The sequence below is a fragment of the Pinus tabuliformis genome, chromosome 1_2, assembly GCF_031772625.1.
Source record: "Pinus tabuliformis cultivar Carrire ecotype Pingquan chromosome 1_2, CPIR1, whole genome shotgun sequence".
Taxonomy (NCBI): domain Eukaryota; kingdom Viridiplantae; phylum Streptophyta; class Pinopsida; order Pinales; family Pinaceae; genus Pinus; species Pinus tabuliformis.
Genome location: NC_142298.1, coordinates 673,884,812 through 674,173,169, shown reverse-complemented (window position 1 = coordinate 674,173,169; position 288,358 = coordinate 673,884,812).

Genomic DNA, 288,358 nt, shown 5'->3' with positions numbered 1-288,358 from the left:
GGAATTTCAGGAAAAACAGGTGCTTGGGGAAGTTGGGGACTAAGAAAATAGCTTAATTGTACTAAATAATTTGGGTTTAGATCAATTTAGTGGAAATTCAGTACAAAAATAGGGTTTCTGATAGGGTAATGCGATAAATACCTATTTTTGGTCGACCGTTTGGACAAATGGATACATTGAAGGTTTTAAGGGCGTGCACAGTAGTCCGCAGTGGTCTGGAGTTCAGTCACTAATGGCGATTGATGGTTGGAAGTCAGTTGCTGGACTGGACATACTCTGTGCATGCCTGGTGTTAGTGCTTAGACTTACCTCAGGCTGAAAAGGTAAGATCCAGGGCCAACATCAAACCATGCTCAGCCTGGTAGCTAGCCCCGCCAGGTCAGGAGAGGGCTCTCTCCAGGTCAATCTCAGCAAATAATGATCGATGAGGGCTTGAGATGACTGATAGAAATACTGATCTTAGGCTAGGTATATGTGCAAGAGATTTTGATTGAATAAAATGATGTTTTGTTGGCTCAGATGGAAAGATAGATTTTGGGTGCGGGGATTAAGGCTCAGTCCTGCAGAGATCTCGATGGGGCAAGGTAGGCAATTGTTTTTGGCACTTAAAATTGAATGAGATGGAGGGAATAGACAGATGAGGTGTCGAAGAGGGTAAGAGAAATCATGGATCCTCCCCAAACAGCTGAAAACATTTAAATAACTAAAGCAAACTTCAAGTAGAGCACTGCAATTTCAATGGATTCTACTTACACTCTTGTTTGTTTAGTTCAGAAGAAAGAAGATAGAGAATAGCATACATAACACATAATAAAATTCACAATTACAAATAAAAGCACTATACCAAGACAAATTTCTGCATGGATCCTAAAGAGTGCTACAAACCCTGGTCTCAATTCCATAGCCCAAAAATGAAAATATGAGTGTACAATGAAGTTCTTTTCTTTCTCAAGAGTCCAACCATGCTAATGACTGAAAAACAACATAATATAGATAAACATAGCTCATCCTTGTCTCTAGGGGTTGAGCACACATGTTTAGGAGCTGTTTCAACTAATTCTAAACTGAGAACTAGAAACTAGGCAACATAACAGCATGCCTCTAGAAACAAGGGAACTGGTTAATTCAATTTCAAACAACCTTTAAACTGATGAATCTACCTCTACAAGTGAAAATTTAACATATTTACATCATGATCCATCAATTTTCATCAAATTACATCAGAAATTTTCCATTAGGAAAGTGAAAAAGTCAAACTAGACAAAGTTGGGCAAAAAACAGAGCAAAACTTGGTCAAACTGGCAATTTTTCCTCTATGCTATGTGCCTGATTCTCTATGCATCATGCCTATTTGGACCCACATTTGGAGGCCTTCCCGGTGTCCAAATGAACTCCAGGTGTGCTTGTTGGAAAGGTCTACCTATCGAATTTCCAACCCAAGTGGAATTTTTCAATTTTGCCTCCATTTGCCCCTCCAAAAGTCCATTCTCCCAACACAGCTTCCTGTGTGTCAAAATAGGGGCAGTGAGGTCATTTTTTGAGTGTTTTTGACCTTTTTGAGGGCTCAAAACCTGTCCAAACGTCTTGGCCATTGGTAGGAAAGGATATTTTTTCATGCCAAATCAGAAAATGCTGAGTTTTTGTTCTTTGGAGGCTCCTAGCAAAAGCGAGCGCCACGTGGTGTGACACATAGAGCAGAAATTCCTGTTTTTTGAGCAAAAAATTCCAAAAATGAAAAAAATGCCCCAAATATTTTTGAAATTTGGGTTGAGTCTTCTCCATCAAGCATTGTGTTGGGCCAAGGAAGCCTCACCCAAGATCTGAAGTTTATCTTGCGCTTTTTGCATTCTCGATCTCTTCTTCAATTTCACCTTCAAGCTCCTGATTCTAGCTTGGCACACAATATTCCTTGACAAATAATGATATGCCATGTTTCTCAACATATTATTTTCATTGATGGCCTTTTCTAACCTCCTCTCCAAGTGGATATTAGCTCTTTCAAGCCATGACTCCCGATTGGCATTAACTTCTTGCTCAAGTGAAGTGAGCTCCACCCCCCTCCTTTGGGTAGCTTGGCGATTCTCCTGAATGTTTTGCAACTCCATAATCACCTGCTGGTCCTTAAGTTGCTTATTCCTTTGCTACAAGTACTGTATTTTCCATTGGGCTCTATCCAAATTGATAGACAAGGCATCAATGTCCACCTGTTGCTCCTGAATGATTTCTCTAAGATTTGTGCTTTGTGGGCCCATATCAAGATCATCGCCCTCGATGAGAATGAAATCAGTCTCCTGCTCACCTAATGGTCCTTCCTCCTATAGTGGCCTCTTGCCTCGGTCCCGAACTTGTTGTGCTGATGATGGAAGCGAGTCCCCTTTCACCCGGGTGGAGATAACACTCACTTTGCTGCTACGAACAACTGTCTAGCGCCCTTCTGATACGTAATAAACACCGGCATGCTAACGATCTATGTCTCATGGCCCTCATGTTGATAAGAAGGTCCACCTGTCTCATGCAAAGCCTTTGAAGGTCCCTATGGAGCTCTAAAAAACTCACGAGAAATGAAGTCCTCCCTAGTGATACCCTGTAAATCACGCTGATGAATGACCACAATTTTGATGAGAGAAAAATGGTAAATAATGTTTAACCACCGCTGAGGAGTCTTGTGCTACACTAGGGTGGTCATCTTCTCTATGTTTCAGCACATGAAGTAAGGGATGTTCATCGTCTGTACCCGGTTAAAATGTATCAGCAGCCTGATATCATAAGCATATAAATGGGAGAACCATCCCTCACAGCTAAAATACTTCATGATCAGTTTCATTAAAGGAGCATATTCATCTTTAAGGTACCGAAAAGGAAACACTCTCTTGATTTGTCTCAAAAAGCAGGGCTTGATGTACAGTTCATAATGCTGCCGGTAAATTTTCTACCTCTTGTTCCATTGCTCTCCAATGTTGGGAATACCAGTTGCTAGTGAAATGGATTTTGGTGTTAATGTGAAAGTGACACCAGCTAGAGTGGTTGATCACCATGTAAATGCAGTATAAACAAACGAGCCAACTCATGATGGAACTAAATGCTAGCAACCTTCTCACAAAATTCATAACATGACTGATGTTGGAAACAAGAGTTGGCAAGAGTGCAGGCCTGTAATTCAGCAAGAGTGTTTGGTTCTTATCTAATATGTTTGCCACCTCTATGAGGCCTCCTGGGTGCATGTCCCTCTATAGGTGAGTCACTATGGGTCTCCTCTTCATAATCATATGAAGGATCAAATGCCATGTCTGTTGGACTGTCTTGGAGAAGTAGGTGCTGATGTGTTAAACTGCCTTGAACTGTCTTTGATGATGTGTGTGACCTCTGCCACCAAGGAAAAACAGTGAAATGAGGGACTTTGGAGGGGTAATTTAGGGAAATAGGGAATTAAGGAATGATTTAGGAGGGTCTAGGGTTTTGGAGTTTGTTTCTGGTATTTTGAGAAATGGGAATTGGGGTATGGGATTAGTGGATTTAGGGGTATGTGAATTTGTGGAATAAGGAAAACAAGGGAAATATGAAATAAGGGAGTGATGAGGTGAGGGGATACTTGGTAGCAAAATAGTTAATACAAAACCCTAGCAACAATCTCCTTTGAAAATTTTGAAGAGATAGGGTTTGTTTTCCTTTAAACATTCACCATTCATAAACCATCATGAAACAAGCACCAAACATGGATAAAAAATAGAGATGGAGGCTCAACCTACTTGTGCCAAGACAAATCCACGCATTTTGGGCGATTTGGAGCAAGCTTTGACAGTTTTCGGGCTTGTTGGTTGTGTGTGCCGTGCATCAAACCCAGTGCGTCGCGCCCAGTGTATGCGCCGCGCCTGTGCAAAATTGAACTGGAGTCTAAGGCCCAATGCGCCGTGCCGGTTGAATGCACCGCGCCGGTGACTTGGAGTGATTTTTACCAATTTTTCTCACTTGCTCATCAAAATCACTTTGCCTTGCTTCTACTTTGCAAATGAACTTTTCAAATAAAGAAATGGCTTATAAACAAGGAGATTTTTAATTTTTGGCTCATAAAACCATTTTACAATGGTTTTTGAAATGATTTTATTTTCAAACTCCATTTTTTTGACTTTTTCACTTCATTTGAACTTTGTGATGAACTAAATGACCTGAGATTTGCTTGTTTTGCAGGTGTTGGAGCTACTGGGGCTAAGGAAAGAAACCAGGGTTGCAGATGGAGTGATATACAATGAAGAAAACAAAATTTCATGATTTTTGTACAATAAAAGCAAAAATACTCTATTTTTTCCTCAAAACAGAGTTTTGAGGAAAAACACATGTCTGAGCACTTAATGATGAAATTTATTGATGCTGGAACCTCCTCATGGCCTGCTGGTTGTTATTAGACACTTTGAAACATTTTTTGACAAAACCCTAATGAAACCCTAGACCTAAATGACAATGAAACCCTAAAGCAAAACCTTTGCAATCTTTAAGACAAAAGATGACTGTATATGCTTTTTAATGAACAAACATGAGCCAGCAGGTAAATGACATGAGGGAAACTGTAGGAAAGCCACTACCGTCAGATGATCCATGCGCCTAATGGAATGCAAATGATTGGGCGGGACACCTAATATGAAATGCAACAAGAGGATCTGATCTCTGATGAAGGGATGAAGATACCGACACTAAAATTAGCTCCAATGGGGATGGTAGCTCCTTGGAGGTGCCAAGAACTACAGATCTCTGGGAAAGTAGGCAATGCCTTCGTCCATTGGGCTATGGAGTCAATAACTTCGACAAAATAAAACTGAACTCTTGACAACAAAACACCAAACCTCAAGACTCAAGACTCATAACTGAAATGAGTAAGACTAACTCAAACTGAAACAAGATACTCAAAAGCTGAAACTAGACATTCAGCAGCTGAAACTAGAGATTCAATAGCTAAAACTAGACACTCAAAACTGACGAAAACAAAATATGACTCATGACTTACTTAACTGAAAAAAGTACTTACAAAGATTTTTAATGGCAGTAGACCATCAAGATTTGAGAGCTTCAGATCATGATGACAACCACCTACCTACTGATGAAATATGTATGATCATGTGTAGTGAGCCTTCTGATGTAACCAATCAAGCAGATGGCTACATACTAAAATTCTGCTCTCACTTTCCCTGAGCAGGCAGAACGATGTACATGTAGGCAACCCACAATAAGAACTGAAACAAGGGCTTATGCTAATGAACTAGGCAACATTCATCTTCTCTAGTGCTTGCAAAAGGATGCCGAAGCGATCTTGATAATCCTGAAGCACTATATTGTCTTGAGATCCAACAACAAAAATACAAGTAGTCCCTTTATTCTGATCTGAAAGAACAATTGATTGCCGAGTGATAGGAAGGCATAGAGAGGTATAAGCTTCTACCATCTGAGTGTCAGTTGTAAATTCCTCGAGCATGAGAAATTCTGGCATATTGTCTCTCTCAGGCTCATATTTCTCAATTTCATGGTCTAGGTCATTCTTAAATAGAAAACAATCTTCAAGATTATCAAACATGACAGCCTTATCATTTTCATGAAAGAGAATATTATCTACTCGCTGATATATAAGGTTAATGTCAAGACTATCATCATTTTCAAAAGAAGAAGAAGTTTCACCAACACCGTCTTGACCATGTGCACACTGCAGACCTGCATTAGCTTTGGCTGTAACCTGACCTTTCAAGAGTCGATCTATCTCATCTTCAGATAGAGGATATAATACTTTTTGTTTCCTTTTGCTCAAGAAAGTATTGTCTTCTTGAAATAACATTTCTAAACACGAAAAACCTAAATGATAGTCCTCAATTCCGTGATCTTATGAAATTTGAAAACATTGTTGATCATCTCCATATGACATGGCAATCAAATTATCATTTACCACTGAGTTATTGAGAGAAGATTTTTCACTTACTTGAACAAAGGTTTCATCATAAAATGACTGGATTACCTCCTCATGAAGGCTTTGTTCTAATGAAATGAGAACACTTGGGTCAATAACTTTGTCTTCTTCATTCCAGATGATCTCAACAGTAGAGCTCTCCTTCATGGGATTCAGAACAAGGTTGTCTTGATCATCACGATCTGAATCTAGATCTGAAATAACCGACTTGACTTTATCACATTCTAAGATTGAAACTTGACTTTCCTGCATGTTGTCTTCTTCTATGGACAGATCTAAAATAAAACCTTCTCTTTCATCATCTTCCACCATACTAAGATCTTGATCCTGCTGCAAATTTTCCTGATCATCTTGATAAGTATCACTCTCTTTATGCTGCTGAAATGGATTTTCATACAGGGCTTCCATGATCTCATCATCCATGAAGTCATCATCTTCATAAACTTTCTCAAGATTTTCAATAAAACTATAAGCATGTTTGCAATAGTTCTGAACTAGATTTAATGATGGATAATATTATTTATACCTTTCAAAGAACATGGTATGAAAATCCTTTAAACAGTAAATACAAGCAGGCGACAAACTTTCATACCAAGATCAAGCTTCACCTTCCAGAGTGGCCATGAATATCTTCATCAAGCAATCTTCAGGAAAATCAACCTTCAACTTGCGAATATGTATGTGAAATCTAACCAGATGTAAAGCAGCATCATTCCTATTATCATCTTTAAACGTAGGTAAATTCCTTTGCCAATCTACCTTTGGAATTTTATTTGGAAAACCTGGAATGTGATCTCGGCTCATGGGAGCATATCTTCAATCCAACAAAACCATTTTGATAACAACGAATTGACCAAGAAATCCTTGAGGCTACTGGTCCTTGAAGAGTAGAGTTGCCATAAAAAGTCTGAACCGTGGGATTTTCAACACTGAGTCGTCAGGTGAATGATTTCAGCCTTCCAATGTCTGATCGTTTTCCACCATCAATAAGCAGATCTAACTTGATACATGTACTGGGGCAACTTGCAAGTTAGATATTTCGTTTATAAGACTAGACCAGAGATTGATTGAAGTAGCTTTTATCTACTTACGCTAATGCAAAGCAAAAGCATTTCGAAGGCTACTTGCCTAATCTTCAGACTTCGTCTACAGTTTATAAAACGAAGAATACTAACAAACAAACAATTTCTTCCCCAGTATGGTCGCCACTATGTTAGTGCCTAGATTTACCTCAGGTTGAAAAGGTAAGATCCAGGGCCAACATCAAACCACGCTCAGCCTGGTAGCTAGCCCTACCAGGTCAGGAGAGGGCTCTCTCCGCATCAATCTCAACAAATAATGATCGATGAGGCTTGATATGACTAATATAAATACTGATATTAGGCTAGGTATATGTGCAAGAGAGTTTGATTGAATAAAATGATGTTTTGCTGGCTCAGATGGAAAGATAGATTTTGGGTGCGGGGATTGAGGCTCAGTCCTGCAGAGATCTCGATGGGGCAAGGTAGGCAATTGTTTCTGGCACTTAAAATTGAATGAGATGGAGGGAATAGACATGTGAGGTGTTGAAGAGGGAAAGAGAAATCATGGATCCTCCCCAAACAACTGAAAACATCAAATAACTAAAGCAAACTTCAAGTAGAGCAATGCAATTCCAATGGATTCTACTTACACTCTTGTTTTTTTAGTTCAGAAGAAACAAGATAGAGTATAGCATACATAACACATAAGCAAATTCACAATTACAAAGAAAAGCACTGTACCAAGACAAATTACCACATGGATTCCAAAGAGTGCTGCAAATCCTGGTCTCAATTCCTTAGCCCAAAAATGAAAATATGAGTGTACAATGAAGTTGTTTTCTTTCTCAAGAGTCCAACCATGCTAATGACTGAAGAACAACATAATATATACAAAAATAGCTCATCCTTGCCTCTAGGGGTCGAGCACACATGCTTAGGATCTGTTTCAACTAATTCTAAACTGAGAACTAGAAACTAGGCAACATAACAGCATGCCTCTAGAAATAAGGGAACTGATTCATTCAGTTTCAAACAACCTTTAAACTGATGAATCTACCTCTACAAGTGAAAATTTAACATATTTACATCATGATCCATAAATTTTCATCAAATTACATCACAAATTTTCCATTAGGAAAGTGAAAAAGTCAAACTAGACAAAGCTGGGCGAAAAACAGAGCAAAACTTGGTCAAACTGGCAATTTTTCCTCTATGCGCCGCGCCTGATTCTCTATGCATCACGCCTGTTTGGACCCACTTTTGGAGGCCTTCCCAATGTCCAAATGAACTCTAGGTGTTCTTGTTGGAAAGGTCTACCTGTCTACTTTCCAACCCAAGTGGAATTTTTCAACGTGGCCTCCATTTTCCCCTCCAAACGTCCATTCTCCCAACACTGCTTCTTGTGTGTCAAAATAGGGGTAGTGAGGTCATTGTTTGAGTGTTTTTTACCTTTTTGGGGGCTCAAAACCTGTCCAAACTTCTTGGCCATTGGTAGGAAAGCATATTTTTTCATGCCAAATCCAAAAATGCTGAGTTTTTGTGCTTTGGAGGCTCCTAGCAAAAGCGAGCACCACATGGTGTGGCGCATAGAGAAAAAATTCCTGTTTTTTGAGCAAAAAATTCCAAAAATGAAAAAAATGCCCCAAATTTTTTGAAATTTGAGTTGAGTCTTCTCCATCAAGAATTGTGTTGGGCCAAGGAAGCATCAGCCAAGATCTGAAGTTTATCTTGCGCTTTTTTCCTTCTCGATCTCTTCTTCAATTTCGCCTTCAAGCTCCTGATTCTAGCTTGGCACACCATATTCCTTGACAAATTGTAGTGTTTAAGGAATAGTTCCTATGAGTTCAGCCAACCAAGAGACATCACCACATTAATTGATTACAGATAATATCCTTGTTACCCCAACTAGTAAGTGACGATGCTAGTGTCTCAACTAGTTAGAGATGATGTGACACATGACCTAACAATTGAAGGATCTAATCATGCAGTTGATAATATATCGAGCATTGAATTGAGAGATAAACAAGAATACTCTAAATAAGGAACTTATGCCAATCAAACGAAAAGCATACTTCCCAATCCAAGGAAGTTGTCTTCTATTTGCAAAGGTGGGAAAATTTTATTTTAGCTACATAAAAACTATCGAGATGAATCAAATTGATTATAACACCTACCACACCTCACCTATAAAGAAAGAGATAGTGACATCCCCTGCTATCACTAAGGTTCATCCCAAAAGAAAAATCACAGCCTCTCTCAAGTAAAACCCAAAGATACTATTAAGTGGTCATAACTTATGACCAGTGCCCACTCCACTTCACTCACTCATACATAAATAATTAAATAAATTGCTAAATTATCATGACAACACATTAAAATTATTATATCCAAACTGTAATATATATTTATATCAATAATTATATTTATGAAAACTATAATTTAATTCAAGTTATTATTAAATTTTTCAAAACAAATTAATTTAATAATATTTTAAAATATACTCATAATTTTTCATGTACGCATGTAAAAAAATCCTTTTGAAATGAACATTTAATTATTGACTTCTCTTTAATACATACCATTATATAAAAATTCTATGCAATTGATGTAAATATTAAATTTATTAACCAAGACATTACTACACAAGACATAATTTCCATATGTCAATCTATAATGTGGCACTTATAACTCGTCATTAATTTTTAAAAGAATGGCTTGATTAGTGTTAGAGCATTAAAAATGCTTCACATCCAACCACTCATCCGATTTCAAAGCCTAAACCAAGAAAATTAACATATGACGAGGTCAAGATTAAGTTTTTGGTATTATATGATGAAAAAAACAACTTATTAAAATGAGATGGAACTAGTTTCATTAGTCAAACTTATTTGTATGTTTTATTTTATTGTTATTATTTTCTGGTGATGGTTAATCATTAAATTATTATAAATATAATAAGCACTCACACATCCTTAGCTCTCATAAAACATGTGCATTAACTAGTTAATTTTAAGGATGAGTGCTTCTCAACTATATGTTTCATTACCACCCTAAGCAAAGTCTCTGATTCTTTAACTTTAGAAATTCAATATGTGTATTAGAAATTGTAAAATAAATTGCATAATCCATTAATTCATAAATAAAGCTTCTTTCTTAATTGGTTAAATTCATTGAAAGGATCCCATTGGTACTTGCCAGTGATATTTAGTGTCTTCATAGAATTGGTCCAAATTTTAGTGACTTTTAATAAATGATTTTGCAAAAATCAAATACTTTTATAGAATTAAATTTGTAATGTTTATCTAGAAAGATTCTCACTCTTGGAATAGTTTTCAAATTATAGTAGTGTTGATCATGAGCCATTTTGGCATATCTTAATTAATGTCAAGAAAGTTGATGTAATTATGGGCAACCAAGGTTTGTGGATGACTTTGTGCTCTTCACATAGCAACCATTGTTAAGAGGGGGTGTATGTAGTGCCCACTCTAGTTTCCTGACCTTAATATGACATTATCTTAGATACTTTAGTCTTTGAGGAACTTAGGTTGAGGATCCAGAAACATGTCTCTATTATTAGTGAATGTAATGGTTATGCATGTTCTCTATTGATATTATGATGATTGTGGCATAAATGGTTATGTTTGTTATCTATTTGATGTTATGATAATGATAGCCATGATGGATGTGTCCCCTATGTTACCTACTTGCATTAGTTCTGGTTCACAATGAACAATGATGTGAATGACCAGGTGATGGTAATAATGCTATTATGACAATGAATAACATTGAGAAACCTTGTTACTGATTATTATTGAGTATGGCAGGAAACCACCAGAGGCACTCACGCATGACGAGTTGATGACACCTGGTTTGATGAAAATTTATATTATTTTATCTTTGAAATTGTAAGTCAATTTTGAAACCTGCTATATATGTTTATCTATATTCTAATGATATGTTAATGGTTGCAGGCACAGATTAGATGCTTGGCCGAATGACTCACATATGGGTAATGGGGTTGTACAAGTGGATGTAACTACATGGGAGGGGTGGGACAGTGTCCCTGATCTCACCCACTAGCACTCCCACTGTGACTTGGGCTGGAAGGGTTGAAACACCTTCGCCTTGAAGATCACGATGCCATGAGGGCAGGTCCCAAAGTTGGGTCGCTCATGAGGATTTTACTGGGGGGCGCGCATCAAGGCAAATTCCTTGATCCCCGACACCATTAGTCTCACTATAGTAGGCAACATAAGAGATGATAGTGGTCTATGATGTTGCCCTATACTTTCCCCTCGTAGTCGCTAGATGCTTGAAGGGCAAGTGGTGTGGCACCCTTGGAACTTCAGGGGAATTTCTTGAAGGGCGCGACCAACTTGACACCCTTGGCATCACAAATAAACTATTAGGTGTGGCACCCTTGGAACTTCTAGGGAAGTTCTTGAAGGGCACAACCAAAATTGGCACCTTTGGAATCATTAAAAATAAATAATAATAAATAAATATAAGCAAGGAATGAAAACTAGGTAAATTTACATCAAGGGTAAATGATGATTAGAAACCAAGGTAATTAAATCAAAAATAAAACTTGGAATGAGGATCATAGGAAGAAATAAAATAGAGTACCTTAAAAACTCTACCCTTCCCATGTTGGAAAATACTAGGTAGATTATGTGGTTTAATTAGGTAAAAGGGGAAAGACGAACATAATTGTAAGGATAAAGATTAATCCTAAACTAATTAAACCTAATTGAGAAAAGAGGAAGGTGAATTAAAATAAGAATAATAAATTAAATTTAGAGAAATGTAGAGAAGCTCCATGTGGCAACAACCAACATAAGAATATCCATCTAAGAGATAAACTGAGTTAAATTAGGGAGTAGATTGGGTATAAAATATTGACTCATTAATTGACTTCAAGTAATAAACACAATTTAAGGAATAAAAGGGGGGGATAAATAGACAACTAGGAGAAGAAATAGGAATCTTGTGAGGTGAGGAAAATATTAGTTTTAAATAAAAGGTTAAGTAAATAATTTTGGGTGACCCTTGATGAGAGAGTGACACATGGGTAGGTGAATAATCAAGCTATTAAATTAAAAGAAAATATATAATTATGCATGACATGCCAAGTGTCATCTATGAGGACTCTTATAAAAGAAGGGGCAAGCCATGGGAGAGGGGACTTTTGGAGAACCCTATTGTTGGATGGATGAGATGATGTCAGAGCAGTGATTACGAAGCTATAGTGAGTTTGGTGAGGTAGAGGATTTTAGAGAGGGGACTCTTGAGCCAAGGTGTGCTCTCCTCTACCAGCTAGTGCTTTCCTCCATTGTCCAACCCCATCGCAGCTCGGGGATCCGAGGGGAAGAAGAGTACCCAAGGAGTAGGCTGGGAGGTTAACCGGTGGGTCTTCACATTCGGATCAAGTACGTTATCATTCACTCACGGAGGTGATCGGCAAAAAGGGAATACCAGTAACAGCAGAGCAAGCGGAGTCTCACCTTCTGGTGAACGGTACACATGTATTTCATTACTAATTGATCTTAGTTAAAAGTATGTAAATGTTATGATATGTTTCCTAAAATGAGTGTCAGGAATGTGTTAGAAAATGATGAATAAATTTGAAATTTCAGTGTGTTTCTCTTCTGGTTGTAATTGTTGTGATTTATTTTTATAAAAATAAAAAAAAAATTATATATCTCTATATATTATGGAATTGGACCTTACACAAATAATGATATGCCATGTTTCTCAGCATATTCTTTTCATTGATGGCCTTTTCTAACCTCCTCTCCAAGTGGATATTAGCTCTTTCAAGCCATGACTCCCGATCGGCATTAACTTCTTGCTCAAGTGAAGTGAGCTCCACCCCCCTCCTTTGGGCAGCTTGGCGATTCTCCCGAATGTTTTGCAACTCCATAATCACCTATTGGTCCTCAAGTTGTTTATTCCTTTGCTCCAGGTACCGTATTGTCCATTGGGCTCTATCCAAATTGATAGACAAGGCATCAATGTCTGCCTGTTGCTCCTGAATGATTTCTCTAAGATTTGTGCTTTGCGGGCCCATATCAGTATCATCACCCTCGATGAGAATGAAATCAGTCTCCCACTCACCTGATGGTCCTTCCTCCTATAGTGTCCTCTTGCCTCAGTCCTGAACCTATTGTGATGATGATGGAAGCGAGGACCCTTCCACCCCGGGTGGAGATAACACTCACTTTGCTACTGCGAACAACTGTCTAGCGCCCTTCTGATACGTAATAAACACCGGCATGCTAACAGTCTGTGTCTCATGGCCCTCATGCTAATAAGAAGGTCCACCTGTCTCATGCAAAGCATCTGAAGGTCCCTGTGGAGCTCTGAAAAACTCACGAGAGATGAAGTACTCCCAAGTGATACCCTGTAAGCCAAGTTGATGAATGACCACAATTTTGATGAGAGCAAAATGGTAAATACTGTTGAACAGCTGCTGAGGAGTCTTGTACTGCACTAGGGTGGTCATCTTCTCTATGTTTCAGCACATGAAGTAAGGGATGTTCATCATCCATACCCGGGTAAAATGCATCAGCAGCCTAATATGATAAGTATATAAACGGGAGAACCAGCCCTCGCAGCTGAAATACTTCATGATCAGTTTCATTAAAGGAGCATATTCATCTTTAAGGTACCGAAAAGGAAACACTCTCTTGAGTTGTCTCAAAAAGTTGGGCTTGATGTACGGTTCATCATGCCGCTGGTCAATTTTCTGCCTCTTGTTCTATTGCTCTCCAATGTTGGGAATACCGGTTGCTAGTGAAATGGATTCTGGTGTTAATGTGAAAGTGACACTAGCTAGAGTGGCTTGATCACCATGTAAATGCAGTACTAACAAATGATCCAGCTCATGATGAAACTGAATGCTAGCAACCTTCTCACAAAATTCATAAGATGACTAATGTTGGAAACAAGAGCTGGCAAGAGAGAAGGCCTGTAATTCAGCAAGAGTGGTTGGTTCTTCTCTAATATGTTTTCCACCTCTATGAGGCCTCCTGAGTGCATGTCGCTCTGTAGGTGAGTCAGTATGGGTCTCCTCTTCATAATCATATGAAGGATTAGATGCCATGTCTACTAGAATGTCTTGGAGAGGTAGGTGTTGATGTGTTAAACTGTCTTGAACTGTCTTTGATGATGTGTGTGACCTCTGCCACCAAGGGAAAACAGTGAAATGAGGGACTGTGGAGGGGTAATTTAGGGAAATAGGGAATTAGGGAATGATTTAGGAGGGGTTAGGGTTTGGGATTTGGGATTTTGGGAAATGGGAATTGGGGTATGGGATTAGTGGATTTAGCGGTATGTGAATTTGGGGAATAAGGAAAACAAGGGAAATATGAAATAAGGGAGTGATGAGGTGAGGGGATACTTGGTAGCAAAATAGTCAATACAAAACCCTAGCAGCAACCTCCTTTGAAAATTTTGAAGAGATAGGGTTTATTTTCCTTTAAACATTCACCATTCATAAACCATCATGAAACAAGCACCAAACTTGGATAAAAAATAGAGATGGAGGCTCAACCTACTTGTACCAAGACAAATCCACGCATTTTGGGCGATTTGGAGCAAGCTTTGGCAGTTTTCGGGCTTGCTGGCTGTGTGCACCGCGCATCAAACCCAATGCTTCATGCCCAGTGTTTGCACTGCACCTGTGCAAAATTGAACTGGAGTCTAAGGCCCAGTGCACCGCACCGGTTGTATGAACCACGCCTCCTGCCCAGTGCACCGCGCCGGTGACTTGGAGCGATTTTTACCAAATTTTCTCACTTGCTCATCAAAATAACTTTGTCTTGCTTCTACTTTGCAAATGAACTTTTCAAATAAAGAAATGGCATATAAACAAGGAGCTTTTTAATTTTTGGCTCATAAAACCCATTTTACAATGGTTTTTGAAATGACTTTATTTTCAAACTCTGTTTTTGGACTTTTTCACTTCATTTGAACTTTTTGATGAACTAAATGACCTGAGCTTTGCTTGTTTTGCAGGCGTTGGAGCTACTGGGGCTAAGGAAAGAAACCAGGATTGCAGATGGAGTGATATACAATGAAGAAAACAAAATTTCTTGATTTTTGTAAAATAAAAGGAAAAATACTCTGTTTTTTCCTCAAAACTGAGTTTTGAGGAAAAACACATGTCTGAGCACTTGATGATGAAATTTATTGATGCTGGAACCTCCTCATGGCCTGTTGGTTGTTATTGGACACTTTGAAACATTTTTTTACAAAACCCTAATGAAACCCTAGACCTAAATGACAATGAAACCCTAAAGCAAAACCTTTGCAATCTTTAAGACAAAAGATGACTGTATATGCTTTTTAATGAACAAACATGAGCTAGCAGGTAAATGACATGAGGGAAACTGTAGGAAAGCCACTACTGTCAGATGATCCATGCACCTAATGGAATGCAAATGACTGGGTGGGACACTTAATATGAAATGCAACAAGAGGATTTGATCTCTGACGAGGGGATGAAGATACCGACACTAACACCTGGAAGGAAGAAGTCACTTTCTCGGGGAAAAAGGGAAAACAATGAACCTTTTTGTTTTTATGCACAAAGTCAATGATTTTTGGTAGGTGAATGAAAATGAAAGTTGGCGGCAACTGATTGATGGGACACTTAGTTGTTTAGTGGAGGTGGTAAACAGGAGCAGTAACGGTTTTCATCGCACTGCCATTGGAAGGTTGGTGGTTTTGGCGGAAGGTCGCACGATGCCATAGATCGAACGACACATATCACCGGCGAACAAGTCAAAATCGCTCGTATCGCGCGGTTAACATTCAGCCCAAAGGTCTATGTGATATGGGCGAGAACTGTTGGATGTGGGGGGGTTGATCGGACGGTAGTCGACAGCGGGAAGTGGCGGGGATTTAATGGAGGGGCCCGATGATAATTAAAATGACTTTAATTACATCGGGGGTGATATGATTGGCGGAGAGGTTATTAATTAATCCAGGTGATTAATTAATCCCTTTTTAATGCGTCGGGGGTTTGGCTCTTAATTAATCACGATTTGATTAATTAATCCAACTGAGTTAACATTATTATGGTTTATTTTTCAAACCATCGGGAGGGGATATTTACTTTTTGTGGGATTTTAATTAATTAATACGGGAAAGGGTTATTGTTTTTGGGAGTTAAATAATAATAAAAATTAAAAATTAATATGAATATGGAAAGGAAAAAGTACCAAGTAAATGTTTCCGAAAATATATTTCATCATCCAACATTATGACTTAGGCTAAAATGTGTTTGGGAGGTATTTATGCAAAACCTTTATTTCCCTAAGTAAAATAGTGATTTTACTTAGGAAAATCATTTGAAGGGAATGAGTGAATTATGAAGGGGTTTTAGCACTTAGGCCTTGCAAGTTATTGGGCCGAGGGTTCGGTCCCTCCAGAAGTCAAAGAAATGCTCTAAGCCCCTTTAACTTTCAGGTTGTTGGTGCCTTTAGTACTTATGGGAAATTAGTAAAATTTAGGGAAAAATGAGTGAGGAGGTTAATTAGTTTGACTTTTGTCTCTGATGTAAATGTCTTCATTGTCATCCATACTTTGTCAAAGTGATGAAAGCAAAAGATTTAAGCTTTTAACTTAACCATTCATCATACATAATTCTACAACCAATCATCTACTTACCCACCTACACATCCTACCATTTTTACTTCTTTTATTAGGGTGCACTTAAACTGGCAAACCCTTATCAAACTTTTCTTTTTCTTTTACAATGGAAATCTATCTAAGTCTATCCTTATTACATCCAAGGGCTCAAATTAAACTATTGAGCTCCTTTTATTCACTCTACCTATCTACTTATCTGCCAAGATTAAACAGTTTGGTCAGATTTTATTCTCTATATCTATAAACATGGAATAACCAAGATTAAACTATTTGGTTACCATGGATTGTGGCATAAGTAACAAGTTGCACACAATATTTATTCAAAAAGTGAAATAGCAGTGGCATTTGGACTTGCACACTTTCATGGTCTTTTTCTTTTTCTTGGGGTTCTTTTTCTGTCATTTTTTTTTTGACCTTTTCATTCTTTTTGCCCTTTGATTTTATTGTAAGGCATACTCTCTTTACATTTTTTAATTTTTTGATTTTTTACAAATATGGAAAACATTTTCAACAAGCAAAGGTATGTACATATTTCAGATCTAAACCAAGTCAATCATGATATATGACACCTATTGGTATAGGAACATAACACCCCCAACAAAGTCCATGGAAACACTTTCCGAAGGATAGGAAGGGATTGGCAGTGGAGTGTATAAGCCTAGTTTTCTATTGCTGGGCTTGCTTTTAGCACACATGGTACACCCTCTTACATATCTAGAAACTGTTTCATGCATTTTTGGCCAATAGCAGTATCTTTGTAGTTGTGCAATTGTTTTTCTTACCCCAAAATGTCCTGATATCAGAGAAGTATGTGCTTCCCTAATTATATTTATTCTCTCTATTTGTGGAATGCATAGCTTTCCCAAATGATACAAGAGTTGGTATTTAATATAGTAATCCACTTCTTCTACCTTTTTTCCATTACTTAAAGCTGCATATACATCTTTCAAGTCTATATCTTGAGCATATTGTTCAATGTAACTTTCATGCATTACCGAGTTATGCTTCAGTATAGTAGATGCATTTATGATTGGTCTGGACAACATATCTGTAACTTTATTGTGTATGCCCTTTTTATATCTGATAAATAAATGAAACTGTTATAGGAAACCCATCCACCTATAGTGTCTTGATTGTTGCAACTTAGTTTGTGAGTGTAAGTACTGAAGTGGTTGATGATCAATATGTATTACTGTTTCTTTTCCCATTAAGTAATGCTTTGACTTTTTCACACTCTGGACTAATGCATACAATTCTTTATCATATGTAGGATAATTAACTACTATAGAATTCAAAGTCTCAGGAAAGTAGCATATGGGTTTACCATGTTGCATCAACATTTCTCCCATGGCATAATCACTGGCATCAGTTTCGATCTCAAATGGTTGTTGAAGATTTGGCAATGCTAGTACTAGTGCTGTACTAATTTTTTCTTTCAAGATGTCGAAGGCTTTCTGTTGTTTTCCTCCCCACTCAAACACCTTGTTCAATCTTGTCAATGCATGTAAAGGAGCTGCAATTAAGGAAAAGTTAGCAATAAACTTTCTCCAATATTGTGCTGCCCCTAGGAAGCTTCTAACTTCAATAGCAGACTTGGGTTTTGGCAAGTTTACAATGACTTCAACCTTAGAGGGATCTATCTTCAATTCACCACCCCCTACTATATGACCCAAATAATTCAAAGATATTTTTCTGAATTCACATTTTGATAATTTAACATAGATATTTTCCTTTTTCAAAACATATAGAGTCTGCTTTACATGCTGCAAATTTTCTTCCCATGTTTTATTGAATACAAGAATGTCATCCAAATATAAAATTACAAAATCATCAATAAAAGGCCTGAGTACATCATTCATTACTCTCATGAAAGTGGTAGGAACATTAGTTAAGCCAAAAGTCATAACTAGCCATTGATACAACCCTTGCTTTGTTTTGAAAGCAGTCTTCCAAGCATCTTGCTCTGCTACTCTAACCTGTGGTAACCACTACGTAGGTCCAAATTGGAAAAGTAAACAACCTCTTTCAGCTGATCCAATAGATCATCTATGCAAGGAAGGGGATAATGATTCTTGATTGTTATTTTATTTAGTGCTCAGTAATCAATGGACATCCTCCACGAACCATCCTTATTTCTCACCAACACGATTGGAGATTTGCATGGTGATGTGCTTGGTCTTATGAAACCTTTCTCGAGCAGCTCCAATACCTGCTTCTTGATTTCTGCATTCTCTAAAGTGGATAACCTGTACATTCCGATGTTAGGCAATGGAACATCTTGTTGCAAATTAATATCATGTACAATTTCCCTTTTTGGTGGCAGACCTTTAGGTTCTTGAAATAATATATCATATTTTGAAACAACCTTTTCTAAATCAGCTTGTTGTTTAGCATCACAACCTTCAAATACATTAGTTTTATCATGTTTCTTTTCCTTTACAACCATTAGTAAAAATTGTTTGCATGAATTTACAATTCTTTTCATATGCCCTGAGTTTATGAGAGTATAATTATTCTTGAGTTTGTGAGCTCTTACAATATATTCTATCCCATATTTAACAAGTTGATACTTATTTTCAGCTCTATAGAATATGGATTTTCTATCATACAAGTAAGGACTTCCTAAAACAATTCCACATATATCCAAGGGAATAATATCTAACTCAACCTCATCCACAAATGCTGACCCAAAAGAAAACCTAAGTTTACATTGTCTAGTCACTTGTAGTTTTTCTTTATCACATACCCAACCTAATGGATATGGATTTTTGTGAGGTGTGGTTAGTAGTCCCAATTTCTTTACAATTGCTTCAGAAATTAAGTTTACTTGTGAGCCACTATCAAAAAAAGTATCAATCTTTTGATGCTTGGAAATAACTCTAATATGAGAAAGCTCGTGTCTTCTTCTCTCATTTTCTTCACTATCAATAGTTTGTGCAGAATTACTAGTAGATGCTTCAGAATTTTTACCTTTTATACCCATGGCTGCAACTATTGTTTCATCACCTGAGTCTAACCCCAAATATTTTTGTATAGCAGCAGAAACCTTCTTCTTCTTTCCATCGAACTTCTTGGGTTTCAGCTTTGGATGCAAAGACCAACAATGTTCATCATCATGTCCCTCCTTCTTGTAGTGAGTGTATTAAGGTTTGGCCTTTTGTACAGTATTTGCCTTCCTCTCTTTCCATTTCTGCTTCCTCTTTTCCTTGTTCTTTCTTGCAGTGGGTTTTGATGATCCCCCAATCTCTGGGTTCACATTCTTGCCTCTAACCTATAGATGGGTAGCCTGAACAGATACCTTATCTATGTTGGTAGGGTTAAACATGAGGATGGTATGTCTCAAATAACTATGTAGACTACCTATATACTTCAGCAAGGTTTCAGGTGAGTCTAAAGAAATGCCTAGAATCAAAGTTATTTTTCTAAACTCTTGAGTGTAGCTTTGTACACTTTGCCCTTTTAATTGGCGAAGAGTTTGCAAATTCATCATAGCTTGCTGCATATAAGCTAGTGGATAAAATTGTTTTTTAATTACAGAAAGAAATTCACTCAGACAGAAAGAGTTTTACCATGCTTCTTCAATTCAGCTTGTGTCCTGCCTTCCCACCATACCAAGGCAGTTCCTTCAAGGCGTAGACTGGCCAGCTGAATCTTACTTCTGTCTGAATCAATATTTTTCACCCTGTAATACACATCAATCTACCTAATCCAGTTATCTAACTTCTTTGCATTTAACTCTCCATCATAAATAGGAAAATCAAATTTAACATCTAATTTAATCAAAGATGTTTTCTTCTTTTTATTTTCAGGGCTATCAGGAGGCGTGGACAGAGGAACCTCTTTTCCTTTCCCTTTGCCTTCAGAATGGCTATCTATATGAGATTCTTCTGCTCCTTTGTCTTGTTTGGAAGTAGAATAATATTCACTTCGACCTTTCTTAAATTCTCTATACATTTCTTCTACCATGGCTCTCATGGTCATGAAACTGTCCATGAACTAAGAGTTTGATTCCAAAGGGTTTTCTTCTGCCATTTTCCTCCTAGTATAAATTCTACCAATTTCTAGGTTAGATTCAACCAATTTTCCTTCTCCTAATTTAAGCTTTGATCTAGTGAGCATTCATAAGCAATCTAGCACAAGCTTGTCTAACCTTAGCAACCTAAAGCTCTGATACAATTGATCTGAAATGGGATCTAAAACAATTAATAAGGTATTACAGACTTATGTGCATGGATTAGTCTATGTCATTATATGCAATGGATCGATAAGATTGCAAAATGTACAAACAATGAAGCAGTAAACAAACATAATAGATAACACATGACAGAAAAAATTTAATAAGGATTTCACCCAATACTCCTGGGCTACATCTCCTGGTCCAGCCTTTAGTGGTTCCCTCTCTATTATGTCTTCAAGCATAGTTTTGTTTATAACAGTGAGCTCAATTTGAGCTTCACACACAACAGAAAATAGAAATAAGAGCTTACTTGAACTTCTCAAGTTCTCTATGAGTACAAAGACTCCCCTAATGCTCTTTGTCCCAACTCTGTCTCAACATTTGCCTAAATACTAATCTCTACCCCTTATGTTCTCTGTCTGAGGCTTTTAAATCCAATTGCATTGCCTGTTCATTTCACCTCCTTGGCTCTTAGTCTTCCCGACCTCTGAACGCTTAGAATCCCCCTACCAATGTTTTTTAATCATTGTTTAACATATGGAGGGGAGGTGGCCACCTATCCATAATGCTAGAGTACCCAGGTCTCTGAAATTCTTAAGACATCCGTGCTCTGTTAAAACATAGGAAAGTGCAATTGAAATGGAGAAATCCGCCAAAACTCATATATCAGACTTCAAAAGTCCTTAAATATGTTTCATTTCTCTATCAGGTCCGTTCATATATTAGCATCGCATATCTGAATGGCTCGATTCCTTTGTATTTTTGGAATACACAAAAATCGCGAAAATACATTGAAATGGCCCTATTACAGACTTGAGATCCTATAAAATATTGTCGATAATCCTATCAGGTCCGGACCATTGGGTCGCTCCAATTGCGATATCACAATCGCCCATCGCAATGCCCCCAGGCTATTGTAAGTGCTCTTGCAATCCCCCAATAGCGATCCTGCGAGTTAATATGGGTCATTGATCTGCGCGCTTGATCGACGGTCCATATTAACTCTGCCAATCGCCGCCATCATATATCTATACAAAGCACCGATATCACTGTTCGCTATCGCTACTCTTGAGTTTATCCTGCCAATCTCTGCCGAAGGTAACTGCCGATTACGATCGTCGATCTGATCTGGACCATTGATAAGCCAGATTGAATGGCTACTGTGCATCACTTATTCCACCTGTCTTTTTATTGATTTCACAGTTTTTGGGCAAGTTTCCCGATAGTGTTTCTCCATCCCGCTAAGGGTGTCCCTCTTTCACTATTTTCGATCCTTTAAGGGATTTTTGGCTTTGGCATGATTTTCTAATAGTTTTAAGAAGACTTAGAGGGCATTTATGGATCCATTTGGATCACTAGGGAAGGAAGAATGAAGTTATTTTTCCATGGGTTCTTCCTTAAAACCATTTCTTTGTCTAGCAAGTGAAGAAAGGGTATTGGTTGTTAAGCCAAGTGGGGAATTTAAAACAACAATCGTGGTTCCAAGAATACCATATACATGGTCAGACACTTCTCCAGCAAAAAAAATCCAACCCTGTCTGATCTTGAAAAGATTGTTTCAAGAAGGGGTTAGATAGATAAAAAGTCTCCTAAAACCCCAAGTGCTACTTTAGCTTCCCTTATTTCCAGTTATTTTTCCCATAGTATTAAAACTAATCTTCCAGAAGCAGTTTCAAGAAACTTAGACTTTACAGAAGGGAAATTTTCTCCCCCTCATTTTCTTTTTCCAGAACATACTCTTGAAGAAAGATATTTTGAATCTATGTCTTTTTGTTTCCATGTTCTTTTGGAAGTTGAAGAGATAAAAATTGTAGATACTTCAACCTCATATCAAACTATTCCTGCAATTTCTCATCCCGCTCCAATATCTATAGTCCCTCCACCCTCCACTACATCTCAAATAGGGAATTTTCCCCCTCTTCCAAACCAAAACATTGTGATTCCAAGCTTCCTCCTTAATATATATTCTCCTTTGAATTTACCTCAACCAATTAATGAAATGCCTTAAAATTATCTCAACTTGTTACCAAGATTCATAGGAGAGGATGAACTTATTACAAAAAATCATGTTGCTAATTTTTGTGCCTTTGCAGAGAACTTAAATGTTGAATATTTGGATGTGGTGATGAGGTTGTTTGTGCAATCTCTAGATGGAGAGGCCAAAAAATGGTTCAAAACTCTCCCAACAAATTCAATTAATACTTGGGAAGAATTAGAGAATTTTTTTATATAAAGGTGGGGAGAGAAAAAAGATCATGGCTATTTCCTAACAGAATTTAATGCCATTAAAAGGAAGTCAAGTGAAGAGGTTGCAAAATTTATTAAGAGGTTTAATAAAATTTACAATAGACTCCCAGTGGAAATTAAACCCTCTCCTACATCTACTAAGGTGGTTTTTGCAGGATCTTTTGAATCAGACTTCTGTTTTGCTTTGAGGGAAAGAAGATCCCCTACTCTAGACGAGATTCAAACAAAATATAGATTAAGGAAAATTCATCTGATACTAGAAAACTAAAATAAAAAACTGATCATGCTGACAAGAAAAAGGGAAAATAAGAAGTTGGATATTCAATTCAGCAGAATGATTCATAGGAGAAGTAGTTGGCTGAGATGACAAAGGTTATAAGAAATTTGTCAAATAAGTTGGTCAAAATGGAGATGGAGAATAAATGTTCACCTAGGAAGATTTAGCAGACGCTAGACATAAATTTTAATCCTCCGTTTAGAAGACCTCCTCTGTAAATTTTGCAGAGGGAGAGGAAGGATAAGAAAGATCAGGAGTAGCCTCCTTTATGCCTTGAGGGTGTACTCGAGGAAGCACTAGAAGAGACTCTGAAGTTTCAAGAAAATCAGTACTCCACCTTATCGGAGGAGGAAGACAGTGAAGAAATGTGTGAAGAGAATGTTGATCTGGATTATCAGGTTACTCTAGATGAGGAGGAAATTGAAAATTACTATAAAATTTTTGTTGATATGATGTAGACTGAATTGCATAAGAAATATGATATAATATCAAGGAAGAGATTCAAAACTCATGACCAAAATGAGGAGCAGTGCCAACAAAATGTTCAAAAAGCTAATGATAAGGGAAAAAAACTAAATCAGACTATTCCAGTCCATCATGGGGAGTCCTAAAAAATCCAGCATGTCAAAGTCAATCAGGAAAATCAAACAGATTGAACTACTCAAGATCAACAAAAAGTTCAAAAAGATAAAATTGGAGTAGAAGAGCAAGAAAAAGCAGAAAAAAGTGTGCACTCATTCAATTTTGCAAAAGAATTGGACAAAGAGAATATTCTCGTACCATTGGCCAAGTTAGAAAAACAACCTACTTATACAAAGAAAATTATAGATTCCATAAATTTATCTCATGTGTTTGTTACCCCAAATATAGTTAATCTGCAAGAAGAAAGCCCAGTGGTGATGTTTGGTTGTCATGTGGAGGAACAGGACTCGAGCACACCTCCTTTTTATATTAATATTTTAATTCATGATCTCATTTTACACAACAACATGCCTAACTAAGGGCCCTCCCATAATTTGATGCCTCTTTATGTTATGAAGCAGTTGAATTTACAAACCACTAAACCATATGAAGATCTATATTCCTTTGACTAAAAAAGAGAAAAGTTTGTTGGCCTAATAAAGGATATGGTGGTTTCCTTAGCAAAAATCCCACTCAGGAGAATTGTGATGGATGTGGTAGTTGCTAAAATCCTAGAAATGTTTGGAATGCCACTTTCCAGATCTTTGGGCATGAACATGGGAGGAGTTATGATGTTGGATTTCAGTTATGCTATAATCCCAATATTCGGTGGAGAGGAAATGACGCTATATCACAAATCTAGATTCATTAAGAAAATTAATAAAGAGGGAAGTTCAAGTAATTCCCCAGTATATATCCAAGACAAATACTTTTCATGTTTTACTTTCGAAGTAAATGATGAAATTATTGAGCACACTTAGGTGCAAGTTTCTCCAACAATTAAAAAACAAGAAGCAGTATAGAATTGTGTTTGGAAGTTATATTATGATGGTGCATATTCCAAGGAGTGAAATGGTGTAGGGGTTTTACTACTTTTCCCAAAGGGGGGAATGATCCCTCTTTCATACAAGTTGCATTTTTATTCCATCAATAATATTACAGAATATGAAGCTCTAATTCTTGGTTTGTAGGTTGCCAAGAATATGAAAATTTACTGTTTGTCTATGTTTGGATATTCAGAGCTAGTGGTGAAATGGATAAGAGGTTAATGCCAAACAAAACAACCATGGCTCAAATCTTATTAGAATGAAGTGTGGGACTTAGTGGAAAATAAATTCTCAACATTTAATATTCAGGATTTTCCAAGGGAAAATAACAAATTGGTTGACTCAGTTGCAATGGAAGCTAGTTCTTTTAAACCGCCACAAAATCCTAGATTGAGATACGAAGTGGAAATTATATGCATGCCTTCTATACCTATTAACGTAAAGTACTAGAAGGTATTTGAATATGAGCAGAAAATTAAAATATTTTTGGAGGTGGTTGGAAATTTTTCTTCTTCAAAAGTTGATCAAGAAGAAGAAGGTGAGAATGTTGAAGAAGAAGAAGAAGAAGAAGTTGAAGATGATAACTACCTTGGTAGGATTCTATTTCAAACCATAAGATTGAACATATTAAGGGAAATTTGATTCCAAAGGATTTAATTCCTTTGGAGAGACTGTTTGACACAAATGATGTACCTATGAATTTTGGCAAGTAGAATTGGGAAGATGAATGAGGATTGTAATAATGGCACTGAGCAGCAACCTAAGCTTATAAAACTAGCGAAAGGTATTTCAAAAGACTGCAAACATAGGGGTGTTGATCTGTTTAGGAAATATTTTGATATCTTTGATTGGTCTTATAAATATCTAAAAACATATAATAAAGATATTATACAACATAAAATTTCACTAATGTTAGGAGCCAAACCATATAAGCAACAACTTAGACAGATTAACCCTCTACCACTCCCTTCAATTGAAAACGAATTGAAGAAGCTTCTTTGGGCTAGAATTTAAGATATTCATATTGGGTAGAAAATGTAGTGCCTATGACGAATAGGAATATGGAGATTAGAGTATGTGTGGACTTCTAGAATTTGAACATGGAATCATTAAAGTACAACTACCCTCTTCCCAAAATGGATTATGTTTTGCATAAAATTTTGGGTTCTTCAAGGTTATTAATGATTGATGGGTTTTTTGGATAAAACCAAATAATTGTCCATCTAGATTATCAAAATAAGACAACCTTCACAACACCATGGGGCAATTTTATGTATGCCAATATGCCTTTTGGTTTGATGAATGCTGGAGCTACCTTCCAGAGGGCTATGAATATAGCCTTTGTTGGAGAAAAAGACAAGTTTGTAGTTATATATCTGGATGATATTACAATTTTTTCTAAATCTGATGATGAACATTTGGAACACTTGCAACAAACTTTTGAGAAGTGTAGGAAATATGGGCTATCTCTCAATCTTAAAATGTCTCATTTCTCTCCTAAAGAAGGAAAGTTATTAGGGCATATTGTATCAAAAGTAGGAGTTAAAATTGATCCAAAATTTGTGGATAGAAAAGATACAAGAGTATCAGATGGATACTAAGCCAACGAAATTGATAAGGGGATAGGGGTTAGGCAAGATCTTCACAGAAGTTTATTACCAAGCGATGGGGATAGATTTATTCGCTGAAATTTCTAAACACAATTTAGTTGTTGGAGAAGGTCAATCCAATGAACAAGATAATAGAATTTCTTATAAATATATATGTTCTAATTGGTATAAAAATATTGTCCATTATTTGTTATTTCTTAGCTGTCCATCAAATTTTGATAGAGAAAAATACAAGGCTCTAAGGATGAAAGCCCAAAAATATGTTATTGTAAATGGTCAGCTATATTGGAGGGATCCTGTTGGTGTTTTGTTGTTGTGTTTAATAGAGGAATAAATGACTAAAATCATAAATGAATATCATGGTTGTGTCTGTGGGGGTCATTACAATTGGAGAGTTACAAAACACAAAATACTGAAGGTTGGTTTTTACGGGCCCACCTTGTTTTTTGACATGTGTAAGTTGGGAAAATGTTGCAAATAATGTCAACATTTTGTTGAAAATAAGAAGCTAGTTCCATTACCATTAATTCTAGTATTTGTAGAAGAGCCTTTCAGGCACTGGGGTTTAGATTTCATAGGGGAAATCAACCCACCTTCTATTGGACAACACAAGTGGGCCCTAACAACCACTGATTGTTTTACGAAGTGGGTGGAATCCATTCCGACTTGGAATGCAACTGGTTCAGTGGTAATTATATTTCTGGAAGAAAACATATTTTTTAGATTTGGTTGTCCAAAAAAGTTGGTGACAAACAATTCTCAAGTATTTAAATCTACAAAATTAATCAATTTTTTCCATAAATATAATGTCATCCTCAGTCACTCTACCACCTATTATCCACAATTAAATGGGTTGACAGAGTGTTCTAATAAAACTTTGGTAATAATTTTGAAGAAGACTATTGAAAAAAAACAAAAATGAATGGGATTCCTAATGTTATCCATGATAATACCTCCTCATCAGCTTAGAGGAGGATACTATGCTCTTGCTTGAAATTCACCCCTTTTTATAACCTATATAAAACTATAACATGAGTTATGTACCATGAGGACCATGTTTTCCTAGTCTATAACAAGTTGTTCCCTTCATATAACTTGTGTTACCAAATTTTCATTCAGTCAAGAGGCAAAGAGCTCGAGTTAACTAAACTTTGACAATCTTGTTCACTTTCAGACACTCATATGGTGAAACCTGATCTCTTTATCCTCATCTTCAATTTTTTCCTAAAAAGAAAAAGCATACAAAAGAGGGAAAGAGACACAAATCATGGGCAAGCTAAGCATAAAAGAATCTAAAAAGCATATAAAAGCCATTTTTATATGAGGAAACATTATTCAATAAAGATATTTTGCTCAATTTGAACTAAAGAGCAATTTGGTAATATAGACAGCCTCCACTTGCCTATATATTGGAGGCTTGACCATTGAGAAAGGGATGACAATTCTTCTATTTTTATGTTGTTAAGATCTAACTTGAGAGAGAGAGAATTTGGAGTTAGGAATTGGAGGAGATGTTGTTGTAACTACATTTGATGGTTGTAATCTTCCCTCTTCCATTAATAATATACTTCACTTTTTGTTCTCTCCATATATTATTTTTCATTGTTTACTTCTTGTATCTAACTAATGAATCTTTGGAATTTGGCTTATATTTATTTATTCAGAAATGTTTAGATGCTTATTATGGTTTTGATTATCAAGATTATTATGCTGTGATAGTTGGTTTGTTCTCTCTTTATTTGCAGGATTAGGTTTTGGATCTAGCTTGGAACACTTCCTAGATACAATGAACACTCCAACAAACATGTGTACAAGGACACACATGCTTGGGACGTTTTCTAAATCCTGTTTTTTTTTTCTCTCCTAAATTCCCTCTCTCTAATATTGTATTTTCTTGAATTTCTATCCCTTGTTTGCATTCTTAATATTCCAACTGATCTAAGCACTTTTCTTGGACCCAAACCCTTTTATTTTTATTTAAACCTATGTATTGCTATTTGTAGTGGACCAAAAAGAATTATAAAAATATCTCTCTCTTATCCAAAGTGCATTACCCCTTCCTATAACACATTGTATTGGTATGTTAGCCTATGTTAGTGCTTAAAACCTATGATTTTTCATTTTTCTAGTGATTTCCATTGCTTGTGTTTTTCTTGTTTGTGTCTTAAGGTACTTGATTTCATAGACTATGATTATCATGGATGCATTCACGTTTTAGTTTGGAATTTATTTTATCTTGCATTTACTTGTATCATGAAGGAAAAAGGAAAAAAACATTATCTGCTTGATGTTTAGTACATTAGTATGCATGTATTTTGGAGTATCATCATTTGCATTTTTCTAGGTGAAATGGAACTTGTATTTTGTTTCATTGTGGAAAATGATGTATGTTACTCTCTCCATGTAGAATTACACTTCATGAAAAGAAAAACTAAAAGAATTATTTACATGGTTTGAGTGAAGAGTCTCATAAAATTTCATAGGTCAACACCCCTTCCGAAGACATTAATAAAGTACCTTTAAAATCAGTGTTGTAATAAAAGTAACCAACAACTCTTTTTGAGAATACACACATATTAGTTTAGGCTAGAGTCTTGGGATAGGTTGTTGTGAGTAAACTGCCCAAAATTGCAAAACTTGAACTAGTGTCATTAAAGAGAGAAAATCCCGCTGCAATCACATAATCTGCGACCACTCCTCTAACAAAGGAGTTAAGGGTTAGACAAAATTGAAGTGTGAGAGAAGGTAGCCACCTTCTATTGAATTTTGGTGGGTATTATGTGTATTGGGGATATTTTTGAGGAATATGGAGCTGAGTTGGGGACTTAGGTGTCTTGCCAACACAACATACTATTTACGAACATAACCCCCCCCCCAATGGCGTCTGTGATTTGAGGTGACATTAGTGGCCCTACTTTTAGGGACATACACAAGATGACTAGGGTGGGATGCCCTGGTAGCTGAATAGATGAACCTACTTTGTATTTGGTTTGTTGGGAGGTTACTCGTCTTCATGAGAATGATTGGCCCATTCTTACCCAGATTCGGGCGAATCTCAGGAGTAGTCGTAATTGTTGCATTAGACCGACTCTCTCTTATAGCCCTTCAATGCTGGGTTTCATCTCTAGCTAGTCGTGGCTATCAGATATATTTTTCCTCCCCCGCTACTTGCTAATCTGTTTTAAAGTCTTTCTGGTTTTTCAAGAGGGTGTTGTTTTGTTACTGAGACTTATATGTACATCACTTAAGACAATTCTGTAAAATATATTCATTGTGACTACCATAGGTTCTCATTTTATTTCTTGATACCTACAAGGCATTTCTCCACTTTATGTGAAGGAATTTTTGAGTGAATTAGATTCCCTCACTACTTAAGGGATCTAGTCTCCAGTTTCAAACCCTGAATCACACCAATACTGACCCAGAGTATATTCTACATGAGGACCCTTCTACTAAAGGTCTAGTACCTCCTTGTAATCCTCCACTTACACATTCTCTTGGGCCTATCTTAATTAAGGTATCACCCTTACCTAAGTGTCTCTTTTATTTTCCTATTTTAACATCCCAATGATTGTAGGTGAGTCATGGTCTTTTGTGGACACCTTCGCTCCATCGCCTTTCAATTCGCCTATCTAAGTTTCCACACTTGTTGTGTGTTACCCTACTATACAACCTATGGTTCATCCAGGTGTTAGCCTCCTGTTGCAACAGGTGTTCATGTTTCATGATTGACATTTTTACATGCCAAATATGTCATCTTTCATGCTGCAAGGTTCCATATTTCCAAAAGAGGTCAAAGAAGATACTATGAAAGTGTGCCAGTCCAAATGCCACTGTTGAATTCCAATTTTGATAACTTAACCATTTTTAAAAGAATGTTCTATAAAAGGGAGGGCCAAACAGCTTAACCTTGGTCTCCCTAGGTTTCAATTTCCTGTTTTAAAATATAGAGAATGATATCTGTCCAAACAGCTTAATCTTGGCAGATTTGTAGATAGGTAGAGAATCAAAGGAGCCCAACTGCTTAATCTGGGTCCTTGGCAGAAATAAGTGTAGGCTTAGATAGGAGAACACAAAAAAAGAAAAAATTGTAAAGCTGGGTCTGCAAGTCTAAGTGCACCCAATCCAAAAAGAAGAAAAAATGCTAGGAAAGTAGGCTGGGTAGGTAGTTTTTGAGGTTGCAGAATGTTCATGCATGATCAATTTTGTATTTCTAAAGTGTTATATCTTTTCAGATCATAGTCATGATGCAGTTTTTCATCTGGAGGAACTCAAACTGGACATAACTAACTCCCCCTTCCTCTTTTTCCCCAAATCACTCACTAACTTCCTTGAAGAGATCAAGATATGCTTGAGCCTCTTAGTTTCATCATCTTATATAACATTGGCCTTGGTGAAGATCTGTCTCACTCAAGGATTTCCATTCTTCTGTTACAAAGTTCTATTCCCCGAAAATAGCCCAAGGTTCCTTACCTTAGCGCTTTCTCATCATCTCCATATTGACTACTAATTCTATTATCTAACTCCCTAGATTCTTCCCCTTCCCCTACTAAAACTATGTATAAAAATCCCCAGAAAATATACTAAATATCCTCTCCCTGGCACTATAGCCCTATTCTCCTAAGTCTGGGAGAAAACAGTCCATCTGGGGCCGTTTTTAAATCATCCGTGTCCTAGCAGGAGTTACTCTGACACCTGGTCAGAATAACAACCTTCACCGCCCCTTTACCCCTTAAAACCCCACATTTTACCCCTTCGCAGTCTTTTTCTAAAGATTAAAGTTCAAAAGCTTGATCAGATGTTAAATTATGCCCCCACCCGCCTAAACTGACCCATGAAAACCCGCATTTCCTAAGTTTTTACCCTCCCCGCCGCGCTATATCAAAATCCGAATATTCACGCACCCGTCCATTATTCCCCCGCCGATTCACCTGTTCCGTCCACCGTCGGATTGGGCCCTCCCCATCCGACAGCTCTCGGCGATTTCGGAGGCGCCCCGCTGCTCGGACGTTAGCTTCCGATGGCGAGGCGGCTTCTCCGCCGTACCAAAGACACCTGTCCGCCTTCTATTGCGTCAGAAGGGCTCTGACGGATACCGCTCCCGTATAGAAAGCGGTCCGATGAAACTGCTTTTCGCCTTCTGTGCGCACGCCCCATGTCACTTGTCCTGTTCTATGTGTATGCCTCGTCACCGCGCCACATCGTCTGCATAGCATCGGCCTCCTGCCGAGTCACCCTACCACTGTGTCACTGCCACGTCACCCATCATACATGCTGATGTAATCCACCATACTGGGTCCCACCCGCTGACGTCATGTTGTCATCATCATCAATTTTTGGAGCGAAAGGCGAAATAAGTGCTTAGGAAGCCCGGATTCAAATTCCGAGGCAGTTTTTCATGCACGATTAGCGCCTAGCGCTAATCGCGCATGGCTACAGGAAAAGGGCCAAAATGGAAAACCCCTCATTATGCAGCCCCCAGCAAACCCGAAAGGCGCCAAATCACCCGTTTTTTTTCGCGAGGCATGCAGAAGGGATCAAAAGACAGTTCTAAAGGAAACATAGGGCCGAACAATGGCTATTAAGTTTTGATTTGACCCACAGCGAAGAAGAGAACTGGCCCAATTCATTTGTCAAAGAGTATCAGAGGAAAGATGAAGCGGCAAAGAGTATCAGTTGAATTTTTAATAGAAATCCTCATTTCCCAAAGCAAGTCAGCATTGAATGGCCTCCAGCAAAGTCAAATCAGATGGTGCAAGCCCATCCCAGCTCTCAAATCACAGTTAAAGCACTTAAAGCCACCAAACTACAATAGAATAGAAGCCCATGCACAATTATTGCAGAGGCACTGCACCAAGCCAGCGAGGACAACGCATTTAATTCAGTTTTGATACGGCTGCCCTCAGTGCAGCCCATAGATATTTTCTTACATTTATTCCTGATAGGTTTAGGTTAAAGTAATCTTTTACTTTCAGACCTATTTAGGTCACAACTGTAATAAACAATTTTGGAGAATTTTTCCTATATATACCACCCTCTGCATTGTTTCAAGGGTTGGTCGATTGATAACTTTTCATTAGACACTCGCACTGTATGTCTGATACTTTTTCTTTAATCAAAGATTGCTAAAGAGATTGGAGGAATGACTGTCCGATGTGTTGTTAATGGTCTCTGGATACTGAATGATGGAATTCTTGCACTGCAACATGAATCAATAAGTGCCTCTTACCTCTGTTTTCATTCTTCACCCTCTAAATAACAGAAAGAATGATTAGCTTAGAATTTGTTTAACTGCACTCTAGGCTCAATTTCTACTGTTTCTTTATATTTTCATCTGAAATGAATTGGACATGAATATGAATTCCCCTTGGCTCATATTTACCCTAATTCACATGTGTTTGACAGATTATCTAGGGATTCTTTACTGCCCTTAGATAGAGCTCATCCACCCTTCTCTGTTAAGCTAACTGAGAGATTCTTAATTGCCTCTCCTCCCTTAGCATTCCTTCCATCCTTTAAGCTTGAAAAGTTGTTCCATGTGCAGCTACCTTGCTCCTTATTCCTCCTGTGACCAAGAAAACACACCAGCAGTCTTACTCCTTGACTCCATGCCCAATGGTTTGAAACTTACCAGAATATGCATTGCCTCTTTACCTGAAAACATTAATCTTCTCACCAAAACACAAACAAAACCCCCGAGCTCAATAGCTAGCCTAAAATCATCATCAACAAAGCTAAATCAGAAAGAGAGAGCCCTCTCTGACTGCAGGTGGGCTAGAACCTGCAGTCCAAAGTTGGTTTGTGGTTACCTTGGTTGTATCCCTTTACTCCAACCTGAGGGACAACCTGAGTGATAACATAATGGTGACTCCACTGGGGACCATCCTCAGTTAAATTCACGAAACAGGTTGGAAGAATCCACTGAGAAATCAATTTTATAATTGCTGTATATTCCTTGAAACTATAGATGAAGCCTGAATGTCAACCAGGTAGCCTTTGAAACTGTCTTTGCTTTGCTATGGTAGAAGTAAATAAAAGCTACTTCAGTCAATCTTCATGCTAGTTTTAAACTATACATAGCAGTTCCAAAATCTGATCAGTTCCTTGCTAATTCTAAAAACATTCCCAGAAAAATACCAAAACAGTTCAGAAGCTGGCTCCCAAGAAGAATCCACGATATACAAGGTCAAATCCCGACCCAAATCCCCCAGCTGCTTTTGAAAATCCGAACTTAATCCCAAAGATCCTTAGGAAGCAAGAGCAAAGAGAAGATTTTGCTGATTTGAGTCCAGAAGCAGCTCTCCCAAGCTGTGTTCCAACTCCTGTTAAGGTTTTATTTCATTCAACCCCTACTTCCCCTTGTTCATCATCCACATCTCAAAGCACCCCATCCACACCTCCATTCGCTGCACATACTACAACTACCACTACTGCTGTTCCAGTTACTCCTGTTATCCCTGTTATCCCTGTTGTTCCATTTATCCCCGTTGTTCCACTTATCCCTGCCAATATGGCTAATAGATATGCACCCCTGCAACTGCCTGCTAATCCTGGGGCTTTACCTCAGGAGTACCAATCTAAAATTACCTATTTTGACAGTACCGGTCCTTTCACAGCCCTTCAGCATACCAAAAGGATGCAAGACTATTTTGAAAACTACGAGATAGACGATGATAGCGTGAGAATGAGAATTTTTGTTCAAAGTTTAACCGGTGATGTAAGAACTTGGTTTAGATCACTTGCTGCAAATTCTATAACTACTTCGGATGAGCTTTACCAATCCTTTACCAACAGATGGGAGAAAAAGAAAGACCCCTTGCACATACTAGCAGAATATGATACAATTAAAAGAGGTCCCCAGGAGACTGTTTTGGAGTACTGTGCAAGATTCAATAATGTCTATAATGCAATACCACAGAACTTAAGACCACCACCTGACCTTGCCTTGTATAAATTCCCTGATGGATTCGACCCGGATATGGCATACCAGTTAAAAGAAAGAGCTCCTCAGACCCTTCCAGACATGCAAAATGTTGTTGTTAGTGTAGAGGCCAACCTAATTGCCAAAAGAAACAGAGCTAGAATGGAAAGAAGAACCACCTTTAAGGAAGAACCCTCAACCTTAGAACAAAAGCTTGATGCTCTTATCAGTGGCATGCAAAGGCTGGGAGACCGAGTAGAAAGTGTTGAGAGGAGATCATCATGGGAAGGACAACAGTCCAATACCATAAGAAACCCAAATTTTAGGAAAACGCAGAACACAAATGTTGGTAGGTCAAGCCCAGATCATGACATAAGACCCCCTTTTCAAGATAATTATGTTGAAGGATCTACATCCAATGAGCAAACAGAAGACACTCACATGAATCTGATGGATCTAAAGGGTGAGCATCATACTTTTCTGAGCCAAGAAGACCAAGATGAGCATAACTTTAGTCAATTTTAGACTAAGTCTGGTGAGTCTTTTGATTTTAAACAAGGTTATGATACTGCTGTGTATGAAGTACACAAATAATATAAGCTGAGAACTAGGACCATTGACATTTCTGAACCTAGCAAAACAAAGGATGGCAAACACCCTAACAAGATTAAGAACAAGGCTGTCATAACAGAACTAGCTGATACAATCGTCCCAAACCCGCATCAAGTGACTGTAGAAGACATTACAGAAATGCAACCTCCTGTAGATCAGCCTTTACCACCTTCTTCCTCTGAGCAAAACTCGAACAACGTTCCAAAAAACTCTCCTGAAATCGAAAAACCGCAAGCAATCAATTCCCATAACGCTGACAAACAAGAGCAAGTAGCAGACAATTCAAATGAAACAGAAAAACTGCCATTATCAACACCAAAACTCCATTAGAAAAGCCATTTAATTTAGAGACAGAAATAGCCAAGTTGAAGATATCCATCCCCCTCTCAGAACTTGCCAAGCACGATGTATATAGGCAACAAATTCAAAGATCACTTCAAATACCAGAGAATAAGGACGATGTAAATGTTTTGGATGATACTCCTGAACTGTTGTTTGGCCCAGAAGTTAATGGAAAATCAACATATGGACCTATTCCACCCTTTTATGTCAGTTTGCATATACATGACAAAGTTTTGCACAACGCTATGTTTGATTCAGGAGCTTCACACAATCTGATGCCCAAAGCAGTTATGGAAAAGCTGAACCTTGATATTACAAGACCCTACAAAGATTTATACTCATTTGACTCAAGTCAAGTCAAGTGTTTAGGCCTCATTAAAGACTTGTGTGTCTCCCTAGTCCAATATCCCAACAAGACCATCCTCATGGATGTGGTGGTGGCTGACATCCCACCAAAATATGGTATTCTCCTGTCAAGATCATGGGGATCAAAGCTCCAAGGATCCCTTCAACTAGACCTCTCCTATGCTACTATTTCATTCTTTGGGCAAACAAAGAGATTGTACAGAGAAACACTCATGAAATATGTGGTAAGTAGTGAGAGCAAGCCTGAAAATTTTCCCATTTACTCAATCCATTCTGATATGGATTCCTTTATTTTATTTAATGATGATACAATTCTCTAACTGAGGATGAGCCTTTTGCTCTAGAACAAAAATAACACATTAACGAAGAGTCGGTTGCCCATACCCAGGAGACTGTCACAACAATCAATACAACCAGCATTCTAGAAGAACCTCCCCAAACAGAAATTTCAGATCTGCCCACTAGAAGAATGATTGAAACTCTCGGTACTAAACACAAGCAAGAAATGACATGGTATGTAGAGTTTGATGGCTCGGTCAACAAATTAGGAGCAGGGGCAGGTGTATGGATTCACAACACATTTAACAACGATGCAGAAGGACATGCCTATAGACTGAATTTCAATTGCACAAATAACATGGCAGAGTATGAGGCTCTGCTTTTAGGCCTTAAACTACTCAAAACTTTAGGAGCTGCAAGAGTGTCTATTTTAGGGGACTCTGACTTAATCATACAGCAGATGAAAGGTAATTTTGTAACCAATGACAATAGAATTGGGGCCTATAGGACTGTTGCCACTAATATACTTAATGAATTTACTGAATCCAACCTAGCCAAGATTCCAAGAGAGCATAACATCCATGCACACAGCCTAGCCACCTTTGCTAGTACATGCAAGCTTCCTTTTGAGCCAAGCCATCACTTTACTGCTGAAATAAAACATAGACCTGCTGTCCCAAATAACATTAAAGATTGGCAAGTTTTTGAAAATGACGCCCAGATCAACAATTTCCTCACCCTTGAGCAGGAGTTTTCGATTATCAACATTGACATGGATGCTATGAATGACTCCCAACAACAAAAAAATGAAAACCAATAGGCTGTGACAGTTGCAACAACCAAACAAATCCTAAACCCGACTGTTTTTGACAAAACAAACATAGAATAGTTGAAACAAATGCATTTGGAAGAAATTGCCAAAACAGAGGCAGAGATCATTGACCTAAAGGATAATTTTCTACCTGTTGGCCTAACCCCATTAGAAGACATGTTTGACACCAATGATGTTCCTAGAAAGCCAAAATTACAACCATTGAACACTTCTATAGAAGAACACAACATTGGGACAGCAGAGAATCCCAAAATGATCAAATTGTCCAAAAATTTACCACCTAATCAGAAGCCCAAGTACATTGATTTATTTAAAGAGTTCCAAGATGTATTTTCTTGGAGTTATGAGAACTTGAAGTCCTATGATACTTCAATAATTCAACACACCATTCCCTTAAAACCAAACTAGAAACCTTTCAAACAGAAACTTAGGAGAATTAACCCTATGCTTCTTCCCATGATTGAGAATTAAGTAAAGAGGATGTTTGAAGAAGGCATAATAGCACCCATCAGATTTTCTGAATGGATATCCAACCTCGTTCCTACAAGAAAAAAGATAGGTGAAATTAGACTTTGTTCTGAGAAATTTAAAGAAAGTCTCCCTAAAAGACCATTATCCTTTTCCCAAGATGGATCACATCCTACAAAGAGAAGTAGGGTCATCTAGAATCTCTTTGCTAGATGGCTTTTCAGGTTTCAATCAAATACTTGTTCACCCAGATGACCAAGACAAGATAGCCTTTACCACACCGTGGGGAACATTTAAGTATGTTAAGATGCCATTCGGACTTAAAAACGCTGGTGCTACCTTTCAAAGAGCAATGGATATTTCTTTTGCCAAAGAAATACATGACTTCCTAGTTGTCTATCTTGATGACCTTACCCCATTTTCCAAATCTGATCAGGAACACCTCAAGCATCTTAGGCAAATATTCATGACATGTAGGAAATATGGCATTTCCTTGAATCCCAAGAAGTCCCTGTTTGGCCTTGAAGAAGGAAAACTACTCGGCCACATCATATCAAAAGATGGGATTAGAATAGATCCTGAAAGAATGCAAGCCATCTTCCAAATCCCATATCCCAGAAACATAAAAGAGCTGCAAGAATTCCTTGGAAAAATCAATTTCCTAAGGAGATTCATTCCAAATCTAGCTGAGCTGATAAGATTGTTGAGCAACATGCTAAAGAAAGATGCCAAGGTAAACTGGTCTCTTGAAACCAAACAAGAATTTGAGAGTATCAAAACGGCCTTAACCCAAACCCCTGTCCTCAGCAGCCCACAATTTGACAAAGATTTTATCATTTTTTCCTTTGCATCTAATCATACAATAGCTGCGGTCCTTTTACAAAAAAAAGAACAGGGAGCTGAAAAGCCAATTGCATTTTTCAACCAAGCCTTAAGAGATGCCCCTTTGAAGTACCCAATCATGGAAAAGCAGGCTTATGCACTCGTTAAGGCCATCAAGGATTTCAGAGTGTACATTTTATATTCACATGTGATTCCCTATGTCCCACACGTTGTTGTAAAAGACATATTGACCCAAGAGGGATTAGAAGGCAAAAGAGGCAAGTGGATAGCAAACATCCTTGAGTATGACATAGAAATAAAACCAACCAAGCTGATAAAGGGACAAGGTTTAGCCAAACTGATGTCCAAAACAAACTTTCAAGCCTTAGGCATTAACCAACTGGACAATGAACAAGAGTTGGCGACTCCACAGATCAGTGAGACCTTTTTGCAATCTCCGTGGTATGCTGATATATGTTTTGTACTGTTAAACCTGTTTGCTCCCCCAGGATTGTCCAGAACCAAGAAAAGATTTTTGAAAATGAAGGCTTTAAAATTTTGTGTCATAGATGGTGCATTATTTTGGAGAAATCATGAAGGTATATTGCTTAATTGTTTAACCATGAATGAAACTAACAATGTCATGAAAGAATTCCATGCAGGTGACTGTGGAGGACATCTATATTGGAAGTCCACTGCTGATAAAATTTTAAGAGCTGGTTTTTACTGGCCCTCTCTTTTTGCAGATGTAAAGAAGTTTGCCATGTCATGTCACAAATGCCAAATCTTTGAGGGCAAGAGAAAGTTGTTACCTTTGCCCCTGAAGCCCATCTCAACCGAAAAACCTTTTCAACAATGGGGTCTTGACTTCATTGGAGAAATCCATCCCTCTTCCTCAGGCCAGCACAAATGGATCCTAACAGCCACCGACTATTTCACTAAGTGGGTTGAAGCCATCCCCTACAGGCAAGCCAATGACACCATCATTATCCAATTCCTTGAGTGCAATATCCTTTCTAGATTTGGCTGCCCTGAGAAAATCATCACTGACAATGCCGCTGCCTTCAAATCCAAAAAGATGATCAATTTTTGCCACCAATTTCATATTACCTTGGGCCACTCTACAACCTATTACCCTCAAGGTAATGGCTTGGCCGAATCCTCCAACAAGAGCCTCATCAACATCATAAAGAAAGTGCTGGAAGAAAACAAGAAGAACTGGCACAAAAAGCTAGTAAATGCCCTATGGGCAGACAGACTTTCAACAAAGAAATCCATTGGGATGAGCCCTTATGAGCTAGTATATGGTATGGAGGCTAGATTTCCTTCATCCTTGGGCATCCCTACTATCAGACTGTTACAGGAAATTCAGGCTGAACCAAATGACATTCAAAGGAGAATTAATCAAACCATTCATCTTCAGCAAACCAGAGAGCAAGTTTATCACAAAGCTCAAACTTTGCAAGAAAAACTCAAGAAGATGTTTGATAAGAGAGTTAAGGCTGAGGATTTCTATATTGGTGACAAAGTTCTAAGGTGGGACTCGAGAAGAGAAGACAAGGGCAAACATGCAAAGTTTGATTTTTTATGGAGAGGGCCATTCGTTATTTCTGCTGTTCAGGGAAATAACACTTATTTTCTCAAATCCGTAGAGGACAACATTGCTAAGGAAGGCCCTGTGAATGGCCGTATGCTGAAACATTACCATGATCCCTTTTAGGGGATACAGTGTAGCTTTGTATATATCTTTTGTACAGTGATGTTTGTATATATCAGCACTTTGTTTTCATTTTTATATAAGCAAACCAAGTGTCAAGGGAACAACAGTAAATTTTGTGAAGACACAGCCAATACAAGTGTTCCAGTTTTAAAAGCTCTATCTCTGCACTAACCTCAACAAAATAGCAAAGAGTAGCACAGTCACATTACATCAATTCATGGTAAATGGAAGCCGTTTGCAGTATTTAGTCTAAAATATCAAAACAGAGCAGTATTTTCAGTTCATATCAGCACCCTTGCTCAAAGCAAAAACAAGGCAAACATATCAGTTTTGATCCATGTTTTGAGAATGTTTCAAAGGTACAAAGCTCAAGCAACATTCTACATAATAGCAAGCACGCAGAAGAAAGCAGGCAGTGCTATGCATTTCACAATATTTCAGTTGAGGAGAAGGTTGTTCATATTACAAAGTTTCAATTATCTAACAGCCAGCACAAAGAAGTTTTTTCAATCTACAGCAACAACAGAAGATCAGGCATTCTGACCTGCTGTTCTTGGCTTTTCACAAGGAAAAGCCATCCCCAAGTGGAGCCACTGTTAGCCTCCTATTGCAACAGGTGTTCATGTTTCATGATTGACATTTTTACATGCCAAATATGTCATCTTTCATGCTGCAAGGTTCCATATTTCCAAAAGAGGTCAAAGAAGATACTATGAAAGTGTGCCAGTCCAAATGCCACTGTTGAATTCCAATTTTGATAACTTAACCATTTTTAAAAGAATGTTCTATAAAAGGGAGGGCCAAACAACTTAACCTTGGTCTCCCTCGGTTTCAATTTCCTGTTTTAAAATATAGAAAATGATATCTGTCTAAACAGCTTAATCTTGGAAGATTTGTAGATAGGTAGAGAATCAAAGGAGCCCAACTGCTTAATCTAGGTCCTTGCCAGAAATAAGTGTAGGCTTAGATAGGAGAACACAAAAAAGAAAAAATTGTAAAGCTAGGTCTGCAAGTCTAAGTGCACCCAATCCAAAAAGAAGAAAAAATGTTAGGAAAGTAGGCTGGGTAGGTAGTTTTTGAGGTTGCAGAATGTTCATGCATGATCAATTTTGTATTTCTAAAAGTGTTATATCTTTTCAGATCATAGTCATGATGCAGTTTTTCATCTAGAGGAACTCAAACTAGACATAACTAACTCCCCCTTCCTCTTTTTCCCCAAATCACTCACTAACTTCCTTGAAGAGATCAAGATATGCTTGAGCCTCTTAGTTTAATCATCTTCTATAACATTGGCCTTGGTGAAGATCTGCCTCACTCAAGGATTTCTATTCTTCTGTTACAAAGTTATATTCCCCCAAAATAGCCCAAGGTTCCTTACCTTAGCGCTTTCTCATCATCTCCATATTGACTACTAATTCTATTATCTAACTCCCTAGATTCTTCCCCTTCCCCTACTAAAACTATGTATAAAAATCCCCAAAAAATATATTAAATATCCCCTCCTTGGCACTATAGCCCTATTCTCCTAAGTCTGGGAGAAAATAGTCCATCTGGGGCCATTTTTAACCCATCCGTGTCCTAGTAGGAGTTACTCTGACACCTAGTCAGAATAACAACCTTCACCACCCCTTTACCCCCTAAAACCCCACATTTTACCCCTCTGCAGCCTTTTTCTAAAGATTAAAGTTCAAAATCTTGATCAGATGTTAAGTTATGCCCCCACCCGCCTAAACTAACCCACAAAAACCCCCATTTCCTAAGTTTTTACCCTCCCAGACGCGCTATATCAAAATCCGAATATTCGCGCGCCCGTCCATTATTCCCCCGCCGATTCACCTGTTCCGTCCACTGTCGGATCGGGCCCTCCCCGTCCGACGGCTCTCGGCGATTTCGGAGGCACCCCGCTGCTCGACCGTTAGCTTCTGATGGCGAGGCGGTTTCTCCGTCGTACCAAAGACACCTGTCCGCCTTCTATTGCGTTGGAAGGGCTCTGACGGATACCACTCCCATACAGAAAGCGACCCGATGAAATCGCTTTCTGCCTTCTGTGCGCGCGCTCCATGTCACTTGTCCTGTTCTACGTGTATTCCTCGTCACTGCGCCACATCGTCTACATAGCATCGGCCTCCTGCCAAGTCACCCTGCCACCGTGTCATTGCCACATCACCCACCGTACATGCTGACATCATCATGCTAACGTAATCCACTGTACTAGGTCCCACCCGCTGACGTCATGCTGACGTCATCATCAATTTTTGGAGCGAAAGGCGAAAATCGTGCTTAGGAAGCCCGGATTCACATTCCGAGGCAATTTTTCATGCGCGATTAGCGCCTAGCGCTAATCGCGCATGGCTATGGGAAATGGGCCGAAATGGAAAACCCCTCATTACGCAGCCCCCAGCAAGCCCGAAAGGCGCCGAATGACCCTTTTTTTCGCGAGGCATGTAGAAGGGATCAAAAGACAGTTCTAAAGGAAACAGAGGGCCTAACAGTGGCCATTAAGTTTTTATTTGACCCACAGCGAAGAAGAGAACTGGCCCGATTCATTTGTCAAAGAGTATCAGAGGAAAGATGAAGCGGCAAAGAGTATCAGTTGAATTTTTAATAGAAATCCTCAGTTCCCAAAGAAATTCCGCATTGAATGGCCTCCAGCAAAGTCAAATCAGATGGTGCAAGCCCATCCCAGCTCTCAAATCACAGTTTAAGCACTTAAAGCCACTGAACTACAATGGAACAGAAGCCCATGCATAGTTATTGCAGAGGCACTGCACCAAGCCAGCGAGGACAACGCATTTAATTCAGTTTTGATACGGCTGCCCTTAGTGTAGCCCATAGATATTTTCTTACATTTATTCTTGATAGGTTTAGGTTAAAGTAATCTTTTACTTTCAGACCTGTTTAGGTCACAGCTGTAATAAACAATTTTGGAGAATTTTTCCTATATATACCACCCTCTGCATTGTTTCAAGGGTTGGTCGATTGATAACTTTTCATTAGAGACTCGCACTGTATGTCTGATACTTTTTCTTTAATCAAAGATTGCTGAAGAGATTGGAGGAATGACTGTCTGATGTGTTGTTAATGGTCTCTGGATACTGAATGATGGAATTCTTGCGCTGCAACATAAATCAATAAGTGCCTCTTACCTCTGTTTTCACTCTTCACCCTCTAAATAACAGAAAGAATGATTAGCTTAGAATTTGTTTAACTTCACTCTAGGCTCAATTTCTGCTGTTTCTTTATATTTTCATCTGAAATGAATTGGACATGAATATGAATTCCCCTTGGCTCATATTTACCCCAATTCACATGTGTTTGACAGATTATCTAGGGATTCTTTACTGCCCTTAAATAGAGCTCATCCACCCTTCTCTGTTAAGCTGACTGAGAGATTCTTAATTACCTCTCCTCCCTTAGCATTCTTTCCATCCTTTAAACTTGAAAATTTGTTCCATGTGCAACTACATTGCTCCTTATTCCTCCTGTGACCAAGAAAACGTACCAGCAGTCTTACTCCTTGACTCCATGCCCAATGGTTTGAAACTTACCAGAATATGCATTGCCTCTTTACCTGAAAACATTAATCTTCTCACCAAAACACAAACAAAACCCCCGAGCTCAATAGCTAGCCTAAAATCATCATCAACAAAGCTAAATTAGAAAGAGAGAGCCCTCTCTGACTGCAGGTGGGCTAGAACCTGCAGTCCAAAGTTGGTTTGTGGTTACCTCGGCCGTATCCCTTTACTCCAACCTGAGGGACAACCTGAGTGATAACACCAGGAACCACAACTACACCTACTTGGGGTTGTGCTCAACATTATATTTCCTTTACTGGCCCTACTCCTTTGGTGTCATCTCCTGGTGTCCTTACTCTAGCGAACTTCAACAGCCTATTTGGTTGGAATATATTGCTTCGTTCAGCTTCCCCACCACTATAGAGTGGGGCCAAGGTTTCTAGTACTTAGCCACCTGCTGGGGGAATTCCTGCACCCATGAAATCTGTGCTATAATAGGGTCCATCTTTGATTGATTATTTTTGTGTCAGTGGTTACCCTCTTTGTGGTAGTCCCACACCTAACTCTTCTTACATGTCTAGTGGTGTTCCATTCCCTGGATGCACTACATCTCCTTGGGGCCTACCAACTCAATCACCTACATTTGTTGGGGGCAGCCTCAATGTTAGGGGAAACTAGTTCGCTGGTAGCCTTCCCCAGGCTGGGGGCATGCCTTATGGCCCATCACTCTACATGACGCCATCACCATGTTGGTTTTAATACAAAAATTACCTAAAAAAAATATTAAAATAGAAAATATACAATGGCAATAACATAAAACAAATACACAGATATTTTCCTCTAGATCCCAAAACTAGGACTGCCATATTGATTTTTCATTATATTCCTTTCAATGTTACAATACATATATACATGCTGAGTCATTCATCAACCCCAATCCATTAACCCTAGATTACAACAAAATCGTAGTTCCCTTGACTGGATTTACAATATACCATGGGCAGAAAGCCATCATGCCCAAACCATGTGTAAAGCACATGTAGAAAACCATGGGTAGGTTCGCCCACTGATCCAAAAATGGATCCTGGATAAACCTCTAAGTCTAAAAGACTTCATATAAGAGGTATAAGGTGCTAAATGGCACAAATCCTTTGTAAATTAGAGGAAAATGAAAAATCGTAGGATACTCTCGGAAATAGTCTCATTGCAGAGATCTCCTCATTCTGAATCCAATGCAACTTGAATGGGCAAAAACAAACTTCAGATGAAGAAGTTATCATAAAAAGAAGTTCCCCTTTGTTCTTTGGAAAAGAGGCAAAACCATAGAGAAAACATTGAAAAACAGGCCTATCGGCGGTCAACAGAGCAATGAACAGGAGCCGTCGGATCTGGCCGATCAACGGTCCAGATTCAATCGGCAAATCACAATTAGCGGTCATAGGCGGAGGATATCGAAATAGGTTATATGATTATTGCGATCGCGATATCACAATCGACGATTACAACGGAGCGATATCGCAATCGACGGTTACAACAGAGCACTTACCCACGACCCGGGGCTCGTGCGACATGCAATTATGATGGGTCACATTGCAAGGTTGCATCGAAGCCACACAGAGGAGTGGGACATATATATATATATATATATATATATATATATATATATATATATATATATATATATATATATATATATATATATATATATATATATATATATATATATATATATATATATATATATATATATATATATATATATATATATATATATATATATATATATATATATATATATATATATATATATATATATATATATATATACACACGCCGCGGACCCGATAACATTACACACAATATTCTATAAGGTTTTCAAATTCGTCAAATGACAATTTCATTGTGTTTCTGCGTATTTTGTTTGATAAACGAAATACGATGGGAAAGCGCCGATGTGATGTAGACCATAATGTTTTAAATCCGCCATAAGGCCATTTTGCAGGATTTTCAGCATTTTAATGTATTTTTGAAATACAAAGGGGAAGCCATGGAATGGGCATTGCGACTTGCGATAAGCGATTTCAGGTAGATCCGATAGGTATATAATGAGCATTTATGAATATTTGAAGTCCGGTGAACAGTGTTCTCTACGAATTTTTCCCATGTTTAGTGTATTTTCCTGTGTAGGCCGAGAATGCCAAAATTTGGGGATTTCAAGGCCCAATGGCCCCTTCCATTACACCACAGGTGGCCACCATCCCTGAGGGCATTTAGCAATGATTTCTAACGCTCAGAGAGGGGATTTGAGTGGACCAAGGCCGAAAGACAGAAAGCCCGAGCAAAGGGAAAACGAATAGACAACGCCGGTTGGCTTAAAAAGCCATGAATGTCAAAGACAGGGGGTTGTTGAGTTGTTGTTGGTTGTTGGAGTTGTTTCTAAAACCAAGCATAAGCAAAACGCGAAGCCAAAGCAAGAAGCTAAGGTGAAAAAAGAGCAGAAAGAGGCAGCACAGAAGGAAAAAGAACAGCCAAGGGAGTCACTTGGAAGTCAAGTGAAAAGCCAAGAAAGTTGTAAATTGATAGAGGGCCACAGAAGCCAAAGCCGAAGAGCCAGAGCTAGAGCCAAAGAGCCAGAGTCAGAGCCAAGAGCCAAAGCCAAGAGCTTGTAAAAGGACCTGCCATAATCCCAGAGAGCCTAGTTGAGTTGACTAGAGCTCAAGGAGATGTAGCCCAAGAGTTTTGGGTGAACTCCAAGTTAAATTATTGTTCATGTGTCTGTTTTATTGACGCATTATTTATTGTTATGTGTGTGTGTGTGTATATATATATATATATATATATATATAGATAGATAGATAGATATATATATATATATATATATATATATATATATCTATATATATATATATATATATATATATATATATATATATATCAGTTTAAGCACATCAACTTATAGCACAACAACATAAATTAAAGCACATAATTAGTTAAAAACAAATACTAGCATACACCTATATCTTCAAGCATTTCTTAATTCCACATTGGTTAATCAATAAGACTTGGGAATATTTAATATTTGAAAGTGGGAGAGGTTCTTGTAAGTTGGACAAGAAGCCTAAGTGCCCCATTTTCAGATCAAGTGGTATCAGAGCCTAAAGGGAAAGCTACTGATAGCTCAGTCCAGGAAGGACAAATAGGAAGAAGGGCTAAAGGCATTCTTCTATCCCAAAGGACCTCGAGGCAGTCCTTAAAGCAGAAGAGGTTTGTTGCAAAATGTTGCTGAAATAAGCTCTTTGTTAATCTTGTTTGAAGTTCTTTGTTCATTGGCATAATGACAACTTCCTCAAATGTATTCTCGAATCTTCCCTCTTCATCACAAGACTCTTTAATGGGGACTTGAAGCAAGACTTTTTTATCATGATGGACAAGGTGAGAGAAATGTATGAGGATGGAAGAAAGAGCAACATACTTAGAGAGCAGTTGAATTCCATGAAGGAAGAGAAGTAGTTGCTTTCTGATAGACTACAGGAAATGGAGAGGCAACTTCATATTGCAAATATGAACCTGAAGAGGATGCATGAGTTGGAGTCACAGCTTTTTGTTGCCAAAGAAGCCTTAGTCAAGTATTAGCTTGAAGAAGAGGTAAACCATTCTAGTTTGTCTTGAAATTCTTCTAAGAATGCTTATATTGGTTCTTTTGAAAAACATACTAGAGGCATAGGTTCCAAGCTAATGTCCAAGATGGGCTATGAAGGAAAGGGCTTGGGAAAGCATGCACAAGGTATTGTTGAGCCTGTTATGTTCCTATACCAATATGTGTCATAATTTTTGAATGGTTGAGGTCAAATATGTAATATGTACATACCTTTGCTTTCTGCAAATGTTTTCCATATTCAAAAAAAAAAAAATATATGTAAAGAGGGTATGTCCTAAAAGAAAAATCAAAGGACAAAAACAGTAAAAAGGTCAAAAAATATGAAAAATGAACCCCAAGGAAAAACAAAAATACCATGAAAGTGTGCAAGTCCAAATGCCATTGCTATTTACGTTTCTGCATAATAATGATTGTATGCAACTTGTTATTCATGCCACAATCCATGGTAACCAAACAGTTTAATCTTGGTTATTCCATGTTTTGAATTTCATGTTATAGATAGAGAAATAAAATCTGACCAAACTGTTTAATCTTGGCAGATTAGTAGATAGGTAGAGTAAATAAAAGGAGCTCAACAGTTTAATCTGAGCCCTTGGATGTAATAAGGATAGACTTAGATAGTTTTCTATTGTAAAAGAAAGAAAAATGTTTTGATAAGGGTTTGCCAGCTTAAGTGCACCCTAATAAAGAGTAGAAAAAATGGTAGGATGAGTAGATGGGTAAGTAGTTGCATGGTTGTAGAATTTTGATGAATGATTAGCTAAGATCATATCATTTACTTTCATCATCAAGTTTCTAAAACATGGATGATAATTGAACAGTTACATAAAGTCAAGTCATTAATTTCCCCATTCATTTTTACCCTTAAGTTTACTAATTTCCCATAAGTAAAGTTAAAAGTACCTAAAACCTTAAGTTAAAGGGGCTCAGAGCATTTCTCTGACTTCTGGAGGGACTGGACCCTCGACCCAATAACTTATAGGGTCTAAGTACTAAAGCCCCCTCACCAACATTCACCCCCTCCATAATTCACTCATTTCATCTAAAAAATCCCTTTTCCTAAGGTAAAATCACCATTTGCCTAGGGAAAGTAATTAACCCCATACAAAACCCCTTTTTTCCACAAAAACCCACAAATATGCATTTAGCCTAAGTTATAATGTTTAAATGTGAAAAGAAAATAAAGTTAATATACATTATACTTAGCGCATTTCATTTTCCTCTTTCTTTTCATATTGACTTCTAACATTATTTATTAAATCTCGAAGAATACCCCTTTCCTGTATATTAAAAATCCCATATGTTAATATCCCGCCAAAAGGTTTGAAACATAAGCCTTATTAATAAACTAATTAAAGAGATTAATTAAGTCAATCACTGACTAATTAATAACCATAACTCACTGCCGTATTAAGAAATTGATTAATCAATCAGTGATTAATTAATAATCTTTCCCCTCCAATCAAATCACTCCCGACGTCATTAAGCCTCCCTAATCCGCAATTAATTAATCCTTCTTCTCATTAAAACCCCGTCGGGACCATCCATTAAACCTCACATTAAATCATCACCCCGATCACCATGTGATCTGACCCCTTCAGATCCAACGGCCGACACTCATTTCGAGCGGCCTCTGAAGGCCGACCTTTACCCGCCCAATGTGGGTGGTTTCACTATTCACCCCACCACTACGTGGCACCCAATGAATGGCATCGGGCGGCCTTCCCCCAAAACCAATTTATCCCAAAAAGCGGTACGATGGATTCCACTTACCACCTCCGCTACACGCCAAAATGTCACATCCTCCGTTGGCGCCAACTGTCCTTTTCCCAATTTACCTGCCAAAGTCATTGACCTTATGGATAAAACCAAGAAACTTATAGTTTTTTCATTTTACCATGGAAAAAGAATATTCTGGCCTCCATGCAAGCATAGAGTACGTGCAATCGTCAACCTGCTACCAACCGCCAACTCACTGAACCTGCTGAAACTCTCGACCACTTTTCAATCGGTGCGCTTCCTGCAAATAGTGCAAAGTCGCCATTTCTCAGTCCAAAAGCCGAAACTAGGTATTTTTCCCCATCGACTGAAAAACCCTGTTTTGTTCCACGACCTGGGCTAAATTGCTTCTAATTCCTAAGTAATTTAGTAAGAAAATTGCCTGGTGACTCCAAAATACCTGAATTAGACCAATTTTTCCCAAAATTCACTGAAAACCCTTCGTCCCCATCCTTGAATCCATAAGAACCAAGGATGGATGCCCCAATTGCATTGAATATCATGCCCATTTCTACTCCTCATAGGGATTTAGATCATCTCCCACTAGCTGATAAAGATTTCCAGATTAAAGATACCTCTGTCTCAGAATCCCCTTTGAAACTATTCTGCAGGTACAGAGACCAATACCTGAACCATGCAGACTACATTGGACTTTGGGAATCAGGTTTACCCAAGTACCAGTTCCCCAGAGTTCATATCTTCCCAAAGATTGTACATTACTGCCACATGAACTATGATCCCAGCCAAAGGGCAGTGAGAACCCCTGACCAGTCTGTACTATTTACCATCACTGCTGAGTCCATTAACAAAATGCTACAATTACAGCCAAGCCAAAGCCTGACTCCTCTTTCTATTGGAGATATGCTGAACAGATACCCTACACTCACCTCAATCAGACTTGCTCGGTTATACCAAGCCTTCATTAGAGAAGAACAATACACCCCAAAGGACTCTCCCCCTTACCTGTGGACTATATTCTTTGACCTTGGCCGAGACATCATAGACATGATATCCAGTGTGCTAGGTTATACTACAAGTGAATTTGTTGATGAAATCATAATATCCTCTATGTCCATCTACTCTCCTAGGTAACCACCAACCACCATGTTTGACTATGCTAAGCTCATTGCTGATAAAATGCATGGCCAATTCATGAGGTTGGATAATGAAAGAGTTTTTAAATATTCTTCAGTTCTATATCATTTGTTGTTGTATTATCAAGTAGATAGATTTATGATCACCCTCTATCGGCTGGATAAATCATTCTTGCGGACAAGAATGATCTCCCTAGTATCAACAGTTATCTAGCGACAAGCAGAACAAGCAAATCTACCTTTCTCTAAATATATTGCGATTTATAAATAAAAACCAAGAGGTGTTTTAGACCCTACCTTAAGTCCAATGCTAGTTTGTGGTAGCCACGCTTCGACCGTCCGAATGAGTTTCCTTTTAAGAACCTGCAAACAAAAATAGGCACACATCAAATAACACCTGCATAGCCAATATAATAAATCATTTTCATCATGGTGATCAAGGAATCCATGAAATAAACCATAGAAGACAGCTTATTGAGAAAAATAAACTTGATTGTATTAACTTTGAAAATAAGAAGAACTTTACAACCTTGGTGCCTTGATGTTGTACAAGCTCCTCCCAGGATCCAGACAAGAATCTCCTCTACTTTGACAAGCTTCACACTCTTCCCTATAAGATCAAAAGGTATGTAATCTCTCCTCTCAAGCTCAATTAGGAAGTCTAAATTCCAACAGCATTTACCCTAAAAAATATTCATCTTTCAACCTCCTCAGTAACCAGCCCAATGCCTCATTTTATAGTGCAAAGGAAGGAGGTTACAGGTCCACCTATGAAGGAATAGAGTACTCCTTCAAAGGGATAAGCTCCTCATATCAAGGGGTTAGCTCCTTTAGTTATGGGATGCATGAACCACCAAGGAGCGAACTTGCCACCTCAAGATTCCCTCTAGAAGCTTCTAGAAATTACTCAAAGTGAGTTTTTAAGAATAAACTTCTGCCTTTTCAACTTTTACAAGGGTCTTCACCCATTCCTTTAGAGACAGAGCCGTCAAGTACGCAGGGGACATGACCATTAGGTATGGGACCACAGGCAATGCTAAGAGAAAGTGCGGGCCTAGATTTTTAGAGATTTTTAAGGGCTTTCTCTTATTTTCAAGGCTTGACATGAAGAACTGAGGCTTGAGACTTGCAAAGGAGGTAAGTATGAGTGGTGATAGACTCACACAGATTGCAGAAAGTCATGGTGACAATTTTTTGTGCAACAAATTTCCCCCTAAAGTGCGGAGTTTGTAATAGATGAGGATAGTAATTTTCATCTAAGAAGAGTGAAGTACTTTATCATTTCGAGGATCATCCTGTGGAGAGCCTGGTTGGAACCTATAAAAACATTCAATACAATATAGATATATATAGATATATATGATCATATCATCGCTGAGGTAGGCATTCCAATACTCAGATTAAAAACTGACTAGAAAACTAACTCTCTGATATAGGAATGACTTTGTAATAAATTAAAAGTATGGACATATGTAGAAACAGTATGGGCGTAGCCATATGTTTATGAATAGTTCACTGTATAATGAATAAAAAAATTCCTCGCAGCCTGGATAGTGGAAACTAGATCCAGGGTCTTGATTTCTGCTTCTCGAACTAGTACGATTCTATCCATGTGAATGAATGTGACGAAGTCGAACATGGTAGAAACCACTTGCTTACCAGTCAATGATGTAAACTATTAACAAGTGTGAGAGAAACCACCAGTAATGTCACTGGCTCTCAAAGTACTCAGTACAATCCATGAAATGTGAATAGATGAGTTGATGTCGAACATGTCACGGAATCCTTTGATCGAAGGTCAATGATGCAACCTGTATTCGAAGGCGAGAAACTTGCCATTGATGCATGCAGATTCCAAGATACTGACGATTTCTAAATCATCTTTCTAGATTATGAGCTGAAGTCGATAGAAAGCAATCCGTTGTAGGCAAGCCCACAACACGAAATCATAGATCAAGTTTGAAGAAATATATTTGCAAGGACTAACTCAGGGATGGTCAAGATGGATGACAGATATTTTGCAGATGAATGGTTTATTTGCATTGACCTCTTGAACACATAACGACACTGCAGATGGTTTGGTGACAATTGACACAAAGCTAATACCCAGAAACCTATCTCCCTAGTATCTCCCTAGTATCTAAAGATTTATAGCAACAAGCAGAGCAAGCAAATCTACTTTTCTCTAAACATATTGCAATTCATAATAAAAAATAAGAGTTGTTTTAGACCCTACCTTAAGTCCAACGCTATTTTGTGGCAGCCATGCTTCGACCTTCCAAGAGAGTTTCCTTTTGAGAATCTGCAAACACAAACAAGCACACATCAAATAACACCTGCATAGCTAATATAACAAATCATGTTCATTATGATGATCAAGGAGTTCTGAAATAAACCATAAAACACAACTTATTGAGAAAAATAAACTTGATTGTATTAATCTTGAAATAGAAGAAACTTTACAACCTTTGGTGCCTTGATGTTGTACAAGCTCTTCCCAGGGTCCAAACAGGAATCTCCTCTACTTTGACAAGCCTCACACTCTTCCCAATGAGATCAAAAAGGTATATAATCTCTCCTCTCAAGCTCAATTAGGAAGACTAAATTCCAACAGCATTTCACCTCAAAAATATTCAGCTTTCAACCTCCCTAGTAACCAGCCCAATGCCTCATTTTATAGTGTAGAGGAAGGAAGTTACGAGGCCACCAATGAAGGGATAAATTCCTTCTTCAAAGGGATAAGCTCCTCACATCAAGGGGTTAGATCCTTTAGTTATGGGATGCATGAACCACCAAGGAGCGAACTTGCCACCTCAAGATTCCCTCTAGAAGCTTCCAGAAATTACTCAAAGTGAGTTTTTAAGAATAAACTTCCACCTTTTTTACTTTTACAGGGGTCCACACCCATTCCTTTAGAGACAGAGTGGTCAGGCACGCAGGGGACATGACCAGTAGGTAAGGACCGCAGGAAATGCTAAGAGAAAGTGCAGGCCTAGAGTTTTAGAGATTTTTAAGGGATTTCTCTCATTTTCAAGGCTTGACATGAAGAACTGAGGCTTAAGACTTGCAAAGGAGGTAAGTATGAGTGGTGATAGACTCACACAGATTGCAGAAAGTCATGGTGACAATTTTTTGTGCAACACCCTCCAAAAGCTTGATACCAGAGGCAACCCCAGATCAATGATCTTTTGGACTTCATTAATCCATCCATTTGAATCTCAATATTCTTATACTGATTTCATAGATCTCTTTATGTACCCAATGACAAATATGCTACTAGGAAGCCCTCCCCCCAGAATCGGTGCAGACATCAGGAGGGTCCTATAGTTGTCCAAGCAATATAAAGTGGGGGATTGGTACTTGTACCAAAACCAAACTGAAATCAGAATCTATGGATGTGAGCTGACTCCCTACAAACTACCCAGATACCTCCCCCTGAGATTGTTTGCCCTGGAGTAGTACAAGAAAATGATCAATTCAGGTGAGGAGCATTTTGTGAAATCCAAGAAGAAAGCTCAACTTAGGATAAAGGATCAGCTTGGCCCATTTATATGTAATAGTAGATAAGTAGGAAAGGAAGCAGAGGAAATCCTCCAAAGGTTGAGACTGAAGCAAAGATTTATCTGGAATTACGACCCTTTATACTTCATTTGCAATAGGAGACAGAAGAATAAATTTACTCCTTATAGCCACCATAGAATCCCTGAAATTGAACAGTATGCTAATCAACTTGAATGGGTGGAAAACACTCTGGTAGACAAGGCTAGCACCGAAACTGCTGTCAATAATGTTTTGATTGATTTAGATAGAAGACTTGATGAGGATTCATTTGTACAGGTGCCAGGAGAAACTCAATCTCAAAGGCAATCACAAGGACACAGTGGGAAAACAACAAAAGAAGGGCCATCAGAGCAAGAAGGGCCATCAAAGCAACCAGGACCTTCAGTGTAGCCATAGGAATCAGAACAACCTAAGATTTCAGAGGAACTTTCTCAACCAGAACAAATCACAAGCAATGCTCCTATTTACAGACTCCTCTAAATGAGGAGAGTAACATCAAAAGAGATAGAGAGGAGGTCACTCCTTCCAGCAGACCTATTTCCAAAACCTATGCTAAGAGGAAAAGGTTGAATCCATTTTCAGAACAGGAATATACTGAGGAGACAGAAGGAACTACAGGTACAAAAAGAACATAAAGTAGGTAGACCACACCTTCAGGAGGTACACAAAAACCTTCCACCTCATAGGCTCAAATGATAGAAAGGCAACAGAGAGTGGAAGTACCCTCCTTCAGGGCTCCTACTGGTCAGAGCCAAGATATCAAAGATAAATACAAAGAAATCAAGGCAAGAAATGAAACGGTAAAGGCCCAAAGTTATGCACACTACCTAAAAATGGCGCCAACAAATCAAACAAGGCTAATGTCAGCCTTTGACATAAAGGAAGGTAAGATGTAGATGAGTTTTTTGAAACCAACTACACAGCAACCTAAATCAATGGCAAATTATCTGATAACTTTGAAGTATTGGCTAAGGATATTCATCCTATTGACTAAATAGAACTACACAAGCAGACTGGTGAAATGGTTTACTCCACCTTGACCAGCAAGGCAATTGCAGCCCACCAACTCCAGAATTTGCTGAATAATATATCAGCACAATTCCAGTTGGAGAAGGCCTCGTCATAGGCCAAGGACACTAGAATAAATTCCTTAGAGGACTTGGTCATAGAACTGGGACATGATACCAAGGATGTGAAAGCAATAGAAAAGCTTATCAAGAATAAAAACGATGACATAGCTGCACGGAAGAAGCAGCTTAAAATTCCTCCTCTACATCATCCTCAGAAAGTTGAAGTGCTGGAATCACAGAAGGAGGAAGAGCTTATGGAATTAGTCCTCAATCTGAATGTACAACTAAAAGAGATAGAAAAGGAGCTGGATAACTTGATACAGTATAAGAAGAGTGAGTTGGCCACCACTCCTCAGAATGTAATTCCTACAGTCTCTACAGCAGTACCCTCCACCTTGGCTGCTGCCTTAGCACCCACACTTCCACCAGCTACAGCTTTGCCAGTAACAGGTACATTAGTAGGCACAGGGGTGTCTACAAGTGCAAGCACTTCCATAGAACAAACATCTGAATTGGTAAAGGCCATGGAGGAAATGAGTATCCAGGCCACTAAACTTAAGAAATTCAAAGAAAAAGTGTCAAATCTGGAGACTGACTATAAACTTGCCTAGATACAACAAACGGAAGAAGTTCAGAAGAACCAAAGAATGGTAGAAAGAATAAAAGTCTTTGAAAAGGACTTGACATTGCAAGAGCCACTGGGAGACATGAAAGAAATTCTTTGGGCAAACATCATTGATTCCATCAATGATGTTTGGCCTTCTATTCAAGTTATTTTTGAACAGACTGAACTAGTAAAAGTGGCTACAGAATCAGTCCACAAGACAAGAGAAGAATTCGAGGATATTCCTGAAGAAACCAACCAATTGATCACGTTTTTGAACAGCAGAAATAGGTACCAACTTGATGAACTAGAAATTGATGATAGAACAACAACCATCATTGAAATAAAGAAGATTATCACTAAAAGGATCCTGATGCTAAATTTGGAGAAAAGGTGTCAAAGCATCCAAGCAGACATTGATAATTTTATGATAAGATATGGCATCTTAAGAGAAAAAGGACTTCCCAGTCCTATGGTAATACATGACAAGTTGATGAGTCAAGAGGATTATATTGAAAGATTAAACAAGCTGGCCAGAAACCAAGCTAGTACTTCATGGCTGAAATCTTTGCCCACCGGGAAGGTACTATATGATGGTCTTGAAAATCTGTTTTACATAGAGCATGAGGTAAAGCATTTGTTTACCAGCAAGCCAAATTTTTCTAAGTATATAGAAGCTGATGAAATATTCAGAAAGATGATAAGAATGAAGTTACCTGATAGTGAATGGTGGACAAAACTTACAAATTTACTATAAAGTTACTGTAGTAAATCTACATGGTAAAACATGGCTGCCAGGTAAAACAGGTAATACAGAGTCAAAGCAGAACAGGTAAAGATTATCAGTAGGTAGAAGATAGAGAGTGATTCAAGCACATAACTACAAAGAAACTGAAAGATCCAAATCCAGAATACAACAACCAGCACAGTCACAATAAAAGGGACAGCAAGAAGACAATTCTCCATCTGTCTCTATCTTCGTGTTGAAGATATTTTTGGTTTCCTAGAATAATTCTCATATTGTTATGAGATATTTTATATCATTTTTTGTATAAATAATTTACAAATTGAAGTAATTAGGGTGTATTACAATACATTTTTGTAGACATTTTATTTTGAGCTAAGGAGCTATTGTACTCAAGACTGGACTGGTTTTGTTGGATATGAAATAAAGCTGAGGAAATTTCACTGGATTCTTGTGCATAGTTGGAACAAATAAGTATTATCTCTTCATGTTTAAATATTGTTTTCTCTTCATGTTATAAATATTCATATTTGTCTCTTACGAAATCTTAAAAGCAAACAAGGAATGATATCATCAAAATTATCTTAAATGCTCTATGTTTTAACTGTTTGCTTTCTTTATGTTTTCTACTAGACTATCTTGGTCTGGGAATTATTAATTTCTCCCTTACACCCATATTTTACCCCCCCTTTGTTCCATAGTAAAGGATTCTTCATTTCCCTTTGACCTCGTTAGGACTACCTCATCCATTTGAACCTGCAGATTTGCTTTTTGCTATGCTAGCCCGCCCTGTGAACTCTTACCTTAGTGATTGATCAGATCCAGTTAAGCCACTCTTGATTGACTCCATAGCCCAATGGCCAAAATATTTACTCTTCCCATTTGTTTTCTTAATTCCACCGCCCAATAAAAACAAAACATCATGAGAACTAATAACTAGCCTGAAATCTACCCAGAACAAAGTTAAATTATAAAGAGAGAGCCCTCTCTGGACTTAGGTTGGCTAGAACCTAGGTCTAAAAGATTAGGTTTGTGGTTACCTCGGACTATTCCTTCTTTGATAACTTCTAGGGAAAAAATCTGAGTGATAACATAGTGGCGACCATACTGGGGAACTCAAAACCCTCAGTCTTAATAAACCTTTGAGAATTTCAAATTTTTATTTTTAAGTCTCTTAAAGTGTTATTAGAAGTTATTTCAAAAATTAATAAAAAAGCAAAATAGTTAGAAAAAGCTCGAAATCTGGCTTCAGGGAGAACTCACTATACCAGAGCCAACCCTAATCCAAATCTTCCCCCTGTATTTGACAATCCCAACCTTATTTTGAGAATAATCAGAAGACAAGAAAGTTCAGTAAGCCCTAGACCTCTTTTTAGATCCAATTCCTGCCCTGCTGAGTGGTTATTCATCGAAGACATTCCTTTTGACGAGTATTTTGATCAACTCTCTTTTAGAACCAAGTCTGAGAGTGAACTTGAGGACATAGTCCTAGATCCAGTGTAATCGGCCAGAGATTGCACTGGTTCAACCACATTATTAACCAATGGTTGATGGGACTGATGAGAAACCATATCAGATCCAGGAGTAGAAGAACTTTCAGACTCAGACGATATCCTTTGTACCTCTGGAATACCAGGGCAAAAATGAGTAAGATGGTCTCCCTTGTATATCTTACAAGGGAACTTAGGTTTAAAATTTCTACGTCCAGGTTTCTTATCAACCTCCAATCCACCAACATGACTAGCAGTGGTTCACGGAGAGTCCTGAACATGACTTGCAGAGGTCAGTGACTCGTTTCTAGTATGACTCGCAGAGACTAGACTTATGCCCCTAGCATGACTCGTAGTGGTTGAAGGCTCATATCCAACATGACTGGAAGAGGTTGAAGATGAATTGCTAGTATGACTTGCAGGGACTAGGCTTATGCCCCCAGCATGACTCGCAGTGGTTGAAGGCTCATCTCCAACATGACTGGCAGAGGTTGAAGATGAATTGCTAGTATGACTCGCAGTGACTAGACTTGTGCCCCCAGCATGACTTGCAGCGGCTGAAGGCTCATCTCCAACATGACTGGCAGAGGTTGAAGATGAATTGCTAGTATGACTCGCAGTGACTAGACTTGTGCCCCCAACATGACTTGCAGTGGTTGAAGGCTCATATCCAACATGATTGGCAGAGGTTAAAGATGAATGGATAGAATTATTCTTCTTCTTTGACTTCCTCTTTCTCATCTTTTTATATTTCTTATTACAAGAAGGAGGAGAAAGAGGAATCCCATATTTCTCTTTAAAAGAAGATGAACAATTAGCACCCATGTGATGCCCCTGAAATAAAGCATTTATTTGAGAAGCTTCAAGAGAATTTGGAATATTCAGAGTGGACCACAGCCAAATGGGTAGTCCAACATTCAATCCAAGAATATTCAAAGTGGCTATCAAGGGAGTACCAACGTTTCCAAAGAAAGGAAAAGCACAAGGAACCCCTTTTGGGAGGGTACCTTGGTTTCTTTCCTCAGGAATATTGGCCATATTTGACTGATTCATAGACCCTTCCCTTACGGGAATGTAGAAATTACTTTTCAAGGAAGATAGACACACAATCAAGACCTTTGCCCTTGAGGAGGCAACTCCACACCTTCCAAAAGGATGACCAAAAGCCTTTCAAGATTGGCGAAGTGGTAAGTTAGTCACTCAGAATATCGAGTCCAAAAAGTGACTAGACAAAAATACCTAAAGCCAACTATATACAAAGAGCAAAGAGCACTCACTAAAAAGTCCCTAAAAGAAGTCATCCAGTCAAACAAATTTCAAGTATTTCTGCTCCGGGTGATTAGGAACGGACACCAAAATACAAGAAAGTGAAGTAGGGACCTTCCGAAGATAGTCTGGGATAATGATGGGCTAGTCCTACCAGTGAAGGTAATAGAGGAAGTTACGCTGACCTCCTAACAATAGCCTGCACTGGTGCAAGCCCCCAAGCTTCGCAAGGGTGCCCTCCAGTAGTACCGTTGAGAGTGATACAACGTTGACCTCAGTTGCCAGGGGATTCCCCTCCGCAACCACCTATGTAGATCCCTAGGAGAAGAAACTAAGGTTACCAACTCATGTCAGAAGCCAGGCAGAACAGTCTTGAGGTAAGATCCGACAAGTAGGAGAGGGGGTATCTCTCTTCCTTATCTTCAAAAACCCTCATGCTTAACTCCCAGATCTGGAGCTTTCCTAGTCTTCCTAACACTATTGGATTTGCACTCACTATTCAGACTCCTATGTTTGACAGTTTAAATGGCCTTGGAGAGTTTTCTCTCCACACGCCTAATCCATGGCACTAAAATATCCTAAAACTTATTGGTGTGTCTAAATTGACAATTATAAAAAGTTCTAGTGTATTTTAACTAGCGCTTGTTTTTAAATGGGTTGTTCTTAAGTCAAGGGATAAGTGGAAATGAAACTTGTGGTGTTTTGACGCAAAAGAAATTAATAAAAACCAAACTATATGCAAATGCACTTGTTTTTGTTCTTCGATGAAAGAAATTTCTACTAGGTTCATAGGAACTTCTAAAAAAACAACAAAATTTTCTTTTCTTTTCGTTTACTCAAGCCTCACACTCACAAAAATTAAGAAAACTATTGATGCCCTAAAAATATGCACAATTTTATCCTAATGCAATGAGTACATGCTGATGCAAGACTTAAGACTACTCTAAATCAAGAAATGAAAGTAAGTTGTTTATCAATACTAATTTGCCACTTAAAATGTTTAGATGGAATATGAGTTGCTAATGCTCATTTTCATCTCTACACTAAAAGTAAGTTTGAAGACAAACAAAAATGCACTTTCACTCGCAAAAAGGAACTAAATCAAAACAAATTTCAAGAAATCAAAACCAAGTTTTCAAGAAGTTTTCTTCAAAAGCAAAAACAAAAATGTCTTTTCAAAAGTGCTCTGAACAAGACTGAAACTTTATGATTGAAGAATAGGAAACAAAACACTTTGCAAGTTGACAACACAAAATGGGTGAAAATTCAACAAAAAAAAATGTGTTTCAAGATGCTCTTAACAGTCAAAAGCAGCAACGAGAGCTTGGAAATAAAGACCAAAAGATCAAAAAGACAACTTCCAAGAAAGTGTCACTCAACAATTTTCGGAAAGCAAGAAAAGTAGATGGTCACAAAGATGTAGTTTTGACACGCAAACAAAAAGGTCACCAAAACAAGATTTGACACAAAGATTGTGATCAATCTTTCTGCCCTGGAAGACTAGAGCAGCCAAGATTCCCAGCAAGAAATCTTGTGTGCTTAAACAAAAACGATGACGCTTGCAACAAAACAAAACAAGACCAACACTTTCCACAACTGGAGAGAATTTGAAATCATGTACTTGCTATAAAAATAAATACTGACACAGAAAAGTAACTGTTCATGACAGATTTAGACTAGCAGACAGATCTTCATAAACAAAAATATTTGAAAAATCTTGAGAATTTTAGGGTATATGTGACTGTGTTAGTGCACAGTTGCGTGTATACACTATTCAGCTCAAGGAAACCTGCATATACACGGGTTGGCTTGAGGAAACATGCATACATATGCTTCTGTAAACTAGAAAAACAATGTATATAATAGATTTCAAGAAAAAACAAAAAAAAGTCTAAAGAAATTGATCAAACTTACAATTCAAGTTCCTACAGGAACAGACTACTCAGCCATAGCAAGCAAACAAACAGTTGAGCCCTGATTGGCTTGAACAAACCCAAACTAGGAACAACAATATTGTTGTCCCCAGTGGAGTCGCCAATTCTGTTAAGGGAGAATGTCCCCTAGGGTCTTGGGTTAATACCCTAGCAGAGCGGGGGTTATCTATAAAGAAAAACAAGCATTCCACACAGCCATAATGCTAATATAAACAAACTACACAAAGAGGGGTGCACCTGGGGGTCCTTCATTTGGGAAGATCTAGCTAGGGTCCAAACCCTCTTGGAGTTCCTTTTGCTCCTTCAACCTGCAAAACAATCAATTCAAGAAAGTACAACAGTATATGGACTAAACATCATAAAGAAATCAACTTCATAACATATTGAAAGGTAGTTAGTTATGCAATTAGAACAACCATTCATATGTAAATCATAACATTGATATCATAAGCATGAAGAAGATTCATATTAGGAACAAGACAAGTGTTTCTTTTATTATAGATAACTAAAGTACAGAAAGGAATGATTTCACCTGAGTCTTCCTTTCGCAGGCTCCAAGCGGAACCATCCTCCGGATTCGTCCAATCTCAAGCCTTCAACAAGGTCCTTCCATAACTCACTCAAGGATATCTCAACAAAAAGACATCATAACTCAAGGAAACAAGGGTTTCCTGTAATGGGGGCAAGTGTTGGAAGCACAAGGATCTTCAGACCTGATCTGGGATAATCTCAACAAAGTGATTTTTCTCTCTATTCTCTCCTCCCTTTGGCCTTCCCATTGAAGCCTTTTTATACTTCTCCCAAAGTAGTTTTTTAGTTGGGAATTCATTGGGAACAGTTGGGCCACGGGCACTAATAGGTAATCAACAGGTAAAACCCATGATCTCTGCCCAAAATTAAGGAGATTTATTTTTTTTAAGTGTTTTAAGACATATACGCGGGTTGGGTATACACAGACCCATGTACACACGCGTTTAGCTCAGGGAAATGTCGCGTATAGGGAGTAAAACACTGTTTTTTAAGTATTTAGACCAAGTCTGGAAGGAGGGTTTTCCCTAGGCCATGAATGCAGCAGCACAATCATCAAGAGTGAGATTTGGAGCTATAACAACAGGAGAACTTGAAGTCCAATGAGCCAACTTGTCAATTGATCAGTACCTTATGAGTTGCCCTCAGTCATCCCTTACCACTCATAGAATCCCTAAACTTTCTGAAGCAACTTCAACATCTTTCAGCTCACCATCATTTCCCTACCTTTCTGACGACCATCCCTCATCTCCATTCACACCTTCACTCCTGCATCAGCCTATCACTACCCTTCAAATACCCATTACCTCTACCACCCCAACTCCCCTCACTATCCCAAATCCTCCTATTACCCCAACTCCTATTCTCAATCATGTCCAACTTAGAGCTATAGCACTCAAATATGCCCCCCTTGTGATGGCTGCACCTCAGGGTGCCTTACCATTAGATTATCAGAGTAAAATTACCTTATTCAATGGCACTGGAACTTACATAGCACAGCAGCACACAAAAAATATGACAGATTATTTTGAACTGCATGAAATTGTCATTGGAGATGTCCAAATGAGAATCTTTGTCCAAACTCTAGCTGGAGAAGTGAGAACATGGTTTAGATCTTTGCCTCCTTAGAGTATAGATAGTTTAGAAGTTCTTTACCAACAATTTTTAAATAGGTGGGAGAAGAAAAAAAACCCCCTTCAAATTCTTTCTGAATATGAAAACCTTAAAAGGGGACTAAACGAAATTGTTCAGGACTACTGTACTAGGTTTAACAATGTATATAATGCAATCGCACTTGACCTTAGGCCTCCACCTGGCTTAGCTTTGATTAAGTTTCCAGATGGATTTGACACAAATATGGCTTTCCAACTTAGAGAAAGGAATCCCCCAACCCTAGAAGATATGCAAAGTGTAGCACTAAGAGTAGAAGCTAATCTGCTATCCAAAAGGGCTAGGGTTAGAAACAAAAGAATAACACCCGTCAAAGATGAAACTTCACCCTTTGATGAAAAAATGGATGCTTTAGCTAAGGGAATGGAAAGGTTGATGGATAGGATAGAAGTCATTGAAAGGAAAACTCACTGGGATAACCAACAGGCACCTCCAGTTAGGAATCCAAATTTTAGAAAAAACCAGAACCAAAACACTGGTAAAAATGGGTCTGATCAGAACATTAGACCACCTTTCCAAGAAAATTATGCTGAAACTTCCCATCAAGAAGACCCTGAGATAGACACCCAAATAAACCTAATGGGATTAGATGATGAAGAGATTGTCTTTCTTACTCAGGATGATCAAGAATTATACATGCTTCAACAGTTACAGACTCAAACTGGAGAATCTTTCGACTATAAGCAAGGGTATGACTCTACTATTTTCGAAGTGCATAAACAGTATAATTTGAGAAGCAAAAAGAACACTGATGTTCCATATCAAAACAAGAAAGAAATTCCTAATCAACCTAAGAAAGTAAAAGCTGCAAATCAGAATCCTCAAGTTACAAAAACTCTACAAATCCTTTCTAGACCACATCAAAACCCTCCCAGTCCCACCATTGAAGATGTAACCAATGACCAACCTTCTAATGAACAACCTTCCACTTCAGTCCCCCTTAAGGGAACAATGGAACAACCTCTAGAAATCATATTAGAAAATCCAATTAAGAACACTCCAAACACTGAAAAAGAAGAACAAACTACTCAGAACCTTGGTGCTAAAATTTCAAATGTTCAAATAGACAAATCCCCTCTGCCTTTCAATTTGGGAGCAGAGGTGGCCAAACTCAAAATCTCAGTGCCTTTGACAGAATTGGTTAAACATGAAACTTACAGATCTCAAATAAGTAAATCTTTAAACTTCGTTGAGAATGAAGACTCTGTGAACCTATTTGATGATCAACCTAAGTTAATTTTCGGACCTGATGTTAATGGAAAACCAGTGGAAGGAGGGATACCACCCTTCTACATTAGCCTTAACATCCACGATAAAATCCTACATAATGCCATGCTAGACTCTGGAGCTTCACACAATCTTATGCCTAAATCTGTTATGGAGAAGCTAAACTTGGATATCACTAGACCTTACAAGGACCTGTTTTCCTTTGATTCAAGCCAAGTTAAGTGCCTAGGACTTATAAAAGATCTGTGTGTTTCCCTAGTACAGTACCCTGCTAAAACCATACTTATGGACATAGTTGTTGTTGATATACCACCTAAGTATGATATGCTATTGTCTAGATCTTGGGGTGCAAAACTCCAGGGATCTCTGCAACTTGACATGTCATATGCTACCATATCAGGCTTTGGACATCCCAAGAAACTGTATAGAGAGACTCTGATGAAGTATGTAGTGAGTACCTAGGAGAGGCCTCAAAACTTTCCTATATATTCAGTACATTCTGATATTGATTCTTTCATACTTTACAATGCTGAATCTAATCAAGAAGACACTTCAAACAACATAATAGCATAACCAAAAGAAATTGTAGTATTAAAAGAAAATCAAAATGTCCAAATTCATGAGATTTCAGATAACAAAGATGACCTAGATACCTTAGTCAAAGAAGATTTTGTACCCCCAGATAGTAAGAATTATGAACATGAAATTCTTTGGCATCTTGAATTTGATGGGTCAGTCAACAAACTAGGTGCAGGAGCAGGTGTATGGATTTACAACTTAGAAAATGATCATTCAGAGGGTCATGCCTACATATTGAACTTTAAATGTACAAACAACATGGCTGAATATGAAGCACTTCTGTTAGGTCTGAAATTGGTCAAAAGGTTAGGAGCCATAAGAGTCTCTATTATGGGAGATTCTGAGTTGGTAATCAAACAAATTAATGTTGTTTATATGACTAGGGATCCTAGGTTAGGATTTTATAGAGGTACAATTGTAGAAATACTTAATACTTTTTTAGAAACCAAGCTTGCTGTTATTCCAAGAAAACACAATATGCAAGCTCACAGTTTAGCCATGTTTGCTAGTACTTGCAAGTTGCCATTTCAGCCCAACCATCAGTACACTGCTGAGGTTAGGCATAGACCTGCCATTCCTGACAACTTAAAGAACTGGAAATGATTCGAGAATGATAAAAAAATTAAGAATTTTTTGACTTTAGATGAGGAATTTGTAAATAGCAACATAGACACAGACATAGTGTTAGATTTTGATTGCACTGATGAAATAAAAATCAACAAAGTAGAAGATGATCAGATAGATAGATTTCATCCCACAAAATTTACAAAATCAGATATCTGAAACCTAAAACAAATGGAAATTGATGAAGCAATCGATGAAGAAACTGAAGTCATCAACCTTAAAGACAATTTTTTGCCCCAAAGATTAACTCCTTTTGAGGACTTATTTGATTCAAACGATATTTCTAAAAATCCTAAAATGGAGCCCTTGAAATCAGACATTGAGGAATGTAACATAGGTTTTGAAGAAGATCCCAAACTGATAAAACTTTCGAAATCATTACCTCCCAATGAAAAAGTGAAATACATAGAACTGCTAAAAGAATTCCAAGATGTTTTTGCTTGGAATTATGAGGACCTTAAGTCCTATGATACCAACATAATACAACACACCATTCCATTAAAAGAAAACTAAAAGCCTTTTAGACAGAAGCTTAGAAGGATTAACCCCATTCTACTGCCTTATATTGAAAAAGAGATCAAAATAATGTATGAAGCTAATATTATTGCACCAATTAGATTCTCATATTTGGTTTCTAATTTGGTACCTACAAGAAAGAAAACTGGCAAAATTAGACTGTGTTGACCTTAGGAATTTGAATAAAGTTTCACTTAAGGATAACTATTCTCTTCCTAAAATGGATCATATATTATAGAGGGTAGTAGGTTCAATCAGAATCTCACTGCTAGATGGGTTCTTTGGTTATAACCAGATCCTAGTACACCTAGATGATTAGGCAAAAACTGCATTTACCACACCATGGGGCACTTTCATGTATGTGAAAATGCCATTTGGGTTAAAAAACGCAGGGGCCACCTTTCAAAGAGTAATGGACATAGCCTTTGCTAAGGAAATCAATGACTTCTTGGTAATATACCTGGATGATATCATAGTATTCTCTAAATCAGATCAGCAACACCTGGATCATCTTAGGCAGGTCTTCACTAAGTGCAGGAAGTATGGAATTTCTATGAATCCTAAAAAATCTTTATTTGGGTTGGAAGAGGGGAAATTACTATGCCACATTATCTCCAAAGATGGTATCCAGATTGACCCAACAAGAATTGAAGCCATTTTGCAGATACCACACCCCAGGAACATCAAAGAACTTCAAGCATTTTTGGGCAAAATAAACTTTTTGAGAAGATTTATCTCTAACCTAGCTGAGTTAATTAGATTACTAAACAACATGTTAAAGAAAGATTCAACTATTAAATGGACTCTAGAGGCTAAAAGGTCATTTGAAGATATAAATTTAGCCTTAACACAAACACCAATTCTCATCAGTCCAATGTTTGATACGGATTTCATCATTTTTTATTACGCCTCAAAACACACAATTGCTGCAGTCCTATTGCAGAAGAATGATCAGGGTTTTGAACAACCAATAGCCTTCTTTAGTAAAGCCCTGAGAGATGCACCTTTAAAGTATAATATAATGAAAAAGCAAGCTTTTGCTCTGGTTAAAGCTATTAAAGATTTCAGAGTTTATATCTTGTACTCTCATATAGTAGCTTATGTTCCCAATGTTGTAGTCAAGGACATTCTAACACAGGATGGACCTGATGGAAAGAGAGGGAAGTGGATAGCTACCATATTAGAATATGATTTATAAATTAAACCTACAAAATTGATCAAAGGCCAAGGTTTAGCCAAGCTCATGGTTGAGTCGAACTGTTAGGCCCTAGACATAAATTTCATTGCAGAATTGGATAACGAAGAGGAGATGGCGACTCCATAGATCAGCCAAGCCTTTAGAGATTCACCATGGTATGCTGACATACGTTCTACATAATCTTCAAGCTCCTCCAGAGTTATCCAGGACTAAAAGTAGGTTCTTAAAAATGAAATCTTTGAAGTTTTGCATAATTGACAATGCTTTATTTTGGAAAAATCATGAAGGCATCCTCTTAAATTGTTTGTTAAAGGAAGCATCTGAAAAAATATTGCAAGAGTTTCATGTAGGTTACTGTGGGGGACATCTTTATTGGAAGAAAATAGCTGATAAGATCTTAAGGGCTGGTTTTTACTGGCTCACTCTGTTTGCTGATGTAAAGAAATTTGTAACCTCATGCCACAAATGTCAGATTTTTGAAAGAAAAAGAAAACTACTGACATTACCTTTGAAACCTATATCTACTGAAACACCATTTCAACAGTGGGGTTTCGACTTCATTGGTGAAATTCATCCCCCTCCCTCTACCCAACATAAATGGATCTTAACTGCCACAGACTATTTTACAAAGTGGATAGAAGCCATACCTTCAAGACAAGCCACTGATACCGTCATAATAGGCTTTCTTGAGGCCAACATTCTGTCCAGATTTGGTTGCCCCACCAAAATCATCATAGACAATGCAGAAACCTTTAAATCAAAGAGGATGATTGATTTCTACAACAAATATCACATAACCCTTGGTCACTCCATAACCTACTATCCCCAAGGAAATGGACTTGTAGAGTCTTCCAATAAGATCTTAATGAATATCATCAAAAAAAATTTGGAAGATAACAAGAAAACATGGAATAAGAAACTAGTAAATGCCTTGTGGGTAGGCAGGTTGACCACAAATAAATCCATTGGTACTAGTCCCTATCAGCTAGTCTATGGAATGGAGGTTGTTTTCCCATCTTCTTTGGGAACACTAGTGATGAAATTACTCCAAGAAGCACATGTTGAGCCAAACGATATTCAAAGGAGGATCAACCAGACAATTCATTTGCAGCAAACTAGGGAGGAGGTGTATATCAGATCCCAAATTGTGCAAGAGAGAATCAAGAAAGCTTTTGACAAAAGAACCAAGGCAAAAGATTTCTATCTAGGAGATAAAGTTTTGAAATGGGACTCAAGAAGGGAGGATAAAGGTAAACATGGGAAGTTTGACTTCCTATGGAAAGGGCCTTACATTATTTATGATTTCAGAGGTAATAACGCTTATTTCCTCAAAGAATTGGATGGTGCAGAAGTAGAAGGAGGACCAGTAAATGGTTGGATGCTTAAGCACTATATAGATCCCAGTCCCTGATTGCACTAATCACTTGTACATATTATATCCTTCACAAAGTTTAATATGGATTGGATGGTAAATTTTGGAGTTGAAGCCCGAAGAGAAGGCCCTAAGATTCAAAAGTTTCACTATCAATAAATATCAATAAAGCAGCAAAGTAAAAGGGAAAGTTGTAGAGTAAAACCACAGTAATTCAGAATGGCCATTGATCCACTGGTTCTTGAAATTTCACCAGGAAATGCCATCCCCAAGTAGAGCCACTGTTATGTTCCTATACCAATAGGTGTCATAATTTTTAAATGGTTGAGGTCAAGCCTGTAATGTGTACATACCTTTGCTTTCTACATATGTTTTCCATATTCAAAAAATTAAAAAAAAAATTAAAAAATGTAAAGAGGGTGTGTCCTAAAAGAAAAATCAAAGGAAAAAAAAGAGTAAAAAGGTCAAAAAAGATGAAAAATGAACCCCAAGGTGTTGAAGGCTCGAAAAATCGGGTCTCCAACAAGGGGGATAACCACGCAGTCTGGACCTTAATGCAGCTCCTTTTCCGTAAGGAGTAGTGGCTCTGAGTGGGGATGATGGGACCAGTTTCCCTATCTGTTTATTATGTGTGTGCTAACAGGATGATGTTTTTGTTTTTGGGGTTTTATGGGGTGAATACTTGTTCTAAATCTAATCTAACTTCTAACTGTCATATGCAATCTATCATAATCAAAGAAAACATCTAACTCTAAAACTATCCCGGGAGTAACGTTTACTTATGCGATCTAAAATAATTTCTAAAAGCGATTGGTAATAAATATCATTCAATCACCATAAGAAAAGAATCCATTTAAAAATGATTGTTTCGTATAAAAATTTAGCCAAAACAATATGAGAAATATATCGCATAAGAGTCATTTACATATTCAGCATAAAGAGTAAGTCATCACCATACAAAAGTGCAATAATAATAACTTAAACATTCAAACTTTCATATATAAATAACTGAAAATGATTTATTGCTTGACACATAAGTAAAAAGTATTAGGAGATAAAAATACCATTTGTAATATGTCCTACTCATGAGATGCAGCAATATAGATCTATCTTCAAATCACTTAACATCCACTAAGAGTACAAAAGTGCAATTCAGTAGCAGATATTAAACTCATATAGAAAATAAATCTCATTCCATTGATTTTATCAAACCTCCTCAATGGGGTCAAAATGCATGTTCTAAAGAATTGTTTTTGATAAAACTCTGGACTACTCTCTAAATGCATGAGAGGGGGTTAAATAATACTCTATGATATCTAAAAATAAATATTTACAAAAATAGATGAGGATGTTTAAATGACCTGCCTCATTTTAAGAAAAAATAAACTAAAAAAAAAATAAACTACATCTATGACTAGTCCTGCATCTGATCCTTTAGATCACAAATATCTAGCATCGGTTTCAAGAGTGTCGGTTGGCCGACTTCAGCTTTTAACTGTCCTGCAAATACGACGTTGGTAAGAGCTGGCACTATCTTCTCGGCAGAAGTCATGAGGCACTTCAGGGTCATCCATTGGCTATGTGGTTTTACCAGATACTGCCAGTATGTTTCCCAGCTCAATCTGTTTACCTGTTTAATCACCTCTGCCCTTTCCTCTGCCGCTTGTTTCCACACTGTTTGAAGTTGTTGTGCTTTTGGAAGGAAGCCAGGGGTAGTTTCTGCCACCAAATTTGCCTTGTGTAGATTTTCATTTATGCATTCAATGACACTGTTCGCTACTGCCGCTGCATCTTCCATTGCCTGTTCTGCTTCCTTTAGCTGAGAATCCCATTTCACGAATAAAATTTCCTTGTGCATTTCATCAATTCTGGGCATGTCTGCTCTTTTTCCTTCTTCGGATTTCTGCCAGTTCAAGAAGTCTGAGACCTTCTTAAAAATTGAATCATATTCAAGTCGTAATTCTATGACTTGATTTGTAATATTATCTCTCATTTCACAATGGGAATTCCATTGTGAAATCTTCTGGCATAGTAGTTCTTTCTGTTGCAAGAGCTGGGAATTGAGAGCAAGTGCCTGTGTGATAAACTCACGAATTTTGGGATCATATTAGTGCAGTTCTATTCTACCCTGTAACTGCTCTTCTTTACTAGCCAAACTGCTTTGATGTGCCAATTACATTTGCTGGAAGTCTTCTTGAAGCTTTTTCAACTGTGTTTCCACTTGTTGATTGATGCTGACTTGCTGTAACTATTGTTCCAAAAACAAAATCCTATCTTCCTTTTCTTTAAGTAATAATTGAACTTCTGCTGCCTTATCAATAGTTGCTGAAGCGTAAGCACCTACTACCTGTGAGAGCCTAGTAAGATTTGCCGATGGGTATTTCCAAACAATATCCAGACGTTCATCCTCGGGAGCGAGAACAAAATCCAATTTTCATTTCTTTCTTTGCCTTCTAACGACAGCTTTATGTTGAGGCTTATAAAACACATATAGAGGAGGAATTTACTCTATTCTTAGTATAATCTTAGATGAGGGATCAATAGGAATGTGCTCCGCTTTCGGAATGTTGATAGCCCTTTCTATTACTATCTCCATAGTCGTCTCTTTTGGATTTGTCAATGGCTCTGCGCTTTGTTCTTCTGTGTTAATTATCTTATTAAAATTTTCCCATTCCCCTTCTAGATCAATTACTAGCAGCTTTGTTTGCTTTGCAAGGGGGGTTGAAGCCTCAGTTTGTTTTATTGATGAAGTCTGCTGATCAGACTCTGTTGTAGACTGAGCTGTGTCTTTTATTGATTCCTCATCCTTACTGTGTTCATCCTGGGACTGATTATCAGACTTTTCTGCTGATTCTCTTTCTGAACTTGTTTTGGAATTTTCTTTTGAATCATCACTTATGCTAACGCTGGGAGTAGGTTCTCTTATTGGTTCGATGAGTAATTGGTCCAATGGGACCTTAGATAACCTCTGTTTTCTGTAATTGTCAAAATTTTGGAGATTTTCTTGGTCAAAATGAATTCGTGTTGTATGTTGAACCTCTTTGAAGGTGTTCTTCTGTAGGAAAACATCATCAAAGGGATCTTCTTCATGGGAAAATACTTTTATTTTAACCATTGTAGTAAAATTACTTACAACACCAAAGGGATCATATTGCCTCCCCGGGAACTTTGGTAGTTGTAAACATAATACATTATCAACTTCTTTGAAAGCATGACCTAAGTCATGCAATGAAAATGCTCCGCATATTACAGGAAATTGGGGCCAAATGGCCTTCTTGGAATCTTTCAGTACCTTTCTCATTCCCCCACGCCGCGAGTCTAATAGGCTATCTCCCTAGCCATAAGTTTGTTTGGGACGTAATAAGGTAGCACATGCGGTGCAGCAATGCTGCCAAACACTCTAATACAAGTGAACAGTTCTTCCCCAAACCATCTTGCCATGGAGAGAATATCCACCTCGACTTCTTGGGAAAACCTTGGGGCATCTCTGTTGTAAACAGGGAAAATTTTAAGAACCCCCTCTAAATTTATAAATATAATAAATGGGCGAATCTCCATGGTATATAGGAAAAATGGAAGGCGATTTTATCAATAATATAATATGTATATATAATTTTTTGGCGAATCTCTCACCAGGCATGGCGAATATTTTACTCAATTATAAAATCTTGTAAGATCTTGGCGAGTCTTTCACTAAATAATAAAACTTTGTAAAGTCCTAGTGAATCTTAGCATAGGCTACATGCTGGTTTAATTCCCCCATTTAAATAGGCTACATTCCAGGTGAATACCATGGGTCAATACCATGTGCCATTTTGGTGAATACCATGGGTCAATACCATGTGCCATTTTTATTTTTATTAATTCTAATATTAGGGTTAATAATGGTTTTTTGCATGGTATTAATAACAATCTAGTCCATGGTATTTGTCCCATAGTATTTTGGCCATAGGTTTCACCTAAATATAACCCATTTTTTGAGTGTTCGTAAATGTAAATATAAGGTGACTTATGAGTAAATATAAAAAAAAGTTTTATTTGTTTACCATACCTCTCGTTTATTTATATTTTTATTAATTTACCATACCTCTTTTACAAATATGGTATTTGGCCCATAGGATTCACTTAAATAAAACCTCTTTCTTGAGCCTTCATAAATAGAACGAGGGTTATAAAAAGAGGTTTTATTTATTTACGATACGTCTAGTTTATTTATATTTTTATTTATTTACCATACCTTTAGAACGAGGGTTATGGACTAAATATAAAAAGAGGTTTTATTTATTTACGATATGTCTAGTTTATTTATATTTTTATTTATTTACCATACCTTTTGAGTAAGTATAAAAAGACGTTTTATTTATTTACCATACCTCCACTTTACTTATATTTTTATTTGTTTACACCCTTACATGTATATAAGGTGACTTATGGAGTAAATATAAAATTTTATTTATTTATTTACCATACCTCTCATTTATTTATATTTTTATTAATTTACCATACTTCTTTTATAAATATGGTATTTGGCCCATAGGATTCACTTAAATAAAACCTATTCTTGAAAATGGGCGAATGGATTCACTTAAATAAAACCTATTCTTGAAAATGGGCGAATGGAAGGTTGTAAGTCCTAATTTCAAGGGCTAAATTTACCTTTTTTATCCTCTCACTTAAAATAAGGTGGGCTATTTGAGGTGATTTGTAAAAATGTACTATGATACAAAATATTCACCCACTAAAAATTTAAAACCCCTTAATTTCGCCAAAGGGCGAACATTCGCCCCTAAAATTATCCTTGGTTGTAAATATTTTTATGGATCGGGAGTATAACTCCATGACAAATTTTGAAGAAATGTGGCACAAAATTTGATTCCCACATGACTTTGTGATAAATCTAAATTGGAAGTGGATTTTGTGTCATCCACTTCCATCCCATAATAGGAAATTCGAAAACAAAACAAATAGCATCCATAACATAGGCACTCAAAAAGAATGGAGGGTAAACCCTCGAAGCAATGCTTCTCTTTCTTCTGTATTCTAGAATTGCAGCGGCTAAATTATCTGATAGGATTTGGGCCCAATTCATTATTATAGCATTGGTAGCCGCATCCACTAGAGGTAACCATTCTGATGAAAACTTGTTGATGTCTGGTTTCCCAAATAGTCTACATAACATTGCAGCAGAAAAACAGTAAGGAGAACAAAGAGAGCCAGTGGCGTACATACCGTTTTTATCCCTTTTTAGTATTTCCTCATTATTTGACAAGTGCTTTGTGCATTCTGCCAAGTCTTCATTCTCCTTGGCGAACTTCTCGATAAATTGCTTGTTGTAGCTGGCCCGGGGTTCTAGTAAGTGGTACATATACCTCCAATTTTCTAGAGTAAATTGCCCCGTGACTTCCTGGATGGTCGTCTTGAACTCTCTATCGGATATGTCTGCATCATCTATAATCCATTTCACCATGTCGGTGTAGGGGAGTATCTTTGGCCTCATTGCAATGTGGTGTAGAAACGAGCATGCAAGTTCAGTTAGGGATGCTTCAGAAGAGCCGCATCCATCCGTTGTAACTGTAACTTGTATAATTCTTGGCTATTCATCCTCTAACAACTGATACATAGCTTCCCACGTAGATATCCCTGCGTCCCAACTACAGGTAGTGTTTGTGAATAATGGGGTCATTTATGTCTTCTTATACGCGGGAGCCTTGCCTTTCTTCCCCATTTCTTCATGTATTATGCTCTGTGTGTTCTTCCTGAAAGTTGCAAGCAGAGAGAAAAAATATGATAAAGATGATAGTTAATACAGGAATAATCAATAGAAGGACGAAAATAAGGTGACGGGAGGTCTTTAATTCTAAATCACATCAAAAGATATCAACTTGCATCAAATAGTCCTTTACACTGATCCTAATCATTTTTAATAAATGACCACTAATGGACCATTATGCTAAACTTTAATGTTCATAACTTTGCATTGAACGTCAAAAAGTACTTCTCCTAGAACCCTGAGCCCTTCGAACTACGATAAAAGTGATTTTGCGATTTGCTTCGCAATATCGTAGATTGCTATATCACAAAACCTGTTTTCATTACAAACCATCGTTACCTGAGCTGCTGCGATATGCAATTTGCGAGATGCTATCGCATTTCGTGATATTTTGTTATGTTACATAAAGTAGTGCCGTGGTATTGGAATTTTCGATGCAATGAGGTTGTAAGCTTCATGATCTCGCATTCTCGTGGATCGCATTTTCAAGGAGTAACTTTTATAAGGGATGTCCATTGTAACCTTTTGTGATGCGAGAATAACCTTTTCTAAAGCGGGTTTTTCATGGTTTACTTAAATATTCAAGACTTTATGTTATAAAGTTATTCTTAGGCCTTACGGTCATGTAGCTCTTTTTTATAGGAAACTCATAGTTTGTGAAGTTTTATGTGCTTGGAGTATGAAAAGGTAAATTTCCATGTTTTAGCAAGTTCTACTTTGACATCTTATTTTATTCTAAAAACAAAAAGGTAACCTTAAATGCTAAGATTTGATTTTTTGGAAGGGTCCCCATTTATTAGTGTTATTACTAACACTAATAAAAAGGGGGGGTTGTTGATAGGCACAACAATTGGCGATTCACTTGGAAGAACCAATTATCTCTGAGATTTTTTGAATTTTCTAAAACTTTCAAAATAGAAATGGTTTTGAAAATGAAACTTCATTGTACGAAATATAAGGTAAATAGTGCTATTTATTAATAACAACATCTTGTTCTAACTCTCTTTATTCTAATTATCTTCTTCCAAAGTTAGTCATTTCACCCACATTAGTCATTACTTTGGTTGTAAAGGTAAAAGCAAAGAAATCTCTTTAGATCAGTTTAGGTGTACTCATTGGTCGTAGGTAGAGCCTCTATTGCCAACAGGCGTTCATAGCCTTGACAGGGTTACTTGTTACCCAGCAATGATCCAGTGTCCCACTTGAGAAGCATGCAATTTTCAAAGATAAATCCTCATATACACTGATTGCTTTTTCTTTTCTTATTTCTATTTTAATTCTTAAAGAACAATGTCTTGGTTTGGTGGCCAAAATTTGACAGTGCCATTCACTTGATTTGTAACTTAACTAAACAAGCTAGCTCATGATGGGACCCCTTGTCTTTTGATTGAAACAATATCGAGCCAATACCCTGTTTTGGTATGCAGTATGGCAATGTCAGTTAGTTCTAATCTTTATTATCATGATAAGCCGACTCTTGATGAGGCCTCTTATTCTTTAAGTTTAAAGTGCATAGTTGGATTACTATTTGAATCTCGCAATTTCCTCGAGTGGGGGGGGATTCATTGGTTCCTTAAGAATTCTCCTGGACGACAATTGTAGAGTTTAAAAATAGCTTTTCTGCAGAGAATCTTTGTTTTGTTATTGATACCTTTTGTGACTAATGTAAGGAAAACTTCTTCCTAAGGTTGTTTCTAATCAAAACTTGGATAGTTGAAACAAAAGAACAGGCAAAAATATTTTTGAAATAATAGCACTTACCCATATATCTCATAAATGGAGATTAATTTTCATAATCACTCCCACTTATACAAGTGAAAAACAAAATTGACACGAGATACTATTCTTTTCATGGAAACCAAAAGTAAACATTCTCAACGTGTTTTATTATAAAAATAAAATTAAACTAGACTATTATTTACAGAAAAGTAGAAGAGATCATCTTCTATGGGAAATATTTCTTTAGGATCTATCCATTAACAAGTAAAGACTCTCTTTTCCCTGCTAAATCTTGTAACATGAAAGTCTATGGACCGATGAGTTCGAAAATCTAGAATGGTCCAAGCCACATCCGTTGGAATTTAGTATGCTTTCCTTTCTCTTCATGGGCTTTATCCCATTTTAATACTAAGTCTCCAAGTTGAAAATATTTTCTAGACACCGAGTTTGAATCAAAAGAAGCTTTTACTAATTGTTGATGATGCGCGTGGGTAATTCTGGCCTTTTCTCGTTCCTCTTCAAGCTTAAGGATCTGCAATTGTCTTAATTGCAAGGATGAGGAGGGGGTTTCTTCAATGAATTGAACTAAGGCTAAAGAAGGAATAGCTAGATTTGTTGGTAAGACCACTTCTTTCCCATAAACTAAATTAAAAGGAGAAGTGCCGATGGAGGTTTTCTGAGTTATTCGATCTGCCCAAAGAGCATACATTAAAGATTTATACCAATTTCTATGATTTTGATCAATAGTCCATTTGATGATTCTAATAAGGTTTTTGTTTGTTGATTCGGCTAACCCATTCCCTTGCGGATAATAATTAGCAGAATATTTGAGCTTAAAACCTCTTTTGAGAGCAAAATTTGTCATAGCATTACCTGAGAAATATGATGCATTATCAAACATTAAAGCAAAAGGTAAGCCAAAACTGGTGATTATGAATCGATCTATAAATTCGATGATACTCTCAGAGTTGGCTGTCTTGAGTGGAACTACTTCTACCCATTTAGTAAAGTAGTCTGTAGCTGTAAGGATGTATTTATGATGTTTAGAAGAATGAGGAACGATCTCACTTATTATATCTAATCCCCATTGTTCAAATGGCTGATCAATGTTGACTAGCTGTAATGGCAATGATGGTTTCCTTTGTCTTCCAGCAGCAGTTTGACGAATCTGACATCTCCTTACATAGCTATGTGCATATTTAAATAAAGTTGGCCACTAGTAGCCTGTGCATAGGATTTTATGTGCTGTTGCATCTCTTGCATAGTTTCCACTTGCTGGTCTGTCGTGAAGTTCCTGCAATACTTTTTCCGCTTCAGATTTCTTAAGGCATCTAAGGAGAACAGAATCATAATTCAACCTAAAGAGTACATCATTGAAAATTTGATATTGTTTAGCTTTTAGCCTTAGGGCTCTTTTCTTTGTGTGATTCAAATGTGGAGGAGCATATCCATTTTTTAAGTAGAACATGAGATCGACATACCTTGATTCAGAGTCATTTAAGCTTACCTCATACACTTGTACTTCACTATCCAGAGACCGTGTTTCTGATATGTACAATGCTCCTGCCAGCATCCTGCAAAAACCTTGACCTTTTAAAATATTTTCTGGTTTAATTTCAACATCATATTCTTGCAGGGTTGTGACCCAATTTTCCCCTTTTTCATCCAGATCTTTCTGTACCAAAATATTTCTTATCGCTGGAAATGGTACTATTATTTTGGTATGAGTCTTGAGAAGGAAGGGTCTAAAGTGTTCGATTGCTTTGAAAACAGCATAAGCCTATTTCTCAACATCATAATAATTTAATTCAACTCCTTGCAAGTTTGAACTGAAGAAGGCAATTGGGGCTTCAGCTTTATCTTGATTCGCTTGTGTGAGTATGGAAGCATACAATTTCTCAGAGGCGAATGTATACAGAGTGAAAGGATCAGAAAAATTTGGAGTTGCTAGAGATGGGGCATTTATAATTGCTTGTTTTATCAAGCCAAAAGCTTCATGTTCTGCATGAACCCATTTAAAGAGAGAGTTTTTCTTTATCATGGCTTGGAGAGGTGACATGATTCTTGAATAGTTAGGGACAAATCTTTTAACAAAATTGATCTGACCAAGGAAATAATGCATTGCTTTTTTGTTATCGGGTAAATATATCTTAGAGATTTCGTTAATCCTATCTGGGTCAATACAGATTCCAGATTTGGACACTATGAATCCAAGAAGTTTCCCTTCACTTAACGTGAAAAAAGATTTTTTTGGATTAAGCGAGATTCCATATTTTTGACAGCGTTGGAAGATCTGTTTTAAGTCTCTGATATGATTACTGTGTTTTTTAGACTACACTGTTATGTCATCTAAGTAAATCACCATTGACTTGTTCACTAATCCTTTAAATGCAATGTCCATGGCCCTTTGAAAAGTGGCACCAACATTGATCAGCCCAAGTGGCAGCTTTTGATACACGTAAGTGCCCCATTTCGTTCTAAATGTAGTTTTCAATTGATCATCCGGATGGACTAAGATTTGATTATACCCTGAAAATCCATCTAAAAAGGACATTAATTCAGACCTTGTGACCGATTGTAATATCTGTTCCATAGGGGGCAGTGGAAAATTATCCTTTTGGCAAGCTTTATTGAGATTTCAAAAGTCAATACAAATCCAGATATCACCATTTTTCTTTCTGACTGGGACCAGGTTGGAGACCCATCTGGAATGCCTAATGGGAAAAATAATCTTGGCTTTTAGTAATTTGTTCAACTCAGATTTAATTTGGCTTTCCAAATTAGGATGTATTTTCCTCAATTTCTATTGAATAGGCTTTTCATCAGAGATCATCGGAATTGTATGTTGTATAATCAAAGTGTCGTAGGTTTTAAGATCATCGTAATTCCAGGCAAAGACACTCTTGTATTGTTTCAATAATCGAATGAAAGCTGATTTTTCCTCGGATGTTAGGCCAAGACCTAGGTTGATGTTCTGTGGTTTTATGTCTGTCCCCAAATTCACTAATTCATGTCTCAGAGTTGAAATCTGAAGTTTTGAATTGGTGGACCGTTTAAATCTGTACTTTAAGTCATATAGGTCCTCTAACTTGACTACTGATTTTGGTATAGTGTTATTGTTGTTTTCTTGTTCCAGTTGTTTGTCATGTTGGTCCTCATCAATTATCTAATTATTGTAAGAGCCTTCTGAAGTCAGAAAACTCACAATATCAGGGTCATTGTTGAAAACTCTCCAGTTGGTAATGTTATCAGGAATGGAGGGTCTAAAGATTAATTCAATCGAGAATCTGTCTAGGCTATAGTCCTCTGATGGAATAAGCTTGGAAGCTACATTAGCAAGGAGATCAGCACTAGCATTTTGGAGCCTTGGAATGGATGAAATATTGAATGCTGTAAAGTGTGAGGTCAGGTCTTGTACTAAAGATTGATAGTGCTTCAAGTGTCCCGACAGATAATGTATAGTATTTCTTACCTGTTTAATAACAATCTCAGAGTCTCCAAATACTTGCAGGTATTTGATATTAAGCTTGATTGCCTTGTATAACCCTTGAACTAATGCTTCATATTTAGCAGTGTTGTTTGTGCAATCGAACTCGAGTCTACATGTTAACATGGTTTTTTCTCCTTTTGGACTGACTAATATACAACCTGCTCCTGCTCCATCATTGGACTTAGAACCATCAAAAAATAATTTCCAAAACAAAGTTTTCTTTACAGGTTTATCTCCAAAATTAATGCATCTAGAAGTGTCCATTTGAGAGAACTTTTCTATCTGAGATAAAACAGAATTTTCTGAGAAAGGTGAAGTATGAGCATTGAAATTCCCTAAGAACGAATCAACAAAATAGTTTCCAATTATGTTGTTGTTCTATGCTATAGGCTTGTCTTCTCCTTCTAACTCCGTCACTATATACTTTTGGTGCCTTTCTCATTCAACCTTGATTTGATTAGGTTTGGCATTGTAACGGAGCCACATATGAGACCAGTCAGTTGTGAAGTAACCTCGAAGTTTTTCTGACCAATCCCTACTAAGGATTAGTCCATAGAATTCAGGGATATTTGCGACAAGTATATTAATAACTTGACATACCTTTGGGTTTGATGAGAGCCTTATGGTCACTTGATTAAGTTCACTGATGACCTCTACTTGAGACCGATCTAGTTGCACTATTCATACTGCAAATTTATGAGGTTGGACATTTAACTTTGTGCAAACTGTCTTAGGCAAAATGTTAGATGAGGCACCAGAATCTACTAGACAGTTATGCAAATTTTTATTGAAAACTTCAAAGGTAAGGAGAAATGGCGGAGTATAATATTTTGATCTTCCCCCAATCAAATAAATGTCAGTCAGATTGACTTTGTTTGAAATGCCAGTAGGAGGTCTTCCCATTTCATGAGTAGCTTGTGAAATTACAGCGGCAGGTAGAGGCATAATAGGTACTGCATTTAGCTCTTTCAAGAGAAGTTTCTGTTGATGTTTTAATTTGCTGAGCTCATGAAAAGTAATGTTTGCCCTGGTTTTCTTCATATCCTCAACAATGTTATACTCCATTTCATCAGAGATGATAAGCGTTTTAGATGGAGTTGTTGAATCAGATTGGACTGGGTTTGTCTGAGTAGACTTTGGTGAGGATTTCTTCCCTATGATTTTTTCCTTGGAAGTCGGACTTGGATTTTTCTGTTTAGCACTGGATTGTGGAGGATCAAGTTGATTTCTACTTCTGGTAGTAACAGGTAATGCATCTTGATCTTCTTCATCTGGAAGAATGAAATCCCACATTCCTTGTAGTTCTACGACTTCATCATCATCGATTTGTTCCTCATTTGAAACTTCTTCCTCTTCCCCTTCTGATTCTGCATTTGTTATAGCATTTGGTGGTTTGGGATCAATTGAAGGATTTCTTCTAAAGGGTTTAAAAGGTTTCTTGGAAGAGGTTTCTGCTACTTGTTTCTTTATATCAACCATTTTGTTAGACATGGTTTTCAAGACTTTCTATAACCCTTCTAGGTCGAATGGGTCCTTTGATTGTTTTTTCTTAGGATCATCTCTAAAAGACACTTTTTTAGACTTTCTTTCATCTACAGCATTTTTCTTTTCTACGGCTAGGATACGCTTTTCTACAACTATTGCCTCTTTCATGTTTTCTGCTAACGTTGGCTTAGCAGCTCTATCTACAAAGATAGCTGAATTTGATGGTAAAGTAGAAATATACCACTCATTTTGGACTTCATCGCTAGGCTTAGACACTGTTGGTATTTTGTTCAACAATTTATTGAAGCGAGAGTTGAAATCTTTAATCGGTTCCTTTGGTTCTACTTTTAAATTGGAGAGGTCATTTATTAAAGTTGTTGTTGACCTATCATCCCCAAATTTTGTTAAAAACTGATCTTGAAACGTATCCCAGTTATTAATGGAGCCTGCTGGTAAAGAAAAATACCAAGATCCTGCTGCTCCTTGTAACGTATAGGGGAATAATCGTACAACTATGTCCTCTTCTGTTACTCCATTCAAATTAATGGATAACATGAAATTATTTATGTGTTCCTTAGCCAGTTGGCCATTGTTAGGATTGAACTTGGGCAGCCATTTCTCAGGATGAGCTGGTAATTGTGATAAAGGTGCAGGCATTCTTACAGCTCCTGGATTGGCCCATGGCCTTGGTGGCGGATTTCCTGCCATTGTCAAGGTATGAGTAGGAGGAGGTGTGGCAATAGTTGAAGGTCATTGGGTGGAGGAAGATGTTTCTCCTGTACCTGTGTGAACTGTTATCACTCAGATTTTCCTTGAAGTTGTCGGAAGAGGAAAGGGGTCCGAGGTAACCACAAACCAACTTTTAGATACAGAATCTAGCCAATCTGTATCCAGAGAGGGCTCTCTCTTTAAGTTTTAGCTTTGTTTTAAAAGATATTAGGCTAGTTATGAAGTTTAAGGGTTTTGTTTTGAGTTTGGGTGGTGAGATTCAATATCAGAGGGGTAAAACTGAGTAGCTTAGGCCATTGGGCTAATGGAGTCAAAGAAGATGGCTTAACTGGATTCGGTTTCTTAACAAAAGATGGTTTCATAGGGCAAGATGGTTAAACAGGGAATGAATAACAACTTGGAATAGATGAAATAGGTTTAAAATGGGTGAAGGGCAGTTAAGAATCCTTCAGCCTATTTAAAGAGGGAACTTGAATGATTACTACTAAATAGCAGTTAAGTATTCTTTAATAAATAATCAAAATGGATGAAATAGAAAACAGGAGCAATTAAGATTTCACTGTTTATCCTAATTCAGAAGAAAACATAGAGAATAATAATGATTGAAAACAGAGTGCAATCAAGCATATTCCGAAATAATCTTTTTTGTTTATTATTCAGAAATGAAACATAGATGATATAATAAACAAGGAAAACTTTAAAAAATAAGGTATAGAGGACTTATTGATCCAGTGTTTGATTCAAGAAATATGTGAAAAGTCCTTTACATCAATCCTTTATCCAGCAAGCCACATAAAGTTGGTCCAACAACACTTTATTCCAAAATAGTCAATATTACAACAATGTCTAAGAATCCACACTCAATACTCCAATTGAGGGAGTATTTATACAAAAAAAATTACAAAAATTATCTCATAAGAGAGTGAGATATATTTTAGGATGAATAAGAATAAGTTACAATAAAATAGAGACAACTAGTCTCGAAGATAGGAGAAAGGTAAACTGATGTTGTGTTATTCCTATTCTCGCTGAGTGTGCTGGAGGCAAGCCCTATGATTGGGCTTGCTGCTATATTCTTTAGTAAATTTGTGTTGGCTGCTCTATTTTGAATGATACTCTTTACCTGTTCTGATACACTTCGACCTGTTTGATCCCTGTTCATCTTTGTTCATTACTTACTATAGTAAATAACCTAAAGTTTACATTTTACCAAGGATAAATTTAAAAATTTCCAATATGTATTCCCACCATTTTGGCTCTGGCAATCTGTGTTTTTGAAGTTTGCTCAAGGTCTCATCAGCTTTGGTATATCTGAAAAATGTGGGCTGAATTGGGAACAAGTGTTTCAGCTCATGCTCAATATGCAATAAGTTCTCTAATCTGTCATATAGAACTCAACCTATGGGGAGTGCTTTTATTCCTGATGCACTTATTGATGAACTAGCTTGATTGCTAGCATATTTATTCAATTTAGCTACATAATATTTATGCTTCATTAATCTATCATTAATCACTAAGGGACTTGGTAGCCCTTTATTCTGTAAAATAGCAAACTTCTCCATGAAAGCATTAATTTCTACCTGCATATCCTGACATCTTCTCTCTAAATTCTACAACAAAGTTTTCTTGGTTACCACCCTTTTGATTTCCAAAATGGTTTCTATCCTATCTGCAATGCCAAGTGCTTCCAGTTGTTCCCTATTCTTGGTATTCAAGAAATGTATGAGCCTGTTAGCTTTATCAAGCATTTGTCCCAATTGTGCTTTTGTCTTTTGAATTTCTTCCTGTGTTACTTTCACTAGATCAATCTGCTCATAAATTACTTGAATGGATGGCCACACATCATTTATGGATTGGGTGATGTTGGCCCAAAGAATTTTCTTGATTTCTGCCAAAGGCTTGTCAAAATTAAGATCCTTTTCCAATTATTTTAATTTATTTTCTAATCCTTTGCTCTCTCTTGTTTTTTCTGTAAGACATATCTTTGAGAGATCATAATTTCTTTCCATCTTAGCAAACTATTCCTTTATCTATTTAAGCTCTAAAACTTGTAGTTTCATGTCCTCCATTGACTTGATTAGCTCCTTTGTGCTTAAATTAGCAGAGTTTCCCTGTGCTACTCCTGTTGTTCCTGTTGCTGCTGTACCTGTAACTGCTTCTGTTGTGACTGCTGGAATATTTGGTGCCAATGCTGCTCCAAGAGTTGATTGGACTACTGTTGATACTATTGGTATTACATCAGGAGGCTAAGAGGTTTACTCTCCCTACTTTTCCTTCAATGATTTTTCAAGTGCTTGTTCAGTGTTGTTTAGTCTTTCATTGATTTTTAAAATTAGATCCATCATCTCTTCTTTGGATTTTTGTTTCATAACCTCAGCAGTCTGTGGATGCCTTGAAGGAGGCAGCTTTAGCTGCTTCCTCAAGGCAGCAATATCATCATCCTTCTTTTTTATTAATGCTTCTATTCCCTTCACATCTTTGGGATCATGTCCCAATCCAATGATGATTTCTTCTAATGACTTTATTCTGTTATCTTTAGCCTGAGAGGAGGCTTTTTCTAAGTTTAGCTGGGCAGTTGTATTATCCAAAGAATTTTGTAGCCTGTGGGCCATCATTGCTTTACCAATCAATGTTGAATAGACCATTTCTCCAGTTTTCTTGTGCAATTCAATTTGATCCAAAGGATTAATATCCTTTGCCAAGACTTCCAAATTTGTTCTGAGGTAATCTGCTGCTGATTGAGGTTGTTGTACCTTTGGCTTGAAGTAGCTCATTATCATCTTGCCCTCTTTAATGTCATAGGCTGACATTAGTCTTTGCTGATTTGTAGGGGCCATTTTCAAATATTGATTGTAAATTTGAAGTCTTAATGGATCATTCCTGGCCTTTATTTCTATGAATGTTTTCTTGATATCTGAGGCCTCTTTGCCTGGTGGCTTGAAAGAAGATATCTCTACACTTTTTTGCCTTTCTAGCTCCTGCCTCTGAGAGTTAGCGGATGACCCTCCTATTGGGAAAGTTTGTTGGCTTTGCACTCTTTCTTCCCTCTAACTATCTGTATTTTCTTCAACAAATTCCTCCTCTGAAAGGGGATTTAACCTCTGTCTCTTTGTTCCAGGCTATCCTAGTGTTTCACTTGCAGGGGTAGTAGTTTTCCTGTCTCTCTTTTTTTATTTCTTTCCTCATTTAGAGGAGTTTGCAAAAATGGAGTTTCTTCTACATTGGTTTGTGTTGGAGGAGTTGGCATTTGGATCTGTTCTTTAGAAGTTTCAAGCTGCTTTGAAATTGTAGGTTGTTCTATAGTCTCTACTTGCTTGCCTTTAGATGTTCCTGTGGCTGGTATGTTTATTTTCTGTGAAGGCTGTTGAGAGGTTCCAACAATGGATGTACCAATTCCTGACCTTTGAGATAGCTCGAATAATACTTGCCCAAAAGAATCCAGGTCAATGGTTTTCTCAAGATCTCTCATAGCATTTTCTATATTGACCTGTTCACTAACATCTTCTTCTAGGGTCCCCTCCCTCCATTCATCCATGTTTGCAAATTTTTCAATTTGTAGGATCCTATGATGCATATATGGTGACAACCTATTCTTCATTCTCCTATCACATATAAAGCTATTACGGTCATATGGCTTCCACCCAAAACTTTTTTGCAACTTAAGATGGTCTTCTAAAATTTTTTCTGCTTCTTTCCATGCTTCTCCATCATTGCAAATATAAGGACCTAATTGATTCTTGATTCTAAGCTAAGATTTCATTTTAGCATTACAAAAATGGACTAAGTCTGTATGCAACATCTATCTGAAGTATTCCAATGCAAACAGTCTCATTGGAACATATTGTGGTAGCTTAAAGGGGCAGAGTTCACACCCATAGATCCTGATTTCTGTGTGTTTCTTGTATAGGTACCAATCATCTATCCTGTATTGCTTGGAGAGCTAGAGGATTTTCTTTATATCACCACTGATCCTAGGAGGGGAGACTCCTGTTAACAAAGTGGTTGCAGGATGCACAAATAGGTCAATAAACTCATTGTAGGTGTATGGGGACTCATTGGTATTATGAAATATTGGACTCCAAAAGATAACAGACCTTGGGTTTCCTTTGGGGTCAAGTTTCTTTTCAAGGAAAGGAAAGTTCTCTGACTAATAATAAAACATCAGATGGTAGATGAAAGTGGTGTATTTAAAGACTCCTTCATTGTCCAGTCTTAAGAATTGGTCATGGCTCTTATTGGCAATATAGGAGGCATAATCATATTTAATAGCAGGGGACTGTTCAAGAGTAAAAATTGACAGCAATACTAAGGTTACCTCATCCACATACTCTCCGGAGTTGAATCCCATGATTGAGGCTATCATATCAATAATAAGTTTTCCATTTTCTATAAAGAAAGCTTGAAGATAAGGAGGTGGGACTTTAGGCTGATGTTTAGGGTCCATGAACATTTGACAAGTGCAAGTCAGTTCTGATTGAGACAATTGGGACATTTCTCAAGTAAACATTCCACAGAAAGTGGAGTGAGGGCTTAACAAGGGGAAAATTGCAACATTTCGTTGATGGATGCAGCTGATATGGGGAATAAGACTATTTGTCTTGGGGACATAACAACTCTCAAGTTAGGATCATAACTGGCACAACATTGGTGAATTATATCAGGAAAGACATGGACTGAGGGAAGAAAGTACCTGGGAAGGTTAGATTCCCACAGTCCCAGGATGTCTGAGCCATTCAAGTAGTTGTTTCTGACTTGGCAAAAGGCTTTCTGGTGATTGTAGTCAGTGGTTATGTCTTTTATTTGGAAATATTTATTTGCCAAAGGCAAATTGTCTTGGTCCTTATGAGGGGCGTTGATCGGTGTGATATTCAAAACAACGGGGGTTTCCATTTTTAGTTCTTGTGGATTCAAAAATGGAAATTGGGTTTTCTGTGAGAAAATAGGCTAAACAACAGGTTTTGGAAACTTTTATGGTAACCACAGATTGGACTAGAACTAAATTCGTCCCTTTCTTGTAGAATTTTCAGTAGAAAACCAAAATTACGGGGTTTCGGTGAAAATCGGATAAATACCTGTATCAAGGAAATGGACAGTGTAATGACGGGTTGAATGATAGGTTCTGGGCTGAGTTACTGCAAGATTTTTGGTCAGGTGGTGGTCTGTTAGCTCGAACAGTTGACGGGGACATCGCTTTGCATGGGAAAATAGTTGCCACATATAACAGTGAAAATGAATTTTACATTGGTTTTATTTTCAAAATCTACGTTGGCGGGGGTTTTTGGATTATCGGGCGGGTGACGTATGTAGTGAGATTACGTTTTGTCACTTTATGGAGAGTGGTAAGCGGTATGGGATCGCACTGCTTTTGGAGTTAAGCGGTTTTGGGCGGAGGGCGAGCGATCACATTGAATGCACGATGCGTGGCGGAGGTACGGGCGGAAAACCACCTGGTAATCATGCGTTAAAGCGTAGTCACCAAGGGGGAGTGATATCAGCAACGACCGTCGGATGATGGGGGAGCGATCGTGCGGTGGACGGGAAGTGAGGTACGACGGGATTTTATGTATGTGAGCCCAATACATTTAACACTTAATCAATTATATTGGGTCGACTGAGAATGAATGGGAAGGTTATTAACTAACCTAGAGGATTAGTTAATCCCGTGTAATAAAGTGAAAGCTGAGGTTCTTAATGAGTTACAGATTAATTCATTAATCCTTTTTTTAAACGTTGATTAGGTCATATTCAACCAGGGGTGAGATATTTAATCATTTGGGGTTTTCTATGTATATTTACATATTACGGGATAGGGTAAATCTCTTCGGGAGCTATATAATATAAGTAAGAAGTTAATATGACAAGTGAAATGAAAGCGCTAAGTTAAAACATTTTAGATATACATTTAAACTTAGGCTTTAAGTGAAAAAGGGGTTTTTTAGGTGATATTGTGTATTTTCCTAAGTAAAAATAGGGATTTTACTTAGGAAATGAGTTCATGAAGTCAAATGAATGGTTTATGGATAATTTTAAGTACTTATGTTTTTTTTTAAATCATCGGGCTGAGGTTCCGGTCCCTCCAAAAGTCAGAGAAATGCTTTGAGCCCCTTTAATTTTTAAAGACCTTAATAATTTAGGGGGAATTAGTGAAATCTTTAGGGAAAAATGTGAAGGGAAGTTAATTATTGTGACTTTGCTTTGCTTGAACTACATCATATGTAATGTCTGCCTTGCACTTGTGATAAAAGCAAAATTTAACACATTTAGAGACATTATCCATCACAAGTAATTCTGCAACACCATCTACCTACCCTACCTACTTTGGCCTAACATTTTTTCTTCTTTATTAGGGTGCACTTGAATTGGAAAACCCTTATCACACTTTTTATTTTACATATAGAAGTCTATCTAAATCTAACCTTATTACATCCAAGGGCTCAGATTAAACTGTTGAGCTCCTTTTATTCACTCTACCTATCTGCTTATCTGCCAAGATTAAACAGTTTGGTCAGATTTTATTCTCTACTTCTAAAACATGAAATTCAAATATGAACTAGCCAAGATTAAGCTGTTTGACTATTCATCAATTGTGGCATAATTTAACAAGATGCACACATTTTTTTATTACATAAGAGTAAAAAGTAGTGGCATTTAGACTTGCACACTTTCCTTGGTCTTTCTTTTGGTGGGGTTCATTTTTTTTCACTTTTTTGACCATTTTATTTCTTTTCACCCTTTGATTTTTCTTTTAGGGTACACCCTCTTTACATTTTTCCTAATTTTTTTTTTTTTAACAATATGGAAAACCTTTGCAACAAGGAAAGGTATGAACATATTACATGGCCCATCAAGTCAATCATGAAATATGACACCTATTGGTATAGGAGCATAACACTGGCTCCACTTGGGGATGGCTTTTCCTGGTGGAAAGTCAAGAACAGTAGGTCAGATGGCCTTTGAATGACTTTGACTGTGCTCTGAAATCTCCTTCTGCTTGTTGCTTTATTGTATATATGACAGTAACACTTATGAAGCTTAGGGCCTTCTCTTCGGGCTTCAACTCCAGCAAGTTACTCCAATCAAAATTGTGACATTACCAAGGATATAGTATGTACATGTTAAAATCAGAATACATTAAAAAGTAGGATCATAGTAATGTTTTAGCATTCGACCATTAATTGGTCCTACTTCTGTTTCTATGCCATCCAAGTTTTTTATATAGTAAGTATTGTTCCCTTGTAAGGCATGGGTAACAAAAGGTCCTTTACATAGGAAGTCAAACTTCCCATGTTTTCCTTTATCCTCTCTCCTGGAATCCCATTTTAAAACTTTGTCTCCAAGGTAGAAATCTTCTGCCTTGGTTCTTTTATCAAATATTTTCTTAAGTTTCTCTTGTAACACTTGGGATCTCTGATAAACTTCCTCTCTGGTCTGCTGCAGGTGGATGGTCTAGTTTATCCTCGTTTGAATATCATTGGGTTCCACTTGAGCCTCTTGAAGTAATTTCATTACAGGAACTCCTAAAGATGAAGGAAATAAATCCTCCATGTCATAGACTAATTCATAAGGACTAGTTCCAATAGATTTCTTGGTGGTGAGTATGTCTGCCTATAGTGCATTTGTAAGTTTCTTGTGCCAATTTTTCTTGTTTTCCTCCAATAATTTCTTAATAATATTAATTAGGCTTTTGTTGGAAGACTCAGCTAGACCATTACCTTGAGGGTAATAGGTTGTGGAATGGCCTAAAGTGATATGGTACTTATTACAGAAACTTATCATTTTCTTGGATTTAAAGGCAATAACATTATCAGTTATGATTTTATCAGGACAACGAAACCTAGACAATATGTTGGTTTCTAGAAATCCTATAATGAATGTGTCATTAGCTTGTCTGGAAGGAATGGATTCTATCCATTTGGTGAAATAATCTGTGGCAGTGAGAATCCATTTGTGTTGGCCAGAAGAGGGGGGATGGATTTCTCCAATGAATTCTAGGCCCCATTGTTGGAATGGTTTTTCAGTGGAAATTGGTCTTAGGGGTAGAGGTAATAGTTTTATCTTGCCTTCAAAAATTTGACATTATGGCAAGCAGTGACAAATTTCTTTACATCAGCGAACAAGGTTGGCCAATAAAATCCAGCCCTTAGGATCTTTTCTATAGTTGATTTCCAGTAAAGGTGTCCACCACAGTCTCCTGCATGAAATTCTTGGAGAACCTTGTCAGCTTCTTCTTTTAATAAATAATTCAATAGAATACCTTCATGATTTTTCCAAAATAGAACATTATCTAAAATACAAAACTTTGAAGCTTTCATCTTTAAAAACCTTTTCTTTGTTCTAGATAACCCTGGAGGAGCTTGTAGGTTTATTAATACATAAATTATATCAGCATACCAAGGTGAATCTAAGAAGGCCTGGCTGATTTGTGGAGTCGCCATCTCTTGTTCATTATCTAGTTCATTAATGTCCAGGGCTTGACAATTTGTTTCAGTCATGAGCTTGGCCAATCCTTGTCCTTTTATAAGCTTTGTAGGTTTTATTTCAATATCATACTCGAATATAGTAGCAATCCATTTACTTCATTTTCCCTCAATTCCATCCTGAGTTAAGATGTATTTGGCAACAACATTTGGTACGTAGGCTATTACATGGGAGTACAAAATGTAAACCCTGAAGTCTTTAATAGCTTTTACAAGTGCAAAAGCTTGTTTTTCCATGATTTTGTATTTTAGTGGTGCATCTCTAAGTGCTTTACTAAAAAAGGCTATGGGTTTCTCACATCCTTGATCATCCTTTTGTAGTAAAACAACTGCTATGGTGTGTTCTGATGCAAATGAAAATATTATGAAGTCTCTATCAAACTTTGGACTTGTAAGGACCAGTGTTCTGGTCAAAGGCATTTTAATTTCTTCAAAGGCTTGTTTGGATTCAACTTTCCATTTAATACTTGAATCCTTTTTCAACATATTATTGAGCAATCTAATTAATTAAGCTAAATTAGATATGAATCTTCTCAAAAATTTAATCTTTCCTAGGAAAGCTTGAAGTTCTTTGACATTTCTAGGGTGGGGTATTTGTAGAATAGCTTCTATTATAGTAGGGTCAATTCTGATGCCATCTTTGGAGATGATATGGCCTAAAACTTTGCCTTCCTCTAGACCAAACAATTATTTTCTAGGATTTAAAGAAATACCATATTTTCTACATTTCAGGAACACTTGTCTCAGTTTATGTAAATGTTGCTGATCTGATTTAGAAAAAATAGTCAGGTCATCTAGATATATAACCAAAAAATCATGAATTTCTTTTGCAAATGCTATGTCCATTGCTCTTTGGAAGGTTGCCCCTGCATTTTTAAGTCCAAATGGCATTTTAACATACTTGAATGTGCCCCATGGTGTTGTAAAAGCAGTCTTTTCCTGGTCATCAGGATGAACCAGAATTTGGTTATAGCCTGAGAATCCATCTAAAAGTGAAATCCTAGAAGCACCTACTACCCTTTGTAAAATGTGATCCATCTTGGGTAAAGGGTAATTGTCCTTCAGAGAAACCTTATTAACATTTCTTAAATCAACACATAATCTGATTTCTCCAGTTTTCTTCCTAGTAGGTACTAAATTAGACACCCACTCTGAAAACCTGATAGGAGCGATTATCCCTACTTCATACATTCGTTTGATTTCTTTTTCAATTAAGGGAAGCAGTATAGGGTTAATTCTTCTGAGCTTTTTCTTGAATGGTTTTTGATTTTCTTTCAGGGGTATGGTATGCTGAATTATGGAGGTGTCATAAGATTTCAGGTCTTCATAACTCCAGGCAAAGACATCCTGGAACTCTTTCATTAGTTCAACATATTTGAGTTTTTGGTCAGGGGGCAAAGATTTAGATAACTTTACTATTTTAGGATTTTCTTCAGTTCCCAAATTATAGTCTCTAATATCTTCTTTCAAGGGTTCCATCTTAGGTCTCTTTGGAATATCATTGAAATCAAAGAGATCTTCCAAAGGAGTTAATCCCTTAGGCAAATGATTGTCTTTTAAATTGATAACTTCATATTCACCCTCAATAATCTCATCAATATCCATTTCTTTAAGATCCTGCATTTCTTTGTTGGTAAACTTTGTTGGATGAAGCATTTGAATTGCACTTTCTGCTGAAATGTCTGTTTTTATCTTATTTGTTTGATCAATCTAACTAACTGTATTTACATCTATGTTAATGTTAGAAAATTCTTCATCTAAGGTCAAGAAACTGTTAATTTTCTTATCGCTATCAAACACTTGCCAGTTCTTCAAATTTTCAGGGATGGTTGGTCTGTGTCTAATCTCAGCTGTGAAGTGATGATTAGGTTCGAATGGTAATTTGCGTGTGAGCAAACATTGCTAGACTATGAGCTTGTAAGTTATGTTTTTTTGGGATTTTGGCAAGCTTAGTTTCTAAAAATGTATTGAGAATCTCTATCACTATATCTCTGTAATACTTCAATCTGGGATCATTTGTTGAATATTGTCCTTTAATATGTTGAACTATTAACTTAGACTCTCCTAAGATAGATACCTTGATTGCTCCTAATCTTTTAATCAGTTTAAGACCTAGCAACAGAGCTTCATATTCAACCATATTATTGGTGCACCTAAAGTTTAATTTGTAGGCATGGCCTTCAGCATGATCGTTTTCAAGATTGTGTACCCAAACTCCTGCTCCTGCTCCTAATTTGTTAATTGACCCATCAAATTCTAAGTGCCATAGAATTTCATGTTCATAATTGGTATCAGGAGTTTCAGGAATCGGTTGAATAGGGAGATCTGGTTTTTTACTTTCTTTTGGTTTCTCTTGGGTATCTGATGTTTCATTGTTCTCAGAAATTTCTTGGATTTGAACACTAGACTTTTCATTTGTAATTTCTTTTGGTTCTGCTGCTAAAACTTCTAATTCATTTGAGGCATCACTTTCAGCATTGTAAAGAATGACAAAATCCATATTGGAGTGTACTGAGTAGATAGGGAAATTTTGGGGTTTCTCCTGACTACTTACAACGTATTTCATCAAGGTTTCTCTGTATAGTTTCTTTGGTTGACCGAATACTGAAATAGTAGCATAAGACATGTCTAATTGTAGAGATCCTTGAAGCTTTGCACCCCAAGATCTGGATAATAACATGCCATACTTTGGTGGAATATCTACTACTACTATATCCATTAAGATTGTTTTGGCAGGATATTGAACTAGTGATACACAAAAGTCTTTGATTAATCCTAGACATATGACCTGACTGGAATCAAAAGAAAAGAGGTCTTTGTATGACCTAGTGATGTCTAGGTCTAACTTCTCCAATACAGATTTAGGCATTAAGTTATGAGATGCGCCAGAATCAAACATGGCATTATGAAGTATTTTATCATGTATGTTGAAACTTACATAAAAGGGAGGGATTCATAGAAAATTTTAGGGGCGAATGTTCGCCCTTTGGCGAAATTAAGGGGTTTTAAATTTTTAGTGGGCAAATATTTTGTATCATAGTACAATTTTACAAATCACCTCAATTAGCCCACCTTATTTTAAGGGAGAGGGTAAAAAAGGTAAATTTAGCCCTTGAAATTAGGAGTTACAAACCATTTTCAAGAATAGATTTTATTTAAGTGAATCCTATGGGCCAAATACCATATTTATAAAAGAGGTATGGTAAATTAATAAAAATATAAATAAATGAGAAGTATGGTAAATAAATAAAACATTTTTTATGTTTACTCCATAAGTCACCTTATATACATGCAAGGGTGTAAACAAATAAAAATATAAGTAAAGTGGAGGTATGGTAAATAAATAAAAATATAAATAAACTAGACGTATGGTAAATAAATAAAACCTCTTTTTATATTTAGTCCATAACCGTCGTTCTATTTATGAAGGCTCAAGAAAGAGGTTTTATTTAAGTGAATCCCATGGGCCAAATACCATATTTTTAAAAGAGGTATGATAAATTAATAAAAATATAAATAAACGAGAGGTATGGTAAACAAATAAAACATTTTTTTATATTTACTCCATAAGTCACCTTATATTTACGAACACTCAAAAAATGCGTTATATTTAGGTGAAACCTATGGGCAAAATACTATGGGACAAATACCATGGACTAGATTGTTATTAATACCATGAAAATAACATTATTAACCCTAATATTAGTATTAATAAAAATAAAAATGGCACATGGTATTGACCCATGGTATTCACCAAAATGGCACATGGTATTGACCATGGTATTCACCTGGAATGTAGCCTATTTAAATGGGGGAATTAAACTAGCATAGATCCATCTTTACTCTGGATTTACTAACCCCCGAGAGGTATCAAATATTGTGATATGCAAACTAGCATAGAGTGAAAAAATACTTGATCCCTCTCAGGGCTTGGTGGATCAAGAGTAAAATTGGATGTTGTAATTTAATGTATGTTAAACATTTTAGCTTGGTTAAAATAAAAAATAAAATAAAAATAAACTATTAATTTTATTAATTTTTATAAATTACTAATAGTAATTTTTAAGCTCCAGGTTTATGGTAACCCATGGTAATACCAAGATCTTATAATATTTTATAATTAAGTAAAATATTCAACATGTCTGGTGAGAGATTCGCCAAAAAATTATATATACATATTATATTATTGATAAAATCGCCTTCCATTTTTCCTATATACCTGATTGAGGGAAATGTTCCCCTAGGGCTTTTTGGGTTGAAACCCTAGCAGACTGAAAGTTGTCTATCCAAAAAAGCACACATTCACACAGCCATTATGCTATTATAAGCAAATTCTATTGTAAAGGGTACGTACCTTAGGTCCTACGTTCGAGAAGGCCCTTAGTGTTATAGCTCCAAATCTCACTCTTATGGTTTGTGATGTTGTACTCATGGCCTAGGGAAACCCCTCCTTCCAGACTTGGTCCTAAAATTTCAAAAACAGTGTTTTATCCCTTATACGTGACATTGCCCTGAGTTAAACGCATGTATACGTGGGTATGTGTATAGCCAACCCGCGTGTATGTATTAAAACACTTAAAAAAATATAAAACTCTTTATTTTCGGGCGGAGATCGCGGGTTTTACCTACTGATCACCTATTAGTGCCCGTGGCCCAACTGTTCCCAACCAAATCCTAACTAAAAGAATACATTGGGAGTGTGTTATGGCCACCAACAACCCCCCTCTTTGTTTGATATTAGCAATAACACCAAGCAAATGGGGACCCTTAATAAAAAATCCAAAAAAATTTTTATGAAAATTTTTGTATTTCAACTCCTTAAAGCTGTATCGCATCGCGAGAAGAGAATGAAACATTTTCTTATGAACATAATAAACTGCGAAGAAGCGACGCGAAATTCATTGCATCGCATTCATTATGAAGCGCTCTTAAATGAAAAAACTTAAGAAATCTCAGACGGCCGATATGCGATGTCGCATATCGCAACATCGCGTAAGCAACACACAATGATTGAATGACTAAGCGCGATCTGTGATATGCGATGCTGCGATCTGCGATGCGAGTCACAGAAATCACCCATCGTAAATTTTCCTCGGCGCCGTATTCAAGGAAAGCTGTCCGTAGACCAAAATTGGGCGCGCGCCTTAAAAGAAATTAATGATTGTATGCCAAAGTATTCAAGAAGGACAGTTTTGTGTTTTTCGAAGAGTCAGTTCGTTATGGGTGTCATGATTATGCATTCATAAGAGCTTAAAGCTTTCATGTCAATCTTTATTATCATTATTCTTTTCCTTTGCGTAAACTGTAAGACAGGAAATAACATGAAGCAATGTGCAGGAAACATCTAAGGAAAAGGGGAAAGCGTCAATGCTCGGAGAACAGAGAAGAGATGCCTTCAGAAACGGATGCCGCATGTAACAAGACCATAGATTCCAGAGTATCACTCAACAGATGCTGATGTCAATAGGCCATCCAAAGCTCAGAGTCAAAGGTGCACAAAAGCAGCATGTTTACAAAAGATCTTGAAGCTTATGCCCAGTAAAGCAAAAAGAAAAAAGGTGCTAAAGAAGGAAAACGCACCAGAAAAGCCTGGAACAAAGAATGGAGGCAGTTTTCAATGTAGAAAATTGTTCAGAGAGCAAAGTCCCTAACTTGTTCAGTCATTTGCAAGGCTGGAAACCGAAATAGCAAAAGCAGAAACAGTTTGAGAGAAATTTGGGTTATTACCAAGTATACACGCAGTGAATACACCCAGCCAGAGGAAGATTCTCGAAAATATCTTCTAGTTTACCAGAAAGTGGTGCCAGCGCTTGTTATTTCTATTTTCATAGCTCAAATGAAAGCAGAAGGTGACCAGCCGACTCTTCCCAGGCGAATGTTGCATGCTTGCAGCACTAAGGAGCAAATACAGAAATGGTTAGGAATTAGATTCAATTTTTAGAAATAGCTTTGCTTTAGCAAAAGGGCGGTCATTTAAAACCGTATCCTAAATTTATGTAATTAAGTTAATTAGTTAGCAGTATTTAAACCCTTCTCAAGCATTAGGAGAAGGGTCCAGAAATTTGTCAAAAACTTGTCCTCAGAGCATGCACTTTTGCACCCTCAGAGGGGGTTTTGATGAATGGATGGATCAAGGTTTATTAATGTTTGCATTTGATATCTGCTACTGATGTTGCACTTCTGTACTCTTAGTAGATGTTAGAGCAAGGAGAGATAAATCATTGTTGCTTGAAGCTTATGAGTGGAACCAGTCATAAATGGTACTTTTATCTCTTGACCGTTTCTGTTTATATTCTTAAAGTGATATACAATTTTTAGTTGTTTATATGTTACTGCATGAATGTATGAGTTACCATTTGGCACTTTTGTACGGTGGAGTCATTTATTTATGTTTGATATATGAATAACTTATTATGCGATATGCTATTCACAACTGTTTTGCCTAACATTTTATGCAAAGTGGTTTATCTTAATTGATTTCTATTCTTATGATAGCTGAATGATCTTTATTACCAGTTATTGTTTGAAATCTCTTTAGATCACATAATAGAAGAAATTCACCCCGGGTTAGCATAGATTAGATCTGTTGTTTCTCATTAGATTACAATAGCATAGAGTTAGTTTAAAAGTTTGAATTAAATTAGCTTTAAGTATTCTTAGATCAACATCATCCAACTCTGCACACACACACACCCTTAAATTGGGAAACTGGTCCCATTATCCCCAGTCGGACCCGCTATACCAAACGGATAAGGAGCTGCCAACCAAGGTCCGGACCGGGTGGGTATCCCCCTTGTTGTCGACCCGATTTTCGGGGCTTCAACATATTTGGCGCTAGAAGGAGGGCCCGAACTATGAATGGCACCTAAATCAAAATCTAAATACCATTCTGAGAGTAAATCGCCCTCATCAACTCCCCCGACTTCCCCAGTACGTTTAAATCCAGAGTCAGAAGTCACTCGAGTATTAACCGCTGCTACATACCCTAATATTTCAGACCAATCTACCATTGAACCCCCTGAAGTTCAAACTCTGATTCGCAAACTCCAGGGATTTTCTATTTTTACACAGAGGTCTGATAAATCTCAAAGCAGCGTGACTTCGCAGTACAATCCTGCTCATCCCCTGACCAGATTAAAGAGTGAAAAATTTGGCATCCCACCAACTGAATTCCCTCTCCCCACCAGGAAAAGAGCAAGGAAAACACCACAAGAGTCTGACAGTGAGACTCTTTCATCTACATCATCCATTTCAACTCCCTCATCGCGAAGTCAGCCACCCACATCTTCATTCCAAACCACTCATCCATCTTCCACAACCCCTCTTCTTCAATCGTCTAAGATCATAATATCCTCATCTTCCTAGCCCCAGGGATCATCCTCTGCACTTTCATTTACTAGCAGCTCAATGATGGCCCAATCTCCATGGAACAATCCTAGGGCAGTTTTAATGCCTCCACCCCTGAGCCAAATACCGGCCCATCCTGAGAAATGGCTACCCAAATTTAATCCAGAAGCAGGCATGCTAGCTGAAGAGCACATTAACAATTTCATGCTTTCTGTCAATCTCAATGGAGTTACCAACGAGGATGCTGTTGTCCAGCTTTTTCCCTATACAATGCAAGGAACAACCGGGTCATGGTACTTTTCATTACCTTCCGGGTCTATCACAAGTTGGGACATTTTTCAAAGTCAATTCCTTACCAAGTTTGGTGATGACAGATCAACAGCAACGTTAATCAATGACCTATCCAATCTTAAAGCCGAGGCTAGAGAACCCATCAAAGATTTCAATTTACGGTTCAATAAAATCCTCAACAAAATTCCCACTGCTTCCCAACCCAGCGAAGAAGTACGATGTGAATGGTATATTACGGCCTTACCATCAAACTTAGCAATCTTCGTGGATAGGGAAAATAAAACAACCTTAGTTGAAAACCTGACAGAGGCGATAGCAGTAGAGAAATGCGTAGTAGCCCTGGAAAAGAGATCTGCGATAGAGGAATGAAAATCTAAAAAAGTCACCTTCAAGGAAGACTCCAAGAAGAAACAAACGAAAGATCCTTTCGATTTATAAGGATTGCAAAAAGTATTAAAGACCATGTCCAATGAGATGATTGACATAAAAAAACAAGTGGCAGAAACTTCTTCAGAAAAGCCCTACAGAGCTTTTAAAAGAGGCCCTTCAATGGATATAAAACCACCCAACGCTAGCTCAAATGTCGAATCTGAAGAAGAGGAAGAAGAAGAGAGTACCACTGAAAGGCACACCGATGACAAAGAAGTTGTGGAACTACAAGGAATGTGGGATTTCATCCTCCCACAAGAAGAAGATCAAGAAGCATTTCTGGTTAGCACACGAAGCAAAAATCAACTTGATCCTCCCCAAACTACCCCTAAGCAGAAGGTCGCAAGCCCTGCAGCAAAAGATAAAGTCGCAACAAAGAGAACGACCGCTAAAGCGACTCAATCTAGCCCAGTCCAACTAGATCAAACACCTCCATCAAGAACACTGATAGTGTTGGATGAAATGGAATACAATATTATTGATGACATGAAAAAGACTAGGGCTAATATCACTCTTTATGAATTGAGCAAATTGAAATATCAACAGAAGATAATGATGAAAGAATTACATGCCGTGCCTACTACATCTTTGCCTACAGCTATAGCTTCCCACAACATGGGAAGACCTCCAACCAACACGATCAATAAGATTGATCCAAATGACATCACCTTGATTGGAGGAAGATCAAGGTCTCACATTCCCCCTTTTCTTCTCACTTATGAAATTTTCAATAAAAATGTGCACAATTGTTTGGTAGATTCTGGTGCTTCAACGAATATTTTACCCAGATCAATATGTGCCAATTTGAATGTTCAACCACGAAAATCCGCAATGCGCATAGTTCAACTTGATCGATCTCAAGTCGAAGTGATTGGTGAACTTAATCAAGTAACCATAAGATCGTCATCCAACCCGAAGGTATGTCAGGTTATTGACATTCTAGTAGCTGATATCCCAGAATTCTATGGCTTGATTCTTAGCAGGGATTGGTCCGAAAAACTCCATGGATACTTCTCAACCGACTGGTCGCACATGTGGTTACCCTACAATGGTAAACCGAATCAAATAAAGGTTGAACGAGAGTTACACCAGAAGTACATAGTAACGGAATTGGAGGGAGAAAATGAAGCAATAGCATATAACAACAGTATCATAGGAAATTACTCAGTAGATTCTTTCCTCGGCAATTTCAATGCTCATACATCACCTTACTTAGAAAATTCAGTTTTGTCCCAAGCCGAAATTTTTTCCCAAACTGATAATTCAAAGTGTGTTAATTTTGTAGACAAACCTGTAAATACATCTTTGTTTTGGAAATTATATTTTGATGGCACTAAATCTAACGAAGGATCAGGAGCAGGATGCATTCTGATTAGTCCAGAAGGAAATAATACCATGCTTACGTGCAAACTTGAATTCGATTGCACAAACAATACAGCGGAATATGAGGCCTTGGTGCAAGGCCTATACAAAGCAATCGGGTTGAACATCAAGTATCTTCAAGTCTTTGGAGACTCTGAGATTGTCGTGAAACAGGTACATAACACCATACATTTCCTATCAGGTCATTTGAAACACTATCAATCTTTAGTACAAGATCTGACTGAGCATTTCATAGCATTCAATATTTCGTCAATCCCAAGAATCCAAAATGCGAGCGCAGACCTTTTAGCTAACGTAGCCTCTAGACTTATTCCCTCCGAAGATTTTAGTCCAGATAGATTCTCAATAGAATTAATCTTTAGACCGTCCATCCCTGACAACATTACAAATTGGAGAGTATTCAATGACGATCCTGATATTGTCCTCACTTCTGAAGGATCCTACTCCAATCAAATAATTGACGAAGACCATCATGATCGACAAATACAACAAGATAGCACTGATAATGCTATACCTAAATCGGTGGTTAAGTTAGAAGACTTATACGATTTGAAAAGTCGGTTTAAAAGGTCTACCAATTCTAAGCTCTACAGTTCGACTCTGAACTACGAATTAGTAAACCTAGGAACCGACGATAAACCACAAAATGTTAATCTAGGCCACGGCCTAGCCCCTGAAGAAAAACTAGCGTGTATTCGTCTTTTGAGACAATACAAAAATGTTTTTGCCTGGAATTACGATGAGTTGAAGACATACGACACTTCTATCATTCAACATACTATCCCTATGATTGACAACGAAAAACCTGTCCAACAAAAAATCAGAAAAATCCACCCCAATTTAGAAAATCAGATAAAAACTGAGCTAAATAAGTTATTAAAAGCCAGAATAATTTTCCCCGTCAGACATTCCAAATGGGTCTCCAATATGGTACCCGTTAGAAAGAAAAACAGAGATATTAGAATCTACATCGATTTTCGGAATCTCAACAAAGCCTGTCAAAAAGAAAATTTTCCCCTCCCACCTATGGAGCAGATATTACAGGAAGTAGTAGGCTCAGAACTAATGTGTTTTTTGGATGGATTTTCAGGATACAATCAAGTGCTGGTACATCCCGATGATCAGTTAAAAACCACATTCCGAACTAAATGGGGCACATACGCATATCGGAAGATGCCATTTGGTTTGATCAATGCCGGTGCTACATTTCAGAGAGCCATGGACATCACATTCAAGGGTTTAGTCAATAAATCTGTAGTAATTTATTTGGATGATATAACAGTGTACTCCAAGAAGCGAAGCGACCATCTCAAAGACTTGAAACAAATCTTTCAACGATGTTTAAGGTATGGAATTTCACTTAACCCAAAGAAATCTTTTTTCGCATTAATTGAAGGAAAACTTCTAGGATTCATAGTGTCAAAATATGGTATTCACATTGAGCTTGACAGAATCAAAGAAATTTCTGAAATATCCCTACCTCATAACAAAAAAGCCATGCAATCTTTCCTTGGTCAAATCAATTTTGTGAAGAGATTTGTCCCAGATTTTTCACGAATTGTTTCTCCTTTGCAAACCATGATTAAATAGAATTCAAATTTTAAATGGGGTCAAGATGAGCATGAAGCATTCAACCTGATCAAACAAGCTATCATTAACACTCCATCTTTAGCAACCCCGAATTTTTCAGAATCTTTTATCTTATACACATTTGCCTCAGGAAATCATATGCCACGATTCTAACTCAAGCAAATCAAGAGAAAGCGGAAGCTCCAATCGCATTTTTTAGCTCGAATTTACAAGGTGCTGAACTCAACTATTCAGACGTGGAGAAACAGGCATATGCTGTTTTCAAAGCGGTCAAATATTTCGGACCTTTCTTACTTAAAACCCATACTAAGGTCATAGTACCATTTCCAGCGGTAAGAAATATTCTAATACAGAAGGATGTGGGTGAAAAAAGAGCAAATTGGATCATTGCTTTACAGGAATACGACCTTGAGATCAAACCAGTAAGCATTGTAAGAGGTCAAGGCTTTTGCAAAATGTTGGCTGGAGCATCGCAAATTCCTGAAAATTCATCTGAAGAGGTAAAAATGTATGAGGTAAGCCTAAACGATGCAGAATCATTATATGCTGACACCATTCATTATCTTAAGAACGGGTATGCTCCATCACACCTAGATCACACCAAGAAAACAACTCTGAGATTGAAAGCTAAACAATATCAGCTCATAAATGATGTTCTGTTTAAAAGGAATTACGATTCTGTGCTTCTTAGGTGTCTTGAGAAAATTGAAGCCGAAAAGGTTTTGCAGGAACTCCACGATGGACCAGAAGACGGACACTATGCTGGAGATGCTACTGCACATAAAATCTTACGTGCAGGATATTATTGGCCCACGCTATTCAAAGACTCACACAGTTACGTGAGGAAATGCCAAGTCTGCCAAACTACTACAGGGAGACAAAAGAAACCGTCCATGCCACTACATCCAGTAAACATCGAGCAACCATTCAGTCAGTGGGGCTTGGACATAATAGGTGAGATCGTTCCTCACTCTTCTAAGAAGCATAGATACATCCTCACGGCAACAGATTATTTTACAAAATGGGTAGAAGCAGTTCCTCTCAAGACAACTAATTCTAAAAACATCATTGAATTCATAGATCAATTTATAATCACTAGGTTTGGATTGCCAACGGCTTTAATGTTTGATAATGCCTCATACTTTTCTGGGAATGCAATGACTGAGTTTGCACTTAAAAGAGGGTTCAAACTGAAATATTCGGCCAACTACTATCCGCAAGGTAATGGATTGGCTGAGTCAACAAATAAAAACCTAATCAGGATTATTAAAAGAACAGTTGACCAGAACCAAAAGAATTGGCACAAAGATTTGGTAAATGCTTTATGGGCAGAGAGAATAACGAAGAAAGCTTCAATCGGCACTTCTCCCTTTAATTTAGTTTATGGGAAAGAAGTGGTTCTTCCAACTCACTTAGTCATCCCCTCTTTGTCTTTAGTACAATACATCGATGAAGTATCTACTTCCTCCATACAACTAAGACAAATGGAAATAATTAAATTAGAAGAACAACGAGAACAAGCTAAGAAAACCCATGCTCATCACCAAGCGCTAATAAAATCCTCTTTTGACTCGAGCATAATGACCAAAAAAAATTTTTAGATGGGAGATTTAGTTTTGAAATGGGATAAGGCTCATGAAGAAAATGGCAAACATACAAAATTTCAGAAGATGTGGCTTGGTCCTTTTCAGATTGTAGAAGTCATAGGCCCATCAATGTTTGTGTTGCAGGATTTAGCAGGTAGAAGGGATTCTTTGCCTGTTAATGGACAGATCCTTAAAATATATTTTCCATAGAAGATTATTATTCTATTTTGTAGGATAGTTTTATTTTTTCTTTTTTTTCTTTCTTATAAATAAAACCAGTTGTAGATGGTTACTACAGGGGTTCACGAAAAAGACACCAATTCTCTATCAGATTTTGATTTTTTTTCGCTTGTACAAATAGTAAAATTTTTCGAAAAATCTGATCTTTATTATTGACAGATAGAGTTAACTTTAGCCTAGATATGATGCTAGTTTCAACTTCAAAAAATTTGATGAAAGCAACCTTTGGCAAAAAATTGTTTTATATCAGCACAATGAAAGGTATCAATAATAAAATAAATATTCTCTGTAAAACTACTGTTTTCAAACTCTATTATTGTCGTCCAGAGCTTTCTTAAGGAAAAACAATGATTTCCTCCCTGCTAAAGAAAATTGCAGCATTCAGAGGAACAATCCGAGAAAACACTATATCTCAAAGAATAAGAGGTCTCATCACGAGCCGGCTTATCATGATCACAGATATTATAACTTGCTGACTTTGCCAATACTTTCCACCAAAACAGGGCAACGACTCAAGATTGTTGCAATCAAAAGACAAGGGGTCTCATCACGAGCCAACTTGTTCAGCAAAAGTGTAAATCAAGTGAATGACTGTGTTGGCCACCAAACCAAGACATTGTTCTTTAGAGAATAAAAAAGGAAAAAGTGTCAAAATGGGTTTCTCTGAAAAGTTGTAAATAGCCTTAAGCAGGATAAAGGATCATTGCTGGGTAACAGGTAACCCTGTCGAGGCTATGGATGCCTGCTGGCAGCAGAGGCTCTACCTACGACAAATGAGCATATTTTAAAAGCCAGCACACAGAGAAGACCTTATTTTATCTTTAAAAAGACCAAGTAATGGCTGATGTAAATACAAGGACTAAGCCTGAGGAAGCAAACAATTGGAATAGGAAAAGGTTGAAACAAAATATCATTGATAGGATAAGGCATAATGTACTCTATCTGTCCATAACAAAATTTAGACTTATGAAAATTTTTCTGCTTTGGAAGTTAAAATTCAATAGAAAAGTAGAGATAACTGGTTCTTCCCAGTGAATCGCCATTGTTGTGGCCACCAACAACCCCCCTCTTTGTTTGATATTAGCAATAACAAAAAGAAAATGGGTACCCTTAATAAAAAATCCAAAAAACATTTTATGAAAATTTTTGTATTTCAACTCCTTAAAGCTGTATCGTATCGCGAGAAGAGAATGAAACATTTTCTTATGAGCATAATAAACTGCGAAGAAGCGACGCGAAATTCATCACATTGCATTCATTATGAAGCGCTCTTAAATGAAAAAACTTAAGAAATCTCCGACAGCCGATATGCAACGTCGCATATCGCAACATCGCGTAAGCAGCACACAATGATTGAATGACTAAGCGCGATCTGCGATCTGTGATGCTGCGATCTGCGATGCGAGTCACAGAAATCACCCATCGCAAATTTTCCTCAGCGCAGTATTCAAGGAAAGCTGTCCGTAGACCAAAATTGGGCGCGCGCCCTAAAAGAAATTAATGATTATACGCCAAAGTATTCAAGAAGGACAGTTTTTTGTTTTTCGAAGAGTCAGTTCGTTATGGGTGTCATGATTATGCATTCATAAGAGCTTAAAGCTTTCATGTCAATCTTTATTATCATTATTCTTTTCCTTTTCGTAAACTGTAAGACAGGAAATAACATGAAGCAATGTGCAGGAAACATCTAAGGAAAAGGGGAAAGCGTCAATGCTCAGAGAACAGAGAAGAGATGCCTTCAGTAACGGATGCCGCATGTAACCGGACCACAGATTCTAGAGTATCACTCAATAGATGTTGATGTCAATAGGCCATCCAAAGCTCAGAGTCAAAGGCGCACAAAAGCAACAAGTTTACAAAAGATCCTGAAGCTTATGCCCGGTAAAGCAAAAAGAAAAAAGGCGCTAAAGAAGGAAAACGCACCAGAAAATCCCGGAACAAAGAACGGAGGCAGTTTTCGATGCGGAAAATTGTTCAGAGAGCAAAGTCCCTAACTTGTTCAGTCATTTGCAAGGCTGGAAACCAAAATAGCAAAAGCAGAAACATTTTGAGAGAAATTTGGGTTATTACCAAGTATACACGCAGTGAATACACCCAGCCAGAGGAAGATTCTCTAAAATATCTTCTAGTTTACCAGAAAGTGGTGCCAGCTCTTGTTATTTCTATTTTCATAGCTCAAACGAAAGCAGAAGGTGACTAGCCGACTCTTCCCAGGCGAATGTTGCATGCTTGCAGCACTAAGGAGCAAATACAGAAATGGTTAGGAGTTAGATTCAATTTTTAGAAATAGTTTTGCTTTAGCAGAAGGGCGGTCATTTAAAACCGTATCCTAAATTTATGTAATTAAGTTAATTAGTTAGCAGTATTTAAACCCTTCTCAGGCATTAGGAGAAGGGTCCAGAAATTTTTCAAAAACTTGTCCTCAAAACATGCACTTTTGCACCCTCGGAGGGGGTTTTGATGAATGGATGGATCAAGGTTTATTAATGTTTTCATTTGATATCTGCTACTAATGTTGCACTTCTGTACTCTTAGTAGATGTTAGAGCAAGGAGAGATAAATCATTGTTGCTTGAAGCTTATGAGTGGAACCAGTCATAAATGGTACTTTTATCTCTTGACCGTTTCTGTTTATATTCTTAAAGTGATATACAGTTTTTAGTTGTTTATATGTTACTGCATGAATGTATAAGTTACCATTTGGCACTTTTGTATGGTGGAGTCATTTATTTATGTTTGATATATGAATAACTTATTATGCGATATGCTGTTCACAACTGTTTTGCCTAACTTTTTATGCAAAGTGGTTTATCTTAATTGATTTCTATTCTTATGATAGCTGAATGATCTTTATTACCAGTTATTGTTTGAAATCTCTTTAGATCGCATAATAGAAGAAATTCACCCCGGGTTAGCATAGATTAGATCTGTTGTTTCTCATTAGATTACAATAGCATAGAGTTAGTTTAAAAGTTTGAATTAAATTAGCTTTAAGTATTCTTAGATCAGCATCATCCAACTCTGCACACACACACACCCTTAAATTGGGAAACTGGTCCCATTATCCCCAGTCGGACCCGCTATACCAAACGGATAAGAAGCTGCCAACCAAGGTCCGGACCAGGTGGGTATCCCCCTTGTTGTCGACCTGATTTTCGGGGCTTCAACAGAGTGGTATAAAAAGACCTCAAAGCGAAGGCCTAAGAGAGGAGAGAAGAGAGAGAAAGGTTATTATGCTGAGATTTTTCCCTTTGACCAGGTCTGAAGTCCCTTGTGCCTTCTGCACTTCCCCCATTTTATACAGGAAACATTTGTTTCCTTGTGTGTTGATGTTCATCCACCATTTATGACATCATGGAGAGAGTCATTGAAGGAGTTTGTTGGAGGCTTGAGGCTGGAACGGATCTGGAAGGAAGCTTTTCTTGGAGTCTACTGAAGGTGACATAGGTGAAAATATTCCTTTTTTATGTACTTTATTTGTCTATAATAAAAGAAACACATGTCTTGGTTCCCGAAATGAATCTTCTTTATATTAATGATACTCATGTTTAGAATTCATATGTAAATGGTTGTTTGGATTTCATAACTAACTACCTTTCTTTATAACATGAAGATGGTTTCTTTATAAGTTTTTTTCCATATACTGTTGTGTTCTTTGAATTGGTTGTTTTGCAGGACAAAAGAGAAGAAGGGAACTCCAAGAAGGGTTTGGACCCTAAGGGCCTTCTCAAAGGTAGGACCAAAGGTACATACCCTTATCATAGAATTTGCTTATAATAGCATAATGGTTGTGTGAATGCATGTTTCTTTGAATAGAAAACTTTCAGTATGCTAGGGTTTCAACCCAAAAAGCCCTGGGGGAACTTTTCCCTCTACCAGAATTGGCAACTCCACTGGGGACAACACTCTTGTTGTTCCTATTTTGGGTGTTTTTCAAGCCAATCAGGGCTCAGCTGCCTTGTCTGCTTGCTGTTACTGTATGGTCTGTTCTTGAACTTTAAGCTTTGCCAGTTTCTTCAGTTTGTTTTTTTTTTTTTCTTGAAGCTTTTCATATAAGCTATTTTTCTTAGTTACAGAAGCGTATATATGCTTGTTTCTTTGAGTAAACCCACGTATACGTAGGTTTCCTCAGATACAGTCGCGTATACACGCAATCTGTACATCAGTACAGTCACGTATATATTGCAATTTTCAAGATTTATAAATCTGTTTGTCTCTGGAGGTTTGTCTGGTGGTTTGATTCGGTCTGAAACAGTCACTGTCCAGTATCAGTTATTTGTTTTACAGCGAGCATCTTGTTCTGAATTCTCTCTGATTATAAGGAGTATTGGTCTTGTTTTTTGTTGATTGCAAGCGTCATCGTTTTTTGCTAAAGCACGCAAGATTTCTTGCTAGGAATCTTGGCTGCTCTGATTCATCAGAGTAGGGAGATTGATCACAATCTTTGTGTTAATCTTGCTTTTGGTGACTTTTTGTTTGCTTGACAAAATCGCTTTTTGTGACCATCCACTTCTTTGTTTCATGAAAGTTGTTGATTCACACTTTCTTGGAATTTGTCTTTTTGATCTTTTTGGTTTTCATTGCCAAAGCTTTCATTGCTGCTTTTGATTGTTAAGAGCGATTTCAAACACATTTATTTTTGTTGAGTTTTCATCCGTTGAGTGGTGTCGATTCGCAAAAGTGTTTAATTGCCTATTCTTCAATCACAAGTTTTCAGTGTTGTTGAGAGCGTTTATTTTGAAAAGACTCTTTTGTTTGTTGCTTTGAAGAAAATCTTTTGAAAATCTTAGTTTTCCTTTTTTGAACTTGCTTTTCATTTGGTTTCCTTTTATAGAGTGAAAGTGCTTTATGTTTGTCTTAGAACTTGTTTTTAGTGTTTAGACGAAATGAATGGTAGCATCTCATATTCCATCTAGGCATCTTAAGTGGCAGGATAAAGATTGATAAGCAATCAACTTTAATTTTTTGTTTTTAGAGTAGTTTTAAATCTTGCATCTGCATATAGTTGTTGCATTAGGATAGATTTGCATCCCCTTTTTAGGAATACATAGTTTTGTTAGCTTTTGTGAGTATGAAGCGTGAATTAACGAAAAGAAAAGAAAATTTTGTTTTATTAGAAGTACCGCTAAACCCTATAGAAATTGCTCTTCATCGAAAAATGAAAAAGTGCATGTGCATGTAGTTAAGTTTTTATTAATTTCTTTTGCGTCAAAAAACACCACTAGTTTCACTTCCGTTACCTTGTGACTTAAAGAACAACCTAATTTAAAATCAAGTGCTAACTAAAATTCACTAGAACTGTTTGTTTTAGTCAGTTACACCAACAAGATTAGGATTTTAGGGCCTTGGATTAGGCGAGTGGAGAGTTAACTCTCCAAGGCCATATAAACGTCAAACGTAGGAGTCTGAATAACGAGAGAAAATCCAATAGCATTAGGAAGACCAGGAAAGCTCTGGATCTGGGAGTTAAGCATGAGGATCTGTGAAGACAGGGAAGAGAGGTACCCCCTCTCCTACTTGTCCGAACTTACCTCACGACTGTTTTGCCTGGCTTCTGCGACGAGTTGGTATCCATAGTTGCTACTCCTAAGGATCTACACAGGTGGCTGCAGAGGGGGAATCCCGTGGCACATGAGGTCGACATTGCATCACTCCCGAAAGTACTACTGGAGGGCACCCTTGCGAAGGTTGGGGGCTTGCACCGGCGCAGGCTGTTGTTAGGAGGTCAGCGTAACTTCCTCTGTTACCTTCGCTGATAGGACTGGGCCGTCATTATCCCAGACCATCTTCGGAAGGCCCCTAACTCCACTTTCTTGTATTTTGGTGTCCTGTCCTCATCACCCAGAGTGGAAATACTTGGAAGTTGTTTGGATGGCTGATATCTTTAGGGACTTTATAGTGTGTGCTCTTTGTTCCTTGTATATAGTTGGCTTTAGGTATTTTTGTCTAGTCACGTTTGGACTTTGTGTTTTGAGTGACCGACTTACCACTCTACTGATATTGAAAGGCTTTTGGTCATTCTTTCAGAATTTGTGGAGTTGCCTCCTCAAGGGAAAAGGTTTTGATTGCTTATCTACATTCCTTGAAAAGTTATTGCTACATTCCTGTAAGGGAAGGGTCTGCGGATCAGTTTGATATGGCTAATATTCTTGTGGAAACCAACCAAGGTACCCTTCCAAAAGGGGATCCTTGTGCTTTTCCTTTCTTTGGAAATGTTGGTACTCCCTTGATGGCCACTTTGAATATTCCTGGGTTGAATGTTGGACTACCCGTTTGGCTATGGTCCACTTTGAATATTCCAAATGCTCTTGAAGCTTCTCAGTTGAATGCTTTATTTCAAGGGCATCACATGGGTGCTAATTGTTCATCTTCTTTCAAAGAGAAATCTGGGATTCCTTCTTCTCCTCCTTCTTGTAACAAGAAATCTAAAAAGAGGAGAAAGAGGAAGTCAAAGAAGAAGAACAATTCTATCATTTCATCTTCAACCTCTACGAGTCATGTTGGGGATGAGCCTTCAGCCACTGCTACTCATGCTCGGGGCACAAGTCTAGTCACTGCAAGTCACACTAGCACTTCATCTTCAACCTCTGCCAGTCATGTTGGAAATGAGCCTTCAGCCACTGCAAGTCAAGCTGGGGGCACAAGTCTAGTCACTGAAAGTCACACTAGCACTTCATCCTCAACCTCTGCCAGTCATGTTTGAGATGAGTCTTCAGCCGCTGCAAGTCATGCTAGGGGCATGAGTCTAGTCACTACGAGTCATACTAGCACAGAGTCAAGAACCTTTGCAATTCATGTTCAGGACTCTCCGCAAACCACTGCTAGTCATGTTGGCGGAATGGAGGTTGATGAGAAACCTGGACGTAGAAGTTTTAAACCTAAGTTCCCTTGTAAGATATGCAAGGGAGACCATCTTACTCATTTATGCCCTGGTATTCCAGAGGTTCAAAGGATATGGTCTGAGTCTGAAAGTACTTCTACTCCTAAACCTAATATGGTTTCTCATCAATCCCATCAACCATTGGTTGATAATGTGGTAGAGCCAGTGCAATCGTTGGCCGATTACACTCCTCTTTTGGGGTTGAAGTGCCCAACAAAAGAGTCTGTTTGATCTCTAGTACAGAATCTTCTAGTATAGGTGGCATTCTGGTTACTTCGAATGTTCCCCCTCCAAGTGCTAAGAGTGTTTCCTTTGATTGGGATAGTCTTGTTGAGCCTCGTCTTCCTTCCGCTGTACCTTTCCAAATAAAGGTCAGAGTTAATTCCACAAATGTCTATCGATGTATGGTGGATGAAGGATCCTCTGCAAGTATTATATCCTCTTTGACTTGGAAAGCTTTGGGTTCCCCAAAGTTGTTGACAGCTCAGAGTCAGTTGTTAGCCTATGATAGAAGACCTGGTGAATCTATGGGTGTTCTTCCTCAATTGCCTATCAATTTAGGTGGAAAGACTATCTTAATCGATATGATGGTGGTTGATAGCCCTTTAGACTTTAATATGCTACTTGGGCGTGATTATGTCTATGCTATGAATGTTGTGGTGTCTTCACTCTTTCGAGTAATGTGCTTTCCTCATAATGGGAATATTGTCACTATTGATCAGCTTGCATTTGATAATCACCACCCTAATTCGACTTTACTGCAGAATGCCCATTGGTTTGTTCCAAGTGTTCAAGTAGACTCTACCCTGCCATGGGTGAATTATGTGGCATTGAGTCCTCAATTTTCAATCACTTCTGAGAAGGATCCTTTGACCTATTATTCTCCTTCTTGGGACTTGGTCCCGACAGTTGACTGAGAGATTCTTCCTATAGGGACATGGGACCCCTTAATTCCCTCTTTTGATCCTTGTAGTTCTCATGATTTCTTAGAACTTGTTTTGCCTTCACAGGAGGAACTCTTTGAAGCCATGAGTTATGACTACCAAAGGAGCCCTTGGTCCGATCCCTGCAAGGGGTTTGTCCAAAAGAGCTATTATACGTAAGCCGAAAGGTTGCGTGGTTCTCTGTACCATATTGTATATATGAGGTACTGTTGTGCTCTACAACAACCCCCCATTTCATATCATTTTTATTTATAAAGGTTAACATATGGAATGGGTCCCTTTGAAAGTTTAATTGGTATCAATATTTTTGTTGTTCAAAAAAGGTCCGATGATCAAATGAGCTCATTTATTTAAACCTTGAGAACAACCATTTCTCAACAAATAAAACAATCTTTTATTATTGCGATAAAGCGATCACAAGATCGCATATCGCAATGACATGGAAAACACATTTAAGTGGCACAATGGTCTCCGCCGATGCGATTTCGCTATCGGCGATCGGCAATACTCCATACATATCTTAAAAAACGCACATAACATAAGCTCCGACGCGATGCGCAATCGGCGATCGGCTATCGGCGATACTTCGTATGCGGTCAAACCATCTTAAGACATTTACTCCGATCCGATGCAATTTCGCAATCGGCAGTCGGCAACATCCCATGCACATTAATAAGGCGCCCAGGTCTAACCACCGATGCGATGCGATATCGGCGATCGGAGAATCGGCACTTCACTCTAAATGCACCTTGTTATATTTCTCCACACTATCCGATGCGATGTCGCATATCGGCGTTCGGGAGGATCCTATGCTTATGGTTATATAATACCTATTCTCCTAAAGCGATGCGATATCGCTATCGGCGATCGGCGTTTCAAAAGCCATAACTTGAAGATCTAAAGTATTATTGATATCCGATTGATAGAGCGCGGATTTCGAAAAAGCCGTTAAATGGAGGGATAAGGTGATGCATTCGTATTTAAAGTTTTGCCCCTTCGATTAACGATTACCTGCGCTCAACCGCCAAAATATCCATTGCACGCTTAAGGGGGTCATTCAGTCGGATAACGGTGTAATAAGCATTTAAAGAATAGCAGGCCTTAAACTGCCATTTAATGTATCTGTAAGATCTTCCCAGTGATTGGATCCGCAGCCATTTTTGAGAGTTAATCTCTCAGCACGCTTCGATTGATATATCTCTCCCACTATAGATTTTCGTTGTTATGTTTCTATGTTACGGTTTTTCTTGCCTTTGTGTAGAATTCATCCTTCGAGAGAAGCCTGAGCAAGATGGGAAAGAAATCTAAGAAGACCGCGGGTTCCTCTGCTACATCAGTTGCAGGACAAGCTACCGCAGATAAAAAGAAGGGCTTAATATCGGATACCACATGCATGGGTCTAACCAGAGCTACATGGCAAGGCACTTATAATCTGCTAGAGGCCGAACAACCAGTGGTAACAGTAACGGAAGCTAGTGTGGACTTACTCAAGAAGTCTAATTGTACTCTCAAAGATTTGGCTGACTCTTTCTTTCACAGGATAGCGGCTAGAGAACAGATTCTTCCCTACACAGACGTCGTGAAATGGGCAATTGAGGAAATTCCAATCCTCGACAGGAATTTTAGCACCAGAGATGGGAGGATTTTCGGATCGTTCAAGCCAGAGCATCTAAGGCAAATGTATCATTTGCCCGAGCCGAAGAAGGTGTATAACAAGACGTTCCTGGAGAAATTTGCAGCTGATAATGAAGTGGAATCCGAACCCATCTGGGATTGGAGGCAGAATCCGGCCAAACACAAACACGAGTCTTCTGGTAAGTACTCAGTTGATTCTTTGGCTTCTCCCTATTGCTATGCGGGGATAATGATGTGTAGGCTATGGGGATTACATGACTCTGCTAACTTCACTATAGAGATGGTTCCTCTAATGGAGGCAGCAGTAAACAGCATAATCATGGATTGGGCCACTATTCTCTCTGATAAGCTAGCCGTAGCTGTTCGTGATTTTAGAGCTAATTCTGTTGTCACTGAAAGGAAAATTCCCCCGTTTTATTACAGTGCATATATTCTAGATACATTATGTTTCAATTCTGAGTTTCCCGTCCTCGGTTGGAGGTGGACCGCCCAAGACCCCTCACCCATTCATATATACCACCAGAAATTGTGGAAGTCTTCTTACAAGCACCATTTGTACCAAATCTGCAATGGATTTATGGTTCCCATTCATTATTCTATTTTTGATAAGCCCATTCCCAAAATCTCCTATCTAGCTTCCTTTGATTTACCAGCGGTAGCAAGTTGGTTTGGAGAAGAGATATTTACCTACGTTAGGGTTTTCGGGAGCCAAGCCAATCCGCATGTTCTCCCTTTGTATATTCCAGATAAACTGCTAGCTAGAGAAGTCGCTTATTAGATTATGGCCGAGAGTACTACACAGACTCTCAAGAAAGAAAAGAAGAGGGGCTGGCCCTCTTTTCCCTTGAGAATTCGTGTCTATACTCTGCATGATCTCAAGCATGCAGAAAAGGAAGCCACAAAGATTCAGTCTTTAACTCTGGCCACTATCCCAAATAGGCTATATGATCCAAAGAAAACTGCTTACACTGCATTAGAATAGGCCAAATTGACTAAAATTGATCATCAAGAAGATATGTTTGATGACCTGTTCGTTGCCTCTGAATCAATAGGCCATGCTAAAGAACTCGCTAGGATGAAATATAATGATGAAGGGTTAACTGAGTTCAATAAACTTAGAGAGCAGAGGTTGCAAACTCTGCCTCTAGATTTACTGGCAACAACCCCAGCGACATCTTCAAGCGAGCCTGGTCGGCAACAGTCAAGCCAGCCTCCTGTTACAACAAAAGATCAGAAGAAGAAACAGGAGGAAAAGCAAAAGAAGCAACAGGCGGAAAGGCAGAGAAAAGAACAAGCAGAAAGGCGAAAGAAAGAACAAGCAGAAAAACAGCAGAGAGCACAAATGGAACAAGAAGAGAGAAAGAAGAAAGAGGTAGAGGAACAGCAGAAGAGGGAACGAGAGGAGAAACAGAAAAAAGAATTGGCAGATAGGAAGAAAGAGGAACAAGAAGAAAAACAGAGGAAAGAACAAGAGGAGCAACAGAGGAAAGAGCAGGAAAAAGAGCTGAGCGAGTCCCAAGCCGAGAAGCAGAAACAAACCACCATTGATCCCAAATTGCTCCAGCAGTGGAAGCAATTTGACTCTATTATCAGTGGAAAGGAAGGTTCCAAAAATACGGACACCTCCAAAACAAATGACACACCGGACATCACTTCTCCTCAGGTTCTAAGTGGAACCAGCGGCCCACCCATTTCTAAGGATGTTGAGGTAATTCCTAAAGACCCTTCCGATCAAATCGTTCTCCAGGTGGAAGATATTCCTCCCCTGGATGTTTTCTACAGCGCAAGGCATAGAGCAGTTGTAAAGCGATCAAGGAAAAGACGAAAGACTGATCAAATTTCTATCTTTCCAGAGCAAACAGTCACGGGTAATGTAGTATGGAAGGAGGAATTGGACCCCTCCGATGACCTAACAAAGCTGTCACAGTATGAAGGAGCTTATTCTGCAGTGACTATTGATAAGGCATCGGAGGTAAGTCTTCTATTGAAGACTAAGGACCAAGAAATATTTGCACTACAGGCAAAAGTGACCGAGGCAAAGCAGAAGGCAGCGCAAGCAGAAGAGCAGTTGCTGGCACAACAGTAAATGAACAATTCATTAACCCAGCAATTACAGACAGAGAGGCAGAGGATCGACCAAAGCGCAATCCAGAAGCAAAAGGAATTATCGGAGGCATTAGCGTAGTTGAGGACAACAAATGAGCTGATGATGAAAATGAAAGACGAGCAAATAGCTCAATTGTCGGCACAGCTCGAAGTAATAAAAGGCGCTCCACAGGTGGAGGATTTCAGAGCCGAGGCATCTCAAATAAACAGTGCATTAATATCGCAGATTAGGCTCCCAATCAACTCACTGAGGCAGAACCATTGTGCGAGCTAACTACCTCCGTATGTCAGCAGGTTGAATAGGCTAGGAATGATTTAGACCAAGCTGAGGAAATCATAACCACATATCTTGATTGGCAAGATTCTGATGTGGGAAAAGCAGCGAATTTGCCCAGAATCCAAGAAACATACAAGGACATACTCTTCACAGAATGGCACACTCAAGTGATGAAAGCAGAAAGGGCAGCTTCAAGATGTAAATTAACTGCCAGCAATATGGTTGATCTGGTCAACAACACCCTCTACTTGGCGAACATGATCTCCCAGTGTACACCTGGAAGCATAACAACAGCAAATATGATTGAGCAATCAAGTTATCCTGACTTGGAGGAGAAGGGAAGGTTAATCGCTGGAGTTAAGACTTTGACTTCCGATGCATATTGGCTCTTTCTGATCAAGCCACACACACAAAGGTCGACCCTCAAGTGTTTAACTGATGCACTCGGTTGTATAATTCCCGATATTCAAGATGCCACATACGCTGCTCAGCTCAGTTCGCGCCTCAACAAACCGCCTGAAGTAGAGCCAATGCTAGCGATATGTCAGCTCAGGTTTAAAGGCAAAGAGCCTACCTAATGAATCATTGCCACCGATTGCCAAATCGCTAAGGAAGATAGGAGAAATATTTATTGATGCCAACTTAATAGCATTTCAGTTTCTTAGATATTTAGATTAGTTTAGTATTTATAGACCCTTTCATGTTTTTAGAAAGGGTCATAAAGTTTTGTAACAGACTTAAATGACTGAAGTTTGCACTACTGTGCTTCAGTCAATATTCTTTTATGAAACTGGACCAATCGTTCTAAATTCGATAAGGAAGCTTTTTATGCAATTGTGCACTATTGTCTTTGTATGGAAATGTCTCTGTGTTGAAGGAGGAACTACAAGTAGCGATTGATATCGGGAGTGTCTAAACAGCTCATATGGTATTTCTATCTATGTCTGAATCCATTCCTGTTATGTAAATTGTTATTTGGTTATCTTTGCTATTATTGATCGCATGCATATGTTTTAACAGCGGTTCCATATTCGTTCCACTATTGGATGCTTTATAGTCTGCTTTCCTTTCAATCATGCATGTATCAATGATATAATAATAACTGTAGTAATATCGCTCAATCGCTTTGCTTAACTATTTAGGCACAGCAATCATAAAATGTATTAATATCTGCGTCTGATAGATAGAGTCATCTATATGCCTATCTTTAGGCTTGGATCATCAAACGCTACACTTCAAAGCTAAATAGATTCCCGGGATAGATTATATTTCTTTTATTTTTTGCCAATAGATTTAGTCATTCGCCCATCGCTAGCTCAGTTTTATCATCCATCCATCCCGTTTATCTACCTTTTTGGGAAACTGGTCCCATTATCCCCAGTCGGAGCCACTATTCCAAACGGAAAAGGAGTTGTATGAAGCTCTGGACCGGGTGGTTATCCCCGATGTTGTTGTAGCGATTTTCGAGGCATCAACATTTTTGGCGCTAGAAGGAGGGCCATTAACTGTGAATGGCACATAAGTCAAAACCTATAAGCCATCCTAAGAGTAATTCTCCCTCCGAATCCCCTCGATCTTCCTATTTGCATACTGGTTCGCCGGTATCCAAACAAGAAGAGGAGGAATCAACTACCACTGCTCAAACTCATCATACTCCAGAACAATTAAGTCTTGAATCCCCTGAAGTCCAGTCTCTTATCCACAAAATTCAGAGCTTCTCGATTTCGCCACAGAAATATGAGGTATCACAAAGCAGTGCGACTTCGCAGTTCAATTTATCTCATCCTCTCACCAGACTTCAAAGCGAAAAGCTTGGTATTGAACCCACCGAGTTCCCTTTACCCAAAAGGAAAAAGGCTAAAAAATATACTGAAGGATCTGATAGTGGAGAGCTTTCATCCATATCCTCCATTCCATCTTCTCCTCTGCAAAGTCAATCATCCACTCCTCCATTACATATTGTTGTTCACCAGGGATTAGAAGCTTCAGCATCTCAACCTGCTCACTCCTCATCGTTATTTCCTTCCCATACATCTGGAATTCCAACAGTAGTATCAACCACTGTTGCTATTATAATGGCAGACCCATGGACCAGGCCAGGTGCAGTCAACATGCCTGCACCATTGCATCCTTTACCAGATGCTCCTGAAAAATGGCTACCTAAATTTAACCTAGATAATGGGACCCAGGCTGAGGAACATATCAATAATTTCATGTTGGCAGTCAACTTGAAAGGAGTAACAGAAGAAGATGTTGTCGTTAGGCTTTTCCCTTATACCTTGCAAGGATCAGCAGGATCCTGGTATTTTTCTTTACCCTCTGGTTCCATTACCAGTTGGAACACTTGCCAAAAGCAGTTTCTTACTAAATATGGAGATGATAGGTCTTTGGCTACTTTAATAAACGATCTCTCCAATCTGAGAATAGAGCATAGGGAACCAATAAAGGAATTTAATGCTAGATTCAATAAGCTCCTAAATAAAATCCCTACTGCCTCCAAACCAAGCGAACAAATTCGAAGCGAATGGTATATCACCGCCCTACCTACCAATATAGCCATTTTTGTAGACAGGGCCAGGAAACCTACCTTAGTCGAAAACATGAAATAAGCGCTTGCCGTGGAAAAGCGCATCAATGCTCTAGAGAAGAAAGCTGCTCTGGAGGACAGAAAAGCCAAAAAAGTCTCTTTCAAAGAGGATTCTAAGAAGAAAACCCCAAAGGACCCATACGACATGGAGGGTTTGCAAAAGGTCCTGAAAACCTTGTCTAACGAAATGGTTGACATAAAGAAACAGGTCGCCGAAACCTCAAACAAAAGACCATTTAGGACTTATAAGAGAACTGAATCAAAACCACCGAATGTTATATCTAACGCAGATTCAGAGCAAGAAGAAGAGGAAGAGGAAATAACCTCACAAACTGATGATGAAGAAGAAGTAGTTGAATGCCACGGAATGTGGGATTTTATACTCCCTAACTCTGATACCGATAATGAAGAAGAAGCCTTCCCGGTCACTACTAGAAGTAGAAGTACTTCTGAACCTGTCCAGGCAACTTCAAAGAAAAGGAGTGCAGGTGCCACTACAACAAAGGAAAAAATTCCTCCAAAGAAATCACCTGTAGTAGTTCCCCAAAACCAGCCTTCAACTTCTAATTCTCCTTCAACATCTAAAACATTAGTGGTATCCGATTCAATGGAATATAATATTGTTGATGATATGAAGAAAATTAAAGCAAACATCACCATGTTTGAACTTAGTAAATTAAAGCATCAGCAGAAATTACTTCTTAAAGAATTAAATGCAATTCCTTCTACACCTCTTCCCAGTGCTAAAGCTGCTAATGATTCAGGCCAGTCTCGTCCAAGTATGGTTGAAGCTATCGATTCAGTTTTGATTGGAGATAGATCAAATTCTCATACTCCACCCTTCCTGCTGACCTATGAGATTTATAACAGAAACCTGCAGAACTGTTTAATTGACTTAGGGGCATCATCTAACATAATGCCAGCTTTAGTTTGTTCTAAACTGAACATTGAACCCCAGAAGTCTGCTATTCATATTGTACAGTTGGACAGGACCAAAGTGCAGGTTGTGGGTGAAATTAATTCTGTAACTATCAGATTGTCTGCTGATCCCAGAGTAGTACAAAGGATTGACATCCTAATAGCCGATATACCTGAATTTTACAGTTTAATTCTGAGTAGGGATTGGTCCGAAAAATTGCATGGGTACATTTCCACTGATTGGTCACATATGTGGCTTCCCTACAAGGGTAAGCCAAATCAAATAAGGATTGATCGTGAGAAACATATGACCCACACAGTTACTGAATTTGAGCAAGAAAACCAACCTGTAGCGTTCAACAACAACATTTTGGGGAATTATTCGTCAGAATCGTTCTTTAGCAACTTTGTTGCCCAACCATCTCCTTTTTCAGTCAATCATTTTACATCTCAGATTGAGAATTTTTCACAAACAGATAGGTCTAGATGTTTCAATGATGATGAAAAAACTGTAAATATGTTTGTTAATACTCCTTTATTTTGGTCTTTATATTTTGATGGCTCCAAGTCCAGCGAGGGTTCAGGAGCAGGTTGCATTTTGGTTAGTCCACAAGGGGAAAAGACAATGTTGTCCTGTAGGCTAGAATTTGAATGCACTAATAACACAGCCGAATATGAAGCTTTAGTCCAGGGATTATATAAAGCAATCGGCCTTAAAGTGCAATATCTAAAAGTATTTGGCGATTCTTAAATAATTGTTAAACAGGTGAGAAATGCAATTCATTGTCTCTCAAATCACCTCAAGCATTATCAATCGCTAGTGCAAGATCTTACCTCACATTTTTTGGCATTCAACATTTCCTCCATTCCTAGGTCGCAAAACTCGGCAGCCGACCTACTAGCCAATGTAGCTTCCAACCTTCTACCTTCGGAAGACTACAACCCTGATAGATTTTCTGTAGAATTGATTTTTAGGCCTTCAATTCCTGATAATATCACCAATTGGAGAGTATTCAACCATGATGAAGATATTTTGCAATTCTTAACTTCTGAAAAGTCCTATGATAATCAAATCATTGAAGAAGATGAGAATGACTCTCAAATGAAAGAAACACCTCAAGAAAATGCAATTCCCAAGCCTGTAGTAAAGCTGGAAGATCTTTATGATATTAAAGACAGATTCAAACCTGTAATTAATGCAAAACTCCAAAGCTCTACCCTAAGGTTTGAATTGATAAATTTAGGTACCGAGCAAGCCCCTCAGAATATCAATTTAGGATTAGGACTTTCTTCTGAAGAGAAAGAGGCATTCATTAGACTGTTAAGGAAGAACAAGCAGGTTTTTGCTTGGAAGTACGATGATTTGAAGACTTATGATACATCCATTATCCAGCATACCATTCCTATGCTTCCCGATCAGAAACCGATTCAGCAGAAGTTAAGAAAAATACATCCAAATTTAGAGAGCCAGATAAAGTCGGAACTTAACAAACTCTTGAAAGCCAAGATTATTTTTCCTGTCCGACACTCAAACTGGGTCTCTAACATGGTGCCAGTCAGAAAGAAAAATGGCGACATTCGAATTTGTATTGATTTCAGAAACTTGAACAAAGCAAGCTTGAAAGACAATTTCTCATTGCCTACTATGGAGCAAATACTTCAATCAGTGGCAGCCTATGAATTGATGTCCTTTCTTGATGGTTTCTCAGGATATAACCAAGTTCTAGTTCATCCTGATGACCAGCTTAAAACTACATTCAGGACGAAATGGGGAACATATGCATATCAGAAAATGCCTTTTGGGCTTATAAATGCAGGAGCAACATTCCAAAGAGCCATGGACATAGCTTTTAGAGGGTTAATTAATAGAACAGTAGTCGTTTATCTAGATGATATTACTGTATTCTCTAAAGAGAGATCTAATCACTTGCACGACTTAAATCAAATTTTTCAGCGTTGCAAAAGATATGGTATTTCTCTTAACCCTAAAAAGTCATTCTTTGCTCTTGCTCAAGGGAAGCTCTTGGGTTTTATCGTATCCAAAGAGGGCATTTATATTGATCCTGATCGGATCAAAGAAATCTCTGAAATCCCATTCCCTCACAATAAAAAATCAATGCAGTCATTTTTAGGCCAGATCAATTTTGTTAAAAGATTTGTTCCAGATTTTTCCCAGATTGTTTTGCCACTTCAGACAATGATTAAGAAGAATTCAGTCTTTAAGTGGGGATCAGTAGAAAAGGAAGCTTTTGATCTAATCAAGCAATCAATAATCAATGCCCCAGCCTTAAATACTCCAAAATTTTCCAATCATTTTACATTGTATACCATTGCATCCGACTTATCTTATGCTGCAGTACTCACGCAATTAAATGATGACAATTTGGAAGCACCCATCTCATTCTTTAGCTCAAATCTTCAGGGTGCTGAATTGAATTACTCCGACGTTGAAAAGCAAGCCTTTGCTGTATTTAAAGCAGTCAAACATTACATACCCTTCCTTCTGAAAACCCATACAAAAGTAATAGTTCCTTTCCCGGCAGTTAGGCAACTATTAATCCAAAAAGAGTTGGGTGAAAAAAGGGCAAATTGGGTCACAGCGCTTCAAGAGTATGACTTAGAAATTAGGCCAGCAAAGATTGTTAGGGGCCAAGGTTTTTGCAGGATATTGGCAGGAGCATCCAACATTCTAGGATCAAGCGATACAGATCAAACTCAAGAAATCAATCAGATAAGTGTTACTGATTCTGAATCTCAATATGAAGATTTAATCTTTTACTTAAAGAATGGTTATGCACCTCCAAATCTGTCTTACAAAAACAAAAGGGCCATCAGGTTAAAAGCGAAGATTTTTACAATTATTGATGATGTGCTTTTTAAGAAGAATTATGATTCTATTTTATTAAGATGCCTTGAGAAATCTGAAGCCCAAAAGGTTTTGCAGGAGTTACACGATGGACCAGCAGGAGGACATTTTGGAGCTGACACAACGGCTCACAAGATTATTCATGCTGGATATTATTGGCCCACTCTGTTTAGAGATGCCCACGAGTATGTAAGGAAATGCCTCAATTGCCAAACTTCTAGTGGAAGACAACGAAAACCAGCCTTCCCTTTGCAACCAGTCAACATTGAACAACCCTTTGAGCAATGGGGATTGGACATCATTGGGGAGATTAATCCACCTTCTTCCAAACAGCATAAGTATATCCTTGTTGCAACTGATTATTTCACTAAGTGGGTTGAGGCAATCCCTTTAAAGACAGCAAATTCTGAAGCAATCATTGAATTCATAGATCAATTCATCATTACCAGGTTTGGTGTCCCAAATGCTCTTGTTTTTGACAATGCTTCTTATTTCTTAGGCAATGCAATGTTTGATTTCACTATTAAAAGAGGGTTTAAATTAAAGTATTCTGCTAATTACTATCCTTAGGGTAATGGTCTAGCAGAGTCTACTAATAAGAATCTGATCAAAATTATTAAGCGAACGATCGAAGAGAATCATAGAAACTGGCATAAATCCTTAGTATTTGCATTATGGGCTGATAGGATAACACAAAAATCTTCTATTGGAACTTCTCCGTTTAATCTTGTATATGGAAAAGAAGCAGTACTACCCACCAATCTTGTTCTTCCTTCTTTAGCCCTAATTCAGTTCATTGAGGAAAATCCTTCATCTTCTATTCAGCTTAGATATGATCAAATTTTAAAATTAGAAGAGGAAAGGGAAAAAGCCAAGGTTATCCATGCCAAACATTAGCAAGTCATCAAAGCAGCTTTTGATTCAGTCTCATCCGGTTCAAAACAATTCCAAGTCGGTGATTTAGTTTTGAAATGGGACAAAGCCCATGAGGACAAGGGTAAACACTCCAAGTTCCAGAAGCTGTGGCTTGGACCATTTCAGATCTGTGAAAAGATAGGCCATTCAACCTTTATATTGCAAGATTTATCAGGGTTGAGAGATTCTCTCCCTGTTAATGGCCTTATCTTGAAGAAATTCTTTAATTGAGGAGGTAACCCCTTCTCCTTTTAGTTTGGTAAATTTTTGTAGTTTGTAGGTTTTGTAGAAAATAATGTTGTAAGATATCTTCCATTGACCTTTTGCTGTGTTTGAAAAGTTGTCTCACAGAAGTAGTATGAATATTTGCTTTTAAATAATAGAACTTTTAACCAAAAGGGATAATTTCTAGGAAATTAGATATCTTTGTAGTCTGAAACCACAGTCCAACTTTTGTAGACTCCTCTCAAAACATAGAAGTATTGTAAATCATTTTCTGTTTTCAAATTGGTCTCAAAAGGTTATCAATATTAAGATAGAAGCCAATCCAATCTCAGCATCTTCAACTCTTGACCTGTCATCCATTTTCTCTTAAGGAGAAGATTGTTCACCCCATTCACTAAAGTTTATGATTACTCAGAGTGTAATTCTAAAATATAAGAGATTAAAGATAAGAGGTCTTATTACAAGCCTGCTTACCATGTTCATAGGAAAATAGTTTGACTGACATTACCAATACTGCATATCAAAACAGGGTAATGGCTTGAAATTACAAGACAAGGGGTCTCATCACAAGCCAGCTTGTTCAGTTAGATTACTACCAGTGAATGGCATTGTCAACAGCTGGCCACCAAACCAGGACAATGGCTTTTTATCTTATTAATAACAAAGAATAAAAAGGAAATGAAATACAAAATATGAAAACATGTTTTGGATTCATTCTGATTAGTCACACTCTTAAGTGAATGGAACAATGGACAATAGCATGGTTAAAAGGTATCCCTGTCGAGACTATAAACGTTTGCTGGCAACAGAGGCTCTACCTATGACAGAGAGGTTAATTTTAAAAGCTGATTTGGAAAAGTTTTCTGTTTTATCATTATAAACCAACAAAGGCCTATTTTAAAACTTGGAATGCATTTATTTTCTTTAAAAAAGGGAGGAAGTTAACAAAATAGTTTCACTTTGTTCAGAATGCATAGATATCTAGTTATATTAGAAATTTTCCCCTTCTGATTGAGACTCTATTTGAAAAAGCTTAAGTGTTTTTATCAGCTCCAGAGATAACTGGTTCTTCCAGCGAATCGCCAATTGTTGTGCTCTACAACAACCCCCCATTTCATATCATTTTTATTTATAAAGGTTAACATATGGAATGGGTCCCTTTGAAAGTTTAATTGGTATCAATATTTTTGTTGTTCAAAAAAGGTCCGATGATCAAATGAGCTCATTTATTTAAACCTTGAGAACAACCATTTCTCAACAAATAAAACAATATTTTATTATTGCGATAAAGCGATCGCAAGATCGCATATCGCAATGACATGGAAAACACATTTAAGTGGCACAATGGTCTCCGCCGATGTGATTTCGCTATCGGCGATCGGTAATACTCCATACATATCTTAAAAAACGCACATAACATAAGCTCCGACGCGATGCGCAATCGGTGATCGGCTATCGGCGATACTTCGTATGCGGTCAAACCATCTTAAGACATTTACTCCGATCCGATGCAATTTCGCAATCGGCAGTCGGCAACATCCCATGCACATTAATAAGGCACCCAGGTCTAACCACCGATGCGATGCGATATCGGCGATCGGAGAATCGGCACTTCACTCTAAATGCACCTTGTTATATTTCTCCACACTATCCGATGCGATGTCGCATATCAGCGTTTGGGAGGATCCTATGCTTATGGTTATATAATACCTATTCTCCTAAAGCGATGCGATATCGCTATCGGCGATCGGCGTTTCAAAAGCCATAACTTGAAGATCTAAAGTATTATTGATATCCGATTGATCGAGCGCGGATTTCGAAAAAGTCGTTAAATGGAGGGATAAGGTGATGCATTCATATTTAAAGTTTTGCCCCTTCGATTAACGATTACCTGCGCTCAACCGCCAAAATATCCATTGCACGCTTAAGGGGGTCATTCAGTCGGATAACGGTGTAATAAGCATTTAAAGAATAGCAGGCCTTAAACTGCCATTTAATGTATCTGTAAGATCTTCCCAGTGATTGGATCCGCAGCCATTTTTGAGAGTTAATCTCTCAGCACGCTTCGATTGATATATCTCTCCCACTATAGATTTTCGTTGTTATGTTTCTATGTTACGGTTTTTCTTGCCTTTGTGTAGAATTCATCCTTCGAGAGAAGCCTGAGCAAGATGGGAAAGAAATCTAAGAAGACCGCGGGTTCCTCTGCTACATCAGTTGCAGGACAAGCTGCCGCAGATAAAAAGAAGGGCTTAATATCGGATACCACATGCACGGGTCTAACCAGAGCTACATGGCAAGGCACTTATAATCTGCTAGAGGCCGAACAACCAGTGGTAACAGTGACGGAAGCTAGTGTGGACTTACTCAAGAAGTCTGATTCTACTCTCAAAGATTTGGCCGACTCTTTCCTTCACAGGATAGCGGCCAGAGAACAGATTCTTCCCTACACAGACATCGTGAAATGGGCAATTGAGGAAATTCCAATCCTCGACAGGACTTTTAGCACCAGAGATGGGAGGATTTTCGGATCGTTCAAGCCAGAGCATCTAAGGCAAATGTATCATTTTCCCGAGCCGGAGAAGGTGTATAACAAGACGTTCCTGGAGAAATTTGCAGCTGATAATGAAGTGGAATCCGAACCCATCCAGGATTGGAGGCAGAATCCGGCCAAACACAAGCACGAGTCTTCCGGTAAGTACTCAGTCGATTCTTTGGCTTCTCCCTATTGCTATGTGGGGATAATGATGTGTAGGCTATGGGGATTACATGACTCTGCTAACTTCACTATAGAGATGGTTCCTCTAATGGAGGCAGCAGTAAACAGCATAATCATGGATTGGGCCATTATTCTCTCTGATAAGCTAGCCGTAGCTGTTCATGATTTTAGAGCTAATTCTGTTGTCACTGAAAGGAAAATTCCCCCGTTTTATTACAGTGCATATATTCTAGATACATTATGTTTCAATTCTGAGTTTCCCGTCCTCGGTTGGAGGTGGACCGCCCAAGACCCCTCACCCATTCATATATACCACCAGAAATTGTGGAAGTCTTCTTACAAGCACCATTTGTACCAAATCTGCAATGGCTTTATGGTTCCCATTCATTATTCTATTTTTGATAAGCCCATTCCCAAAATCTACTATCTAGCTTCCTTTGATTTACCAGCGGTAGCAAGTTGGTTTGGAGAAGAGATATTTACCTATGTTAGGGTTTTCGGGAGCCAAGCCGATTCGCATGTTCTCCCTTTGTATATTCCAGATAAACTGCTAGCTAGAGAAGTCGCTTATCAGATTATGGCCGAGAGTACTACATAGACTCTCAAGAAGGAAAAGAAGAGGGGCTGGCCCTCTTTTCCCTTGAGAATTGGTGTCTATACTCTGCATGATCTCAAGCATGCAGAAAAGGAAGCCACATAGATTCAGTCTTTAACTCTGGCCACTATCCCAAATAGGCTATATGATCCAAAGAAAACTGCTTACACTGCATTAGAACAGGCCAAATTGACTAAAATTGATCATCAAGAAGATATGTTTGATGACCTGTTCGTTGCCTCCGAATCAATAGGCCATGCTAAAGAACTCGCTAGGATGAAATATAATGATGAAGGGTTAACTGAGTTCAATAAACTTAGAGAGCAGAGGTTGCAAACTCTGCCTCTAGATTTACTGGCAACAACCCCAGCGACATCTTCAAGTGAGCCTGGTCGGCAACAGTCAAGCCAGCCTCCTGTTACAACAAAAGATCAGAAGAAGCAACAGGAGGAAAAGCAAAAGAAGCAACAGGCAGAAAGGTAGAGAAAAGAACAAGCGGAAAGGCAAAAGAAAGAACAAGCAGAAAAATAGCAGAGAGCATAAATGGAACAAGAAGAGAGAAAGAAGAAAGAGGTAGAGGAACAACAGAAGAGGGAACGAGAGGAGAAACAGAAAAAAGAACTGGCAGATAGGCAGAAAAAGGAACAAGAAGAAAAACAGAGGAAAGAACAAGAGGAGCAACAGAGGAAAGAGCAGGAAAAAGAGCGGAGCGAGTCCCAAGCCGAGAAGCAGAAACAAACCACCATTGATCCCGAATTGCTCCAGCAGTGGAAGCAATTTGACTCTATTATCAGTGGAAAGGAAGGTTCCAAAGATACGGACACCTCCAAAACAAATGACACATCGGACATCACTTCTCCTTAGGTTCTAAGTGGAACCAGCGGCCCACCCATTTCTAAGGATGTTGAGGTAATTCCTAAAGACCCTTCCGATCAAATCGTTCTCCAGGTGGAAGATATTCCTCCCCTGGATGTTTTCTACAGCCCAAGGCATAGAGCAGTTGTAAAGCGATCAAGGAAAAGACGAAAGACTGATCAACTTTCTATCTTTCCAGAGCAAACAGTCATGGGTAATGTAGTATGGAAGGAGGAATTGGACCCCTTCGATGACCTAACAAAGCTGTCACAATATGCAGGAGCTTATTCTGCTGCGACTATTGATAAGGCATGGGAGGTAAGTCTTCTATTGAAGACTAAGGACCAAGAAATTTTCGCACTACAGGCAGAAGTGACCGAGGCAAAGTAGAAGGCAGTGCAAGCAGAAGAGCAGTTGTTGGCGCAACAGCAAATGAACAATTCATTAACCCATCAATTACAGACAGAGAGGCAGAGGATCGACCAAAGCGCGATCCAGAAACAAAAGGAATTATCGGAGGCATTAGCGCAGTTGAGGACAACAAATGAGCTGATGATGAAAATGAAAGACGAGCAAATAGCTCAATTGTCGGCACAACTCGAAGTAATAAAAGGCGCTCCACAGGTGGAGGATTTCAGAGCCGGGGCATCTCAAATAAACAGTGCATTAATATCGTAGATTAGGCTCCTATGTCATCAACTCACTGAGGCAGAACCGTTGTGCGAGCTAACTACCTCCGTATGTCAGCAGGTTGAAAAGGCCAGGAATGATTTAGACCAAGCTGAGGAAATCATAACCACATATCTTGATTGGCAAGATTCTGATGTGGGAAAAGCAGCGAATTTGCCTAGAATCCAAGAAACATACAAGGACATACTCTTCACAGAATGGCACACTCAAGTGATGAAAGCAGAAAGGGCGGCTTCAAGATGTAAATTAACTGCCAGCAATATGGTTGATTTGGTCAACAACACCCTCTACTTGGCGAACATGATCTCCCAGTGTACACCTGGAAGCATAACAACAGCAAATATGATTGAGCAATCAAGTTATCCTGACTTGGATGAGAAGGGAAGGTTAATCGCTGGAGTTAATACTTTGACTTCCGATGCATATTGGCTCTTTCTGATCAAGCCACACACACAAAGGTCGACCCTCAAGTGTTTAACTGATGCACTCGGTTGTATAATTCCCGATATTCAAGATGCCACATACGCTGCTCAGCTCAGTTCGCGCCTCAACAAACCGCCTGAAGTAGAGCCAATGCTAGCGATATGTCAGCTCAGGTTTAAAGGCAAAGAGCCTACCTAATGAATCATTGCCACCGATTGCCAGATCATTGAGGAAGATAGGAGAAATATTTATTGATGCCAACTTAATAGCATTTCAGTTTCTTAGATATTTAGATTAGTTTAGTATTTATAGACCCTTTCATGTTTTTAGAAAGGGTCGTAAAGTTTTGTAACAAACTTAAAAGACTGAAGTTTGCACTACTGTGCTTCAGTCAATATTCTTTTATGAAACTGGACCAATGGTTCTAAATTCGATAAGGAAGCTTTTTATGCAATTGTGCACTATTGTCTTTGTATGGAAATGTCTCTGTGTGGAAGGAGGAACTACAAGTAGCGATTGATATCGGGGGTGTCTAAACAGCTCATATGGTATTTCTATCTATGTCTGAATCCATTCCTGTTATGTAAATTGTTATTTGGTTATCTTTGCTATTATTGATCGCATGCATATGTTTTAACAGCGGTTCCATATTCGTTCCACTATTGGATGCTTTATAGTCTGCTTTCCTTTCAATCATGCATGTGTCAATGATATAATAATAAGTGTAGTAGTATCGCTCAATCGCTTTGCTTAACTATTTAGGCACAGCAATCATAAAATGTATTAATATCTGCGTCTGATAGATAGAGTCATCTATATGCCTGTCTTTAGGCTTGGATCATCAAACGCTACACTTCAAAGCTAAATAGATTCCCGGGATAGATTATATTTCTTTTATTTTTTGCCAATAGATTTAGTCATTCGCCCATCGCTAGCTCAGTTTTATCATCCATCCATCCCGTTTATCTACCTTTTTGGGAAACTGGTCCCATTATCCCCAGTCGGAGCCACTATTCCAAACGGAAAAGGAGCTGTATTAAGGTCTGGACCGGGTGGTTATCCCCGATGTTGTTGCAGCGATTTTCGAGGCATCAACAGGTACACATTTTCAAGTTTTGTATTCTATAACACAAAGATTTTATATGAAGTTTATATGTGGGATTCATTAACTTCTCGTCTAGTGTTCTTATTAATGTTTACAGAACTTGGAAGATTTCTCCTTTGGAAGTTTATGGTTGGTCCGTTCTGACAGGTATTGGTTCTCAAAACTAGCATATAGGTTAGGTTTTTCTGCAGGCATTGTGCACTTATCAGTTTCCCTTCCCATTTTGCCTTAGGATTGGCCCCACCAAGTTATGGTGCGGAACCTTCTCATTGCTTAGAAGTATCATGACTTGTGTGGTAGAGCCTACCTTATCATGGGTGCCCTAGTTAGTACCTTTTTGTCGCTTGGCACTCATGCTGATTTTTCATCCCTAGGCTCAGGAGTCCTCTTTAGTCCCGCCATGACTTATGCATTGAAGACTCATTCCTCTTAGCTTCTCCATTTTGTTCTGGCCTTATACCCTAGAGGCTTATTTGTGTTGAGTTGTACTACTGCATTGCATGTTGACCACTTGCACCTTTTGGCCTAGAGCCGGCTTCACTTGGACTCGTGTTTAAGCCAAATTTTGACCATGACAACTGCAAAATCAACCTTGCATACCTTTGACTTCTGCAGCTTGACACACCTTGACCCATGGAAGAAACACACCTTTGAGTGTCACTGACCAATTTTCACCTCCCTGCATTGAGCATAGGAATGTTCCATTCCCAGGAACTAGATCATCTGTTTCACTGACACTCGTTCTTTCCTCTGTACCATAACATTCTTTTATTCTTTTTCCAGTTTAACAGAAAAAGACAAAAAAATTTAATATTCCAAAAAGAGTGGGAACGGGACAATATTTCCATTTATTGTTGGCAGCTAGAGTCAGTCTTGTTGCCCTTGAACAAAGCACTCAAAACAAAGTCTCCTCTGCATGGATGGGATTTAGTTTGACTTAGGTATGCCATAACCTTGTTATTGAGTCAGTTCTCCCCTGATTGGTTATCTCTTCCAATCATATGGAGGGTTCGTTCGTGCCTCCTGCATGGCGAACTTATACAGAGTCATCATATGCTGCCACATAGTCACATTGAGTCGTGCTTTTGTTCAAGGGAAGTTAGCCTGAGTGGACCTCTCTGCGGTGTCTCTTGACTCATTTTTCAGGCGGCCATCCCTGGTTGTCAGTGTCATGTCTATCATCACATTAGTTATATTGGTCCTTTACTCATGTCAGTTTAAGAAGGTCCCCATTGACTTCTTGTTGGCAGGTCTTGTCCTTATCGACGACGACATCTTGCTATGAGGATAGGCCTAGAGCTACACCCTCACCCTATTTTCATTATTGATAGGTTACCTTATGCTCAGCATCAATCAGTATCATGGGTATTTGACTGAGTGGTTTCCCTTGTGTTCAACATCAGCTTACATTATCACACATTGGGATTCATGCAGTACCTTGGTTTCCATTTGACCCTATTGGTGGATACCTCGCCTCTGTGTTAGCTTTCATTATTGGTTGGTTCAGAGGGTTTCTGCCATGCGCTAGGCACATCTTGTGTACACCGGAAACGTACTTCAGTTGGGTTACTACATCTTTTTTGTCTGATTCCTTCCACATTATTGGCCTACGGGTTACACTTGCGCTAGATTGATGAAGGATGCCTTAATGCCTTCCTTCTAGCGGATCTTTCCCTATTGACTTCGACTCATTGCTCTGGGGCAAAGATCTAGATTCCATTTGACAGTACCTTGGGGTTTGCAGTCATTAGTGGCAGATCCTTCGCTATCGATAGTGGGAAACCACCATTGTCTCCTGATCAATAGATTCTTACAGGTGTTCGACTCTAGCTCATCTATTCACACTTGTTAGATTGTACTGGGTACCTTGACGCTCATTATCATTATCGGTGAGTAGTCTCATGTTTGTTAACGTTATACATCAATGACCAGTAATCAAACGATTTCTCACATGGTCGACTTCAGATCATTTATTCCCATGGTGTAGAAATGTACCACGGTAGTAGGTGAAGACCTCAGGTTGTATCAGCATTCATTAGTTCACTTGACAGTTGCTCCTGTTGCTGCTAGTAGATACCACTCCACTTTATATGTTGCAGTCGGTCATGGCGACATTCTATATGCTGGCACCTGAGTTTGTAGTGTAGTACCATCCTATTCCATCATCTTCAGTCGGTACCTTTTGGGATCAGTCTTTGATATCAGTGATCCGTTGCATCTTTCAGCATCATTGACAGTCTTATATGTGATATTCAGACATGTACTTGTTCATTATGATCAGATGATCCATTATGTATTTTTCAGTCATTTATACTTGTATACTTAGTGGATCCGCTTGTACTTGATATGCAGACACGCTTTACTTTTTCTGAGCATGGGTATGCCCGCCTTAGACAGTGTTTCTTTCTGATCTCCTTTGGTGGCTTGGAATGCTGAATTCTGGTGAAGTCCTCCTCGGTTTTTGATAGACTTCCTTTCCATGTACTCTCATAATATATTTCGGACATCATGTACCCCTTCTGACCTCATATATTAGGGGGCATCTGTTATAGCTCCAAATCTCACTCTTATGGTTTGTGATGTTGTACTCATGGCCTAGGGCAACCCCTCCTTCTAGACCTAGTCCTAAAATTTAAAAAATTGTGTTTTATCCCTTATACGCGACATTTCCCTGAGTTAAATGCGTGTATACGTGGGTATGTGTATAGCCAACCCGCGTGTATGTATTAAAACACTTAAAAAAATATAAAACTCCTTATTTTCGACCGGAGGTCGCGGGTTTTACCTGCTGATCGCCTATTAGTGCCCGTGGCCCAACTGTTCCCAACCAACTCCTAACTAAAAAACTACTTTGGGAGTGGTATAAAAAGACCTCAAAGGGAAGGCCTAAGAGAGGAGAAAAGAGAGAGAAAGGTTATTATGCTGAGATTTTTCCCTTGACTAGGTCTGAAGTCCCTTATGCCTTTTGCACTTCCCCCATTTTGTACAGGAAACCTTTTTTTCCTTGTGTGTTGATGTTCATCCACCATTTATGACATCATGGAGAAAGTCATGGAAGGAGTTTGTTAGAGGCTTGAGGCTGGAACGAATCTGGAATGAAGCTTTGCTTGGAGCCTGCTGAAGGTGACTCAGGTGAAAATATTCCTTTTTTATGTACTTTATTTGTCTATAATAAAAGAAACACATGTCTTGGTTCCCTAAATGAATCTTCTTTATGTTAATGATACTCATGTTTAGAATTCATATGTAAATGGTTGTTTGGATTTCATAACTAACTACCTTTCTTTATAACATGAAGATGGTTTCTTTATAAGTTTTTGTCCATATACTGCTGTGTTCTTTGAATTGGTTGTTTTGCAGGACAAAAGAGAAGAAGGGAACTCTAAGAAGGGTTTGGACCCTAAGAGCCTTCTCAAACGTAGGACCAAAGGTACGTACCCTTATCATAGAATTTGCTTATAATAGCATAATGGCTGTGTGAATGCATGTTTCTTTGAATAGACAACTTTCAGTCTGCTAGGGTTTCAACCCAAAAAGCCCTAGGGGAACTTTTCCCTCTACCACTTGGGGTCCAAACCCTTCTTGGAGTTCCCTTCTTTTCTTTTGTCCTGCAAAACAACCAATTCCAAAGAACACAACAGTATATGGACAAAACCTTATAAATAAACCATCTTCATGTTATAAATAAAGGTAGTTAGTTATGAAATCCAAAAAACCAATTACATATGAACTCTAAACATGAATATCATTAACATAAAGAGGATTCATTTCGGGGACCAAGACATGTGTTTCTTTTATTATAGACAAATAAAGTACATAAAAAGGAATATTTTCACCTGAGTCACCTTCAGCAAGCTCCAAGCAAAGCTTCCTTCCGGATCCGTTCCAGCCTCAAGCCTCTAACAAACTCCTTCCATGACTCTCTCCATGATGTCACAAGTAATGGATGAACATCAACACACAAGGAAACAAGAGTTTACTGTACAAATGGGGGAAGTGCAGAAGGCACAAGGGACTTCAGACCTGGTCAGGGGAAAAATATCAGCATAATAACCTTTCTCTCTCTTCTCTCCTCCTTTAGGCCTTCCCTTTGTGGTCTTTTTATACCTCTCCCAAAGTAGTGTTTTAGTTGGGAGTTGGTTGAGAACAGTTGGGCCACGGGCACTAACAGGTGATCAGCAGGTAAAACCCGCGATCTCCGCCCAAAAATAACAAATTTTATATTTTTTTAAGTGTTTTAATTCATATACGTGGGTTGGGTATACACAAACCCACGTATACATGCGTTTAACTCAGGGAAATGTCACGTATAAGGGATAAAACACTGTTTTTTAAATTTTAGGACCAGGTCTGGAAGGAGGGGTTGCCCTAGGCCATGAGTACAGCGTCAAAAACCATAAGAGTGAGATTTGGAGCTAAAACAGATGGCCCCTAATATATGAGGTCAGAAGGGGTACATGATGGCCGAAATATATTATGTGAGTACATGGAAAGGAAGTCAGTCAAAAACCGAGGAGGACTTCACCAGAATTCAGCCTGCTAAGCCACCAAAGGAGATTAGAAAGAAACACTGTCTGAGGCGAGCATACCGATGCTCATAAAAAGTAAAGCATGTCCGCATATCAAGTACAAGCGGATCCACTAATTATACAAGTATAAATGACTGAAAAATACATAATGGATCATCTGATCATAATGAACAAGTACATGTCTGAATGTCACATATAAGACTGTCAATGATACTGAAAGATGCAACGGATCACTGATATCAAAGACTGATCCCAAAAGGTACCAACTGAACATGATGGAATAGGATGGTACTACACTACAAACTCAGGTGCCCGCATATAGAATGTCGCCATGACTGACTGCAACATATAAAGTGGAGTGGTATCAACTAGCAGAAACAGGAGCAATTGTCAAGTGAACCAATGAATGCTAATACAACCTGAGGTCTTCACCGATCATCGTGGTAAATTTCTACACCATGGGAATAAATGATTTGAAGTCGACCATGTGAGAAATCATTTGATTACCGGTCATTGATGTATACCATTAACAAACGCGAGACTACTCACCAATAATGATAATGAGCATCAAGGTACCCAGTACAATCTAACAAGTGTGAATAGATGAGCTGGAGTCGAACACCTGTAAGAATCTATCGATTAGGAGACAATGATGGTTTTCCACTGTCGATAGTGAAGGATCTGCCACTAATGACTGCAAACCCCAAGGTACTGCCAAATGGACTCTAAATCTTTTCCCCAGAGTAATGAGTTGGAGTCGATAGGGAAAGATCCGCTAGAAGGAAGGCATTAAGGCATCCTTCATCAATCTAGCGCGAGTGTAACCCGTAGGCCAATAATGTGGAAGGAATCGGATGAAAAAGATGTAGTAACCCAACTGAAGTACGTTTCGGCATACACAAGATGTGGCTAGCGCACGACAGAAACCCTCTGAACCAACCAATAATGAAAGCTGACACAGAGGCAAGGTATCCACCAATAGGGTCAAATGGAAACCAAGGTACTACATGAATCCCAATGTGTGATAATGTAAGCTGATGTCGAACACAAGGGAAACCACTCAGTCAAAGACCCATGATACTGATCGATGTTGAGCACAAGGTGACCTATCAATAATGAAAATAGGGCCAGGGTGCAACTCTAGGCCTATCCTCAGAGAAAGATGTCGCCGTCGATAAGGACAAGACCCGCCAGCAAGAAGTCAATGGGGACCTTCTCAAACCAGCACGAGTAAAGGACCAATATAGCTGATGTGATGATAGACATGACACTGACGACCAGGGATGGCAGACTGAAAAATGAGTCAAGAGACACCGCAGAGAGGCCGACTCAGGCTAACTTCCCTTGAACAAAAGCACAACTCAATGTGACTATGTGGCAGCATATGATGACTCTATATAAGTTTGCCATGCAGGAGGCACGAACGAACCCTCCATATGATTGGAAGAGATAACCAATCGGGGGAGAACTGACTCAAATAACAAGGTTATGGCGTACCTAAGTCAAACTAAATCCCACCCATGTGGAGGAGACTTTGTTTTGAGTGCTTTGTTCAAGGGCGACACGACTGACTCTAGCTGCCAACAATAAATGGAAATAATGTCTTGTTCCCGCTCTTTTTTGTAATATTTAATTTTTTTGTCTTTTTTTGTTAAGCTAGAAAAAGAATAAAACAATGCTATGGTACAGCGGAAAGAACGAGTGTCGATGAAATAGATGATCTAGTTCCTGGGAATGGAACGTTCCTATGCTCAATGCAGGGAGGTGAAAACTGGTCAGTGACACTCAAAGGTGTGTTCCTTCCATAGGTCAAGGTGTGTCAAGCTACAGAAGTCAAAGATATGCCAGGTTGATTTTGCAGTCGTCATGGTCAAAAGTTGGCTTAAACACGAGTCCAAGTGAAGCCGGCTCTAGGCCAAAAGGTGCAAATGGTCAACATGTAATGCAGTAGTACAACTCAACACAAAGGAGCCTCTAGGGTATAAGGTCAGAACAAAGCGGAGAAGCTAGGAGGAATGAGTCTTCAATGCATAAGTCATGGCGGGAATACAGAGGACTCCCGAGCCTACTCAATGGAGTAGCATGGGAAACAAATTTCAGTGAGGTGCTAACTACGATGCACATGTAAAGGATGGTTCTACCATCGTGTCATGATTTTAAAGAATCGACGAGTGAAGATGGATTACGAACCATAACACGATGGGATCAACCCTATGGTAGATGTATCGACAAATGAAGGCTAGTATTCATAATGCAACGGAAAAATGGTATCCCTAACCTATATGCCAGTGAGAAAATGATACCTGCCATGACCAGTCAGTAGTCATGGAACCGTCTCGAAACTGAAAAATGTCCAAAATGTCCTGAAAAACAAACCATTCTCGACATTCCAAACTCCCAAGTTAAAAGTCACATGAGGCCAAACAAAATAAAATTTTGAAAAAATTTTGCATTTTCAAAACTTATAAAAATCATTTTGGACTCACCATTTTTACTATTTGAATTTGAGAGCAAAGGATTTGGAGCAAAAGGAGCAAACTTCACACAGCTAGATTCAACCGTTCAAATTCGTCACAGACTTCCAGGTAACTCTTATACTTAGCTTGCAATTGATTGTGACATGTTTTAAGATTTTTTTATTGATGTTTCACCATTGAACATTTGTCAAAAATTTCCCCGCGGCGTATACGCGGGTTGGTAATATTGAACCCGCGTACACGCGGGCCCTATATGCGACTGTGTGCACAGGGACTCGCGAATACACCGCAAACCATTTTTACACAAAAACTAACGGTTATAAATCGATTTTTTCTTAGGATGCCTGTCACATGGTGTGAAAGAGAGCACGCAATGATAGATAATGAAGTTATGAACAGTCCAGAAGCATTAGATGCCCTACGGGGATGCGGTTTGCTTAAATTTTTCAAACTAGAAATATGAAAGCGAACATGCGTCTTCTTGAGATGCTCATTGATTATTGGGACGTCAAGGAGGAAGCCTTTATGATCGATCAGATGCCGCTCAAGGTAGAAGTGGAGGATATCTATTTTATCACGGGCCTTTCCCGAAGGGGAGAGGTAGTACATTCCTGGGGCAGGACATTGAGTAACGTCATGATAAAGGACTATGTACAGATATACTGCCCGAGACATCCCAAGAAGGTTAGGAGCTAGATTTTCATCACACATGTGGTGAGTTTGTCACTTAGGATAATCCTGTTCACCATAGCTCAAGTGAACGGATCATCCTCTCTGCATCAGGCGTCACGGGTCATCATGAGCGTGGCAGTTGACTGTCTCACTACTGTGTTTGACTGGTGTACTCCTCTCCTGGCCAACACGAAGAGCCAGCTCACTTCTATCAGGAGGGGATAGACCAAGAACTTTGGATATGGGACTATCCTGTGTACTTTATTTTTTGAGAAGGTTCCCGCACTCTGCCCCAGGGTAGCAGTTTCCATCAGCACCCCACGGGATCCATGCATGGGCCGGTGGGCCGATCTGATGAAACATCTGGGGGGTGGGGAGGTCCCAAGGACTGCTTTCGATGATGATTTCCTTACCTGGTGGGATCAGCAGATCATCACCATGGATGACTACTGCTATGCTGGGCTGGATTTCCGAGGAGATCCTGATCTAGCGTTACCACCAAACGCAACATGGGGCGAGATTGGTAAGAAATTTTTTGATTTTATGATTTTTAAAAATTTTTCAAATATAATGATGAATTTTGAAAAATATTTTTGACGAGATTCAAATGACTGATATGATGATCATGTTCCAGACATTGGGCCGGTACGACCAGATGGGTTCCCGTAGCATGGACGGCGCGGCTGAGGAGCCGAAGAGGCAGCTGCTGATACAAAACGGACTCTAAACAATGTCCAGCGACACTTGGCGAGACTGAGCTGCCGAGTACCGATGGCCGTCATAGAGGACCTTCCTGACGATATGCAGTGTCATGTGGTTGGCATGCCACGTGACTAGGTTCGCACTTTTCGGCATGTGGCGAATGCGATAGTTACATACTTAGACGCTCATCCTGAGCCGAGGCATTAGATATGTTGGACATGATTATGGGCATTTGAGTCCCGAATTTTGTATATTTTTGGACACACATATGTACACTCGAGACACTTTATGATATATATACATATATACATACATATATATACATATATATATATATATATATATATATATATATATATATATATATATATATATATATATATATATATATATATATAGTTTGACTTTTTGATGCTTGATTTTATTATGATGAATGATTGATGTGCCAGTCTAATGCCTGATTAGCAATAGAATCAGCTAACCAATTATGAGATCTTGGAATGTGCAAATAATTAATATAAATAAATGATCTTTGCAACAACCTCACCCTTAAATACTGGCGATATAAAGATGGATCTCGTACCCGATGAATGTTATTTAATTGAGACACTATCAATTAAGAATCAAGATACACTACCAATGAGTCAATCCCATGAGAGATTGCTTCGGATAATAAATTAATAATGGCAGTATACTCGGCCATATTGTTTGAAGCAGGGTCGATACACACGCCTCTTGATGCCATCAATTGACCAATTGGATAATAGAGTACCCAAGCTGTGGAAGCGAGATTCTGAGTGTGCCGACTAGCACCATCGGCGAACCCAAAATAGACCAAATCATCAATCAACACCTGCCACAGCAGACCAAAAAGTGTTGATATCAGAAAAATCTCGACGATGTATGTACAAGTATACATAAAGTACAAAGAAGCCATTGCCTGGCCAAAGCTAAGCAAAGTACTTCCTTAGGTAGAGCCCGTCAGGGGGCTCCGCCAACTTACTCCTAGGGATGTTTAAAGGTACGATGATTGAACCAATCAATATACTTCCTTCGGAAAATAACTGTGTTGGAACCAAAGGGACCGTACAAACATCGCTAGTCAAACTGGAGGACCGAGATCTGACTTCATGCACAGGGGAATGAAAACATGACTGATGATGTAGATTGTCCAAAGGTTGATCTATGGCCATCATTGCTTCGAATATTGCTTCATCCGATGGAAAAACAATATCCGAGAAATCCAATGCAGAGGTGGAATCAAGGGTCCCAAAATGATCCACATCACCATCTATCTCTTTCCTAGAGGAAGTAGTAGAATGGTTATCTGCAGAGTTATCGATAGATTCACATCTAGATTCTACTACAGACATAAGAGATTCTATTCCACCCGCCTTATCATCATCTGATGTGGTCATAGATGAAGTTAAGGTTCCAGGATCCGAAGAATAAGGAGTTTGAAGAAACTCTCTCTGTAAAGGGTCCCTGGAGGATGAAATTGTATCTATTCTAGCTGTAGGAGGGGGAAGATCAAACGTACCCATTAATGAAGAGTACATCCCGACTCCTAAATTCTCAATAAGCGGATGGGAGTTATCTACTAAGGGAACAGTAGAGTCAGAAGTTGCTCAAGGATCAACTGGAGAATAGTCCAATTGGTCAACCTTAACGATTTTCCCTTCATGAGGAAAGCAAACGACACGAAACAGAGTCGAAACAATGGCTTCCATTTCGTATACCCAGTTCCTTCCTAAGAGGAGATTGTAGTCTAAGTTAGCATCTATGACCTCTACTTCGATATTAACGACCTTTCCTCCAACACATATAGGAAAGGCTGGGATAATCCCATATGGCCTATGAGAATGACCATCAAACGCTCTCAAGAGGGTAGGTGAAGGAACAACCGATGGTGATCCAATGGCCTTCCAGCATGACATAGACATGACACACGTGGAAGCTCCCTCATCTATAACCGTCCGAAAAATATTCGTTTTCTGGTAGGTAGACTTTATTTGGAAAGCCATGTGATGAGGAAGTCTCTTTTTGACATTATTCATATCAAAAGTGAAAGCTAAGGAATTACCTAGATCCATTGCCCCCATTGTCGATAGCAAGGCACTTCTTTGAGCAGGACATGACTGGAGAACCTCTAAAGCGGACATAGCACATGGACTCTGAGCTAGATCCTCAACAATGGAGTAATTCTGGGCTGCCCTAATATTAGGGTTGATAGTCGCGCGTTTAGTGGAACCTTTTGGTACCCGTGGTATAGTCTCGACAAAAGGTCGTTCAATATGAAGTGGGTTGTTATTTTCGGGAATGGACTTACCCTTGGAAGTTTCAGCTTCACCATAATCACGTGACCAAGTGGTCACATTAGTGTGAGAACCCATCATGAAAACATTTGATGACTTGTCCCCTTCCTGGTTGCCCCCTGCGGAGGTACCAGGATTTGAACTCGCGCCAGCAAGAAGTTGTTGCCCTTGGGGAAAAGGGTTAGTTAATACAACCTGAGAACTAGAAGTCCCTTGCTGTCCTAACAAGCGCTGAACATCTTCAATCTTAGGGTAGAGATGAGTTAAATGGTCTCCACTGCATAACTTGAATGGAAGCTTGACTTTCTTTCTAGACTCATTTCTACCACCACCAGCGTTGTTGCCGGATTTATTTGCATCAGGCTTCCCATCCTGGTTCTTTTTCTTACCTCGTCCTTTCTTTCTCCCATTGGAATTTTGATTTCCTTTGGGGTTATCAGATTGGACAACATTAATTGAAGAAGTTTGGGAAGCAAGGGGATTAGACGATTTGACTTGGTTGTTAGAAGCAATTTGTAAGGACAACTGCTACAATTGGTTCAACAAGTTCACGGTAGTTGTGTCTACTGACCCAACGATACCATCCGCGTGCGGACCTGGCTTCGACTTAGCTACATCAACCTTAGAACCAGGAGCATCTGGCAAGTATTTTTGTAGGATCCTAGACTGAGAGTAGATCAATTCTAATTGTTGGGCCCTAAAAATGGCTTGCTCCTTAGAATAGACTCCAGACATGGAGACATCCTTGGAGATCTCGGGTTGTAAATATTTCAAAAACCACTCGAGACGGTACTCCGGAGGGATTTCGGCTTTAATGAGCCTCTTTCTCCGTCTCCATTCCTGAATATGGTCAGAAATGTGAGTTGCCTTATCCTGATGAAAAGTGGCCAGAAGTTCAGTTCCGGCATCATAACGGACAGGCAACTAGAAATGATTTAAGAAAATATTGGCTAAGTCAGTGAAAGACATAAATCTGCCCCCTGGCAACTCTATATACCATTTGGTTGCATTACCAGTCAAGGTGTTCTGAAAGAGTCTCAACCTAATCGAGTCATCGATAAGGGAGTTAAATGAGCACCACAAATGGAATGTGGTTACATGGTTGCCTGGGTCTTCACTGCTCTTCCCTTCGAATTTTGGAATATCCAAAGGGAGTTTAGTTGTGACCGGATGTTATAGCTCCAAATCTCACTCTTATGGTTTGTGATGCTGCACTCATGGCCTAGGGCAACCCCTCCTTCCAGACCTAGTCCTAAAATTAAAAAAAACAGTGTTTTATCCCTTATACGCGACATTCCCCTGAGTTAAACGCGTGTACACGCGGGTCTGTGTATACCCAACCCGCGTGTATGTATTAAAACACTTAAAAAAATAAATAATTCCTTATTTTCGGGCGGAGATCACAGGTTTTACCTGTTGATCACCTGTTAGTGCCCGTGGCCCAACTGTTCCCAACCAACTCCTAACTAAAAAACTACTTTGGAGATGGTATAAAAAGATATCAAAGGGAAGGCCTAAGAGAGAGAAAAAAGAGAGCAAGATTATTATGCTGAGATTTTCCCCTTAGACCAGGTCTGAAGTCCTTGGTGCCTTCTGCACTTCCCCCATTTTGCATAGGAAACCCTTGTTTCCATGTGTATTGGTGATCATTCATCCTTTATATCACCATTGAGTAAGACTTGGAAGGAGCTCTTGTTGGAGGCTTGAGGCTGGAACGAATCCGGGAGGAAGCTTTGCTTGGAGCCTGCTGAAGGTGTTTCAGGTGAAATCTTTCCGTTATATGTACTTTACTTGCCTTTATATAAAGAAACACGTCTTGGTTCCCGAAACAATCTTTCTTTGTGCTTATGAGATTCTTGTTTTGAATTCTTATGCAAGTAGTTACTTAAAGATTTTTATAACTAACTTTATAGCATGAAGATGGTTTATGTATAAGTATTTGTCCATGTACTGCTGTGTTCTTTGATTTGTTTGTTTTACAGGTCAAAGGAGAAGAAGGGAACTCCAAGAAGGGTTTGGACCCTAAAGGCCTTCTCGAACGTAGGACCTTAGGTACGTACCCTCAACATTAGAATTTTCTTACAGTAAAGATAATAGTTGTGTGTGTGTTTCTTTGAATAAGAAATTTTCAGTCTGGTAGAGTCTTAACCCAAAGGACCCTAGGGGTACTTTCCCCTCAACCAGAATTGGCGACTCCACTGGGGAACAACACTCTTGTTGTTCCTAGTTTGGGTAGTCTTCAAGCCAATCAAGGCTCAGCCCCTCTGTTTGCTGGCTCTGACTGTCTGATTTGTTCTTGAACTCTAAGCTTTTCCAGTTTTTTCAGTCTGTATTTTTTTATTTTTCTTGAAAATCTTCAGATACGCTGTTTTGCTAGATTACAGAAGCGTATATACGCAAGTTTAACTAAGTGAACCTGCATATACGCAGGTTTCCTCAGTTACAGTCGCGTGTACACGCACTCTGCACATCACTGCAAGCGCGTATATTATATAATTTTCAAGATTTATAAATTTTCTTTTTGCTGAATGTTTGTCTGGTGGTTCGGGTCAGTTTGAAGCAGTCATTTTCCAGTAACAGTCCTCTGTTTAATAAGGGGCATCTTGTTCTGAACTCTCTCTAGTTATAAGGAGTATTAGTCTTGTTTTCGTTGATTGCAAGCGTCATTGTTTTTTGACACACAAGATTTCTGGTTAAGAATCTTGACTGCTCTGTTTTGGCAGAGTAGGAAGATTGGATTCAATCTTTGTGTTCATTTTGTTTTGGTGACCCTTTTGTTTGCTTAACGAAACCATTTTTGTGACCATTTGCTCCTTCATTTCGGGAAAGTTGTTTTTTACCATTTTCTTGAAACTTGTCTTTTGATCTTTTAGACTTTCATTGCTGCTTTTGATTGTCAAGAGCGATTTCAAACGCATTTATTTTTGTTTGGTTTTCATCATTTGAAAGGTGTCAATTCACAAAAGTGTTTGGTTGCCTATTCATCAATCATTGGTGTCAGTATTTTTGAGAGCATTCTTTGAAAAAGACTTCTTGGCTTGATTGAAAGAAAATCTTTTGAAAGTTTTGAGTTTCGCTTTCTTAAACTTGCTTTTCATTTGATTTCCTTTTTTGCGAAGTGAAAGTGCTTTGTGTTTATCTTATAACTTGTTTTTATTGTTTGGATGAAATGATTGGTAACACATCATCTTCTATCTAAGCATTTTAGTGGCAAGACAAATTTGATAACGCAGCAACTTTCCTTCTTTGTTTTTAGAGTAGTCTTTAAATCTTGCATCCACATATAGTTCTTGCATTAGGATAGATTTGCATCTCTTTTTAGGCATATATAGTTTTGTTAGCTTTTGTGAGTGTGGAGTCCGAAAAGAAAAGGAAAATTTGTTTATATTAGTAGTACCTCTGAACCTCATAGAAATTGCTCTTCATCGAAAACAAAAAGTGCATGTGCATGTAGCTAAGTTTTATTAATTTCTTTTGCGTCCATAAAAACACCACAAGTTTCATCTCCATTACCTTGTGACTTAAAGAACAGCCTAATAAAATCAAGCGCTAATTAAAATCCACTAGAACTTTTTGTTTTAGTCAGTTACACCAACAAGTTTAGGATTTTAGGGCCTTGGATTAGGCGAGTGGAGAGTTAACTCTCCAAGGCCACATAAAACGTCAAACATAAGAATCTGAATAACGAGAGAAAATCCAATAGCGTTAGGAAGACCAGGAAAGCTCCGGATCTGGGAGTTAAGCACGAGGGTCTGTGAAGACAAGGAAGAGAGATACCCCCTCTCCTACTTGTCTGAACTTACCTCACGACTGTTCTGCCTGGCTTCTGCGACGAGTTGGTACCCATAGTTGCCTCTCCTAGGGATCTACACAGGTGGCTGCGGAGGGGAATCCCGTGGCACCTGAGGTTGACGTTGTATCACTCTCGATAGTACTACTGGAGGGCACCCTTGCGAAGCTTGGGGGCTTGCACTGGCGCAGGCTATTGTTAGGAGGTCAGCGTAACTTCCTCTGATACCTTCGCTGATAGGACTGGGCCCTCATCATCCCAGACTATCTTCGGAAGGCCCCTTGATTCACTTTCTCATATTTTGGTGTCCGGTCCTAATCACCCGGAGCGGAAATATGTGGAAGTTGTTTGACTGGCTGTATCTTTAGGGACTTTATAGTGTGTGCTCTGTGCTCTTAGTTGGCCTAGCTTTCACTTTTTTGAGTCTTTAGTTAGATCATAACAAAAATTCAAAGTGGCTGACCGATCTCCTAGACGGTCTCGAAGACTTCATGGTCTTTCGCTACCAAGTTTAAAGCCTTCTCCGAGAAGTCGCAGAGGGAATACCACCGGTAGGCTTCGTCCTACGCCGGTTGACGCATCGGAGATTGATCCTCCTAGCGGGGGCATTAGTGCCCAAGCAAGGCCTGGTACTTCTGAACAAGAGAGGGATACTCCAGTCCTTTCTCGAGTTCTTTTTCAAGCGGAGAATAACGTAGAGGTAGAAGAATTCTCAAAGTCGTTAGGGGCTCTGAATTCTCCCCTACCATTTAGTCATCCAGACGTATTGCAATACGTTGGGACTCCATCACATAGACCATCAAGTCCAGGTTACGCTACGCGCTTACCATTCATGACCACTACTGGAAGCATGGCTTCTACAAGTGCTACAACTATGAAAACCCCAACATCAGTGCAAGGGGGAGGAACTATTTCCATCCCCTCGACTTCCTTGTTTGGATCTTTTGCGAGCACATCTTTAGTTGGGTCTACCTCCATTCCGTCTACGAGTGGAAATGCCCAAACCAATGCTTTTGGTACTGGATTCTTCCCATTTGGCACCCATTCATAGGGTATTCCATCAATTCCGTCTAGTGCCGCTACATCCATGGTGGGCGAATCGGCTTTGTTCCAGGGTTTTCCTTTCGGAAGTGGTCATATACGACATTCCAACCCGACGGTAGGATCCATGCCTTTTTCTTCAGTAGGACAAAGCAACAATCCTTTCCAAGGTTGGAATAACCCTGGGGTTAGTAGCACGAGAACTGGGAATCCGTTTATCGGCCAACAAGGGAATAGGGCATACACCACGGTTAGTTCGTTTCAAAGTATTCCCCCCCTTGCTTCGGCTTGGAACCCATATCAGGGGTTATCAATTCCTTACCATTCTTTAGGAGGAAACTTTGCGGGTTATGGAGGTTATACGACCGGAGTTGGTCAAACTCCGAATTTTGCTGGATCTCAAGGCTTGCCTTTTGGTTCAGCTGGTTCTACTGGTTACTTCGGGCAGCCGGGTGCCTCACAAATTCCAGGACAATATTTTCAGAACTTTGGGAGTTCCACCCAGTCTGGGTGGAATCCCCAAGGTCCTCCCAGACTTCCATTTCTGGCAACGTTAAACTTGCCAGATCTCACAAAGTTAACAAATGACCCAATCAAATACAATCTGGCCTGGCCTCCGGTCCCAACCAAACTCCCTTCGGACATTCCAAAATTCGAAGGGAAGAGTGGTGAGGACCCAGGCGACCACGTAACCACATTCCATCTGTGGTGCTCATCCAACTCCCTCATCGATGATTCGATTAGGTTGAGACTCTTTCAGCGCACCTTGACTGGTAATGTGGCCAAGTGGTATATAGAGTTGCCAGGGGGCAGCTTCACATCCTTCGCTGACTTAGCCAACATCTTCTTAAATCACTTTCAGTTGCCTGTCCGCTATGACGCCGGAACTGAACTTCTGGCCACCTTTAGTCAGGATAAGGCTACTCACATTTCCGATCATATTCAGGAACGAAGACGGAGAAAGAGGCTCATTAAAGCCGAAATTCCTCCGGAATACCATCTCGAGTGGTTTTTGAAATCTTTACAACCTGAGATCTCCAAAGATGTCTCCATGTCTGGGGTCTATTCTGAGGAGCAAGCTATTTTTAGGGCCCAGCAATTAGAATTGATTTACTCTCAGTCTGGGATCCTACAAAAGTACTTGCCAGATGCTCCTGGATCTAAGGTTGATTTAGCTAAGTCGAAGCCAGGTCCACATGCAGATGGTATCGTTGGGTCAGTAGACACAACTACAGTGAACTTGTTGAATCAATTGCAGTAGTTGTCTTTGCAAACTACTTCTAACAACCAAGTCACATTGTCTAATCCTCCCGCTTCCCAAAATTCTTCAATTAATGTCGTCCAATCCGATAACCCCAAAGGAAATCAAAGTTCCAATGGGAAAAAGAAAGGACGTGGTAAGAAGAAGAACTCGAATGGGAAGCCCGATGCAAATAAATCCGGTAACAACGCTGGTGGTGGTAAAGGTGAGTCGAGAAAGAAAGTTAAGTTTCCTTGCAAGTTATGCAGTGGAGACCATCTAACTCATCTCTGCCCTAGGATTGAAGACGCTCAGCGCTTGTTAGGATAGCAAGAGACTTCTAGTTCGCAAGCTGTGTTAACTAACCCGTTTCCCCAAGGGCAGAAACTTCTTGCTGGCGCGAGTTCGAACCCTGGGACCTCCTCAGGGGGCAACTAGGAAGGGGAAAAAGCATCAAATGTTTTTATGATGGGTTCAAATGTCCATGTGACTACTCGGTCACGTGATTATGGTGAAGTCGAAACATCTAAGGATAAAACTGTTCCCGGAGGTACTGACCTTCATATTGAGCGACCCCCTGTTGAGACTATACCTCGGATATCGAAAGGTTCCGCCAAACGCGCGACGATTAACCCTAATGCTAGGGTCGCCCAGAATTACTCCATTGTGGAGGATCTAGCTCAAAGCCCATGTGCTATGTCCGCTTTAGAGGTTCTCCAGTCGTGTCCGGCTTAGAGAAGTGCTTTACTCTCCGCAATTGGAGCAGTTGATCCGGCTAACTCTTTAGTGCTCACTTTCGACATGTTAAATGTCAAAAAGCGACTCCCTCATCATATGGCTTTTCAGATAAAGTCTACATACCAGAAAATCAATATTTTTCGCATCGTTATAGATGAAGGAGCTTCCACATGTGTCATGTCGATGTCATGTTGGAAGTCTATTGGTTTACCTTTGGCTGTTCCTTCACCAACCATCTTGACTGCATTTGATGGTCATTCTCACAAGCTGCATGGGATTATCCCGACCTTTCCTATATGTGTTGGAGGGAAGGTCGTTAATATCGAAGTTGAAGTCATAGATGCTAACCTAGACTATAATCTCCTATTAGGAAGGAACTGGGTATACGAAATGGAAGCCGTCGTATCGACTCTGTTTCGTGTCATTTGCTTTCCTCATGAGGGGAAAATCATTAAGGTTGATCAATTGGACTATTGCCCAATCGATCCTCAAGCAAGCTCCGACTCTACTGTTCCTTTGGTGGATAACCCTCGCCCACCGACTGAGAATTTAGGAGTAGGGATGTATTCCTCATTAATGGGTACGTTTGATCTTCCCTCTCCTTTTGCAAAAATCAATGCTATTTCATCATCCAAGGAGTCTCCTCGAGAAGAGTTCTTTCGAACTCATTATTTTTCCGACCCTTGGACCTTGCCTTCACCTACGACCACATTAGTTGAAGGACAAGCAAATGGAATGGCGTTTCCTATATCCGCAGCTGAGCTTAGATATCAGTCTATCATAGACGCTGCAGATAACCACTCCACTCCTTTTTCTGAAGAAGAGTTGGATGGTCATGTGGCCCCAGCCTGGAGCCTAGATTCTATCTCTACCTTGGATTGCTTGGATTCAATTTTACCTTCTGAAGAAGCAATCCTTGAAGTAATGATGGGTATAGATCAACCTTGGGAAGACTTACACCATCGTTCGTACCTTCTTCCTCCTTTGCAGGAAGTGGAATCTAGGTTTTTCGAGCTCTGTACTAGTGATGTTGATATGGTGTCGAACCCTTTGGCTCCAGCACACATTTGTGCCGAAGGTAATATGTCGGTAATTTCAAAAACGATACCCATCAACATCTCTAGGGACCCTAACATCATTGAGAATATCTTCATCGGAATCGAGTGTTCCCCTGAAGAAATTCAAATCTACACCGACCTCTTTAAGGAATATCGTGACGTATTTGCTTGGTCTTATGAAGAAATGCCTGGCATTGATCCTTCTATAGTTCAACATGAGATCAAGACATATGAAAACGTGAAACCTGTTCGTCAAAGACTTCGTCCGGTTAACCCTAGGAAAGCAACAACTATCAAAGCTGAAGTCCAGAAGCTGCTAAAGGCGGGTTTTATATACCCTGTTCCTCTTACCGATTGGGTTTCTAATCCAGTCCCGGTAGATAAAAAGCAAGGAACAATCCGAGTATGCATCGATTTTAGGGATCTAAATAAGGCTTGTCCAAAAGACAATTACCCCACGCCATTTATTGATCAAATTATCGACGAGTGTGCGGGTAACGAGATTTTTTCCTTCATGGATGGTTTTTCAGGTTATAATCAAATTTCTATCCGTCCTAAAGATCAGCATAAGACAGCCTTCATATGTCCCTGGGGTACCTTTGCATATCGAAAGATGCCTTTTGGTCTTAAAAATGCTGGAGCCACTTTTCAGCGGGCCATGTCATACGCTTTCCACGACATCAAACATGTCATTGAGGCATACTTAGATGATCTTGCTGCTCGTTCTCGAAAGAGAACAGATCACCCTAGTCATCTTCGATTAGTCTTTGAGCGATGTCGTTTTTATAAAATCCGGTTGAATCCCAACAAGTGCATTTTCGCGGTTACGTCTGGTCAGCTGTTAGGGTTTATTGTGTCCAATGAAGGGATTCGGGTTGATCCCTTCAAGGTTGAGGCAATAATTTAGTTGCCTCCCCCGTCTTCACTTCGGCAACTTCGAAGTCTTCAAGGGAAGGATAACTTCTTAAGACGGTTTATAGCAAATTATGCCGAGATCACTAAAGGGTTCATGCGTCTACTACGGAAAGGAGTTCCATTTATATGGGATGACTTTGTGCAGCGGTCATTTGATGCTTTGAAAAAAGCATTAGTCTCTGCCCCGCTTTTGAGTCCACCGGATTATGGTAGAGACTTCCTTTTATATCTCGCTGCAGCAGAATCAACCATTGGTATGGTTCTAGTTCAGGAGGATGATGCTCTCGCCGAGCACGTCATTTATTATTTGAGCTGAGGCTTAATAGGCCCTGAACTTCGCTATTCTCCGGTTGAGAAGTTGGCCTTGGCAGCTGTCCATGTTGTCCAACGGCTCCGTCATTATATTTTGCTACGTAAAACTTTTGTCTTAGCGGCAGTCAATCCATTTCAATTTGTCCTCAGTAGGCGAGTGATTGGGGGCAAATATAATAGATGGATAGTCATTTTGCAAGAATTCGATCTTGAGTTCTTGTCTGCCAAGTCTAAGAAATCCATGGTTTTTGTGGAACTTATCTCGGAGCTACCTTGTGGAGATGATATTGTTTATGAGGAAAGTTTACCCGATGAACATATATTCCTCATCTCTTCACAAGACCCTTGGTATGGAGATATCATTGTTTATCTCCAGACTTTGAAGTGCCCCTCTACTTTCTCCAAGGATGAACGTCGAAAATTACGTCACCTGGCAAAAAACTATGTTATTGTTGGTGACACATTATATCGTCGAGGGGTTGACTCAATCCTCCGGCGTTGTTTAACCTTAGAGGAAGTAGAGTCCGTGCTCAATGATTGCCACAGCGGAGCTTGTGGTGGTCATCTATCAGGGCTTGCTACAGCCCAACACATCTTACGTGCCGGCTATTTTTGGCCTTCACTTTTTAAGGATTGTGTGGAAGCAGTCAAACGCTACCACCCATGTCAAATTTTTACTCGGAAGATGCATGCGCATCCAGCTCCTCTTTTTCTCGTTGTCACTGTCGGTCCCTTTACTAAGTGGGGCATTGACTTTACGACTTGTAATCCACCTTCAGCGGCGAATCACAAGTACATTATCATGGCTGTAGACTACTTCACGAAGTGGGCTGAGGCCATGCCTACTTATAAGAACGATAGTGACACGGCAGCTTTGTTTCTTTTCAATCAGATCATCTCAAGATTCGGTATCCCAAAGGAGATTGTCACTGACCATGGCAGTCATTTCCAAAATCAACTGATGTCCGAATTGGCTCGTAAATTAGGCTTCCATCAGGAGCATTCGTCCCCTTATTATCCTCAGGCCAATGGGCAAGTCGAGGCAGTTAACAAAACTCTTAAGACGATACTCCAATGGACAATTGATAAAAATCGGTCCAATTGGCACATTATGTTGTATCCGGCTCTATGGGCATACCGAACCTCCATCAAAACGGCTACTGGTTTTACACCTTTTTAGTTGGTTTATGGGATGGAATCCATTTTCCTGGTCGAATGTGAAATTCCATCTCTTAAGTTGGCTGTTGAACTCCTTCTAGAGACTTCGAGTCTCGAAGAGCACCTAGTTTACTTGGAACATCTCGATGAGCAGCGTCGAGACGCTGCCACGATGAATGAGGCTCATAAGAAAAGGGTTAAAACGCAGTATGATAAGTCTGTCCGTCCTCGAGTCTTTTCTAAAGGTGACCTTGTCTTGGTCTACGACCAAGATAAAGACACGTTGGGGGTAGGCAAATTTAGGCCTATGTGGTACAGTCCTTTCATTGTTAAACGAGTTTTAGAAAAAGGGTCGTATGAGTTAATCGACTTTGAAGGGAACAAGCTGGCAGAGCCCCGAAATGGGCTCTACCTAAAGAAGTACTTTGCTTAGTTCAGGCTGGGCAATGACTTCTTTGTACTTTATGTATATTTATACATATATCGTCGAGCGTTTTCTGATATCAGTGCTTTTTGGTCTGCTGTGGCAGGTGCTGATGGATGATTTGGTCTATTTTGGGTTCGCCGATGGTGCTAGTCGACACACTCGGAATCTTGCTTCCGTAGCTTGGGTACTTTATTATCCAATTGGTCAATTGATGGTATTGAGAGGCGTGTGTATCGATCCTGCTTCAAACAATATGGCCGAGTATACAGCTGTTATCAATTTATTATCCGAGGCAATCTCTTATGGGATCGACTCGTTGGTAGTATATCTTGATTCTCAATTGATAGTGTTTCAATTAAATAACATTTATCGGGTTAGGGATCCATTATTATGTCGCCAATATTTAAGGGTGAGGTTGTTGCAAAGATCATTTATTTACATTAATTATTTGCACATTCCAAGATCTCAAAATTGGTTAGCTGATTCTATCGCTAATCAAGCATTAGACTGGCATATCAATCATTCATCATCATAAAATCATGCATCAAAAATTCAAACTGTATATATATCTATATATATATATATATATATATCTATATATATATATATATATATCATAAAGCGCCTCGAGTGTACATATGTGTGTCCAAAAATATACAAAATTGGGACTCAAATGCCCATAATCATGTCTGATATATCTAACGCCCCGGCTCAGGATGAGCGCCTAAATATGTAACTATGGCATTGGCCACACGCCGAAAGATGCGAACCCAGTCACGTGGCATGCCAACCACATGACGCTGCATGTCCTCAGGAAGGTCCTCTATAGCCGCCATCGGTACTCGGCTGCTCAGTCTCGCCAAGTGTCGCTGCACGTTATGTAGGGTCCGTTCTGTCGCTGCAGCCGCCTCTTCGGCTCCTCGGCCGCGCCGTCTATGTCGTGGGAATCCGTCTGGTCGTACTGGCCCAATATCTGAAACATGATCATCATATTAGTCATTTGAGTCTCACCAAAAAACATTTTTCAAATTTTACAATTATGTTTGAAAAATCCAAAAAATAACAAAATAATAAAAAATTCTTACCAATCTCGCCCCATGCTGCATCCGGTGGTAACACTAGATTAGGATCTCCTCGGAAATCCAGCCCAGCATAGGGGTAGTCATCCACGGCGATGATTTGCTGCTCCCACCAGGTAAAGAAGTCATCGTCAAATGCATTCCTTGGGACTTCCCCACCCCCCAGACGTTTCATCAGGTCAGCCCACCGGCCCATGCGTGGATCACGTGGGCTACTGATGGAAACTGCTACCCTAGGGCAGAGTGCGGGAACCTTCTCGAAGAAGAAAGTGCACAAGATGGTTCCGAACCCAAAGTTCTTGGTATGTCCCCTCCTAATAGAAGTGAGTTGTTCCTTCATGTTGGCCAGAAGAGGAGTACACCAGTCAAACACAGTAGTGAGACAGTCCACTGCCACGCTCATGGTTACCCGTGACGCCTGATGTAGTGAGGATGATCCGTTCACTCGAGCTATGGTGAACAAGATTATCCTGAGTGACAAACTCGCCACATGTGGGATAGAGATCTGGCTCCCGACCTTCTGATGACCCGGGCAGTAAATCTGTACATAGTCATCTACACTGAGGCTATTCCGTGTCCTGCCCTGGGAATGTACTACCTCTCCCCTTCGGGAAAGGCCCATGATAAAATATATGTCTTCCACTTCTATCCTAAGTGGCATCTGATCAATCATGAATGCTTCCTCATCGACATCCCAATAATCAATGAGCCTCTCGAGCAAACGTGTGTTCGCTTTCATATTTGGAAACTTGAAGAATTTAAGCAACCCGCATCCCCGTAGGGCATCTAATGCTTCATCATTGCCCATAACTTCATTATCCATGGCTGCGTGCTCTCTTTCACGCCATGTGATAGTCATCCTGGAAGAAAAAATCATTTTCATCCGTTAGTTTTGTTTATAAAAATAGTTCGCTACGCACACGCGGGTTCCTATATACACAGTCGCGTGTAGGGCCGTCGTATACGCGAGTTCAATATTGCCAACCCGCGTGTACGCCGCGAAGGAATTTTTTGCAAAAATCCAACGGTAAAACATCAACTAAAATTTCTAAAAACTATCACAATTAATTGCAAGACAAGTTTAAGGCTTACCTGGAAGTTTTCAGCAAGTTTGAACGGTTGAATTGGTCACAGGGAAGTTTGCTCCTTTTGCTCCACAATTTTTGCTCTCCAAGTCAAATGGTGAAAATGGTGAGTCCAAAATGCCTTTTATAAGTTTTGAAAATGCAAAATTTTTTCAAAATTTTATTTTGTTTGGCCTCATGTGACTTTTAACTTGGGAGCTTGGAATGCCGAGTTTGGTTTGTTTTTCAGGACATTTTGGACATTTTTTGACAGTTCGAGACGGTTCCATGACCGCTGACCCGTCATGGCAGGTATCGTGTTTTCACTGCCATATAGGTTAAGGACACCATTTTTCCGTTGCATTATGCATACTAGCCTCCATGTGACCGTTACATCTGCCGTAGGGTCCACCCCATTGTGTTATGGTTCGTAAGCCATTTTCACTCGCAGATTCTTTAAATCATGACACGATGGTAGAGCCATCCCTTTACATGGGCATTGTAGTTAGCACTTCACTGACATTTGTTGCCCATGCTGCTTCGTTTTGAGTAGGCTCGAGAGTCCTCTGTAGTCCCGCCATGACTTATGTGTTGAAGACTCATTCCTCTTTGCTTCTTCACTTCATTCTGGCCTTATACCCTAGAGGCTCCTATGTGTGTCGAGTTGTACTTCTGCATTGCATGTTGACCATTTGCACCTTTTGGCCTAGAGCCGGCTTCACTTGGACTCGTGTTTAAGCCAACTTTTGACCAGGACATCTGCAAAATCAACCTTGCATACCTTTGACTTCTGCAGCTTGACATACCCTGATCCATGGAAGGAACATACCTCTGAGTGTCACTGACCAGTTTTCACCTCCCTGCATTGAGCATAGGAACGTTCCTTTCCCAGGAACTAGATCATCTGCTTCACCGACACTCGTTCTTTCCACTATACCATAGCATTCTTTTATTCTTTTTCCAGCTTAGCAGAAAAAGACAAAAAAATTAAATATTCCAAAAAAGAGCGGGAACAGGGACATTATTTCCATTTATTGTTGGCAGCTAGAGTCAGTCATGTCGCCCTTGAACAAAGCACTCAAAACAAAGTCTCCTCCGCATGGGTGGGATTTAGTTTGACTTAGGTATGCCATAACCTTGTTATTGGGTCAGTTCTCCCCCGATTGGTTATCTCTTCCAATCATATGGAGGGTTCGTTCGTGCCTCCTGCATGGCGAACTTATACAGAGTCATCATATGCTGCCACATAGTCACATTGAGTCATGCTTTTATTCAAGGGAAGTTAAGCCTGAGTCGGCCTCTCTGCGGTGTCTCTTGACTCATTTTTCAGTCGGCCATCCCTGGTTGTCAGTGTCATGTCTATCATCACATCAGTTATATTAGTCCTTTACTCATGCCGGTTTGAGAAGGTCCCCATTGACTTCTTGCTGGCGGGTCTTGTCCTTATCGACGACGACACCTTGCTCTAAAGACAGGCCTAGAGCCGCACTCTGGCCTTATTTTCATTATTGATAGGTCACCTTGTACTCAGCATCGATCAGTATCATGGGTCTTTGACTGAGTGGCTTCCCTTGTGTTCGGCATCAGCTTACATTATCACACATTGGGATTCGTGCAGTACCTTGGTTTCCATTTGACCCTATTGGTGGATACCTCGCCTCTATGTCAGCTTTCATTATTGGTTGGTTCAGAGGGTTTCTGTCGTGCGCTAGCCACATCTTGTGTACGCTGGAAACGTACTTCGGTTGGGTTCCTGCATTTTTTTTTGTCCGATTCCTTCCACATTATTGGCCTACGGGTTACACTTGCGCTAGATTGATGGAGGATGCCTTAATGCCTTCCTTCTAGTGGATCTTTCCCTATCGACTCCGACTCATTGCTCTGGGGCAAAGATCTAGAGTCCATTTGGCAGTACCTTGGGGTTTGCAGTCATTAGTGGCAGATCCTTCGCTATCGACAGTGGGAAACCATCATTGTCTCCTGATCGATAGATTCTTACAGGTGTTCGACTTCAGCTCATCTATTCACACTTGTTAGATTGTACTGGGTACCTTGACGCTCATTATCATTATCGGTGAGTAGTCTCGCGTTTGTTAACGGTATACATCAATGACCGGTAATCAAACGATTTCTCACATGGTCGACTTCAGATCATTTATTCCCATGGTGTAGAAATGTACCACGGCGGTCAGTGAAGATCTCAGGTTGTATCAACATTCATTGGTTCACTTGACAGTTGCTCCTGTTGCTGCTAGTTGATACCACTCCACCTTATATGTTGCAGTCAGTCATGGCGACATTCTATATGCTAGTACCTGAGTTTGCAGTGTAGTACCATCCTATTCCATCATGTTCAGTTGGTACCTTTTGGGATCAGTCTTTGATATCAGTGATCCGTTGCACTTTTCAGCATCATTGACAGTCTTATATGTGATATTCAGACATGTACTTGCTCATTATGATTAGATGATCCATTATTTATCTTCCAGTCATTTATACTTGTATACTTAGTGGATCCGCTTGTACTTGATATGCGGACATGCTTTACTTTTTCTGAGCATGGGTATGCCCGCCTCAGACAGTGTTTCTTTCTGATCTCCTCTTGGTGGCTTGGCAGGCTGAATTCTGGTGAAGTCCTCCTCGGTTTCTCGACAGACTTCCTTTCCATGTACTTACATAATATATTTCGGCCATCATGTTCCCCTTCTGACCTCATATATTAGGGGGCATCTGTTATAGCTCCAAAGCTCACTCTTATGGTTTGTGATGATGCACTCATGGCCTAGGGCAACCCTGGTCCTAAAATTTAAAAAAACAGTGTTTTATCCCTTATACGCGACATTGCCTTGAGTTAAACGCATGTACACGCGGGTCTGTGTATACCCAACCCGTGTGTATGTATTAAAACACTTAAAAAAATAAATAATTCCTTATTTTCAGGCGGAGATCACGGGTTTTACCTGCTGATCACCTGTTAGTGCCCATGGCCTAACTATTCCCAACCAACTCCTAACTAAAAAACTACTTTGGAGATGGTATAAAAAGATATCAAAGGGAAGGCCTAAGAGAGAGAAAAAAGAGAGCAAGATTATTATGCTGAGATTTTCCCCTTAGACCAGGTCTGAAGTCCTTGGTGCCTTCTGCACTTCCCCCATTTTGCATAGGAAACCCTTGTTTCCATGTGTATTGGTGATCATTCATCCTTTATATCACCATTGAGTAAGACTTGGAAGGAGCTCTTGTTGGAGGCTTGAGGCTGGAACAAATCTGGGAGGAAGCTTTGCTTGGAGCCTGCTGAAGGTGTTTCAGGTGAAATCTTTCCGTTATATGTACTTTACTTGCCTTTATATAAAGAAACACGTCTTGGTTCCCGAAACAATATTTCTTTGTGCTTATGAGATTCTTGTTTTGAATTCTTATGCAAGTAGTTACTTAAAGATTTTTATAACTAACTTTATAGCATGAAGATGGTTTATGTATAAGTATTTGTCCATGTACTGTTGTGTTCTTTGATTTGTTTGTTTTACAGGTCAAAGGAGAAGAAGGGAACTCCAAGAAGGGTTTGGACCCTAAAGGCCTTCTCGAACGTAGGACCTTATGTACGTACCCTCAACATTAGAATTTGCTTACAGTAAAGATAATAGCTGTGTGTGTGTTTCTTTGAATAAGCAATTTTCAGTCTGGTAGAGTCTTAACCCAAAGGACCCTAGGGGTACCTTCCCCTCAACCACCGGAGGCTAGGCTGGATTGTACTTGATTGGGTCATTTGTTAACTTAGTGAGATATGGCAAGTTCAACGTTGCCAGAAATGGAAGCCTAGGAGGACCTTGGGGATTCCACCCAGACTGGGTAGAACTCCCAAAGTTCTGAAAAGATTGTCCTAATTTTGGGAGGCACCAGGCTGCCCGAAGTAACCCATAGAACCGGCTGAACCAAAAGGCAAGCCTTGTGATCCAGCAAAATTCGGAGTTTGACCAACTCCGGCCGCAAAACCTCCATAACTAGCCAAGTTTCCTCCTAAAGGATTGTAAGGAGTTGATAACCCCTGATAAGGATTCCAAGCCGAAGCTAGGGGAGGAATAATTTGAAACGAACTAACCGTGGAGTACGGCCTATTCCCATGTTGGCCAATAAATGGATTCCCAGTTCTCGCGCCACTAACCCCAGGGTTAGTCCAACCTTGGAAAGGATTACTGCTTTGTCCTACAGAAGAAAAAGGCATGGATCCTATCGTCGGGTTGGAATGTGGTATATGACCACTTCCGAAAGGAAAACCCTGGAATGAAGCCAATCCGCCCATCATGGACGTAGCGGCACTAAACGGAACCGATGGAATACCCTGTGAGTGGGTGCCAAATGGAAAGAATCCAGTACCAAAAGCATTGGTTTGGGCATTTCCACTTGTGGACGGAATGGAGGTAGACCCAACTAAAGATGTGCTAGCAAAAGATCCAAACAAGGAAGCAGAGGAGATGGAAATCGTTCCTCCCCCTTGCACCAATGTTGGAGTTTGCATAGTCGTAGCACTTGTAGAAGCCATGCTTCCAGTAGTGGTCATCGATGGTAAGCACATAGCGTAACCTGGACTTGACGGTCTATGCGTCGGAGTCCCAATGTATTGTAATACGTCTGGATGACTAGATGGTAGTGGAGAATTCGGAGCCACTAATGACTCTGAGAGTTCTTCTACCTCTATGTTATTCTCCGCTTGAAAGAGAACTCGAGAAAGGACTGGAGTGTCCCTCTCTTGTTCAGAAGTGCCAGGCCTTGCTTGAACACTAATGCCCCCGAGAGGAGGATCAATCCCCGATGCGTCAACCGGCGTGGGACGGAACCCACCGGTAGTATTACCTCTGCGCCTTCTAGGAGAAGGCTCTAAACTTGGTGGTGAAAGACCACGAAGTCTTCGAGACCGTCTGGGAGATCAGTCAGCCACTTTGAATTTTTGTTATGATCTAACTAAAGACTCAAAAAATTGAAAGCTAGGCCAACTAAGAGCACAGAGCACACACTATAAAGTCCCTAAAGATAACAGCCAGTTAAACAACTTCCAAGTATTTCCACTCCGAGTGATTAGGACCGGACACCAAAATACAAGAAAGTGAAATAAGGGGCCTTCCGAAGATAGTTTGGGATGATGAGGGCCCAGTCCTATCAGCGAAGGTATCAAAGGAAGTTACGTTGACCTCCAAACAACAGTCTGCGCCGGTGCAAGCCCCCAAGCTTCGAAAGGGTGCCCTCTAGTAGTATTGTCGAGAGTGATGCAATGTCGACCTCAGGTGCCATGGGATTCCCCTCTGCAGCCACCTGTGTAGATCCCTAGGAGTAGCAACTATGGATGCCAACTCGTCGCAGAAGCCAGGCAGAATAGTCATGAGGTAAGTTCAGACAAGTAGGAGAGGGGGTATCTCTCTTCCCTGTCTTCACAGACCCTCATGCTTAACTCCCAGATTCGGAGCTTTCCTAGTCTTCCTAATGCTATTGGATTTTCTCTCGTTATTCAGACTCCTATGTTTGACATTTATATGGCCTTGGAGATTTAACTCTCCACTCGCCTAATCCAAGGCCCTAAAATCCTAAACTTGTTGGTGTAACTGACTTAAACAAAAAGTTCTAGTGAATTTTAGTTAGCGCTTGATTTTAAAATAGGTTGTTCTTTAAGTCACAAGGTAACGAAAGTGAAACTAGTGGTGTTTTTTGACGCAAAAGAAATTAATAAAAACTTAACTACATGCACATGCACTTTTGCGTTTTTTGATGAAGAGCAATTTCTATAGGGTTCAGAGGAACTTCTAATAAAACAAAATTTTCTTTTCTTTTCATTAATTCACGCTTCACACTCACAAAAGTTAACAACTCTATGTATGCCTAAAAAGGTATGCAAATCTATCCTAATGCAACAAATATATGTGGATGCAAGATTTAAAACTACTCTAAAAACAAAAAATGAAAGTTGCTTGCTTATCAATCTTTATCTTGCCACTTAAAATGTCTAGATGGAATATGAGATGCTACTATTCATTTCGTCTAAACACTAAAAACAAGTTCTAAGACAAACATAAAGCACTTTCAGTCACTAAAAGGAAACCAAATGAAAACCAAGTTCAAGAAAGCAAAACTAAGTTTTTCAAAAAGATTTTCTTCAAAAGTAACAACAAAAAAGTCTTTTCAAAAATGCTCTCAACAACACTGAAATTTGTGATTGAAGAATAGGCAATCAAATACTTTTGCAAGTTGACACCACACAATGGATGGAAACTCAACAAAAATAAATGTGCTTACAAGTGCTCTTAACAATCAAAAGCAGCAATGAAAGCTTTCGCAATGAAAACCAAAAAGATCAAAAAGACAAACTCCAAGAAAGTGTAAATCAACAACTTTCATGAAACAAAGAAGTGGATGGTCACAGAAAGCGGTTTTTGTCAAGAAAACAAAAAGTCACCAAAAGCAAGGTTAACACAAAGATTGAGATCAATCTTCCTACCCTGATGAATCAGAGCAGCTAAGATTCCTAGCAAGAAATCTTGCGTGCTTTAGCAAAAAACGATGACGCTTGCAATTAACGAAAAACAAGACCAATACTTCTTATACTCAGAGAGAATTGAGAACAAGATGCTCGCTGTAAAACAAATAACTGATACTGGAAAATGACTGTTTCAGACAGACTCAAACTACCAGACAGACCTTCAGAGACAAAAAGATTTACAAATCTTGAAAATTGCAAGATGTACGCGACTGTACTCAAGTACAGAATGCGTGTGCTAATGTAACTAAGGAAACCTGCGTATACGCGGGTTCACTTAAAGCAACATGCGTACATACGCCTCTGTAACTAAGAAAATCAGTGTATATAAAAGGTTTCAAGAAAAATAAAAAACAAACTGAAGAAACTGGAACTTAAAGTTCAAGAACAGACCAGACAGCAACAACAAACAAACAGGAAGCTGAGCCCTAATTGGCTTGAAAAACACCCAAACTAGGAACAACAAGAGTGTTGTCCCCAGTGGAGTCGCCAATTCTGATTGAGGGAAATGTTCCCCTAGGGCTTTTTGGGTTGAAACCCTAGCAGACTAAAAGTTGTCTATTCAAAGAAGCACACATTCACACAACCATTATGCTATTATAAGAAAATTCTATTGTAAAGGGTACGTACCTTAGGTCCTACGTTCGAGAAGGCCCTTAGGGTCCAAACCCTTCTTGGAGTTCCCTTCTTTTCTTTTGTCCTGCAAAACAACCAATTCCAAAGAACACAGCAGTATATGGACAAAACCTTATAAAGAAACCATATTCATGTTATAAATAAATGTAGTTAGTTATGAAATCCAAACAACCAATTACATATGAATTCTAAACATGAATATCATTAACATAAAGAGGATCGATTTCGGGGACCAAGACATGTGTTTCTTTTATTATAGACAAATAAAGTACATAAAAAGGAATATTTTCACCTGAGTCACCTTCAGCAGGCTCCAAGCAACGCTTCCTTCCGGATCCGTTCCAACCTCAAGCCTCTAACAAACTCCTTCCATGATGTCACAAGTAATGGATGAACATCAACACACAAGGAAATAAGAGTTTCCTGTACAAATGGGGGAAGTGCAGAAGGCACAAGGTACTTCAGACCTGGTCAGGGGAAAAATCTCAGCATAATAACCTTTCTCTCTCTTCTCTCCTCCTTTAGGCCTTCCCTTTGAGGTCTTTTTATACCTCTCCCAAAGTATTTTTTTAGTTGGGAGTTGGTTGGGAACAGTTGGGCCACGGGCACTAATAGGTGATCAACAGGTAAAACCCACGATCTCCGCCCAAAAATAAGGAATTTTATATTTTTTTAAGTGTTTTAATACATATACGCGGGTTGGGTATACACAGACCCGCGTATACACGCGTTTAACTCAAGGCAATGTCGTGTATAAGGGATAAAACACTGTTTTTTAAATTTTAGGACTAGGTCTGGAAGGAGGGGTTGTCCTAGGCCATGAGTACAGCATCACAAACCATAAGAGTGAGATTTGGAGCTATAACAATACCATGGAGGGATTCCTCCATCTATTGCTTTTCCATTCACTTTAGGGCCAAACATCAATTCAGGCTGGTCATCAAAAACATTCACCGAATCTTAATTTACAGAAATTTTGAGTGACTTATTGATTTGGCTTTTGTAGACATCATGTTTAGCCAATTCAGACAACAGAACAACTATTTTTAATTTGCCTACTTCAGCCTCCAGAATAAAAGGTTTTTCAGTTTGAGTTCTCGTATTTCGGACATTTGGATTATGTTTTTCTCCTGTGTTCTCTGTGTTTTTCCCCTTTTCAGGAGTGGGGTTATAAGCTGAAGTTGTTTCCAAATCAACTTCTGGAGGTTCTTCCATGTTTCCTTTAGGGGGAGGAGTGGAAAGTTGTCTGTTATTTGGTTGATTATCAGAGACATCTTCAATAATTGGATTAGCTGGATTAGGATCTGTTCCAGAAAGAATATGTACAGGGTTGGTATTGGTCTTACCTTTGTTGGGTTGTTTTGTATATTTATGTCTGTTGGTTTCAGGGACATCTATTCTTCTACTTCTCAGATTATATTATTTATCGACTTCATAAATGGCTATATCATATCCCTCCCTAAAGTCAAATGATTCACCTGACTGAGTTTGGAATTGTTTAAGAATGTGAGCTTCTTGATCCTCTTGGGTCAAGAAAACTTCTTGTTCATTGTTGAGTCCCATCAAATTTATTTGAGTATCTTCTGTTGGTTCATCAGATGTTGAAGCCTCAGCATAATTTTCCTAGAATGGGGACCTAATTTTTTGATCAAGACCAGTTTTTCCAGTGTTTTGGTTTTGATTCTTCCTGAAATTCGGATTTCTACCAGTATTGTTTGGTTGACCATCCCAAGCGGATTTCCTTTCAATCGTTTCTACTCTATCTCCTAGCCTATCCATTCCTTTGACAATAGCATCTAGTTTCTGTTTAAAGGCAGAGGGTTCTTCTTTCAAAGGTATCCTCCTTTCACTTCTGGCTTTAGCTCGTTTGGATATCAGGTTGGCTTCAACAGTGACAACTATACTTTACATATCTTATAAGGTCCAAGGAGCTCTTTCCCTAAGTTGGTATGCCATATCAGAATCAAATCCGTTAGGGAATTTGATCAATGCCAAATCTGGAGGAGCTTTGAGGTTTTGAGGAATAGCGTTATAAACATTATTGAACCTAGTACAGTAATCTTGTACAATTTCTTGTGTTCCTCTCTTTAGGTTTTCATATTCTGAAAAGACCTGGAGAGGATCTTTCTTCTTTTCCCATCTGTTCAATAATGTTGTATAAAGGGCTGCTAGGTCATTGATACTATTTGCAGGGAGGGCTCTAAACCAGGATCTAACATCTCCAGTTAGGCTTTGAACAAATATTCTCATTCTAACATCATTTGTATCAATTTCATATATCTCAAAGTAGTCTGTCATCTTTTTGGTATGTTGTTGTGTAGTGTAAGTGCCAGACCCATCGAAAGGAGTGATTTTACTTTGATAGTCTTAGGGCATAGCCCCTGGATTGGCTGGTAATACCAGAGGAGCATATATGTTTTCCATTGTAGTAGATAGGGTTGAAATAATGGCTTGGGTTGGTCTTGGAGTGGTGTTTGGAGGGGTGGAAGGGGTAGCTTGAGGTTGAGATGTCTGAGGTGCAGTTGATGAACATGGAGAGGCTGTGGTGATCACAAAAAGGTTTGGTGTTCCTACAGAGGTAAGCTCAGATTGAATGGAATTCTGCAAATGTCTTTCAAGGTGTGAAGTGACAACTTCAAGTTGTAAATCTTCAATAAATATAGGGTCCTGAACTGTGCGGGCTATCCCAGAGTCAGAAAAGGTTACAAATAAAGAGGTCTCAAAATACTCATCAAAGGATTCGTCCTCAAGGTAAATCCACTTCACAGGATAGGATCTTGATCTGTATAAGGGCTGAGAACTAGCAGAACTCTCTTTGCTTTCGTGTCTCCTGAGAATCCTAGGGATCAGATTAGGATTTTCAAACACTTCTGATGGATTGGGATCAGGATTAGCTCTAGTGTAATGATTCCTTTCTGAAGCCAGGTTTCTAGTTATGTTTTGTTTTTTTCTCTAAATGGGTTGGACAATACAACTTCTTACAGTTTCTTTAAGAGGTTTTAGGTATGGGTTTTGAACTCTCTTAAAGACTTATTTGATAAGAGGAACTGATCAAGTATTTGAAACTAGATGTTCAATCCATAAACTAGACCGAAGATAGACTGAAGCAACATTCATTTACTTATGCAATTGCAAAGCAAAGGTAGTTCAAAGGCTACCTGGCTAATTTCAGGCTCCGTCTGTAGCTTATAAAGTAAATAATAGTAACAAACAAATTATTCAGGTCCCTAGTGGAGTCACCACTATGTTATCACTCAGATTTTCCTTGAAGTTGTTGGAAGAGGAAAGGAGTTCGAGGTAACCACAAACCAACTTTTTGATACAGAATCTAGCCAATCTGTATCCAGAGAGGGCTCTCTCTTTAAGTTTTAGCTTTGTTTTGAAAGATATTAGGCTAGTTATGAAGTTTAGGGGTTTTGTTTTGAGTTTGGGTGGTGAGATTCAATAGCAGAGGGGTAAAACTGATTAGCTTATTCCATTGGGCTAATGGAGTCAAAGAAGATGGCTTAACTGGATTCGGTTTCTTAACAAAAGATGGTTTCACAGGGAAAGATGGTTAAACAGGGAACGAATAACAACTTGGAATAGATGAAATCGGTTTAAAATGGGTGAAGGGCAGTTAAGAATCCTTCAGCCTATTTAAAGAGGGAACTTGAATGATTACTACTAAAGAGCAGTTAAGTATTCTTTAAAAATAATCAAAATGGATGAACTAGAAAACAGGAGCAATTAAGATTTTATTGTTTATCCTAATTCAGAAGAAAACATAGAGAATAATAATGATTGAAAACAGAGTGCAATCAAGCATATTCCGAATTAATCTTTTTCATTTATTATTTAGAAACGAAACATAGATGATATAATAAACAAGGAAAACTTTAAAACATAAGGTATAGAGGACTTATTGATCCGGTGTTTGATTCAAGAAATCTGTGAAAAGTCCTTTGCATCAATCCTTTATCCAGCAAGCCACACAAAGTTGGTCCAACAACACTTTATTCCAAAATAGTCAATATTACAACAATGTCTAAGAATCCACACTCAATACTCCAATTGAGGGAGTATTTATACAAAAAAATTACAAAAATATCTCATAACAGAGTGAGATATATTTTAGGATGACTAAGAATAAGTTACAATAAAATAGAGACAACTAGTCTCGAAGATAGGAGAAAGGTAAACTGATGTTGTGCTGTTCCTATTCTCGCTGAGTGTGCTGGAGGCAGGCCCTATGATTGGGCTTGCTGCTGTCTTCTTTAGTAACTCTGTGCTGGCTGCTCTATTTTGGCTGATACTCTTTACCTGTTCTGATACACTTCGACCTGTTTGATCCCTGTTCATCTTTGTTCATTACTTACTACAGTAAATAACCTAAAATTTACATTTTACCAAGGATAAATTTACAAAATTTCCAATATGTCTTCCCACCATTTTGGCTCTGGAAATCTGTGTTTCTGAAGTTTCCTCAAGGTCTCATCAGCTTCGGTATATCTGAAAAATGTGGGCTGAATTGGGAACAAGTGTTTCATCTCATGCTCAACATAGAATAAGTTCTCTAAGCTGTCATATAGAACTCGGCCTGTGGGGAGTGCTTTTATTCCTGATGCACTTGTTGATGAACTAGCTTGATTGCCAGCATATTTATTCAATTTATCTACATAATCTATATGCTTCATTAATCTGTCATTAATCACTAAGGGACTTGGTAGCCCTTTATTCTGCAAAATAGCAAACTTCTCCATGAAAGCATTAATTTCTACCTGCATATCCTGACATCTTCTCTCTAAATTCTGCATCAAAGTTTTCTTGGTTAGCACCCTTTTGATTTCCAAAATGGTTTCTGTTCTATCTGTGATGCCAAGTGCTTCCAGCTGTTCCCTATTCTTGGTATTCAAGAAATGTATGAGCCTGTTAGCTTTATCAGGCATTTGTCCCAATTGTGCTTTTGTCTTTTTAATTTCTTCCTGTGTTACTTTTACTAGATCAATCTACTCATAAATTACTTGAATGGATGGCCACACATCATTTATGGATTGGGTGATGTTGGCCCAAAGAATTTTCTTGATTTCTGCCAAAGGCTTGTCAAAAGTAAGATCCTTTTCCAATGATTTTACTTTATTTTCTAATCCTTTGATCTCTCTTGTTTTTTCTGCAACACTTATCTTTGAGAGATCATAATTTCTTTCCATCTTAGCAAACTATTCCTTTATCTGTTTAAGCTCTGAAACTTGTAGTTTCATGTCCTCCATTGACTTGATTAGCTCCTCTGTGCTTAAATTAGCAGAGCTGCCCTGTGCTACTCCTGATGTTCATGTTGCTACTGTACCTGTAACTTCTTCTGCTGTGACTGCTAGAATATTAGGTGCCAATGTTGCTCCAAGAGTTGATTGGACTGTTGTTGATACTATTGGTATTACATCAGGAGGCTGAGAGGTCGACTCTCCCTGCTTGTCCTTCAATGATTTTTCAAGTGCTTGTTCAGTATCGTTTAGTCTTTCATTGAGTTTTAAAAGTAGATCCATCATCTCTTCTTCAGATTTTTGTTTCATAACCTCAGCAGTCTGTGGATGCCTTGAAGGAGGCAGGTTTAGCTGCTTCCTCAAGGTAGCAATATCATCGTCCTTCTTTTTGATTAATGCTTCTATTCCCTTCACATCTTTGGGATCATGTCCCAATCCAATGATGATTTCTTCTAATGACTTTATTCTGTTATATTTAGCCTAAGAGGAGACTTTTTCTAAGTTTAGCTGAGTAGTTGTATTATCCAAAGAATTTTGTACCCTGTGGGCCATTATTGCTTTACTTATCAATGTTGAATAGACCATTTCTCCAGTTTGCTTGTGCAGTTCAATTTGATCCAAAGGATTAATATCCTTTGCTAAGACTTCCAAATTTGTTCTGAGGTAATCTGCTGCTGATTGAGGTTGTTGTACCTTTGGCTTGAAGTAGCTCATTATCATCTTGCCCACTTTAATGTCATAGGCTAACATTAGTCTTTGCTTATTTGTAGGGGCCATTTTCCTACATTGATTGTAAATTTGAAGTCTTAAGGGATCATTCTTGGCCTTTATTTCGGTGAATGTTTTCTTGATATCTGAGGCCTCTTTGCCTGGTGGCTTGAAAGAAGATATCTCTACACTTTTCTGCCTTTCTAGCTCCTGCCTCTGAGAGTTAGTGGATGACCCTCCTGTTGGGAAATTTTGCTGGCTTTGCACTCTTTCTTCCCTCTGACTATCTGTATTTTCTTCAGAAAATTCCTCCTCTGAAAGGGGATTTAATCTCTGTCTCTTTGTTCCAGGCTGTCCTGGTGTTTCACTGGCAGGGGTAGTAGTTTCCCTGTCTCTCTTTTTTATTTCTTTCCTCATTTAGAGGAGTTTGCAAAACTGGAGTTTCTTCTACATTGGTTTGTGTTGGAGGAGTTGGAATTTGGATCTGTTCTTTAGAAGTTTCAGGCTACTTTGACATTGTAGGCTGTTCTGTAGTCTCTACTTCCTTGCCTTTAGATGTTCCTGTGGCTGGTATGCTGATTTTCTGTGAAGGCTACTGAGAGGTTCCAACAATGGATGTACCAATTCCTGACCTTTGAGATAGCTCGAATGATACCTGCCCAAAAGAATCCAGGTCAAGGGTTTTCTCAAGATCTCTCATAGCATTTTCTATATTGACCTGTTCACTAACATCTTCTTCTAGGGTCCCCTCCCTCCATTCATCCATGTTTGCAAATTGTTTAATTTGTGGGATCCTCTGATGTATGTATGGTGACAGCCCGTTCTTCGTTCTCCTATCACATATAAAGCTATTAGGGTCATATGGCCTCCACCCAAAACTTTTTTGCAACTTAAGATGGTCTTCTAAAATTTTTTCTGCTTCTTTCCATGCTTCTCTATCATTGCAAATATAAGGACCTAATTGATTCTTGATTCTAAGCTGAGCTTTCTTTTTAGCATTACAAAAATGGACTAAGTCTGTATGCAGCATCTATCTGAAGTATTCCAATGCAAACAGTCTCATTGGAACATACTTTGGTAGCTTAAAGGGGCAGAGTTCACACCCATAGATCCTGATTTCTGTGTGTTTCTTGTATAGGTACCAATCACCTATCCTGTATTGCTTGGAGAGCTGGAGGATTTTCTTTATATCACCACTGATCCTAGGAGGGGAGACTCCTGTTAACAAAGTGGTTGCAGGATGCACAAATAGGTCAATAAACTCATTGTAGGTGTATGGGGACTCAATGGTGTTATGAAAGATTGGACTCCAAAAGATAACAGGCCTTGGGTTTCCTTTGTGGTCAAGTTTCTTTTCAAGGAAAGGAAAGTTATCTGAATGATAATACATCATCAGATGGTAGATGAAAGTGGTGTATTTAAAGACTCCTTCATTGTCCAGTCTTAAGAATTGGTCATGAATCTTATTGGCAATATAGGAGGCATAATCATATTTAACAGCAGGGGGTTGTCCAGGAGTAAAAATTGACAACAATACTAAGGTTACCTCATCCACATACTCTCCGGAGTTGAATCCCATGATTGAGGCTATCATATCAATAATAAGTTTTCCTGTTTCTGTAAAGAAAGCTTGCAGATAAGGAGGTGGGCCTTTAGGCTGATGTTTAGGGTCCATGAACATTTGACAGATGCGAGTCAGTTCTGATTGAGACAATTGGGAACATTTCTCAAGTAAATATTCCATAGAAAGTGGAGTGAGGGCTTGACCAGGGGAAAATTGCAACATTTCATTGATGGATGCAGCTGATATGGGGAATAAGACTGTTTGGCTTGGGGACATAACAACTCTCAGGTTAGGATCATAACTGGCACAACATTGGTGAATTATATCAGGAAAGACATGGACTGAGGGAAGAAAGTACCTGGGAAGGTTAGATTCCCACATTCCCAGGATATATGAGCCATTCAAGTAGTTCTCTCTGACTTGGCAAAAGGCTTTCAGGTGGTTGTAGTCAGTGGTTATGTCTTTTACTTGGAAATAATTATCTTCCAAAGGCAGATATTCTTGGTCCTTATGAGGGGCATTGATCGGCGTGATATTAAAAATAGCGGGGGTTTCCATTTTTGGTTCTTGTGGATTCAAAAATGGAATTTGGGTTTTCTGTGAGAAAATAGGCCAAACAACAGGTTTTGGAAACTTTTATGGTAACCACAAACTGGACTAGAACTGAATTCAGACCTTTCTTGTAGAATTTTCAGTAGAAAACCAAAATTATAGGGTTTCGGTGAAAATCGGATAAATACCTGTATCAAGGAAATGGACAGTGTAATGACGGGTTGAATGAAAGGTTTCGAGTTGAGTTACTACAAGCTTTTTGATCAAGTGGTGGTCTTTCAAGTCGAATAGTTGACGGGGACGTCACTTTGCATGGGAAAAGAATTGCCGCATATAACAATGAAAATGTCTTTGAAATTGGTTTTATTTGCAAAATCTAGGTTGGCGAGGGTTTTTGGATTATCGAGCGGGTGACGTATGTAGTGAGATGACGTTTTGTTGCTTTATGGAGAGTGGTAAGTGGTACGGAATTGCACCGCTTTTGGAGTTAAGCGGTTTTTGGCGGAGGGCGAGCGATCACATCGAATGCACGACGTGCGGCGGAGGTACGAGCGGAAAACCGCCTAGTGATCGTGAGTTAAAGCGCAGTCATAAGGGGGGAGCGATATTAGCGACGACAGTTGAATGATGGGGGAGCGATCGTGCAGCGAACGGGAAGTGAGGTACGATGGTATTTTATGTATGTGGGCCCAATACATTTAACACTTAATCCAATATATTGGGTTGACTGAGAATGAATGGGAAGGTTATTAACTAACCCAGAGGGTTAGTTAATCCCATGTAATAGAGCGAAAGCTGAGGTTCTTAATGAGTTATGGATTAACTCATTAATCCTTTTTTTAAACATTGATTAGGTCGTATTCAATCGAGGGTAGGATATTTATTAATTTGGGGTTTTCTATGTATATTTACATATTACGGGATAGGGTAAATCTCTTTGGGAGCTATATAATATAAATAAGAAGTTAATATGACAAGTGAAATGAAAGCGCTAAGTTAAAACATTTCATATATACATTTAAACTTAGGATTTAAGTGAAAAAGGGGTTTTTTAGGTGATATTGTGTATTTTCCTAAGTAAAAATAGGATTTTTACTTAGGAAATGAGTTCATGAAGTCAAATGAATGGTTTATGGATAATTTTAAATACTTGGGTTTTTTTTTTTTAAATCATCGTGTCGAGGGTCCGATCCCTCCAAAAGTCAGAGAAATGCTCTAAGCCCCTTTAATTTTTAAAGACCTTAATACTTTAGGGGGAATTAGTGAAATTTTTAGGGAAAAATGTGAAGGGAAGTTAATTATTGTGACTTTGCTTTGCTTGAACTGCATCATATGTAATGGCTGCCCTGCACTTGTGATAAAAGTGAAAATTAACACATTTAGAGACATTATCCATTACAAATAATTCTACAACACCATCTACCTACCCTACCTACTTTGTCCTGACATTTTTTCTTCTTTATTAGGGTGCACTTGAACTGGCAAATCCTTATCACACTTTTTATTTTACATATAGAAGTCTATCTAAATCTAACCTTATTACATCCAAGGGCTCAGATTAAACTGTTGAGCTTCTTTATTCACTCTACCTATCTACTTATCTGCCAAGATTAAACAATTTGGTCAGATTTTATTCTCTACTTCTAAAACATGAAATTCAAAGATGAACTAGACAAGCTTAAGCTGTTTGACTATTCATCAATTGTGGCATAATTTAACAAGTTGCACACAATTTGTTTATTACATAAGAGTAAAAAGTAGTGGCATTTAGACTTGCACACTTTCCTTGGTCTTTATTTTGGTGGGGTTCATTTTCTTTCACTTTTTGACCATTTTGTTTCTTTTCAACCTTTGACTTTTCTTTTAGGGTATACCCTCTTTACATTTTTTCTAAATTTTTTTGATTTTTTAACAATATGGAAAACCTTTGAAACAAGGAAAGCTATGAACATATTACATGGCCCATCAAGTCAATCATGAAATATGGCATCTATTGGTATAGAAGCATAACATGAGCCACGATCTGGAGTTGAGGGATGGATGAATGACCTTGTAATGATATGGACGGGATGGTATATGAAGATGATGATATAAACTCACTCTGAGATTCTACTGGTGTTTTCCTAGCTTTCTTATGACTCGGTAAAGGAAACTCAACTGGTGGGATTACTAGTTTTTCACTTTGTGCTCTAGTCAGTCATTGAGATGGGGTCAAATGAGAAGTGACACTACCTTGGGATAACTCAGAATCTTCTTGAGATATTGAAATCCCCTATAACTTATGAATTAAAGTTTGCAACTCAGGGGAATCTAAAGAAGAATGATCTGGCTTGTTTGGGATTTCAGTAATGTGCTCTGTATTTTTCTTTTCAACTTCTGGTTCAGAGATGGAAGATTTGGGATGTGAACGAGAAGTTGAGGGTGAGGGTGAGGGAGTTTTACTCTTAGAATGGTGTGAAGATTTAGATTTACTTTCCATTCACAGCCAGGCTCTCCTTCTAGTGCCAAATATGTTGAAGGCATGGTGTGAAGATGTAGATTTACTTGCCATTCAAAGTAAGGCTCTCCTTCTAGCACCAAATATGTTGAAGGCTCGAAAAATCGGGTCTCCAAAAAGGGGGATAACCACTCGGTCTAGACCTTAATGCAACTCCTTTTCTGTTTGGAATAGTGGCTCCCACTGGGGATGATGGGACCAGTTTCCGAATCTTTTTATGATGTGTGCGCTAACGGGATGATGTTTTTCTTTTTGGGGTTTTATGGGGTGAATGCTTGTTCTAAATCTAATCTAACTTCTAATTGTCATATGAAATCTATCATAATCAAAGAAACAATCTAACTCTAAAACTATCCTTGGAGTAACGTTTACTTATGCGATCTAAAATAATTTCTAAAAGATATTGGTAATAAAGATAATTCAATCACCATAAGAAAAGAATCCATTTAAAAATGATTGTTTCGTATAAAAATTTAGCCGAAACAATATGAGAGATATATCGCATAAGAGTAATTTACATATTTGGCATAAAGAGTAAGTCATCACGATACAAAAGTGCAATAATAATAACTTAAACATTCAAACTTTCACATATAAATAACTGAAAATGATATATTGCTTGACACATAAGTAAAAAGTATTAGGAGATAAAAACACTATTTGTAATACATCCTAATCATGAGCTGCAGCAATATAGATCTATCTTCAAATCAGTTAGCATCCACTAAGAGTACAAAAGTGCAATTTAGTTGCAGATATTAAACTCATATAGAAAATAAATCTCGTTCCGTTGATTTTATCAAAACCTCATTAGTGGGGGGCAAAATGCACGTTCTGAAGAACTGTTTTTAATAAAACTCTGGACCCCTCTCTAAATGGATGAGAGGTGGTTAAATACTACTCTATGATATCTAAAAATAAATATTTACAAAAATAGATGAGGAGGTTTAAACAACCTGCCTCATTTTAAGCAAAAATGAACTAAAACAAAAATAAACTACATCTATGACTAGTCCTGCATATTATCCTTTAGATCTCAAATATCCAACATCGGTTTCAAGAGTGTCAGTTGGCCGACTTCAGCTTTTAACTGTCCTGCAAATACGACATTGGTAAGAGCTGGCACTATCTTATTGGAAGAAGTCATGAGGAAATTTAGGGTCATCCATTGGCTATGTGGTTTTACCAGATACTGCCAATATGTTTCCCAACTCAATTTGTTTGTTTGTTTAATCACCTCTGCCCTTTCCTCTGCCGCTTGTTTCCACACTGTTTGAAGTGGTTGTGCTTTTGGAAGGAGTCAGGGGTAGTTTCTTCCACCAAATTTACCTTGTGTAGATTTTCATTTATGCATTCAATGACACTGTTCGCTGCTACCACTGCATCTTCTATTGCCTATTCTGCTTCCTTTAGCCGAGAATCCCATTTCACAAATAAAATTTCCTTATGCGTTTCATCAATTCTGGGCATGTCTGCTCTTTTTCCTTCTTCGAATTTCTGCCAGTTGAAGAAGTCTGCGACCTTCTTAAAAAATGAATCATATTCAAGTTGTAATTCTATGACTTGATTTGTAATATTCTCGCTCATTTCGCAATGGGAATTCCATTGCGAAATATTCTGGCATAGTAGTTCTTTCTGTTGCAAGAGCTGGTAATTGAGAGCAAGTGCCTCTTTGATAAACTCGCCAATTTTGGGATCATCTTTGTGCAGTTCTATTATACCTTGTAACTGCTCTTCTTTACTAGCCAAACTGCTTTGATGTGCTAATTGCATTTGCTAGAAGTCTTGTTGAAGCTTTGCCAACTGTGTTTCCGCTTGTTGATTGATGCTAACTTGCTGTAACTGTTGTTCCAAAAACAAAATCCTATCTTCCTTTTCTTTAAGTAATAATTGAACTTCTGCTGCCTTATCAATAGTTGTTGAAGTGTAAGCACCTGCTACCTATGAGAGCCTAGTAAGATTTGCCGATGGGTCTATAGAGGGGTCTTTCCAAAGAACATCCAGAGGTTCATCCTCAGGAGCGAGCACAAAATCCAATTTTCGTTTCTTTCTTTGCCTTCTGACGATAGCTTTATGTTGAGGGCTATAAAACACATCTATAGGAGGAATTTCCTCTATTCTTAGTACAATCTCAGATGAGGGATCAATAGGAATGTGCTCTGCTTCCGGAGTGTTGATATCCCTTTCTATTACTATCTCTGTAGTCATCTCTTTTGGATATGTCAATGGCTCTGCGCTCTGTTCTTCTGTGTTAATTATCTTATTAAAATTTTCCCATTCCCCTTCTAGATCAATTACTAGCAGCTCTGTTTGCTTTGCAAGGGGGGTTGAAGCCTTAGTTTGCTTTATTGATGAAGTCTGCTGATCAAACTCTATTGTAGACTGAGCTATGTCTTTTATTGATTCCTCATCCTTACTGTGTTTATCCTGGGACTGATTATCAGACTTTTCTATTGATTCTCTTTCTGAGCTTGTTTTGCACTTTTCTTTTGAATCATCACTTATGTTAACACTGAGAGTAGGTTCTCTTATTGGTTCGATGAGTAATTGGTCCAATGGGACCTTAGATAACCTCTGTTTTCTATAATTGTCAAAATTTTGGAGATTTTCTTGGTCAAAATGAATGCGTGTTGTATGTTGAACCTCTTTTAAGGTGTTATTTTGTAAGAAAACATCATCAAAGGGATCTTCTTCATGGGAAAATACTTTTATTTTAACCATTATAGTAAAATTACTCACAACACCAAAGGGATCATATTTCCTCCCCGGGAACTTTGGTAGTTGTAAACATAATACATTATCAAATTCTTTGAAAACATGACCTAAGTCATGCAATGAAAATGCTCCGCATATTACAGGAAATTGGGGCCAAATGGCCTTCTTGGAATCTTTCAGTACCTTGCTCATTCCCCCTACGTCGCAGGTCTGATAGGCTATCTCCGTAGCCATCAGTTTGTCTGGGACGTAATAAGGTAGCACATGGGGTGCAACAATGCTGCCAAACACTCTGATATAAGTGAACAGTTCTTCCCCAAACCATCTTGCCATGGAGATAATATCCACCTTGGCTTCTTGGGAAAACCTTGGGGCATCTCTGTTGTAGATATTTTTATGGATCAGGAGTATAACTCCATGACAAATTTTGAAGAAATGTGGCACAAAATTTGATTCCCACATGACTTTGTGATAAATCTAAATAGGAAGTGGATTTTGTACCGTCCACTTCCATCCCATAATCGGAAATTTGGAAACAAAACAAATAGCGTCCATAACATAGGCACTCAAAAAGAATGGAGGGTAAACCCTCAAAGCAATGCTTCTCTTTCTTCTGTATTCTAGAATTGTAGCGGCTAAATTATCTGATAGGATTTGGGCCCAATTTATTATTGTGGCATTGGTAGCCGCATCCACTAGAGGTAACCATTCTAATGAAAACTTGTTGATGCCTGGTTTCCCAAACAATCTACATAACATTACAGTGGCAAAACAGTAAGGAGAATAAAGAGAGCCAGTGGTGTACATACCGTTTTTATCCCTTTTTAGTCTTTCCTCATTGTTTGACCAATGCTTTGTGCATTCTGCCGAGTCTTCATTCTCCTTGGTGAACTTCTCAACAAATTGCTTGTTGTAGCTAGCTTGGGGTTCTGGTAAGTGGTAGATACGCCTCAAATTGTTTGGAGTAAATGACCCCATGACTTCCTGGCTAATCGTCTTGAACTCTCTATCGGATATGTCTACGTCATCTATAATCCATTTCACCATGTCGGTGCTGCAATGCGGTGTAGAAACGAGCATGCAAGTTCAATTAGGGATGCTTCAAAAGAGTCGCGTCCATCTGCTATAATTGTAACTTGCATAATTATCGGCTGTTCATCCTCTAACAACTAACACACAGCTTCCCACGTAGATATCCTTGCGTCCTGACTACAGGTAGTGTCTGTGAATAATGGGGTCATTTATGTCTTCTTAGATGCAGGAGCCTTTCCTTTCTTCCCCCTTTCTTCATGTATTACGCTCTGTGTGTTCTTCCTAAAAGTTGCAAGCAGAGAGAAAAAATATGATAAAGATAATAGTTAATACAGGAATAATCAATAGAAGGACAAAAATAAGGTGACAGGAGGTCTTTAATTCTAAATCACATCAAAAGATATCAACTTGCATCAAATAGTCCTTTACACTGATCCTAATCATTTTTAATAAATGACCACTAATGGACCGTTATGCTAAACTTTAATGTTCATAACTTTTCATTGAACATCAGAAAGTACTTCTCCTTGAACCTTGAGCCCTTCAAACTACGATAAAAGCAATTTTGTGATTTTCTTCACAATATCGTAGATCGCTATATCGCAAAACCTATTTTTGTTACAAACCATCGTTACCTGAGCTACTGCGATATGCGATTTGCGAGATGCTATCACATTTCGTGATATTTGGTTATGTTACATAAAGTAGCATCGCGGTATTGGAATTTGCGATGCGATAAGGTTGTAAGCTTCATGATATCGCATTCTCGCGGATCGCATTTTCAAGGAGTAACTTGAAAAGGGATGTCCATTGTAACCTTTTGCAATGCGAGAATAGCCTTTTCTAAAGCGGGTTTTTCATGGTTTACTTAAATATTCAAGACTTTCTGTTATAAAGCTATTCTTAGGCCTTATGGTCATGTAGCACTTTTTTATAGGAAACTCGTAGTTTGTGAAATTTTATGCGCTTGGAGTATGAAAAGGTAAATTTCCATGTTTTAGCAAGTTCTACTTTGACATCTTGTTTTATTCTAAAAACAAAAAGGTAACCTTAAATGCTAAGATTTGATTTTTAAGAAGGGTCCCCATTTATTAGTGTTATTACTAACACTAATAAAAAGGGGGGGTTGTTGATAGGCACAACACAAGCGAAAACAAAAAGACCATGAAAGTGTGCAAGTCCAAATGCCACTGATATTTACTTTTCTGCATAATAATGATTGTGTGCAACTTGTTATTCATGCCATAATCCATGGTAACCAAACAGTTTAATCTTGGTTATTCCATGTTTTCAATTTCATGTTATAGATAGAGAAATAAAACCTGACCAAACATTTTATTCTTGGCAGATTAGTAGATAGGTAGAGTAAACAAAAGGAGCTCAACAATTTAATCTGAGCCCTTGGATGTAATAACGATAGACGTAGATAGTTTTTTATGGTAAAAGAAAGAAAATGTTTTGATAAGGGTTTCCCAGCTTAAGTGCACCCTAATAAAGTGTATAAATTCCCAGTGTAGATCACCTGATAATGCAATAGACTAAAGCAAAATACTTGATCTACTTCTACAACCAAATTAGTGGAAGCTTAATCGAACATGAGCAACATTAATAAGAACACATATAACTGATATGGAGAAATCAATCACACATAACACAGAAGAAATAACCAGGGGAAAGCACCAGCCTAAAACCCCATCTCTGTATTATCATACAAGTGGAAATATGTTCAGTATTACAAAAAGAATCAACTCAAAAGCTATCATGCTCTCTCTGTAATACCTCTGCTGCTCATAGACAGTCAAAGGCTTCTAACAAACCTTCTCCTCTATCCTCGAAGCTTCCTATTTCTTTGTGCAGTTTTTCCTGGGGTCCAATGCTTCCACAAGTGTGAATTCCCACCTCACACTGCTCACTTGGCTTAGAAATAACTGCACAAACCTGAAGGAGATAATCCTCATCATGGATGAGCTTCCTTTATAGGAAAAATATTCATCCAACTGATAGTACACTGTCCCTTCTCTGATCTCAACTGGGTCTCTGTCTGAACTGACATGCATGAGTTATTCATGAGAGAATATTCAGTTATTTGAAGAACAACAGTTATATGCTAGCATGCATTAACTAACTAAACTTACTTAATTTAAACAAACTTTCTAAATCAAATATAACTGGAATTGACTCAGTTAACTGAGCCAACTAATTACTACTCAAATTAGAACTCATCCTTATCTCCTTTAATCAAGGGATAACTTCCTTAATCAGTGGAGAAACTATTGCATGTCCTCACATAGACTTCATGTTTGATTTTTTACAACTAATTAACTCATGGAGAATTAATTTATTTATTTTCAAATAGCTGCTAAGACCAAATTCGAATTTTACTTCCTATTTCTAGTCTAGGGACTGACTAAAAATAGGAATCCATCCTGAACTGCTAAAAATAGAAATTCTATTTTTAGCACTTCCATTTTTCATTCCCTGTTGCCCAATCCAGCACTGGTATTCAAAATGCTATGTTTAGCAGTGCTATGTTTAGCACTTCTATTTTTAGCAATTTCTTGTTGCCATTTTCAACACTCCATCTCAACAAGAAAGGCTTCAACTCGAACCCGATCCTGTACCTTTGGAATGTTCTGCATGCAACACTCCTACCAAGTGTGGTTGCTCCAGAAACTCTCGAAACAAAAAAACTCCCAACTGACCTCTCTGTTGGGCTAGAAACATACTCTGATGTTGAAGCTCTACCTACTGCTGACAAGTGCTCCCTCTCTAACCTTTGAGCTGCTGCAACACTCCATGCATCTCGCACCATTGCACAGCTATCTCTACCATCCTGCACTGGTGCAACACTCTTGTGCCTCTCGCATTGTTGCAACCTGCTAACTCCACAGAGTCTTGGGACTCCTACACTGTAGCTCTCTCTTCCACTCCATTTGCATCTATCTCTACCTAATCAACTAGTCCTGCTACTCCTCATCGGGGCTCCTGTAGAAAAGTCGAATCAAAGAGGTTGGGTACCTCAAGGACCTTGCCCTTCCTCCTTGGGACGATCACTCCACATCGCCCCACCTCCTACCTGGAGGTATGGCTGCATGTGATCCCTCTGCCCACCTGGCTCGAAGTTTCCCCCTACTACAGGTCTCTGCATGAGTAGATGTCTCTACTCGATCTCCTCTCAGATTCCCCTGTTGTGGCTACTCCACAACCTCCTGAAGCTACTGCACCAATCGTGGCTCCTCCACAATCATCTGAGACTTCTTCTAGCACTGCATGTTGAGAGGTAATTTACTCTCCCTCTCAACCACCAAGTATCTAACCTTTGCCTTGCTCCTCAAGGCTTTGCATGCATATTGTACCTCAAGTGCATATAGGTTCTTGGCTAGCACACCAATCAGTTTCATCTTTCCCACCGCCATGATTTTTTTTGGAAAAATAGCTGATTTTAAATTAGTGATATCTCCCTCATTCGAACTTCGATTCAGATGTTTTTTTTTTAATTTGGGTCTTTTTCCACAAGGAATCCAAATCTGTTATTTGTTTCTGAAATTTTTGCACAAAAATTTTCAGATATGCTCTGCAAACTCTCGGCTCAAAACTCAAAACTTTGAAATATCCTCTCAGTATACAGTTCTCTCCTTTGATCACCTTTGGTCCGATACCATGTAGAAATTTTTTTACAAAACTTCACTCTGATACCATGTAGAAATTCCCACTGTAGATCACCTAATAATGCAATAGACTAAAGAAAAATACTTGATCTACTTCTACAACCAATTTAGCAGAAGCTTAATCGAACATGAGAAACATCAATAAGAACACATATAACTAATATGGAGAAATCAATCACACATAACACAGAAAAAATAACTAGGGGAAAGAAGTAGCGTAAAACACCATCTCTGTATTATCATACAAGTGGAAATATGTTCAGTATTACAAAAAGAATCAGCTCAAAAGCTATCTTGCTCTCTTTGTAATACCTTTGCTGCTCATAGGCAGTCAAAGGCTTCTCACAAACCTTCTCCTCTGTCCTCCAAGCCTCCTATTTCTTTGTGCAGTTTTTCTTGGGGTCTAATGCTTCCACAAGTGTGAATTCCCACCTCATACTGCTCACTTGGCTCAGAAATAATTGCACAAACCTGAAGGAGATAAATCCTCATCATATTTATCCAATTATAGTACATTGTCCCTTCTCTGATCTCAACTGGGTCTCTTTGTGAACTAACATGCATGAGTTATTCATGAGAGAATATTTAGTTATCTGAAGAACAGTAGTTATATGCTAGCATACATTAACTAACTGAACTTACTTAATTTAAACAAACTTTCTAAATCAAATATAACTGGACTTGACTCAGTTAACTGAGCCAACTAATTACTACTCAAATTAGAACTCATCCTTATCTCCTTTAATCAAAGGATAACTTTCTTAATCAGTGGAGAAACTATTGCATGTCCTCACATAGACTTCATGTTTGATTTTTCACAACTAATTAACTCATGGAGAATTAATTTATTTATTTTCAAACAGCTGCTAAGACCAAATTCAAATTTTACTTCCTATTTCTAGTCTAGGGACTGACTAAAAATAGGAATCCATCATGAACTGCTAAAAATAGAAATTATATTTTTAGCACTTCCATTTTTCATTCCCTGTTGCCCAATCTAGCACTGGTACTCAAGCTGCTATTTTTAGCAGTGCTATTTTTAGCACTTCTATTTTTAGAAATTTCTTGTTGCCATTTTCAACATAAAGAGTAGAAAAAATGGTAGGATGAGTATATGGGTAAGTAGTTGCATGGTTGCAGAATTCTGATGAATGATTCTCTAAGATTATATCATTTACTTTCATCATCAAGTTGCTAAAGCATGGATGATAATTGAACAATTACATAAAGTCAAGTGATTAATTTCCCCATTCATTTTTACCCTTAAGTTTACTAATTTCCCATAAGTAAAGTTAAAAGTACCTAAAACCTTAAGTTAAAGGGGCTCAGAGCATTTCTCTGACTTTTGGAGGGACCGGACCCTCAGCCCAATAACTTCTAGGGTCTAAGTACTAAAGCCCCCTCACCAACATTCACCCCCTCCATAATTCATTCATTTCATCTAAAAAATCCCTTTTCCTAAGGTAAAATCACCATTTGCCTAGGGAAAGTAATTACCCCCATACAAAACCCCTTTTTTCCACAAAAACCCACAAATATGCATTTAGCCTAAGTTATAATGTTTAAATGTGAAAAGAAAATAAAGTTAATATACATTATACTTAGCACATTTCATTTTCCGCTTTCGTTTCATATTGACTTCTAACATTATTTATTAAATCCCAAAGAATACCCCTTTCCCGTATATTAAAAATCCCATATGTTAATATCCCGCCCCAAGGTTTGAAACATAAGCCTTATTAATAAACTAATTAAAGGGATTAATTAAGTCAATCAGTGACTAATTAATAACCATGACCCACCGCCATATAAAGAAATTAATTAATCAATCAGTGATTAATTAATAATCTTCCCCCGCTAATCAAATCACTCCCCACATCATTAAGCCTCCCTAATCCAGAATTAATTAATCCTTCCCCTCATTAAACCCCGTTGGGCCCCTCCATTAAACCTCACATTAAATCATCGCCCCGATCACCAGGTGATCTGACCCCTTCAGATCCAACGGCTGACACTCATTTCGGGTGGCCTCCAAAGGCTGACTTTTACCCACCCGGTGTGGGTGGTTTCACTATTCACCCCGCCGCTACCTGGCACCTGATGAATGGCATCGGGCGGCCTTCCCCCAAAACCATTTTATCCCAAAAAGCGGTGTGATGGATTCCGCTTGCCACCTCTGCTACACGCCAAAATGTCACATGCCTCGTTGGCGCCAACTATCCTTTTCCCAATGTACCCACCAAAGTCATTGAATTTATGAATAAAACCAAAAAACTTATAGTTTTTTCATTTTATCATGGAAAAAAAACATTCTGACGTCGATGCAAGCACAGAGTATGTGTAACCGTCAACTTGCTACCAACCGCCAACTCACTGAACCTGCTGAAACTCTCGACCACTTTTCAATTACGTGCGCTTCTTGCAAACAATGCATAGTTTCCACTTCTCAGTCCAAAAGTTGAAACTAGGTATTTTTCCCCATCCACTGGAAAACCTTGTTTTGTTCCACGACCTGGGCTAAATTGCTTCTAATTCCTAAGTAATTTAGTAAAAAAATTTCCTGGTGACTCCAAAATACCTTAATTAGACCATTTTTTCCCAAAATTCACTGAAAACCCTTCGTTCCCATCCTTGAATCCACAAGAACCAAGGATGGATGCCCCAATTGCATTGAATATCATGCCCATTTCTACTCCTCATAGGGATTTAGATCATCTCCCACTGGATGATAAAGATTTCCAGATTAAAGATACCTCTGTCTTAGAATCCCCTTTGAAAATATTCTGTAGGTACAGAGACCAGTACCTGAACCATGGAGACTACATTGGACTTTGAGAATCAGGTTTACCCAAGTACCAGTTCCCCAGAGTTCATATCTTCCAAGAGATTGTACATTACTGCCACATGAACTATGATCCCATCCAAAGGGCAGTGAGAACACCTGACCAGTCTATACTATCTACCATCACTATTGAGTCCATTAACGAAATGCTACAATTATAGCCAAGCCAAAGCCTGACTCCTCTTTCTATTGGATATATGCTGAACATATACCCTACACTCACCTCAATCAGACTTGCTCGGTTATATCAGGCCTTCATTGGAGAAGAACAATACACCCCATAGGACTCTCCCCCTTGTGGGCTATATTCTCTGACCTTGGCTGAGACATCATAGACATGATATCTAGTGTGCTAGGCTATACTACAAGTGAATTTGTTGATGAAATCATAATATCCTTTATGTCCATCTACTCTCCTGGGCAACCACCATCCATCATGTTTGACTATGTTAAGTTCATTGCTGATAAAATGCATGACCAATTCATGAGGTTGGATAATGAAAGAATGTTTAAATATTCTTTAGTTCTATATCATTTTTTCTTGTATTATCAAGCAAATAGATTTCTGATCACCCTCCAAAAGCTTGATACCAAAGGCAACCCCAGATCAGTGATCTTCTGGACTTCATTAATCCATCTTTTTTGACTCTCAATATTCTTATATTTATTTCATAGATCTCTTTGTGTACCCAGTGACAACTATGCTACTAGGAAGCCCTCCCCCCAGAATCAGTGCAGACATCAGGAGGGTCCTATAGTTGTCCAAGCAATATAAAGTGGGGGATTGGTACTTGTACCAAAACCACACTGAAATCAGAATCTATGGATGTGAGTTGGCTCCCTACAAACTACCCAGATACCTCCCCATGAGATTGTTTGCCCTAGAGTACTACAGGAAAATGATCAATTTAGATGAGGTGCATTTTGTGAAAGCCAAGAAGAAAGCTCAACTTAGGATAAAGGATCAGCTTGGCCCATTTATATGTAATAGTAGAGAAGCAGGAAAGGAAGTAGAGGAAATCCTCCAAAGGTTGAGACTGAAACAAAGTTTTATCTAGAATTATGACCCTTTAGACTTCATTTGCAATAGGAGACAGAAGAATAAATTATCTCCTTACATCCACCATAGAATCCCTGAAATTGAACAGTATGCTAATAAGCTTGAATGGGTGGAAAACACTTTGGTAGACTGGGATAGCAAAGAAACTCAATCTTAGGGACACAGTGGGCAAATAGTGGAAGAAGGGCCATCAGAGTAACCAAGACCTTCAAAGCAACCAGAGGAATTAGAACAGCCTGAGATTTCAGAGGAACTTGCTCAACCAAAACAAATCATGAGCAATCCTCCTATTTTACAGACTCCTCTAAATGAGGAGAGGAACCTCAAAAGAGATAGAGAGGAGGTCACTCCTTCCAGCAGACCTGTTGCCCAAACCTATGCTAAGAGGCAAAGGTTGAATCCATTTTTAGAACAGGAATATACTGAGGAGACAACAGGAACTACAGGTGTAGAAAGAACAGAAAGCAGGCAGACCACACCTTCAGGAGGTACACAAGAACCTTCCACCTCACAGGCTCAAATGCTAGAAAGGCAATAGAGCATGGAAGTATCCTCCTTTAGGGCTCCTACTGGTCAGAGCCAAGATATAAAAGAGAAATACAAAGAAATCAAGGCAAGAAATGAAAGGTTAAAGGCCCAAAGTTATGCACACTACCTAAAAATGGCTCCAACAAATCAAACAAGGCTAATGTTAGCATTTGACATAAAGGAAGGTAAGATGCAGATGAGTATTTTGAAACCAACTACACAACAACCCAAATCAATGGTGGATTATCTAAGAATAGACTTTGAAGTATTGGCAAAGGATATTCATCCTATTGACCAAATAGAACTACACAAGCAAACTGGTGAAATGGTTTACTCCATCTTGACCAGCAAGGCAATTGCAGCCCACCAACTACAGAATTCGCTGAATAATATATCAGCACAATTCCAGTTGGAGAATGCCTCTTCACAAGCCAAGGACACCAGAATAAATTCCTTAGAGGACTTGGTCATAGAACTGGGACATGATTCGAAGGATGTGAAAGCAACAGAAAAGCTTATCAAGAAGAAAAACGAAGACATAGCTGCACTGAAGAAGAAACTTAAAATTCATCCTCTACATCATCCTCAGACAACTGAAGTGTTGGAAACACAAAAGGAGGAAGAGATTATGGACTTAGTCCTCAAGCTGAATGAACAATTAAAAGAGAAAGAAAAGGATATGGATAACTTGACACACTCTAAGCAGAGTGAGTTGGCCACCACTCCTCAGACTGTAATTCCTATAGTCTCTACAGCAGTAACTTCCACCTTAGTTGTTGCCTTAGAACCCACACTTCCACTAGCTACAACTTTTCCAGTAACAGGTACATCAGCAGGCACAGGGGCATCTACAAGCGCAGGCACTTCCACAGAACAAACAACTGAATTGGTAAAGGGCATGGAGGAAATGAGTATCCAGGTCACCGAACTTAAGAAACTTAGAGAAAAAGTATCCAATCTGGAGACTGACTGTAAACTTTCCTAGATACAACAAAAGGAACAAGTTCAGAAGAACCAAAGAATGTTAGAAAGAATAAAAGTCCTTGAAAAGGACTTGACATTGTAAGAGGCACCGAGAGACATGAAAGACATTCTTTGGGCAAACATCATTGATTCCATCAATGATGTTTGGCCTTCTATTCAAGTTATTTTCGAATAGACTGAACTAGTAAAAGTGGCTACAGAAGCAGTCCACAAGACATGAGAAGAATTGGGGGATATGCTTCAAGCAACCAACCAATTGTTCACATTTTTGAATAGAAGAAACATGTACCAACTTGATGAACTAGAAATTGATGATAGAAAAACAACCATCATTGAAATAAAGAAAGTTCTCACTAAAAGGAACCTGATGCTAAATTTGGAGAAAAGGTGTCAAAGCATCCAAGCAGACATTGATAATTTTATGATAAGATATGGAATCTTAAGAGAAAAAGGACTTCCAAGTCCTATGGTAATACATGACAAGCTGATGACTCAAGAGGATTATATTGGAAGATTAAACAAGCTGGCCAGAAACCAAGCTAGTACTTCACGGGTGAAATCTTTTCCCACCGAGAAGGTACTATATGATGGTCTTGAAAATTTGTTTTACATAGAGCATGAGGTAAAGCATTTGTTTACCAGCAAGCCAAATTTTGCTAAGTATACAGAAGCTGATGAAATATACAGAAAGACGATAAGAATGAAGCTACCTGACAGTGAATGGTGGACAAAACTTACAAATTACTGTAAAGTTACTGTAGTAAATCTACATGGTAAAACGACTGCCAGGTAAAACAGGAAATACAGAGTCAAAGCAGAACAGGTAAAGAGTATCAGTAGGTAGAAGATAGAAAGTTATTCCAGCACATAACTACAAAGCAACTGAAAGAGCCAAATCTAAAATACAAAAACTAGAACAATCACAATAAAAGTGATAGCAAGAAGACAGTTCTCCGTCTGTCTCTATCTTCATGTTGAAGATATTTTCGGTTTCCTAGAATAATTCTCATATTGTTATGAGATATTTTGTATCATTTTTTGTATAAATACTTCACAAATTGAAGTAATTAGGGTGGATTAAAATACATTTCTGTAGACATTTTATTTTGAGCTAAGGAGCTATTGTACTCAAGATTGGATTGGTTTTGTTGGATATGAAATAAAGCTGAGGACATTTCACTGGATTCTTGTGCACAGTTGGAAAAAATAAGTATTATCTCTTCATGTTTAAATATTGTTTTCTCTTCATGTTATAAATATTCATATGTGTCTCTTACGAAATTTTAAAAGCAAACAAGGAATGATATCATCAAAAATAGCTTAAATGCTCTTTGTTTTAACTGTTTTCTTTCTTTATGTTTTCTACTAAACTGTCTTGGTCTGGGAATTCTTAATTTCTCCCTTACTTCCATAGTTTACCCCCCCTTTGGTCCATAGTAAAGGATTCTTCATTGCCCTTTGCTATTGATCATCCTTCCTTTCTTCATCTTAATCCCGGTTAAGGATTCTTCATTGCCCTTTGCCTTGGTTAGGACTACCTCATCCATTTAAACCTGCAGATTTTCTTTTTGTTGTGCTAGCCTGCCCTATGAAGTCCTACCTTAGTGATTAATCAGATCTAGTTAAGCCACTCTTGATTGACTCCATAGCCCAATGGCCTGAATATTTACTCTGCCCATCTGTTTTCTTAATTCCACTACCCAATCAAAACAAAATGTCATGAGCACTAATAACTAGCCTGAAATCTACCCAAAACAAAGTTAAATTATAAAGAGAGAGCCCTCTCTGGACTTAGGTTGGCCAGCACCCGAGTCTAAAATATTAGGTTTGTGGTTACCTCGAACTATTCCTTCTTTGATAACTTCTAGGGAAAACATCTGAGTGATAACAGAGCCAATAATAATTGAGGAAAGGCCTAAGTATTTGGGTCTTGGCTATGGACAGTCTTATGGAGAGAGTTCCAAAGCTTACATGAAGGCCATTGAAACAACTCCAAGAAAGAGTTGCATCGTAGAGTGTGAAGATTGTATTCAATAGGAATGAAATGAATTGAAACATCACGTGTAGGATGTAGGTGTTCAGAAGCACACACTTGAACTAAAGAGTTGTGGAAACTCTAACAACCTTGAAGAGATTGATGATGTTCCAAAGGGAGCCACTTCTTCATTTTCTTCACCTCCTCATGAAGGCAATAAGGGTGAAACAAAAAGGTATAAATTAGGTTCTAAGCATATTCCTTTTGATTTTGCAAAGCATGGAAAATTTCCACATAAGCATGGGAAAATAATTGCATGTTCCTTTTGTGGTTTGGATAACCATCATGTTTCTAGATGTTGGAAGAGAATGGCCACATATAGGAGACTTTTGAAGGAAAAGAAGCAAAGAGCCAAAGGTCCATTGGACAAGGCAAATCATGCTGTCAAGAGGATGCATATGTGTTGCACTTACTGCCATAAGCAAGGACATCTTGCTGCAAAATGTTGGACACGGAATCCAACAATGCTTCCACCAAAGCTAAAGAAAGTGGAAAGAGAAGATGGCAAAAATGGAAAGGAAGATTCCATGAATGATGTGTCTCAAAATGATTCACATGTTGATGCTGATGTGCAGACAAAGGCAAGTCCATTGAAATGGATTGGTAAGAAATGTTTAGAGTTCTTTTCCAATTAAGGATTGTATGTCTATTGATGCATCTATTCGCATCTCTTGTTGACGAGATGCAAGTTGCAGGTTTTTACAAAGACGGTGAATGGGAAAAGATTGAGTGGGAGACTCACTTTGTTTCTGCAACATTATATTTCATTTCAGATTTGAAAGTACAATGTGCTTAAGCGAAAGTTGAAGGATGAAATGGATGCCTAAGCATGATGTGCATGAACACATGGATGTTGATGTTTTCCTTGTATTTGAACATCTTGTCAAACAGGTACAAAGGAAAGTTTTTTGTGAAGCAGGTGTACTTCACATTTGTTTGAGCCAGCTTGGATCAACGATCAAGGCAAAGAAGCTCAAACTACCTTCTATAACCATTTCAGCAGGAGTTCTGCAGGAAGGCAAGGAGGAAAACAATTCTTCCCAGGAAGACCAGCCCATCCAGAAGGGAAGTGGTCAGAAACTTTGGTTCAGAGGCACTATGCAAGGCAAGTGTGTGGAGGCTAAAAGGAGAGAGTGTTGTTACTGTTAGGTACTACTCAGATCAGTATATCAGTCTTTTGGAGACCAAAAGTTCTTTTAGTGGGAATGTGTGATCAAAAAATAGATCCTGGATAAACCTCTAAGTCTAAAAGACTTCATATAAGAGGTAAAAGGTGCCAAATGGCACAAATCCTTTTAAATCAAAGTAAAATGAAAAATTGTAGGTTTCTCTCGGAAATAGTCTCATTTCAGAGATCTCCTTATTATGAATCCAATGCTACTTGAATGGGTGAAAACAGACTTCAGATGAAGAAGTTATCACAGAAAGAAGTTCCCATTTGTTCTTTGGAAAAGAGGCAAAACCATAGAGAAAACATTGAAAAACAGGCCTATCGGTGGTCAACAGAGAAATGAATAGGAGTCGTTGGATCTGGTTGATCAACGATCCAGATCCAATCGGAAAATCACAATCAGCAGTGGTAGGCAGAGGATATTGGAACAGGTTATATGATTATTGCGATCGCAGTATTGCAAACGACGATTACAATGGAGCAATATCGCAATAAGTGATTACAGCGGAGCACTTACCCATGACCCGGGGCTTGTGAGACATGCAATTGCGATGAGTCATATTGCAAAGTCGCATCAAAGCCACATAGAGGAGCGGGATATATATATATATATATATATATAGATATATATATCTATATCTATATATATAGATATATATATATCTATATATATATATATATATATATATATATCTATATATATCTATATATCTATATCTATATATATATATATATATATATATATATATATATATATATATATATATATATATACGTGCTGCGGACCCGATAACATTACACACGATATTCTATAAAGTTTCAGATCCGTCAAACGACAGTTTCATTGTGTTTCCACGTATTTCATTTGATAAACGAAATACGATGGGAAAGCGTCGATGCGATGAAGACCAAAGGGTCTGCGAATAAAAATACATAATGTTTCAAATCTGCCATAAGGCCATTTTGCGGGATTTTCAACATTTTAATGTATTTTTGAAATACAAAGGGGAAGCCATGGAATGGGCATTACGACTTGCGATAAGCGATTTCAGGCGGACCCAATAGGGATATAGTGCACATTTATGAAGATTTGAAGTTCGGTGAACAGTGCTCTCTACAGATTTTTCTCGTGTCTAGTGTATTTTCCTATGTAGGCTGAGAATGCCAAAATTTAGGGATTTCAAAGGCCCGATGGCCCCTTTCATTACAGCACAGGTGGCCACCATCCTTGAGGGTGTTTAGAAATTATTGCTAACGCTCAAAGAGGGGCTTTGAGTGGACCAAGGCCGGAAGACAGAAAGCCCGAGAAAAGGGAAAACGAACAGACAGTGCCAATTGGCTTAAAAAGCCCTAAATGTTAGAGATAGGGAGTTGCTGAGTTGTTGTTGGTTGTTGGAGTTGTTGCTGAAACCAAGAATAAGTAGAATGTGAAGCCTATGTAGGAAGCTAAGGAAAAAAAAGAGCAGAAAGAGGCAACGTAGAAGGAAAAATAACAACCAAGGGAGTCACTTGGAAGTCAAGTGAAAATCCAAGAGAGTTGTAAACTAATAGAGGGCCACAGAAGCCAGAGCTGAAGAGCCAGAGGCAGAACCAGAGCTGAAGAGCCAAAGTCAGAGCCAAGAGCCAAAACCAAGAGCCAAGAGCCAGAACCAAGAGACAGAGCTTCAAGAGCTAGGGAATGACATGGTGTTTGAACCCACTGTTTCTACGTAAAACAGTAGGAGTTGAGTCAATAGCTTGTGAAAGGACCTGCCATAATCCCAGAGAGCCTAGTCGAGTTGACTAGAGCTCAAGGAGACATAGCCCAAGAGTTTTGGTTGAACTCCAAGTTAAATTGTTGGTCATGTGTCTATGTTATTGCTGCATTATTTACTGTGATATCTCTCTCTCTCTCTCTCTCTCTTTATCTATATATATATATATATATATATATATATATATATATATATATATATATATATATATATATATATATATATATATATATATATATATATATATATATATATATAGATATATATATATCAGTTTAAGCACATCAACTTACAGCACAACAACATAAATTAAAGCACATAAACAGTTAAAAACAAATACTAGCATACACCTATATTTTCAAGCATTTCTTAATTCTGCATTGGTTAATCAATAAGACTTGGGAATATTTAAGCTTTGAAAGTGGGAGAGGTTCTTGTAAGTTAGACAAGAAGCCTAAGTGCCCCATTTTCAGATCACCCACCATCTTTTGGGTTTGGCCCCAGCGTTAGGTCTACATATATATAGGGAGAAAAAAAATTTCCCGTGGTGTTGCCCTGAACCCCATGTGAGGGGACTACCACACCCCTGTAAACCCCCCAATAGGGTGGATGTTGCCCCTCCACTATGCACGATGCAACAAACAGGGAGGGCTTTCTTTCCCCCTATTAGGGTCCTATACTGATAGGATTCATAATTTTGAATTGGCTAAGGTTAAGCCTTGTAATATTGTACATACCTTTGCTTTCTGCAAATGTTTTCCATATTAAAAATTAAAAAATGTAAAGAGGGTATGTCCTAAAAGAAATATCAAGGGACAAAAAGAATAAGAAAATATCAAAAAATGAAGAAATATGAACCCCAAAAACAAACATAGATCATGAAAGTGTGCAAGTCTAAATGCCACTACTATTTTACTGCTTTACTATCTTAAATAATGGTTGTGTGCAGCTTCTCATACATGCCACAACTCATGGTATTCAAAATATTTAATCTTGGCTATTTCATGCTTTCAATTTCATGTTTATACTTAGAGAATAAAATCTGACCAAATAGTTTAATCTTGGCAGATCATTTGATAGGTAGAGAAAATAAAAGGAGCTCATCAGTTCAATTTGAGCCCTTGGATGATATGAGGTTAGAATTAGATAGTTTTCTTTTCAAAAGAAAAATGAATGATAAAGTCATGCTAGCCTAAATGCACCCAAATAAATGAAGAAAAAATGTTAGGGTAAGTAATGGGTAAGTATAAGAAAGGTTGCTGAAGTATAAAGTTGATTGGATAAAAGCACATTTATCATGCTTGATTATATGTTTCAATGTGCATGAACATCTAAGAAGGCAAAAGCAATGGTTTACAACTGGATTTAATTAACTCCTCCTCATTCATTTCATACCTTTATTTACTAATTTCCCCATCCACAAGTAAGTTCTAGTACTTAAATCCTTCAAGTCATAAAGGCTCAGAGCATTTCTCTGACTTTTGGTGGGACCCGACCCTCGGCTTAATGACTTATGGACATCAAGTGTTAGAATTCCCATAATAAATTAATTTCCCTTCATTTCCCTAATAAAACCCCTTTTCGTAAGGTTAAACTTCATTTGCCTAGGAAAAGTAAATAACCCCAAGTTAAAATACCATTTCATTCAAAAAACCCACAAAAATATTTTATCCTAAGTATAAAGTGCATTTAAATAAAATAGAAAAATGTTACATTATGCTTAGTGGTATGTTCACTCCGCTCATTTCATTTCACATTAATTTTTAACATAATATTATAGTCCTCAATATAACTTTTCCTGTATATAATTAAATCCCCTATATAAATATCCCAACCCTTAGTTTAGTTATAAACTATACTCCACCCCATATTCCCGACTTAATACACCACTACGTGGTAAAGCTAATTTAATCTTGTCATTAAATGCTGCCCGACCATTTAATCCCATGATTAAATTCTAATTAATCCAAAACTGCCAAGGATTAAAAACCCTGGGTCCCCTGAAACCTATGTTGATCATATCGTCCGTGCACATCCATCTCTCGACTATCATCTGATCATCATCGCCCACATTCGACAGTCCACATCCATATCAGTTTCACCTGATGACCGACTGTTACCCGCTCGATAAGGTGGTTTTCCCCAGCCTCCCATCTGCTACGCGTCACGCGCTAGCATAGATCGAGTGACCCCTCCCAAACACTGCCTCCTCCACAAAAGCTGTGCGATGGCTTGGGTGTTATAGACATTTTTGTGCCTTACAGCATTGAGCATGAAATGTCCATAATCCAAGGGATCCAAAGTCCCTAAAAGTGTTGTTCCTGCCCCTAAAGGAACAAGGTCAACCAATGACAGCTTCTCCCAGAAGTTCTCCACCAAAAACCACTCAGAACTAGTCAAATCAGGATCAATTCAAATACTCTACTAGCTGCCTGCGTTGCAATGCACCCCAGTACACTAGCTAGGTGCGTTGCAACGCACCTAAATGCACTACCAGGGTGTGCTAAGCGAGAAATGCCAAATGGCAGTGTCATTCCACGAGGTGTATAGACACTGGAAGCTTCCAGAATCTTCCTCAATGACACTTGCCTCAATGAATTCGACCAGTGATGAGTAAGAAGCTCTCAGCCTCCAAGTGGAAGCAAGAACTGACAGAGGGAAGCCACAAGTCAAAACATAAGCTGACTCATCCTCTCTGCTTACATCTATATATGGATCCCTCATCCCAGAGATCCAAAGGCTAGAATTTTGTACTTTGCAGAGAATTGCTGTTGGTTTGAGATTGAGATTAATGCATTGGGTGATTTATGCTTTGTTGGAGGAGAGGAAGGGATTCCTTTGCTCCGAGGTAGATGCTGGATCGGGACTCACTTGGTTGTATCTCCTCTTGGACTTTCTTATCATATCAATAAAACTATTTGAGTTTCTCCTATATGCTTGTATATCAATGATGCTTTGTTATATTTGCATGTTTAGTTTATATCTGATCCTAAACTAGTTATGAATGTAAATCTATGTCTTTTGTGTAGTTTCTCTCTTCTGTGATCTTGTAGGAACTTGGTGAAGCTGGACCAGTGAGGGAGCAGGCAGCGGGAAGCTAAAAAAGAGGAGAGCGAGTGGATCAACAAACTAGCGAAAGACACAGGTTAGTTACATCCTTCCTCTTCATTTACATTTCATAAAGAAGAATACGAAAATAGTTTTCCTTGTTTTTTGCTAAGGCACTATCACACCTTAGAGTGGGATAGGGGCATTCCGAATGGATACTTTTCCCAACAAAAAATTGGCAACTCCGCTGGGGATCGTATCTAGTTAGTTTATTTGTGTTTATATTGTTGTTCTTCTCATAAACTCAGGAGTGCCGAATCGAACTGCATTTGCAATTTACAAATGCAAAGTAGAGATCTGCTACTCTAGTCCATTCGCTGGGCCTGTTTATGATCTGACCAGCTGATCCACAAATGCTCTAACAGCCCTTTGTGATAGCTCTTAGTCCTCCTTTAAATCATCCCTCTAATTGTACCTTATTGATAGCTTTTATCCGGCCAAAAACCGTAGATTAAACTGCAAACCGTGACCCAGAACCCAGAGACAATTCTCGTTTCTGCTTCAGCACAGGCTTTGTGAAGAGGTTCTGCATTTCAACGCAGGTCTCGAGAGGGCTACCTACGCTGCAATTCAGTTTCTCTGTGCAAGGGGTGCGCTGATCAGCCTTTGCCTTGTGCAGCTATGGTTCTTTGCTTCTTTTTACTCAGTTTTTATCTCTGATTTTTGCAGCCTGTTATCAGTGAGTGTACCTATCTGAAAACCCCTTTTCTTTGCCTCAATTCTGCCTCAGTTGTATAAAAGAAACTGTATTTGTTACATCATTTGCAGTTTCCCATTACAAAAGTAAACTAGTCATACTGTCGCCCTTAGATCTAGACCTGTCGTAAGTGTCGTTTTGATCTTAGGAGTAAGTTTGTTTGCTGTTGGCAGTTGATTACGCTTTTACTTTTGTCTTTTGGTTTGAATTTATGCATTTCTAGTGTCGAAACAAGTGTTTACTTCAAAATCATAAAGTGTCGTAATCGTCTTTTTTGATTTCGAAAGAAGCTTGTTTGTGTTTTTCACTTGAAATCGAATTCAAATTTGTACAACAGCTTTCTTTTTAGGCATCAATATTAAGAAAGTAAAAACAAATACATGCATATGTGCATTTGCATTTTGACAATTTGTATGGATTGATTTAGGAAAAGTGCATTTACAGTGTGCTCTATGCTCTTTGAGAAAAGATTGTGTCTTTCTTTTCCCCTTGTAGCTAGGATTTTCATTGTTGAAAAGATATAAAAGCTTGCTTATCATATCTAGACTGCATTTAGGAATTGTATCTACATCTCGTGGTGATCCAAAAAGCCAAACTTCTAAGAAAGATCAACCTAAAATAAATTGAATGAACTTAACAACGCTTTGTAACTTAACGCACAACATAGAGGTCTAGGCTAGAGACGTGTTCCGACGTCGTAAAACCTGGTCATTGGTCACCTCACTGATGGTTGGGTGATTCCTCCTGAGAGACGATAAGTGCCAGTATGGATTGTGCTCCCACGTACCATCGAGTATATATTGGGAGACCCCTATAGGCATAAAACCTTTATCCATAGGAAGCCGTGTCGGCCGCCCTACTGATCGCAATGCACTGAACACAGCATTCGGGAAGATTGACTGCCCGTACCTTAAAAAGTATTTTGCGGTTTTGCGAAAAGTTTGGCACACCCTCTACCTAGAACTCCAAGGCAGTCCCTTTCATTCCTTTTCAGACTCCTTAACGGAAAAGGTCCATCTGAGCACTTGTCACTTCAGGCTCATTAAAAATCGAAGGAGACTAGAGTCATATTTTGCTTTTTCTCGACTCTTTAAAATTGAAAAAGCAAGTTGTGTCCAAGCGTCGTTAAAATTTATTTTAAACAGAATATTCATACCCTTTTTCCTGCGTTGATCTTTAGGTTGAGAAAATGGAGCCTACCAACCAAGGAATTCCCCTTGGTGGAAATCCTAGTCCCTTCTCCTCTTGGGGAGATGTTGGTGCGCCCCATATGGCCACATTGTCGCTTCCAGGACTGACAATTGGCTTGCCAGTCTGGCTCTTCTCAACCAATGTCATTCAGAACACCACTATTCCTGAACAGTCGAATCAGCAATTAGACGAGTCCAGAATTTCCCACCAACCTTCTACTTCCTCTAATTCTTCTTCTCTTCCTTCCTCTTCATGTGACGGAACTGGTAAAACTAAAAACCATGTTCCTAAGGAGAAGAAGGAAAAGAAGAAGAAAGAGAAAAAGAAGAAGGAGCCAAAGGCAAATAAGGGAAAACAAGTGTCGTCTAATGAAAATCCACACACAGCACTGACCAGGCCTAAATCGCCATGTGTCATTTGCAGAGGAGACCACTTTCACAGAGATTGTCCTTGCATCCCTCGGATACTAAGGGACTGGTCTCCTCGTTTGCACAATCTGGTGTCATCAACCTCTGATAGCCATGTTGAAAGTACACCGTCAACTAGCGAAAGTGAAGTTCTAGGACGAAAAGGGAGGGCTAGACCTCCCTATAGACTGTGCGAAGGCAGCCACGCCCTCCACCGTTGTCCCTTCTTAGACGAGGCTAAAAGAGTCTTAGAAGATCGTTCGGTCTCACCGTTACGACTTCCTCCTGGAAATAAAAAACTCTTGCCAAGTCCTTCGTTAATTGAGAATCCAGCTGGCCCGCTCAAGTGGTCAGCTGAAGCATCTGTCATTGAAGATAAACCAACTGAAGCCATACCAGATGAAATTCAAAAGGTCGAGGCGGCAGTTGACCCGGTCTTGCCTTCAGAGGATTTATCTTTGAACGATACAGTCACTGAAGAGGATAAGGATGACACCATCCAGATTCTTTCATCAACACACACTCCGATGAACCCGGGGGCAATCCACCCATTCCTTTATCACAGGAAGGAAGTTCGTCATAGCGATATCCGGCCGTCTACTCGGTCCCACCACCAAGCAACCTAGTTGTATCCTTCGACTGGAACCAACTAGGCAGACCCCGTTTTCCAGCAAGCATAGCATTCCGAATTATTGTCCAAATATACAGAATGGTCATGGCTAGCACCATCATTGATGAGGGGGCAACTGTGAGTATGCTTTCCTCTATTGCTTGGAAAGCGCTTGGTTCACCATCGCTTTTGCCTGAGATGAGAAATCTGACAGGCTTCGCTAAAGGAACCAGTCGACCTTTAGGGATCCTCCCCAATGTGCCTATCACATTGAAAGGGAAGACCGTTCAAATGAACGTGATGGTCGTTCAAGGACCCTTGGATTATAACCTACTCCTTGGACGAGACTATATATATTGCATGGGAGCCATCGTCTCCTCACTCTTTAGAGTAATGTGTTTTCCGCATGAAGGAAGAGTGGTCAAGCTTGTGGACCAACTTTCATTTCCCGGATCACGCATCACAAATAGTCATATACCATCCCTAAATGGTCTCTTCACGCAAGAAATGTCTCAACCCACGGTCCGTCCTCCCGATGAGCACGAGTGATTCGGAAGGATATGACTGGAACCCAGGGGGCATGCGTCCTGGTCTGCTTCGGCAGGAAAACTTTGGGTATAGGATAGGTTTCCGCGGGAGAATATGACTAGTCCGTACCCCGTCCGTGATTGGAAGAGGGGTTGTTCTAGAATAAGATTCTTTTGTCAAAGTTATGTGTTTGGCGCTCATTGTCACTCACCTTTGTCTATCTCGGTAGACATCGCCAAAGAAGTGTTTTGTTTGCTGCGCAAATGAGACAATCTTTGGTAACCTGAAAGAGGTAGGCCTCTCCCGGTTAAACAAATGTTTTTCCTGCAAATTGAGGGGTAACCTTGAAACTCTATTTTATACCTGGGGGCATGCAAACCTTTTGGAGTGCAAGCAAGGGGCAGCTATTTATTTTTTAAATTTTTAGGACCTCTAACCCTTTAAACTCGTAGGATTAGTCGTTTCCGAACTTATATAAAGAAAGGATTCCGAAGCAAAGCTTTGTAAGGCGCAAGCTCCATAAAAAATGGCATATTAAATGAGACATTCTTATCATATGACTGGATTAATCGAGCAGTTTTAGTGCATAGTTCATGCTCGTTAAAAAATAAACATAAAATCAAGCAGTTTTAGCACATAGTTCATGCTCGTTAAAAAATAAACATAAGACCGAGCAAGTGTTTCAATCCGCGTTTAAGCTCGTTCAAAAATGAACTATCCTCCGGTAAATAACCACCGTGAATGTAACATTATCAGCCATTAAAGCCTTGGTCATGTTTGCACCATCACCTCCACTTTTCCATTGGCCGATCATTCACCTCCATTTGATTGTTTACCCATTTTGAGGAACAGCTGCGAAGAGTGATTTCACTAGCCATCCTTGTGACACTGCCGTGATTGGAAAATTCCAACCCTTACCTGGAATCGAGCGCTTGTTTTGTTCGGCTCGTTAAAACGATCGAAAACTCATCCCTTCTGTATTGTTTTATACTTTTTCAGACTTAAGGGATTAGATGACGAAAAAGGACTTCCGGAGTTATCTTTACGTACCTTTTCAGACTCTCTAAAAATGAAAAGGACTGAGTTATCTTTGTCGTTAGACTCGTTAAAAAGATAAATAGCGACAAACTTGTCTTTAGACGAGAACGAGTTTCACTATCGCTAGGCTCGTTAAAACACAGCGATGGGTTTGCCCGAAGGGCAAATTATAGAAAAAGCATATGTTATCCTCCTCAAGCTTGAAAAAAATAAAGAGGTACTGGTCAACAATGACTGGGGAAAAATTGGTAAGAAACTCAAAGAACCTTTATTGGTAGCAAGTCGCTCTTGAACATGACACTTCCACTCCGTGCCTGAGTCGGGTTGGGTTGTTTCATTCACCGGTCACATCACCATGGTCTCACCATACCATCCACCTTTGGGGTAAATGCTACCAATCCATCACACAAGTGTCGTTGATATGTTCAAGAGAAGTCATCCAGAGAAGTCAACCGTGTCCCATCCACTACCATACATTATACTTCATTCTTTCATGACCGCCACCCTGAACCATATATCATCAGATCGTTTTCACCTCCATCAAAATCATTTGCTCCGTTCCGTGTCACTGATGTGGGATATATTAAGGCCCTCCTTTGACGGATCGCTTCTTGTCGACATCAGCTCATTATCCAAGAAGTCGATCTAGGAACAACCCCTTCAGTACTTTGAAGCTTGCATGCCTCAATGGCAAGTTTCTCACTTCCGGCGACAGGTATACATCAATGATCTTCGACCGAAAGATTTTGCGTGGTGTTCGATGCCAAGTCCTTTATTCACACCACGTGAATTATACTGTAGTACCTTGAAGGTCATTATCATTATCGGTGATTCCTCTCGCGCTTGTTAATGGTTTACATCATTGACTGGTAATCAAGCGATGTCTTTCCATGTTCGACTTCAGAACATTTCTCACATGGATCGACTTGTACTTAGAGTGAAGATCGGATGAGATTTAAGACCCCGGATCTAGTTTCATCCATCCAGGCTGCGATATATATTCATAAAAAATAAAGACATTGACATGTACAGCATTGCAGCACAGATAATCATCCTACCAAAAGGATGATGATTTCATCACAATCATCAGTCTATCATCAGACGATTGTCTGTCCTATGTACATAAAAATGAATTTATAAAGCTGAGCATGGGAATGCCCGCCTCAGCTAGATCATGAAAACAGTATGAAAAATAATGTATTGTATTGTATCTTATTCCAGGTCTCCTCCCAGCATTGAAAGAACTTCGGATCCTCCTAATAAAGCATTTCACCCGATAAATGGCCTCATACTTTAGGGGGCAACTGTTATAGACATTTTTGTGCCTTATAGCATTGAGCATGAAATTTCCATAATCCAAGGGATCCAAAGTCCCTAAAAGTGTTGTTCCTACCCCTAAAGGAACAAGGTCAACCAATGACAGCTTCTCCCAGAAGTTCTCCACCAAAAACCACTCAGAACTAGTCAAATCAGGATCAATTCAGATGCTCTACTAGCTGCCTGCGTTGCAATGCACCCCAGTACACTAGCTAGGTGCATTACAACGCACCTAAATGCACTACCAGGGTGCGCTGAGCAAGAAATTCCAAATGGCAGTGTCATTCCGCGAGGTGTACAGACACTGGAAGCTTCCAGAATCTTCCTCAATGACACTTGCCTCAATGAATTCGACCAGTGATGAGTAAGAGGCTCTCAGCCTCCAAGTGGAAGCAAGAACTGACAGAGGGAAGCCACAAGTCAAAACATAAGCTGACTCATCCTCTCTTCTTACATCTATATATGGATCCCTCATCCCAGAGATCCAGAGGCTGGAATTTTGTACTTTGCAGAGAATTGTTGTTGGTTTGAGATTGAGATTAGTGCATTGGGTGATTTATGCTTTGTTGGAGGAGAGGAAGGGATTCCTTTGTTGGGAGGTAGATGCTGGATCGGGACTCACTTGGTTGTATCTCCTCTTGGACTTTCTTATCATATCAATAAAACTATTTGAGTTTCTCCTATATGCTTGTATATCAATGATGCTTTGTTATATTTGCATGTTTAGTTTATATCTAATCCTAAACTAGTTATGAATGTAAATCTATGTCTTTTGTGTAGTTTCTCTCTTCGGTGATCTTGCAGGAACTTGGTGAAGCTGGACCAGTGAGGGAGTAGGCAGCGGGAAGCGAACAAAGAGGAGAGCAAGTGGATCAACAAACTAGCGAAAGACACAAGTTAGTTACATCCTTCCTCTTCATTTACATTTCATAAAGAAGAATACGAAAATAGTTTTCCTTGTTTGTTGCTAAGGCACTATCACACCTTAGAGTGGGATAGGGGCATTCCGAATGGATACTTTTCCCAACAACATTGGGAAACTGCCTCCCCACCAAACCCGAAAAGCTGCCCACTGTTCATTTGTAAACTGACCCGCAAACAAGTGACCATTGCTCAATAAAAAGGCCAAGAAGCCCCATTTCTCCTTTTTTCCCTCATTTTCTGTGCAAACCTCTCTAAACCAGTGCGACTCCTCCAAACGCTCAATTCATCAATTAACCTCAAATTACACTTCTGAAGAAGCTGTAGAGACCCCAATCAACCTCTTAGTCTGTACCAGAGCCATTCAAACTTCTGCAGTTGCCGTGAACTTCGAATTTGAAGTTAATTCACCCAATTCCAGGTATTTGAAAACAAATTACCAGTCACCCTTTCAAATTTGAAAACGTTCAGTCTGTAAAGTGTTTTAATTAAGTAAAATTAATTGAAATTACTTTAAATTTAAAAGTCTGTGCCCAAACCCTTCTGAAAGCTTCCAGTTTCCGTCAAAACCTCTGAATAAACCTGTGAAAGTCAAATTCAAATCCACAAGAACTGAATTATGGCTGCCCCTGTCACCATGGATGTCAGACCTATCACAACTCCCCATTTGGACCTAGACCACCTTCCCCCTAGCAGACAGGGATTTTCAAATTAGAGACACAAGTGCATATGAGGTCCTGCTCAAAATTCATTTTTTGAGTAAAGACATATATCTGAGCCATTCTGATGACATTGGCCTTTGGGACTCCAATTTTCCCAAATACCAGTTTCCCCAAGTACATATTTTCTTGAAATTGTCCATATGTACCATGCCTGTTATATTCCCATCCAGAGAGCTATAATGTCCCCTGACCAAAAGCTTTTGTTCACAATTATAGCTGAATCAATTAATGAGATGTTGCAAGTCCAACCAGGTCCAAACCTGACCCCACTCTCCATTGGGGATTTGTTAGACCTGTACACCAAGTTGAGTCCATATAGACTGGCCCAAATATTTCAAACTTTCATTGTAGAAGAACAACACATTCCTAAAGATGCCCCTCCATATGTTTCTACCATTTTCCCTAAAAGGGGCAAGCATATTGTGACTATGATATCATGTATTTTGGGTTGTAGAATTTCTTGATGAGCTTATCCTGGCCTTCATGTCCATTTTCACCCCAAGAAATCCTCCTGCTACATTGTACAATTATGCCCATTTCATAGTTTAAAGGATGCATGAACAGTTTACTAGAATTCACAATGAGAGAGTATTCAAATACTCATTTGTACTATACCATATGTTTTTGTATTATCAGTCAGACAGATTTCCCTTCACCCTCCAGAAGCTTGATACTAGAGGCCAGCCCAGGTCTGTCATATTTTGGACACCATTATTCCACAAGTATTCATCACCATACACCTATACAGACTTCATTGACTCTTTTGTTCATCCAGTCATGACTACACTGACAAGAAGTCCTCCACCCAAAATAATCCAAGAGATCAAAAGAGTCCTCCAATTGTCCAAGCAAAGTAAGGTGGGAGATTGGTACCTTTACCAAAATCACACTGAAATAAGAATCTATGTTTTCCATCTAGCTGCATACAAACTCCCCAAATACCTCCCCATGAGGTTATTTTCTCTAGATTATTATAGGAAGATAATGAACTCTAGCGTAGTCAACTTTGTCTCAGCCAAGAAAAAGACACAGTTCAAAGTCAAAAATCAGTTAGGCCCTTTCATTTTCAATTCTAGAGAAGCAGGGCAGGAAGTGGATCAGATTCTGCAACAAATGAAGTTCCAAAACAGTTTCATGTGGAGATATGACCCTCAAGGGTTTATGACCAATCTTAGACAAAAGGTCAAATTTTGGTGTTACATTCATCACCCTATGCCAGAGATATAAAGACATGTCAATCAATCTGAGTGGTTGGAAAACACTCTTATAGATAGGGATATTACAAAGGTAGATGTTGAGAATACCTTGTGTGATTTAGAAAGATAGCTTGATGAAAGCTCATTCTTGTAGGCACCACATCAAGAAGCAACCATGAGTACCCTTGCTATTTTACAGACTCCTCAAAATGAGGAAAAGAATCCAAAGAGGAACAGAGAGGGAGCCTCCAGTTCAGGTATGGACACTTCAAATGTGTAATATGAAGCCAGCCAGAGCAAAAGGCCAAGGCTCAATCCTGTTTCAGAACAGGAAGACACAGAAGGCTTAGCAGAAATAACTAATACTGAGTTAGACATGAGCAAGGGCACAACTCGATCTGGAGAAACACAAGACCCATCTGCATCAAAAACTTAGATGTTAGAAAGGAAACTCAGTGTAGAAGTCTCCTCATTTAGTAAGCCTGCTGATAAAGATAAGGACATAAAGGACAGGTTCAAGGAAATCAAAATAAGAAATGAGAAACTAAAGGCACAGTCTTATGCACAATATCTCAAGCTTACACCTACCAATCAAACCAGATTGATGTCAAATTTTGACATCAAGGAAGCAAAAATGAAAATGTCCTTCATAAATCCAATTGTACAACAACCAAGGACATCAATAGATTTCAAGAAGATCGATTTTGAGGTATTTGCAAGGGATATTCATCCCATTGAACAAATTTAATTTCACAAACAGGCTGGAGAAATGATTTACTCCACCCTTACAAGAAAAGCCATAGCTTCCCATCAGTTGCAGAATTCATTGAACAACATTTTAGCCCAGTATCAATTGGAAAAGGCCTCATCACAAGCCAAAGACACCAGAATTAATTCTTTGGAAGACTTAGTGATTGAATTGGGACATGATCCCAAAAGCATCAAAGCTACTGAGCAACTGATCAAGAAAAAGAATGATGACATTGCAACACTCAAGAAGAAATTGAAGATACCTCAGCTGCAGCATCCCAAGACACATGAAGTCTTGGAAAACCAAACCAGGCATGAAGAGTGGATGGACTTAGTACTCAAACTAAATGATCAGTTGAGGGAGATAGAGAAGGAATTGGACAAAATAATCCAATTAAATAAAACTGATATTGCCACTACCTCAGTGAATGTCATCCCAACAGTTACCATTGTTATTCCTTCCACATTGGCAGCCTCATTGGCTCCTATAGATCCTATGCCCACAACTCAATAGGTTTCAACAGAGTCTACATCAGCAACAGGGACCACAGCTGAAGAAGCAACAAAGTTAGTTAAATCTATGGGAGATATGTCCATACAGGCAATATAGATGAATAAGCTCAAAGAAAAGGTGACAAGCTTGGAAACTGATTACAAGCTTGCCAAAATCATGCACAAAGAAGAAGTGCAAAAAGCTGCCAAGATGAGTGAGAGATTAAAAGCCATGGAGAAGGACCTAACACTAAAGGAACCCCTTGGGCAAGCCAAGGAACTACTATGGGCCAATATCATTGACTCTGTCAATGATATTTGGCCATCTATTCAGGTGATTTTTGAACAAATAGATTTAATAAATATGGCTACAAAGGCCATCCAAAGAGTAAAAGAAGAATTAGGAGAAATTCCCGAAGATGCTACTAGAATTATCTAGTTCCATAACAATAAGAATAAGTATGAGCTTCAGGACTTGGAAATAGAGGAAAAAACAGAGACAATTTTGGAGGTGAGAAAGGCTCTCTCCAAGAGAAACTTAATGCTAAACTTGGAGGACAAGCGTCAAAGTATGTAGGTAGCCGCTGACAGATTTATGGCTAAGTTTCAAATTTTGAGAGAGAAAGGGTTACCCAGTCCCTTAGTAATAAATGACAAGCTCATGACACATCAAGATTACAACAGCAAAATTAGAGAGCTAGCAAAAGAACAGGTCAATACATCATCAATCAAGGCATTGCCAACAGGCAAAGTACTCTACCAAACATTTGAAAACTTGTTTTACCTCCAGCATGAGGTAAAACACTTGTTTATCAATAAGCCTACTTTTTCCAAGTACACCAAGGCAGATGAAATATATATGAGGATGCTAAAAATCCAATTGCATGATGCTGAAGCATGTGAGAAATCAACTGATTTACTATAAGAAATATGCAGTAGAAAGGTTAATATATAGTAAAAGTAAAACAACCAGGTAAAAAGATGAAGACAGATCAACAGAGTTAAAGTGTATTAGTGTCAAAGTGTATCAGATGAAAGCCTAAAGTAAATGAAGCTTCCAGCATGAAAGATCAAACAACAAAGCAACATAAAGGGCTAAAATCAAACCATAAAAGCCAGTTGCACCAAAATAAAAGGGACAACATGAAGCAGTTCAATAATTGTCCCTATCTTCTTGCAAGAAGATCTTTTAATTTCCTAGATTAAATCTTGAATTGGTTTGAGATATTTTGTAATAAAATTTTTGTATAAATACTTCACAATTCGAAGTATGTAGGATGGATTCTATTAGACATTTCTATAGAATTTTTGGTCAAGAAGAACCAGAAGGTTATTGTATCAGTTGATGAGCCAACAAGTTGGATTGATTAATAAAGATCAGACTGTTCCAAGGATTCATGTGTTGAACAAATTTCAGACAAGTATTTTAATGGGTCTTTGTCAATTTCTCAAAGTTATTCATAATCTTATATGTGTTTCAATCTAAATGCTATAACTGGAAATATATTTTAGAACTTGTTTAAATCACACTTTGTTTTAATAGTTAAGCATTTGAATGTTTTCTTCTGATATTTAAATTAAAGAATTCTTAATTTCTCTTTGGTTTAAATTGATTTCATGAATAATCCAAGTTAAAGGATTCTTAAGTTCCCTTTGATTTCGATTATCCCTTCCTTCCTCTTTCATTATCCAGGTCTAAGAACCCTTAACTGCTCTCTCACCCCGAGTGAAACCCTTTCACCCTTGTATCTCAAACAATTTGAAATAAACTCTTCTATCTTGCCCTTGGAACATCCCCTTTAGTGAGTTTATCCATCCTTGCTTCCTTATCAGTTGACTCCATAGACCAACGGTCCAAAAGACATCAATTTATCCATGTGTTTAAGACATCCCACCACCTAATTTTAAACAAAATCAAAACCCCTTGAATAATCATAGCTAGCCTAAAACATCTTAACTAAAACAAAGACACATCTTAAAGAGAGAGCCCTCTCTGAGCATCAGGAATGGCTAGGTCCTAATCTCCAAAAGTGGATAGTGGTTACCTTTGGTTTTTCCTTCTTATTACTTCAAAGGAATTATCAGAGTGATAACATTTCTGGCGACCATATTGGGGAACTTCAATCCTCAGTCTCATAAAAACTTTAAGGAAACCTTCAATCAAATCTTGAGCCCCTTAAGGTCATTACCCAAAGTAAGTTTCCAGAAAATTTCATAAAAGCAATTTAAAAGCTTAAAATTATGGCTCCTAAAAAGATTCACTACACAAGGGCCAACCCAGATCCAAACCCTACAACTATAGTGGATAATCCACAGAGGATTTTAAGATAACCTAGAACAACAGAAACTCAAGCTAGTAGTAGCCATCTAGACAGAGCCAACTCACTCCCTGAGGAGTTTTCAACTTTAGAAGAAGTCCCTTTTGATTTGTCATTTTACCTCTCATTATGCAAAACCAAATCTGAAAATGATATCCATGAAATAGTTTTAGACCCTGAGTTTACTCAACTCATAGAATCAAAAAGGGTTATTCATCCAGATTTGGACAAATTTTTCTTAGATGCTTTTGAAAAATTAGAAGCCTTGACCTCTACGTTGATTAGTAATATAGATAGTGCTTATCTTCACCAATATATAGAACTAGCTGCCCTTACTGCTGCTGCATCTCAAATCTCTTCACAGTCATCACTCACTATAAATCCACCTTCCTTTACCACAACTTCATCAATTGTATCTACCACAAATAAATCACCTAAATCACTTATTAATCAATCATCTTCATCATCATCTAGTTCACCTCCATCAGTTTCAAGCCCTTCTTCAACTGCCTCAACTTTACCCCCCCAGTCAAACCAGAATCACAACAATGGAAAACAGATATGCTCCTCTTGTTCTACATGCCTAACTTCATGCCATGCCTACAGATTATCAGAGTGAGATTTTCCTTTTTGATGCTACTGGTCATTACACTGCCCAGCAGCATGTGAACAAGATGTCTAAATTTTTTGAATTGCATGAAGTAGATGAGGTAGATGTCCAAATGAGACTCTTTACCCAAACTTTAACTGGTGATGTCAAGAAGTGGTTCAAAGCCTTTCTTGCCAACCATATTGCAGACCTAGAAAATTTTCAAAGGTTATTCATTGATAGGTGGGAAAGAAAAAAGAACCCATTGCAAATACTTTCTGAATATGACAATATTAGGAGAGCTCCCAATGAGTCAGTTCAGGACTATTGCACTAGGTTTAATAATATCTATAATGCAATTCCAGCCAACGTTAAGTCTCCTCCTAACCTAGCATTAATTAAGTTCCCTGATGGTTTTGATGTTGATATGTCATTCCAGCTAAGGAAGAGAAATCCTAAAACCCTTGAAAAAATGCAGAGTAATGTTGTCAGTGTAGAAGCCAACTTGTTAGCTAGGAAAGCACGAATGAGGAACAAAAAGAAAGTTGTATTTAAAGAAGAAGCTTCAACTTCAGATGGAAAAGTAGATGTTTTAGCTAAAAGTTTAGAAAGAATTATGGATAGGTTAGATATCATGGATAAGAAAAATAAATGGGAAAATCAACAGCAATAACCCCCAATAAAAAACCCAAATTTTAGGAAGAACCCTAACGCTGCAAAAATGCTACACCAAACCAACAGATTAGGCAACCCTTCCAAGAAAACTATGTTGATGAATCACAAAACCAAGAATCAGATGATGATACCCAGATTAACTAACTGGAAACCATAGAGAAAGACACTGTTTTTCTTACTCAAGATGAACAAGAGTTATATATGCTTCAACAGTTATAGTTAGAATCTGGTGAATCTTTTGATTTTATACAAGGATATGAATCAACTATATATGAGGTGCATAAACAATATAGCTTGAGAAGTAAGAAGAATAGTGAAACTCCCATTAAAAGATCCATCCAAACCCAGACTATGATAATAAAAGAAACTCCAGTTAAAAAAGTATTGCAAATTCTCCCTTGGGGAACACCTGAAACTTCAACCCCTAGGATTGTAGATATAACCTCTAATGAAACCCAAACAAAGCCAATCATTGAAAACAATCAAGATAAAAGAGATCAAGGTAAAAATGTAAAAACACAGACTGAAGTTCCTACCATTGAGAAACATGATAAAGACACTCAAACTGCACGCATTAAGGAAGATCTGAATCAAGCAAACAAACCTCAACTCCCTTTCAATATTAAAATTGAGATAGCTAAGGTGAATATATCAGTTCCTTTGAACGAACTGGTAAAAAATGAATCTTATAGGTCACAGATAACTAAGACATTGAACATAGGAGAGGGAGAGGATTCTGTTAATTTAAATGATGACCATCCTGAATTGTTGTTTGGCCCTGAGGCCAATGGAATTCATCAGCAAGGGGGAGTTCCTCCATTTTACATCAGCCTAAATATTCATGATAAAATTTTGCATCATGCTATGTTGGACTCAAGAGCATCCCACAATCTCATGCCAAAAGAAATAATGGCAAGACTGAACCTAGATATTACCAGGCCTTATAAGGGTTTATTTTCTTTTGACTCTAGCCAGGTTAAATGCCTTGGTTTAATCAAAGAATTATGTGTGACTATTGTCCAGTGCCCTGCAAAGAGCATTCTAATGGACATTATAGTTGCAGATATCCCACCAAAATATGGAATGCTACTATCTTGCTCATGGGGAGAAAAACTGCAGGGATCTTTGCAGTTGGATATGTCTTATGCCACCATATCAATTTTTAGTCAGCCAAGAAAATTATATAGGGAGACCTTGATTAAGTACATGGTCAGTAGTGAGGAAAAACCCCAAAAATTTCCCATATACTCCATGCACTCAGATATGGACTCCATTTTAAACAATGTAGAAACTGATAAAAAGGAAATCACGACCAAAGAGCTTAAGTACAGAACAACTGATAGTACGAAAATATTCCATGAGTCACTTTGGCATTTAGACTTTGATGGATCTGTAAATAGGTTAGGGGATGGTGCACGAGTCTAGATCCATAATATGGAAAATAACCATGCTGAGGGACATGCTTTCAGATTGAACTCCAAATGTACCAATAACATGGCTGAATATGAAGCCTTGTTTCTAGGGTTACAATTGGTTAGGAAATTGGGAGACAAAAGAGTTTTTGTCATGGGAGACTCAGAGCTAATTATGAAACAGATCAGTGGTGAATATTCTGTCAACAACCCTAGGCTTGGCAGATATAGGGATATTGTTTTAGACTTTCTCAAGGACCTCCTGGAATCAAACTTTGTTTCCATTCCCAGGAAACAAAACATGTAGGCCCACAGTCTAGCTACATTTGCTAGTACTTGTAAATTACCATTTCGACCAAACCACCAATACACTGCAGAGGTCAGACATAGCCCTGTTATACCAGATAACCTTAAGTATTGGCATATCTTTTCCCATGACTCTCAGATCTATGATTTCATGAACAATGAAGGTGAATTTTGGAAATGTAAGATAGATATTGACTGTACAATAGGCACTAATGTAGAAAACAACTTAGATGTAAATATTTTTGATGTACATGAACCAACTAAATTTATTAAAGTAGAAGTAGATAGTTTAGAGAATGTAGAAATAGATGAAATAATGGATGATGATCCAAATATTCTTAATTTGAAAGATAATTTTTTGCCTAAAGGATTAGTACCTTTAGAGGATTTGTTTGACTCTAATGAAGTAGCTAGAAATCCAAAGATGGAACCTCTAAGAGTTGACATAGAAGAAGTTAATATAAGAACTGAAGATAATCCAAAGCTTATTAAGATATCTAAAACCTTACCCCAGAGGAAAAGGTCAAATATATAAGTCTATTTAAGGAGTTCCAGGATGTATTTTCCTAGAGTTATGAAGACTTAAAATATTATGACACCAGCATAATCCAACACAAAATACATCTAAAAGAATATCATAAACCTTTCAAACAGAAACGTAGAAGGATAAACCCAGTTCTTATGCCATCCATAGAAAAAGAGGTTAAAAGAATGTTTGATGCTCAAATAATAGCACCAATTAGATACTCAGATTGGATTTCAAACTTAGTTACAACTAGGAAAAAGACAGGTGAAATTAGACTTTGTGTAGATTTTAGAAACTTGAACAAGGTTTCTTTAAAAGACAACTACCCCTTACCGAAAATGGACCATATATTGCAAAGGGTAGTGGGATCATCTAGGATTTCACTGTTAGATGGATTCTCTGGCTATAACCAGATATTAGTCCAACCTGAGGACCAACCCAAAACTGCATTTACTACTCCTTGGGGTACCTTCATGTATTTGAAGATGCCCTTTGGATTAATGAATGCAGGTGCCACATTTCAAAGAGCTATGGATATAGCTTTTTCCAAAGAAATCCATGATTTCTTAGTAGTATACCAAGATGACATCACAGTCTTCTCTAAATTTGACAATGAACATTTAGACCACCTCAGAAGAGTATTTATCAAATGCAGGAAATTTGGGATTTCTTTAAATCCTAAAAAGACACTTTTCAGTCTTGAAGAGGGAAAGTTGTTAGGACACATCATATCAAAAGATGGGATTAGGATAGACCCTGCTAGAATAGAAGCCATTTTGACCATTTCCCATCCCCAAAACATAAAAGAGCTACAATCATTTCTAGGTAAGATTAATTTTCTTAGGAGATTCATCTCAAATCTAGCAGAATTAATTAGGGAATTAAATAACATGCTAAGAAAGGACTCATCAATCAAGTGGACATTGGAGGCCAAACAATCCTTCGAAGCTATTAAGGAAGCATTAACCAAGACTCCAGTCCTGATTAGTCCTGACTTCAGCAAAGATTTTATTATTTTTTCATTTGCTTCAGAACACACCATTGCAGCAGTCTTGCTGCAAAAGAACAATCAAGGATATGAATAGCCAATAGCATTCTTTAGTAAATCCTTAAGAGATGCCACACTAAAATACAATATCATGGAAAAATAGGCATTGGCTTTGGTTAAAGCTATCAAATATTTTAGAGTATACATTTTGTACTCTCACATCATTGCTTATGTTCCAAACTCTATAGTTAAGGACATTTTGACTCAAAATGGGCCTGAAGGAAAAAGAGGCAAGTGGATTGCCATAATATTGGAATATGACATAGAGATAAAACCTACCAAGCTCATCAAAGGCCAAGGTTTAGCCAAACTCATGGTTGAATCAAACTATCAGGCCCTTGATATCAACTTCATTAGTGCTTTGGATGATCAGGAGGAGATGGCGACTCCACAGATTAGTGAACCCTTTACTGAATCACCATGGTATCTAGATATTACATTTTTATTACTAAATTTACAAGCTCCTCCTGGACTGACAAGAACTAAAGCTAGATTCTTAAAAATGAAGTCATTGAGATATTGTGTTATAGATAATGCATTGTTTTGGAAGGACAGTAGTGGTATTCTCTTAACATGTTTATTAAAAGATGAGGCTGAAAAGATTTTGCAAGAGTTTCATGTAAGGGACCGTGGAGGACACTTCTACTAGAAGGGTACTGCTGACAAGATTTTGAGGGCTAGTTTCTACTGGCCTACTTTGTTTGCAAATGTCAAAAAACATGTGACCTTCTATCGAAATTTTTTAGGGAAAGAGGAAACTGTTACCCTTGCCTCTTAAACCAATTTCCACTGAGATGCCATTTCAACAATGGGGGTTAGACTTCATTGGAGAAATACACCCCCCATCCTCAGCTTAGCATAAGTGGATTCTAACAGCCACAGACTATTTTACCAAATGGATAGAGGCCATACCTTCTAGGCAAGCCACAGACACTGTCATAATCACCTTCCTAGAGAGTAATATCCTTTCAAGATTTGGATGTCCCCAAAAGCTCATTACTGATAATGCAGCAGCCTTTAAGTCCAAAAGAATGATAGATTTCTGTAATAAATACCATATCACCCTTGGCCATTCCACAACCTATTACCCTCAAGGTAATGGACTAGTAGAGTCATCCAACAAAAGCCTGGTCAATATTATCAAAAAGTTAATGGAGGATAATAAAGAAACATGGAACAAGATGTTATTCAGTGCCTTATGGGCAGATAGACTGACTACTAAAAAGTCCATTAGAACATCACCCTATCAACTATTTTATGGGATGGAAGCAGTTTTCCCATCATCCTTTGGAGTGCAAGTCATGAAAATCCTTCAAGAACTACAAGTGGAACCGAATGACATTCAAATAAGAATAAACCAAACTATACACCTGCAACATACCAGGGAAGAAGTTTATATAAAATCACAGATAATCCAGGAAAAAAATCAAGAAAGTATTTGATAAAAAGACTAAAGCAGATGATTTTCACATAGGAGACCAAGTCCTCAAGTGGGATTCAATGAGGGAAGATAAAGACAAGCATGGAAAATTTGATTTTCTATGACAGGGGCCTTATGTCATTTTTGGCTACAAAGACAAAAAATGCCTTTTTCTTGAAAAACATAGATGGATCAGATCTACTAGGAGGACTTGTTAATGGTAGGATGCTGAAGCACTACTTTTCCACTGACTTACAATAGTTCACATTATTTCCCATCATTGTACATAACATTGCAGAGTGTAGATTGGATTGGATGGTAATCCTTTGAAGTTGAAGCCCGGAGAGAAGGCCCTAAGATTTAAAAGATTTACTGTCATAAGTATCAATAATGCAGATTCACAGAAGGACAATTTGCAAGGTAACTGTAGCAATAATTCAAAGGCTACTGATCTTTAGAGTTCTTCACATTTCACTAGGAAATTCCACCCCCAAGTGGAGCCACTATTAGGGTCCTATACTGATAGGATTCATAATTTTGAATTGGCTAAAGTTAAGCCTTGTAATATTGTACATATCTTTGCTTTATGCAAATGTTTTCCATATTAAAAATTAAAAAATGTAAAGAGGGTATGTCCTAAAATAAATATCAAAGGACAAAAAGAATAAGAAAAGATCAAAAAATGAAAAAATATGAACCCCAAAAACAAAAATAGATCATGAAAGTGTGAAAGTCTAAATGCCACTACTATTTTATTGCTTTACTATCTTAAATAATGGTTGTGTGCAGCTTTTCATACATGCCACAACCCATGGTAGTCAAACTGTTTAATCTTGGCTATTTCATGCTTTCAATTTTATGTTTATAGTTCGAGAATAAAATCTGACCAAACAGTTTAATCTTGGCATATCATTAGATAGGTAGAGAAAATAAAAGGAGCTCACCAGTTCAATCTCAGCCCTTGGATGATATAAGGTTAGAATTAGAGAGTTTACTTTTCAAAAGAAAAATGAATGATAAGGGTCTGCTAACCTAAATGCACCCAAATAAATGAAGAAAAAATGTTAGGGTAAGTAATGGGTAAGTAGAAGAAAGGTTGTTGAAGTATAAATTTGATTGGATAAAAGCACATTTATCATGCTTGATTATCTGTTTCAATGTGCATGAACATCTAAGAAGACAAAAGCAATGGTTTACAACTTGATTTAATTAAGTCCCCCTCATTCATTTCATCACTTTATTTACTAATTTCCCCATCCACAAGTAAGTTCTAGTACTTAAATCCTTCAATTCATAAAGGTTTAGAGCATTTCTTTGACTTTTTGTGGGACCGGACCCTCGACTTAATGACTTATGGACATCAAGTGTTAGAATTCCCATCATAAAATTCATTTCCCTTCATTTCCCTAATAAAACCCCTTTTCCTAAGGTTAAACTTCATTTGCCTAGGAAAAGTAAATAACCCCAAGTTAAAATTCCATTTCATTCAAAAAACCCACAAAAAGATTTTATCTTAAGTATAAAGTGTATGTGAATAAAATGCACAAATGTTACATTATGCTTAGTGGTATGTTCACTCCGCTCATTTCATTTCATATTAATTTTTAACATAATATTATAGTTCCCAATATACCTTTTCCCATATATAATTAAATCCCCTATATAAATATCCCAACCCTTAGTTTAGTTATAAACTATACTTTACCCCATATTCCCGACTTAATACACCACTGCACGGTAAAGCTAAATTAATCTCATCATTAAACCCCGCTTGATCATTTAATCCCATGATCAAATTATAATTAATCCCAAACTGCCAAAGATTAAAATCCCTAGCCCCATGAAACCTATGCTCATATCGTCCGCGCACATCCATCGCACGACTGTCGTCCAATCATCATAGCCCAAATCTGATGGTCCACAATCATATCGAGTTCACTCGATGACCGACCGTTACCCACCCAATAAGGTGGTTTTCCCCAGCTCCTCATCTGCTATGTGTCACGTGCTAGCATAGATCGGGTGACCCCTTCCAAATACCACCTCCTCCACAAAAGCAGTGCGATGGCTTGGGAAACCGCCTCCCCACCAAACCCGAAAAACCGCTCACTGTTCATTTGTAAAATTACCTGAAAAATGTGATCATTTCTTAATAAAAAGGCCAAGAAGCCCCATTTCTCCTTTTTTCACTCATTTTCTGTTCAAACTTCTGCAAACCAGTGCAACTCCTGCAAACGTTGAATTCATCAATTAACCTAAAATTCCACTCCTAAAGAAACTGCAGAGACCCCAATCAACCTCTCAGTCCATACCAGAGTCATTCGAACTTCTACAGCTGCTGTGAAATTTGAATTTGAATTTAATTCACCCAATTCTAGGTATTTGAAAGCAAATTACTAGTCACCCTTTCAAATTTGAAAATGTTCAGTCTGTAAAGTGTTTTAATTAAGTAAAATTAATTGAAATTACTTTAAATTTAAAAGTTTGTGCCCAAACCCTTCTGAAAGCTTCCAGTTTCTGTCAAAACCTCTGAATAAACCTATGAAAGTCAAATTCAAATCCACAAGAACTGAATTATGGCTGCCCCTATCGCCATGGATGTTAGACCTATCACAACTCCCCATTTGGACCTAGACCACCTTCCCCTGGCAGACAGGGATTTTCAAATCAGAGACACAAGTGCATATGAGGTCCTGCTCAAAATTCATTGTTTGAGTAAAGACAAATATTTGAACCATTCTGATGACATTGGCCTTTGGGACTCCAATTTTCCCAAATACCAGTTTCCCCAAGTACATATTTTTCCTGAAATTGTCCATATGTGCCATGCCTGTTACATTCCCAGCTAGAGAGCTATAATGTCCCCTAACCAAAAGGTTTTGTTCACAATTACAGCTAAATTGATTAATGATATGTTGCAAGTCCAACCAGGTCCAAACCTGACCCCACTCTCCATTGGGGATTTGTTAGACTTGTACACCAAGTTGATTCCATCTAGACTAGCCCAAATATTTCAAACTTTCATTGTAGAATAACAACACATTCCTAAAGATGCCCCTCCATATGTTTCTACTATTTTCTCTAAAAGGGGCAAGCATATTGTGACTATGATATCATGCATTTTGGGCTGCACCACTGATGAATTTGTTGATGAGCTTATCCTGGCCTTCATGTCCATTTCCACCCTAGGAAAGCCTCTTGCTACGTTTTACAATTATGCCCAGTTTATAGCTGAAATGATGCATGAACAGTTTTCTAGAATGCACAATGAGAGAGTATTCAAATACTCATATGTACTATACCATATGTTTTTGTATTATCAGTCATACAGATTTCCCTCCACCCTCTAGAAGCTTGATACTAGAGGCCAACCCAGTTTTGTCATATTTTGGATAACATTATTCCACATGTATTCATCACCATACACCTATACAGACTTCATTAACTCTTTTGTCCATCCAGTCATGACTATGCTGACAGGAAGTCCTCCACCCAGAATAAGCCAAGAGATCAAAAGAGTCCTCCAATTGTCTAAGCAAAGTATGGTGGGAGATTGGTACCTTTACCAAAATCACACTGAAATAAGAATCTATGGTTGCCAACTAGCCCCATACAAACTCTCCGAATACCTCCCCTTGAGGTTATTTTCTCTAGAGTATTATAGGCAGATAATGAACTCTGACGAATTCAACTTTGTCTCAGCCAAGAAAAGGACACAGTTCAAAGTCAAAAATCAGTTAGGACCTTTCATTTGCAATTCTAGAGAAGCAGAGTAGGAAGCAGATCAGATTCTGCAACAAATGAAGTTCCAAAATAGTTTCATGTGGAGGTATGACCCTCAAGGGTTTATGACCAAACTTAGACAAAAGGTCAAATTGGGGCCTTACATTCATCACCCCATACCAGAGATAGAAAGATATGCCAATCAATCTGAGTGGTTGGAAAACACTCTTATAGATAAGGATAGTACAAAGGTAGATGTTGAAAATACCCTATGTGATTTAGAAAGATAGTGTGATGAATGCTCCTTCCTGGAGGTACCACAGCAGGAAGAAACCATGAGTACCCCTCTTGTTTTACAGACTCCTCAAAATGATGAAAAGAATCCCAAGAAGAATAGAGAGGGAGCCTCCAGTTTAGGTATGGACACTTCAAATGTGCAATATGAATCCAGCCAGAGCAAAAGGCCAAGGCTAAATCCTGTTTCAAAACAATAAGACACAGAAGGCTCAGCAGACATAAATAATAATGAATTAGACATGAGCAAGGGCACAACTTGATCTGGAGAAACACAGGACCCATCTGCATCACAGTCTCAGATGTTAGAAAGGAAGATCAGTGTAGAAGTCTCCTCATTTAGTAGGCCTGCTGATAGAGATAAGGATATAAAGGATAGGTTCAAGGAAATCAAAATGAGAAATGAGAAACTGAAGGCACAACGTTATGCATATTATCTCAAGCTTACACCTACCAATCAAACTAGATTGATGTCAGCTTTTTACATCAAGGAAGGAAAAATGCAAATGTCCTTCATAAAGCCAACTGTACAACAACCAAGGAAATCAGTAGATTTCAACAAGATCGATTTTGAGGTATTGGCAAGGGATATTCATCCCACTGACCAAATTGAATTTCACAAATAGGCTGGAGAAATGATTTAATCCATCCTTACATGAAAAGCCATAGCTTCCCATCAGTTGAAGAATTCATTGAACAACATTTCAACCCAGTATCAATTGGAAAAGGCCTCCTCACAGGCTAAAGACACCAAAATTAAGTCTTTGTAAGACTTAGTGATTGAATTGGGACATGATCCCAAAAACATCAAATCTACTGAACAACTGATCAAGAAAAATAATGACGACTTTGCAACACTCAAGAAGAAATTGCAGATACCTCAGCTACAACATCCCCAAACACAGGAAGTCTTGGAAAACCAAACAGGCATGAAGATTTGATGGACGTAGTCCTCAAACTAAATGATTAGTTGAGGGAGATAGAGAAGGAATTGGACAACCTAATCCAATTAAAGCAAACTGATATTGCCACTACCTCAGTGAATGTCATCCCAACAGTTACCAATGTTGTTCCTTCCACATTGGCTCCCACAGCTCCTATGGCCACAACACAACAGGTTTCAACAGAGTCTACATCAACAACATGTACATCAGGTGAAGAAGCGACAAAGTTAGTTAAAGCTATGGAAGAGATGTCCATACAGGCAATAGAGATGAATAAGCTCAAAGAAAACGTGACAAGCTTGGAAACTGATTACAAGCTTGCCAAAATCATGCACAAAGAAGAAGTGCAAAAAGCTACCAGGATGAGTGAGAGATTAAAAGCCATGGAGAAGCACCTAACACTAAAGGAACCCCTTAGGCAAGCCAAGGAACTACTATGGGCCAATATCATTGACTCTATCAATGATATTGGCCATCTATTAAGGTGATTTTTCAACAGATATATTTAATAAAGATGGCTACAGAGGCCATCGAAAGAGTAAAAGATGTATTAGGAGAAATGCCCGAAGATGCTACCAGAATTATCCAGTTCCTTAACAATAAGAATAAGTATGAGCTTCAGGAATTGGAAATAGAGGACACAATAGAGACAATTTTGGAGGTGAGAAAGGTCCTCTCCAAGAGAAACTTATTGCTAAACTTGGAGGACAAGTGTTAGAGTATGCAGGTAGTCGTTGATAGATTTATGGCTAAGTTTCAAATTTTGAGAGAGAAAGGGATACCCAGTCCCTTAGTAATAAATGACAAGCTCATGACACATCAGGATTACAATTGCAAAATCAGAGAGCTAGCAAAAGAATAGGGCAATACATCATCAGTCAAGGCATTTCCAATAGGAAATGTACTCTACCAGACATTTGAAAACTTGTTTTACCTCTAGCATGAGGTAAAACACTTGTTTATCAATAAACCTACTTTTGCCAAGTACACTGAGGCAGATGAAATATATAGGAGGATGCTAACTATCCAATTGCATGATGCTGAAGCATGGGAGAAATTAACTGATTTACTCTAAGAAATATGCAGTAAAAATGTTAATGTACAATAAAAGTAAAACATCCAGGTAAAAAGATGAAGACAGATTAGCAGAGTTAAAGTGTATCAGTGTCAAAGTGTATCAGATGAAAGCCTAAAGTAAATGAAGCTTCCAGTGTGAAAGATCAAACAATAAAGCAGCATAAAGGGCTAAAATCAAACCATAAAAGCCAGTAGTACCAAAATAAAAGGGACAACATGAAGCAGTTCAATATCTGTCTCTATCTTCTTGCAAGAAGATATTTTTATTTCCTAGATTAAATCTCAAATTAGTTTGAGATATTTTGTAATAAACTTTTGTATAAATACTTCACAATTCGAAGTATGTAGGGTGGATTCTATTAGACATTTCTATAGACTTTTTGATCAAGAAGAACCAAAAGGTTATTGTATCAGTTGATGAGCCAACAAGCTGGATTGATTAATAAAGATCAGACTGTTCCAAGGATTCATGTGTTGAGCGAATTTCAGACAATTATTTTCATGCGTCTTTGTCAATTTATCAAAGTTATTCATAATCTTATATTTGTTTCAATCTAAATGTTATAACTGGAAATATATTTTAGAACTTGTTTAAATCACACTCCGTTTTAATAGTTAAGCATTTGAATGTTTTCTTCTAATATTTAAATTAAAGAATTCTTGGTTGCTCTTTGGTTTAAATTGATTTCATGAATAATCGAGGTTAAAGGATTCTTAACTTCCCTTTGATTTCGATTATCCCTTCCTTCCTCTTTCATTATTCGGGTCTGAGAACCCTTAACTTCTCTCTCACCCCGAGTGAAACCCTTTCACCCTTCTGTCTCAAACAATATAAAATACACTCTACTATATTTCCCTTGGAACATCCCCTTTAGTGAGTTTATCTAGCCTTTCTTCCTTATTAGTTGACTCCATAGCCCAATGTTCCAAAAGAGATCAATTTATCCATCTGTTTAAGAGATCCCACCACCCAATTTCAAACAAAATCAAAACCCCTTGAACAATCATAGCTAGCCAAAAACATCTTAACTAAAACAAAGAGAAATCTTAAAGAGAGTGACCTATTTGAGCATCAGGAATGGCTAGGTCTTGATCTTCAAAAGTGGATAGTGGTTACCTTTAGTTTTTCCTTCTTATTAATTCAAAGGAATTATTAGAGTGATAACATTTTTGGCAACCATACTGAGGAACTTCGATCCTCAGTCTCATAAAAACTTTAGGAAACCTTCAATCAAATATTGAGCCCCTTAAGGTCATTACCCGAAGTAAGTTTTCAGAAAATTTCATAAAAACAATTTAAAAGCTGAAAATTCTGGCTCCTAAAAAGATTCACTACACTAGGGCCAACCCAGATCCAAACCTTGCAACTACAGTGGATAATCCAGAGAGGATTTTAAGACAACCTAGAACAACAGAAACGCAAGCCAGTAGTAGCCAACTAGATAGAGCCAATTCACTCCCTGAGGAGTTTTTAACTTTAGAAGAAGTCCCTTTTGATTTGTCATTTGACCTCTCACTATTCAAAACCAAATCTGAGAATGATATCCATGAGACAGTTTTAGACCCTGAGTTTACTCAACTCATAGAATCAAAAAGGGTTATTCATCCAGATTTGGACAAGTTTGTCTTATATGCTTTTGACAAATTAGAAGCCTTGACCTCTACGTTGATTACTAATATAGATAGTGCTTATCTTCATAAATCTGTAGAACTAGCAGCCCTTACTACTACTGCATCTCAAATTTCTTCACAATCATCACTCACTGTAAATCCACCTTCCTTTACCACAACTTCATCAATTGTATCTACCACAATTCAATCACCTAAATCACTTATTAATCAATCATCTTCATCATCATCTAGTTCACCTCCATCAGTTTCAAGCCCTTCTTCAACTACCTCAACTTTACCCCCAGTCAAACCAGAATCACAACAATGGCAAACAGATATGCTCCTCTTGTTCTACCTACCCAACTTCATGCCATGCCTACAAATTATCAGAGTAAGATTTTCCTGTTTGATGCTACTGGTCATTACACTGCCCAGCAGCATGTGAACAAGATGTCTAACTTTTTTGAATTGCATGAAATAGATGAGGTAGATGTCCAAATGAGACTCTTTTCCCAAAATTTGAATGGTGATGTCAAGAAGTGGTTCAAAGCCTTTCCTGCCAACCATATTGTAGACCTAGAAAATTTTCAAAGGTTATTTATTGATAGGTGGGAAAGAAAAGAGAACCCATTGCAAATACTTTCTGAATATGAAAATATTAGGAGAGCTCCCAACGAGTCAGCTCAGGACTATTATGCTAGGTTTAATAATATCAATAATGCAATTCCAGCCAACATTAAGCCTCTTCCTGACCTAGCATTAATTAAGTTCCCTGATGGTTTTGATGCTGATATGTCATACCAGCTATGGGAGAGAAATCCTGTAACCCTTGAACAAATGCAGAGTAATGTTGTCAGCGTAGAAGCCAACCTGTTAGCTAGGAAAGCACGAATGAGGAATGAAAATAAAGTTGTATTTGAAGAAGAAGCTTCAACTTCAGATGGAAAATTAGATGTTTTAGCTAAAAGTTTAGAAATAATTATGGATAGGTTAGATATCATGGATACAAAAAATCAATGGGAAAATCAACAACAACAACCCCTAATAAGAAACCCAAATTTTAGGAAGAACCCTAATGCTGCAAAAAATGCTACACCAGACCAACAGATTAGGCTACCCTTCCAAGAAAAATATGTTGAGGAATTGTTAGCCCTGAAGTGCAGTGCTGACTTTTTGAAGGTCAACGGGAAAATTCGGTCTTCTTTGTTGTTCATAAAAGGGGTCCCACATGGGCCATTTCCTACTCCTTACCTTAATCCGCTCCTAGTTTACCCTTTCTCTTTCCTAACTTAACCTTTGAGCCCCAAAAAATTCCTCTTTAACCTTAGCCCTAAGTGCAATAGCCAAAATCCCCATAAAACCTCACCCATATGCCTTATGCGCCTATAGCACATTTCCCGAAGACATCTTGTAGCTTCACTGCATCTTCACCATTTGTTGTGGGGAAAAATGCCTATGCAGGACGATCCTATCCACCTAAGGTGTGACAGTGCCTTAGCAACAAACAGAGACAGCTATTCTAGTATTCTTCCTTTATGAATTAAGAATGAAGAGAGATGGATGGACTAACCGGTGTCTTCCGTTTGTCCCTCGATCCGGTTTCTCTTCTCTTTGGGAGTTCACAGCTACTTGTCTTCTCACTCACCCAGCTTCAACAGGTCTCTACAAGATTACAAGAGAATAACACTACACAAAGACATAGATTCATAAACATAACTAGTTTAGGATTAGAAGTAAACTAAACATACTAATGCAACCATACATCAAAGATACATCAGTATATAGGAGAAAACCAAGATAGGTTTATTGATGAATAACAAGGTTCAGGAAGAGATACAACCCAGAGGGCTCCAATCCAACATCTCCTTCCCAGTAAAATGGAATTCCTATCTTCACCTCCCTTCAAAGCATTAAGCACCCAATGATTCCAGTCTCAAACCAACAGCAATTCTTTGCAATAACAAAATTCCAGCCTCTAGATCTCATGGAGGAGAGATCCATATATAGATGTTTTGGAGAGAGGATGAGTCAGCTTGAGATTTGACTAGTGTCCTCTCCCTCTATCAGTTCTTGATTCCACTTGGAGGTTCTTGCTTCCACTTGGAGATTTGGAACCTCTTACTCATCATAGTCGAATTCCCTGAGGCAAGTGTCATTTTGGAAGCTTCCTGGGTTTTGACACCTTGAGAAATGAGCTTGCCACATGTCCACTCTCGCTCAGCGCAGGTAGCCAGTGTTGGCTTTGACATTCAGCGCAGGTAGCCAGTGTTGGCTTTGACATTCAGCGCAGACAGCCAGTGGAGCCATTGACATGATCCTGAATTGACTTGTTTTTGAGCAGTTTCTGGTGGAGAACTTCTGTGAATTGCTGTGGTTTGTTAGCCTTGTTCCTCTAGGGGTAGGAACAACATGTTTAGGGACTTTGGATCCCTTAGATTATGGACATTTCATGCTCAATGCTGTAAGGCACAAAAATGTCTATAACAGTTGCCCCCTAAAGTATGAGGCCGTTTATCGGGTGAAATGCTTTATCCAGGAGGGTCCGAAGTTCATCCAATGCTGGGAGGAGACCTGTAATAAGATACAATACAATACATTATTTTTCATACTGCTTTCATGATCTAGCTGAGGTGGGCATTCCCATGCTCAGCTTTATAAATTCATTTTCTGTACATAGAACAGACAATCGTCTGATGGTAGACTGATAATTTTGATGAAATTATCATCCTTTGAGTAGGATGATTATCTGCTGCAATGATGTACATGTCAAATGTCTTTATCTTTCCTGAATATATATCGCAGCCCGGATGGATGAAACTAGATCCGGGGTCTTCAAACTCGTTCGATCTTCACTCTAAGTACAAGTCAATCCATGTGAGAATTGTTCTGAAGTCGAACATGGAAAGACATCGCTTGATTACCAGTCAATGAGGTAAACCGTTAACAAGCGCAAGAGGAATCACCGATAATGATAATGACCCTCAAGGTACTGCAGTACAATTCACGTGGTGTGAATAAAGTACTTGGCGTCGAACACCACGCAAAATCTTTCGGTCGAAGGTCATTGATGTATACCTGTCGCCGGAAGTGAGAAACTTGCCATTGAGGCATGCAAGCTTCAAAGTACTGAAGGGGTTTTTCCTAGATAAACTTCTTGGATAATGAGCTGATGTTGACAAGAAGCGATCCGTCAAAGGAGGGCCTTAATGAATCTCACATCAGTGACACGGAACGGAGCTAATGATTTTGATGGAGGTGAAAACGATCTGTGACATATGATTCAGGGTGGCGGTCATGAAAGGATGAAGGATAATGTATGGCAGTGGATGGGACACGGTTGACTTTTCTGAACGACTTCTCTTGAACATATGGCGACACTGATGTGATGGATCGGTAGCATTACCCCAAATATGGATGGTATGGCAAGACCATGGTGATGTGATCGGTGAACGAAACAACCCAACCCGATTGTGGTACGGAGGAAAAGTGTCATGTTCAAGAGCGACTTGCTACCATCAAAGTTTTCTTGAGTTTCTCCCAATTTTTCCTCAGTCATTGCTGACCAGTACCTCTTTATTTTTTTCAAGCTTGAGGAGGATAACATATGCTTGTTCTATAACCTGCCCTTCGGGCAAGCCCATCGCTATGTTTTAACGAGCCTAGCGATAGTGAAACTCGTTCTCGTCTAAAGACAAGTTTGTCGCTATTTAGTGATTTTAACGAGTCTAATGACAAGGATAATTCAGTCCTTTTCATTTTTAGAGAGTCTAAAAAGGTACATAAAGTTAACTCCAAAAGTACTTTTTCGTCATCTAATCCCTTAAGTCCGAAAAAGTATAAAACAATACAGAAGGGATGAGTTTTCGACCGTTTTAACGAGCCGAACAAACAAGCGCTCGATCTTTTTGTGCAATAATCCCTCAGGTCCAAAAAGATTAAAATCTAGAGGAGGGATAGCACTTCCTGTCCCTTTAACGAGTTGGAAGGCCAAGGACTCGGCTATCTTTTCATATTTTACGAGTAAGTTGAAAAAAGCTTAAAGAAGACTCATCTTTTGAGGAACGAGTGATAAACAGGGTTAGCAGCTGATTCCAGGTACAGGTTGGAATTTTCCAATCACGGTAGTGTCACAAGGATGGCTAGGTGAAATCATTCTTCGCAGTTGTTCCTCAAAATGGGTAAACAATCATATGGAGGTGAACGATCGACCAAATGAAAAGTGGAGGTGACGGTGCAAACACGACCAAGGCTTTAATGGCTGATAGAGTTACATTCACAGTGGTTATTTACTGGGATAGGTTCATTTTTTTATTTTAAAATGAGCTTAAACACTGGTGGAAACACTTGCTCATTGCTTATGTTTATTTTTTAACGAGCATGAAGTCCGCGTTAAAACTGCTCGGATCTTGCATTTATTTTTTAACGAGCATGAACTTTGTGCTAAAACTGCTCGATGCTTATGTTTATTTTTTAACGAGCATGAAGTTCGCGTTAAAACTGCTCGATTATACCAGTCATATGATAAGAGTGTCTCATTGAGATTCTATTTTTTATGGAGCTTCATCTCACAAAGCTTTGCCCCACACCTTTCTTTATGCAAGTTAGGAAACGACTAACCTAAAAAATAGATAAATAACCACTCTTTGCTTGCACTCCAAAAGGTTTGCATGCCCCCAGGTATAAAACAGAGTTTCAAGGTTACCTCTACTTCTTTTCCGTCAAAACATTTGTTTTAACGAGAGAGGTTTACCTCTTTCAGGTTACCCAAAGATTGTCTCGTTCGCGGCTATGAATAAAACACTTCTTCGGCGATGTCTACCAAAGGTGAGCGACGTAGCCCGCCAACTCACGTAACTTTGACAAAAGAATCTTATTCTAGAACAACTCCTCTTCCTCTACGGACGGGGTACGGACTAGTCATATTCTCCCACAGAAACCTACCCTATACCCAAAGTTTCCCTGCCGAAGCAGACCAGGACGCATGCCCCCTGGGTTCCAGTCATATCCTCCCGGATTACTCGCGCTCATTAGGAGGACGGACCGTGGGTTGAGACACTTCTTGCGTGAATAGACCATTTAGGGATGGTAAATTACTATTTGCGATGCGTGATCTGGGAAATGAAAGTTGGTCCACGAGCTTGACCACTCTTCCTTCATGCGGAAAACACATTACTCTAAAGAGTGAGGAGACGATGGCTCCCATGCAATATATATAGTCTCGTCCAATGAGTAGGTTATAATCAAAGGGTCCTTGAATGACCATCACGTTCATTTGAACGGTCTTCCCTTTCAATGTTATGGGCACATTGGGGAGGATCCCTAAAGGTCGACTGGTTCCTTTATCAAAGCCTGATAGATTTCTCATTTCAGGAAAAAGCGCTGGCGAACCAAGCGCTTTCCAAGCAATAGAGGAAAGGATACTCACAGATGCCCCCTCATCAATAATTGTGCCAGCCATTACCATTCTATATATTTGAATGATAATTCTGAATGGTATACTGGCTGGCAACCGGGGTCTGCCTAGTTGGTTCCAGTCGAACGAGACAACTAGGTTGCTTGGTGGTGGGACCGAATAGACGGCCGGATATCGCTCTGACGAACTTCCTTCCTGCGATAAAGGAATGGGGGCATTGCCCCCTTGTTCATCAGAGTCAGTGTTGATGAAGAGAATTTGGACTGTGTCGTCTTTATTCTCCTCTGTGATAGTATCATTCGAAGATAAAGCCTCTGAAGGCAAAACCGGGTCAACTGCCGCCTCAACCTTTTGACTTTCATCAGGTATGGATTCAGATGGTTCATCTCCAATGATAGGTGCTTCGGCTGACCATCTGAGCGGGCCAGCCGGGTTCTCAACTAGTGAAGGACTTGGCAGGAGTTTTTGATATCCAGGAGGAAGTTGCGCTCGTAAAATCAGGCGATCTTCCAAAACTCTTTTTTCCTCGTCTAAGAAGGGACAACGGTGGATGGCATGATCACCTTCACATAGTTTGCAGGGAAATCTAGCTTTCCCTCTCTGTCCAGGGGCTTCACTTCCACTAGTTGACGGTGAGCAGTCAACATGGCTATCAGAGGTTGACGCTATCGAATTGTGCAAACGGGGAGACCAGTCCCTTAGTATCCGAGGGATGCAGGGACAATCTCTGTGGAAGTGGTCTCCCTTGCATATGACACATGGAGATTTAGGCCTAGTGAGTGCTGTGTGTGGATTTTTGTCAGATGACACTTGTTTGCCCCCAGTCACCTTTGGCTCCTCCTTCTTCTTCTCTTTCTTCTTCTTCTCCTTCTTCTCCTTAGGAACTCGGTTTTTTGTTCTACCGGTTCCGTCGAGCGAAGAGGAAGGAGGAGAGGAAGAATTATACGAAGTAGAAGGCTGGTGGGTAACTCTAGTCTGGTCTAACTGTTGACTCGACTGTTCAGGAATGGTGGTGTTCTGAACGACATTGGTTGAGAAGAGCCAGACTGGTAGGCCAATTGTCAGTCCTGGAAGCGACAATGTGGCCATGTGGGGCGCACCAACATCTCCCCAAGAGGAGAAGGGACTAGGATTTCCACCAAGGGGAATTCCTTGGTTGGTGGGCTCCATCTTTTCAACTTAAAGATCAATGCGGGAATAAAGGGTGATTGTTCCGTTTAAAATAAATTGTTAACAACGCTTTAGACACAACTTGCTTTTTCACTTTTAAAGAGTCGAGAAAAAGCTAAAGATGACTCTAGTCTCCTTCGATGTTTTAACGAGCCCGAAGTGACAAATGCTCGGATGGAATTTTTCTGTTATAGAGTCTGAAAAAGGCCAAAAGAAGCTGCTCTGGAGTTCTAGGCAGAGGGTGTGCCAAACTTTTCGCAAAACCGCAGAATACTTTTTAAGGTACGGGCGGTCGATCTTCCTGAATGCTGTGTTCAGTGCATTGCGATCAGTAGGGCGGCTGACACGGCTTCCTAAGGATAAAGGTTATATTCCTATAGGTGTCTCCCAATATATACGCGACGGTACGTGGGAGCACAATCCGTACTGGCACTATCTTCCCTCAGGAGGAATCACCCACCTTGAACGAGATCGACAGTCACCAGGCTTTACGACGCCGGAACACGTCTCTAGCCTAGACCTCTATGTTGTGCGTTATGTTGCAAAGCATTGTTAAGTTCATTCAGTTTATTTTAAGTTGATCTTTTTAGAAGTTTGCCTTTCTGGATCACCACGAGATGTATGATACAATTCCTAAATGCAGTCTAAGATGATAAGCAAGCTTTATATCTTTTCAACTTTGAAAATCCTAGCTACTAAGGGAAAAGAAAGACACCATCTTTTCTCAAAGAGCAATCAGCACACTCTAATGCACTTTTCCTAAATCAAGCATGCAAACTATCAAAATGCAAATGCACAATGCAGGTGTTTGTTTTCCGCTTTCTTAGTATTGATGCCTACAAAGAAAGTTTTTTGTACAACTTTGAATTTGCTTTTAAATGAAAAATACAAACAAGTTTACTTTTTCGAAATCAGAAAGGGTAGAAGAGATTACAACACTTTGCGACTTTCGAAATGAACACTTGTTTCAACACTTAAAAGAGACAAACTCAAACCAATAAGCAAAAGCAAATGTATAATCAACTGTAAACAGCCAATGAACTCTCTCCTAAGACCACAATCAACAGATCTGAATCAAGGGCTACAGGATGATTATTTCACTCATGCAAAGGAAAACTGTAAATGACGCCACAAACACATAAAAACACTCACAGTATTTTTGTACAAAAGGAGGCGGAATTTAAGCAGAGAAAAGGAGTTATCAGACTGGTACCTATGCTGGTTACAGGCTGCAAAAAACAGAGATCAAAACAGGGCAACAGAGAGCAGAGAACCCCAGCTGCACAAGGCAAAACTGGATCAGCGCAACCTCAACACTGGGGTTTTGACATTCAGTGCAGGTGGCCTTCACGGGACCTGCGTTGAAATGCAGAATCCCTTCACAGGGTTCGCGCTGAACGAGAAACAAGAGTTTCTCACTGGGTTCTGGGTCACAGATTGCTAATTAATCAACGGTTTCAGGCCAAATAAAAGCAACAAGCAAGGTACAATCAAAGGGATGCTTTGAGGGGGTACTAAGATCTATCACAAAGGATCATCAAATCATTTGTGAGTCCATTGTTCAGATCATAGACAAATCCAGTGATTGGATCAAGGCAGCAACTGTCTACTTTGCAACTGAGAATAGCAGAAGCAGTTCGATTGTTGCTGTTGAGTCTATGAAACAAACAATGATAGAGACACAAATAAAATGACTAAACAAATCTCCCCAGTGGAGTCGCCAATTTGTTGTGGGGAAAAATGCCTATGCAGGACGATCCTATCCACCTAAGGTGTGACAGTGCCTTAGCAACAAACAGAGACAGCTATTCTAGTATTCTTCCTTTATGAATTAAGAATGAAGAGAGATGGATGGACTAACCGGTGTCTTCCGTTTGTCCCTCGATCCGGTTTCTCTTCTCTTTGGGAGTTCACAGATACTTGTCTTCTCGCTCACCTAGCTTCAACAGGTCTCTGCAAGATTACAAGAGAAGAACACTACACAAAGACATAGATTCATAAGCATAACTAGTTCAGGATTAGAAGTAAACTAAACATACTAATGCAACCATACATCAAAGATACATCAGTATATAGGAGAAAACCAAGATAGCTTTATTAATGAATAACAAGGTTCAGGAAGAGATACAACCCAGAGGGCTCCAATCCAGCATCTCCTTCCTAGCAAAATGGAATTCCTATCTTCACCTCCCTTCAAAGCATTAAGCACCCAATGATTCCAATCTCAAACCAACAACAATTCTTTGCAATAACAAAATTCCAGCCTCTAGATCTCATGGAGGAGAGATCCATATATAGATGTTTTGGAGAGAGGATGAGTCAGCTTGAGATCTGACTAGTGTCCTCTCCCTCTATCAGTTCTTGATTCCACTTGGAGGTTCTTGCTTCCACTTGGAGATTTGGAACCTCTTACTCATCATAGTCGAATTCCCTGAGGCAAGTGTCATTTTGGAAGCTTCCTGGGTTTTGACACCTTGAGAAATGAGCTTGCCACATGTCCACTCTCGCTCAGCGCAGGTAGCCAGTGTTGGCTTTGACATTCAGCGCAGGTAGCCAGTGTTGGCTTTGACATTCAACGCAGACAGCCAGTGGAGCCATTGACATGATCCTGAATTGACTTGTTTTTGAGCAGTTTCTGGTGGAGAACTTCTGTGAATTGCTGTGGTTTGTTAGCCTTGTTCCTCTAGGGGTAGGAACAACATGTTTAGGGACTTTGGATCACTTAGATTATGGACATTTCATGCTCAATGTTGTAAGGCACAAAAATGTCTATAACACCGTTGATCTTTCCTTGCCAATCCAACAATCCACGTCCCATGTGATACACCAACTTGTTCGAAACTCCTACGCCATTAGATCACCCCCACCAGATCTAATGACTATTGGCCATATCGCATAGACAACAAACGCAATAAGTACCCACCTGATGAGCGTGGTTTTTCTCCCTCCTCCACCACTACGTGTCATCCACTGAATGGCATCGGGCGAGTTCTGACACTTCCCACTTACCACCCGAGACCCTTCCAATAAAAACCATAACCACTCAAATCAAACCACCTCGCACGTTACCGTCCGCGCATCTCCACCGCCCGATAACCGTCCAATCTGCCTGCCTGAAGATCCAACGGCCCGGACATATTCCACTCACATTGTGACTGCTAGCCTCCACAAACAATATCCACCACACACCTCCCTTGATCTGACGGCCACCATTCACGATCATTCACAATCGTTCATCTACCCATGCACTCCATACCCCACGTCCTATCTGTTACACGAAGAAGAAGATGGCCAACTTTGTCAATCTGGCGACAGTATGACCATGAAACTGAATTAAAAGAAAAGCATGGCCAGAGGAGAAAAGGACACAACACGACTCAAAATCCAAATTAAACAGTCACGGAACTCCACTGCCATGATCAATCCGAGCACTTGGAGGACAACACGGTACCAAAATTGATCAAGTTTTCATAGTGGAGAAAGCAACTATGTTCAAAGACGCTATCAGATAGTTAATGGTAGTTGGTGGTCAATTAAGACCCCTCCATCCCTAAACAGCTAAGGGCCATTGTAATGATAGATTATAAATAGCTGAAAGAAATATGTAATTAGGGTTGGCAATTGTGTTTCAGTTCAACTTCTAGAGACTGTAGATATTCTGTAACTTGCAATGTCTCATCTTCATTTTTAGTAATGCAAGCTTCTTTTGCTGTTAATTTCTCAATGCCCATTTCTTCTCTGTTCTAAGCTTGTGCCTAAAGTGTTGTATTCATGATTTCTTCTACATCTAATGCTAGATAACTGTCATCTTATCTCTATATTTGACAATTGAATGTATCAGTGAGTAGGTCACTCAGGTTTCTTCTGTATCTAATGCAAGATAATTTTCATCTTATCTCTACTTTGATAGATTAGATTTGCAAGTTTCTTTACTAGTTGCAGCTAGCCATCATACATTTTGTATGTATCGTCTAGTTATTGAAAATGAAATTAACTCAGAAAAATATATAAAGCACACATAATAAACCAGACACCAAAGAATGGCGGAAAAGGCTTCAGCCTCAGGTATTCTGTCTCACATTTTCATTATTAAAATAATTGAATATAATGTTACAAATAAATAGATGAGAGATAGTGTTCTCAAGATAGTGCGTTCTATCTTAGACACTTTTGGTTGAGATAATTTCTCACCAGACACACACCAATATAGGAGTTACCTAAACTAACTCCTATCTTAGAGGAACAACCCAAGAGTTAGGCACAAATTCCTAACTTAGAATATTTAATTTATTTATTTATTTTGGATTTATTATTGTTTTGTGAGAGAGGCTAACATTCCCCCCCTCAATGATAAATCCAAAATAAGAACGAGGAACCATCTTCCAAGTTCTCATGTTGATCCTCAAAAACATTGCCTGAAAAAACTGCCAAAACGGGATGCTGGAAAAAACTCAAATCTGAAGAGAACATGAATCAGCTGCATGCCTGATTCATCTCTGAATGTTGCTTGACAACTCCATCATGTGCGAAGCCACAAAAGGATCCAACTGTCCTTTGTTTTAAAACAGCATCCGGTGTCCACTGACACAATTTGATGAACGCCCACTAGCGTGTTTTCTAATGATGATTGCCCACTGGCTGAAGATGTCAAAAAACAACTCAATGTTGTTTTTGCTATGATGAAAGCTGCTCGCTGCTGCTTTGGCTGTCGATCGCCCATTGGCGAATTTTCTGATGCTCACTGCTGATGACAAATGCCCACTGGCTGATGAAGATGCCCATTGGCTGCTTCGCTGATGTTGTCGAGACTTTTAGTCTGACAACCACTTGTCAATTTCATTGACATTTTCCCCCCTTTGTCAGCTGAAAGGAGAGACAATCTTCTCCAAAATATATTTGAACTCCCCCCCTTCAGGTGTAGGAGAGTTTCACTGTTGTACTCCCTCGTTCAATTGCATGAGAGTACCATCATCGGTTCACTATTGGCTGCATTATGTGTGATTGTAGTCGGTTGTATAACTGAGACAATCTTTTGACTGTGGATGACCATTCCCAAGGATCGATCCATTCATAATGTATCTTCAATCTGGATGATTTTTGTTGGTTGCTACATTTTTCTGAGGAATGATTGGGCTTGCCACAATGGCAACAAGGATGGAGATCAAAACACTGATCTTCCAGATGACCGGTTCTTTGACAATGAGAACATTTCGGTTGGACTTCAACTTCAGGTTGTGTGCAATTCTGTTTGACTGCAACTTTCTCAGAACCTACTGAGGGGAGTTGCGCAAGAAATCCTGCACTCACAAACTTAATTGGCTTGGAATAATCTGGGATATGTAAGTTGGTGTCATCAGTGACATATCCTAAGCCTCGTCGATTCTTGTTATTTTGAATCTCTTCCCAGGGCTTGATGATGGGTTTGGAAGAAATTTGCATTTGATCATGATCAACTTCGACACTTGAAGTTGTTTGGATGATTGATTTAGAATCAACATCTTTATATTCATCTATATGGTTGAATGACTTGGAAGAAGCACTCTTTTGTTGCAACTCATCTCTTTGTAGTTGCGACTCTAGTTGAAGAAACTTAATGGTTTCATGTGTTTGTTGTAGATGCCGTGAAAGATCAGCAAGAGTTTCTTTGCTGATGTGCACCATGTCTTCATCACTGGAGATGATCAAACTGTGAAGAATGTTTAACCACTGAATATGTTGCGCCATCTAAACTTGCTCACTTGAAGTCAAGCTCTCTTGTCGTAGATGTTATGCTTTGAACTATTTCACTTGATTTTGTTACTTGAATGACAGGCTCGCTTGCTATGGGACTTGAATGGCACGCTCACTTTATTTGTTGCTTATTGTGCTTGCTGGGAACACTTGCTAGAGTTGTAGAACTTTCTTACTTAGACTTTGGAATTCATGCTCGCTTGATGACGCTTGCGTTTGTGTGAACGCTCACTTGCCTTACTTGATGATTTCACGCTCACTTGAAGGAATAGCCACGCTCGCTTGATGTCGATCTCAACTTGCTTGATTGGTGTTAGAGTGGAACTTGCTTGGTTGCTTTGATGGTTGCTGTAATGAACTTCACTCTAGCTCGCTTGAAGGTCTGAACTTTGTACTATTTTGACGCAAATTTCTTGAATGAATACTCACGCTCGCTTGCAGGAGATGTGAACTTGTTGCTTGTTTGCTTTAGAGTTAAAATTTGTGCATTCACGTGATTCTGCTTAAAGGAAGGGTGTCGAACATTGTCGAAAAAGCACCGAAAAAACGCTTAATGATTTAATGACTCACTACAATGAATTTAATTTGACTCAATTCAAGACTTGGGTGTTGGTTTCAACCGAGAATGCACCCTTACAATTCAATGTAATTTGAGTTTGATTACAAGTTCAATAATGTTGATGTAGATTGTGATTTGAAATGTTGGAGTTTGCATATTCATGAACTTTATTGTATTGAGTGATTTTGTTTGTTGAGGTAGAATGCCGATGTTGAAAACTTTGATTATTTGTTGTAGTGACACAAATGCATGTGTTGAGCTTAATTATCCTTCATTGTAGCAATTTCGTTACACGTGTTGTGCTTGTTTGTATTGAACTTTATGTGTGTTAAATGAGATCATTTATGTGTCAAAACTAGACACAAATAAAAATGCAACAACATGAAGCATGCACCATCATCAACATACTCTTCGTGTACCTAAGACCCCCTTATTCAATTTCAGGCGGATCTAGGACACAATCACCACAAAAATGATATCTTTATTAAATTTTGGAGTACATAATCGCTCAGCTTCACAACATCTTCATGGAGTCCGAGTTCTAGAACTTTTGAAAAAAAAATATCTTCAAAACACTGACTCAACCTTCTAGAAATAAAATATTCACTTATCTCTCCAAATACAAAATACTTATAACTCCAAAAATTACAAAATATACTCATTATTTCTTCACTCCTTATCTCTCCATTAAAAAGTTACTCGCATTTCTTATCTTTCATCATATTCACCATTAATTCTCTCTTTGTCCCAAATATTATTCTCCACTAACTCTAACACATTAAATTTCATGAAACATCAAGTGTTAAACTTCATTCTCACCCCACTCATTCTCTCACATTCCACTTATTATCTCTCATCATATATTAAAAACGACCACGCTTCATTACAAACCATGAGAATTTTTACTCCTTTTTTGTGATTTGTAAACTAATGTGTTGAAAATTTAATGAACCAACGAAACAATAAATAAATGATGATCTGAGGGTGGAGTATTTGACCAGAAGTTCAAAGGATGATTTCTTTTCCACCGCAAAGGAAATTGATGTCATGAAGGCTTTGTTTGTGCTACCATTGAAATTACGGCTCGCCATTTATACTTCGTCAGCCTTCTGCTAAAATGTAATGGACCACATCTCCTGTAACTTCATGTACAAATATGGTGACTTCCTCCTCTGTGAAAATTTATTTTCTTTTTTATGCAATTTCAGATGTTACAGATGCAGTTTTTTGCTAGAACTGACTGGCCTCCTTTGTATGCGCTCGTTGATTTGCAGACCTCTGGATTCTCATACCAATTGAAGAAAAACAAATCACTTGATTCTGCAGTGCTTTCTCGGTTGAAGCAATTCTCAACAATGAACAAGATTTAAAAAAATTGCTCTTCATGTTATAGCAGACGATCTCTCAGAAGATGAAATTGCTGGTCTTAACGAGATCATAAACACAAATCGTAAACTCTTCGAAATGTGTGCAGACTAAAGAAATATCTTCATACCTTAAATTGATGAAACCACATTATCTCTCTATTGCATTGGCCATGAAGATCTTATCACTCTCGTGGGTAGGCATACCATCAAGTATCTACTCTTATAACTTCACTTCAAGCTGGAACTTCAACCCGATAATAAACTCGACTAATCTATCTCAACTTCAATCCTCTGCCTTATCGATGATCATCCTTCCTTCACGAGAATTTAACTGGAACACCTCTAGTGAGATTTTCACACTTCTGAGTCCCCACAGTGATGCTACGAGTTTCAAACAGCCAAGTCTGAGCTGATAACTAATCTTCTCTCATGGTGAGATGAGTGATGTGTTTCTACATTACATGTTGGCTTTGCACTGTGGAAAAGCCTGGTTTAATGCATATCAGAAAACAGTGAAAACTAGCTCATACCTCAAACAGTGAAATTTAGCACAAAATCGTGCCACAAAATTCTGGAAGGAAATTCACTGTCTTTTTGTGCACAGAATTTGTTGAGTTTGGGGAAATGACCCACGATTAGCAATGGGAACCGCTTTAGCTGATAATGAACTCAGCCAGCTTCAGGAATTAATAAATTTGGCTTTATACAATTTGTGATGGCTCATTCACTGGAGAAGAAATGTGGCCCACGTCCTATACTCTTCGGCTCTTGCACCAGTTTGCAGGGTCATGTGATGTTGGTTCCCATTCAATGTTCATAGAAATGGGACCTTTGCTCCATCGCTTTACCACAACGCCCCACAATACTGACAATGGATCACTCAACAAAATCGAGCACCCAGCCTAATATCACTACAGCTTCGATACCACATATTGAAAATGAAATTAACTCAGAAAAATATATAAAGCACACATAATAAACCAGACACCAAAGAATGGCGGAAAAGGCTTCAGCCTCAGGTATTTTGTCTCACATTTTCATTATTAAAATAATTGAATATAGTGTTACAAATAAATAGATGAGAGATAGTGTTCTCAAGATAGTGCGTTCTATCTTAGACACTTTTGGTTGAGATAATTTCTCACCAGACACACACCAATATAGGAGTTACCTAAACTAACTCCTATCTTAGAGGAACAACCCAAGAGTTAGGCACAAATTCCTAACTTAGAATATTTAATTAATTTATTTATTTTGGATTTATTATTGTTTTGTGAGAGAGGCTAACACTAGTGTGGTTAGTATTCTTTGTCTATTCACCTAATTCCCAAATTGTTGAGCATTGGTGGTCCAAAGTCTTGTAGTCTGAGGGTGTTCATGCATGTCTGGAGTGAAAACAGAGTAGAAGTGGTTATCTGGCTTGAACCAAACCATCAACCATCCCAATAAGTTCCTAGAACAATATTGAAAATTATGTGTTACCAGGCATCTCCAAGCTACAACCTAGGAGAGTTTCCTGGAATCCTAACATAATTGGCGTCGTTGCCGGGGAGAGGATATTGAAGCTTAGTTTCCCTGGGAGACGACACAGATCCAGCTTTGATGATAGACAAAGTCTGGACACATTTTTGGTTGTAATCATCTATCTGGCAACTCTACTCGAGGCCGAAACTATTGGCGACTCCACATCACGGTTCTGGCTCAGTTTGTGAGGCACACTCGGAGAGATCCTTAGAAATCACCAGCTGACCCAGTACCTGACGCTGAGAAGATTATCAAGGAAAGAAGGACATCACAAAAGGGAGCATCAGGATCAGGTAAACCTAAACCATCTTATGAATCTCCATAAGAAAGGCTTGTAATAGAGCACATACATGTTGAGAATATAGCCTTTAGCACTAGTAGTGAAGAAAAATTTTCAGAGATTCATAAAGCTCCTTATTCTTTAGGTCCTCCTTTGGATTTCAGCCCAAAGGAAACCTCCCCTCCTATCCATCACATTCCTTTAGCCCTGTCAGTCATTTCTCAACTCCCTACCTTTCAGACTGCCAACACTCTTTCATCTACCCCAGTCATGGCAGGCCCACAAGCACCCACCAAAATGGAAAGAATCATAGCTGCTAGGTATGGGCCCTTGGTATTGCCTACTCCTTTGAATGCCATGCCTGTAGGAGAATATCAGAAGTACATGCCTAAGTTCACTGGGACTAAGGGAATTACAACTAAAGAATACCTTGAGTCCTTTTATAGCTATGAAAATAATCTAGACATTAGTGAAGATGATGTGTGGATGAGAGTTTTTGTCCAAAGACTTGATGGAGAGGCAAGAAAATGGTTCAGAGAATTGACCCCTAGATCTACAACAGATATTGTGGCCTTAGATGATGTGTTCTTAAAGCATTGGGGTGATAAGAAAGATCTTCTCTATTATCATACTGAGTTTGCCAACCTAAAAAGGGAAAATGGGGAGTCATTGTCCGATTTCAACAAAAGGTTCAACCGCATGTATAGCAAGATACCAACTGAAGTGAAACCTATTCCCACTTTTTCCAGGCTCACCTATGCTAATGCCTTTGATTCTGACTTCTTCCTGCTATTGAGAGAAAGAAGATGTGCTTCTATGGCTGAGATGCAGGATGCAACCTTGGAGGTAGAATCTAATATCATGGCTGCAGAGAAACTCAAAGGACATGCTGATCGAAGAAGACAGAGGGGTGAATCTTCTTCATCTTCAGACCCCAAGATAGACAAAATGACCAAGATGATAGAGTCACTAGCCTCTGAAATCTCCAAATTAAAAGTTGAGCAGCATCCAGGGAAGGGAAGAGTTCCTAACACCTTTGCTCCTAGAAATCCGAATCCATATAGAAGAGCAAATGAGTAGTTGCAGATCATGCAAAGGGGAAAAGATGCTAATGAAGACCAAAGAGTGAAGACCCCTTTCCAAAATGTAGTCATGGAAGAAGAGCAGTTTGAAGAAGATGATGAGATCCATTGCATGGAAGACAAAGGCAGTGCTCCCTTTTTGACCTTGGCTGCCTATGAAGAGTCATTACTCAGGGACCAGACCAGCCAAGAGTGGGATGGCGAGGCTGTTCTACAAACTAAAGATCAGTGAAGATATAATCTGAGGTCAAAGATGAACAGTGCCAAGGAGACCCCTATCCAAAAGACTGTTGTTCCTGCAGAGCAGCAAGTTAACAAGCAAAAACGACCAGCAGCTGATCCCATCATTCTCAAAACTCCAGCTCAAGAGGTGAGAGGCCCTGACAAGTTCCCTTCTCCTTTCAGTTTTGAATCAGAAATCCAGAAGCTGAAAATATCTATACCTCTGATGGAACTGGTAAAGAATGAAGCCTTTAAGAGACCCATCCTTGAAGCCCTTGAGCTTAAGGCCACACAAGCATCAAACGACTATGTGAATTTGCAAGATGATAAATCTACAGTTGTGCTCAGTCCGATGACTGAACCTTCTGATGACAATTCCCCATCATTCTATGTCTCCTTGACTATTCATGACAAAACCCTTCACAACTGTCTACTAGACACAGGTGCCAGCCATAATCTAATGCCAAAGGCTGTCATGGATAAGCTCAGTCCTGACATTACCAAGCCTTATCAATTGGCTTCTAAGCAGCTTAAAAAACCAGTTTTCCATGTCACAGACGAGGAAGGCCCACATATTTGGGACATGTTATTTGAAGGGGCTTGCTCTAAGGGAGCTATAGGAGCAGGTGAAGTCCTTGTGTCTCCCACATAAGAATACATTAATTCACCTTTTATATTAAAATTTTCAGGTCACAAATGACACAACAGAGTATAAAGCAGACCTTATCATTCAGCAGGTGTACAAAAGCTTCCAAGTAAAACATCCAAGGTTGAGAGCATACAGGGATAAGGTGAAATATAGACCATCTCCGCCTAATAATATCAAATGTTGTAAAGTTTTTGAAGTAGGTGATCAGATCAATAGGCTTTTGCAAGTCTTTGATGAATTGGCAGATATGCACATTGACCAAGAGAGAGAAACCTTTCATTGAAAGGTAAAAGGGGTAAATTTTCAGTTTGATGGTTGTTTTCTCAAGAGGGATGAATCAAAGGAAGGATATGTTTTTGATGGCCCATTCAATGGGCTGTTCTTCGAACTTTATGTCATTTAAGGCTTTAAAGCCTTGGTATTGTAAATATGTTTTTCCAATTTTTAATTATGCAAAATAGACTCCATGCCCAATGTAACACTAGGTAATATTCCTGATCTTGTTGCTTTTATAAAAGGTAGTGGTCTACGGTTCTTGAAACCTCACAGGGAGGATTTCATCCCCAGAAGGAGCCAGTGTTAGCCCTGAGGTGCAGTGCTGACTTTTTGAAGGTCAACGGGAAAATTCGGTCTGCTTTGCTGTTCGTAAAAGGGGTCCCACACGGGCCATTTCCTACTCCTTACCTTAATCCGCTCCCACTTTACCCTTTCTCTTTCCTAACTTAACCTTCGCGCCCCAAAAAATTCCTCTTTGGCCTTAGCCCCAAGCGCAATAGCCAAAATCCCCATAAAACCTCACCCATATGCCTTACACGCCTATAACACATTTCCCGAAGACATCTCGTACCTTCACCACATCTTCGCCGTTGATCTTTCCCTACCAATCCAATGGTCCACGTCCCATCCAATACACCAACTTGTCCGACACTCCTCCACCGTTAGATCACCCCCACCAGATCTAACGACTATTGCCCATATCGCATAGACAACAAGCGTGATAAGTACTTGCCCGATGAGGGTGGTTTTTCTCCCTCCTCCACCACTACGTGTCATCCACTGAATGGCATTGGGTGAGTTCTGACACTTCCCACTTATTGCCCGAGACCCTTCTGATAAAGACCATAACCACTCAAATCAAACCACCCCACACATTACCGTCCACACATCTCCGCCACCTGATAACTATTCGATCTGCCTGCCTGAAGATCCAACGACCCGGACATATTCCACTCACATCATGACCGCTAGCCTCCAAAAACGATCTCCACTGCACACCTCCCTTGATCTAATGGCCACCATTCATGATCATTCACAACCGTTCATCTGCCCATGCACTCCATACCTCACATCATGTCTATTACGCGAAGAAGAAGATGGCCGACTCTATCAGTCTGGCAACAGTTTGACCATGAAACTGAATTAAAAGAAGAGCATGGCCAGAGGAGAAAAGGACACAGCACGACTCAAAAACCAAATTAAACAGTCATGGAACTCCACTTCCATGATCAATCCAACCACTTGGAGGACAGCACGGTACCATAACTAATCAAGTTTTTGTAGTGGAGAAAGCAACTATGTTCAAAGACGCTATCAGACAGTTAATGGTAGTTGGTGGTCAATTAAGACCCCTCCATCCCTAAACGGATAAGGGCCATTGTAATGATAGATTATAAATAGCCGGAAGAAAGATGTAATTGGGGTTGGCAATTGTGTTTCGGTTCAACTTCTGGAGATTGTAGATACATGCAGCGTCTCATCTTCATTTTCAGCAATGCAAGCTTCTTTTGTTGTTAATTGCTCAATGCCCATTTCTCCTCTGTTCTAAGCTTGTGCCTAAAGTGTTGTATTCATGAATTCTTCTACATCTAATGATAGATAACTATCATCTTATCTTTGGATTGGACAATTGAGTATCAGTGAGTAGGTCACTCAGGTTTCTTCTGTATCTAATGCAAGATAATTGTCATCTTATCTCTTCTTTGATAGATTAGATTTGCAAGTTTCTTTACTAGTTTCAGCTGGCCATCATACATTCTGTATGTATCTTCTGGTGTGGTTAGTATTCTTTGTTTATTCACCTAATTCCAAAATTTTTGAGCATTGGTGGTCTAAAGCCTTGTAGTTTGAGGGTGTTCATGCATGTCTGGAGTGAAAATAGAGTAGATGTGGTTATCTGGCTTGAACCAAACCATCACCCATCCCAATAAGTTCCTAGAACCATATTCAAAATTATATGTTACCAGGCATCTCCGAGCTAAAACCTAGGATATTTTCCTGGAATCCTAACAGGAATCACAAAACCAAGAATCAGAGGATGATACCTAGATTAACTAACTGGAAACCACAGACGAAGACACTGTTTTTCTTACTCAAGAAGTACAGGAGTTGTATATGATTCAACAGTTACAGTTAGAATTTGGTGAATCTTTTGATTTTAAACAAGGATATGAATCAGCTATATATGAGGTGCATAAACAATATAGCTTGACAAGTAATAAGAATAACGAAACTCCCATTAAAATATCCATCCAAACCCAAACTAAGATAATAAAAGAAACTCCAGTTAAAAAAGTATTGCAAATTCTCCCTAGGGGAACACCTGAAACTTCAACCCCTAGGATTGTAGATATAACCTCTAATGAAACCCAAACAGAGCCAATCATTGAAAACAATCAAGATAAAAGAGATCAAGGTAAAACAGTAGAAACACAGACTGAAATGCCTACCACTGAGAAACAGGATAAAGACACTCAAACTGCACACATTAAGGAAGATTTGAATCAAGCAAACAAAAATCAACTCCCTTTCAATATTAAAAATGAGATAGCTAAGTTGAAGATATCAGTTCCTCTGACTGAACTGGTAAAAAATGAATCTTATAGGTCACAGAGAACTCGGACATTGAACATAGGAAAGGGAGAGGATTCTATTAATTTAAATGATGACCAGCCTAAATTGTTGTTTGGCCCTAAGGCCAATGGAATTCATCAGCAAGGGGGAGTTCCTCCATTTTACATCAGCCTAAATATTCATGATAAAATTTTGCATAACGCTATGTTGGACTTAGAAGCATCCCATAATCTCATGCCAAAAGAAATAATGGAAAGACTGAACCTAGATATTACCAGGCCTTATAAGGGTTTATTTCCTTTTGACTCAGGCAGGTTAAATGCCTTGGTTTAATCAAAGACTTATGTGTGACTCTTGTCCAGTGCCCTACAAAGAGCATTCTAATGGACATTTTAGTTGCAGATATCCCACCAAAATATGGAATTATACTATCTCGCTCATGGGGAGAAAAACTGCAGGGATCTTTGTAGTTGGATATGTCTTATGCCACCATATGAGTTTTTGGCCACCCAAGAAAATTATGGGGATACCTTGATTAAGTACATGGTTAGTAGTGAGGAGAAGCCCCAAAACTTTCCCATATACTCCATGCACTCAGATATGGACTCCTTCATTTTATACAATGTAGAAGCTGATAAAAAGGAAATCACAGCCAAAGACCTTAAGTACAGAATAGCTGATAGTGAGAACATATTCCATGATTCACTTTGGCATTTAGACTTTGATGGGTCTCTAAATAGGTTAGGGGCTGGTGCACAAGTCTGGATCCATAATATGGAAAATAACCATGCTGAGGGACATGCTTTCAGATTGAACTTCAAATGTACGAATAACATGACTGAATATGAAGCCTTGATTCTAGGGTTACAATTGGTTAGGAAATTGAGAGCCAAAAGATATTTAACATCAATGTTCTTTGTCTTTGATTGATAAGCATGGTTATTTTCTAGGAAAATTTCACTTTGGTTGTCACAATCTATCCTTATAGCTCGCTATACTAACCCCATACTTTAACACAATCTCTGCAACCAAATTGCTTCCTTTCTTGCATGATTGGCTGCCATGTATTCTACCACTGTAGTTGAAAGTGCCACTACATACCATCTATTTCTCATCCAACTGAATGCTCCTCCAAATAGGTTCAACACATACCCACTTGTAGATCTTCTCTGATCCATATCTATAGCCTGATCTACATCAACAAAGCCATGGATGTCCAAAACTCTGCCCAATCTTGGTCTTCCTTGGTAGAACAAGCCATAATCACTAGTGCCATGCAAATATCTGAAAACCCACTTCATTGCTGTCCAATTATCCTTCATTTATTTTAACATAAACATGCTCAATACTCCCACTGCATGTGTAATTTATGGTCTAGTACAAATCATTTCATACATCAGGCTATCGACTGCACTTGCATATGGAACACGAAACATGTCCTCTTCCTCTTCTTGTGTCTTGGGACATTATTCAACATATAACTTTACACCTACAGGAATAGGAACCTTCACTAGTTTACTATCCTACATATTAAACCTCTGCAGTATTGTCTCGACATACTTCCTCTAATTAACCAGAGCTTCCTCTTTTCCTGATCTCATTTAATTTCCATGCCCAAAATATAGTTTGCACCCAAGATCCTTCATCTCAAATTTGGAGGACAATTGGGTCTTCAAATCTTGGATAATTTCTTTGTCATTTCCAATCAACAACATATCATCCATATACAAGGCCAAACAAATAATACATTCACCAATTAATTTAACATACACATGGTGATCCGCTTTGCTTCTCGTGAAGCAAAGTCCCCATATATATGTATAAAATTTCTAATACCACATCCTTGGTTATTTTTTTAACCCATACAAAGACTTTTTCAACCTACATACCAGTTATTTCTTACCCTTTACCGCAAAGCCTTTAGTTTGCTTCATGTAGATCTCTTCTTCCAGATCCCCATGAAGAAATTGTGTCTTCACATCCATCTTTTCTATGTCAAAATCAAAAGAAATAATAATAGATAAAAGTAATATAATAGAAGCTAACTTGGAAACAGGAGAAAAAATATCACCAAAGTCAATTCTTGGCACCTGGGAATAACCTTTTTCTACCAAGCGAGCTTTGTATTTTTCCACCTTGCCTTCGGCATTCATCTTCTTCTTAAATTCCCATTTTATTCCAATGGGTTTCCTTCCAGCTGACAACTCTGCCAGATCCCAAGCCTCATTTTTGTCCAAAGATTCAATTTCATTAACCATTGCCTCTTTCCAAAGTTTTCCATCCTCTGAATATACTGCCTTCTTGAAAGTTCTAGGATCATCATCAGCAATAGATAGAGAAAATTTTGAACAGAAAGAAGATGGACGATACCTTTCTAGTTTCCTTCTCTCTCAAGTTGATCTTCTCAATGTTGGATTTTGTAGCTCTTCCTCTTCTAATTCTTGTTCTACTGTAGAGTCTTATTCTTCCTCCTTTAGCTCAACCTCTTTCTTCTCAGGTTCCTCTAGTAGGACTTCATGTTTAATAACATCTTTCACCTCTCTAAACACCACATCTTGGCTATACATAACCTTCCTTGTTTCTGGGTTATAACCTTTTAAACCATCCTTATACCCAATAAAGATGAACCTTTCACATTTACTATCTAACTTAGTTCTTTTCTATTTTGAAACATGCACATATTCATCACAACCAAATACCCTTAGATGTGAAACATATGGTTTCTTACTAGTCCATACCTCATGTGGAGTCTTATCCTCCAACGTGATGAAGCTGATATGTTAACCAAGTAACATGCACTCTCCACTGCCTCTACCCAAAATTCTTGTCATAACCCAACACTACTGAGCATGCTTCTTTCCTTTTCCATCAACGTCCTATTCATTCTTTCTACAACTGCATTTTTCTTAGGTGTGTATGGAGTAGTATTTTCATGTGCTATATAACACTTCTTACAGAATTCTTCAAATTCCATCTTATAGAATTCTCCACCATTATTTGTCTTCAACACCTTGATCTTCTTCTCTTCCTTATTTTCTACCCAAGACTTAAATTATTTAAACCTGTCAAAGACATTAGATTTCTTCCTTAGAAAATATATCCATGTATTCCTTGAGAAGTCATCTATAAAGGATACATAGTACACATACTTACCCAGTGATGGAACCAACACATGTTCAAACACACCACTGTGCACAATCTTTAATATCCCTTTCACCCTCTTAGCACTAGAGGGGAAACTCACCTTATTCTGCTTCCCATATACACAATGTTCACAGAAATCGAAATCCAGAGATAAATTAGACATACCTTCTACCATACCATTACCATGCAATATTCGAAGGCCCTTCTCTCCAATATGTCCAAGCCTTTGATGCCATAACATGGTCTTTTCTCCAAACACCACTAGGTTTTTTGCTCCACTTTCAGGAACCATAGAATTGTTGCACCCATCAATAATAGTGCTACCCAAAATATTGTACAGATGTTTGATCCAAAATTCGTGCATCAATACCAGTGCTCCCCGAACCATCTTGCAAGTACCTTTCTTGAACACTGTTATTACACCTGTATCATCCATCTCACTTACAAAAAATAGATTTCTTGCCAATGCAGGAATATGAAAAATACCAAGAATTGTTCTAATCCTTCCACCTTGCAACTTCAACTTGACTTTTCCACATCTGATGATTCTAGACTTCCTATCATCCCCTAAAAAGACATCAACACCATCATATTTCTCATACTCGTAGAAACACTCCCTATGGGGAGTAAAGTGAAATGATGCACATGAGTCAATCAACCATGCCTCATGATATACATGTGTACTTGAAGAAGAATCCAAATACACATCCCCACTTTCATATGAGGTGGTTTTCACCTCTAGAGAAGGAGCATGATAAAATCCCTTTCCTTTCTCAGGAGATTTAGATCTATAGTCTTTTTTGTAGTGCCCTTCCTTTCTGCATTTCCAACACACCTTTATACGTTTTCCTGGAGATTTAGATCTCCCACTTTAGGACTTATTTTTGGTTATGTTCTAGGATTTTCCTCGTACAAACAAAGCATCTCCATTCTCCCTCTCCATATTTTTTCATCTCATCTCTTTCGATGATAAGGATGAGACTATTTCATCAAACTTCAAGGTAGTTGTATTGCTACCTATAGAAACAACTAGACTATCCCACGAATCTGGTAGAGAACACAAAAAATTGATGCACTTATATTCATCTAATTTTTTTTATATCAATAGATAAAAACTGACTTACCATAGTATTAAAGGTGTTCAAAAGCTCTGTCACCTAGTCTCTATCTTTCATCCTTAGGTTATACAACTTTTTCTACAGGAACAATTTGTTCACTAGAGACTTAGATTGGTACAAAGTCCCTAACTTGACCCATAAATCCTTTGCCATAGTTTCCCTGATACATTCAACAATACTAAATTTGAGATACACAACCATACTATGCTCTTTTCCTTCCAATCCAACTTCATCGAGTCTTTTGTTGACATTATTGTTTGTTTAGTACCTATATATACTATGATCCATTAATATGTATCAACCAGCAGATCCTCCATCTTGAGCTTCCACAACACAAAACTCTAACCATTAAATATCTTGATCTCTATCTTTCCACTGCTGGCCACCTTCTTTCACCGCAAGAATCAACCCCTCATATCTCCCACTAAATAAGGTCTACGACAGGCTCGAGAAAAGCCCTCAGTAGCAAAGGCATCCCCTTGAAGTCAAAACAACTTTGATTCCAAATGTAGGTTTTAACCCTATACAACAATTACCTACAAACAAATTATTAAAACAAAAAATATATAATGGCAAGAACATAAAACAAATACATAAGAATTTTCCCCTACATCCCAAAACTGGTACTATCAGATTGATTTTTCATTCTATTCCTTTCGATGTTACAGTACATATATATACATGTCGAAGCATTCGTAAAACCCAATCCATTAACCCTATATTTAAACATAACCATAGTTCCCTTGACTGGATCTATAAAACACCATGGGTAGAAAACAATCATGACAAAAGCCATGTCCAAAACCCATGAACAAAACCATCGGTAGGTTCTCCCACCATATTTTGGGTCTGCCCCCCACCCTTGGGTCCACATATATATAGGAAAAAAAATTCGTGAGGCGTTGTGCCTGGTGCAACAAAAAGGGAAGGTTATCACCCCCCAATGACCCTCCTACAAGTGCGACTAGTCGTTGAAAGAATATAACACACACTCAAAACACCACCTCAAAGAAAATATTATCCATCACAATCTATGTACCTTAAAAGAAACTTGTTGATGGGTGGACCTCCTGGTCCCTTTATTCATCCTGCTCTTACTTAGTCTAATTCGGCTACAGCTACTCCATTTCCTTTCTTGGATACACTGGACATCCCATATCTATACATGTTGACAAATGATTCCATCAACCATAACTTGCTATGGCCTCCAACCCCACACAAAATTCTTGCGGACATTACTAATTTTGAGGGAAAGTAGGGAGATGACCTGGCAACACACATCACTACATACCATCTTTGGTGTGATTCCATTTCTATGCTTGATGATAGTATCCAGATCAGAATCTTCTTGTGCACCTGATTGGAAACACTTCTAAGTCGTATATTTAATTACCACATGCCTCTGTCAATAGTTTTAATACCCTCGCCATGGAATTCTTGAAACACGTCTAGCTACCGATCTATTATGAAACTAGAACGAAACTCTTGATAACAATGCAGCAAAACACTTCCACCACACCTCTAATCACATCCATGAATGGAGATGTAGGTGGAGGTTAGTAAAGGGCCCCATTCTGGATCACCTATTATCTAATTGGTTCTGCAAGTTCCTTGTACTTCCCATTGTGAACGACATTGCAATGTCTGGAGTGGTTACAGAAGACTAGGTCATCCGTTGTGCCCAACATCTATACCTTATCTATTTTAAATCTGGCACACTTTATGACTTGATCCCTCATGCTTCGCGAACTTTCGATACTCTCATTTCACAGCATCCTAGTCCTCACACAGACAGTCTCATTGATACTTCCACTGGGACCACTGTCGACTAGTTGAGCGTGAAAACTACCCAATTATCCATTACTGCTACCCCTGCCTCAACTAAGTCAGATCACACTATTTCTCCTCCATTTTTTGTGATCAAGTCTGTGCAGTCTAAACAACTATCCAGTGGAAAGAAAAAGAAGAACCAAAACAATACCTCTCTTTCTCAGGATAAAATATATGTTTCAAACACCAAGCCCAAGCACCTTCTACAACTCAATCTGAGAAAGGAAAGGAGAAAGCTATCAAGTTCCTTTGCAATATATGCACTGAGGACCATTTGACCTATAAATGTCCTTGTCTTAAAGAGTGCACAAACTTCCTAATACAAAAGGATATTGGCCAAACTCCTGTGGTCCTTCACAACCATTTTCTTACTCAGTAGCAACAACATCTTTTATTGAACCCACCACAATGCGCAGTGGTGATTCACGTCACCCTCCTTTTGGAGAAGGATTATTAGCTATTTACACCTTTGAAACAGTTGATTTACAAACACGAGTTAAAAACTATAGAAATATTATCCTAAACACTTCGGACACTTCCTCGAGTTCCATTCCACTATCGCCCAATGATATACATATTGAAAAGCTTGTTACTGAACCTATGATTCATCCCCCTAAAGGGACACTTTGAGGAACGACACATAATACTTTTGTATGAGCTTCCTAGAAATATAGTATTGTAGATGATTTGGTGCAAGCACCCTCTGCTATGTCTACCGTCAAAGTATTACAAACCTAGCTAAAGCAACAAAAAGATTTTCTTTCACCCATTGGTGGGATCGATCCTCGAGATTCCAATATAATGATTTTCGACATGGAAAAAAATTAAGCCTCACCTCTCTCATCATCTTGCATTTCAAGTGCAGGTTATGAAGAAAGGAAAATCCATTCACTACAATGTCATTATAAAGGTGCATCAACCTGTGTAATGTGCACCTCCTATTGGCTCACCCACTCTCTTAGTGCCATCAAATTCCGTAAAAGCTTTTAATGGTCACACATTCATTTCCAAAGGATACCTTTCTACCTACCCCACCACCCTCAGTGGGAAAAGTATAAAGGTGGATATCGAAGTGGTAGACCATCATCTTGACTACAATCTGCTCTTGGGGCATAGTTGGAATTATGCCATGACTTCCATTATTTCATCGGTCTTCCAACTCATCCTTTTTCATTTCAATGGGGAAATTGTCACAATGGATCAACTATCCTTCTATAGCAAGGATTACTCCCTGTTACCCCCCAAGGAACATAGCAGCAATGTTCCCTTAGTGGGTGGCATACCTGACTCTTATGTCACTGTTGGTATTGTTCCTCTAAAGGGTTCCTCACTTTTAGGTTGCTTTCCTCTTCCATCACCTGAGGTTCCATAGATAGTCTCAATGGTCTTTACCATTTTTAATGGCCCAACCAATCCTTGGATCCTCCTAGCCCTTTCTACCATTGATTCCTATGGAGAGCAGATGTCGATGTCATGATTAGAACTTTCTTATCAAGCTATTTGATGAGCCCCAGAAATGGGTAATTATATGGGCTCATTTAGCCTCCTAATTCGACTTAATCCACCATTCTCATTAGTTTATTGCATGTTTTTTATTATATTTATGCTAATAGAGTGAATTGGGTTAGTCATTATGCCAAAATGTCTAATGTGTGCTTTGTGCAGATTTTTGGTCAATTTTGAGACAAAATCAAAGGTTTAATGAGCACTTGGCAGCCAAATTCGTGGAAGAACAAGGGAGAGGATTTGTAGGAGGGTGTCTCCTTAATTTATGAGCCATTACCTTGAATTATCCACCAGCATCTCAGAGTTCAAGGGCCACCACAGCGATGATCACAAGGGCAGTCGAGCAGGGCTAGTAAAGTTGTTGTTAACTGCAAGTTTTGGCAGCCGAGTTCCTAAAGTTTAGGAGAACTATTGGGGTCCTCAATTTGTATAAATAAGAAGGCTTAGGGACTCAATTTGGTTAGTGAGACTTTAGGTAGATGTTAGTTAGATTTTAGTCATTTTTTTAGTGTATTTTCGCACTCTAGTGCAGCCCTGTATCAGCACATTTTCGAGCTTTTTCTTGTAGATAGTTTTTGGGATGTAACTATTGATTTTTTATAAATAAAGATGAATCCAGCTTTGCACCAGATCTGATCTTTCTTAGGAGGCTATAGCTCTTGGGGTTGGGCCCAACCCAAGTGCCAGTACCTCCTTTGTGTACTTTTATGTGTCTTTGCTGCATTCATAGAATAATTTATGTTATTTAGGTTAAATTCTTGCTTTGTTACTTAAGTTGTTTTTTATGATTAAGATAGTTTTTCATGCTTCAAGTTGATTTGATAGTTTGGTAACAGAAAAGATCCACAAAAAGGCTACCAAGAAATCCTTGATCTCATTTCTCCCTCCTTGGGACCATGAACTGAGACCAAGGCACACTTGCTGCCACAAAAACACTGTTTTTGCCTTCCAATGCAATTGCTAGTGTTAGATTTTAAGTTGGAAAAGTTGATATCAGTTGTGTTTTCATGTTTAGATCTATTCTTGCTCAGTTTCCATAGCTATCTTGCATGATTTCCTGTCTATAAACTTCTGTTCATCATGTTTCTGGTTTTTAGGTCAGATTAGGTCAAAATAGATAAATCTCTATTTTTCTAGTCTTTGCTTGGATCAATTTTGGAAAATAGTGTGCAGAGCACCTGTGATACATTCCCACGTACCCTTCCTCCATCATACAACCTGCTCCAACCCCTAATTCCATATTCCTCCCCTTCATTTGCCACACTTTTCCAATTTGACCTAATTTCTACATTCTTGTGTAGCATTTCTCCCTCTGTCCTTGAACAAATCCAACCACCGTCATCACTCCTTAGCCTCATTCACCAGGTCCTAGACCCATTCACATCCTCATCCATCCTCCATTTCCACTTTCCCACCGTTTTACCTCCATCAACCATCTAAAATACTCTTTCGGCTCTTCCTGTAGAACTTCCTGTAGAACATCTTGTAGAACCCCTACAGACTTCCTGTAGAAGTTCACGTGAGCAGTTTTTCGAGATCTTATCATTGTGAAACTCTCTGGAAGGGTGCTAGGGATCCCTTAGGCCCTCTTCTCACCTTCCCAACCTCCTGCAAGTTCCCACTCCATTTTCTTTCGATAATCAACCTCTGCACAGTCAAAAACATAGTTAAAGCACATGCATAATAATTCTACAAAATTACTCAAAATACAAAAAGATGTTTTTTTCATATTTTCCTTTAGAATTAGCTTAGTCACATGCATTTTACCTTTTCAAGAGTCAATGGCATCCATTTCCACAACTTTCATCTCTTTTCTTGCACCAGTAGGGTTAGTCGGTAGAACTAGCGTTTGCTATGGTTTGCGTTTCCTTTTAGCTTTCATCTTCTTTCTGCAAGTAGACTAGCCTCTCTTGAGTTAGCTTTCATCCATCATAGTTAAAAGCTTCTTCTAGGAGCTCATATAAGTTGGCTTAAGCTCCTAGCGAACTTGTGCCAGCTGATCAAGTGACAGCCTGCAGTAGGAGCTAGTACTTGTGCATATAGCATCGTCGTTTCCAAGTTTGTTACGAACTACCGGGTTGATAAAAGTAAAGAAGGGAGTCGCAAGAGTTGCAGCATCATGGCTACAATACTGGAGCTCACCACTATTTAGTCTACATATGAATCTTATCTTTCCTTGGTTGGGGCCAATGGTCCTATGGACTATCCCATTGGCACTCCCTATACTGATCTTCTCACCGTTGTCCTCGCATTTGAAGAGGTTATTAAGGAGTTCACATGACTAGGTGAGTGGCCTTGGGATGAGTTCCAACCTCGTGTCTCAATTTCCTTTCTATCTACACTAAACACGAATCATCTAGAAATATTATCCCTTAATCAATGTGAGGTGTTTCCTTCCTCTTTGACACCTATTCAAGAGTTATAATCGAAAGGAAACTTAGTCAATCTCTCGGGGGCAAGAACCTTTCAACCCATCTACCTTAGTACTTACACTTTCATGCGAGTTGTTAAAAGGGAATATGAACTTATGGACTATGATGGGGACCCTTTACATGAGAATTCTTTTAATGGACCTTTTCTTACTTGTTAATATATAAAACCTCGAGTTTATTTTTTTGGGATCATTAAACTACCACGAAGAAGACCGAGCATTATTTTTATAGTATTTTTCATGGTTGTCAATCCAAAAAACCTCAAGTTCACTTCTTCTGGCTCAACGTATTCTTTTTAGGGATTTTTTCTCACTCTTTAAACGAAAAAATTCCCAAGTTACCTATTTCGGGCTCGGAAAATGTCTGCAAAATAGATTTGAGAATTCTTTTTCTCTCTTTTTTTCACTCCTTAAACTAAAAAAAGATAGTTCGAGTTTTCTTCATTTTACTCGGTTAACAAATACTATGAACAATATCAAATTCACTTCATCTCCTCGTACTCATAACAAGATGATGACGACATCTATTGTGCATAGGTTTCTCACTTTATTCAAACTTAATGGACTACCTATGGAAAAGGAATTATGTTGGGTATACTATTAACCCTTTGTCGCACTTGGTCATCAACCATGAAAAAGATACCCCCTTGGAGTCATCTTTACGCTATTTTCAAACTCTCTAAATGTTAAAAGACAACCAAGTCTACACTTTGTAGACTTGTTAAACATAAGTAGATTGGGGAAAAATTGGAAGAGAGAATAGCCATTACTATCTATATTGGTTGAAACATTTATTGTAGCTGTCTACTATCCATCCCTTGAACATGACACTTATCAACATATTCCTCTTTTTTCAACTTCTCTTTGAGCCCTACCATCTTATGAGTTTAGCCTTGATACCTTGATGTCCCTACATCCTTATATCCCAACACTCTTTGGTGTTCTTGAGTCTAAGCTGCCTAGTCTCTTTGATGTTGTTCCTTCTATTGTTCAAGTGATTTTCTACTATCTATTAACCTTATCAACCACTATATCATGTGTCCATTTGACCTCCATTAGTTCACCATTTTCTTCTATATCACTGCAAAATTAGTCATTTATTACCATTTCATGTTGATTGATGTGGGGCTCCTTATTTCCCACCTTCGAAAGACCACTTCCTTTCTACTTCAACAAATTATCTAGAAAGTGGGTGGAAAAACACCACGATACCCTAGAGCTTGCAGTCCTTAGGGGTAGGTTTCCTTATGTTTGATTGAGGGTTTTCATTATTGGATCCCAATAGAACGATTATATGAGCATTCGACTTCAACTCATTTATTCACACTCACTAGATTGTACTAAGAAACTTGGAGACCATCATCCTTATTGGTGGCCTTTCTCGTGTCTGTTAACTATTTTCATCATTGACCATTAATCAGACAAATTATCGCATGTTTGACATGAACTCATTTATTCAAATGTGTATAATTTTGTTATTTTATGATGGTGACGAAGTCCTTGGGAAGAGGCTTACATCATTCAGCCTTGTCTCCTCTCCCAAGATGAACATTTTGTTTCTGGAAACAACTTATATTAGTATAACTACACTGCAACAAATTTCCACGTTGTACTTACTAGTGGGAATGATATCTCATATTCTACAAGGATCCACAGTGTATTATTATAGCTACTGACATATGTTTGATGTTGTTTACAGGCCTCCTTTTATTCTCAGACTCTAAAATTCTATCTCCTTCATTGTTTTTTAAAGTATTTCGACCATTAACTCCTTCTTTGATATCACACTTTAGGGGGCATTTTTTATCCATGAGAATACCTCATCATCATCTCAAAGGAGAATACTATGATTTTGGTTGAAATACACCCCTTTTTCTAGCCTATATAAGACTATAACACAAGTTATGTACCATGAGGACCATGTTTCCCTAGTCTATCACAAGTGGTTCCACTTCTTTAGTGTTTCATGATTTTAACTAATATTTGGTGTAAAATATTATGTGCCTGCAGGCTTATACATGTAATCTTTAACTTTTTTCTATCTTTCACCATACTGCAACTTCAGTAAATAATTTTTCAGAAATAGGGTGGCCATCTTGAGAGGGTTTTATTTTTCTCCAAGAGAAACACATACATTACACTTTTAAAGAAAACCTCTAGGAAAACCATGTATAAAGTGATAAAAAAAATAATTTTTACCTATACTACATAGATGTCCTAGGCACTGACCTCCTTTCAGCTAGAGGTTTCCCCTAGGGTTACAACATCTTTTGGCATCATTTTTGGGGAATGAAGAATGAAGTTATTTTTCCTTAGGTTCTCCTTTAAAACCATTTCTTTGTCTGGTGAGAAAAGAAAGTGTGTTGGCTGAATTTTCTCACCAAGTGGGGAATTGAAAACAACAAATCTTGGCTCTAATAAAAACACATACATGGTCAGACACTTCCTAGAAAAAAGCTCTAGCCCTATCTAATCCTAGAAATCTTGTTTCAAGAAGGGTTTGGATTAAGAAACAATATCCTAAAACCCCAAGTCCTACTTTATCTGCCACTTCTTCCAATTTTTTTTCCCAAAGTATTAAAACTAATCACCCAGAAGTAGTTTCAAGAAACTTGGACTTTGCAGAAGGGAACTTTCCTTGCCCTCATTTTCCTTTTCCAGAACATACTCTCGAAGAAAGATATTTTAAATCTGTGACTTTTTCTTTCCCCGTTTTGTCAGAAGTTGAAGAGATAAAAACTTTAGATACTTCAGCCTCATATCATACTATTCCTGCAATTTCCTAGCTTGTTCCAATATTTGTAGTCCCTCCACCCCCCACTGCATCTCAAACAGGGAATTTCCCCCCTCTTCCAAACCAAAACATGGATATTTCAGGCTTCCTCCTTAATAGATATGCTCCTTTGAATTTACCTCAGCCAATGAACGCAATGCCTCAAAATGATGTGAAGTTGTTGCCAAGATTCACAAGAGAGGATGAAATTACTACAGAAAAGCATGTGGCTACTTTCTATTCCTTTGCAAAGAACTTAAATGTGGAATATTTGGATGTGGTGATGAGGTTCTTTGTCCAATATATGGATGGAGAGGTGCAAAAATGGTTTAAAACTCTCACAAAGAATTCAATTAATACTTGGAAAGAATTAGATTATGTTTTTATACAGAGGTGGGGAGAGAAAAAAGATCATGGCCATTTCCTAACATAATTCAATGCCATTAAAAGGAAGTCAAGTGAAGAGGTTGCATAATTTATTAAGACGTTTAATAAACTTTACAATAGTCTCCCAATGGAAATTAAACCCCCTCCTCTAGCTACTAAGGTGGTTTTTGCATGAGCTTTTGAATTAGACTTCAGTTTTACTTTGAGGGAAAGAAGGTCCCCTACTCTAGACCAGAGTCAAACATATGCCTTGGAGATTGAGGCAAATTCATCTCTTGTTGGAAAAATGAAATCAATAACTTATCATGCTGACAAGAAAAAGGTATTGGCATTATGATGCATATGTTGTCCTTGATGGAAACTCACTTGTAACAGAACAAGTATATGTTAACTATATGAATCCCACGTAGGTACAAAGAAGCAAAGTTACATACATGCTGGCGCACTAATTTAATAATACCAAGGGTCCTTACCATGGTATTAGCCCACAATATTCAGCGCTGTTATGGTTACTTGATCCCGTCTAAGATTACCACCGACACTAGTGTAGTTTTGACTCATGGTATTGGCTAAGGCTCTAACTATATAAGGATGTGCATGTGAAAGGGTTTTTGATGAGTACTTCAATTCGAAGTATATTTGCATTGTAAGGGCCATAATTGACACATAGATATGAAATAATTATGCACCGGTGAATACAAGCATGGATCAGGATTATGAGACCTAAAATGACTTTCCATTGTATGATCTACTCATGGATTGACTAGATCTAAGTATTGACACACGTTTTTATCTCTGAATTATGATCTGGGTCTTTCTGAAGTTCTAAAGAGCTGCGTAATTTTAGGCCAAATTTGTAGATCTGTATGCAACTTGGTCTCGGTAAAATCGCATACACATGTGGGTTTGTTTCTTCAAAGTCACATTCATAAAGGAAGGGTTTCTATTCATAAATGACAGATCAACATAATCAGTGTTGTTGTATCTCTGATGTTTGTCAATGATGTCCTCATGTTGATATGGGTTGAGTGATAATGTCTGAAGTAGAATTGATGGAATGATGAAGTTGAATTTGGTTACATGTTGATTGGTTGAAAAGATTATTGATGCTGCTAATTGTATGAGGGTTTTGTAAGATAACAAAATATTTCAAAATAACTCTGGTCAACTTTGTGTCTAATTCAGAATTAAAAGTTTTTAGTATATTGAGATCTGTATGCAGCTTTCTCTATAGAAAAGCATTTATACATGTGGGTTTCCTTAAGTGAAGTAGAGTATACATGTTGGCATATGAATGATCTGGATTGCAATTGATTCTGTGTGTTGATGTTGTATTCTAAGTTCAGTTCTGTGTTCTGGTTATATTGATCTCAGTTTTCTGTTTGAATCAAGTTGGTGTTTTCTTAAGTTGATCTACAAGTTGTGATGTATTAAAGTAGGTGGATCCAGTGTGAAAATTCATGAAACGTGGTCCACAGATGTTGTTGAGGGTTGAAGCCTTCAGTGAGGAAGTCGAAGCTTCCTTCCAGTAGCAGCTGATAATTAGATCAGGGGGTTAGAGCTCCCTTTCTGTAGGAGTTGGAGAATGAGTGAAGGTTGTAACCTTCACCAGGTGGTTGTCTGCTTACTAGCACGAGTCTGTGCGAGTAGAAGAATGTAATAAGTTTTTGGTATTAATAAGTTTGAAGACTGAGACAACAATAATGGTGGTTTTCTCCCACATTGGGTTTCCACCTTAAATCTTGGTGTTCATTTGTGTTGCTTATGTGTGATACTTTATTCTATTCTTAATGCACCTACTTACTACGTATCAAATGCCTGATAAAACACTTACATTCTGGTTTAAGTTTAACAGTTAAATAATTAGTTGTTTTAAAAGTTTACTAAGCATACACTAGTTTCTTTTACAATAGTCGCATGCATAAACGAGTTGGGTTTAGTAAAGTCGCGTACATATTTCAGAAAATAAAATTATTATTGTGAGCTTTTAAAATACTAATTTACTCCCCCCTTCTTAGTATTTTTCCCAACAGTTGGTATAAGAGCAGGGCCTTCAAAAGAATCTTGGTCGCTTGAAGGAAGATCTCCCAAGATGAGCAATCAAGATGGAGCGACATTTATCAAACCACCACTCTTCAATAGAAATAATTTAATATATTGGAAGACAAGAACAAGATCCTATCTTTAGTCCCTTGGAGAAGATGTTTGGGCAATTGTGGAAGGAGGTTACCAATATCCAGCCTTAATTCCCACAGATGCAACATAAAACAAGACATATGAAACCAATGCTAAAGTTGTCAATGCATTATTGGGAAGTCTCATAGAATCAGAATTTGTCAAAGTTATGTAGTTAAATACAACAAAAGAAATATGGTACAAAATCATTCAAAGCTATGAAGGTGATACCAAGGTAAAATGTGTTAAACTCCAAACTCTTGGAATTCAATATGAAACTCTCAAAATGCATAGTGATGAAAGTATTGCTAGTTTCTTTCTATGTATATATGAGATTGTAAATCGCATGAAAAAATTGGGTGATGAAATAAAGGACACCACTTTAGTAGAAAAAATGTTAAGATCTCTAACTCTTAAACTCGAGTCAAAAGTGTATGCAATTGAAGAGAAGTAGGATCTAGAGACTCTTACTATTGTTCAACATCACGAGATCCTAACTACTTTTGAAATGAGGAAAGGAGGTCCCTCAGAAGTTAGAGAGATGCATTTAAAGAATCTGCAAAAGGAAAAGAAAAGGAAGAACACAAGCAATCATGATATATATTAGAAGAAGATGAGGTGAACTTTGTAAAGAAACTTCAACTGGGCACCGGAAGGTTCAAAGGTAAGCTTCCCTTCAAATGTTTTTCTTATGGTAGAGTTGGTCATTATGCTGCTAAATGTCCTCATAAAGACAACCATGACAAAGGGAAGGATACTGCAAAAGGTAATAGGAGACAATTTGACAATAGAAGAAGTTATTATACTCATGAAGATAGTGATGGCTTGTCAAATAGTGAAGAAGGAGAATCTAATCAAGATCTTAAATTACTCATGGATTTTGAGAAAAATACTAATGAGTCTAATGATAAATTTGTGGATGCTTTAGAGGAAAAATATTTCTTTGAAGAAATTACTCAACTCAAAATTTTCTTGGAAGAAAACAAAGTAGCCATAGATACATTGAAGCATCAACTCATAGAAAAGGAAAAGCATAATGAGAAGTTAGAATGTGAAGTAGTAAGTCTAAGAAAGGAACTTGAGAAAATAAAAACTTTGAATCTTAGATTTGCTAAAGGATTTGAAACCTTAGATGAAATTATCAAGGTACAACACTCTCCTCTTATGAAGATAGGTCTTGGATACATTGGAGAAACATCTCAAACAGAAAAGTCTTTAGCCACCACTAGAAGCTATCTAAATGCAGCAAAAACTAGTCAGCAAAGCTTTAGTCCTCAACAAAAGAATAAAGGCATTCCACAGGTAAATAATGTTCACTCTAATCTAAGGATGAACGATAGCAGAAGCACCAGCCAGAAGGTAAACAACACCAGAAGATTATGTGATCACATAAATTTCTTCTTTAATGGACAATGTTTCTCATTTGAACAAGCTAGTTGCATTAGATTTTGTGAGAAGATCCAGGGATATAGTGTAAAACTCACCAAGGTGTTTGCTTTGAATTTCATAGGGATAAATGATAAGATTGGAAATCTTACTTTCCTAGTGTCAGATGTCACCATTTAAGCTACAACAGAGATTAATCTACAAGGAGAATAGTGGTTCAAGGGCATGCCTCTTGACATAGCCAACTACAAAGATTTCTTGAAACTAAAATATAAAAATAAGAGGTATGGATCTATTGTACCAAGAGAATACTTGATGGAACCCTACAAAAAAATACTGAAGGTAATCCAAAGATAGTTTACTTGTGAAGGTAGATTTGGGAGAATCTATCAGTATCATTTCAGGCTTTTAATGCACTTCACAAGAAAAATCCCTTTGAATCTTCCTTTCTATTTATTTAGAATCCTTAGTAAGATGGCACACAAGGTGTAAGGTAAGAAAAGCTAAGTGGAACCCAATATTTTTTATTTCTTTCTGACTAAGTTATTGGTGGTGGAAGAATTGAATAAGAGAAATTAGACATGGCATGCATTCATAGATTCATCAAAGTTGGTAGCAGGTTACCAGCTAGCCCTTGGAGTAAAAAGGACGCACCATTATCTATGGAAGGAGATGAGCAACCACCAATTGAAATTTTGGTAAAAATACCAACAGTTTCAATTGATCCATTTAAAAATAAGAAGGGTAAAAAGATGCAATTTTCTCTTGAGGTAGTGGAGGTCCCCAAGAATCTAGTCACTAGAGATATTAAAAAGAAACTGCCTTTGGAATACACACTTGAGCAACCAACTGAGGTTTTAGAAAATATACCAAAGTATGCTTTTCAAGATGATAAAGAAAAGGATATTTCATAACTACAAGGGCATTTGAATAAGACACACTTGGTTATTGCTCAACTACAACATGACAACAAGGAATTGAAGAAAATTATTTTAGAAAGGGAACCTAATATTGGTGAAACTGAACCAGTAAGAAAATAAAATCCATTTGTCACCAATTCTAAAGGTAAAGAGAATATGGTAACATAGGATATTCAAGAGTTAGAAGCTCCACCAACAACAATCACCAGGTCTTCAGCAAGAAAGTTGTAGTTATAGGAGGAAAAGTTAGTGCAAGAAGAGAAGAAAGTTGAGGTAGATGAAAGGAAGAATAATTTCAATAGGTTGAGGACGCAGTTGAAGAAAGACAAAAATGAGATTGTAGTATTAAAAAAACAAGATGAAAGGGCCAAGAAAAATATATATGACCATTTGAACAAGTGTGAGCCAACTATGTCAAATGCTAAGTATCTGCTGAAAATGAATCTTCCTTTACATAGGCAGCTCACAAACATTTGTAGATAGAACCTCACCTTGAGGAAGGAGCTAATGGCTTCCAAGAAATAGTTGCAGGATATACAAGAGAAGGACAGAGGTAATCTTGATTTGTCGGTTGAAGCACCCAAAGTCCAAGTATTGGAATAGGTAAATCAAAGCAGTTTCGATTTTTGTTTTTTTCCTAAGTATGCCAGTGGAATGGGAAAGGACAAGGATGTTGAGAGTTTCATGCTTTGTTTGAAGTTTGTTTAAGAGCACAATCTGTCATTTTTTGTAAGCTTATGAAACTTTTTAAGAAATAAGCAGCTCACACAACAATTTTGCACTTTTTGACACGACATTATGGTTTGATGGAAATGAGAAATTTTGTCATCATTTTGGTGAGTGGGGACTTGAAAATGGCTTTTAGGATTTTCAGTATCATCAACAAGTTGTTTATCTTGTTCAAAGACCTCAACATTGATCAAAACCATGAATAACGGTTTTCACTATGCATTCATACAAGCGTTGTGCTTTTGTTGTAGGCAGAGTTTTGAGAAATGGAAGCTCTGCAGAATGAAAGGAGGTTTCTCAAGGGGAATTTGATGATGTCCAGGCTATTTCACAGGTGCATCAGTTATTGAGAAGTTCAAAAATTGACCAGAGCTATATGAACCATCAATTCATTGCGCTTATGTGTTGTGCTTCTGCTGGACTAGGAGGTTGTGCAGTGCAGATACTTTGTGTCCACAATTAGCCTTTTGACCGTGGAGTTCATGTCTAAAATTTATGTAATTATGTTTTATGGTCATGATTAATGTTGAGGCATCTAAGGAATTTGAAACTCAATTTATACTTTTTATTATTGTAAATTTGCTTGAAAAACCTTGGTCAAATAATTCCTTATTTTTAGAAAAGCAGTTCTATATTCGCTACATTAGGAAGAAACAAAAATCCTTTTAGGGAATTTGGTTCCTAGAAGTGGGAACTGATTGTATTTTATCTATTTATGATGTAATCTTGATGAAGAAAAGTTTTGGTTAGGGTTTAGAAGAAGAAACATTGTGTGCATTGTATTTTTATGATATTTTCCAATGAATGAAAAAGACAGAGGTGTGACTTTACAGGGATTCCTGTGTCATATCCTGATGGTGATGTGCTTTCTTATGTTGTAAGTTTGTCTCTCATCATTTCCATGCTTTGAATGTATGTATTCATGTTTGTTTAAATAGAAATTTATCTCATAAATCACTATCAAAGTGCTCTAAAATAGTTTGCTAAACAATTTATCTTTTCTTCTTAAGTGGCATTTAGAATTCATCCTTCATTTAAATGCTTTATATGTCATTTCCACCTTTCCTTTGCTCAACCTTATACAATGAATTAAATTTAAAACACCAGCAAGATGGTACCCCTTTCCCCTGCCAGACAATCCCTCATCCCTTCATCCTCTCACTAGAAAAACAAATAATTTTACATGACCGTATGCCTAATGGATCTTTTTTCTCTCCTGCCAGCAAAATTTTAAAATTTATATCCCTCTGAGCAACATACCTAGCCTAATATTTAAGTGACTAAATATTTGGAGAGAGAGAGAGCCCTCTCTAAATTTGGAAGGGCTAGATTCCAATGCCAAAGTGGTTTTTAGTTACCTTTGGGTTCCTCTCCTTGGCCTAGAGGAATTATAGAGTTCTAACAGAGTGGCGTTGTTGCTGGGGAGCGAAAGGTTCCATATTCCCCGGGATAGAACCACCAAGTTTTAGATCTGATTGTGAACAGTGATCAAACACAAGAAGTTTGTGCATTGTTTGTTGGGCAACTCCATTTCCAAGAAGTCTAGAGTTCAGAACATCTATGGGGACTCCATTATTAAGAAAATTCAGAGTTTAAAGTGCAGATCCAATTTCCTAGTCAATCAAGATGACATGGTATGTTGAAAATCCTTTGTCTATTGAAGGTTTTATAGAATATTTTGATATGTTTGATGACTGTCAAGTGGAAGAAGCTTTCTCAACTTTTTTACCTACGTATTTAATATTAAGAAAATGTTCTCAGGAGAAGAGTTATTTTTTAGAATCATTTTTTCAAAAAAATGAGAAAGATATTGAAGGCTTAGAGACTCAAACTAAGTCCCACAATTTCTAATGTCAAAATCAGTCCTCTGATAACCTTTTCTAGCCAAAACAATATGAGGCAGTGTTGCCCTATGATTTTCAAATTGATGAATGTTTTGATTTTGAACACAAGTTTGGAAACGCACAGTTGAAGTTATCGTTTGACAAAGTGAATACATCTGAAAATTTAGCCATAACAAGCCAATCATTTAATACATTGAGGATCATCGAAAAAATCATGTCTTTTATGATCCTGAAGCTCACTATATGGAATATTTTTTTAGCTTGTGTTTTTAATGATGTTTTCAGTATGGAGACCAAATGCATCATGAGTGTCCACTACCATTACATTGTCCAATTTTCTTATGGTGCGAGCATAATCAAGCAATCCACTTATTTCAGCAGCTACTTAATTGGCTTCACTGGCAATTTTGTATCACTTGATTTCAACAGTTTTTCAGCATGTTAGAGTAGGAAATGGTGTGATCAATAAGCTTGTTGGGTAAGAACTTGTCTTAGTTTCATTTTTAGTTTTTCAAGTAGTTGTTTCAGTTAGTTTTCAAATCGCAACCTACAATGTACAATTTGAGGTTGTTAGTTTGGTTTCAATTGCAGTGGTTTCAAATCGAAAACATGTATCAGTTTGCAAATTTGAGGTTGGGATCACCCCAATGGATTAGGCACATGATCTATGATGTTATTAGCACTTCACAAGGAGGATTCCATCCCCATTGGAGCCAATGTTAGTGCCCTATATTATAGTAGTCAGAAAACAAGTTTTGTCTTTTAAAATTATCTTGGAAAATGTGTAAAGATTTTTCTATGATCTTGTAGATATCAAGATATTGGTCTTAGTGTAGAATAAAGATTTCATTATTTATGTAATTATATCAAAGTTTGTGAAAGATCATGTAAATTGTTATTAACTCCCTAAGAAGTTGAATTAATTGATTCTAGGGTCATGTCTCATAAAAAATCATGAGTGAGGTCATAGTGTTTTGTCTTATTATCATTGGCATAGATTTGTAGGGTCACTATGGCTAGTTAGGGCATCAAATCACAGTGTTCCATGACATCACACCAGTACAATGGTTATGAGATTTGTGATGTGATTTTGACAGTTGTTGAACTTTCATGATTGAGGTTCAAAATTACAATCATTTCCCTTGAAAGGAGGATTTAGTCACCTTGGGAGCTAAAAGGCTTGTTTAACATCCAAAAATAACATAGAGTCATTCATTATTCCATCGAGAGATTTTTGGGCATAACTTGGGGTTCGCTTTGCAAAATCTCCAGGGGAGGCGCTTCGCTCATAGATAGGTGTTGCACTCACAGAAAATTGTTGCACTCTTTCAAACCAGTGGATAATCACTATCTTCAGATGCCAATTCCTTATTTCCTTAAATCATTTGTCTTGCATATTATTAAAATTCCTCCTATCTGGTAAGAAAAATGCATTAAAGACCTTGCAAACCTAGAATATATAAGCTCACTCTGTTTCTTGTCTGAAGCTGGAGAATATGTTGCACTTTACCTCAATCGCTATGTTTTTTGTTGTCACCTCCATAAAACAACAAAATTAGTTTAGCACCCATATTTTGAAATCCTAAAATTCCATTTAAGTGGTCTAAAGACTCATATCTTATTGTTTCCATCCTCAAATATCAAGAATTATTTTTACTCCATGCATTGCGCTTTCTCGTTGGGCCTGTGTTTTTAGTTTTCCCACTGTGATTAAAGACAATTTCAGCTGTTGTTTTGGGTTTGAGAGGTGATATTTGTTTTCCAAGTATTCTATATGGGGATTTCCATCCTAAATTATCATAAAACACTAATATAAAGCCCCATTTCATCATTGCTACCCCACTGCTGTGATCAATCGACAAACATTGAAAATTGCATTTAGAAACCTTAGAGTTCATTTTTGTTGTGGAAATCATGACAAATCCATATAGAAAGAAACATAAGGGAGGATATATACTTAGTGTTGATCCCCAAGACCTCACCTTAATCAACTCAGACCCAACAATTAGATTTTCATTTGAACAATTTAGCTACATTAAATTTTGTGGGAATATCCATGGAGATAGTGTACAACTCACCAAGGAGTTTGCTTTGAATTTCACTGGGTTAGATGTCAACATTGGAAAGCTCACTTCCCCAGTGTCAAATGTCACCATTTCAATTGCAACAAATATTCCTCTATAAGGAGAACAATGGTTCAAGGAAATGCCACTTGACATAACAAACTACAAATATTTCTTGAAACCAAAGTATAAAAACAAGGGATATGGAGCTATTGTACAAAGAGAATACCCACTTGAACCCTACAACAAACTACTAAAGGTAATCTAGAGATACTTTACTTGTAAAGGCAGATTTAGGAGAATCTATCCGTATCATTTCAGGATTTTGATGCACTTCACAGAAAAAATCCCTTTGGACTTGCCTTTATGTTTGTTTAGAAGCCTTAGTAAGATGGCAGGCAAGGTGCAAGGTAAGAAAAGCCAATTGGAACCCAATATTTTCCATTTCTTTCTGACTAAGTTGTTGGTGGTAGAAGAATTGAACGAGAGAAATCATACATGGAAGGAATTCATAGATTCATCAAAGTTGGCAGTAGAGTTACCAACTAGTTCTTGGAGTAAAAAGGACACACCATCGTCTATGGCAGGAGATGAGAAACCACCAGTTGAAAGTCTAGTAAAAATACCATAAGTTTTAGTTAATCCATTAGAAAAGAAGAAGGGTAAGAAGCTTCAATTTTCTCTTAAGGTAGTGGAGGTCCCTAATAAGCTAGTCATTAGAGATATTGCAAAGAAACTTCCTTTGGAGCACACACTTGAGCAACCAACTGAGGTTTTAGACACTATACCAGAGGATATTATTCCAGATGATAAATACAAGGAGATTTCAAAACTACAAGAGTAGTTGAAGAAGGCACACTTGGTTATTTCTCAAACACAACATGATAACGAGGAATTGAAGAAGACTATTTTAGAAAGGGAACCTAAGATTGGTGAAACAGAACCAGTAAAAAAAGATGGTCCATCTGTCACCACATGCAAAGGTAAAGAGAAGATGGTAACATAAGATATTCAAGAGTTAGAAGCTCCATCAACTAGATTTACCAGGTCTTCAGCAAGAAAGTTGCAGCTACAGGAGGAAATGTTAGTGTAAGAAGAGAAGAAAGTTGCAGTAGATGAAGGGTGACATACTTTCAATAGGTTGAGAATGCAGTTGAAGAAAGCCCAAAATGAGATTCATAGACTTAAAAAACAAGATGAAAGGTCGAAGAAAATGATATATGACCATCTGAACATGTGTGATTCAGCAATGTCAACTGTTAAGTATATGTTGAAAAGGAATATTCTTTTACATAGGTAGCTCAAAAACATCTGCAAACGAAACCTTACATTGAGGAAGGAGCTAAGCTTAATTTGTTGGCTGAGGTAGGTAAAACCTGAGTATTGGAACATGTAAATCAAAGCATTTTTGGTTTTTTCTTTTTGCCCAAGTATGCTAGTTGAATGGGATTGGATAAGGAGGTTGAGAATTTCATGTTCTACTTGAAGTTTTTTTAAGAGCACAATCAATAAGTTTTTGGAAGCTTATGATTCTTTTTCAAAAATAAGTAACCCATACAACAATTTTGCACTTTTTGACAAGGCATTAGGGTTTTGATGGAAATGAAAAATTTTGTCATATTTTTGGTGAGTGGGGACTTAAAAAGGGTATTCAGGATAGTCCACATTATCTGCAGGTTGTTTATCTTGTTCAAAGACCACAGAACTGATCAAAACCATGAAGAGAAGGTTTCATTGTGATTTCATACAGGTGCTGCACTTTTGTTGTAGCTGGAGTTTTAAGAAGTGAAAGCTCTGCAGAATGAAAGGAGGTTTCTCAAGGGGAATTTGATAATGTCTAGGATATTTCACACATGCATAAATCATTGAGAAAATTAGAAAGTGACTAGAGTTATATGAACCATCAATTCACTACACTTTTGTGTTGCATTTCTACTAGACTAGGAGGTTGCGCAACATCGACACTGCATTTCCACACAATCAGCCTTTTGACCATGGATTTCATATCTACAATTTATGTAATTAGTTTTTATGGTCATGATCAATGTTTTGAGGCATATAAGGACTTTAAAACTCAATTTAGACTTTGTATTTGATGTAGATTTTCTTGAAAAAGCCTTGGTCAAATAATTCCTAGTTTTTAGAAAATGAGTTCTATTTTCGCTGCATTAGGAAGAAACATAAATTATTTTCGATGATTAGGTTCCTAGAAGTGGGAGAACATTGTATTTGATATATTTAAGATGTAATATTGAAGAAGAAAAGGGTTGGTTATGGTTTAGAAGAAGAAACACTATGTGCATTTTATGTTTCTGGTATTTTCTAGCGAATGAAAAAAGACAGAGGTGTCACTTTGTAGGGATTCCTATGTCACCTCCTAATGGTGATGTGCTTTCTTATGTTGTAATTTTATATATTTTCATTTCCATGCTTTGAATGTATGTCTTCATGTTTGGTTAAAGAAGGATTTAGCTTAGAACCCATTGTTAAAGTGCTCTAAAATAGTTTACTAAATAGTTTATGTTTTCTTCTTAAGTGGCATTTCGAATTCATCCTTCAGTTAGATGCTCTTAATTGCATTTCCACCTTTCCTCTACTCACCATTATATAGAGAATTTAATTGAAAACACTAGCTAGACTGCTTACCTTGCCCCTGTCAAAACATCTTTCATCCTTTCATCCTTTCACTAGAAAAACAATTGATTTTATATGACTGTATGCCCAATGGATCTTTCTTCTCCCCAGCCAGCAAAATTTTAAAATATATATCCTCTAAACACCATACCTAGCCTAATTTTTAAGAGACTAAAGATTTGGACAGAGAGAGCCCACTCTAAAGCTGGAAGGGCTAGATTCCAACCTCAAAGTGGTTTGTGGTTACCTTTGGGTTATGTTGGAAATAATACTGAGAGGGGGGGTGAATCACTATTATCAAATTAATAATTTTTCATTTCCATAATCAGATTCATATACGCTACTTCAGTTAAGGGAACTCGCGTGTACACACAACTGTGTTTAGTGCAACCACCGTATATCCAACAAACTTATGATTTAGTTAATTCATCATATATTGATCTTTAATCAGTGCATCAGAACCATATAAATAGCAACCAAGTGCAGTAAAAACAGAATAGATCATCACACATAAGAAACACACATGAACACCAAGATATAAGGTGGAAACACAATGTGGGTGAAAACCACCTGCTGCAATCATCTCTGTCTTCTTTTAATAATAAGAGAGTTTTGTTTACAATTTTGTACTGGTGCAGTCTTATACCAATACGTAGGCTTTTACCTGCAGAAGGCTACAACCTTCTCTCATTCTCCAGCTTCTACTGGAAGGGAGCTACAACCCCCTAGCTCTTGTACTAGCTGATATGTTTACTAGTACGTAGGTGCCAGCCTACAGAAGGCTACAACCTTCTCTTTTCTTCCAGGGACCACATTTCATAAATTTTCAGACTGGATCCATCAACAACATCATCAAATATATTTGCATCAACCAATCTCCTTTTGAACCAACCACAACTGAATCAATCAATCACTCCATCAATCTGATCATTTAGAATGCTGTCACCAGAATACAGTAACCAGAACCCAAGCAATAACCCAGAACACTGAAACAGCAAACAAAAGCAACTAAAATATATTTTACAAGGTATACGCTACTTCCATGTGTCGAACTTACGTGCATATGCGCTTTCCTCAAGGCGAACCACCATACAGATCTGAAAATCAAATTTATGATTTATACAATGTTTTGATATGCAGAACTAGCGTGTATATGCTTCTTTTCTAAAGTGAACCTACGTACAGATTTGTAAAAGATGATTTAAACATAACTACTATTCAAGACTTCAACCATACCCAAATCATCATTTTTATAGACTACAACATGCGGTAGTTATTTAGATATATGATCAAACCACATAAAGATAATTCACTTCAAGACTTAAGATCCTGATACACCATTAGATCTTATCCTTCATCAAGCACTAAGGTTCTTCCTCGGTTCAGATATAGCATGACATCATAAGCCAATAACCTGCATATTAGATCTCACACTATATCAGATATTCGATAGTTGCACACGATGGCCTAATGATCTTCTCCTCCTTTTATAGTTTTAGGCCTTTCTCAATACCATGGACCAAAACCACTTAGGACCAATACCTTGGACCAAATACCTGGGGTTAATACCTCGGAACCGATACCTTGGACCAATACCATGGATCAAAATACCATGGACCAAATACTTCAGACCAAACATTTAGTTATCCAAGGTATACACGCTTTTCCTTTTGTGAAAGTGCGTGTGTACGTATACGCGACTTGTATACAGCAAATCCGCGTGTATACGCGGCTTGGTCAATGGTGAACCTGCATATACCTCTCTTTCTTCATTCTCTGTAGTCTAATCTGTAACTCTCTGTTGTTAACCTGTAGTACTGTGATCTGTCATCTGAGTAAGTTGCTTTCTGAACTGATTCCTTGAAGCTGCCCTACATTTCATCATACTTGTAAACACTCCTATCATGCATTCTGTCACATCTGATATCTCTTCTGTAGATTCATCTAGTTACCATATAAAAGTGAGTTTCTCTGCTATAAGTGTGTTTCCATCAAGTACAACACATACATCATAATGCCAACAGGTTCCTCTCCTCAAACTGGAGTAATTATAGAGGCCTAACATTGTCTACACCTCTCACATCTTCTTGGGGAATCCTGCTAGTTTCATTTATAACTCCCACAAATTTCATGAATGTTTCCATTCCTACTTCATATTCTATGTCAACCATGGCTATTCCTCCTAGTCAGCCAGTAGGGCTAGGAGTCTTTCTCCTAGCTTTTCTCAACCAACGATTCTTGTTCCTCAGATAGGTGTGGTTACTTCTGGAAATGTGCGTTCCTAGTCATCCTAGGGGAAACATTTCTTCTAGTATGTCACAAGCCTGGTATAGTTCATTGTTTGGAGGGATGCCACCTACCAGTACTTTTCCGGGAGGGGCTAGTTTAACTAGAGGCAACGCTAGTTCTAGTGTCATCACCAATATGGGATATTCTCCTTATGTCAGTTCTACTACACAGGTTGGCCCACATGATTTATATGTTGGGATGAATCTTTACCAAGGTCAATAACTGCTACATCACAATCCTTATATGGGGGGGCCTCAAAGTTGGTCAGGTATTTATCCTACCTATGAACCGTTCAGTCAACTTAATAATCCCTTTCTATATTCTCTTGATTTATCGGATTTGGCTAAGTTAACCAATGACCCCATTAAGCGTGATCTCTAGTAGTCACCTATGCCCACAAAATTTCCTTCTGACATACGCTAATTTGAAGGAAAGCATGGGATAATCCGTCTACTCACATTACCACCTATCACCTATGGTGTTCTTCCAAATCTTTAGTAGATGATCCGATTAAACTTCGTTTGTTCCAGTAGACTTTGACTAGGGATGCTACTAAATGGTACATCGAATTGGAAAAAACATCCTACAGTGACTTTTCCTCCTTAGCTCAAACCTTTTTCATGCACTTTCAGTTGCCTATGAGCTATGATATCGATTTTGATCTCTTGTCCAAATTTAAACAAGATGATGCAATGTTGATTTCCAATCATATTCATGAGTGGCGTCTTCGATAGAGGTTGGTGAGAAACATGTTTCTTGATGATATATTGTGTAAATGGATCATTCAATCCTTAAGACCTCAGATTTCGAAAGATGTATCCATGTTTAGGTTTGTCAGTGAACAGAAAGCTATATTAGCTACCCAACACCTAGATTTGATTTATTCATAGTTGGGCAAGCTTTATGAAGTACCACCTAATGCCCCTAATCCTTCCATTGACCCATCAAAACCTACTATTGGCCCACATGTTGATGGTGTGATTAGGTCTATTTCTGATTCCATGAGCCAACTTGTTGGTTAACTTGGGCACTTGATCGTTACGTCGTAAGCCCAACAAGTGTGTCTAGCTCTTCTAAAGCACCTTATTCTAAGTAGTCCACCAACGTTTTTATGGTGAATTCCACAAAAACTAACAAAAACGAACAATTTGATGGTAAAAATAATAATAATAAGAATAAACAAAAAAATCAAACTACTGAGGACTCTCAACCAAATCCTCAAAATTAGGGAGGGGGCACTAGTGAGCATAGAAAATTTTAGGGGCAAATGTTCGCCCTTTGCCGAAATTAAGGGGTTTTAAATTTTTAGTGGGCGAATATTTTGTATCATAGTACATTTTTACAAATCACCTCAAATAGGCCACCTTATTTTAAGGGAGAGGGTAAAAAAGGTAAATTTAGCCCTTGAAATTAGGAGTTACAACCTTCCATTCGCCCATTTTCAAGAATAGGTTTTATTTAAGTGAATCCTATGGGCCAAATACCATATTTATAAAAGAGGTATGGTAAATTAATAAAAATATAAATAAATGAGAAGTAAGGTAAATAAATAAAACATTTTTTATATTAACTCCATAAGTCACCTTATATACATGCAAGGGTGTAAACAAATAAAAATATAAGTAAAGTGGAGGTATGGTAAATAAATAAAAATATAAATAAACTAGTCGTATGGTAAATAAATAAAACCTCTTTTTATATTTAGTCCATAACCCTCGTTCTATTTATGAAGGCTCTTTTTATATTTAGTCCATAACGCTCGTTCTATTTATGAAGGCTCAAGAAAGAGGTTTTATTTAAGTGAATCCCATGGGCCAAATACCATATTTGTAAAAGAGGTATGGTAAATTAATAAAAATATAAATAAATGAGAGGTATGGTAAACAAATAAAACATTTTTTTATATTTACTCCATAAGTCACCTTATATTTACGAACACTTAAAAAATGCGTTATATTTAGGTGAAACCTATGGGAAAAATAATATGGGACAAATACCATGGACTAGATTGTTATTAATACCATGCAAAAAAACATTATTAACCCTAATATTAGTATTAATAAGAATAAAAATGGCACATGGTATTGACCCATGGTATTCACCTGGAATGTAGCCTATTTAAATGGGGGAATTAAACTAGCATAGATCCATCTTTCTCTCGATCTACTAACCCCCAAGAGGTATCAAATATCGTGATATGCAAACTAGCATAGAGTGAAAAAATATTTGATCCCTCTCAGGGCTTGGTGGATCAAGAGTAAAATTGGATGTTGTAATTTAATGTATGTTAAACATTTTAGCTTGGTTAAAATAAAAAATAAAATAAAAATCAACTATTAATTTTATTAATTTTTATAAATTACTAATAGTAATTTTTAAGCTCCAGGTTTATGATAACCCATGGTAATACCAAGATCTTACAAGATTTTATAATTAAGTAAAATATTCGCCATGCCTGGTGAGAGATTCGCCAAAAAATTATATATACATATTATATCGTTGATAAAATCGCCTTCCATTTTTCCTATATACCATGGAGATTTGCCCATTTATTATACTTATAAATTTAGGGGGGTTCTTAAAATTTTCCCTGCTAGTGAGCATCGTTAAAAGATTAAATTCCCTTGTAAAAATTTTCAAGGTGAATGTATTACTCATGAGTTACCTAATATGGATGAATTTCATAGGATCCTTGCACCACCGTAATCTACCCAACAACCTACTTTTTTAACTCATCCATTTCTTGCAAAACCTCAACAACAGATGGTTGCACAACCCATTCCACCTCTGCAAAGGGGAAACGAGGGGACATTTTTCAATCCTACCAATAATTTTCTCATGTTTATGTGCAATGAATATGTTAATGTGACCACGAGAGGCAAGTCATATGATACTCCTAAGTAGATTTCTTCTTCTAAGGACTCACCAACTCCACCTACTTCCACTAGACCTCTGACGTTAGATAAGAATTTAGAACCTATTTATCACCCACCTAAGGGTTTCTTTCATAAGATATCACACAATCCTTCTAGTTGGGATGCTCAACACTATATTATTGTCCAATATCTCACACAGGCTCCTTGTGCCATGTCTTCCTTGGAGGTTTTGAAAAGTTGTCCTCAGCAGTGCAAGGCCTTGTTTTATGTGATTGGTGGAGTAGATCTATCTGAATCAAGCCTCATTGTGTTTAATGCTGACAAGGCTTCTACTTGAGTTTCCCACTAGATCTCTTTTCATATTATCATGCTTGTTTTCCACAAGAATATTCATTGCACTTTGGCGGATGAAGGATCTTCCACTTATGTCATGTCAGCATCATACTAAAAGGCTCTTAGCTCTCTAATTCTCTCCAAGTATAATACTACTCTCCAAGCCTTTTATGCACACAACTTTGTACCTAAGGGGGTTCTTCCCAACTTTTCCATCAAGTTAAAGGGGAAACTATCTATGTCCATGTGGAAGTCATTGACGCTCCTTTGGATTATAACTTGCTCCTTGGTCGTAGCTAGCACTACGCCATGACCGAAATTTTCTCATCTGTGTTCTGTGTACTTTGTTTTCCTCATGAAGGCAAGATTATTACCATTGACCATATTGACTATTGTGTGCCATCAACCTAAATTTTCACTACGAGGAACTAAGTCCCACTTGTGGGAGAAAGCCTAGGTTAGTATTAGAGTGTTGGTATGGGATTGTTCAAAAGCTCATCTCTTATTGGTATAATTCGTTAATTACCACCGGTCGAAATTTCTTCATCCTCTTCTAAAGCTCTTATGCATATGATCTCTTCTGGTACTTATGGATCCCATAGACCTATTGATCCGTGGGTGGTGTCGTCTGACTCGCCTCCTCCTATGGAAGTTGATAAGGCTATTGAGTATCCTTTGCCACCTATTGTGGAAGAGCTTTCATCTTAGATAGTCCCATCAGTACCTCTTAACACTAGTAAAAAATCCATCCCATTATGGAATATGAACAGGTTCATTTTCCCACACGGTTCACCCCTCTACCTCTTCCAAATGACTCCCTCAATGACAAGCCTCCCTGGTTTTTGAAATTGGAGGTCATGGATCTAGTCATTGATTATCCTAGGGAGATTATGCCTCTTCCTGCCTCTAGTCTCCCTGATTTGGAACAAGTCGAGCTTGGCAACATAAATCTTGAACCAATTCATGGGGGCACCTCCTCGTCCCTCCTTGGAAGTGTCAACCTTGGACTGAGTCAAGTATTAGGATTATACTACTGAAGTTGCCAATAAATTACCCAGTTTATTACCACATATTGAAAAGGGTCTTGTACCCCCTTTATGTCTTGATCCTACTTTATGTCCTTAGGTTAATTTCAAGAGTGTGACTATCTTAGAATGTCACGAGCATGGTCAAAATTTATGCATTGGCAAACTTGACTTTATTTTGCATGGCCCCACATTGGTGAGCCATATGGTCCCCTTATCCTCCATGAGTTTGCATATAGAAACCATTTGCTTGTGCCTAAATGTGGGCACACATTTGACGTGACCTATTAGACCTAGTGTTTCGGGTGAAAGCACCATAGGGATTTGGGTTAGAACCACAATAGAGTAGAAGAAAACTACAACAAGAAATACTCAAACAGCTCAGGCAAGATGCTTATATAATCAAACTATGTAAGAGTGACCGTACTCGGATTTCCTTCGTTCGAGTAGGTCCCGCAGGGTTCAGACCCTCTGCAACTCTCGATGTTCTTCAATCTTGAAAATCATTCAATTCGAACATATATAGCAGTATAGAAGTAAATCATATTCAAGAAATGATTGATCATACATCAAAATGACATTCATATATGAATTAAAACATAATTTGATGCATAGACATAGTTAATTTCAGAAATAAGACAACATTTATTTTATTGCAGCAAGTTATAAATAACATGGAGAGAATTCACCTGAGTCTTTCTCTGGCTCCAAGTGAAACCATACTCCAGATTTGTCCTATCCCAACCTTCAACAATCTTCTTCCATCACCAATGCCATGATATCTCAAGCAAAAGGAAGGATATATATAATCAAGGAAACAAGGGTTTCCTGAAGCTTAGGGAAATGCATGAGGCACAGGGATTCATCAGACTCAGTCAGGGATAATCTCAGTATAATAACTCTATCTCTTCTCTTCGCTTAAGGCATTCCCATAGAGGTCTATTTATACCTCTCCCAATTAGGTTTTTAGTTGGGAAACAATTGGGAAATAGTTGGGCCATGGGCAATAGGAGGTAATCAACAGGTAAAAACTGTGAACTCCACCCAAAATTAAGGAAATTTAAAATTTTAAGTGTTTTGATACATATACGTGGGTTGGGTATTCACTGACCCATGTGTACACACTTTTAGCTCAGGGAAAAGTAGCGTACAGGGAATAAAACATTGTTTTTTATATATTTGGACCAAGTCTATAAGGAGGGGTTTCCCTACGCCATAAAAGAAGCATCATATATACCAAGAGTGGTAAATGGTGCTATAATAGATGCCCCCTAATATATGAGATCAAAAGGGGTACATGATGGCCGAAATGTATTAAGTGTATGGAAAGAATCATGCCGAGACTGAGAAGGACTTCACCAGAATTCAGCCTGCCAAGCCATCAAAAGAGATCAGAAAGAAACTGTTGTTTGAGGTGGGCATACCCATGCTCAGAGAAAGTAAAGCATGTCCACATATCAAGTACAAGCAGATCCAATATGTATACTAGTATAAAGGAACTGAAAGTACATAATGGATCATCTGATCGTGATCGAAAAAGTACATGTCTGAATATCACATATAAGAAGACAATCAATGATGCTGAAGGATGAAGCTGATCACTGATGTCAAAAACTAATCCCAATAGTACCAAATGAACATGATGGAATAAAATGATACTACATCGCAACTTGGATGCCAACATATAAGATGTCGCTGTGAATAACTGTAACATATAAGGTGGATGGTGTCAACTAGCAGCAACAAGAGCAACTGACAAGTGAACCAAAACATGCTGATGCAACTCGAGGTCTTCACCGACCGCCGCGGTACATTTCTACACAATGGGAATGAATGATCTGAGGTCGACCATGTGAGAAATCATTTGATTACTGGTCATTGATGTATACCATTAACAAACATGAGACTACTCACCGATAATGATAATGAGAGTCAAGGTACCCAGTACAATCTAACAAGTGCGAATGAATGAGCTGAAGTCGAACACTTGAAAGAATCTATCAATCAGGAGACAATGATGGTTTCCCACTGTCGATAGCAAAGGAATCTACCACTAATGACTACAAACCCCAAAGTACTGCCAAATGGACTCTAGTTATTTTTCCTAGAGAAAATGAGCTGTAGTCGATAGGAAAAGATCCACTAGAAGGAAGGCATTAAGGCATCCTTCATCAATCTAGCACGAGTGTAACTCGTAGGACAATAATGTGGAAGGAATCAGACAGAAAAGATGTAATAACCCAATCGAAGCACGTTTCCAACATACACAAGATGTAGCTAGCACAGGATAGAAACCCTCTGAACCAACCAATAATGAAAGCTGACATAGAGGCGAGGAATCCACCAATAGGGTCAAATGGAAACTAAGGCACTGCACAAATCCCAATGTGTGATAATGAAAGATGATGTCGAACACAAGGGAAACCATTCAGTCAAAGACCCATGATACTAATCAATGTTGAGCAGAAGGTGACCTATATGTGAGTTTCCTGTGTCAGAAGTGCGTGTGCACGCTTTTGTGTTTGAACACAGTCGTATGAAAATTTTTGCATTGTTTTTTCAAATATTTAAGCCCAGATAGATTTGTTGCCTGGTATTTTCAGTCTCTGTGTGGTCTATTGCTGTCTAAAGAATTTAATTATTCTGCAAGCTTATTGTTTCAAAGTCTCTTCCTCATTGAAAATATTTGGCCTAGGTTTGCTTCTTTAGCGAGTTTGTAATTTGTGTTTTGGCACACAAGGCTTCGTCCTAAAGTTCCTGATTGTTCTGGTCCTTCAAAACATGAGATTGTTTTCAGTTTTAGTGTCAATCCCAGATTTTTCATCTACTTTCTTTCCTCTCCTTTGTTTTGTGGCCTCATAGCTTTTCTTGCTTTTTGAAAGTCTTTTTGATGAAATTGGAAGTATTTCTTTCCTGGATTCTTAGTGAGTTTGTCAAAGCTCTTTGCTGCTGTTTGGGTCGTTTTGTACAAGTTGATGTCATTTTTCTCAAGTTTTCGTTCATTTTCGAGTTTGTAACTTGCAAAGACTCCTTGTGCTCTTTTTTCGATCTTTTGAGTTTAGTAGCGTTTTGGTGATTTCAAAAAGTTGTTTTGGTTGCTTCTTTAAAAAAGAAAACATCTCAAAAAACTTTGTTTTTTTTTGCTTTTGCCAAGTTTGGTTTTTGGTTTCTTTTTGTTTTTGAAAGTGAATTGTGATCTTTTACAATTTGTCCTTCTTGTTTGGAGAGAGTTTTGTGTCCAAAATTTGTGTCCTCTTCAGTACTTAAGTTGGGTCATTGTCAGTTATAAACAATTGCTTTTTCTTTTTGAGTGATTTAGGATCTTGCATCTCCATTATATCTTGCATTACAGTAGTTTGCATTGTTAAAGCATTCATAGTCTTTTAATTTTTGGGTATGTGAAGTGTGTTTCAAGAAAAGAAGAGAAAAATTACTTTGCTTTGTAGACATTTCGTAGCACCCATATAGAGATCTCTTTTCATCAAAGAAAAAATGATTGCATTCATGTAGTTAGTTTTTCATTGATTTCTGTTGCGTCATACAATCATCATTGGTTTCACTCCCATCTATACCCTTGACTTAAAGAACAACCATTAAAATCAAGTGATTAATTAAAATAAGCTAGAACTTTTGAGTTTTCATCACAATACACCAACAAGTTTAGGTTTATTAGGGCCTTGGATTAGGCGAGAGGAGAGTTAACTCTCCAAGGCCGCTCAAAATAACAAGACATAGAAGTTTGATTAATGAGATAAATCTAATAGCATTAGGGAGACCGGGAAAGCTCCATAACTGGGAGTAAAGCATGAGGGAGAGTGAAGATAAGGATGAGAGATACCCCCTCTCTTACTTGTCGGATCCTGCCACACAACTGTTCTGCTCGATTTCTGATACGAGTTGGTGACCATAGTTGACTATCATAGGGACCACATAGGTGGATGTGAAGGGGAATCTTGTGGCACCTGAGGTTGACGTTGTATCACGTTCAGCAATACTTCTGGAGGGTACCCTTGTGAAGCTTGGGGGCTTGCACCAGTAAAGGTTGTTGTCTGGAGGTCAGCGTAATTACCTCTGATACCTTAGCTAGTAGGCCTGGGGTATACTTACCCCAGTCTATTTTGGAAGGCCCTTGTTATTAACTTTCTTGTATTTTGGTGTCTGGTCCTAATCACCTAGAGCAGAAATACTCAAGATTTTTTTGATTGTTGATATCTTTAGGGACATTTTAGTGAGTGTTCTTTGCTCCTAGTCAGCCTAGCTTTATAATTTTTTGAGTCTTTAATTAGATCTTTTAAATAATTCAAAGTGGTTGATTGACCATCTCGATGGTCTAGGAGACTTCATGGGCTATCACCTATGAGTCCTGAGCCTTCTCCTAGAAGGTGTAGGAGAGATTTTGCTAGTGGTTTTCAACCAGTGGTAGTAGTCACATCAAAGATTGATCCTCTGCTTGGGGTCATTGATTCACAAGATAGACTTGGAACAAGTAGAGAGTTAGAGACGAACACACCAGTTCTTTCTCGAGTAATTTTTTTGTCAGAAGATAATATCCAAGTTGAAGAGCTTTTAGGGTTGGTTGCGGCTCCAAATTCTCCTCTTCCTCCTGATCATCCAGACGATCTATTGTACATCAGAACCCTGAATCATAGGCCTTCGAGCCCAGGTTTACATCCATCTATTCCTTTGATGACCACTGCTGGAAGCATGGCATCTATGATGAGTGTTGCGAGCATGCAGACTCCCATATCTGTACAAGGAGGAGGAACTATTTCCATCCCTTCTATTACTCACAGCACGACTATATTTTTGTCTACTTCCATTTCGTCTACGAGTGGAAGTTCATAGGCTACTGCATTTGGTTTTGGATTTATCCCTTATGGCATGCCGTCTCAAAGGATTCCTTCGGTTCCTTTGAACATACCATCGACTGCCTCTACATCCATGATGAATGGATCAACTTCTTTTAAGAGTTTCCCATTTGGGAGTGGTCATATACCACATTCCAATCCAACCATAGGGTCAATGCCTTTTTCTTTTACAAGTCAAGGTAATAATCCATTCTAGAGTTGGAAAAACCCTGCGGTTAGTGGGATAGGAGTTGGGAATCAATTTTTCATCCAACAAGGGAATGTTCTGTATTCTTCAGCTAATTTGTTTCAGAATTTTCCACCCTTCGCTAACACATGGAACCCTTATCAAGGGCTATCAGCTCCTTTCAATACTTCTTTAGGGGGTAACCTCACTGGTTACAGAGGATTTTCGACAGGAGTTTGTCAAACTCCGAATTTTGTTGGACCACAAGGAACACTTTTTGGTTCAGTAGGCTCTATGAGTTACTTCGGGCAACATGGTGTTTTTCAAAATCCAGGTCATTCTTTTCAGACCTTTGCGAACCCCGCTCGCACTGGATGGAATTCCCAAGGTCCGGCACGACTTCCTTTTCTAGCCACGCTGAACTTGCCAGACTTAACTAAATTGACAAATGATTCGATTCGGTACAATCTGGCTTGGCCTTCGGTCCCAACTAAACTTCCCTCAGATATTCCAAAATTAGAAGGGAAGAGTGGTGAAGATCCGGGAGACCATGTAACCACATTTCACTTATGGTGCTCATCCAACTCCCTGATAGATGATTCAATCAAGCTAAGGTTATTTCAGCGCACCCTAACCAGAAATGCAGCCAAATGGTATATAGAGTTTCCAGGGGCCACCTTTACTTCTTTCTATGATTTGGCTAATGTCTTTTTGAACCATTTTTAGTTGCCTATCCGATATGAAGCTGGAACTGAACTTCTTGCTAACTTTCAGCAAGACATCGCAGCTCACATTTCGGATCACATCCAAGAATGGAGGAGGAGGAAAAGGCTTATCAAAGCTGAAATCCCACTAGAGTTCCTTCTCGAATGGTTTCTCAAATCATTACAACCTAAGATCTCAAAGGATGTGTCTCTTTTCGGTGTTTATTCGGAAGAGCAGGCCATTTTCTGAGCCCAGCAATTGGAACTGATATATTCTTAGTCTGGGACTCTTTAGAAAATTCTACCTGATGCTCCTAGATCTAAGGTCAATTTAGCCAAACCAAAACCAGGCCCCCACGCCGATGGTATAGTCGGATCAATTGATATTAATGCGGTGAACCTATTGAATCAATTACAGTGGTTGTCTCTAAAAATTTCTTCTTCTACCCAAGCAGCACTGTTTGTACCTACACCTTCCCAAACTACCTCTATAAACGTCGTCCAGACCTCTAACCCCAAAGGAAATCAACAATCCAATGGGAAGAGGAAGGGATGAGGTAAGAAGAAGAACCAGGAAGGGAAAGGCAATGCAAACAAACTTGGCAATGATGTCGGAGAGGGTAGGAAAGAGTCCAAGAAAAAGGTAAAATTTCCATGCAAGTTATGCAATGGAGATCATCTGACTCACCTCTGCCCTAAGATGCAAGATGCTCAACACTTATTAGTACATCAAGGTTCCTCTAGCTCCCAAGCTGTTTTGACTAACCCTTTTCCCCAAGGGTAGCAATTACTTTCTAGCACAAATTCTAATGTTGGTACTCCTCTGGGGGCAACTAGGAAGGGGAAAATTCATCAAATGTTTATATGATGAGCTTTCATATCGACGTTGCTATGTGAGCACCCGATTATGGTGAATCATGTTAGTGTCAGTGTCTTCACACTGCCACCAGTGATCAAAATTGGCTCTTTTTCATTTCATAGTAGGATTCCCATACTAATGAGTTTGAATTCCATTAGGTCATGGATTCACTGATGGTATGGTTTTCTTCAATTTTTTCCCTCATGATCTATACTTGCTGATCCTCTTTCATATATTTCAGTCATGGCTCATGTTCACTTTGCAATTCATTTCATTAGGTCTTAGGGTTTGGTCTCATTAGGTTTTAGGGTCCCACCATGGTCAAATCCAATAATTACATGCCAATAATGATCAGCAAGGACATGAGGAGGCCAATAATGATTGGTAAAGTCATAATTTATCATTTTGAAAGCCTAATGTAGTTCTCACCTCAAAACTTGCTTTGAGGTGAAAACATAGTATTTTGTTTTTATCTTCATTTATGATGTAATTTTATCTTTTCATATGTAATATTGGTTCCCAGTTTCTCCTAAGCATCTTGTGATGTTTCCAAACACCTGCTACTACAAAAATCAAGTCATATTGAGCACCAATCCACCTGCAAGAGAAAAAGAAAACAAGCATGAAAAACAGAGTATTAAAAAGGAAAAATAGACATTAGAAAGGTGGGTTTTTCAAAAGAAAAAATCAAATGGAGTTCATATAAAACCCTCCCATCATAATTTCAAAATCATTATGCTATGTTTGAAAAATCTAAAGGAGAGAAAAACATCAAATGAGCAAGTGTTTGTGAGCAAGGAAGTTAGGCGCTGCGCTTAGAGAGAAAAATGTTGCGCTTCTGAAGTTTTTGGCATGACGCTGCGCTAAGGGAGGAGGGCGTTGTGCTTAGAGCCAAGTACTGCACTTAGGGGCTATTTGCTTATTTCAAAATATAATGGGAACTGCACTTAGAGGGTGGCACTGTGCACCTGGGTAGTGGCACTGCGCTTAGGCCAGCCAACCCAAAAAAGGCTCCCAACTTCAGGTTTACGCAAAATTTCCTCCAATTCCACACTTGGAAAGTAAGTATCACTCCTCTCCCTCCAATTTGGTTTGCACATGTTAATATTTTCATAAGTTTCCACTCATTATATAAAACCCTAATTCTCACCATAAACCCTAAATCATTTGGTTTATTTCACTACGTAGCTTTCTAGCTATAGTCTTCCACATATCATCTCCTCCATGCTCACCTGCTTCTCATCACTTGTTTTTCATCCCATAAACACTCCTTTCATTCTCATAATTTGTGCCCTAGATATAAATACATACAATCACTCATAAACCCTAGAGCCTACCCATCATTCCATTCATATTGGTCTCTCTACACTGTAATATTTTGTGAAGTTAAATAGTGAAACCATGGATAGAGGAAGTGATTTTGAATATGATGAGGAGACAGCTAGTAATAGTTCTGTAGAGAGACATAGGCAAAGAAAGCCTCTCAAGGGAGGAAAAATCATAAGAGAAGAGCCCACCAGTTTAAGAGAATTGCAAGATTTCGCACTTGCAGTCTTTTGTTTCAGACACCTTGGATGTTTTGAATTCTGTGAAATAGTGGAAAGAGCTCAATATCATCATGAGTTGGCCAGACTTTTTGTGGCTAATTTACATAACTATGAAGTGACACTTGCCAGATTAACCTTCACAATATCACCATCTATCATTTTAGAGGCCACTAGAATTCCTAATGTTGGTGAGAAATGGCACAAGGCTCAGGACCTTGATGAGCATTACTATGAGCCTTACATCAAACCTCAGTACAGAAACCAAGTGACGAGGCTTTTCCCCTTTAAATTTTGGGAGAACAGGTATGTTCCTTTGATGAGGATTATCATCAAATATTTCACTTGTGAAGGAAAATTCTCCCGATTGTATGCTTACCATATCAAACTCCTCATGCAATTCACCAGGGTAAAGATGATGAATCTCCCATATTTCTTGTTTAGAAACATTGAAAAAATAGCTTACCTTGTGTAGAAGAAGCCATACACTCAGCAATTGAACATCATCTATCATTACTCTTTGATCAAAATCATTTTTCTTCACCATCTCAGTCTTCTTAACATTCCTTGGGAGACTTTCATTGCTCATGAGATGTTCAGAGGTCCACAGATCCCTTCACCAGTGCATCAAGAAAAAGGTGGGCCTTCTAGCCATGGGGAAACAAGGGAAGAGGTCAAGGAAACCAAAACTACTGAGGTGCCAGTGTACTTGACATATCAAAGAGGCACAAGGAGACTTTTTGTAGCTGCTAGGAAAGTGTTTGCTCCACGGGATGTGGAAGGGACCTTGCCTTCTTCATCAGTCCACAGGAAAATGTTATCTCCACAAGGTGTGGAAGGGGCTTTGCCTTCTACATCGAAAAAATAGGTACAGGTTGAGAAGTTGAGCAAAGGCAAGGAAAAAGTGTAGGAGGAGAACCTTGGTGATGAGGAGGAAAGAGATTTTGACTTGATTGAGCATGAGGAGCCACAACAACGCTATACTCATCATGGAGTTAATATCATTGACTTGGAGGCTCAGGATGAAGAAACCATCAAAGACATTATCATACAGGAAAGGGAAGCTCAAATACAAGCTTTGGCAGACAACTTAGAGAGAGCCAAGTTCATCATCAAATACTTGGAACAGGAAAACAAACAGTTGAGTGACAAACAAGTCCTCATGGAGCTGGAAATGATCAAAGCAAATAGGCAAATTTCCAAAGAGGCTCATGTCACATTGACTCCTATTGAGCAGGAGATTGAAAATGATAGGGAAATTTGGCTTGAGAGAGTCAACATACATCTTGAAGGACTCATTGAGAAGGCCAACAGGGATAAGAAAATGCTCAGACACATGGCATACCATTACATGACCCGCAACAAAATTTGTAACATGAGGATTAGAAAATTAAAGGCTAGGCTAAGGAGAGCTTTGGAAGGAAAAAAGAAGCAAGATAGATTGAAGATATTGGCTGAATCCTCCCTAGCCAATCACAGCAGTTGATGGTGGTGTCTCATGCCAAAATTTGGGCAGCTTTTGGAGAAATTTTGTCATTTAGAAATTTTGGAAATTAAAAAAATAGAAAATCTTCCTAGAAGCGCAGTGCCACCAGCGCTGCGCTTTTTCTAGGGGCACCCAATGCACACGTGGTTTACATTTTTGGATTTAGGGCATCAAGGATAGGAACGCTACCAATTTTTAGAATTTTTGGAGTAGATTTAGTCCACCAAAAGGTCCAAAAACATTCAAAATTTGACCTCTCTACCAGTTTTTGGACACACAGAAGAAGCCTTGGGAGAAATATTTTTTGAGGGTACAAATGAGATCCAAATTCAGAAATTATAGGTGCTCCAGAAACTAGACTTGAAGACCTTTCCAATGAGCTATCCTAAGCTCAATTTGGATGAAGGGAAGGCCTTCAAAATTGTACTCAAAGTGGTGGTGTGCTTAGGACTAGTGGCACTGCGCGTAGGGCATTTTTCATTCAGGATGACTGTTTTGCTAAATTTTGACCATTTTCTTGTTTTCTCTCTCATGGAGGTGAAGTTTCTGATGTAATTGATGCCATGGTTTGTAAATGTAATAGTAAAACTCTAGTATATTGTAGATTCATTAGATGAAAGTGGTTTTGAGGGTAATGAATCAGTTTCCCTTCTTTTAGAGGCAAATTGTTTGACTGCCTAGATTCCTTGTCCTTGTTTGGAAATGGTTGAAACAGTTCCTCTTATCATGGTTTCAACCCCTGATGGTTAGTATGAGTGATTGCAATGTCTATATCATGTACTTTATTTCTCATTTGCAAGGGTTGGATTCAGCTGGATGCTCATGTACTTAACACTTATCATTTTGTAGGAGTTTTGGTAGGAAACTAATAAAGTTGCAGCTATTTTTATGGGATACCTATGGTATGGCCTTTAGCATGTGTTTCTTCTTTTGTTAATATGTTCTCATGTTATTTATGTATGCATCTTTCATATAATTGCTTCTGATTGGTTTTTTTGAAGTCAGAAAGGTGGAATACATTAGGTTTTAATGCTCTACCTGGGGAAAACCCCAGTATTTCATGTTTTCTTCTATTTAGGAAGGATTCTTGACTTGCTCAGGCCCTTCTTAGCTCCTCACCAGTCTAGCCTTTCACCCCATCAAGCTTAAGGTGCTGAAGATCATACCTACCTTGCCCCATAGAATCCCCTACAATTTTGACTTAGTTTCCCAAACCCAAATTGCCCAACTCCTCCTGATCTAGGAAAAACACCATCAAATTCAATAAAAACCTTTGAGCTACTACACCTAGCATAGAATATTGTTCCTCATCCAGTCATCTTGACAGAGATTCATAAGGAGAGAGCCCTCTCTCGGCCTGGTAGGGCTAGCTACCAGGTTAAGCTTGGTTTGTGGTTACCATAGAATTGCCTCCATTCAGCCTAAGGTCAATCTAGGCGATAGAAAATCGGAAACATCTAAGGCTACATCTATTCCTGAAGCCACAAAATCACTTCATATTGAGCAACCCTCTATTGAGACTATGTCTCAGATACTGAAAGGCTCGGCGAAGTGCTCGACTATTAACCCTAATGCTAGGGCAGCCCAAAACTACTCGATTGTAGAAGATCTGGCTCAAAGTCCTTGTGCTATGTCTACACTGGAGGTACTCCAGTCGTGCCCTACTCAGAGAAGTGCTTTGCTTTCGGAAATCAACACAGTAGATCCAAAGAATTCTTTAGTTCTCACTTTTGATATGTTGAATGTCAAAAAGAGACTTCCTCACCATATGGCTTTCCAGATAAAGTCCACATACCGAAAGACCAATATTTTTCAGACAGTTATAGATGAGGGAGCTTCCACATGCATGATGTCTATGTCATGTTGGAAGGCCATTGGATCACCTTCAGTTGTTCCTTCATTGACTCTTTTGATGGCATTTGATGGACATTCTCATAGGCTGCACGGGATTATCCCAACCTTTCCTATCTGTATTGGTGGAAAGGTAGTGAATATTGAGGTAGAAATCGTTGATGCGAACCTAGATTATAACCTCCTCTTAGGCAGGAATTCGATTTATGAGTTGGATGCCATAGTTTCATCATCATTCTGCATCCTCTGTTTTCCTCATGAGGGGAGGATTGTTAAAGTTGATTAGTTGGATTATTCTCCAGATGACTCACACACAACTTCAGATTCTACCATTCCATTGGTGGACAATCCCCGTCAACTTATTGAGAATTTAGGAGTTGGGATGTACTCTTCATTAATGGGTATATTTGACCTTCCCACTCCTATAGCTAGAATTAATGCAATTTCATCCTCTAAGGGACCTTCTCGAAAAGAGTCTTTCGAACTCATTATTTTTCGGACCCTTTTCCCTTACCTTCATCTACCACCACATTATATGGAGGGCAGGTAGGTGGAATGGCATTTCCCATGTCTGCAGCGGAACTCACTTATCAATCTATCGTTAACTCTGCAGACAACCATCCCACTCCTTTTTCACAAGAGGAGTTAGATGGCGATGTGGCTCTGGCTTGGACCCTTGATTCTACTTCAGCTCTAGATTGCTTGGATACAGTCTTACCATCTGAAGAAGCAATTTTGGAAGAAATGATGGGTGTGGATCAACCATGGGAGGATTTACATCATCATTCATATTTTCTCCCTCCATTGCATGAAGTTGAATCTAGTTGTCCAATCTGTCTACTAGTGATGTTTGTACAATTTCAAACCCTTTGGCTCCAACACAATTTTCTGCCGAAGGTAACATGTCGGTTATCTCACGAACTGTACCTATAAACATCTCTAGGAATCCTAACGTAATCAAAAATATCTTCATCAGAGCTGATTATTCCCATGAAGAAATTCAAATCTACACCGATCTCTTTAAAGAGTTTCGAGATGTGTTCGCTTGGTTTTATGAGGAAATGCCTGGAATTGATCCATCTATAGTCCAGCATGAGATGAATACATATGAAAACGCCAAACCTATTCGTCAAAAACTTCGACTGGTGAATCCTTGGAAAGGGGCAACTATTAAATCTGAAGTTGATAAGCTACTTAAGGCAGGTTTCATTTACCCCATTCCTCTAACTGAGTGGGTTTCCAATCCAGTCTGGGTAGATAAGAAGCAAGGAACGATCCGAGTATGTATCGACTTTAGGGATTTAAATAAAGATTGTCCAAAAGACAATTACCCCACGCCTTTTATTGATCAAATTGTTGATGAATGTGTAGGTAATGAAATTTTTTTGTTCATCGACGGATTCTCTGGTTACAATCAAATTACTATCCATCTAGAGGATCAACACAAGACAACCTTTATTTGTCCTTGGGGCACGTTTGCATACAAGAAGATGCCTTTTGGCCTTAAAATCATTGGAGCTACTTTTCAACAGGACATGTCTTATGCTTTCCACGACATCAAACATGTTATCAAAGCATACTTGGATGACTTAGCTTCTCGTTCTCGCAAGAGAATTTATCATCCCAGCCACCTTCAGTTAGTCTTTGAGAGATGTCTTTTTTACAAAATCTGGTTGAATCCGAATAAGTGTGTTTTTGTGGCCACATCGGGTTGACTGTTAGGATTCATCGTATCGACTGAAGGGATTCGAGTTGATCCTTTCAAGGTTGAGGAAATAATTCAGTTTCCTCCTGTTGTCTTCCATTCATCAACTTCAAAGTCTCAAAGGAAAGGAAAATTTCTTGAGGAGATCTATAGAAAATTATGCTGAGATTACCAAAGGATTTATGCGTTTGCTTAAGAAAGGAGTTCCATTTTTATGGGACGATTTCGCGCAACGATATTTTGATGCTTTGAAAAAAGAATTAACCTCTGCTCCATTATTGAGTCCACCAGATTATGGTAGAGATTTCCTTTTGTATCTCGCTATTGCAGAATCCACCATTGGTATGGTTCTAGTTCAAAAGGATGACACTCTTAGTGAGCATGTAATCTACTACTTGAGTCGAGGCTTAGTAGGACCTGAGCTACGCTATTCTCCCATCGAGAAATTGGCCTTAGCGGCTATCCATGTTGTCCAATGGCTTCATCATTACATTCTACTGCACAAAACGTCTGTCTTAGTAGCTGTCAATCCTTTTCAGTTTGTCCTTAGTAGGTGAGTGATTGGGGGCAAGTATAATCGATGGATTGTTATTTTGCAAGAGTTCGATCTCGAATTCTTGTCAGCTAAATCTAAGAAGTCATTAGTTTTTGCGGAATTGATTTCGAAGTTGCCTTGTGAGGAAGCTATTGTTTATGAGGAAAATTTTCCCAACAAACATTTATTCCTCATTTCTTCACAAGATCCCTGGTACGGAGATATCATTATATATCTCAAGACTTCAAAGTTTCCACCTGCTTTCTCCAAAGATGAGAGTCGAAAGTTATGTCACCTTGCCAAAAACTATGTTATTATTGGTGATACATTATATCGTAGAGGGTTTGACTCAATCCTTAGCCGTTTCTTAACTTTGGAAGAAGATGATTATGTACTTAATGATTGCCACAATGGAGCTTGTGGTGGTCATCTATCAGGGTTTGAAACAGCCCAAAAAATTTTGTGAGCAGGCTACTTTTCGCCTTAAATTTTCAAAGACTGTATTGAAACGGTCAAACGTTGCCATCCTTGTCAAGTTTATACTCAGAAAATGCGCACACATCCAGCTCCACTTTTTCCTGTTATCACTGTCGGTCCATTTACGAAGTGGGGCATTGATTTTACTACTTGTAATCTGCCTTCGGCAGGGAATCACAAGTACATCATTGTGGCCGTCGACTACTTTATGAAGTGGGTTGAGGCCATGCCTACTTTCAAAAATGATAGTGAGACAGCAGCCTTGTTTCTCTTCAACCAAGTTATTTCATGATTTGGTATCCCAAGAGAGATTTTCACTGACCATGGCAATCACTTTCAAAATCAATTGATGACCGAATTGGCTCTCAAGTTGGGCTTCCAGCAGGAACATTCATCTCCATACTATCCTTAGGCCAATGGGTAGGTTGAAGCCGTGAACATGTCCCTTAAGACCATCCTACAAAGGAAAATTGATAAAACTCGATCCAATTGGCACATCATGTTGTACCCCACGCTTTGAGCATATCAAACCTCAGTTAAGACTACCACTGGTTTTACTCCTTTTCAACTAGTTTACAAGTTGGAGTCTATTTTACCTATCGAATGTGAAATTCCATCCCTTAAGCTAGTTGTAGAACTTCTTTCGGAGACATCTAGTCTTGAAGAATGCCTCGTTCATTTGGAACATCTTGATGAGCAGCGTCGAGATGCAGCCATAATAAACGAAGCCCATAAGAAGAGGATTAAAACTCAATATGATAAAGTTGTCCATCCTCGGGTTTTTTCTGAAGGCGACCTTGTCTTAGTCTATGACCAAGACAAAGATGCCCTAGGGGCAAGCAAGTTCAAATCTATGTGGTATGGTCCCTTTATAGTCAAGCGTCTTTTGGGAAAAGGGGCTTATGAGTTAATTGATTTTGGAGGGAACAAGGTGGCAGAGCCAAAAATGGGCTCTACCTTAAGAAGTATTTTGCTTAGGCTTCAGTTGAGCAATTGCTTGTTTGTATATATTGTATCTTTGTACATATTTGTCTGGGATTTTGTGGTATCGACATTTTTTTTTTATTTACTTTGGCAGGTATTGATGGATGATTCAATATATTTCAGATTCGTCGATGGTGCAAGTAGGCACACTCAGAATCTTGCTTCCACGGCTTGGGTGATTTATTATCCATCTAGCCAATTGATGGTGTCGAGGGGAGTATGTATTGACCCTGCTTCGAAAAACATTCCCAAATATACTACCATTCTTAATTTACTATCCAAAGAAATATCTTATGGGATTGATTCATTGGTAGTTTATCTAGACTCACAACTGGTGGTGTCACAGTTAAATAACACTTAATGGGTTCATGATCCTTATTTATATCGCCAATTTTTGAGAGTGAGAGTGTTGAAACGATCATTTATTTATATCACATATGTTCACATTCCACGATCTGAGAATTCAATAGCAAACTCTATTGCTAATCAAGCATTAGATTGGCACATTAATTGTTCATCAAATTAAATAACATAAAAAATAAAAAATTGAATCTGTATATATATCAGAAAATTGCCTGTATATAGATGGAGTGTTCAAAAACTAATATACAAAATTGGGACAAGATGCCCTCAAAATCTGGGCTTATGCCCATAATCATGTCCAGTCATACATAGATCTATCTATCGACCCGGCTCATGATGAGCGGCTAAAAAGTTAACCACAGCATTGGATACATGTCGAAGTATCCAGACCCAATCTCGTGGTACCCCGACCACATAGCGCTACATCTCCTCAGGTAAATCCTCTAAGGATATCATAGGTACCTGGTGAGTTAGTCTCACCAAGTTTCTCTGAACAGCATAAAGGACTCTCTCTGTCTCAGCTGCCACCTCTTCAGCCCCTCTTCCGCGACAGCTGTGCCTCAGAAATCCATCAGGTCTCATCAGACCCACATCCGGAACATGGTTATTATATTTTTTCAGTATTTTGTCTCATTAAAAATATTTTTTCTAAGTTCATTTCATATTAAAAATATTAAAAAATTCACAAAAACTTAAAAATTGTTACCTATGTCTCCCCATGACGTATTTGGTGGTAACACTATGTCTAGATCTCCTTGGAAATCCATGCCGGCATATGGGTAGTCATCAACTGCGATGATTTGTTGATCCCACCAAGTGAAAAACTCATCATCAAAAGTCATTCTAGGAATGTCTCCACCCCCTTCATCAAGTCCGCCCATCTACCCATTCGCGGATCTCTAGGGCTACTGATGGACATTAATACTTTGGGACATAGCCCAGGTACCTTCTCAAAGAAGAATGAAGACAAGATGGTTCCGTATCCAAAATTCTTAGTTTGACCCTTCTGTATAGAGGTCAATTGATTCTTCATGTTATTCAGAAGATGCATGCACCAGTCAAATATTGTGGTAAGACATTCCACTACCAGGCTCATTGATACTTGTGATGCCTGATGCAGGGAAGCTGACCCATTTACCCGTGCAATGGTAAATAGTAAAATCCTCAGGGATAAAATTTCCACATGTTTGATTTGAATTTGACTTCCAATCTTCTCTGGATGTCTAGGACAATATATATGGACATAGTATTCCATTGAAAGACTACCTCTCGTCCTGCTTGTCGAATGCACGACCTCCCCTCGTTGGGGAGAGGCCAGTAATAAAATAGGTATCTTCGACCTCAATCTGTAGAGGCATCTGCTCGATCATGAAAGTGTCGTCCTCTGCGCTCTAGTAGTGGATCAAAAGTTCTAGCAAGCACATATTGGCTTTCATATTTGGCATTTTGAAGAACTTAAGTAAGCCACAACCTCTCAGAGAATCCAGTGCATTTTGGTCATTCATTACCTCATTATCAATAGTGGTATGTTCTCTTTCTCTCCAAGTGATAGTCATCCTGCAAAAAATTGGAGTTTCAACCATTAGTTTATATGTTAAAACTTTAACTCGCGTACACATGGGTTCCCTTTACACATAGTCGTGTGTATCACTGTCGTATATGCAGGTTGCTCACATCCAACCCGTGTGTACGCAAAGTTGAATTTTTGGGTATAGTTTCCCATGGTCAAAACTTTGAAAAAACTTCTAAAAACTATCATAAAACATTACAAGTCAGATTTGAGGATTACCTGGAGACTTTGGGGTGATTTGAACGGTCCAATTGTTTAGAGGAAAGCTTTCTTCATTTTGCTCCACAACTCTTTTCTCCGAACAAAAATGAAAAAACTGTGAGTCTAAAAGTCAAACATTTTTTCAAAAATTGTTTTTTGTCTCATGGATATTTTGACCCGTGGGCTTGGATTGTGAAGAGTGGGTTGTTTTTTTAGGAAATTTTGGAGACTTCTTCAAGATGTTATTTTGGACCCATGACCGTTGACCCGTCATGGAAGGTATCGTTCTCTCAATGGCATTTAGGTTAGGGAAAACCATTTTCTGTTGCATCTTGCATACTAGCCTCCATTCAATGATACATTAGTCATAGGGTCAACCTCATCGTATCTTGGTTAGCAAACCATTTTCACTCACCGATTTTTAAATCATGATGTGATGGTAGAGCCATCCTTTACATGGGAATCATAGTTAGAACCTTGCTGACATTGGTTGCCCATGCTACTATACTGAGTAGGCTTGGGAGTCCTCATTAGTCCCTCCATGACTGATGCGTTTAAGACACATTCTCCTTTCTTTCATGCTAATTTATGGCCTTATACCCTAGAGGCTCCTTTGTGTTGATTTGTACTACTGCAATGCATCCTTACTATTTTCGCCTTTTGGCCTTGAGCCGGCTTCACTTGGACTCTTGTTTAAGCCACTTATTTGACCATGTCTTATGCAGAATCAAAAATGAAATCACTTAGCTTCTGCAAATTGACGCATCTTTTTACCTATGGAAAGAGCATCCTTTTGAGTGTCTTTGACCAATTTCGCCTCCCTGCATTGAGCATGGGAATGTTCCCCTCCCATGAACTAGATCATCTGTTTCTCTGACACTCATTATTTCCACTGTACTATAGCATTCTTTTATTCTTTTTCCAACTTAAATAAAAATACAAAAAAATTATATATTCCAAAAAGAGCAAGAACGGGACGACATTTCCATATTTTTTTGGCAGCTAGAGTCAGTTGTGTTGCCCTTGAACAAAGCACTCAACAAAAATTCTCTCCTCCATTTGGGTGGGATATAGTTTGACTTAGGTGCACCTTAACCTTGTTATTGAGTCAGTACTCCTACGATTGGTTATCTCTTCCAATCATATGGAGAGTTTGCTTATGCCTCTTGCATGACAAACTTATACAGAGTTATCATATGCTGCCATATAGTCATCATTGAGTTGCGCTTTTGTTCAAGGGAAGTAAACCTGAGTTGGCCTCTCTGCTGTGTCTCTTGACCTATTTTTCAGTTGGTGTTTGGCAGCAGATCCTCCCATAGCATGTTTTTGGGGCTTAAAGCCCGAGTTTTGGTCAACGTAAGGTAAAAGACTCCGCGAAATGTGGGCGCATAGCGCGAGAGTCTAGGATGAGTCATAGGGTTGTCTACCCTAAAATAATGTAAAGTTGTGTCGGCCTACCCATGGTCCGCGGACCATGGGATTGTATAAATAGAGTGAGGCTCTAAGTGTAAAGACGGTTATGAGTTCTTGAAAAGTAATAGATAGATGAGAAGGCATGGTTAGAGGATAGAAGTGGATCTGAAGGTATTAGGTTGTAGTAGTAGGTAAAGGCTCTACAGCTGGGTGCACAGAGGTCTAGTAGAGTTCGCAGCTAAGTGCACGGACCCCTACAGCTGAGTGTGCAAGGCGGAGTCGGGTATGTATTGAACTGAACTTGAAAAGGATCATTAATAAAGCTGAGTTGATTTGGCATATTGTGCATCTGTTTTGTAGATCTATATTTTGATGTTCATCATTAATGGTATCTAGTTATTTATATGCGCACACTTGTATGTATGTTTATGTATGAAAAATTTGTAACCAATTAATGAAGAGAACCTAACTAAGGAAGCCTTAGGTAATTAATATTGGTCGCACTGCGACTGGATCTGCGCGAAGGTAGTCCCACAGGATGCAAGGAACCCATTGGTGCACGTAATCTGGTAAGTGCGAAGGTTGAATCGCGAACCTATCACCCATATCAGACATCCCCAGGGTGCGAAAACCTGGCTCCAAAACCTACCCATACTACTTTACGTAAGACCTCAGTCTGCGCTCCGTGGACTATTGCCAAAAGGGCCAGTAGTATTGGGATTTTCTTGGCTAAAATCACTGCTGAACCTGAGGCCCAATGTAGCCAACAAATGGTTCCGTTGTCGAGACTGGGATCTGACTAAGGGATGTCTGATGTTGTGCCATTGGAACCCAACAAAGAAGGAAATTGAAGAGTGGTTTGACAAGAAGATTCACGAGTTCGCGACACAGGAAAATAAAACTTCGTAGGTATCTGAGAAAAGGTGGCTGGATCACTACGTGTATACGGAAATCCACAAGATTTTCTTTGCATCCTTTCCCTCTGAACTATATGAGTGGATCATGAGGTTAGCCGACAACCAGGGAAGGTGTAGGCTCGACCAACCGATAGTGTGGACTCCAGAATTAGTGCGCAAACTATAGGCATCAGAAGATAAGGTCACGAGCTGTGGAACATTGGCTCGAACAGATAATAGGGGGATTTATCACTGAGTTTGCAGTAGACACGACTGTGAGCTACATCGAAGCAAAATGATGTTTTCTCAAGGGACCGCGAGGTAAGTACATCAAATTTTTGAATACCTATATTAAGATGCTGTTATGTGAAAAGCGGGTAATGTGAATACATTAATGTTTGGAACGATGTGGAGTGGAAAGATCTACAAAGGTAGTGGGGAATTAGGAAACAGTCCCTTAATTTCACCTTCG